This window comes from Tiliqua scincoides, chromosome 1, assembly GCF_035046505.1.
Source record: "Tiliqua scincoides isolate rTilSci1 chromosome 1, rTilSci1.hap2, whole genome shotgun sequence".
In the NCBI taxonomy this organism is placed as follows: domain Eukaryota; kingdom Metazoa; phylum Chordata; class Lepidosauria; order Squamata; family Scincidae; genus Tiliqua; species Tiliqua scincoides.
Genome location: NC_089821.1, coordinates 129,461,498 through 129,718,244, shown reverse-complemented (window position 1 = coordinate 129,718,244; position 256,747 = coordinate 129,461,498). Strand labels below are relative to the sequence as shown.

Here is a 256,747-nt window from a genome sequence, read left to right as displayed (position 1 = left end):
TGGTTATTTCTCTGATCTTTAGTAACCTTCATATACAACATGAGGACCTCTGGCCATTCTAGATGTGTTTTGAGGCTAAAGAATTCATGTGGTATATCTTAACGCTTGCCTCCTTCTCATCTCATAGCCTTCACCTGTTTCTAAATCATATGCATTTATCCCTTAACTGGCATGGAAGCTGTGTGAGCTTCAAATCCAGGGCATGGTAAATTAGGTAACAATTAGTGATCTCCCAACTACTAAAAATGGCTCCCTCACTGACATGAAGCCTGTGTCTAGACTGGGACCAGTTCAGACTGACGCTGTGGGTTCACGGGATGTCCATACACACATGTGCATACAGTTTGCTGGCTAAAACCCTTCTCCCTGACCTCGTGTGTGTTCTTAATGTGCAGGGATATTTTTAATAATAGAGATTTTTCAATCACGAGTCGTCACCTGCAGTCTGAAATGGTACAGCTCAGACAAGACAAACTATTTCAGTGAAAACTAGGCTTTCTCTCTGGAGTAAACTCATGACATAACAGATAGGATAACCAACAAAAGTCATATCAGGCTGAAAAGTCATTTTGCTGCCATATTTCAATGCAAATTTGATCAGTTAAGGAGAACAACTGCATTCAAAAAGAAGCAAATTCTTTCTGGAAACTGCAGGTAACTTTGTAACCATTTTTAATGAGAATCTAAATTATTTCTTTGACAGGTTGATCACGCCCACAATGCACAGACAATTCCCTGTGTGACAAAAACAGACGTGGCTAAATTTTGCCGTGTGAAAATGCAAGCCCTGTCATAAGCGTAATGCTTAATTTAGCAGAGGTTTAACTAACGCTAAGTCAACCTTAAAGCTAGCAGAGTGCTTTGGGTAGACAGTGCCTCTTTTTAGAGAGGAGGAAAAAAGCATTTTGCTTCCTTTTCACTTGTGAGGGGGAAGAAGCAGTTTCTTTATCTCAATCTAATTCCCAGCAGGAAGTCAAGTCTGATGTATCTGAGAAATGTCAGCACCTGCTAGGAGGGAGGGGGAAGAGGGCAGTACCAGACTGCATGGCAGTGTGGAACAGTGACAGGTAACAAGCTGCCACCTATGATTTAGTGCAGCATTTTGTTAACTTTGTACAGTTCCTGAAACATGCCTGCTTTATAGTTGTACACAATGCCTAAATGGACCGTACAGAGTCTGCAGGGGCTGTAAATAGCATCTGTAAATTAGAGAACAGGGTATAGCCTCCTCTTATGACCTAGCTCAGTGATGGCAAACCTATGACATGCATGTCGAAGGTAACATGCCCCAACATTTGGGGTGACACGCTAGTGTTCAGACACCCGACAACAAATGGGTTTGTTTTACTTGTATTTCATTTTTGTAATTATTTGACATTTCTTTATATAATAAATAGCACCAGACATTATTGGACTGTATTTTTTTAAAATAAATGAATATGAAAAGAATTGTTTCTCTTTCTGACTCATGCCAACAGAGTCAAGTTAGGCATTTTCCGAATTTTTGACACGCCAAGCCCAAAAGGCTTGCCATCACTGGTCTAGATTGTTGTTTTCTGACGTTCTCAAGGTGCCTGTCCAAATCAAGGCTTCAGTTATGTTACCTGCTTGTTACAGCTGTAATATACATTCATTACAGCCTACATACTGTATCCTAACAATTGTGTGTGGAAGGAAGTTCTTGCAAGCCAATGTGCCCGTCCTTTCTCCCAAAACAGCCTCTTGCGAAAACACACATACTCCTGAAAGTGGAACTTTTGCAAACAGATAGAATTGGGGGGGGGGGAGAGAGAATCCTCCCAAGCTGTGTGCAGGCTCTTCCTCAGACAGATTTGGGTTGTTATCCTGTGCCAGTTTTTCTTCTGTTGCTGTTGTGCAAGGCATGACAGCATGGGTCACTTGATGTGCAACTTCCTTGAGGTGTACATTACAGTCAGAATTGTGTGTAACCTCCAGGACGGTTTGTATATCGTATCGATGTGACTCAAATGGATCTTCTTGGGATAGAAAGTATGTGAAGACCAAGACCAAGTTCTGTTCCCACTTACCTGAGAAGGAGTCTCAATGAAAACATTGCAACTTCTCTGTAAATGTGCATAGACCTGTCTAGTGAGCTATAGTATCTTCCATACCTGTGAATCTTCATGTACGTAAACTTAGAGCCCAATCCTATGTATGTCTACTCAGAAGTCTCATTACAGGAAATAGGGCTTACTCCCAGGCAAGTGTAGATAGGATTGCAGCCAGGCAAATCCTACTCCCCATAGCAACGTCGGGTGCAGCAGCATAAAAATGGCTACCTCTGTATCTGGTTGCACTGCTGGGGCCAACGAAGGTCTCCTTGGGGGAAGGGCACAGGCCCCCAATGGGGATTCTATTTTGCCGGCACAGACTTGAGAACCTCCATGTCGGGCTTTTCAGCCCAACACGGAAGATAGGATATAGCAAAGCAAGTCTCTGCCAGTGGCCGGCAGTACAGTGTGCCTTGTCAGTTGTCAAAAAACCAGTTGGTGTGCCTTGACAATTTTAGTGCCTTATCTGTTCCATGAGATGAAAGAGGTTGAAAATCACTGTTCTATATCATTCAGTAATGGCCTGAGAGCTTAATTATTGTATGCTTTATTGTATCCTGTATATTCTTTAAATATATATATATAATTCTTCCGCTTAATGCTGTTTTAAGCATCCTTACCATGTGGATTATGGCAGTGAAGACGCTATGTAATTTGACTACACAAAAATATAGGATCTCATTTGCATTTTGCAAATTGCATCTACTGTAGTTTCAGCTTGCCAAATAAATTATCTGCAAGGTCCAAGAAGAGCTCATTAGTTGTGCGTTTATTTCCTCGTCAGGCAGGTGAAGGGCACCAGCGCTGTCAGCATGGAGTCTCATTAGTGCTGTTGACGGCGGGCACTCCTTGGTTCCTGAGACAAAGAGCTCCCATTCTAAGTGTGCCAGTCTCCGATGCAATCTTATTGCCATGAATATTCATCTCTTCATCTGTCTCTGCAATTAAGCAGATAAAAGTACAGCTACTGATATCTAACATCAGCTAATTGAGCTGGAGGAGCAGGCTATCCCTGTGAAATCAAAGTAAACCTGGGAATATGATAACGTTCCATCTACTCATCTACAAAAGCAGTCTCTAATCCTAATTTTCACCTCCTCTGCCCCACAGTTGCTTTGGAGCTCTACCTTTATCTCTAAGCCTATGGGAGGGGGAGTGAACTGGGATAGTGTGTTCCTGAAAAAAATGTCCTCCCCACAATTATTACCTCTGGAGATAAAGGAAGGGCTCAGCCACCAAACAACCATGGAGAGGGAAAGGACATGCTCAGATAAAGGCTTTCTCTGTTCACTCTGCTTTCAAATGAGAGGTTACTGGTGAAAAGAAGGGTGGCAAAAAAAACATTTTTCCCCCTCCTCCTTGGTTTGTGTTAGCAGGATCCAACACATCGTTAAAATAAAGCTAACATGAATTTGGTGATCAAATCAGCAAAGCCAAATGTTTTAATATTACAATTCAGAGAATAAATGGCATAGAATTTTGAGATTTTCATCAAAACATCTGACCATCAATACAGAAGAGTGACTACTATTTTTTTTTAAGTGAAGCTTCTTTGCTTGGTTTTGTGATGAAGTGTATTATCTCACTTAAACCTATGTAATGCCTTCAGAAGTTCTCATTTTGTACAATTTACATTCAAAACTGTTGCTTCTGAGAAATACATTTTGAGCCTGTGCTGATTTTTGTATGTCCAATACATTAGGCTGAAGTCTGGCCTCTGCATGCAGTAGAATTCTGAAACTAGGAAACAGAAGGCTGAGATACTAAAAATTATTTTTGTTTTTCAACAATGTCTTTCACAAAGCTGTTAACAAAGCAAAACAAATCAATAAATGGTTCCTTGTCCTCAAAGGGCTCATTCACAAAAGATGGAGAAGATCCCGTGCTGGGGTGAAAAGGGACTGTTGCTTTCCCCCTGCTAAATACACCACTTTAAAAGGTGCTTCTTTGCCCAATTAACGGGTAAAATGGTATGCATGATCAACTGGATTATACTCAAGTGTATATGGGAAAAATTGCAATTTGGAATGTTCCACCATGTCAGACAAACAAATCCTTTCCAGCGGAAAACTTACATAGCAGGATGAGGATTGTGCTATCATCCCGGTGCCTTTATGATGTGCTTTGAAAGCATTCAGATATGTGATTCTTTTTCCTACATTGCTACAGTCCAGATGTAGCTCAGGCTTGATTCATGGCTCTTCGATAGTTCCAAAAGAATTGTGGGTGGCCAATTAACTTACATTTGTTCCTCTCTTTTTGCCAATGTTTTTCCTAAAACTATCACTACTTTTGAGTCTGAAGCACAATTTCCTCATTTGCCTGGAGAGATCTTTTTTGCATTTTAAAATATTTGATCACTTGCAGTGACATATTCCAAGAGCAGAGTAACAAAAGCCAGTTATAATTAGACCTTGGGGCGTAATTAATAACGCATAAGCTAACGATGGACTCTTATCTAGACACTCACATGCTTATTAACGTAATTTAAAATAGTACGTTAAAAATGGTTTACTGATTGATGGTGATAAGGCAAAGTTCATGAGGGATTTTCCTCCAGGAGCTCTTTCCTTACTGATGGAAAGTTAAGGTGTTGTTGCCAATAGTAAATTTCATTACTCTGGACCCAACACATATATACATGCATTCAAAGAAGAGGTCAATTAGCTGTAATGAAACACGGTGTCTATAATGTACTGTAGAGGAACATACTTTCAAAAGTGGTGGAAGAGCAGCTTGCAAGCATTCTTAAATATGTTTCTAGAATAGTGCTTCCCAAACTTTTTAGTGCAGGCATCCACTTTTTAAAATGACACTCTATTGAGACCCACTAGATAAAACTTAGTTTATTATTATTATTATTATTATTATTATTATTATTATTATTATTAAATAAATAATGAGAGACCTTTATTAAATTATTATTTAATAAATAATAAATAATGAGAGACCTGTGCTCCCGAAGCTGCTAGAAACCTTACATATAGAATGTGTGTGTAGACATTTGCTAGACCCTCCCTAGAAATGGAGTTCAAAGACTATTCCCCAAAACATTTACAGCACTGGTTCCCTACCGATGGTCTGTGAGATTCTGAGAAGTGATCTACAAGGTCTCTGAAAAAAAAATCTGTCTTCAATTACTTCTAGCATCTGGTCAAGTAAGCGCTCTCCCATGGACCACCAGAAGTGTTGGCTGCAGCAGTGGGCAGTTCATTTTCTGGCCTCTGTGGGGGAGTGTTTGGTCTGGAGATGTTTCCCTACAGACAACCAGAGAGAGCGGAGAACAGACCATTCGCAGCTGCAATCAGCAACAAAATCTTCTGTATAAATAATAAATCTAATAAATCTTCTCTATTACAAATTTAATTGTATATTTTGTATGCAGGGGTGGAGTGGGTGGGGGCTGCACGTGGTCCACAATTCCCATTTTTGCTTCGGTGGTCTGCATGCTTCTAAGGATGGGAACCACTACAGTCATTCCAGGGTACCCAGAAGGCTGAACTGGAGAGCAAGATGTACAGTTAGGGACTTTCAGGCCAGACAAAAGGCTGAAACTGGATTCATACATGATCTACGGCATGCCAATTACTAGAGAAAATTGGAAAATGTAACATTTTAATTTGGGGGTATAAAAATTACCTCATACCACAGGTTAGCATTAGCATTCCAGGTAACAATTTCTTCTGCAAGATGAACTGGGCAAGGGTACTTTGCAAAGTTTACTTTCGAAATGTTTCAAAAACTTTTTGTGACCCACCAAAAATTGGCTTGCAGCCCACTGGTGGGTCCCAACAGGGTTCAGGAAACCCTGTTCTACAACACATGCCACCCAAGCCTTAGAGAGAACAACAGCTTTAAAGCTACTTTTACCGATGCATGAACTGCAGGCAATTATTACACATGCAGCTTGTTGAATTGCTGGATTTTCTTATCCTGTATTCGACAGTTTCAAGCTCACTGCGGTGCACCTAAACATCTAGCTTGTACTTATGTTTGCCCAGTATGATGCCAGACAGATGACAGAGGAACAGCTTGAATACCGGTAGCTTGAATACAGGGTTGGTCCATCTATAATGTGGCCTGAAAGGCTCCCATCAAATTGGGGGGGACGGGACAGAGAACTGCCCTGCACCCTGTGTCTGCCCATTACCCCCTCTGGCCTGTCACTGACAGAGCTGCTCCGGTTGGGCGGACCCATCCTCCTGCTCACTGAAAGTGAGTAGAGGCAGGAGTGGGGCAGCAGCATCCCCCTTCTTAAATATCCGTCCTGTTTGAAACAGGACTGGTGTGGAGCAAGGAGGCTGGGCCAAAAGCAGCTGAAGGGGAGTGGGATGGGGTGGGTAGGAGAGGCTCAGACTTGGGCTTCCTCCCCATAGTGCATGCCAGGGGTTTGTTTTTGTGAAGGTGGCAATCCTTAGCTGCTGCAAGCAGCACCCAGGCATGAGTTGGACCTGCTTCTGTACCTTTACTCAGTGTGCGAGAAAGTGGTGAGCAGGAAGGGGTGCGTGAATGCCAACAACTAGGCACTGCTCCGTTTGGTGCAGCTCTGGTTGTTCCTTCCTAGACAACTAGAAATTCCACCTGAAGACGTGAGTCCAGTTATGTTCTGCAAGCAAGGCAGTCTCAGGTCTACATGTCCTTGTCACGGAAAGTGGGTGCCTGTCAGCTAACACCAGGGTGGGCGCATCTGTAGTAAAGTGGGCCTCTTTTATGCCAGTTGATCAAGGGCTGTGATGTTCAAAGCCTCTCTGTCCTTGAGCGGCTTTGTAGTTAACATGTGTAGAATAACAGAAAAAAACCACAATGAGAATCAAAAATAAATTTTCCTAAATTAAGCCCCCAAGCCTGCATTCTGGCAGAGCGTCATCCTTTAATGTGGTGCAAAAGCTGGGCCGCTGTTGCCTGTTGCTGGGCCGCTGCTGCAAACAGCAAGAGGTGTGGTGCCCTCTGCTGTGGTTCTGAGAGGCTCCACAAGTAGCAGGGGTGGGGAAGAGCGGCATTCTGAGGTAGGGGAGTGATGCAGAGGGAGATCTTGGTGGCAAATACGCGTGCCAGATCCTTTCCCCCATTTTTCAGCCCCTCTCTACCCTCTTTCTCTCATTGGACTTCCACCAGCTATATATATCTCATGTTGGTCTGAGGAGACGCATAAGCCATCAGCAGGACTATGCAGAGATAAAAATGTTTTTACTTACCTCAGGCAGGCCTGCTGATTGCCCCTCTGCCACCAGCACTGGATACAGTGCACGCTCCAGCAGCGCAACTGCATCAGCTCAACTGTGGGGGTTAGGATTGGGCAGCAAGAATTTTATACAAGAAATGAACATTATTACATGAATCATTTTTGCCAGAGGTGTTGATGCCTAGTTCTCAGTGATGTGGCAAACCTGTGTCTGGGTTATACTATCTCAGGCTGCAGGAGAATTCACAATGGAATTCTCCACTCCAGAACGATGCAGTCCAGTCTTCTCTCTGATATGCTAGTTTTCTATGTGGAAAGAATGGTTTTATATGGAAGAGCCTTCAGTCACATGAACTTCCACCAGCAATCTCAAGGGGTACAGCTCTGACACAAATGTCCTACCTCAGTGAGAACTAGGCCTGAAACGTTTCATGCATATGTGCAGACTCCTAGTGGAATGTGGGAACTGTTCTGTCAGCAATCCTGCAGGAGAACACCATGCCTGTAGAATGGTGTTAAAATGGAGCATGAAATGAGAGCTCCCAGACAATCTGGAAGGGAATTAGGCACACTTTGTAGGGAGGCAGAGATGAATGGTCATGTGAAGATGCTTTGATGCAGCACTGGGAAGTCCAGGGCAGTGTATTAAGGCAAGAGAAATGATGCAGTTGTAGAGAGAAAAGGTTACACGATCAGTTTATTTTCCAATAACAGGCCTTTAATTTGCCTTTCTGACTGGTTGGTTTACGCAAGCAAGGGATTATTCAAGCTGAAAAATGAGGGAGGGGGACTATTGCATAAGGAGATGCTTTTGCCTTGGTTATTTTTCATTTGGTGATGAATAACCATGTAAAGGCTACATTTGTTACTTCTAATATCCTAAGGCAGTCATTGTTTTAAGCAAGTAGCTGCCTGAAGGGAGGATGCAAAAGAAATATGGTTAACAGCATGAAAATTCCGCCTCCTTTAAACATGTTGTTGATTCAGGATAACTATATTGAATTGCAGAAAATTGCAAGGTGGAGATGCTCAGACACGGTCTAGCTTGAATTTACTTGCAAAAGTTAAACTTTATATTGCCCCTAGAATTTTTTCAACCATTTGTGCTCAAGAACAATAAGAGGGTGAAAATTAGGGCAAGAAATGTTTTAAAAAAAAATGGTAAAAAGCACTGCAGTATAAATACGTAGCAATAATCAAGGTGAGTGTTTTTGCTTGGTTTGGTTTTTATAAAATTCCAAATGATGGGTGTTGTTTGAATGTCTGAAAGATGATTACATTTAGCAATGCGTTTGCCTTTGATGTTAACTACTGTTGATGAATTTGAAGCATGGAAAAGTATTGTTTCTTGCTGAATTCTGAAACCAACATCTAGAAAAATATTCTGAATTCATTTAGTTGCGATACAGCTGCGATACAAGGACATCTGCAAAAGGGATCTGAAGGCCTTAGGAGTGGACCTCAACAGGTGGGAAACCCTGACCTCTGAGCGACCCGCTTGGAGGCAGGCTGTGCAGCATGGCCTTTCCCAGTTTGAAGAGACACTTTGCCTCAGTCTGTTTGCCAAGTGTCAAGTCTGTTTGCCAAGAGGCAAAGAAGGAAGGCCCATAGCCAGGGAGACAGACCAGGGACAGACTGCACTTGCTCCCGGTGTGGAAGGGATTGTCACTCCCGAATTGGCCTTTTCAGCCACACTAGATGCTGTTCCAGAACCACCTTTCAGAGTGCGATACCATAGTCTTTCAAGACTAAAGGTTGCCAACAGGATTCAGATGATGAAATTTCAGTGAATTCTGCAGGCTTGAATCAGCAACTGATCACTTGTAACATTACTGGAAACACTTGCTGCATCATACCAAAAGTCCTACATCCTGTTGTGGCCAGCCAGAAGCTTACAGGTGGGGTGTGAAGGTAAAAAACTTGTCCCACCCTGCTGCATTCAGAGATACACTACTCCTATACATAGAGGTTTTATTTTACCATAATAGCTAATCCTAATGAGTTTATCTGATTTTCTTTTAAAGCCATCTAAATCAGTCTGGTTATTACAACACTTTGCGACAGTGAACCCCATAACTTGTTTGGTATATTGTGGGTTTTATTGGGGGGGGGTGTCCTAAACCTACTAATGATAAATTTCATTGACTGAAGTCTAGTACTATGAGAGGGATAAAAAATCTCTCTCTGAAACCAGTTTCTCCCCATGATTCATAGTTATATAAATATCCTCCAAACTAAAAAGTCTCAAAAACTTTAGCTTTACTTCATAGTGAAAGTGCTCCAATGCCTGGATAATTTTGGTTGCTCTTTGACTCACATGATCTGGTGTTTTTTGTTGTTGTTTTTTTGGTCCAGGTTATTCATATAAATAGCAAAGAAAATTGACTTTCACCATTTGTAACCCAGTGACATGGTTTGAACATGTTTCCTTAACCCTATGACCCCTATTACCTCTCAAATCACCTTGGCTTGGGGCACTTTTGCAGCTTAATTCTCAAGATTATACCATGGTGCATTGTTTCTAGACATTTTCTTCTAATGCCTTTTGCATTTGTAGCTAGTATCGGGAAATCTAGTACCAAAAGGTTAATGCACATCCATTAGTTCTGTTTAATGTGCTAGTAGGAGACAACCAATTTCTGCAAATTCATTAGGCCTGAAAAGGCACATGAGACACTTGAAATCCTCTCTTTGAAATCTGAAGTGCTGTTAACACGGCCTTTCTTGAATACCAGAGAAAAGGGTTTTCTTTTTCACATAGTAAAGTAATATTAGCAACAATTCCAGATTTTTTTTTTTTAAAAGTCATTAATGCCATATGCCCTTTATGGTCTCTCCTACATCTACTGCTAAGACTGGGGTTCATGACTTTTTCATCTGGCTTCTTTCCATCTGCAACATGGACGTCCAACATGAACACATTTACTGTATCCCTCAAGGCCAAACTTAAATGACATGGGGGCAGACATATCTGTTTGTTCACGTATCTGCCCCATGTGTGAATAGAGCAAGGATGGGTATGTCTAATGCAGAAAGGTATAAGAAGAACTAAATTGTCCCCTCCCCCAACCATACCTCCCTGTACTCATTCAGTCCAGGAACTCTTCTCTCCGCTAGCTTCACTTTTGACATTGAAACTGGGCTGGAAGAAAGGTACAGGAAAGTAAAATGGGAGAAAATTCAGCTTCCCTCACCAAGGCATTCCTTTTAAATACTCTGCCCTCTGCTGATGAGAATGGCTGATGAGTCCTTTGGTTACTGTAAGGTGTAAGATGTCTTGAGTGACAGCAGCATGCTCTGGTTCAGGTCACAGAGTACACTCTTTAGGGGAGTGGAGTGGCACTAATGCTCTTAATGTCTGTACCGCAGGAGTCTGCAGCAAAGAGGACACAATGGGCAAACATTTCCGTCCCCTACAACTTTTGATTTCTGGTTCCTTAACCGACATACTTAAGTAAAAGATGGTAGATGAAGCTACTGCAGTGAGGTTTCTTGGCAGGTTTGATAAGATTTCTTGAACGGCGGGTGGAAATGGTTAGACTAGTGGTTCTCAAACCTTTTGGTTTCTGGAGGCCTTTACACTCCTAAATGGCATCTCAGGGAGCCACACCGGAGCATGCACAGAGTCTTATGGAGCCCCAGAGCAATGGTGCACACACAGAATGGTGCAATGTGACGCAGATGGCAACTATTTATGGGTGCACTCCTGGAACCTCTGAAGGAGTCTCAGGGAGCCCCAGGGTTCCTAGGAGCACACTTTGAGAAACACTGGGTTAGGCCATTACAAGTCCAGGGAGTAACAACAGCCCAGGCACTGATCAGCTGCAGCTGTACTTGGATCTATCTCCACATATAGACAGACATGTTTGATTGAACCTTGTCAACTGCAACTGATTTCATATGCAGTATCTGCGCTTTCAAGAAATGTTCCTTTTATCTTCTCATCGCATTTTGTAAAACAGCATGTTCTTGTGCCAGCAGCAGCACTGGTTTCAGGGCCCATACAAAACCCACAAATAATATAATAGTTCTGCCATAATAGAAAAATATTATATATTATAATTTCTATTAGGCATAATTCTTTTTCTATAATAATAGCCAATTACACTTTTGAGCGGTCAGTGCACTTCACATATAGCATCTTGATGTTGCCTTTATGACAACCCTATTGGGTGCATAAGTGTGGTTATCCCCATACTGCAGCTGGGGAACTGAGGTTGAGTGATTTGTCTAAGATCACCTGATGAGCTCATGGCAGAGGTGAAATTTGAGCAGGGGATGTCCTGATTTGTAACCCAGGGCACAATCCTAACTTGCACTGGAACAGGCAAGCTGACCAGCCTGTGCTGAATCCAGTAAAAGGTAGAGGCCGACTGGAGTGCAACTCGGAATAAGGGGATATTTATTGCACGCCAGGGGCTACTCAGATCTGCTCCAGCCTGGTGTAACGCTGGGCTAGCCAGGAGGGGGTGTGTGTTAAGATCCAACCTAAGTTGCCAAGCCTGGCCTCATCCCCTCCCAAGCCCAGTCCACCCACTGGACCACCCTTCCACTGCCCCAAAACACCCCTGTATTGGAGTTGGTACAACTCCGTCTGCTTCCACAGGTGGCAGGATACTGTCCATTGAAAGGGTTAAGCCATAGCCCAGTGACACTACACTTTACCTGTCCCCTTTGGATGACCTATGTGGGGGCGTGGCCCAGACACTATAACTTACCCTTTGCTCCGAGCACGCCCTCTCTTCCTCACCAACCACTGACCAGATAAGATCGCTCCCGCAGGGCTCTGCTGGTGATGCCATCTTGACCACATGGCACATGCAGGACGAGGCAGCTTCAGGGCCTTGTTGTCTTTAAGTTAGTGTACCTCTGATCTCAATCAGATGCTGTAACTATACTTCTAATGAACTGTGAGTAAATGACTTCTTTTGCAACTTAAACCAGCCATTGCCATTTTGTCTTTATTGATTAGCAGTCAGCCGGGTGTGGGAGACTCCCTGGGGTTGATTCCCAGCAAGGGGGGGGGGGGTCTGCTGCTGAAGCTACTCTGCTTCCCCCCCCCCTAAAGAGGAAACCAGTTTTAAGAAATTCCTCCAACACCCTGTTCCGCTTTCCCACCACCCTCTCCAATCCACTCTGCCGACCTGCCTCGATCAGATCCTGGTTCAGCACAGGTAGGCTGGCACGCATCCTCTCACCAGCGCACCTGACTCCCACAGTGGCGTGAATGTGCTTTATGGCATGTTCACAGCACCCAGAAGCCAGTACAAAGGACTTGCACCAACTCAAAGGTATGCTTGGATTGCTCTGTTCGTCTCTTAAGCTATGCACATTTGTATATGAATTTAATGGCACTTACTTCTGAGCAGACATGCCTAGGATTGCAGTGTTAGCCAGTATGTTGCCCCAGCATTCAAACGTCCCTAAAGCCCTGCTCAAGGACTTGAAGTGGTTGTGAAACCATCAGGAATGGTACTGGGGTGGGGAATGGGAGTCACAGGGAGTTGTGGTGGCCCTCTCTGGGCTTCTGCCAGGGTGCACAGTTGCTAGCGCCAGCCATGTCTGAAAGCTTCCTGTACTTTTAAAAATATTTCTATACTTTTGAGTCTATACTTTTAAAAACATTTCTCAAAGGAGCTGTTAAATTAGATGTTACCAGAACCCAGGGTTTGTTGGTTTCTTTGAGATAGAAGGCAGCTAAGTTTGTAGTTTGCTTTGTCATCCTTGTTTTGTCCCATTTCTTTGTTCTATATGCGGAATGTCAAGGAAAAACCCCAGAGCAGTGCCATATACACCGTAATATTTTTATGGATCACACAGCAACAGAGCAAGGTGCTCAGCCTGCCTTCTGACACATTATTATCGCAACCAAAATGTAAATGAGCCTGAAAAGTGACATAACATGAATCTGATATTCATGACAAATATGCTTAAGGGAATGAAGACGTGGAAGAACATGTACTGTGTCTCATGAGACATTTAAGTTACAATCATACATGTCCACTTTCCATCATGTTCAGATGCTGCCTTCAATACTGTATGACACATACATTACCTTAGCAATGCATTCTCCACAAGGAACAAGGCGTGCTGTGTTGTATCCCTTCACTCCTTTTTATGCTCATCCATGTTTCATTTAAAATGAACCAGTGGCCAGAAGGCACACTCCAGATTTCTAAATTTAGAAAACTGGGATGATGTAATTGACGGTGCTGAGGAGATCCTTGGATATATGAACACCAGACATTGACAAGCAACCCAACAAACCTGATGAGGGGAGATGCAAATGAGGCATAGGAAAAGTTATACCAGTGGGGTGAATGGTGGCTGGGAGTCAGTCCAGTGAGAGCCTCTCAGATTTATAGAAACCCCTCCACATCTGAGGGGAGGGATCTTTCAGATGAGCAGCTGTCCAAAACTTCTAGCAGGGACGTGCAGTCTTTGGAGGCAGGTGAGGCACCATCATACAGATCTGAGCTCCCAGGCGTGACTGGAGATGTGCCTTTGTGAGGCCTGCAGACACTGCACATTAAAACCGGAAGTGCTTTTAAAACACCTCCAGGGGGCTTTCTGAAGCCCGCAGAGGCCACATGCAGCTCCGCAGGCCTCAGCAAGGTTCCGGACATAAACTGGAACAAGTTTCTGGTCATGTTTGGAAGCCTCGTGACCTGGAACTGTTACTGTGCACAGAATCACCGCACATCACTGATTTCCAGCCATGATAGGCCGCAACAAAGGCTAAGGGCTCGATATATGGGTACCCGAAGATCTGATATCAGCCAAGCTATCAATATTCAGTGCTTACTTGTACATCACTGACAGCAGCTTAGGGATCTGGCAACTTAGGGATGAGGGCGCCTAAAGAGAGGCATGTAATTCCCCTTTTCTCTCCTGATCTTTGGAGCAGGGGCTGCGGCGACTGCCTTTATAACAGCATCCAAATCCCGTTATAATATAAATAATTAACAATCAGGCATAATTTCTCACCAAATGTAATTTGCTCATTTGATTTGACCATCACAGCATCGTTTTAATTATTTATGGTTGTGCCTCCTAGCACTCTAAGAAATGTACTGTGCAGTATTTCACAAAATAATGAAACCTTCGTAATAGGAGGCTTCATGGCAGCTATTAAATCTTTACTGAGAGAAGGGACAAACTGTAGTCAGTATATAAGAATTATGGACCAACCAGGCTGGCAAAATATAGGTTCTTGCTTAGCCTAACTCTACCTAAGTTGTCTTTGCAGTTCCCACAGGTCAACTAATCATGGCTCTCTGTGTATCATTTTAATAATGAGGAACAGCAATCAAAACCAAGTTTGTCAGAATGCAGAGACTACCATCACCTTTCCGCTGATAGGAGATGCTTACTGCTTACACCAGTGACAAGAATTCTTCCCCCAATCCAGCAAGGGGATCCCCCAATCCCCTGTGTCAGCAAAAAGATACACCTCTGTGATTGGATCTCTGTCTTATTAACATTTCTTTTTAAAGCAGCCATGAGGAGCAAGGGGCAAGAAATCCCAGTTGGCTTTGTTTAGTAGTCCAGTGAAATTAGCATTTCATCTAGACATTTTGGAATAAAAAGCTTGATATGTTCATTTAGTATCTATGATCAACTTACTGAAAGTTCAAAAAAAAATTCAATTTAGGGAGAATCCACTATTTTGGAAAATCATTACTTTCTTTCTTGTTTAGTGAAATGCACTCACTCTCTGAAACTCAGACTTATGGGAAATTGACAAGCTGAACATGCAAAATGTTCAGAAGATTTCAAAGAACAATTTTGGATAGGATTTTATAATCTAGTTTTTTCAGTATGTTGATCACCGCAGTCAAATGAGCATACTCTGCAATATTTCACTTGTTATCATTCTAAATGTCTGGGCTGGTCTGCTACAGTTTTGGTATGTGCAGGGGAATATAGTTGAGACGCTCTGGGTGCAATCCTAACCAACTTTCCAGCACTGACCTAGCCGCAATGCAGCCCCAAGGTAAGATAACAAACATGCCCTTACCTTAAGGAGGCCTCCTTGACTGCCTGCCTACTGTAAGACACAGTGCATGCCACACTGGCACAGCTATGCCAGTGCTGGAAAGTTGGTTAGGATTGCGCCCTCTGTTGTATAAGTAATAATGCTTCTTTGATGCTAAACAAGACATCATGGGGCAGCTGTCTACCCTAGTCACAGGTAAAGGGAAATGGTTAAATGAAAAGCAGTGGACAAGTGATATGTCCCCACATGATATATCAGTTGGGCTTACAACTTCATAAGAACCAATGTGGCTGTTCTGTTGTGTCTAGTTTTGGACAGGAGGCCTAGTCTGCACAGACAGCTGATGAAGTGGGTAAGCTTGCACATGGACTGTCCTGCTTCCAAATGATTGACTGCTCTTCCATTGAAACGGAATTGCACACAAAAGTGTAGAGTTGTTGCATAACTTTCTTCTCATATGTTAGTTGTCAATGTGTAGGATTTTTTTTTATTTTAAGATTGAAGATTCTGTCACCAAGCCCTCTCCTGCAGACTGAAGTGGTACAGCCCAAAACTGGCTTTACTACTACTACTACTACTACTACTACTACTACTTCCTACTATTTGTAAGAATGAGGACTCCAGCAGTTGTTTGTCAAGGACCACAGAGTGTGAACTGGTAAGCCTGGGAACTGGTGAAGAAAACCTAGGATCTTGGGGTAGTAGGTGCCATTTTAATATTAGTATATTAGTATAATAACTATTAATATCCGGCTGGGAGACCAATCCTATCCAACTTTCCAGCACCGGTGCGGCCGCAATGCAGTCCTTAGATAAGGGAACAAATATTCCCATACCTTGAGAAGGCCTCTATGACTGTCTCCCCACCACAGGATGCAGTGCACACTCCACTGGCATGGCTGCACTGATACTGGAGAATTGGATAGGATTTGGCCCTAAGGCATTAGCAACTCGTTTGGATATCTCCTGGAGTCCCGAAACTCAGTGTCTGCAATGCCACAGGAAAGTCAAATTCATTCTGGCTTCTGTTCCATGAATTCATGACCACATTCCTCTGTAGTGGCATAGAAATAAACATACCACTCTGTGGGCATGTGTGTACATGTGCAAATATGTGCATAAGATCTTCCTGGTGTTTTAAATTCCTAGGGAAATAGCAAAAGAAAATAAGACTAAATCATTTCAGCTAGGAACTCGGTCATCTGAATGACGTATTTGAAAAGGTACTTGTTCAGCATTAGCCAGGACAATTTCAGATGTGATAAAATTGCTAAACAGAAAATGGTCGTCTAGATAGCAAACAGCATGCAAATGATTTGTAGAGCACCACTGCTGTTTAGCACATGAACATATGTTTTTTGGTGTGTGCATATTATACGTACATACCGTGTGGTTAACCACAGCTTCTCAGCACAGGTACATGTATGGCACAGGGAAGCTGGGCAGTATTTCTACTCATAAATTATGATCTACAGATGGCTTGTGTTATGTATGTAAGTTATGGAGGATTGAAATCCTGCATAACTGATTGGCCCAGACTTATGGCTGACCAATCGGGTGATGGATTGAAATCCTACCATCCGATTGGCCCTTAAGGTTTCAACTGCACCAATCATGGGGAGTCTGGGCGGAGCTAAAGGTGATAAAAGCCAGGGGTGTTTGCCTTGTGTTTCATTGCCAGGTTCTGTTCTGCAGATGAAATAAACATATTGAGTTGTTATCTCTATGCCTTCCTTTATTTGCATGGACCCACTATATAACAGCTTGACTGCAGTTCTTTTTCAAATATGGAAGTGTTTTCCTTGTAGGTAAAACAATATATGAGTCGGCTCTTGGGTCTGCTTGATAAAGCCCCATGAAAGCAGCCCTTGTGTGAAAATAATTCCACAGCATTCCTCTTCACTGCTATGGATTACAAATAATGCACAAGGACCTTGGCAGAGTGCTCTTAATAATGTGTGTGCGTGCACTTTTGAAAGCTCCCTATTCTTGCATGGAAAATGTCGGTGACCTGATAGGACATTATGAGAACTCAAAATACAAACTAGTAATTTTCCCTAGAAAATATATCATGGGGTGAAAGTTTTATGTCCTTTGAGCTTACTGTATTAATTTTATGCATGAGCGCTTTATTTTTGCCATGTGAGATATATCACTAGCCTACTAAAGCAAAATGTCATTAAGGCCCGAGAAGAGATTTGGTCACTTACACTTTGTCACCACGGATCATTGCACAGAGATAATGTAGGGCTGTGACATGCGATTTTTCATAGAGTATTAAGTGATTTTACACACACACAGGCACACGTGTGTGTGTGTGTGTACATATGTGGCTGCTTAGACATACAAACACATGTACGCACAAAAGAGATTTTTGAGATATACAAAAGATATTTTTAAAAATGAGTGTCGTAACATTTTATGCTGAAGGTTTGAAAATCATCCATATAATAATTGATCAGTGTGGCATGTTATTTCCTCATAAGCCCCCTCATAAATTGATGTAACCATGGGTGGTGTCCACAGCTTCATTGGGATGGGAGTGTGCTGGCACCCTTGTAGCCCCCATCCTCTCCAGGGACCATGTATGTCTACAGAAGCAAATACTGTTCCTGGAATTTTTCCATGTAATTTAGAATGGTGGGTGTCTAGTGTTCTAAATTACAGGGAAGTTTTCATTCATTCATTCATTCTCTGGGAAAGAAAAGGCAAAACAACAAATCACCAGTGGGCAAAGAAGGGAGCAAATTGTGTGTTTGGATATTCGTTTGCTTATACAGTAATTAAAAAAAACAAACTGGACATTTTAGGGCTCAAAGTCTATTCCAAAGATTTTCAACCAGTGTGCCGTGGCGCATTGGTGTGCCGCAAATGGTCTGCAGGTGTGCCATGGGAATTTGGGTGTGTGTGTGACCATTTATTAGTGAGCCAGTGGGTGATTGCCTCCAATCATCAGCATGGTGTGCCTTGTCAACTGCAAAAAAAAACTAATGGTGTGCCTTGACAGTAGTGACTTTTCAGTGTGCCATGAGATGAAAAAGGTTGAAAATCGCTGGTCTATTCCTTCTCTGCTTTAACTTTCAAAATGGGAAGACTTCAAGTGGGTTTGGACTGATTTCAGTCTTTCCAACAATAACAAATAACTCCTTTCTCAGATAGGAGAATCAGAAGTTGCCTGATTACATCTGTAACATCTGCAATCAGATGTTGCCTGATTATAAGAACCAGATGGCTAAGAGTGCTTGTAAGCTGAAGCCATGGAACTGCCAAGCAGCAGGTAAACAAGGCTAAGCACATTTTCGACTGTGCAGCTAGAACACTGGTGCGCTGGTCCCATTGAGATGGTACCCACTGCTGAGATCAACTTCCCTCCCCAGTGATACCAGTACAAAGTTAGAAGATCTACCTTCTGAAGGCCAAAAGGTTTTTGTTCAGAAGTTGGATGATTCACTACTGCTGCGGTTTTCAAATTCTCTGGGAGTTTGAAAAGCACAGTAAATTCTTGCAAGGGAGGGGAGGGAGGCAGGGGGAAGGGAGCAACGTGATCCCCAGGATGGCACCGCTCAGGGGGGCAGCAGGGCCTGGGATGCACTCACCAGCCCCTGCAGCATCGTCCTGGGGGCGAAGGGAGCCCTGCACGAGCACCTGCAGGGCTCCCCAGCTGGTTTGAAGTGAAAGTAGAACAAAATCGGAAGTGGAGCGCAATCACTCTGCTTCCACTTCGAAACAGCTGGGGAGCCCTGCAGGTGCTCACGCAGGGCTCCCTACACCCTGGGAAGGCTGCTGCAGGGACTGGTGAGTATATCCTAGTCCTGCAGCCCTGTTAGCGACGCAATCCTGGGGCTTGTGTTGCAGCCTCCCCCCCTGCCCCTTAAGGGCCAGGGCCCTCAGGCTGAGGCATCACAACACCCCAGTCTGAATACCACTGCAGTAGTGTATTACAGCCCAACCCTGAGCTCCTGTGGCACGTGGCTCTGGCGGCACCAAAAACGGCTACCGCCACATCTTGCGTGCCAGTGGCAGCCATGGTCAGCACCTCTGCAGAAGGGGACTTTTGTGGTTGGCGGTGAAGTAAGAGCATTCATGTTGGGTGCCGAGCCCCACATGAACACACAGGAGTCCTGCCTCCTTCCCTCCCTCCCCACTCTCCCCCCGACATGCCTCCCTCCCACCCTGTCGCTGCCTCCCACCTCCCCATCATGCCTGCCCCCACCCTCCGCCCGCCTCCCCCCTCCCTGGAACGCCTCCTCCACACCTCCCCCCTGCCCCTCCTTCCTCTCTGTGGTTCGGCAGTCCGTGCGACCGCTGAGTGGCAGAGGCTGGGCCCTCGCCTAGCGCTAGCCCAGCACCAGGCTAGCACGGGTGTTCACCCGGAGTTAGGCCATAAGGCACGTTTGCAACAGTGCATGCCGGCGGTAAGCCGGTGCATTGAGCCCAGGATTGGGATCTTAATTAGGTAACCACAGCAGCTTACCGTCTCTGTCTTCATAGTTGCCCAAACATTGAGATTACTCTTGCAGGCCCTTCTCTTCCCCATCTTTGGAAGTGAGCTGGATGCTGCCCAGGTCTTCTCTGGTTATGGAATGCATTCCCCAGGGAGGCTTACCTAATAGATGCCAAGGTGTTTTGTTGTTTTTTGTTGTTGTTGTTTTTTGCACAAGGGAAAATCCTTTTAGAATCCTTTTGTTTTAGGCTGAGGTTATTCTTAATGCTTCTGCTTCAGTAATAATAGGCTTCTTTTATTTACTGTTCTTCTTTTAATTGAGTAAGCTGCTTGGAAAGTCCATGTACATAAAATAGGATTTAAATCTAAGTAATAAAATAGATAAAGATAGTTGAAAACAGAGGGCTCAGATGAACCTTTCTCCTAGGAGTCGTTTTTACAACACTAGGAGAAGCACCGCCCCCTCTTCAAGCCACATAAGCATTCCAAAGATGGGAAATGCTTTCAGTGAGCCAAGGGCAAAGGCCACTGACACTCTCAAAAAGAGTGTGGGGCTCTTTTTTCTCCAAATCCCCAAATTGAGGAAACATTTTTTCCTCAAATCCAGAGTTGCATTCAGCAACACCAGTCACCTTCGGCAACCAACTTACATTTTTCCAAGACAACTAACTTGAGATCACTTCAGCCCACTGGGTCCTTATCATTGGCCTAAAGCCAGCCCTGGTGGCAAGACTTCTGTCAATAGGAGCTATGGAAAAGGTCTCATCTAAGGAGCCTCATAAGGTGAGGATCTTTGGAGATATTTCCTCTTGGTTGGCAACCTTCAGTCTCGAAAGACTATGGTATAAGCCTACAGCACCCAGTATTCCCATGCGGTCTCCCATCCAAGTACTAACCAGGTCTGACCCTGGTTAGCTTCCGAGATCAGACGAGATCGGGCACGTGCAGGGTAACAGTTGCTGTTCCTGTTTCCTCTTGGCATGTTCCATTTTATTGTTTTAGTATTTATTTTTCTTTTCTCTATTGCTCCATCTATTTTGCTTTTATTGTGTTTTTACTGAGTTCTGTTGTTTTAGAATTTTACATAAACCATGTTGAGATGGCTTTGGTCTGGAAAAGTTCTTGGCAAGTAAATTAGATCAAGAAATGAATAAATATAAATGTTTACATCTTCACAGTGATGAAAAGCAACTGAGCAAATAATATGCTGACCCATTCTTTAGCTGAGCTGCTTGCAGAGGTGGCCCACCCATGAGGTCTTCTGAGGTGGTCACCATGACCCTAACCTGCCTGCCTAACCTGCCTGCCTGCTCCATCTTCCACCACTACCATCACCACCTCTCTGACTTCCCTTTCACCCCTCAGATGGATCTCTTCTCCTTCTCTTCCCCAATCCCTGTGACTGCCTCTCTTCTCTCTCTTTATCCTCTGAGTGCTTCATGAAGGTGCTATCCACTCACCACAGCAGCATGGCAGGAACATGGGGAAAAAGTTAGGAAAGGTAAGGAAGAAAGACACCATAGGTGAGCCCTAGCTGAGGCCATGGAAAAACAGGAAAGGAAAAGAGAGAAAGGTGAAGTGTCCTCAGGTGGAACAGGAAAGTGGGGCAGCATTTTAGGGTTGCGTGGCCCACAAAAATATTAGTCAAACTAGTGCCATATTCATAAAGTTCTGAAACCTTCTACAATTAGACTGTTCATATGTATATCTTATTTGTGTGACTGCACAGATTGTCCTTTGGGTTACAACAAAGAGTCTTGTACCACCTTAAAGACTAATCAATTGTTTCAGCGTAAGTCAATGAGGACCATAGGTCTCTTCATCAGATGCATGACCAGTGGATTGCAATCCATGGAAAAAGATGCTGAACTAAATTGGGAAATCTTGTTTTTGCTGCAAGAGTCTGTTTTCTTTGCTGAAACAGACCAACATGGCTACCTGAACGGGCATTGCTTTGCAAACCAGTAGTTACAGGGAAGTGCAGCTGTCTTATTATGATTAGGAGTAAGTTATAAAGTTTGGAAAATGAATTGGGGTAAAAGCTACCAAAGCTCGTTCTGAGATTGGATATTCTCGTCACTACTGATCTTGAACTTGCATGTCAAATTCTGAACTCCGCTGAGTTTTCTTATTGACTCCAACAGGAACAAAATCTAACCTTAAAATCTCATCTTTTTTTGAAGTAGAAACCTCATTTATTTTCATGCTATTACATTGGTTCCCTTGGCCCTGCAGCCATATGAAAGAACATTTTAATACCTTCTTGTTTTCTAAAATGCTCAATTTCTTTTTCCTTTCCCGAACACAACTCCCAAGAGTTTGTGTGTTCAAAACAGAGCAGTTAATCGCTTTTAATGATAATAGAATGGCTGTGACAACTCCAGGTTTCTCTACAGCATGGACCCCAAATTGCTGACCACTGATCCCACAATAAGCACTGGCTCAAGAATGAAAGTAATTTCCTCTTTTTGATGTGCCTGTGCCTTACTGAGATGAAAAATCCTTGCTAATGCATTATATTCTGGGGCTTGTTTTCATTCCATCTTAAGAAACGTGGCATACTATACCACAGGGAATCAGTTCCATGGTGAAATCTGCTTAAATGAATTTGTGAACAAGTGACAAAAGAAAAGTCAAAAATGAATTGCTGCATACACCAGTTTCCATCAATCCTGGTACATGACAGGAAATGTATCAACTAATGAAACGGAATAATCTACCCTTGTTAAAAGCTGCTGCATAACAATTGATGTCTAGGGAGAATCTGGTGACTGGCAGGCAGATTTCTCTATTGGTCACAAATCTATCCTGACTGCCCCTTGAATTGTGATCAGAAATGCCATCATCCTGCACGCAGCCAGAGAAGCAGGGTGCTCGGAAGCATGTGCCCAGCATAAATCAAGATGGTGGTTTTCTCACAGCTCAAAGATTGTGGCATCTTCAAATTTTGAATGAGAATTTTGGCACTCCTAGTCAGGACTTTCATGATCAGTAGAGATTTTGCAAGGGAAGGTATAAAGGCATCTGGGATTGCCTTGTGTAACGAAATGTGATCCGAGAACAACTCTTGGCACAAATTTGGTCCCTTCTTTGGTCCCTTCCCCTAGGAAGCCATTCCACTCCATTCTGACATGCTTTTCCTTGCTTATCCACTCCTATATAGAAGTTGTGTGCTGGCAACCTTCCGTCTCGAGAGACTATGGTATCACGCTCTGAAAGGTGGTTCTGGAACAGCGTCTAGTGTGGCTGAAAAGGCCAATTCGGGAGTGACAATCCCTTCCACACTGGGAGCAAGTGCAGTCTGTCCCTGGTCTGTCTCCCTGGCTATGGGCCTTCCTTCTTTCCCTCTCTGCCTCAGTCTGTTGGCCAAGTGTCTCTTCAAACTGGGAAAGGCCATGCTGCACAGCCTGCCTCCATGCGGGCCGCTCAGAGGCCAAGGTTTCCCACCTGTTGAGGTCCACTCCTAAGGCCTTCAGATCCCTCTTGCAGATGTCGCAGCTGTGGTCTACCTGTAGGGCGCTTTCCTTGCACGAGTTCTCCATAGAGGATATCCGGCCATCATCCATTCTCACGACATGGCTGAGCCAACGCAGGCGTCTCTGTTTCAGCAGTGCATACATGCTAGGGATTTCAGCACGTTCCAGGACTGTGTTGTTTGGAACTTTGTCCTGCCAGGTGACAACTCCTATATAGAAGTTACAACATTGTCTGTCATGCATTCCTAAAACAGACAACGCATGACTTCCAGAGTAAATGAGTAGAGGAGATTTTTCTATAGAGCAATTCCTAGGATGCTATAGAAAATCTCCCCTGTGACAAAAGCGTGTTTGAAAAGAATTACCCTCTCCAGGTCAGAACTCTTCCAGGTAATCAGACACAATCAGTCTCTTTGAGATCTTCTTTTACTGGTCTAATTTTACTAAGGACTAGCTTTTGTATGTCTTTCAGCTTTTGCAGGATTGGTCCCAGGTCTCAAAACAGCTCAGCCTTTGTCTTATGTGAAACTCTGACCAAAAACCATCTATAAAGCCCTTTGTCAATGAGGAACAAGGCAGTCTTAAATACATTATGAGAATAAGCAGCAGCTTTTGAGATAGATTAGAGAAACTGTGAAGACCGAGGGACCTGGGGAGGGGCGCTTCAGACACAAAACGTGCTTCACTTTCAAAAGCATTTTACAGATTTAAACATTTGCAAAGAGGGGGAAAAAATCAATGCCAGTCTGTTACTTGTCCAGATATAAAATTAGCAGGAATCTATGGGACTTTTAATAATCTAAGACAGTAACCTTGAGTCTTGTGAAAGTTAGGGGAAATTGAAAACCAAGAGTGATACATCTGCAATTGAAATTGGTCCCTGTGCAACCCTATTGCTCTCAGATTCAGCTCACGCCAATAAAATAGCAGAAGAGACACAATACAGTGGCAAATTGGTTCTTTGGGTATTGTAGCATCTGAGCTTAAAAGTGCTTTAACCTTGGCCTTATGCTTCCTGCGGGTCCTGTTGCACTCACTGTATAAGTACTAACACCATCAAGTAGCTTACAAGATCCTTCATCTGAGCAAAATTAAAAAAGGAAACCTTCAGCATCCTGATTCTGAGTATAGGCTATATGCATTGGGGTGAACCAAGTGGGCGGGGAAAAATATGCATTTCATAATAAAGGATTTTAAAATATGGTGGTAATTCTACTCCTTAAAAGAAGGCTTTTCAACCTCTTTAATGCAAGTGCCCCCTTTTGTGGGAACTACTACAGTCAGCAGGGATGGCAGCTGTGCCAAGGAGTTGGTGACCCTGTAGCAAGGCAGAAGCTTCTGCAGTTGCTCTCACTGCTTGAGCTCTCCTTCATTCTGCTCCCTCATCTCCACCCCCAAGTAGTGGCTCTTTTGAAGGGTCAGGCCACACCTTGCCCACAGGTGTGCTGTCACTCCAGCCATCTCCACTTTTAGTGGGGTGGGGTCAATGCAGTGCCATATGGTCACTATGGTGGTGGAGCCGAGTATTACCAGCCACACTGTGACATACCATTAGTGGTATTATCAGTGTTGGGAAAACCCAGCGCGGCTTGACTCGAGTCAAGTTGCTGAATCACCGCTCCCCACGACTCAATTCGACTCAAAAAACAGTCATAACAGGGGCACTTTTCGAGTCGCCAAGTCACCCTTTAGTGACTCCAATGGACTCGAGTCGAGTCACCCCCTCCCTTTAAAACGTGGAAAAAATGGGGCTGCTGCTGGGGAGCGTGTGTTGGAGCTCTCTTTGAACACTCCTCTGATGTCCCTGCCCACCTGTAAAGAGGGGTGGGAGGGAGTGAGAGAGCCAGGACAGAAGCAGTGAGAGGGAGGAGGGTCACGAGCAGCAGCTGCAAGGCTCACCAGAACCACCCGATCCTTACAGCTCTACTCAGAAGTGGACCCTCTGTAGCAGCTCATTCAGTGAGGGTCTCCCTCCCAAGTAACAATAGAAGCCATGCCCGCAAAGTGTGATTGCTCCCCTGCCTCTTCTCTCTCCCTGGGCTGAGTCGCCCCCTTTAAAAAGCCAGCCATGGGAAAAGTGGGCTTGCTGCTGGGCTCACTCCTCTGCTGTTCCCTTCCATCTGTAACAGGGTGGGAGGGATTGAGTGAGAGCTGGGACAGAAGTGGCGAGAGGGTCACAAGCCGCATCTGGGATGCTGGCCCAAGGTCACCCAGGAAGCTTATTATTAAATTTAAAACTATATTACATATAATTTATTACTTATTATTTATTAGTACTAAAAAGGCTATGCACTGCCTGCTGAGGCCTGGCTAAGGCTAAGGGGAAGTGACACTGGAGGGAGCCGTTTTAATTTTAACCTTGCTTTTACAATTAAGGTTCTATGATAAACTTGCAGAACTCTTCCTTTCCAGATGTGTCCCCTCATGGTGTGGTCATTTCTTTTTTTTGCTGGGTATGCCTTTCGAGTATCCAGCACAACATGTTGTGGCACTGCCCAGTGCTGTGATTGGGGATACAAACTGCAGCAGGGACTAAAAGTAAACCCCCCTCCCGTCCCCACTGCAGTTTCATAAAGTTTCATGTGTCCTTGCATGGGCTATTCAACACAAAAGAGGGAAAGGGGGAGGCCAAATCACACACTTGTTGCAACATGTACAGTTAGTTCTCTTCATCTGTAAATTTCTTTATCTGCGAGGGATAGAAGAATTAATCCCTTCTCTTGTTTTCTGTGCCTCTGTTCTCATTATCTGCAATGCAAAGACCTTCCGCTCTGCTTAGCAGAGAAGCTTCTGCCAGTCATTTTAAAGGGGTCTGCGCTGGTCACAGGCACTATTCTGAAGGCCCCTGCAGCCTCTGGAAGTATCTGCAGTACTCAAATATTTTGGCACTTCCTACTGCATTCTGCTGGCTTCCTGTGGGTCTCTGCTGGATTCTCCTGATGGCAGGGAAAGTACTTTTCCCCCCCATGGTACCCCTTGTACCTAATCCCATTGATCCCATAGGATCAAAGGTTCTTTATCTGCAAATTTGCTATCCATGAGGATTTCTAAGAACCTGACCCTAGCAGAGAATTAGAACAGTAGTTTGACCCTCAATGAGAAATAGACCTTAGCTTAGCCAGCTGTTTCACAGTCATCTGATTAACATGTTAATTATCCTTTCAAACCATATGATTCCTAACAGAATTGTCTTATATGGGTGTCATGGATATGTACATGTTAGGCCTTGGTTAGCATGTGAAGCCTGAACCAAACTAAGTCAGTAACGGAGAAGTGGCTAGCAGTTCCTAGCTGCAAGAATGTGAGTAAACAAACAAAAAGATCGTCTCTCCTTTGCTGGCCAGAAAGGACAGACAACAAGAATTACAGCCCATTGGAATGTTTAACACCTCAGTAGACTGAGGGGCACCGGAATGGAATGCAGCTATGGATCTCCAGTTGGGAGGGTAAGAACTAGGAGGGCTAGCAACCAAGCCAACTTCAGGAAGGTTCTGTCCTCAAAAGTTTCTGATTGGACAGTCTAAATAAGTATGAAGTCACCTCAGTACTATTAGCATAAGAAATATAATGAGTACCCCAACGGGGTGTGCGTGCTGCTTCTTGAGCAGAGTTTTTGAGGTACAACATCTTGCACGCGGTGAGCTCCATAGACCACCATGGGCATCTGGCCTCACAGGTAGCCTGGAGCTAAAAGATCTACAAGAGTAACTGACCCAGGTGAGAGATAGGGATTAATAGAGATAACCAGCTAGCTTTATTATTTTATTGCTGATTTGTTTCCTTGATGTTTATGCCTCTAGCATTTGTTGCCTTATGTAACCTTATGTACTTCATAAACTAAAATCTCTTTTACCAAGTTGTTTCATTGTCTGTTGGGGACAAAGGTTCAGAATCCTGCCTAGCCGTTCAGCAAGCTACCTGAGGTCTAGTAACTTGAGGACTGAAGTTTTAATTGGAGAAGGAGCTCAGTGCCTGAAAGGGATAGAGATAAGCCTAGAGGGTCTCAGTGTCCCTGGATTGAGGCACTGGCACATACAGGGTGGTGGCAGTACTACTGAACAGGGGGCCTTGAGGGTTTTAGGGTTCCAGAACCAAGAACTCTGAGCACCCCAAACCCCCCTAAGTTTGCGACAGTGGGCATGCTTAGAAACTCTTATTCTTCCACTAGATAGGGAAAAGGGGGCAACCTGACTTTGAACTTGTCAACTTTTTCAGGGAAACGTATTGATTCTTAAAGAACTGTAATTTTTTTCAATTTAATGTATCTATTATTTTATTTGGTGGCAATGAACAAAATTCTATAAGGGTCTTAAAGAGAAATTAGATGTATTGCAATCCACTGAGCTGTCATCTGGAATGTATTTCTGCCATTATTTCTCCATCTGTAAAATGGGGGCAATACTATTTACCTTCAATCATGCTGAAACTTGTGGATGAATTCTGCTATCCAAGATCACCACATCAGAAAGGTCCAAATGTTGTAACCCAGGTATATTCACTTCGTGCACTGGGAGGAAATGATTTATGAACAGTTGTTGCTTTTTTCCCCTCAGCTACATTACCAATTGCTTCCTGAAAGTGAATTCACCTATGCTGACATATTCTTTACTGAGTGAATGTAACAACAGGTAAATGACCCACAGGTATTAAAGAGCCAGAAGAGATAAATGACAGAGCTCAATAAAGGCAGTTCACATAGTTGTGAGGCAGTGAGCAAGGAGGATAAAATATCAAATGCACCCCTATGCATGGCTGTTTTTGTAGACCAAACCAAAGCAGATTTACTCAGAAGTAAGTCCTATTAAATGAGACTTATTCCCGAGTGAGAGTGGGAAAGAGTCAGCTTTAATTTTTATCAGGACTGGACAACCAGTAAGCACTAAATTTTTTTAATATTGACCTAACCTAGCTGCACATGGAGTCTCGGGTGTTGTGTTATGGCAAGAGATCTTCAGTGAGATGCAGAAATTTTGTGGATTGGGGTACTCTTTATATGGACAGTTTTTTTACTCAATGTCACAAAAAGTTTAACTGCAGATCAAACTGTTCTTTAAGCCTTTTTTTGGGGGGGGGGGTGGTCTGGTCATTCAATATTTGATTTAATCATATGTGCATCTGATGATATGTATTTATCTTTCCATTCAAGAATTAATTAAGAAGAAAAACAAAGCCTCCAACTTTTGACAAGCTTCAGAATGTACTTTATTTGCTGTCCTCGAGGTCTGCCAACTGACAACAAAGCCTCAGCGTGACCTGCTCCTGTGCCAATGAGTAATTAAAAGTAGTGAATTTACATAGCATTTATATTATTAACAACTAATAATATTTATAAAATAAAATGATTATTATAGTGCTTGTGAGTGTTCAAAGTCCTTCACATAGTTTAGCTCAGTAATAATAATGTGAGATTATTAATGGCTTATAAGTGAATTCAAGAAACCAAGCCTCTGATCAACATATCTCTTTTTCTAACAGAGAGATTTGCAGTGTTGGCCAGGCCTGACCAGAATCAAGAAGCAAAGCCCTTGCAGGGTGAGGTTTTTGTTAGCTGTATACGTGCCCTAAAATTCTATATTGTATCTTTAAACTAAACTAAACTGTTTAATTGTGGGAAGGAGAGGCAGGAAAAGGATCAGAAATAGCTTAAGACTATATGTTAAAATTAGTTATTTTTTCCTCTTTCACAAACATGAGAGAGAGACCGATTGTACAGTGGATTAAAAGTACAGTACATTCATGTAGAGAATTCAGTATCCAGTGTACTTGGCTTGCTACTTTCCAGTTCATTGTCAAACAGCATTTGTAGAAGCATCTCTAGTCTTCCCTGCTGATTGCTATAACAACTTGATCCTCAAGAAGGTCAGATAAAAGAGAATAGGTGTCATTATATGGCTGTGAAGCTATAGCATGATGCTGGCTGAAGGGCACTATGAATCAATCAGCAACTTGCATGTTGGCAGAAATGACAGATTTCTAGGAGAAGGCTGGAGAGTTTTGGCTTTCCAGGGGTTAAATTGACCCAGGGCTTGGTGCAGCTTAGCCATGGAATTTGTTCTCAGTGCTAAAGTTGAGCCTGGCAGTTGTGAAAATGAAATAGAGATGTTTGCACTGAAGACTCAGTGCACATGAGTCCCAAGTCCAGTTCACTGAAAGGGCATCAACTACAAAACCCCTATCCCAGGGGTGTCAAACACATTTCATACAGTGGATCGAATAGCTTTCACGCCGAGGGTTGGAAGTGATGTCATTTAGCAGGAAGTGACATCATTAAGCAGGTGATAACCAGAAAAAAGCACTTTGTTCTCCCACAGGAATTCACTAGTTGCAGAGAAAATATGCAAATCTTGATCGTATTTTCAAGATATGGGAGAGCCCAATTATGCCTTTCAGCAGCGCTGCTTTTGCCGAGATGTCACTTTGCCACTCAGCAGCTGAGAGGTGCTCTGCAAAGTGACACCTTTGCAGAAGCAACATGGCTGAAATGGCACTTGATAATTGGGCTCTCCCAGTACTTCTGCAACATCTCCTTTCTCCCTCTCTTGCCCCTCTTAGTCTGCCCCTTCCACCGTAATGTTCCTCACCTTCTGACACCTCCTTCCATCTCTTCCGCTCAGCCCCTTGGTAGAAGTAGTGCTACTGAAAGAGTGGCAGTGGAGGGTTATCATGCCCAATTATCAGGTGGGCTGTCCTTTAAGCAGTGACAACTTAGCGGAAGTAGTGCTGCAGGAGGACCTTCAGGGTGGCCTGTGTGATAATTGGGCTGTCCCTGTGCTTCCCTTTCAGCGGTGCCACCTCTACTGAAGCATCTCTTTGCAGTTCATCAGCTGACAGCATCTGATGGTGGTGCTGAGAGAGCCCAGGCTGGCTCTCTCTCTCTCTCTTACCAAGCAGGCTGGATAATAAGCTTCCATGGGCCATATCGGGCCTGCGGGTCTTATATTTGACACCCTGCCTTAGCCTTTGTTGGAGACCTAGGACAGCCACTGTCAGTTGGAGTAGTATTCTGATGGTAGCTTCCTTGAAGAACACCTGTCATGAAAGAGCAGGGGAACTTACAGCGACCACCTGCTAATCCAGTGCAGGGATGCCTAGTGCTAAGCACTCACTCCCTTTCCACCCCCCACTCTTTGAATTGGTTTAATATGCAGCTTGGTGTGACCAGACCTGGTAGATCCAGTCCACTGCCACCAGCTCAAGAGATCTGGTTCCCAGAGGGTTACCTGGGCAAAACCCCTCCCCAAGAATGCTATTCAGGGGTGTTAAAATGCCCTCACTCTGACTGTAATACCTGCAGAGCAGGGAGGCTGACAAGTTGGAAGGCTGACAATTCCACTGATCCCAGTACAGGCAGAGGTTCTAAGCAAAAAGGTTTTATTAACAGGTGAGATAAAACCTCCACAGAAACCACAGCTATTTCATCATAACACCTTACTACAAAATTATCACAGACCATTCCCACACACATGACTTTATGGAACAGGGTCTCTGTGTTACACAGAGTAGTAGCCACACAGGCTGAGAATGTTTATTGCAGTTTTTCCACGCTAGATTTCACTAGTGGTGGTGCTAAGGAAGCAAGGTACTCTTCAAGGTCTCCTCTTGGATATACAGGGTATTCAGGATTAGATCTTGGAAACATAGGGTCTTCAAGGAGAATTTATTCTGGTTGTTTTTGCCATCTCACAACAATTATAGCCATCTTATAAATTCATCCAGAATGAATTTGGCATGCATGCTGCACACTTTGCACATGTACCTATCTAATAGTCACGTTGGTATTCCCTGTCTAGAATCAGTGAGTCACTCAGAACTTTAGTGCTCCTAAGAAAGAATCATATGTACCCTGAAGTGTGTATGGATGTGCAGTGCTTCCTAGATCGTGTTCCTGCATGGTTCCCATGTTTAGAGAGAAGTGATGAACCGATTTAGAGCTGACATTAACCTACAATGTAAATGTGCTCTGAATGTGGTAAGGTTGCCCAGGATGAATGGCAGATTATGTCAGCTTTCGAGTGTGAGTTGGAAGGAAGGAGATGAGAATCTGGATATCTCCCATGGCAGTTCATCTTGCACCAAGCAATTATAAAAAAAAAAAATACAGCTGCTGGGATGGCTGAGCTCTTAGATCTGGCAAAGTATTCATCAACCTCTTCTTGTCTCTTGAGATGACAGGTTTTGGAAGCCAAAGACAAACCTTTCAAAGAGATTAAAGAGGTGCTATTAATTGCTATTGATCATAGGTCAAAAAATTAAATTGCGTCTGCAACTGCATCTCTGGAAGGCCTAAATGAGAAAAAGCAGTTAATGGGTCTGGCTGGCCCTGTGCTGTAATTAATTAAAAGGGGATGAGAACATTAAAAAAAATTGAAATCTGAGTGGGTAGTTTTAGAAGTAACCAAATTAAGACAACTTACATCCACAAAGGAATGTAAATTACAGATTTATTGTAAGTGGTCAGAGAAGTTAGGAAAATGCCTACTGGCAGCACCTTTTATTTATAAAGTTATTCAAGTGGGAAAAAAACTACCTCTTTTAGGAAATGTAGGAAAGCCTACATTTCTGAGGGTCTCTCTGACATGTTACATGCAAATCTGTGAATCTCTGAAATTTCTCAGTTCTCTCAGGAAACTGGATTCAGGAAAAGCTGATGGGGAAGAGGCAACCCCCGCCTGCAACTTCTCTGCTGTAAATCACCTCCTTTGAGCTGCTTCTTTTCTGCATGGAATTCTAAATGGCCATTGCAAGGGCAGAGGGTTTTGAAGTGTTACTGTACAATTACTTAAACTCTGGCCCTGGAATATTGTTGGCCCTGTAGTCAACTCTATAGGCTTTCATTGCCTGAAATCTCCTGCCTTCTAGACAGGCAATGGGAGGCTGGTGGTGAGCAGGATTCCTGCACCTGGAAGATGTTTTGCAAGCATCTTTTGAGACTTGGAATGCAGAATCTTAGAACCACAGCAGCTCTCAGTGAAGCAGCCTGTATGTACCCAACGGGCACTGATCTTGTCCTCTCCCCTGTTCTGATTTGGATGGAGCCACCAGCAGCCTGTGGCCGCCAGGTGTGAAAGAACATCTGTTATGCTGTGGGAAGTTTGACAGTTTTGTTCTTGAACAAGGTTCACCAGCAGCCATTGAAAAGTTTGAGGACGCCCACTTTAGCAGCTCCAGCATGCTCTAGCGGAGCTTGACATTTCTCAAGCTCTCACAAAATTGTTCTTCCATTTTCAACTGCTGCTGGTAGCAACCTTCTTAGGGTCCCCACCTGCCTATAACAATAAAGCAAGACAAAAGCAAAGGCGATTTATCAAACTGGAGAGTTGGAAGATTTAAAAAGTAGTGGTTTGTGACTAATGATATATGCAGGCATCGCCTGCTCCTTGTCCAAGGCTTAAGCATACTTTGCATTTATATGGTACTCTTAATGTTTCAGGCATTTCACACAGAGTATCTGTGTCGATCTTTAGGACAGCACTGTGAGGTGGGTAAGTGTTCTGTAATGAAGAGGGAAGGGGAAGCTTGCTTGAGGCCATCCAGTGCAGTGTTTCCTAAACTGTGGATTGGGACCCACCAGTGGATAGCATGCTGGGTTTTGGTGGGCTGCGAAAAGTTTTGAAACGTTATTTTTGCATGTGCCACCATGCAAAAAAGGAAAACACTGGAAGAAAAATTAACACTAAAAACAAAAAAAGGCATGTTTCTTCAAAGCTCCAAAGCACAAAACAGTGGGCACCTGTGGTCAGGTGCCTTCCAGGTTTTATCCCACTCACTCAGACAATACCTGCATGTGGCCACTCTGCAGCATTTCCAGCTAGAATGATGCAGAAGTAGCACTGCATTGTTATTTTTTAATTTATTATATATGGTATATTGAATAATAAATAAGAAGTTGGTGTTTTTGTTTTTCCCGTTTTTGTTTGTTTGTTTGTTTAGCTAAAAGCTATATGGGTCACGATAAATTGTCATTTTAAAAATGGGGTTGTGGTGCTAAAAAGTTTGGGAAGCTCTGATCTGCTGAATTCATGGCAGATATTTGAGGAGATTTCCTGTGCAGGAGATTTACCAATCTGTACCTGAAAATCTTGTTCATTGCACTACGCCTGTGGTTATTCCTGTTTTCTGCTGTGGGCAGAGCTCCCAGTGGAACAACAGACCTCCCAGTTGCTAGTAGCGCTTCTTAAACTGCGAAACATTGTTTATATTATCATTTTGGAGACTCTCTGTTCTCATGTGCTTGTGTATGTTTATTCAGCTGCTTCTCCAGCCAGGGGAAAAGAAGTCATGGAAAAACAAAAACTGTGTGTCGTTTCCCTCCATTTGTATTCAAATGGTTGTACACAGAGGCATAGGGCTCCATCTTGGTTAGGGCTGCTAAAACACTGGCTTGGTTTACAATCCCACACACAGTTTGACTGCTGGGCAGCCGCCTATTCCTGGTGGCGCCACCATCTGGCATTATGTCAGAATGCCAGATGCCAGGGAGGGCACCAGGATGAGGTATCTTGTTATCTGGTGTGCTGCCTGGGGCATTTGGTGGGCCGCTGTGAGATACAGGAAGCTGGACTAGATGGGCCTATGGCCTGATCCAGTGGGGCTGTTCTTATGTTCTTAACTACAATTCCCAGGAAGCCTTGCAGGTCTCTTGTTATCTGGTGTGCTCCCTGGGGCATTTGGTGGGCCGCTGTGAAGCTGGACTAGATGGGCCTATGGCCTGATCCAGCGGGGCTGTTCTTATGTTCTTACCAGGTGCAGAAGCACCAAAACGGCTGTCGCTGTATCCAGCAGCACTGCCAAGGCTACTGGAGGTCTCAGGGGAAGTGGACTTTTGTCCCCTTCCTGTAGAAAAAGCCCCAAGTCCCACGATGGGGCTTCTTAAGTCCGCACTGGCTATTTTGGTGGCACAGAACCTCCATGTCGGGTTTGCAGCCTGACAGAGGATAGGATATGATAGAGTAAGGCTCTGCCAGTCCCACTCCCTCCTGCCCCACCCTGGAACACGTTCCCCCCACCCCTAAGGCCCTCACCACTACCCGGAGCTCTTACTGTGCTGCAGGTGGCATCCGTCTGGCTCTGGGCAGAGCGCTAGCATAGACTCCTCTCACAGTTCTGCAGACATGCATTATGGCATGCTTGTGATACCCAGTGCCCATGCTGGAGCTGAGCGTTAGTACTAGAAGCCCATAGGATTGAGCCCTAAATCCCATAGTATTCAGCTGATTGTGACAGGAAATGATGTAATGCACATAGGAAAAGAAATGGATAAGCAATTTTAACAAAATTGCAATTTGAGATGTTCCTTAAAACTGTTTTAATTTCCCCCACCCCATAAAATGTGCTGCTTATTTTCTTATTAAGGCACAGGAGTGATTTCATGCTACGTTGTAGCCAGAGTTGCAGTTATAACCAGAATTTATTTTTTCACAAATTCTTTGGGGTTATTAGCACAGTGCAGTTTTTATGTTCAGGAACGTTTTATTGACAATGTGTTTGAATTGTTTGTATTGGTTTTAGACTTCTTTCTGCGCGTTAGTGTTTTTCCCCCTCTCCAAGTGTACACTTCAGATGTTTAAGGCGCATATAAGCTGCTTTCAGTTATGTTACTCCCCTAGGCACTTTATCTAGGCCTGCAGTTTTCAGCATAAAGTTTTTGTTTTTTGCCCAGGTATTCAAGTAGATGAGAAGCTCTTGTGACTGTGTGGTGCCTTGGAAATCTTTCCTCAGTTTCTTTAATACCCAGTAGGCTGAGGAAACCTTTTAAGTTTGAAAGTGAGCAATCTCTGTGTAAATGTCTCCGACTGGGGATGCACATTTGTTGCCTGGGAGACCAACTCAGAGTGGGAGCCCTGCAGCTCATAATGGGGAGGTAAGTGGAGTGATCATGGGGAGGTCAGTGATGTGTCTGAGAAAAGTCAGGGAGAAGAAGTGAAGTGAAAGCGGAGAAAGGAAACGGAGCAGGGTGTGCAAGAAACCGTTCCTGGACAGTACACACCTGAATACTAGTTGTTTGGAAGTAGCAGCAGGAGATCATTATTTGCCAACATGTCCCACTGCTGGACTTCCCAGAGGCATCTAGGATGGTGTAGTGGTTCAGGAGTTGAATTTAGACCTGAAAGATCCAGGTTCAAATCCCAGCTCAGCCATGAAGCTTCCTTTGTGACCTTGGTCACTGTCTCTCAGCCTCACCTACCTCACAAGGTTGTTGTGAGGACAGAAGGAGGAGAGAACCAGGTACATTTCCTCCAAGGGCAGCATATACTGCCCTTGCAGGAAGGGCAGCATAAGCATTCACTGAGCATTTAGTCCTGACTAGAGGTGTAGCCTGACTATTTGGTGTGTAGCTAGATGTTTAATCTCATCCAAAGGCATGGTGTGATTTGGGAGGTATGGGAGAGCATCTAGGCTTCCAGACAGGTGTGGAGTTTTTGTGATGTTTTTTTTTGGGTTGCAGACGGGCAACTTGCCTGTACCAAAATGAGAGTTACAAATGGATTTCAGGCCTTAGTAAAAGGGAAGGGAAGGACCTGAAGTGAATCACTTTCCCAGGAATTGTTAATATTTGCCCAGTGTTTTGCCTTTTAAGATGCAGCGTAATCGACACATACCTGCCACTTGCCATAGGAAAATATATATTTTTTTAAATCTTGCTCTTCAATATTCTGTTGCTAGGCATTACAGGTACCAAGAATAAAATACAGAAGCAGCATAAATTGCATTGTACAAAGATACAATTGCAACTTAACTCTCCATGCAAGAAAAATCCAGCAAAACAAAACAATCCCTCACTATTCCAAACCTGCCATAAGATAATCAAAGCGTATATACACCATACCAACAGGACCACTGTACTGTGGCCTAATTCACACTGAGCTAATACATCTGGGCTTGGGTTATATACCATTTTAGATTGTAGATCGATTCTCACATGATCCAAAGTTTTTCTGTTTTTTTAAAAAATCCCTGCAAATAGAAAATTGGAGTGCCACACCTAGAAGGCCCAGCTAGAATCCTTCTTCCGAACATCTTCTATGTTTCCATTCACATCTTCTGTTTTCTGTGTGGAAGGATTTTTTAAAATTGTTTTTTATTTTATTTTGGTAGAGAGGAGCAGCTTCAAATATGGGCCCACATTTGAAATCTGAAAAGATACAGGCTAGGAACTGGTCACTTCATTAAGGTTAAAAACAGAATTAAGAGGCAGATAACAGTACTGTTCAACAGTACCTTTGAAAAGGACGCACAAAAGAAAATGCTACATACGAAGTAGAGTTAAGCAACCAAAACAAAATACTACATACAAAGGAGAGTTAAACTGCAGTCATGCTGGCTTTGTATATTGCAACTTAGATAACATTTCTTGATTTTTCTGATGAATTGTAACATAATACGAACTGATTCCTTAAAAAAAAAGTATTTAAAAGTGACCCCAAATCAACCAAGTCTATTGTTTTTATCGTATTTAGAGCTGTACATATTTAAAGTACTGTACAAACAGTAGTGGTAGTAATTATTCAGTGATTAGAGTAAACTATTAGTTAGTTTAAATGATTAATGACACATCTCTATCGCTCTCTAGAGGTATCAAATGCTCGCTGCGAAATGGAAGCAAATTATTACTCTGATTAGTTTGCATTAAGGTTATGAATGTGATTCGTGGGAAAAACCAAGGCTGTAGTGTAGACAGAAGAGAGACTTGACCCTGAAGACTGGGGGATCTCCTTTACAGCATTGCTGCCCAATCCTATCCCCCATACATGTCGATGCAACTACACTGACAGAGTGCATGCCATTTTGCTGACATATATCCAAACAGAGAAAAGGAGTGTGGTGGCTTGAGAATGAAGGGATCTGGTGCATGCAGATCTCCCCCACCCTTACCGAAACCTGTCCTCCCTGATCCTTCCTGAAACTCCCCTTGTTCTCCCCCTCCCTGCCTTCTTGACATTCCTCTGCTGCCAACTTACTGGTACCGACAGATAGCTCTGGAGCCACAGCTGCCCCTGTGTGGCAGCAGCCTAGAAGTTCATGAGAGCAACCCAGCTTTCATGCCACTGACTAGTGTCTTGCACTGCTGAAATGCAAGTTCTGGCAGCATAGGGTGACCATAGGTTTGAGCCCTAATTTTGTCATAGATTTTCAAAGAAACCTTTATCAGTAAGACTATTTAACCCTACCTCTTTGTTCTGGAATAAGCCCCAGCACACATACTACAGTATTTGCATGCTATTTACTCTAAAACAGCAAACACATCAGGGCCAATAATGAAACTAATGTCATGTCTAGTTTGGCCATTAATATGAGGCTGAGGGCCAGTTCTGATCACTGATGGCACACACACATATATGCCCCCAGCTGGATTTAATTCACTGGAATATTTTTTGATTGGTTCCCCCCTCTCAAGAACATTCATAATTGCCACTCGTCCTCCCTCAGCCCCATTTGTGTCCCCAGCCCTTTACTGGGTCTGTCTCTGGCTCTGTAGATGGGAGACTGTCTATTTCATAGTCATGTGAAAGGGAAAGCCATCAGGGAGACGGAGTGGGTTCTGAACTAGTGTCTGAAGTCAGTGACAGATTAGATGTGGGTACCCAACCTGTAATTCATCCAGACGAGATGGAGGCTCTGTTGGAAGCGGTTGGCCCTCTGGATGGTGAGGGAGGGAAAGGGGAGATAAAAGGAGGCTTAGAGATGGCAGAGAAATTAAATGAGTTCTTTGCATCTGTCTTCACGGCAGAAGACCTCGGGCAGATACCGCTGCCCGAACGGCCCCTCCTAACCGAGGAGTTAAGTCAGATAGAGGTTAAAAGAGAAGATGTTTCAGACCTCATTGATAAATTAAAGATCAATAAGTCACCGGGCCCTGATGGCATACACCCAAGGGTTATTAAGGAATTGAAGAATGAAGTTGCAGATCTCTTGACTAAGGTATGCAACTTGTCCCTCAAAACGGCCACGGTACCAGAAGATTGGAGGATAGCAAATGTCACGCCTATTTTTAAAAAGGGAAAGAGGGGGGACCCGGGAAACTATAGGCCGGTCAGCCTAACATCCATACCGGGTAAGATGGTGGAATGCCTCATCAAAGATAGGATCTCAAAACACATAGACGAACAGGCCTTGCTGAGGGAGAGTCAGCATGGCTTCTGTAAGGGTAAGTCTTGCCTCACAAACCTTATAGAATTCTTTGAAAAGGTCAACAGGCATGTGGATGCTGGAGAACCCGTGGACATTATATATCTGGACTTTCAGAAGGCGTTTGACACGGTCCCTCACCAAAGGCTACTGAAAAAACTCCACAGTCAGGGAATTAGAGGACAGGTCCTCTCGTGGATTGAGAACTGGTTGGAGGCCAGGAAGCAGAGAGTGGGTGTCAATGGGCAATTTTCACAATGGAGAGAGGTGAAAAGCGGTGTGCCCCAAGGATCTGTCCTGGGACCGGTGCTTTTCAACCTCTTCATAAATGACCTGGAGACAGGGTTGAGCAGTGAAGTGGCAAAGTTTGCAGACGACACCAAACTTTTCCGAGTGGTAAAGACCAGAAGTGATTGTGAGGAGCTCCAGAAGGATCTCTCCAGACTGGCAGAATGGGCAGCAAAATGGCAGATGCGCTTCAATGTCAGTAAGTGTAAAGTCATGCACATTGGGGCAAAAAATCAAAACTTTAGATATAGGCTGATGGGTTCTGAGCTGTCTGTGACAGATCAGGAGAGAGATCTTGGGGTGGTGGTGGACAGGTCGATGAAAGTGTCGACCCAATGTGCGGCGGCAGTGAAGAAGGCCAATTCTATGCTTGGGATCATTAGGAAGGGTATTGAGAACAAAACGGTTAGTATTATAATGCCGTTGTACAAATCGATGGTAAGGCCACACCTGGAGTATTGTGTCCAGTTCTGGTCGCCGCATCTCAAAAAAGACATAGTGGAAATGGAAAAGGTGCAAAAGAGAGCGACTAAGATGATTACGGGGCTGGGGCACCTTCCTTATGAGGAAAGGCTACGGCGTTTGGGCCTCTTCAGCCTAGAAAAGAGACGCTTGAGGGGGGACATGATTGAGACATACAAAATTATGCAGGGGATGGACAGAGTGGATAGGGAGATGCTCTTTACACTCTCACATAATACCAGAACCAGGGGACATCCACTAAAATTGAGTGTTGGGCGGGTTAGGACAGACAAAAGAAAATATTTTTTTACTCAGCGCGTGGTCGGTCTGTGGAACTCCTTGCCACAGGATGTGGTGCTGGCGTCTAGCCTAGATGCCTTTAAAAGGGGATTGGACAAGTTTCTGGAGGAAAAATCCATTATGGGGTACAAGCCATGATGTGTATGCGCAACCTCCTGATTTTAGGAATGGGTTAAGTCAGAATGCCAGATGTAGGGGAGAGCACCAGGATGAGGTCTCTTGTTATCTGGTGTGCTCCCTGGGGCATTTGGTGGGCCGCTGTGAGATACAGGAAGCTGGACTAGATGGGCCTATGGCCTGATCCAGTGGGGCTGTTCTTATGTTCTTATGTTCTTATGGTTGAGGTTTCCTCTAATCCAGACTGGATGTTTTGGGATGAGGTTGTATTCCCACCCCAACCCACAGAAAATCAGATTCACACCATGGAAATCTGTCTGAATGCATAAGGACTCCTGTGATCCCAGATTATGGTAATGGACAGAGACGTGTTTCAACAGTTTTGGCTTGTGTATCAGCCGTATCATTTCCTGAAGGAATTGAACCTGGCCATAGTTATTCATGCCAGGTTAGAGTGTTTGTAGCCTGATCTATATGGGCTCCCTTTGAATAGCATCTAGATTCCAAATGCAGCAGCCACATACATAGCAGGAGGTGTTCTGAACATATCACATAAACAGCACACTGGCTGCCAGTCTGCTCCTCGGCCACATTCCAAATGCTGGTCTTAAAGCCCTGAAATGGCCTGGAACTGACGTCTTCATGATGAGCCGCTCCTACGCAAGCTTGCTGAATATGTCATTCTACAACAGAGACCCTGCCAAAAATCCTCCCCACTGCCCAAAGTGTGACAGGTGAGAGTCTCAAGCATGGTGAGGTCTGGTGAGATTCAGGTGAGGTCTGAAATCTGGTGTGACAGGGCCTTTTCAACTCCAGCACCTGGGTTGTGGAATGCCCTCCCCAAAGAGATGCACAGGCCTTTTGCACCGCTGGCTGTTGGTGAATGACTAACACCTGGCTTTTCAGAAAAGTCCATTTATGATGGCTGAAGACAAGGACGGCCAACCCATAGCATACCATGTTCTTTTTATATACAGAACCTTGAATGTGCCACTCCTCATTGTGGCCCTCTCTGGACTGGCTTGGTGGTTTTGCTGGCCCATGTGATCTTCCAAGCCTCCACTTGTCTATCTTTGCTTTGCCCTAGGCCAGGGGTGTCCAAAGTTTTTGGCAGGAGGGCCACATCATCTCTCTGACACTGTGTTAGGGGCCAGGGAAAAAAAATAATTAATTTACATTTAAAATTTGAATAAATGTACATAAATTTACATAAATGAATAGATTAATGATGAACTTATATGAATGAATAAAGTTCTTGCAATAGCTCGAGGCCTATAAAAGGCCTTGCACAAAGCAAGGCTGGCCTTTCCTTTGCTGCTGCTGCTGCATCACAGATGTGAAACAGCAAGCAGTGGAGGAAGCCCTCATCCCACAGCTCACGTGAGAGGTCAAACAGTCGCCCTCACTCTGAGAGCAGTTGCGTTGGGCCAGTGCGGGCTCCAACAACTCTCCGGAGGGCCAGAAGTTCATTGGAGACTAAGGGCTCCCTGAGAGCCACACTGAGAGGCCTTGAGGGCCGCAAGTGGCCCCAGGGCTGGGGTTTGGGCACCCCTGCCCTAGGCCTTGCCGCTCCCTTTCTGAGCTTTGCGCTGGGAGAAGTGCTGTGCATTTGTGGCTATGGAGCCCTGTGTCTGCCAGCATGGTGACTTATGAAGTGTCTGTATGCCATTAGTGGCACACGTGCTGTGGGTTGACCTGGTTTAAGAAATGCATTGTTGCCTGATGTGACTGTTCTTTGCTAAAATGTTATTATCATTTATTTTTATCAATCACAAGCTTTTGAATGATGTTCTTGTAGGCCACCTTGAACATTTTTCAGAAAAGTGGACTAGAAATATTTAAGTAAATAAATGAGAATTCAGAGACAGAGGCCTGCAGAAGAGAACACCAGAGACATAGTTTGCTGGATAACACACTTTATATTTAACAAAATAATTTTTTAATAATATATTTTTTCAAATATTGTTTTCTAGAATCCCATTTTTTTACAGTAGAGTGTTTTTGTTTTGTTTTGTTTTCACTAGTTTTCAGGCACACTATTGTTTAAAGGTGTAAAAAAAAATCTGGAACCTTGCTGATAGGCATCCTCTTTACAAAGAGCTAGACAACCCCCTTCTATTTTCACAGCGGATTAAGTACTGGTTTCTGGGGTATAGGACTGATCGTAGCTTTGTTGAAGACAGGTAGGCCAAGTTACATTTAGCTCATGAACTGGCCCAGCGGTGTGGCTCTTTTCTGGGTCCTGGCCCTCGTGCACAACACCCACCTCCACATCATGGTAGGGGTCTCCACACAAACACACACACTCCTAGGGAGCCATGCAATTGCTTGGTTTCTTTCTGAATAGCTGCAATGAGCACATGCCAAGGGAGAGCGATCAGGATCCTCTGTTCTCTGGGCAGCCTCTCCAGTTCTGATGGGCAGAGGGAAATACCTTCACTGAGTTTCCTGCCTCCACTCTCAGGGCAGGGCTGAAGCACCTGACACACCAGCTTTGCTGAAGCTACACAAGTCTAGGTCTACGTCTAGTTGGTGGCTAGATGAACCCCATGTGCACCACTTAGAGTTCCAGGACCAAAAGTCAGGATGGAAATGAAAGAAATGGGTAGCTTCTCTTGTCCAAAAGAGCAATGAAGTGACTGTCTCCCAGACAAAACTGAATATTACAACACAATAGCCTAAGTGGTTGAAGCTCATGTTAGGGAGCCAGTCAAATATCTTTCTTCTTCAGACAAGATATTGTTGCACACACATGAGAACGTGGGAACAAATATGGCCATTTGTAAAGCATAATGGCAGAAATCAGCAAGCCAATCATCACCAGCAATCCAGTGCTCTCTCTCAGGGTCACAAGGTTTCCCAGCAGAGACCCTGGAGGCCATACAGAACAGGGCTCTTGGGCTGAACCCAAGAGCTCTGCCTGCTACTGGATCTGTCCAGCTTCCAATTAAAGAAAACCATGTAGGGACAGGTGGAGAGGGAACTGCTGTTGCTGGTGTGTCCTTTGGGTGGTGTGGAACAACCTTTGCATTCCTTTTGCTATGACAACTGCTTTGAGATGTTTGGCACATAAATGCTGTAAACAAATAAGTGAACAGACAATATCCTCACTCTTTCCCATGCCACAGAGAGGGTGTAAGGGGGAGGAAATGGTCTTGACAAGGAGCAGACCATAAGATGGGTCCCATACCTTCAAATTAGGAGCAAGCAGCTAGCACAGTCCTTTTACGATTGCACCACTTCAGAATATAAGTGGGCATCTGGGAGGGCAACCTCTGTCTGGTTACATTTCAAATTGCAGTTGATGAAGAAGGCTGGCATAGGTTGGTGGCTAAGAAACTGAGCTGTGAATCAGAAAGTCTTTGGTTGCTTCTGCCAGGAGCTCCACAGATGGCCTTGCCCAAAACACTCTCATTCAGCCTCAGCCCCTTTGCTGTATGGGGATAATAAGATTCCCCTTATAGGAGTCTTTCAGGCCCAAAATGTAAAGAAATAATACATGTGAAGTGCTTTGAACCTTCAAAAGCATTGTACAAGTACAAAGTTAGGTTAGAAGAACCATGTTCCTATTACGCTAGCTTTCCACCAGCAGGGAATTTTGATATGAGGAAACATCTGCCATGCTATTCCACCACTGGCATTCTGAAGTGGTGCATTCCAGAAGGACTGTACTATTTGCAAGACTTCACCCTGCTTGAATGCTTAGGTCAGCTTTCAGGGAGGCATAAATGAGAAAATTCCATGTGGCTTTTCTTTTCCTCATCATTGTAGGCAGTGCAGGTGACTCCAGCTTTTGGAGGGCCCTGGAGCAAAAGCCCTTCACTGCCCCCCCAATGGCGCAGTCCCCGTTCTTTGGAAAGCATGTGTGTGTGAATGCACTTCCAGGAGCACACGTCTGTATGCATGTGCGTGATAGTTATCCCTCCTTGTGGTACCCAAGGCCTGGGCAGCAGGTGGTGGACATATATACTTTTTGGTGCTGCCACCCACATTTACAGTGGAGGCAGCGAAGAAGGCCTTTTGTGGGGAGCTGCTGCTGCAGCAGACACCATCCTGCTCCTTCCCTAGTATCATTTTACAATTCCTTGATGCTACACCAGTGGACAGGACATCCAGGACCTATAAAATGGCACAATGGGTCCAGTGGTTCGCCAGAACCAGGTGGTAAGCATCCCCATGACCCTGACTTTCCCGATGGTGTTGAACCATTGGCTGGCTGTGGGCCTTGGCAGGTGCTTTATCTTATGGAGTCACCCTAGATTGCAGAATTCTGATGGAAAAACCATTCTTGGCGCTCTTGTACGTATTGATGTACTTGGGGGTGAAAAGAACCTTCGGAATTACATTTTTTTTACTCTGTGTGGAGCTTGATATTTGAAGTGACCCTTGAAGTAAACAAATTGTTGTCAAAGTCCAGAAAAAAGACTGTTCCCCCCAGGTTAACATCAGCCCAGGTAGAAGCAGCTGCCCTCCATCCAGCTCCGAGAGTGGCTGTTTTCAGTTGTTTTCTTCTTGATGCATTCAAGCTCCTTTGCTCCAGTAAATTCTCTGTGCAGCTCTTAGTGTGCTTGTACTTTGATGGATATCAGTCAATAGCATTTTCTCTTTTAGGTCTCCCCCCCCCCCCCATAGGACATAGTAGCTCCTTAATAATTGATGGGCTGCTATACTTCATGGCTCCACTTAAGGTTTTCATAGTGTTTCAAACGCCTAGGTATGTCATTTATTTTTTATCCCAGGGAGCGAGAATGTTGAGGCCTGCATTGGTCTTAGCTCACTTGTATGAAAAAAGAAAAAAAAATAACAACCAACCAACCGTGAATGGAAAGCGGGAACATTTCTGCTCTTTGTGGACATGAATAAATCACAAAGGGTGAGGGGAGGAGGCAGGCAACTCATGAATGATTCACCAGTGCGCATTTACGCATTAATGGCCAAACAGCAGAGTGCCAACCGTGCTGCAAATTGGCATATTACAGAAGGATTGCCTGATCTGATGCAGGCTGATAAGGGACAATGCCAGCTTCAGGAAAGGGAACCAACTTGGCAAACACCCAGCCAAGCTGTCCCCACTCTATCCTCATAGTCACAGCTTTTGTGGCGCTTCCTGAAAGGATTGGTTTTAAGGCCACATCTCATTGCACAGGACCTTCCGTGCCATAGTCATAGGCCATGACATACTCATCGACTTGCTCTCATCCTGTTGCCAATGGCGTGAGAAGGACCTAAACAATTGACCCTACTATAACAGTGCAGGTTAAGGGAATCCCAGAGTACTGCACCCAGTAGTGTAGCAATAGGGGATGGTGATGCACTAAGTATTTTAGGCACCACAACTTGACATGTAAGTGGCCCCTCCCACTCTCATTGGAGTCATTTGGGGCAGCACAGTGCATTGCCATCATTGCCCTAAATGTCTCCCACGGCAAATAGGAGGGACAGCTTACACAGTATGTTGTAGCGCCTGCAATACTTAGCGCGCCATCCCCTATAGTTAAGCTACTGACTCTGCCCACTTGGGTGGCCCACTATTGGGGCAGTATGGGAGCAACCTCAATGGCAGTGGTGACCATGTGACTCAAGCTCATGAGGAAACCAGAGTCAAGCAGTGGAATCTGGCCAAGCTAGATATGCTGGGAGGAACTCTGTCTCCCTTTTTAAAAAAAAAAAAAAAAAAAGGATAAAAACAGCTGCTAAGCGAAGAGGGATGAGTCATATCAGGTCCATGCTGCTGGGAGAGGGTTTTATTTAACCTTTCCTCTCACAACCATCTTCACAGTCTAAAATGGAGATACACTGTACTTGTATGTTTTCCTCACAGAGAAATAGCAGCTTAGTGTAAGGAGTTCAGAGGTGTAATGCATTGCCCTCATGCCTGGGGCAGTGATGTCATGATGTCATGTGACATTGTGTCACATCTGGGTTCTCCCCAGATGAGGGGCACTTGCTGGTGGAGCCTCCCCAAGAGAAGGAATGGGTGGTGCGAAGCCAACAGCACCTCCTTCTCCTTGGAGAACTTGGAAGTGACTGCCTTGCACCACTTGTGTAAGGGAACTACCCACAGGGAAAGGAACTGAGGGCGTGAAGCCACCAGCACCTCTTCCATAACTAAGGCGGAGTCTGAGGGGCAGTCATGCAGCTCCCCTTGGTGTAGCACCCCCAGGCTCCACCCTAGATATGCTTCTGAAGGAGTTTACATGATGAGAAAGTGTTATAGCCTTCTTCCTCCAGTGTCAGCATCTGATCCCCTGCCCCCACACAGTCCCTTTAACCATTTTTAAAAAACCATGGGATTGCGATTACAGATCTCCAACTGTCTCACAGCCCAATCCTATGCTTGTCTACTTAGAAGTAAGTCCTATTAGAGTCAATGGGGCTTAGGATTGGGCTGTCATCCAGTTGCACTTTAGAGTCTGGGTGGTTGTTGTGTTCAGGTTGGGAATGGCATTTCCTAAGGTCTGATTGGCTGGCAACCCTGTTTTGGTTTTCTGGGGTGTTCTGTTGCCTTTTTCTGTAGCACATGACATAGTTTTGCTCACTTGAGTCAGTGACATAACTCCATATATTAGGGCTGCCAACTTCTGACCTGGAAAAATATTGGCTCCCTGACCACATCATAACAGATCCAGGACAGATTTGGAGCCATCAGAACCATCAGCGTAACAGATTTGAATCATGGGCAGAACCTGCCAAAAGCTGGAATTTACTAGCTTTTCAGCTGCCTGACAGAGAATGGTTACCTGACTGACTGGTTACCTGACAGAGAATACTGTTTTACCTGTTTGGCCAGTGAAATACTGGCTACTTTGCAGCACTACAGCTTTGCTGCACAGCACTCTTGCTACTAGTTACACATTATATACGACAATATCATGGAATGAGTCCAGCCATTGGACCACCTAGCACAGTATGGTCTGTTCTGCCTGACTTCAGCTCTTCCAAGGACTCACACAGAGGCCTTGGAGGTCTTTGTCATCCTACTACCCAAGTACCTTTCAATGGGAGATGCAAAGGATTGGACCTTGGAACTTCTACCTATAAAACATCTGCTCTACTACTGAGCAATAGCCCCTCCCCACTCTCTGACTTAAGCATGGCTACTTGGATACAAAGATTTTTATCCAACATGGGTGTGAGATGCAGCCAAAGAAACACAGAGGATCACACCACACACTCCAGAATGGACAAGACCTGTCCCCCCCCCCCCCAAGGAGAACTGCCTGCTACTGCCCCTTATCTTGATTTCAACTTTAAATCTTAAAACCTCAGATCTTAGGTCAAAAAAGAATTATATCTGGGGGAAAGACATAATTATGGGATAGGACTATCTCTGAACTTTCACAAAATAAAATAAATTGGCTCTGATTAGATAAGCTAGGCAGGCAAGATCTAAAGAAATAGACAAGGGGCTAGAATTTGACCAAGGCAGAGGCCTGCTTAAAATATGTCAGTATTGGTTGGGACAGTTGGCTTATATGGGACCCTTGTCTGCTTTGATGTTTGACCTCTGTTTCTTTCTGTGAGATCTTAGTTGATGAATTGGTGAACTGTGCTTTATAGAAGCAAAATATATCTTGCTTCAATAAACCACATTTATATGTGAATTTGCTGTAAGTGCTAACGAAAAAAATATGGGGGGAAATCTTTTGATTTCTGTGGAAACACCACCATAATCCATTCTAGTTTTATCTACACACACACTCTCTGGCTGGTTGACAGCAAAGGTACACCTGGGGGTTCCCTATTGAGCCTGAAAGAATCTCTTCCTGGGGCAAGTCTAGTCTACTCCACTAGGATGGGTACTAATAAATAACAATTTGACCACACACCTTTACCTGATATTTGGCAAATTTCTACTTACCACATGGCAGGATGGTACAGATGGTCAAATTGCTCTGGGATGAGAAAACTCTCCTCAGAGAAGTTTGTCACCTGCACAATCTCAGACTGTGGCTTTGGTTTTTGTGTGTCTTTCCCGGAACACAACTTCTCCATGGAACATGAGGCAAACCACACACAGCTCTGAAGAGAGTATGTTAATATGTGTGATACATTAAACCATGAGCACCATTCTAGCTTGTTCCATGCTGCTGTAAGTCAGCCATTATTACCATAGTAGAAGTCTTCCAGAGGAGCTTTGGAAATTATGGCTTTGGAGTTTAACATGTTTACTCCATCAAATGTTGTCATGCCTAAGAAAAGGCCAACAAGCTGAACTACCCAGATCTGCTCTACTCCAGTAATGTAGCTGGGGGGAGGGGGGCAAAATGGTAAGTACTGCAGGTGCTGCACCCTGTGTCAGCAGCCCACCCCACTCGGCAACATGAAGGAGATGCTGTTTGGTTCGGCAAGCACCTGTGTATTGCTCTTGCTGCCCGGAATGGCTCTGATGGCAAGTGACATGTGGTGTTGGCAAAACAGGCATGCCCCCTTATCCGTGGGGGTCCTCGCAGTCTGGGGGTGAAACCGGAAGTCACGTGTTTTTAGCTTTAAAGCTCAGTCTGAGACTGGTAGAGGTCGGGGACGGACATCCTCAACCTCTACTGAGCTCAGAAGCCCCCCTGGAGGCAACACGTGCACATGGGGGGCGCGCGTTGGGGGGCCCAGCCCAATCTGCAGATAACTGAATTCACGAACATAGGATCCATGGATATGCTCCTCCCATACTTACCATTTTGCCCCTCCCAGCTATGCTACCACTCTGCTCTGGGTGAAGGAGTAGTGTGCCAAAGCTAGTTCCACTGAATTAACTCCAAACACTGCTTCAGTGAGCTCAGAAACTGGCACAAAACACCATTCATTGGAGGTAAAAACACAGATGGCAGGTAAACAAGGTAAATTCAAATAGTGCTCAGGGAAAATGCTGAGATAATCAAATTTGAGCTGTAGAAGCAACTGACATTAAATGAAGAGTTGGACTGTTTACCTTGGTTCCAATCATCATGGACAGTCAAACTGATCTCTGATGGAAACACACATTTGTCCGATGCATTCAGGAACTTAAGGTGGGCATGTGAATTCAGTGTGATTCTAATTGCCCCACAGTGAAAAAAAGTAGTAGTAGTAGTGGTGAAAAACACCATATTTAGCCATGAATGTTTAGTGTCTGGTGGTTTGTTCCAACATGATTTTAATTGTCACCCCTCCCAAGATTGGTTGACTTCTATAATAAAAACTCAGAATGCTCAGAAAGTGAAGGTGAAGGTGGTGATACTTCTGGAGTCTACCTGTACTGGAGTCTGGCTACATGGTTTTTCTTCTTCCCTCTCTGCTAAGTGTTACCCTGCAGATGCCTGATCTTTTCTGATCTCAGAAGCTAAGCATGGTCAGGCCTGGCTAGTACTTGGATGGGAGACCACCTGGGAATGCCGGGTGCTGTAGGCTTATACCATAGTCTTTCGAGACTGAAGGTTGCCAACTAAGTGGTTCAATACAGGCTGGGGGGAGAGGGGAGAGGAGGAAGTGGCAACCCAGAACTCTGAAACTGCTGGCGGCAATTCCTCCTCCCTTTCCTCTCTTGTGTTGTCTACAGCAAAAGGAGACAGGCGAGAAGGAATGATAATGAACCAGGGTGGCATTCAGGCATGTGGAGGGATGTCGGCTTCCTTGGGTCCCATAAGGGCACTGAGGTCATCTATCTATACCAGTTGCCTGGTACCTTAGCTTGAAAGTTTATGGTGTATCTGTTGTGACTGTGGAGTACATATTTTCTACGCAATTGTCCCCACGTGGTGGAGAAAGCATAACATATACAGATGGCTCCTAGAGTCCCCAGTTGCTGTATATCTGTGCATCCATAATATTCTTCTGGAAGATGTTTCTTCTTCCTATATCTTCTCTCCCACTACTTTTAGAAAGTGCATTCATGTCCAAGCCGCCCTTGTTTAGCGTGCATGTTCCAACTACCCTGGCTCCGAGAAAAAGAGGGAAGATGTGGTAACTCACAAATATTGATGGCACAGATGGGAGAGCTAAATGAGCTCTGACTTGGTAGGCTGGAGGTTTCACCAGAAGAAGATGCTCTGTAGAATGTTCTTTTCCTAAAAACCCACACCACTGATCTGTGCTGCTTGCCAAAGTAGGTTAGATATCTGTATAGATATTCTCTGAGAGAGAGAGAGAGAGAGAGAGAGAGAGAGAGAGAGAGAGAGAGAGAGAACTCGCCTCTTAGTAAAATATTCACTTTTGTGGAACCCTAAAAGATTTTGCTGGTGACCCTATTGCAGCTGGCAGGAGATTTAACATTGCAGTGTAGAAGCCGTTAACATTGGGTATGCACTGGTCGTTGCTTGAGAGTTGGCCCTATGCAGTTGGCTTGCCTTGGCATTCGCGTTTGGAACACTGAGCAGGTTTCCACCAGTCCCCGTTGTGACAGTGACAGATGTTACACGCATCCACTTTCACTTCGATGCCAGCCGGAATGATGGTGGTTCCTGCAAAGCAGTTTGGACCTGAAAATGTACACACATAAATAAATTACAGGGGGAAGCAGATTGGGGAATATGGGCTTGTTTATACTGAGCACCATCCGGACAAAGTGAAGGACTTTGGAGTCCTTTCGGTTTCAGTGGGAGAGAGTTAAGCTCATGCCTAGAAATCAGTGACACTTGGCAGTGCTGAACTTTGGCTGGATTATGCCTGTTGTGTTTACCCCTGAGCTGCACCCCACTATGTGTGTCCTCTGGTCTTGCTACCAGGGTGGCAAGGTTGTCCATGCTTCAGCAGCTAAATATGAAATGCCAGGTGCCCATAAACATCAGGGCTCCCAATTCAGGAGGCAGAGTGTTGCTTGGGGCAAACGACAGTGGGGCTGACTGAGTCCTGGAGGTGAATATGAAGCTGAATTTCAGCACTAAGAGACCAGCTTCTTCCGCTTTCAATGCCAGCACCCTCGCTAAAGTATTCATGAGTCAGCATTTCGTGACCAGTGGACAGGTTCCATGTGCAAAGACAAGCAATATATCAATAAAGGGACTGCAAATTTAAAACAATGTGAAGATTGCTGAGCTCATTTAAATGCAAACCATAAACCGCTGGCCATTTGACTCCAACTGGCTACATAAATTAAAGACAAACAAACAAATGATGTGTAAAGAATCAGAGTTTCTTTTTGTCTGGGAATGAATGCATGTTTCAGACTATGGCTACAGTCCTGAGAGTAAGCCTCATTGAATGCAAAGGGACTTACTTCTGAGTAGACATGCATAGGATTGCGCTGCCAGTTCCACAGTCTGAACAAACTGACTGTGCCAATTCTTCCTTGCCCTCTACTTGCCCAGGCCTTGACAAAATAATTCACATACTGTAGAGTCTCATCCCTACTCAAGCTTGCAGGAGTAATACATTATGTGCCACTTGAGAAACGTATCCTACTCTGATTATTTATATATTGTAGGATTTCACATTTCTGGTTGCAGAATCCTTATAGGGCAGAAGCCTCAATTCCCTATGTGTGATTTTCCTCTGCGTTCTCTCCCTATATAGTAGGAATATTATTTCTTTTCTCTAAACAGTTTTAGGGGGAGAGCATCTACTAATGAACATGCCACGCGCCAGCAATTTACAGTGATTACAGTCCTCTGTAAGTGGCTCAGTAGGATGAAAGGAGTGGGGTTAAGTTCCCAGTTGATGTAAAGGGGCACAGTCATCCTTAAACCTGGTTAGAGCTGCAGGGGGAAAAGAAAGCTCCTGAAAGAGCATCTAGCTGTCTTTCTTTCTGGGGTCTTGAGCTTGTTATTTGAGAACAATGAATTATGTATGGCAAAAATGATTTATTCATACTCCAAACAAGATTTATTATGGATTTTATTTTATAAAGGGGATTTTTCTAATCTGCTTATTATCTTTTTCCTCCTCTTGCCTCTACTTATTTATGAGAAAATATCAAAAACCAAGTTGCTTCTAAGTCAGCAGGAATTTTACTCTGATGCTCATAAAAGGCTTACTAAAAACAATGACCCAGATGCTTATATACATGCATGCAGTGTTAATCTTCGATTCCCATGTACAGAATTGTGCTGTGTCTCCGACAGTTCCGCAAATGCAAGGTAAATCAAAGTTATGGCCGTAAGAAACTAGGAGTTAGAGTGCCCCTCTGATTAGAGGCAGAGATCAAAACTTAGTGGTTCATTGCACTGCTGTCCTCAAGCCATTAATGGTACAATCCTGTACATCTGAAACACAAGTCTGAATGGCATAGGATATGGGGTATGTGCTCAGATGCTTAAGCCATGACAGCCATGCTAAAGCCATGACAGCTCTGCCATAGTAGCCCCAGTTCCATTGATACAACAACATGAACAACAGTGCAACAGTTCTCAAACTGTGGATCTGGGACCAGTCAGTGGGTTGTGACCCAATTTTTGGTGGTCTGCAAAACTGATAGGGCAGATTAGGCTATATGCATCAAGGGATAAACAAGTCGTTGCTAGGTGGAAGCACTGCTGCCCAATTACCATTATAGCCACAGTCCTTGGTATTCATAAATCTGGCAGTAGCCTCTAAGGCCTCTGAAAAGTTTAAGAACCTAAGAAGAGCCCCACTGGATCAGGCCAAAGGCCCATCTAGTCCAGCTTTCTGTATCTCACCGTGGCCCACCAAAGCTCACAAGACAACAGACGCAACCTGCGTCCCGGTGCCCTCCCCTGCATCTGGCAATCAGAGACAGCCTGTTGCTACGAAATCAAGCGCTTGCACATACCTACTATGTCTTGTAACCCGTGATGGACTTTTCCTCCAGAAATTTGTCCAATCCCCTCTTAAAGGCATCCAGGCAAGATGCCATATCTACTTCTTGTGGCAAAGAGTTCCACAAACTAATTACACGCTGGGTAAAGAAATATTTTCTTCTGTCTGTCCTAACTCTCCCAACACTCACCTTTAGTGGATCTCCCCTGGTTCTGGTGTTATGTGAGAGGGAAAAGAGCATCTCTCTATCCACTCTGTCCATCCCCTGCATGATTTTGTATGTCTCTATCATGACCCCTTCAGGCGTCTCCTTTCTAGACTGAAGAGGCCCAAATGCTGTAGCCTTTCCTCATAAGGAAGGTGCCCCAGCCCAGTAATCAATTTGGTTGGTCTCTTTTGCACCTTTTCCATCTCTACTATATCATTTTTGAGATGCGGCGACCAGAACTGGACACAATACTCCAGGTGTGGCCTTACCATCGACTTGTACAACGGCATTAAAATATTAGCTGTCTTATAGTGGTTTGGGAACCACTGCACCAGCGCAATGCTGATATTGGCACAGATACTGCCAGTGTATGTGGCACAGATACTGCCCCATATCCTTGAAATGGGTTATGTGGGTGGGATGAGAAGTCAACATACGCCATATGCTAAACCCCCGCCAGATGACAGGCACACCTCAAACATTGGCAAAACACTGCACCAATACCTGGAGCTGGCATAGGAATTTAACAAACCTTCAGGAAACAATGGGGAAGGGAAAAACAACAAAAAATTTCAACTCACTCAATCCCCTCTGCACCACCCACTTTCCTATAGCAGAGCATAGGATATAGACTATATTTCTCAGCCAATCACAGCACACCTACACCAGTACCAAAACCCCTTATAGCACTTACTCTGCCCTAGAAAGAAATACCCGGGTGGAATTTCATTCCATCATCAACTGTTATCCTGTACATGCCTGATCTCGTCTGATCTCGGAAGCTAAGCAGGGCCAGGCCTGGTTAGTACATGGATGGGAGACCGCCTGGGAATACTGGGTGCTGTAGGCTTATACCATAGTCTTTTGAGACTGAAGGTTGCCAGCCATCCCAACAAGGAAAAGTAGCATCCCCAGAGTAGGGGCACTGTAGTTTAGTTTAGCTGGGCATCTCAACCCGCCCTGGAAGCTGCCCCTCCCCCTCACCATTACAGTCATTCTAGGCAGCAGGAGCAACCTGAAGGTGTCCTGCAAAACTTAGGGCTGTGCCACCCCCTCTGGGAACCCCACTGGCAAGGACTCAGGGAAGCAGTGGATGGATGTTGCATGCCTGCCTTATGTCTCTACTTTTCCCACCAAATGCTGACTCTTCAGTATTGTCAAATGTGTCTTTGCTGTCAACTGTGTTGTCTGACCATCCCTTCGTTTTGCATCACCTAATAGCAGTGAGGGTCTTTGAGACACTCAAACCAGTAAGAGCAGTGAACTCTCTTTTGGTTAATGCCAGATACTCCAAACATATGCCACACAGTAGCCTGCTAGATGCCTTTGGGAGTGCACAAGGCAACAAGATTCTCATATCCTGTTTCTACTTCTTTGCATCTGCTCTTGTTTTTCTTTTGACTGAAGGAATTGATGGATTCCACACTTTCCCCCTTTAATCTCTGCCCAGAATGCTCACCTGTAAACGGAACTGTAACAAGCAAGTGGCTCCCATCTGCTCCCATCTAAACTGCGATGAATTTAAATTGAAGGTGCCAGTCTGTTTAATGGGGAAAGGGCTCCAAAGCTCTCTTTAACTTGGTCATACCTGCTAGCCTTTGTTTGTTTGCCTCTTCAATGTATTCTGGCAAATAGGGTGGGCTGTCTACGGCTGGCTTTCCACACCAGAGGCATTTGCATTTTACGGCACTGAAAACCCATTTCTTTCATCTCATTAACTTTATGATTATCATGGGTTTTATTAGTACACTTCTCAGAGAGCCCGGCTATTTCAAACTGCAGCAGATCACAAGTCTGAACTTGCCAGTCTTAACTACCTATGCAATTGAGATTCCTGTCAAGCCAAATAACGGATGGCTCCTGGATACTGCTCCCATTAAAGTGATCCCCTTCTGCTTCCTATATAAGTACCACAATAAATTTTGTTCACATTTGTATTTGCTTTTATGGCCCACCCACAATAAAATGGTGCAAAGTGAGACATCTGAACAGAAGTTTCAAACCAGCTTGTTAGGATACTTTGCATTTATCCATTGGTCACTTTCAAGGTGGTGGGAAGAACAGCCCTGCTTTTATTATTTTTGCTTCTCTATAAGGTAATATTCATGGGAACAGACTTCCATGCTCTACAGAACTTTATCAAGACACATTGAATATCTGAAATTATGGTGAGGAAGGAGCTCCACTCTTTTACTGTGTTGCTGAACGGGCCTTATTGATGTGATCAACCTCCATTTCCATTTCAAGCAACACTTGTACCCATGCAAAGAACTCATTTTAAGGGTTAGCCAATGTACATCACAACAGTCATACACTCATAACTTCACTGGTATACATGAAAGCCTGTTCCCAAGGTTCTGTCCATCTGGCAGCTTACATCCAAACACAGAACCTAGGGTACGCTATGCAGATGAAAGGGTGTTGTCATACAGATGGGGTGGATTTATGCAGATGAAAGAGTAATGCAATGTAGACAGGATGGAGCTACTACAGGATGTAGACAGGATAGAGACAACTGCGAACAGTGGTGGTGCTGGAGGTCCACTATCACTGCTGGTTACTTCTGGCAGCAAAGGTATGCCAATAGCAGGGGTAGAGAGTGGCTGGGGGTGGACAGAATGGAGTGGGAGAGGGAGGAATCGGGAAGTTTCTGGGAAGGGAGGGGGAAGGTGGATCTCAGTAGCACTTGTATAAGCTGAATCTTAACTCTGTTCCCTGTCCCTTCTTCTCCCTCATTCTCCTCAGACTGTCTCCAGCAAAATAGCTGGCACAGATCCAAGGACAGCAGAGGCTTGGGACAGCAGAGGCTTGCCTGAACAGAAGGGAATAAATGTACCTCATGGAAGCCTCAATGACTGCCCTCCTCTCCCCCACAGTATACAGCATGTGCTCCATTGGTGTGGCTTCATTGGCGGGAAGAGATTTAGGGCACAATCCTTATCCACTTTCCTGCTCTGACATAAGGGCAATGCAACTTCGAGGTAAGGGAACAAACATTGCCATATCTTGAGGAGGCCTCTGTGACAGCCTCCCAATTGCAGGATGCAGCACATGCCCCACTGACACAGCTATGCCAATGCTGGAAAGTTGTTTAGGATTGTGTCCGTAGTTAAACTTGGGCCCTGAAACTTGCAACACTTTTTGATAGCTTTTTCTCTGCAATAGTGAGAGCTAGAAGCTTGAGTAATTTTTAATGAAATGTCATGCACTCAGCTATGTGATCAAATGCAGTGTTTGCTCTGCATTCTGTGGCATTTCACAGCCAGAAGATGACATGGAAAAAATGTAGCACTGGAATTTTGTCCTGGCCCATCAGCTTTTCTGAAAAACAAATAACAGAGACTAGAGCACAAAGGATAAGAACATAAGAACATAAGAACATAAGAACAGCCCCACTGGATCAGGCCATAGGCCCATCTAGTCCAGCTTCCTGTATCTCACAGCGGCCCACCAAATGCCCCAGGGAGCACACCAGATAACAAGAGACCTCGTCCTGGTGCTCTCCCCTACATCTGGCATTCTGACTTAACCCATTCCTAAAATCAGGAGGTTGCGCATACACATCATGGCTTGTACCCCATAATGGATTTTTCCTCCAGAAGGATGATAGATTATGATGAAAGGGCAGGATAGGGCCCTATCAGGCCCTATCCTGCAGGATAGGGCAGAATTATGATGATAGGGTGATAGGGCAGGAGGTCTGGTCTAGAGGGTAGAGCCTCCATTTGCCTGAAGATAACACCCACAAGGTTGCCAGTTCGAGGCCACCGGCACCGTGCGACCTTGAAGCAGCTGGGAAGCTGAGCCGAGCTATTCCATCTGCTCTGAGCATGGGAGGATGGAGGCCAGGATGGAGGCCAGATCAGAATGAAGTATCTGAATTGTTGTGGCTCTTGAAAGATAGAGCCTTCCTTCAATTGTAAAAATCCCTACGGGGATAAAAATAGCCTGCCTATGTAAACCACCTTGAATAAAGTCTTGAACAAAGACCAAGAAAGGCGGTATATAAATACCTGCATTATTATTATTATTATTATTATTATTATTATTATTATTATTATTATTATTATTATTATTATTGGCACAATCCTAGTCCACTTTCCAGCACCAACATAAGGGCAATGCAGCTCCAAGGTAAGGGAACAAACATTCCCTTACCTGGAGGAGGCCTTCGTGAGTGCCAAACAACTGCAGGATGCAGCACATGCCCACTGGCACTGCTATGTCAGTGCTGGAAAGTTAGTTAGGATTTGGGCCTATGTGATTCTTGCCTTGGCTACACCCTCTCTCATACAGTAGTGAAACTACAGGGGGCACAGCACTAAGTTTTGCAGGGTGCCTCCACATGCCATGCAAGTTGCCCCTCCCCATTGTTGTCAGAGCCATTCCCAGCAGTGAGAACAAAGTGGAAAACCCCAAGGGTCTGCCTATTTGGCAGCTACATTCAAACACAGAAATTTGCCTCCACTTTGCTCTCGCTGCTGAGAGTGGCTCAGATGGCAAGGGGGAGGGGCAACTTGCACAGCGCATTGAGGTGCTCTACAAAATTTAGTGTTATGCCCCCCATAGCTACACGACTGCTCTCATATACCAGCAGAGCACGCTAAAATTGCTTTCAACTCTTCCATCTAGCTTCTAATGATTCAAGATCCTGGTCTAGTTTCCAAAATAGTTTCTCAGCTGTACCAGCTCAGGCACAGGTTACTGGTTGCTGTTTCATACATACAACTTCTGAGCATGTTGAAAACTAGCTTGATAGGAAGAGAGCAATGCTAGAAACTTTCTCCCTGACATGCTAGTTTTCTATGCTCAGGGAATTTTTTTTGGGCGGTGAAAGAATGACAGTACAGTCAGTCTTGACAGTCCCCACCTGCAGTCTGAAGACTGTGCATCACAGAGAACTGAGTCCTTGCAGTATGTTTTGATGCTGTTTTGATTAGGCAGACACATTGCTTACTTTTAAATGCCTTAGCTCAATCAAATAATCTAGGAAAGGCAATAACTGTTTGTAGTCGCTCTCTGAGCAGACAAGCCAATTACCTGTGCCAATTTAATGAGATCTATCCGGATTGCCTGCCAGACTCACAGCGAAAGGCTGCAGTAAGGTTCCAGCTGTCATGTGTGGGTCTAGGTAAAAGCTACTCAGCCTGCTCACTCTGTCCCTTGGACACAGAGAAAAAATCCTTTTCATTACATTTAAGAACAAAAAGATGCCCCTGGAGATCAGACGAGGAAGGAAAGTATGGGGACAAGGGGGGGGGAAGCAACTGCATTTTCTGTTGTTGCCCTCAGGCGGGCTGTTAATTATTTTATTGGAAAATTCAATATTGCTCAAACTCCCACACACAGATGAAGAGTTCTCCTGGCACTTAAAATTGTGATTTGCTGCATTGGCCTCCATTTAACTATGCCAAAAAGGATAAAGCAAGGAAGTTGGAGGGGTTTTTTTTTCCCCCAGTGACAAGAGATGGAGGGAAACCTCTGCTTGACATATACTGGCACAGAAAGGATTTGCACCTGTCAGCCACCTATCTATAGTGAATCTCGGGGATGGAAACACCATGCAACCCAAGATGGATTTTGGCTGTGTCTCTGGCACTGAGTGTTGAGGGGGCCAGATGAGACCATTAAAGGCCTGCCAAGTTTCCATCACAGTCTGGAAGGAGAGGGGCACTTGGCACAGCACTACAGGATCAGGGAATGCTATGCACAGCAATTGTTTAGTGTACAGCCTTCGGCACATATTTCAAGAACAGATACCAAGGATGAATGTGAATGTTGTCAAGGAGCAAAGGGTCAGGCAACAGGCCTCTTATATTGCCAGGAAAATCACATGGAAGAGACTGCAAACAATCCTCTCTTTTGGATGTCTCTTCACATTCCATGACACCACCATTCTCATCTAGGCAATGCTACTTCTCATCGTCTGTTTCCTTTCCATGCTTCTTTTTGTTTTATCTCCTACGCCAGTGATTCTCAAATGTTTCCAGTTGATGGCTCCTTTGACCAACTGGGCCATTGGCTGTGGCTCCCCTTAGGGCTACAATCCTATACTACAATTGTATAGGGCAATGCAGGTTTGTGTAGAGCAAAGCAAGTTTTTCACGAATATTCCACTGCAGCTCCCCAGGGAGCCATGACTCGGTTTGGGAACCACTGCCCTACTCTCTCATTTCTGCCACTGATCCTTTCCTGTTCTGCCTCCTCCTTGCACAGTTCACGTCCTTTTTGCCTGCCAACCTTGACTGCATCCTCAGAAAAGCAAACAATATTCAACAAATTCACACTGAATTAAAAAATTCAAGAATTCACTTTGTAAACAGCAAGGAGTGCATATTTTGCACATTGCCTTCAACTGTTCATGGAAAAACAGTATATGTAAGTAAAGGCATGATCCATCTCCCTGAGAGCATACCTCTGCACATAGTTGAGGCCATGGAACTCTCCTTTCTTCCATTCATCCTTTGGCTGAATGCACACTGCTAGAACATATGCAGCTACTCACAACAGGAGATCATGCACACCTTCCATAGACACATGCAACCACTGCTCTTATCTCCAGGGCTCCAGACCAATTTTGGCCTATTCATCACTTCAGTCAATTCCCACCAATGCAATATCCCTGAATGTTTGATCAGAATTGATATTAATCATAAACTACTAATAGACTACAAAAGAAAAGAAACATGAAAAGAAGGAAAGAGAGGGGGAATAGGAAGCCAGTAGAGAATCAAGACAGGGAACCAGTCAATGGAGTTCACATTTCACTTAAGCATTCTGTGGTGAAAATCCCTAACCGCCCCCTATTTTTGGCCTATTTTTCACCTAGCTTGGACCTTTCTAGCATCCCAGAGCCTACTGGGATGACTCAGCATTCTGAAGAGGCTGCTGACTCATCCAGATGCAGTAGCCATTTTGCCTTAGTTGTTGTTGCTTAATGGATGAACATGTTCTTCCTAAGTGGCCTGGAACACAAAGAACCTGACTTTCGGTAAGCTCACTGAATTGTGCAGCCAGTCTGATTTCCAACAGCAGGAAATTTAAAGATTCAGGTACCCCTCCCCCATTCCACAGGTAAAAAAAGCTTAATGCCCCCAAGTTATATAAAGCAGGGACACAAATGCTTTATATACCCTTTGTGTATTTGTCCATGTCTGACATGGGAAGCATCTGAAGCTTCATTGGACAGAGAGGGGGCGTGCCTGCAAGTATGTTAGGATTAGGATCCTAGAATAGCGTGAGGAACTAGGGCAGTGGTCCCCAAACGTTTTTGACTGGTGGTTCCCTTGACCTACTGGGCCATTGGCTGCAGCTCCCCATTAAGCTCACAATCCTATACATTGTATAGGGCAATGGGTTTTTCACAAGGATTCCACAGCTCTCCAGGGAGCCATGACTCACAGTTTGGGAACCGCTGAACTCGTGTAAGGAAGATGTCCAATTAGCCATGTCAAAAATTGTTTTTGTTTGCTGCTTTGCATTTTAGCCTCCTTGCCAACTTTTGCACCAACACCCCATTATTCTTCTCCTTTTGCCAGTGAATCAGTGCCTTAAGTTTATCCCTGGCATTTTTCCAAATTATTCCCAATTTAACCAGTAAGAAAAATGAAGTTGAGAGCAAGAGTGACGGTGTGTTTGCTAACTGCTAGGAGCTATGCTAGTTTTGCCCTCTGTCTTGTTCTTCCACATTCAAAATAACAAGTTTCCTTTAAGATTTCCAGCATTCTGAAAACTAAGAACATAAGAACATAAGAACATAAGAACATAAGAACAGCCCCACTGGATCAGGCCATAGGCCCATCTAGTCCAGCTTCCTGTATCTCACAGCGGCCCACCAAATGCCCCAGGGAGCACACCAGATAACAAGAGACCTCATCCTGGTGCCCTCCCCTACATCTGGCATTCTGACTTAACCCATTCCTATAATCAGGAGGTTGCGCATACACATCATGGCTTGTACCCCATAATGGATTTTTCCTCCAGAAACTCGTCCAATCCCCTTTTAAAGGCGTCTAGGCTAGACGCCAGCACCACATCCTGTGGCAAGGAGTTCCACAGACCGACCACGCGCTGAGTAAAGAAATATTTTCTTTTGTCTGTCCTAACCCGCCCAACACTCAATTTTAGTGAATGTCCCCTGGTTCTGGTATTATGTGAGAGTGTAAAGAGCATCTCCCTATCCACTCTGTCCATCCCCTGCATAATTTTGTATGTCTCAATCATGTCCCCCCTCAAGCGTCTCTTTTCTAGGCTGAAGAGGCCCAAACGCCGTAGCCTTTCCTCATAAGGAAGGTGCCCCAGCCCCGTAATCATCTTAGTCCCTCTCTTTTGCACCTTTTCCATTTCCACTATGTCTTTTTTGAGATGCGGCGACCAGAACTGGACACAATACTCCAGGTGTGGCCTTACCATCGATTTGTACAACGGCATTATAATACTAACCGTTTTGTTCTCAATACCCTTCCTAATGATCCCAAGCATAGAATTGGCCTTCTTCACTGCCGCCGCACATTGGGTCGACACTTTCATCGACCTGTCCACCACCACCCCAAGATCTCTCTCCTGATCTGTCACAGACAGCTCAGAACCCATCAGCCTATATCTAAAGTTTTGATTTTTTGCCCCAATGTGCATGACTTTACACTTACTGACATTGAAGCGCATCTGCCATTTTGCTGCCCATTCTGCCAGTCTGGAGAGATCCTTCTGGAGCTCCTCACAATCACTTCTGGTCTTTACCACTCGGAAAAGTTTGGTGTCGTCTGCAAACTTAGCCACTTCACTGCTCAACCCTGTCTCCAGGTCATTTATGAAGAGGTTGAAAAGCACCGGTCCCAGGACAGATCCTTGGGGCACACCGCTTTTCACCTCTCTCCATTGTGAAAATTGCCCATTGACACCCACTCTCTGCTTCCTGGCCTCCAACCAGTTCTCAATCCACGAGAGGACCTGTCCTCTAATTCCCTGACTGTGGAGTTTTTTCAGTAGCCTTTGGTGAGGGACCGTGTCAAACGCCTTCTGAAAGTCCAGATATATAATGTCCACGGGTTCTCCCGCATCCACATGCCTGTTGACCTTTTCAAAGAATTCTATAAGGTTCGTGAGGCAAGACTTACCCTTACAGAAGCCATGCTGACTCTCCCTCAGCAAGGCCTGTTCGTCTATGTGTTTTGAGATCCTATCTTTGATGAGGCATTCCACCATCTTACCCGGTATAGATGTTAGGCTGACCGGCCTATAGTTTCCCGGGTCCCCCCTCTTTCCCTTTTTAAAAATAGGCGTGACATTTGCTATCCTCCAATCTTCTGGCACCATGGCTGTTTTGAGGGACAAGTTGCATACCTTAGTCAAGAGATCTGCAACTTCATTCTTCAATTCCTTAATAACCCTTGGGTGTATGCCATCAGGGCCCAGTGACTTATTGATCTTTAATTTATCAATGAGGTCTGAAACATCTTCTCTTTTAACCTCTATCTGACTTAACTCCTCGGTTAGGAGGGGCCGTTCGGGCAGCGGTATCTGCCCGAGGTCTTCTGCCGTGAAGACAGATGCAAAGAACTCATTTAATTTCTCTGCCATCTCTAAGTCTCCTTTTATCTCCCCTTTCCCTCCCTCACCATCCAGAGGGCCAACCGCTTCTCTGGCGGGTTTCCTGCTTCTAACATATTTGAAGAAGCTTTTATTATTCCCCTTAATGTTGCTGGCCATGCGTTCCTCATAGTCTCGCTTGGCCTCCCCTATCACCTTCTTACATTTCTTTTGCCACAGTTTATGTTCCTTTTTATTCTCTTCATTAGGGCAAGACTTCCATTTACGGAAGGAAGCTTCCTTGCCCTTCACAGCCTCTCTAACTTGGCTGGTTAGCCATGCGGGCACTCTCCTGGATTTAGTAGAACCCTTCTTTCTTTGCGGTATACAACTCTGCTGGGCCTCTATTACTGTTGTTTTAAGCAGCCTCCATGCACTCTGGAGAGATTGGACTCTTTTTACCCTCCCTTTCAACCTCCTTCTAACCAGCCTCCTCATTTGAGGGAAGTCTGCCCGTCGGAAGTCAAGGGTTTTTGTTAGAGATTTGCCTGGTATTCTTCCCCCAACGTGCACGTCAAAACGGATCGCAGCATGATCACTGTTCCCCAATGGCTCAGTAACGTTTACATCCCTAACCAGGTCCTGCGTACCGCACAAAATTAAATCCAGAGTCACCTGTCCTCTGGTGGGCTCCGTGACTAGCTGATCTAAGCCACAGTCATTTAGCACGTCAAGAAATCCGGTTTCCTTATCGTGACCAGAACACAAATTGACCCAGTCAATATGAAGATAATTGAAGTCCCCCATGATTACAACCCTGTCCTTCCTTGTCACCTCCCTGATCTGTTTCCTCATTTCAAGGTCCCCATCAGATTTCTGGTCTGGAGGACGATAGCACACCCCCAGTATTACATCGCTGCTCAAGCCTGGTAATTTAACCCACAGAGATTCTACGGTGGAGTCGGACCCACCTTCAATCTCTACTTTGCTGGATTCTATCCCTTCCTTAACATAAAGGGCCACCCCACCTCCAACACGCCCCTGCCTGTCCCTCCTGTAGAGTTTATAGCCCGGGATTGCGGTATCCCACTGATTCTCCGCATTCCACCAGGTTTCCGTTATGCCCACTATGTCAATATTTTCCCTTGTCACCAGACATTCCAGTTCTCCCACCTTAGCTCGTAGACTTCGGGCATTCGCATAAAAGCATTTATACACGGAATGCCCCAGGATGGGCTGCTTATTCGCTCCTTTGTCCCCGCATCCTCTCATTGTGCCAAACCGTCTATCACATCCCATCTCCCTACCTTTCCCAATTTCTTCTCCTACCCTGCCTTTGTCTAGTTGTTCTCTAACCTCCCCATCCTCATCCCATAGGGATGAGGAGTCCCGAACCGGATGCCCCTCGGCTCCTGTCGGCCTTCCCCCAGGGATCAGTTTAAAAGCTGCTCTGCCACCTTTTTAATGTTATGCGCCAGCAGTCTGGTTCCATTCTGGTTCAAATGGAGCCCGTCCCTCTTGTACAGGCCCCGCTTGTCCCAAAACGTTCCCCAGTGCCTAACGAATCTAAACCCCTCCTCCCTACACCACCGTCTCATCCACGCATTGAGACCCCTGATCTCCGCCTGCCTAGCTGGCCCTGCGCGTGGAACAGGTAGCACTTCAGAGAACGCTACCTTTGAGGTCCTGGCTTTCAGCTTCCTGCCTAAAAGCCTAAATTTGGCCTCCAGGACTTCCCAGCTACACTTGCCCACGTCGTTGGTGCCGACATGCACCACAGCCGCTACCTCTCCCCCAGCACTGTCTACTAGCCTGTCTAGACGAGAAGTGATGTCCGCAACCTTCGCACCAGGCAGGCAAGTCACCATGCGGTCCTCACATCCATCGCAAACCCCCCTCTCTATGTTTCTAATAATCGAATCCCCCACTACAAGAAGCCCCCGACCCCCCTCCCGCCGAGGAGTATCCCGAGTGCGCTCGGATACGGGCCCATCCCCTAGAGAAGGGATCCCCCCTAGGGGATTGTTTCCCTCCTCTCCAGGATGACGTCCTCCAGTCCCGAGACTTCCCACCCGGGCAGCCGAGGAGCTGCACGCCTGAGGTTGGGACGAAGCCTGATCGTCCCCAGAAGTCTCCCCACGGTCCTCCTCTGGCTGCCTGTGCTTCTCCAGGTCGGCCACCAAGGCTTCAAGGGAGCGGACGCGTTCCCTGAGAGCCTGGAGCTCCTTGCACCGAGGACACACCCATGACTTATGCCCCAGAGGCATATAATCATACATGTGGCACTCGATGCAGAACACTGGATAGCCCCCCCTCTGCTGCTGGCTGTCTGACTGCATAGCTTTTTTGTTGTTGTTGTTTTATTTAGGGGTCGTTTTATAAACCCTACACTGGATAGCAGCCCTTTTCTCTAGGGAAGAGGAAGGGCAGTGTATGGGGCCCTGGCCTCCTCGCCCTGCTGCTGAACTCGCCCAGATGCTAAACTCTTGTGCCTTACCTGGCACTTAGTTCCCAGAGGCACTGGGTTCCCAGAGGCCACACGCGTCTGCAGAGAGCCTCACGCGATGGCCTGCCTAGCTTTATACTCCTGGCTGGCTCCTCCCCCCTCCTTCCTTCCTGATTGAAAGGGGGCTGGCCTTCCCAGGTGAGTTTACAAAAGCTCAGGAAGGCAAATGGCTGCTGATGGGCGTGACCTACTCTGCAGGCTCCTGAATGGACTGCTTGGATTAGCCTACTGGGGCTCTTAATGGGTTGGGAATTGGCCCTTCCTAGGTCCTTTCCCTCCTAGTTCTGTTCTCTTAGGCTGGACTGTTTTTGTAACCTCAAGCTAGTTTTTATTTGGGTTTGTTTAATTATTTATTGCTCTCTAGATCCTGTGTCCCAATTTACTGACCTGTTTAGGTTATGTTCTAACTTAGATTAGGTTTAACCTGGGTTAAGTATAGGTTTAATTTAAACAAGTAGAAAAACCTGCTTTCCACTTTATCCTCCTCCCTTCCTTCGATTAAGTGCTACCTTAGGTGCAGCTAACTTTCAAAACTACATTCTATTACTCTGCCTGGGCTTGTCAGCCTGTGAAGTCAGGTCTGATTGTCCAGTAAAAGTAGAGCTGGCGCAAGACCTCCTGACTTCTAAGGTGGCATGCCAAATGCAGCTCCCCTTACCCAATTATGTGCCAGCCTCTGCTCTTCCCACTCTCCAATGTTCTAGCTCACTGCTCTCCTCCTCTCCATATTTCCTCTGCCTCTCTGTCCCTGCTTCCTTCTTCCAATCCAGGGAGTGGAAGGAGAAGGGAGAGCTGTGGAGGCAAATAAGAGGACCCTGCCTGAGGCAACCATTTCAGTTGGCCTTGGGCTGGCGCTGGGTGAAAGCGCCAGCCCAGATTTAGATTTCCATGTCTGACTAACCATGCATTTCGCTATTAATAATTATACTCTGCAGATCCAAGCCTGCAAGTTATTAGGAGGGCTCTACCAAGGTCAGAATTGGTAGCAAGTATCCCAGTGTTACATCAATTAATGAAGAACCATGAACCATGCTCCTATATACAGTTTTTCTTACTTCTTTGTTCCCAAAGACTTGGCAACTCCCAACATCAGTAGCTGGCTTTGTCATTACTGGTAAACCCTTTCCAACTGATACAAAACATATGACAGCCAATCCAGAAGCAGAAACAGAAAATATAGCATGTTGGAATTTAATGTGGATTTGTGTTATTGCCTGGAGAAATTGCTGCCTGTCAACTGAGTGGCTTACACAAGGCTAAAGGGGAATGTGTTGATATGTGACTGATAACATGTTGACATCATTTTCATGGTGTCCCATGCAATCTTTTTCTGGGCCAATTTTCCTAATGTTCCAAGGATATGAAATGCCACAGAATTTATCCGGTGAACAAATGGCTTGATTTTCTGACTCTTGTAGAAATTGCTGCTGGATATATAAAATAGAAAAGGTCATTTCAAAAGGAAGGGAATTACTTATCAGTTTAAAGATGACTTCTACTGGGTCAATCTACACTGCCATGGTAGGACACTTATAAGTTGTGAGTCAAGTCAACAAACCATACCCTCTTATCTTCTTTATGTACTGCGTAAAGGTTTAAATATTTTTGTGATCTAGAACAAAACGCTGTGGACAGTTGCATCTATGATGCAATGCCCCAGTGGGCATTGCGCCTGGATTTCTGGCACAGATGTGACTGCCCAGAGCATCAAGTTGTCCCAACCTGGGACGAAGAAGAGACATGACATGCTGGAACAGTAAGAGCCACTGATGGGGAGGAAGGATTCTCCCAAACCCTGGATCCAACCCACGGGCCAGGGTTTGGAGGGACCTGATCTAAAGCTTGAGACTCCAATGTGCATGGAGGAGAGGACCGTCTGTGGCATTCTAGTGTGAAAACTGAGCCATATCCATAGCTGAAATAAGGATGCCTCTTGCACACGTGAGTATTCTTTGTGACCATCAGCACCACAGAGATTTGACTCAGCCTGTGTGGAAGTTGAGAATGATCTTATTAGGTATGAGTTTTCTGTTTGTCACTCATCTTACGTTTTATGTTCCTGAGTAATGGCATTACAAATTTCCATTTGGACTGATAAAAAGCTCTGTGTAATGTGAAAGCTTGTAGGTACCATCTCTGGGAGATATTTCCTTAGTAAAAGGTATACCATCATAATATGTACCATTTTCTTTGGGGCCTACATAGCAAGAAATATCTACAACACAACATTTTGCAAGAAACAACCTTGGTAAGTTTACAACTGCTTTTGAAGCCAAACAGGATGTATTGGTGCTATCCAAGATAAAGAACAGGCCAGGTGTCTGATATCCATGTAAGGTGTCTGATATCCATGTCAGTGAATTCATTAGGGTTCACAGAAGAATCACTGATCAATGGAAGCAATTAACGTTAATTGTGTTGATACGAGGGTCGCCCAGAAAGTAATGCACCACATTTTTTTTCTCAGCCTACAGTAATGGTACGAATGCGAAACTTTAGATATACATTATTTGAATTTTCAGGAGTGTGCACACAAATTTTTGGTTTCTTCAGACAGATAGCGTAGCTGCAGCAGTGTTTCGAAATGGCGTCTGTAAGTGATGTACGTTACAAGCAGCGTGTCGTCGTTGAATTTCTCACTGCGGAGAAAGAAACTGTTGGGAACATTTACAAATGTTTGTGTACAGTTTATGGAGAATCTGCAGTCGACAGAAGTACGGTTAGTCGCTGGGCACAGAGGGTGAGGCCATTAGAAGGCGGTTCGGCAGAGCTCCAAGATTTGCAGCGTTTGGGGCGGCCATCCACGGCTGTCACACCTGACAAGACGCAGCTTGCTGATGTGCTCATTCACGAGGACCAACGCATAACGACTAGGCAGTTGGCGCTGAAGCTGTCAATCAGCAAAGGAAGTGTGGGTGCAATCATCCGTGCTCTTGATTACTCAAAAGTGTGTGCATGATGGGTTCTGCGCTGTCTTACGGTGGACCACAAATCTCTCAGAAAAAACATTTCTTCTGAGTTGCTGAAACATTTTGAAGATGAGGGGGAAGCGTTCTTGTCCAGGATTGTGACAGGTGATGAAACCTGGGTTCACCATTTTGAGCCCGAAACAAAACGACAGCCGATGGAATGGCGTCATCCTCAATCTCCATAGAAGAAAAAATTCAAAGCAACTGCTTCCGCCGGTAAGGTCACGATCACTGTGTTTTGGGACTGTGAGGGCGTCATACTCATTGATGTGATGCCAAGAGGCAGCACCATTAATTCTGAAGCTTATGTGAAGACATTAACCAAACGCAAGAAGCGCTTCCAGCGACTTCGGCGCCATAACAACCCAGGTGAATGTTTGATTCAACATGATAACGCTCGGCCTCACACAAGTTTGAGGACTTCGGAACACATCACTAAACAGGGTTGGACTGTGTTACCCCATCCACCCTACAGCCCTGAACTAGCTCCCTCAGACTTGTTTGGGCCTTTAAAGGATGCCATTCGCGGAAGACATTTTGAGGATGATGAAGAGGTGATTCGCACAGTGCAGAAATGGCTTAGTGACCAGAACAAGGAGTGGTACCGACAGGGCATACATGCCCTTGTGTCTTGCTGGAGGAAGGCCACAGAACTGGACGGAGATTACGTGGAAAAATAGGGAGTGTAGAAGAAACATCATTCTTTCTTGTGTGTAAGTTTCATTGTGTTCAATAAATAATTGTTGAAGAAGAAAAATATGGTGCATTACTTTCTGGGTGACCCTCGTATTTAAAACAAGACTTGGTACCTTAGAATGAATTTTTCCTTTCCGCTTTGTATTATTTACTAGTGAGATACCCATGCTTTCCTATGGTATTTAACTACGTTAAATCCATTTTGACTCCAATAAACTTTCCTTTGATTCAGTGGCATCACTAAGGTTCGCATCACCTGGTGCGGGATGCCAGTGCATCACCCCCATGCAGTGGGCGGGGCAACACCCCAGGTGGTGGGCATGGACTCCGCCCCCACTGGTTTTTTGGCTGTACCTTTTGATAGAATAAAAGATAGAACACATTCTGCATGAAATTACGCATTGATTGATATAACATGATCGTATTATTCCAAATTATGATTTTAGTGATATTGGTCACTAGTGGCTGTCAACTTACTAAAACCTTATTGCAGCAGTTCTCAAACTTTTAGCACTGGGACCCACTTTTTAGAATGACAATCTGTCCGAGACCCACCAGAAGTCATGTCATGGTGGAAGTGACATCATCAGGCAAACTAAAATAAATAAGTATAAATAATTAAAGTAAAACAAATAATTAAATTAGCAGAAGCTAACCTTGTTCCACCAAGTGAATTTCCTCTTTGGCCTGCCTGCAACAACACCCCCCCCCCCAAATCAGTAAGGTTTTCAGCCCTACTCATTGCCCAGTTCAATTTAAGAACTTCTGTTTAAACCAGATCACTGTCAGGATCCACCTGGCTTTGCAAGTCTCAAAAAAGTTCACCTTATCAGCTGAAGCCTCTGCTTTGATCCTTTTTAGTTGGCGGGGGGGAGGCTGCCTTCTGGAGCACTTGTTGAGCTCCAGTTCCATCAGATCAGGACCATTCTGGTGACTTCACATTCCCCTTTGCCTGGCCTGACCACCAGTGAAGGCATGCTTGCTTACTTGTGAGTAAAAGCGACCGTGAGGCTTAGTTTCGCTTTCCGTAGGGCTCAATACATTCATCTGCTTGGTGGGAAGGACTTTCTTCTCAGGTATTTTTGGGGGCTGCATTCATTGGATCAGGACCATTCTGGTGTTGTTGGATTCCTCTCAGCCTGCCCTTTCCATTGGACTAAGGCAAGTTCACCTACTCTTGAGTAAACGTGCGATACGGTTCACTTTCCATAGGAAGCCATGCATTTTTTGTTCTCCAGTTTTTAGGCCATAACTTTTGAAAGAAAGGAGATATTTCACTCTGGTTTTTTGCTTTGTGTTCTGCTCGAAATTCTGCATCCAGTGGTATATTACATGATGGGGTTACTCCTAACCACTGCAATATTAGCGTGTCACCCCCAGTGCGCATCACCTGGTGCGGCCCACACCCCCACACCCCCTAGCGACGCCACTGTTTTGATTGCAATGGACAATTGGAATTTAGCACAACTACTCCTTGTTAGGCAACACTCTGTAATTATTGCAAGTCATCAGTGGCGTCACTAGGGTTCAAGTCACCTGGTCCAGGAGGCCAAAGCATCACCCCATGCAGTGGGCAGGGCAACACTCCAGGTGGTGGGTGTGGTGAAATAAATTAGTATTAATTTACTAGTTAGTAAATAAAATTAGTAATAATAAAATAAAATTAGTAATAATTTTAGTGATTTTAGTAATTTTGGTCACTAGTGGTGTCACCTCCCCTCAGGGTGTCAACTTACTAACATCTTATTGGAGCAGTTCTTAAACTTTTAGCACTGGGACCCACTTTTTAGAATAACAGTCTTTTTAGAATGACAGGACCCATCATAAAGCAAATTAAAATAAATAGTTATAAATAATTAAAGTAAAACAAATAATTAAATAACGGGAAGCCAGCCCTGTTCCACCAAGTGAATTTTCTCTGTACCTGCTTGCAATAACACTCCTCCCCTAAAACAATCAGTAAGATTTTCACCCCTACCCAGTACCCAGTTCAAGTTCTTATATTGCAAGCATATCACTAGCAGGACCCACCTGGCTTTACAAGTCTGAGAGCCCAATCCTATGCCTATCTACTCAGAAGAAGTGAGTGCCATTATAGTCAGCGGGGCTTACTCCCAGGAAAGTGTGGATAGGATTGCAGCATAAAACAGAACAAGATTCACCTTAAGCTGTCAAGCCTCTCATTCTTTTTATGGGGGGGACTGCCTTCTGGAGCATTTGTTGAGCTCCAGTTCCATCAAATCAGGACCATTCTGGTGGCCTCACATTTCCCTTTGCTTGACCTGCCCAGGAGCAAAGGCACGTTTGCTTACTTGCGAGTAAACATGACCAGGTGGCTTAGGTTCGCTTGCCATAGGTCTCAATACACTCACCTGCTTGAAGGGATTGACCTCCTTCTCGGGTGTTTTTTGGGGGCCACATTTGTTGGATCAGGACCATTGTGGTCTCTTTGGATTCCTCTCAGCCTGCCCTTTCCGATGGACTAAGGCAAGTTTGCCTACTCACGAGTAAATGCGTGATATGGCTCGGTTTCACTTTCCATAGGGCTCCATGCATTTTTGTTCTACGGTTTTTTGGCCATAACGTTTGTTAAAAATGAGATATTTCACTCTGGTCTTTTGCATTGTGTTCCACTGGATATTCTGCATCCAACAGTATATAACATGATGGGGTTACTCATAGCCACCGCGATTTTAGCGCTTTACCTCCCCACTGCGCGTCACCCCCCCAGTGCGCGTCACCAGGTACGGCCCGCACCCCCTGCACCCCCCTGGCGACGTCACTGAAAGTCCATCAAGTTTTTTTTGTTTAAGAAATTGTAATTTTTGTATTTTCAATTGATTTTGTGCTATAATAACATAGTACTTGTGGTTCACAAAGGTATTCACAAAAGTAAAGGAAAACAAATTAAGAAAAAGTATATGTAGTTTGAATAAAATGAAGCATGTTAAGCAGAGCAAGGGCTGGCAATAGCCCAGATTCTCAGGGGAAAGGTTTGTCAAAATCTTGGGGTAGGAGAGCTTTGCATTGAGCCAGAAATAAACCACCGCAGGCACCCGTCTATCTCACAGATAAGTCGAGGGCATGTTTTGAGCCCAAAATCATGGAATTTTCTATGACCCTTGGATAAGTCGGGGGTCTTGTTTTGCGTGATTTTACCTGAGGCCGGATCCTGAAAAATAACCTCCCAGTAATTGTTATATAAGAACTATACAGACTCCGATTTATTGAAGACATAGTAAGTATTAAAAACACAGTATACATACATAGTATATACAGTATGTATACTTAGCATAGCAAAAACTGTTTTTGTACAGACTCTAATTTATTAAAAACCATAGATCTATCTCATAGATTAGGTGTCTCCAAACTTTTTGGCAGAAGGGCCACATCATTACAGATTTTCTTCTTTGATAAAAACACATGGGAGTGAAAGAACTGGAAAGAACACCTCTTGCCCAGGGAAGAACACTGCACAGTGGGGAGATTTAGCTGCACATGGGATTTCATTTCATCAAGCAGGGAGTCAAATCCAGAAGGGAGGGGGGAAGAAGAGGAATGAAAGAAACTGGAAAGAACACTTGTTGCCCAGGGAAGACACTGCACAGTGGGGAGATTTAGATGCCCATGGGGTTTTATTTCATCTAGCAGGGAGTCAGATGGGGGGGGGGGAAGGGCAGTGAAAGAAACTGGAAAGAACAGTTATTGCCCAGGGAAGACACTGCACAGTGGGGAGATTTAGATGCCCATGGGGTTTCATTTCATCAAGCAGGGAGTCAGATGGGGGGGGGTGGAAGGGGAGTGAAAGAAACTGGAAAGCAGCAGCAGATTTACTCAGATGTAGACCCTCTTTAGGAGGAGGTGCAGCAGTACCTCCTGGGGTGTGGGGTTTTGGGATTCCTGGCAGCCTCGCCTCCTGCCCAGCCATTGCACAAGGACCCGGAGGAGGCAGGGTGGTGGGGGGACAGCCTGCTGGCCCAGCGCTCCCCATGCCCACTCAGAGCTGCTGCACGCACTCACTTCTGCCGCCCGCAGAGGCAGGGAGCAGAGCGGGGGTGTCCTGGCTACTGCCACCCGCTGCCGTCACCAGACTGATGGAGGGCAGGGAGCGACCTGTGCTGCCTACTCCCAAGCGCACGGCTGCATCTGTGGTGGGTACAGAGGGAGGCACGCTGCCCCCGCCCAGGGAGCATCTGGTGGGGACAGGCAGCGCAGGATGCTCCCTGCACACTCCCTGCCCTCCATTGGTCTGGTGACGACGGCGGCAGCCAGGATTTTTATACCAGTCTTCCCCCAAGCAGCTCAGGGTGGTATACATTGTCCCTGCCCTTCTTTTGTCCTCACAACAACCCTGTGAGGTAGGTGAGGCTGACAGTGACTGGCCCAAAGTCACCCAGGAAGCTTCGTGGCTGAGCGGATTCTTGAACCCAGATCTTAATCGTCATGGTCCTTCCCCAAGGACCTCCTGCACTCTCATCAAACTTTTCTTTTTAGGATTTTTTGGGGAAGCCATGACAGTTAAACTGGTAGTAAACACACACACACACCCCTTCAGCTGATGGGCCCTTACATAGAACTGGATGGTGTCCTGAGCTCAGATGGGTTGCACCAGCACTATCACCACTATTTTATTTTTGTTGTTTCAAGGTTGTTGCATGATGTTTTTATGAAAAGACAGAAGAGAGTGAAAGAAATGGAGGGGAGAGAAAAACTGGAGAGAGAGAGCGAGAGAGAGCTACTTAGGGTTGTACTTTCAAAGAAAACCTCCCAAATATTGATTCTTGACTCCTATTATTTTGTTCAATAAAGTCTCAAATAAACCACCAAGATGCTATTTCTAGCTCAGCCAATAATCATGATATCTTTGAACAATAACATTATTAAAGAGGCTGCTGTATGACAATGGGGGAGTTTACATCCACTGTGGCCATTAAGGATCTACAGATTATTCTACAAATGCAAACAAACATGCTTTCCGCAGAGTTCCACTGCTGCTCTTGTTTTCTTTGTTCACCTGGAGAAAGCCTTGCTTGCAATGCTCTAAAACCTAGTGGAAGATTAGCGTGGCAGGGGGAACAGTGCCATTCAAAGCAAGGTGGGAGGCCATCTTCCTTGTCATGGAGATGGATTAAGCAAAGCTACGGGTCGGAATGCATTTATTCTCAGCCTGCCAACAGGCTCAGGCTCTGAATTGCCAATCTAGAGGCACTGGGCCCCGACAGCTGGCATCCTCAAAGCCATGCCAGTACATTCCTCAAGCCTGCCTGCCGCAGCGTGTCTTTCTCATTGGGAAGCTGAGACAGATTCTGGTAACAAAATGGCAAATGAAGTTCAACGTTAACTAAGTCTAACTAAGTCTAATTTTTAAAAAAAAATTAAATCCCAGACACATTTCTAGAACGGGGGTCTGACCTGTTAGTAACCAAACAGGAAAGAGATCTTAGTATTGTGGAAGATGGCTCAATACAACAGCCATTGCAGGCACAGGTGTTTTGTTTTTTTGTTTTTTAAAGCAAATTCCTTCTTATTGGAAAGGGATTCAAAGGAAAATGGCCTGTAATGTAATGCCTTTGTATAACCGTACAGGTGTGCACCACTTAAAGACTGGGATAAGTTATTTGATCCGTTGTTATGCAGTTAGGTCATTAAGCAGACATTCAGCCCAATCTATTGCCTTTGTGGTGTAAACAGACATTCCCTGCCAGACACTAGCTGACTGCACAGGCTACTGGAGATAGATTGCCTCTTGGCATTAAGAGCCTCTTCATTGCGTAAACAGACACTCTGCTGCAAGCTATGGGAGAACTGACTGCCTCATTAAGAGCCTCTTTGTTGTACTTTGACCACTGTTGCATACGCTGTCTGTTGTTAAGCGAACAGTTGTTAAGTGGCGCGTGCCTGTGTAGTACAGTCTTATTTGGAATACGGATGTAGTAATCTTCTTTCAAAAATGGTCTTGTAAGGCTGTAGCTCGTTGGAAGAGCAGCTGCTTGGCAAGTAGAAGGTCCCAGGGTCAATCCCTGGCATCTCCAGATTGATTGGGGCAAGACCCCTTTTGAAATTTTACAGAGCAGCTATCAATGAGTGTTGGCAGTATGGACCAATGGTCTCACTCAGTATGATAATTTTTCTATGGACCAAGGAACCATGAATGGATTGGTGGCAGGCCCCTGACATCTGTCCTCTGTACATTGCCCATTATGGCCTAATCCTACGCTGACCTTGTAGTGATGGCTCTCACTATCTGCCAGTGTAAAATCAGGACTGCTGTGTTGTAGCTCCAGCTCATTGTTCTGCGGCCCAACACCAACAGCGTAGGAGCCGGTAAGCCACAAACCAGTAGAGGTGGGCCTCAGAACCTCTGCTGGAGCAAGTAGGTTGGTGGCATTTCAGGGGAGGATCAGGGCAGATTGGGATTAGGAGTGGGCCAGGGCTGGGTCAGGAGGGGCAGGAGGGGAAGGAGCTCAGCAGCAGCCGCACATGCCCAGATCAGGTCAGTGCCAGGAAGGAGGGGATAAGATCACACAGCTTGGCCCACCCCCTGCCCTGAACAGCCCATGATCCTCCCCCATTCCATCTCTCACATGTTGACTTATTGGCAGCAACACAGACTGGAGAAGGTTCAAGGGGTCACTGTCACCTGCTCAAGGCTTCCAGCGATTTGCCCTGGTGGCTGCAACCTTCAGAATGGCTGCAACCCTAAAGTGGGGAGCAGTTTTTCACATTACAGTATACTTATTGTTGGCCCAATCCTATCCCCTGCATGCAAGCATGCCATGGAGGTGTGCATGCCATGGAGATGTGCTACCGGGTTGGGGGGGGGGAGTGCAATCAAGAGAAGTATGGGAAAATATTTTCCCTTACCTCTGCCTAGGCCCCCTAATGGCCTATGGGTTTCCTTGGATCTACACCAACTATATAACTGATGTAAGTCCAAGAGAGCCAGGGGATGGTGCTAGCCGAAAAATGAGAGATAGGATCTGGTGCATGTGACTGCCAGATTCCAATGCACCCACATTTCTTATCTTGAAATGCCCCACCTATGGTCCAGCCCCGCTGACAACTTAGGGCCAGTGGAGATTCCTGGAGCTGCTATTGTGCATGCTGCACCACTCACCATTTGTGGCAGTGCCCCGGCTTTTGTGCTGCCAGAAAGCACCCTGCGTTACTAGAACATGAGTTTGGGCAGTGCAGGGTGACTGTGGAATTGGCCTTGTTTCTCACATGAAGACGAATCTCTTTCAAAAAGTGTCTCAATGGAATGTACTGCAGTAAGCAAAAATGTCCCTGCATTTGCACATTTGCACCCATCAGTGCAGTCAGTTCTGGGGCTGCACTTTTCTCTTGGGCAAGCCTGGTATAGATCAGTTCATGCCTACTCTGGAGAATGTGAGTTCAAGAGAATCACAGTCTCTATGATCACTGAAAGGAAAACTACCTAATCTTAATAACCACTGTGCTACAGGGAAACTTGGTGTTCAGAGTGCTAAAATAACATTTTAAACTGCCATAATTAAGTCTCATATTTCCTCTTGATGAGCCTGGAACAAGCTCCACCACTGAGAGTAATTGTGGTTCCACTGATGATAGTTCCACTGACACTAGCATTGCTTCCAGAGTGAAGTATGGCTTGGTCCCAATCCCCAGGAGGGTTTCACAGAGACACCAATCAAATGTCAGATTGCTCTGACATCTTGGACAGACGATGTGTGAAAACAAGCTGGAAGCAAGGAGCATAATGCACTGAGCATATGGTATAGCGCTGGCATTATGTGGAGTGCCACATAATGTGGTGTGCTGGCAGGTTTAAAATGTGGTGTGCCAAGCACACCACAGGCAGCAGATTAAACAGCACTTTTTTATAACTGCAAGAAATCAGCGGGGCCTCTGCTAGTACAAAACCTGGCCTTGGGTGTTGGTATGAATTCTGGATTCAATGGAATCAAAGAGTAAACACAATGGAAAAGCAGGGTGATGCCCTTCACATTGAATAGTGCATTACAGGGTTAAGAATGAGCCCACAGGGCCCTATGCCACAGAGCACTTTTGAGCATTAGCAAAAGCATCACAGCCTGGGCCGTGATGTGGTTTTGACCCCTTTCCTGGAAATGAAGGGATTTCCCACAGGACCATTCTTTTTACTCAGCAGCTTGCATTTTTGTTCCCCCAATGGTGTTATTAATGATAGGACTGCCATCTCCCAAACACTGTGCATCATTATTAAAGCACCACAGACTGTTTGAAGAGGAGAATAGCACAGATACTTTATATGTGGCTCACAGAGCTCATTTTCAATATATTGATTGCTCAGGCCTCACCTATGGCTCCTAATATCCTAGGGGTCAGACCTGTGTATATGAACCTCTGGGAGAGACAAAATTGAGTAGGATGTGTATCTCACAAGGGGCCAAGCTGATGATAATTGTGGACGCCGTCACATTACACAGAACCAAGAAGGGAAAAGAACAAAGCCGTATTCTCATAGCCAGTTCCAACCTTGCTGCTCAAAGGCACAGTTTGGCACCCTGGTCTCCTAAGCTCCTGATTAAGCAGAAAGTACAACAAATAATATATGCATATTCTGAAATGCAAATTCTCTGCCCCAACTTTGCAAAATGTGTGTCACTCTGGGAAACAGATGTGTGCATCTGTGTCTATGTGTTCAGAGCATTAGAACATCTATTAGCTCAGACTATTGGTCTCCCTCTCTCTCAGTATTCTGCTTCCAACCACAGCCAATAAGATGCTTCTAGAAGCTTCCAGGCTGGCCATAAATGTGGTCCTCTGTTACAGGTTTAGATAATGCTGGGTTATCTGCTCATGCACATATTTTGAGTCTGTCTGGGTAGCTCCTAGCGGTTCTTCCTGTAATTGCTTGTTCACTGTATTTTAGATGGGTCCATCCTATTGCTAATAATAACCTGGGAAACAATGTATAATTTATTCAGCCTTGAATAATACAACATGCTGTCCCAAAAAGGGTTAGAAGTTATTGAAAAGAACGCAGCAAGGAATATGTCCCAAAGATGGACCTAGGAACTGATTCACGCAGTCACTGTGTGCACTGACTGCCTGCAGTCATCCACCTTGAGTTCCTTTCCCGTGGAAACCTAGGTAACCTTCAAACCTTCCAAATGTAGGCCAAGTGGTGGGCAGCAGAGCTCTTGCAGTGCGGGCTTGTGGCAAACAGTTCTGATTCATGGGATGCCATAATAATAATAATAATAATAATAATAATAATAATAATAATAATAATAATAATAATAATAATAATAATACAGGTATTTATATACCGCCTTTCTTGGTCTTTATTCAAGACTTTATTCAAGGCGGTTTACATAGGCAGGCTTATTAAATCCCCGTAGGGATTTTTACAATTTGAAAGAATGTTCTATCTTACAAGAACCACAACATTCAGATGTTTCTTTCTGATCTGGTTTCACATTCTGGCCTCCATCCTCCCACGCTCAGAGCAGATGGAATAACTTGGCTCAGCTTGTCAGCTGCTTCAAGGTCGCACGGTGCCCATGGCCTCGAACTGGCGACCTTCGGATGTTATCTTCAGGCAAATGGAGGCTCTACCCTCTAGACCAGACCTCCTGCCCAAGAATATGTAAAGACTGCTGGAGGGCCTGGGTTGAGATTTCCTGTAGCAGCTTCCTATAGCTTTACATACATGCCAAGCACAATAAGGAGGGCCCATAGTATAGTTATAGGTCAGCTGTTGTGCACACAGAAGATCCCAGGCTCATGCCCTGGAGATCTCGAGGTAGGACAGGAAACCAAGAGCTCTGTCTGAAACCCTACTTCATTGCTCTGGTTCATGGCTAGATCTACGTACTCAGAATAATTCTACCACCCTATAGGTCGACTGAAAGAAATGATAAAGAGAGATTATGAGAGATTAACGGTCCAAACCTATCCTGGCCTCTGCCAGTAGGGTGGGTGCATGCGCTGTTGCAAATGTGCCATAAGGCACGTTGTGGCAGTGCAGTGGAATCTGGTGCTGGCAGAAAGGCCTGTGCTGGCCTGCTAGTCCCAGGTGGAGGCCAGTGCCCACAGGAACAGGTAGGTGCTCTGTGTGCCAGCAGAAGGGGCGGAGGTCATCATGGGGCAGGGGAAGGTGTGGAGTAGGGCTGATCTGGCCCAGGAGGGGGGCAGGAACAGTGGAGGCGGCGTCTGCCATATCCTATTCCCCCTCCTGAGTCTTCCCCCCCCAACACTGGGCAGCTTGAATTTGCACCAACGATATTGCTGGCACAGATCTGAGAAGTTCCATAGAGGCTGCTTGGGTTTTACTCGGGGTAAGGAGACAAAAGTCTCCTTACCCCGAGGAGACATCTAACAGCTTCTAGTCATGTGCTGGTTGCAGCAGAGGCTACACCAGACTTTCATTAGAATTGGGCTATAAAGCTGTAATCCTATGCACACTAACCTGGGAGTAAGTCCTGTTGAACTCAGTGGGGCTTACTCCTGAGGATACACACATAGGATTGCTCTATAAAGAGTCTTAAAAACTGTATGAGTGATTCAAAAATGCATGTGCATAACCCCCCCCCCCCCAAGTCCTCTCAGGAGTTTCTGCCTGTTTCCCACAGTGTAAGCCTCAGAGAAGTTGGCAACTGAGTTACCGAACTGCCCATGCAGTTCCCAATTGAACCCAGGAACTGCGCCATGCCTGTGTGAGTCTGTGGGTGTGTACGCACATGGGGGAAGTGGAAAGTCCCTGTTCAGGTTCTGGAATAGAGCTATTTTTGGAATGCTGCTTCTTTCTCAGCAATAGCCAGGCCATTGCTCAGTATAAAAGCTAATTCATTATCATGCATGGAATTTAAATTGTCCACTGAAGCCAAACTGAAAGAAAAAAAGGGTCTGGGTGCCACAGAAGGAAGCTGCACTACTGTGTTTACAGACGGCCTTTGCTTTCTGTTTCTATGACGGAGTATTTGGTGCATTTTGTCTGGAACGTTAGACAAGATGTAGTCCTAAATTTGCTCTTGCCTAAATGCACTCCTAGTCCAAGCCACCTTATTATCAAAGTACTGCTCATCTCTTCTTCTTCTTCAGGCTGGTGACAGATTGTTGATATGGATGCATGGTGCATCCAAGAGCGGATTGTGCCCACACAAAACATTTGTGAATGTATGCAAACTTTCTGCTTTCTTTCTACCTGCACTGCATTTTTGGGACAGCTCTCTTCCAAAGCAGGTACAATTTTTGAACAGGTGTTGTGCATCGTTGTTGCGTCTCACATGCACAGTGTACTGCCTGGGACATCAATCCCTTTCACCGGCCTAACCTATGTGGTTGGTTACCCCCTAAATGATGCAAAGCAGAGATGTCTTCTTGGGCAGCCTCAGAGGCAGTTCATGGCTGAACACAGTCACGTTCTGGCAACTCCTCCGACGTCACTGGAACCAACCATATTGGCTTCTGCCTTTCCATTGGACCATTTCAGCGACGTGGAGAGGGGGGATTTGCTGCATGGGTAACAGTCTATCCTCCATACCTATTTTACCCAGGCTTCGCGCACTGGAGAGGACACTGTTCCAGAGCACTATTCAGAGCGTGGTACCATGGTCTTCCGAGACTGAAGGATGCCAACTGAATTTCTTGGGCCCAGTCCTATCCAAATTTCCAGCACCAGGGCAGCCACAATGCAGTCACAAGGTAAGGAAACAAATGCTCCCATACCTTGAGGAGGCCTCCAAGACTGCCTCCTCAACACATGAAGCACCGCATACCCCATAGGCACAACGGCACCAGCACTGGAAAATTGGATAGGATTGGGCCCCTTGTTTTGCAGCCTGTGCCCGGTTGTCTCTTCGCGAGACAATGTGGGCAATTATGCCATCCTTTTTTTTTTGGAAGCAACTAAGGGCACAATCCTAACCCCTTATGTCAGTGCTTTCCAGCACTGACATAAGGGTAATGCAGCTCTGAGGTAAGGGAACAAACATTCCTTTACTTTGAGGAGGCCTCCGTGAGTGATACCCAACTGCAGGATGCAGCACACGTCCCATTGGCACCACTATGCCCGTGTGAAAAGCATTGACATAAGGGGTTAGGATTGCACCCAGTTGGTGCAATCCTAACCAATTTTCTAGCACGGGCATAGCAGTGCCAGTGGGGCATGTGCTGCATCCTGCAGTTGGGGGGCAGTCATGGAGGCCCCCTCAAAGTAAGGCAATGTTTGTTCCCTTACCTCGGAGTTGCATTGCCCTTACATCAGTGCTGGAAAGTCGGTTAGGACTGCAGCCTAAAATGTTTGCCTGCTTGTTGCTGGTTCCACTTTGCTTGCCTGCTCAGTCCACTTATCCAAAATGGCAAATATGCAATTTTCTCACAGGGAGTAGGAAATCATGGCTATTCCCTATTTTTATTAAAAGCTGTGATGCAAGTCATCAAGAAGAGGATGAAGCACCAACCTGTTCTAGACATCAAGGGCAGTCTATTGAAATACCAAGAAATAAAACACACCCCAGTCGCTTTGCTACTGATTAATCTGTTTGAAGCACAAGAAATTATCGAGTCTGAAGCATAGCAGGTTGTCAGCTGCATATTCCCAATTGTTACTTTTATGCTCCCCACTCCTTTTCTTTTTCTGTTTGTGCCACTGTCTATTGCAGGGGAAACCTGCCACCACTATTTCCCCAATGCGTTTTTTTCTTTCAGCTGCCAAACAATTCAGGCCGCAGATAGAGAGCCAGTCTGCTTGGGAGTTCTGTTGTCATCTAGGCAGGTGTTATCTAACCTCACAGACTAGCTATTTCACTTGCTCTGTTCATATCCTTTTCAAATTCTCTGACCCACTTACCTGTCTTGATTGTGGCCTAGATTCCGATCTCCTTATGTAAACAGGAGATTCTCTCTCGGGCGACAGGAGAAGCTCTGAGCTACAATCAGCTTGGACACCAGCATAATACCATCGTGCCTAGATCCCAGAGGTCTGGATCAGTTAATCTTAGTAGCTCCCAGAGCTGCACCACGGCTGCCAGATGGCCTTTCACCACAAAGTGATTTCATAGGCGTTTGCATTCCAGCACGTTCAAAATAGGAGACTATGGCAAAAACACAGGAGTGGCTGCCAGTACATTTTAAAACATCTAAAAGACTTTTGGGAGACACCAGCTTGTGTGTGCGGTAGTACATCGTATGTATTTATGATAACTGAATTGGGGGAAGGCAAATAAGTACCACTTTTTTCTTGGTTTAACATATTGAGAACTGCTAAACATTTTTTGAAGGTAATATTATTTTTCTTCAACCAGGTCTCATCAATGTATTACTTATGAAGCAGTGAATCTTGGGCCTGTCACCCTGTGGTGGAGATGGCTTTCTTTACTGTTTTTCTTATAGTGATGTGCACCAACATGCATGCACCTTGATTGAGGGCCCAATACTATCGAATTTTCCAGTGCTGGTGCAGCTGTGCCAGTGAGGCATGCATTGCATCCTATGGTGGGGAGGCAGTCTCAGAGGCCTCCTTGAAGTACGGGTGCATTTGTTCCCTTACCTTGGGGCTGCATTACAGCTACACCTGTACTGGAAAGTTGGATAGGATTGGACCCTAAATTATTTCCCAGAGGGATCTTGATGCATCATGTTTTGCTTTTCCACAGTGATTTGATCAATGCGTAAAAGTGTGCTGATTAAATCAGAATGCAAAAGAAACTGATGCAATCAAGGTGATCACATCAAGATTCCCCAGTTGCACTGATTTAATCAATGTGCATTATGCAGTAATGCACTTTGGCTGTCTGTAAGGAAAAAAAAAAACCCCCAAATTGAAAACTGCAGCAAAATGCGCAAGTGCAGCAGGCTAAACAAAGTATGGGATTTAAAAAAATGAAAGAATGACCGGTAGTGAATTCATTTGTACCATTCCAGGAGCAAGAAGTGCAAACCTGCAAATCTGGGGAGAAATTCTGATGAAAAGACTCTTATTAGTATCATGGTCTATTTTGTATTCTCTGGGATCATTATGTGTATACAACATACATAGGGGGCTTAACGTCGATCATACTGCATCATTTTTAACGCTTCCAATTAAAAATCCCTACAGCCGGAAGGAGAGGAATATTGTAGGTGTAAATCCACACAGCCGTAGGCGAGGTCTTTGCTATCCCATCTGTCATCGCAAATGCTAATCCTCGAAAACATCGCTACTTGCAAGCTCTATTTGTTGTGTGTAAATATTTCCAGTGAATTCCGGGGGAGAGAGAGCAAACAGTAAATGTGTCTGTTCTGATCTGAAATGCAGACATGTTTGACTGCGATTCTATCTCCCTTTTGCCAATGGCTGTCTCTGTTCGAAATGCAGACAAGCCATCTGGGATCACAGAAAGTGACAGTGCATTGTCTACCATGTTGCAAGGATAAGGGAAGGGGGAAGTCAAGCAAAGCTGAACAGTTCTGGCAAGCCTCCCATGAGCGAGACAGCATTTCCATATCTTTGACAACATGGATTAAATTGTTATAAATCCTCTTAGCTTACCCTCTAGAGCCACTACTTGGGAGTTTATTTTATTTTTTAACAATTCTCCTATTGTGAAGGCTACACAAACCTTACTTAACAGTGAAACCCAGCTTGGAGAGAGATCAGGAATCTCAGATTTTCTCCATCACAAACTTTGTTTTGTTTGCAAAAAGCCAATTTTGTAGTTGTTTCTTGTCAACATTTCTGTTTCAAAATATCTCTTTAACAAAAAGCCACGCACACAGACACAAGAAACAATGCCAGATTGTAAGCCTGCAGGCAGAATCTATTCACTTTTGCTTCTTCCAGTGCCTGCATTCTCAGGTGCTTAAGAAATACAGTCAGCTCTCATTATCTGCTGGGGTTAGGTTCCCGGAAACGCCAGTGGATGCCAAATCCACGATTAGGGGGTCATTGATTCTATGGGATCAATGGGGTTAGGGAGAGGTGCCAGTTGGAGATTTGCTACTAACTTACCAGCAGGAGACATTCAGTGTGGCAGTAGAGACAGTGGCATAGCTAGGGAGGGGCTGGAGGGTTCCGGGTTCTGGGTACCATGCCTTGAGGGATGTCAAAAGGCCTCTTTGCTGCTGCAGTACCTTCTCCTACACTCCCCTTGCAGGCATTCACCGTAACTCAGAAGTAATGTCTAGACATCACCATAATTACTCCTGGGCCAGGCACTTCCAAGGGTGATGATGAAGTCATGGCCCCAGGGCATGAAGTCATGGCCCCAGGGACCAGAGGAGCCAGCTACACCACTGAGCAGAAACCTTCAGGATGGCAGCAGATAACCTCAGAATGCAGCAGAGACCTTCAAAATGGCACCCATAAGTAGCATGGAGCCCTTTGAAATGGAAGCTTCAAAATGGCACAGATAGGTCTGTGCTACTTGTGGGTGCCATTCTGAAGGGCTCTGCTGCATTCTGAGGGTCTCTGCTGCATTCTGAAGGGCTCTGCTGACATTCTGGCTGCAGCAGAGATATTCAAAGTGGCACGGAGACCTTTAAATTGTGCCCACAAATAGCTTCATGGTGGCTTTGAGGGCCTGGGAGAGCTTCTGAATATCAAAAATAGCTGAGAAGAACCTATAAATACTGAGAGGTTGGTGGCAATACTCCTCCTTGCAGATGAGTGAATCTGTGGGTAGCAAATCCACAATTAGCAGAAACTGACTGTAAGTACCCTATTCTGCCTGCTGCTGGAGCATCTTTTGTGACTGCTTTACAGCATTCTGTGCTTGCAAAATACTCCTTCCACCAGTGGGGCAACCCAAAAGAATTGTGCTGCCTGGCTAGCATGATCATGCTCATTCACAGGCTATATGGCTTGACTATGAAGTGCCTCAGAACTGGATTTTAAGCAGATTTAGTGGGGAGACACCATATAAAAATTAAGTCACTGCACATCTGCCTATCACAGTAACCTGAATTTAGGCTGCAGCCCCTGCCTCCACCCCACTCCCACAGACCAAGTTAGCACAGAGAAAAGTATTCTTAGGCAAATAAGACAACTCTCATGGCATTCACTGGGCTTTTTGGCTCTAGTCTAGGAAGACTCACATGAGGAAATTGATGTCTGTGAAGCTAAATAGCTCTCCACAAACTAATCTTAAATTGTTTCCCATCCTCCTCAGTAATTCCACTTGTAAGAAAATGTTTTTAATAGAATTTCTGGAACTCGATTTACTTGGTGAGATTTTTGAGCTTTAATTTGCATTTGCAGGGTGAGTAAAGTAAGTGCCACGTTAGAATGCCTGTCTCTAAATATGAGAATTATCTGTAGTATCTTCTTTACTTAATCGAAATCCAGGCTGTTCTTGGCAGTAAATTACTGAGTGCGCCTTTGTACATTCTGTTCTGTACTGGGGAACTGATTCTGAGTTTTTGTTTTTTTTTTAAACCCACCTAGCAATATTTATGAATGGCACATACATATACAAATCACATCCTTTGTCTGCAAAATATACATGAACATCAGCTGGTGAAGAACTGGGATCCTGCTAGTGTATATTTTGCAAGTAAGAGCCATAATTTGCACACATATGTACCAGTCATAAAAGGTAGTACATACATGTATTATGAATGTAGGACTCAACCGCTGGGTACAAAATGTTATGTACAAGCCAAGCTCACTGCATTCCAAGTGCCTGACCTCATTCTTTCTAGGCGAAAGGATGTAAGAAATCATACATGTTGAATCAGGGCTATAAAAGCAGTATCGGATATACAAATCCCTATAGTAGCAGTTATACCTTACACAGTATGATGGCTTTCTATGAATAAGTAAATTGCTTCTACAAAATGCTAGGAGTGTTGCTTTCCGAAAGAAAGAAAGAAAGAAAGAAAGAAAGAAAGAAAGAAAGAAAGAAAGAAAGAAAGAAAGAAAGAAAGAAAGAAAGAAAGAAAGAAAGAAAGATAGATTCTAGGCCTAGTGACTCTCAATAGTGAGTTTCCAGCAAAGGCTTTGGTTGTGTTCACATCAACATAAGCAAATAGCATTCATTACTTCTATGATGGTTTTCAGGAGGCCTCATTTATGTCGCCCCCCCCCCTTTTAGGAACAGGAATACAAATGTTTCTTGAAATGAAATCCACTGGAGAAACAATATAGGTGTACTTGGCTCTGCTTTCTATAGTGCAGTGGTGGCAAACCTATGGCATGCGTGCCAGACAGGGCACGCAGGACACGCAGCGCTGTCTCTGTTGGTACGCAGCGCTGAGCCAGGCAGCCTGGGGAGGGGTGCTGAAGCTGCGTGTCCCTTTAAAGGAAACGGAGGCTTTTGTGTGTTGGGAGGGAGGGCTGCTTCCCTCCGCCCCCTGCGCTCACTGCCCTCCTCTCCCTTCACCCTCACCTGCCCCACATTTGTTTCCGTTTTCAATTTTGCGTGTTCTGCAAGTTTGGATTGGAGTCTGCTACTGTGCGTGTCTACTCAGTAGTAAACCCCATTACAATGGATGAGGCTTATTCCCAGGAAAGGGTGCCTGGAATTGCAACCTTGGAGCTACTGCTGTGCATGTCTACTCAGAAGTAAGCCCCATTAGAGTCGATGAGGCTTGCTCCCAGGAAAGAGTGCATGGGATTGCAGCCTTGGAGCTACTGCTGTGGGTGTCTACTCAGTAGTAAACCCCATTACAGTGGATGAGGATTATTCCCAGGAAAGGGTGCCTGGGATTGGAGTCTGCTCCTCCTCTCCCTTCACCTCCACCTGCCCCGCATTTGTTTCTGTTTTCAATTTTGCCAGTTCTGCAAGCTTGGATTGGAGTCTGCTCTGTGCGTGTCTACTCAGAAGTAAGCCCCATTAGAGTCAATGAGGCTTACTCCTAAGAAAGAGTGGCTGAGATTGCAGTTTTAGAGCCCGCTCCTGTGCATGTCTACTCAGAAGTAAGCCCCATTACAGTGGATGAGGCTTACTCCCAGGAAAGAGTGCCTGGGATTGGAGCCTGCTCCTGTGCATGTCTACTCAGAAGTAAGCCCCATTAGAGTTGATGAGGCTTACTCCTAGGAAAGAGTGGCTGGGATTGCAGCCTTAGAGCCCACTTCTGTGGGTGGGGCTTTTAAAAAATATATATTTTCTTGTTTGAGAAAATGAGCAGTGGCATGGTCTTGCAGCCACCCCCTCCCTGACAATAGTTCTTTACCCAGCATGTAATTAGTCTGTGGAACTCTTTGCCACAGGAAGCAGTGGTGACAACTTGCCTAGATGCCTTTAAGAAGGGATTGGACAAATTTCTAGAGGAAAAGTTCATTAAGGGTTACAAGTAATAGTGGGTAAAAGATGTTAATGTATGAGTTGTTTTTTTCTAAACTAAAGCCTCAATATTCAGGTTAAATTGCTGTGTTGGCACTTTGTGATAAAAAAGTGGGTTTTGGGTTGCAATTTGGGCACTTGGTCTCTAAAAGGTTAGCCATCACTGCTATAGAGTAAGAGTTAACAATGGGAAGAAGAAAAGAAGCAGGACATATTCAGGTAACTTTCACATGATTCAGCAGTAACAGTATTGGGGTACAAATTGTCCTGCTCCTTCCTTTCATCACATTCAACTTCAGTCTCAATGTACAGTATAGAGGTCAGTGATAAAGAGTGGGTGGGACTTTAGGTGATGATAAAGGGTGGGTGGGACTTTAGGGTGGGTGGGACAAGGAGATCTTCTGTGCAGGGGGAGCTTTACTCCCAGGGCAGCCACTCTTTGCCCTCCTGCACTGCTACACTGATTTACTGATTTATTTTATTGATTTTGTTGTCCTTTCTTTCCACTGGCAGCTATTCAAAACATAGTCTCAGACTGGAAGGAGAAGGGCTTTGTAATGGCGAGAACACAGGTCTGCAACTGGAATGAGCCATGCATGTGCAGGACATTCCTTGTGACACCTTTTAATGATCTTGAGGACTGCAGAGGAAGGATATGCAACCACAACCAAGAACACATCTGGCTTGCACAGAGCAACGTGTGTAGACTAGAAATTAAAGTTCCATTCATCCTTCAAACAGTGGCAAAAATTGAATTAAACCATTGAAGTACAAAGCAAATGGAGAGTGCCAGATGAAGGCAAAAGCCATGACTCCTAACAGTACTTTCTATACTGTTTTGAGCCTTGCAATATGAAAAGCAGTAACATACCAAACCTACCATATTGCTAGCATTGTCATATGTTTGCACCAGTAACAGAGTTGAAAAGGAAGACGTTATCCACCTACCCCTCCATAGCACAGCATTGTCTGTGAATCATGATCATAAATTCCAGGAGGGGAGCTATACAGTGGGCCCTCTGTATCCACAATCTCTGTATCCATGGATTTAACAATCCATAGATTGAAATGTATTCAAAAAAATTTTTCACCTACCCAGCTGTGGCCTTCCACTGTTTCACAGTTCTCTTTGACTGCAGCACTTGCCTCCTTCACACAAGTTTAGGCAATAAATGTGAGTTCGGGCAATTCACACAATTTGCACAGATTTACACAAATGCATAAATGCAGATTTATGCAAATGTATGCAATGTATGCAATTGTCACCATTTTCTCAGTGGCACAACTGTGGACTGCAGCATCCATGGATTTTGGCATCCATGTGGATACAGAGGGCCCAATGTATATTTTAGCACACAGTAGGATCTTCAGTTCCAATTGTTTTCAGACTGTGTTTCTGGGAATCTTGGGTAATTTCCTCAAAAAGCATGTGAGTATTCCTCAATAAGAAGATCAATAGTGACAACTTTCTTACTATCACTGATTGTCCCTTGCAATGTGCAGTCACAGGGAATGTTGGGCGTGTCTTTAGGATGCACTGAATCAACATGAATTGTTCAGGAGGCAAAAGAGACCTGACTAAAGCCCCCATGGAGACCCAATGTGCACATGAGAGCACATCCCAGAATGCTTGGCAACAAGCAGAGGTTCCATGACAGTCACTAGGGTTTCCTCAGCCTCAGAGAGCCAAGATGGTGTAGTGGTTTGGAAATTGGATTTAGACCTGGAAGATCCAGGTTCAAATCCCTGCTTGGCCATGAAATGTCTTGGGTGACCTTGGGCCAGTCACTCTCCGAGCCTCACCTATCTCATAGGGTTGTTGTGAGGACAAAAGGAGGGGAGGAACTATGTATATCACCCTGAACTCCCTGAGGAAGAGTGGTATAAAAATGTGAAAAAAATATAAATGGATGTATTAAAGGTTCTTTGAAGGCAGAGCATTTGAAAATACCTGTCCTGTTCTACTATATTCCTAAGGAGCCATTAGAGCAGTACATGTGTTTTTGGATGAAGGTCTGTAAACGGAAAGCTGTACCAAGACCTATCATGGCAATTTTTGCAGTCTCAGAAGCCAGCCCCATTTGGGACCAATAAGCTAAGTCATAATAAGTTCCCTAAATGGCAATGTGGCTCCCCGTGACACTGACTGATTGTGCTTCAGCTGCTTTGCATCCAGTGCGGAATATTAAACACTCGTGTGTTATCATTCTTGATCAAGAGCAATAGTCCCCAAACAAATCTGAGGTGGGAAGGCATCCAGATGGAACAGAATGCATCACTCCTTTTTATTGATGGCACCATTGCTTGGCTTGAGGAGGAGGAACAATTGCAGACACCACTAGATACTGGGGAAAAAACAAGAAAAACCGTTCTGGTGCACAGAATGCCTATTGCTGTGTTTTAAAAGTACTCTGTCAACTTCTGCCTGCTTAGGAGGTTGATTGGAGGCATAAAGACAAGCCACACATTATTATCCAGTCAGGAAGAAAAAGGCTCCTGTATATTACGTAAGATGGTTTAAAGGATCGGCTGAAAAGCTGCAGATACATATTCTCCTCTCGATCCAGTTCTTTCATGTCATAAGTGATGGGTAGCCTAATCCAGCTGGTTTTCCAATAGCAGGTGGAAGGCTTGTATCAACATCCATATGCTCTGGAAACATTAACTACCCTGCAGGTCAGGGTCAAATTCCACATTACTTGCAGTTCTGTCATTCTTTTCCCTGAAGCATCATGTTTTGTTTAGGGGGCTTTTTGCATGCAATGCAGCTGCAAGTGGTTTTGCACTTGATTCAAGCACCAGGGGGAGGTGGGGCTGCTAATCCTTTCCCTATCAGCCATTTGCCCATTTGATATAGTCCCCCCAGCTGCTTTTCTCCCTGCAGGGAAAAGATATATGGACCTCCAAAATGTCAGCAATGGAAAAGAAGAAAAACACCCGTATTTTGTTTGGCTGTGATCAAGAAATTGGCAGTGTTGTTCTCTATACTTAAGGTAGGAAATACTGCAGTGCAGTCTGCCTTTGCAACTCCTGTGATTATCATGATTTTCACATTTGCTGCTGAGTCTTCAGCTGGAGTCAGAAGAAACTGTAAAATTGGAGCAACATGCAGGGCTGTGGTTTTAGACCCCATGGGCTTTGAGGTGTTTCTGTTGAGTCATGGACATTTCATTCTAAATTGACGCAGCAGACTTCAGCTGCTGCAATCCGATGCACGCCCCTATACTTACTTTTGAATCAACCGGCATATGACTGGGTTAGTTAACAATTTCACAAGCGCAAGGAAGATGACGAGCTCTGTGGTATGCCAAGAATCACTTTTAACAGTCAAAGGCTCAGTGAAAGACAGTTCAGTACAGTTAAAGAGAACTGGAATATTCTGGAGAAAGTTTCATATGTTGTACGTTTTATATAGATTATTCTTGTTCAAGGCACCTGCCTTTGCCCTGTGAGCCTGAAAGCATCTATGGAAAGCCATTAATCTAGTTAGTGTCAGAGAGTCCTATTTCAGTGTATCTGAATATTTCAACCATGCAAATCATGGCGGCTTTTTTTTTTGCACGTACAGTTAGAGAATAGACCTGCCCTACAGAGGCCCACCTCCCTCAAAATCTGGTGAACTTCAGGAAAAGGGCTGAACCATTCCTGTTTCAAAACAGCTTATGGAGCTGGCTGATCTCATTGTGCATAGTGTTGATTTTTAAAAATATTTTTACCCATTCTTCATGTAGACTCCTCTGACTCATTTTGTTATGGGGAAAATGCGAGATATAAACTCAACAAACTAATTATGTTAAAGTGAATCAATGACTTATACGATGCCTATGGTACAAGGTGAATTGCATCATTTCTCAGATAGAAAAGGACAGTCCGTCCGTCCCCGGGGGGGGGGGGTTTAGTTGGCAACCTTCAGTCTCGAAATCCAGACTTATTGTCATGTGGGCCATATTAACAAATCCTGTTTGTATACACAAGGAAGCCCACCTGGACAGATTCCAACTCTTGTCTCTTTTCAAGGAAGTGCAGTTGCAAATAATTTTTAATGTAATCTTTAAGGTCTTTTTGTTGTTTTTTATACCTCCAACCATATTCCCTCTTACTTTTGAGGGGAGCACATGGACCCCTACCGTGGCTGCGTAGAAGTGTTTCTGCAGCGCTCAGCGATGATGTTATCATCATTGCCAAGCACTGGAAAAAATCTTGCATAGGACCTAGCATGAAGAAACAGCCCCTGAATGGGATATATAATGAATAATTTTGGGAGAGAATGCAATACTGTGACATTTCCCATTTTTTCAAGTTTATGCTTACAATATTAAATATTAAATGCTTCTTAAGTTATAACATTTATACTGTCCACTTTACTGTCTTACTGTCTTACTTTACTTACTGTCCAATTTACTTAGACACACACACCCCTTTCGATGGGTGATGTATTGACAGGTGCTGGCTGGGAGACAAGTCAGAATAAAATCATATTTTCACTCTGCCTTTTTTCCACCTGCAGCTGTGCATGGTATTTTATGCATTTTATTTCATCCCTCTCATAAAGAGCGCTGTAATGATGCCAATTTTGGAATTAAAGGTCTAATAGCTTCCCGCCTCCCATTCTCTCAGTCCACCAGTTGACTTCAAACGTTGCATGACTGCTGTAATCAGCCCAATCTGATATATCTGCAGAACTAAAACAGACAAGCCAGGGGCTTCTTCACCTGCAGGCTCCTAAGAAAACACCTTGCTATCAAAATGTGATTAGACACTGGCATTCTGGTAGGACCGGTTCCATGGGAAAATGGATGTGTGTGTGTGTGTTTGGCAAACCTTTTTGAAGACACACAGGTGAGTTGCACCCAGCAAGTGGATATGGTGAAAAGAGGACAACCAAAATGATCAAAGGGCTGGAGCATGTTTCCTACCAGGAAAGAGTGGGGATGTTTGACTATAGAAAAATAGATGCCAAAAGGTGGAGGGGGAGGGGACACAATAGTGATTTCTAAAACATTGCGTGGTGTGGATAAAATGGAAGAGATAAGTTTTTCTCCTTTTCCCTTAATATTAAAATTGGGCTTACCCTGATTGATGGGCAGGAGATTCAGGACAGACAAAAGGAAGTTATTCACACAATAACAAACACATGAAATTTGCTGCCACAAGCTGCAGCGATGGCCCTTGCTCACATGGCTTTAAAAAAGCATCAGACAAATTCATGATGGGTTGGTTCAATAGATATTACCCATTATACAGTATTTCTGTGAAGTCTCCAGTTTGCAGTGGGGAAATGGCTATTGCTACATGCCCTGTTGCTGTGAGCTTCCCAGAGGCTTCTGGTTGGATCCCCTGACATGTTGTGCTGCCATGTTAGTGGCAGTCAAGCATTGTTAATGTGAAAGAAAGCAGGAAGCAGTGTTTGTAATGTGAATGAGCTTCCTGGTCATTACAGATTATACATTTGCATTGTAAACCCATTGAAGCCAGAGCCTCATGTGTGGCAACACCTTTAGCTGGTTGACAGCCCAATCCTATCCCCCACCATTGTATGCAATGTACTGTATTCAGTGGTGGGGAGGGTGTGACCAGAGGTAATAAAATACTTTTTAACTTAGCTAAGCTTACCTCTAGGGAGGCTTTCTGGCCACCTCTGGGTCTCCATGGATGCACTCCAGCTATGTAGCTGGCATAAGTAAGAAGAGAGGAAGGGGGCAGGGCAGGTTGGGAAAAATAGGGAAGATAGGATCCACCATCTGCTTTTACTGCTAAGATCCACTCTTCCAGCCTGATTCCCATCCCCTGCTCCCTCCCCACACACACACACAAACCAGCCCTCAGCCAACTTACCTGGGTTGGCGGAGTGTCTGGGCAATTCTGGAGCACACATAGAGCCGCTGGCCAGTTCTACCAGAGACTCTGTCCATGTGTTGGTTGGCAACCTTCAGTCTCGAAAGACTATGGTATAGGCCTACAGCACCCGGTATTCCCAGGCGGTCTCCCATCCAAGTACTAACCAGGCCTGACCCTGCTTAGCTTCCAAGATCAGACAAGATCAGGAATGTGTAATTTCTGCCATCACTGAACCTCTTGCGCCAGGTTCAGAAGATCCATTGTCACAAAAGGTCCATAGGACTCGCCATCAGAAAGGTTCTCTGATCCAGCCACGAAAGGAAACAAATCTGGACACACATAACTCTCTGACAGAGGATTGATATGGGGAATGTCCCTGGGGTTGCACACCCAAAAAGCCATGAACAAGGGCAGGAGGTCTGGTCTAGAGGGTAGAGCCTCCATTTGCCTGAAGATTAACATCCACAAGGTCGCCAGTTCGAGGCCACCGGCACCGTGCGACCTTGAAGCAGCTGACAAGCTGCAGCTGAGCTGTTCCATCTGCTCGGAGCGTGGGAGGATGGAGGCCAGAATGTTAAACCAGATCGGAGTGTAACATCTTGAATGTGGTGGTTCTTGAAAGAGAGAACCTTCTTTCAATTTGTAAAAATCCCTGCGTGGATTTAATAAGCCTGCCTGTGTAAACCGCCTTGAATAAAGTCTTGAATAAAGACCAAGAAAGGCGGTATATAAATACTGTATATTATTATTATTATATTATGAACATAGTAGCAGGTGTAGACCCTGCCACTGCATTCACAAAACATTATCAGTCAAGTGATTCCTTCTCCCCACCTCTAAGAGCTCTCTGATACCATCAGAGCTAACATCTGGAAATCAGATTCGTACAGCAGTAGACACCTAATTAAAGTGGTTTTAAAAACATTATTTTGAAGGTTGGAAATGTTTTAATTTGCAAGAATGATTGGAGACCCATTGGAAACAAGTGACACACAAATCACTAGGAAGCAGAAGAAACAAAAATATACACTCTGGTCACATTTCACTTCCAGGCTGTTACTTTCAGTAACTTGTGCTTCCCAAAATGAATTATCTTAATAACTCTGCCAGAATAATTATATGGCTCTTCTCATTATTCACTTTCATTACAATGTTCTTATTTAAAATGCCTAAAGTTACAAGTCATGGTAATATTTAGGTGCCGTCATGGTGACAAATTCCACAGGGGCAGCTGTGTTAAGTCTGCTGCAGAAGAAAAAAAAAAACCTACCATGGGCTCAGCATATGGCTGCCAGATTCTTAACTGGCACCAGGGGCCATGTGGGTATGTCACACCCCTGTTGTACTTCAGTGAAGCACAACAGCTACAACATTGTATTTCATTGATTGTCAATACATTTCTGGGCACAATTCAAAGTTCTGATGATGAACTTCAAAGCCTTTAACGGTTTGAGATCTAATTATTTAAAGGACCGTCTCTCCCCACCTGAAGCTGCCCATCCTGTGTGGTCATCGAGGGAGGCTCTGTTTTGGGAACCATCACCACTGGCAATATAATTGGTGTCGACTCATGACATGGTTTTCTTTGTTGTGGGGTCCAATCTGCAGAATTCCCTGCAGTTTGAGACCAGGACTGTCCCTCTCGGTTGGAGTTTAGGAGGAGGGAAAAATGTTTTTATGTTTGCAAAGCCTTCTATTGATGTACAGCCCAATCCTACATATGTCTACCCAGAAGTAAGTCCTGCTGAGTTCAATGGAACCAAGTCCCAGGTTAGCGTGTATAGCATTGCAGTTTGTTTGTTTCTGCTCTGGGATTATAGAATTTGGCTTTTGATTGTTGGTTTTGCTGCTGTGATGTTCTTTTGCTGTTTGGTAATTTGATTGCTTTAATTTTATGATGTTTCATTATTTTTATTTTGTATTGATTTATTGTGTTTTGTCAGCTGCCTTAGGCTTTCCATTTGGCTAGAAGAGCTGGGATACACATCTTTTAAAATAAATAAACGCATGAGCGAGTCCTGGCCACATGAGCTTATGTTACAATAAATCTGTCTTTTAAAATGGCACGGGACTCTTAGTTAATAATATTTAGATTTCTTTTTTAAAGGAACGAAAAGAAAGTGATCTAAAAAATTGTGTCCATATTCATATGAATTTATACCCCTGTTAACTGGGTAAGAGGCACTTTTTCAAGTGGGTGCTCCTCTTTTTAGAAGGGGGAGAATAACTGGCCCGCCTCACAGCAACAGTGCCTTTTCTAGTGGCTGTCCGCTGGTGTTATTTTGCATCTTTTTAGATTGTGAGCCCTTTTGGGACAGGGAGCCATTAGTTGTTTGTTTGATTTTCTCTGTAAACTGCTTTGTGAACTTTCTGTTGAAAAGCAGTATATAAATACTGTTACTACTGTTAATACTCTCAAATACTGTACAGTTAAATACTGTACAGTAATAACAGTTACATACTGTTAATATTGAATATTACATTCATATTCAACATCAGTGTATAAATGGACTGTGATCCAGCTGGGCACAAGAGGAAAGTTTTAAAGGAGAATTCCCCTTACCCCTTAAAAATGGTGGTTGGCAACCTTCAGTCTCGAAAGACTATGGTATAAGCCTACAGCACCCGGTATTCCCAGGCGGTCTCCCATCCAAGTACTAACCAGGCCTGACCCTGCTTAGCTTCCGAGATCAGATGAGATCGGGCATATGCAGGGTAACTTAATAATGAGAATAAGCTTCTCATTCTGCAACGGGTCTCCTTAGAAATGAGCCAGCTCTGCAGCTGACGGACATCTGAGGAGAAGAAAGGGACGGGGAAGCTGTTAAAAGAGGGGATTGGATCTGGTGCATGCCATCACCATGATCAACCTGGTCCCATAGCCTCCCTGCCCCCCCCTTTCTCTCTTCTCCCTGGCCACTCCCTCCACTGCCTTCAGCTGCCTTACCTTCTCCAGCAGGCATGGTGGGGTTGGAGCGCTGCCACCTCTTGCAGTAGCATTCAGAAAATGGTTCTGTTGTCAGCTATTATACAACAGTGGCAATCTGTTCCACTGTTGTAAACGCTTCTGCATGACAGTCCAACCCTGAATAACCTTACCCCAAACAGCAATGGGACTTGTATCATGGTGGTGAAGGAGTGGATTGCTGGCTGGACACTTTCAAACAACCCAGTCCTGTGGTAATAGCACAAAACCATGATTGCAAGTCAATGAGTTGGTGAGAAAACTGTTCAGTGATAGTTTATTATTGGATAATAATATCCATTTACTTGTCTGTTGACCACTCCGGCTCTTTGAAACAGCTCAAGGACGCAAATGTAAATATAGGAATTAATAGGTCAACATCTGCATCGCAGAAAGTAGGGTGGGTGGTACCTTGAGGGGTAGACATTTCTACACCTCGGGTAGAAAAGGGTTCCTTGCCAAATTCATTTAGACTGCATGGTGATAGATTGTGCTATGTGTCCCCTGCTATAGAATACATTAAAGTTAATGGAAAGACTTTCTGACAGACCTTGCTGGTGGTTTCACTGTCCAAAGCTCCTTCAAGCAGAGTTAACAAAGGCATTAATGATGTCCAGTGTGCAGAGAGCTATTTTAACCCTTCTGCCACCCACACTCTTTTTCTCCCCGTCGCGAGCCCTTGCCATTTAATGAATTGGATTCATGACATTCATCGATAGCTTTATTGGCATGCTGTGTAGAGAGTCAGGTTGCTAATAAAATGAAATGAGCATATGCTACTTTTTGTGTGTGCAAGTAGTTGCCTTTAATTAAATGGCTAGATGAAAGTGGCTGTTGCCTCCATATGCTCATAATTCTGGGACCCCGTTAAATCGTGAAGGGTCTGGGGATCGATCCCTGTATTTGTAACTCCTTTTTTGCACAGTCATCTTGGTGGGAAAGGGGTGTGCCCATCTGGCCTTAGCCATTTTTGCACCTGAAGTCAGGATTGTCAGAGGACCAGATAGGATCAGAAGTTATAGGGCTTTCATATTCTTTTCAGTATCTCCAGGGGAAGAAGTAAAATCTTAGTCTGAGGGACCAGAATCACAAAGGCATTGGCTTAGAAGTTTCTGCTATTTGCTGCGTCTTCATCCCCAGTGTCCATCAGATTCTGACCCTGAGAGAGGCTCTTTCCTTGACCAGCCAGGTGCCAACCTCAAGTCCCACCGGGTGCCACTAGGCTCCTACCCTACCAAGCTTCACCCCTTGTACCATTAGCACTCATACCATGTACCCTTCTTCCGCTTGGGGGGTGCGGCGGGTGTGGCCTGCACCAGGTGATGCACACTGGGGGGGTGACGCACATGGGGGTGACATGCTAAAATCGCGGTGGTTAGGAGTAACTCCATCATGTAATATACCGTTGGATGTGGAATTTCAAGTGGAATACAACGCAAAAAAACCAGAGTGAAATATCTCCTTACGTTCAAAAGTTATGGTCAAAAAACCGGAGAACAAAAAATGCATGGATTCCTATGGAAAATGAAAGTGAGCTGTAGCACGCATTTACTCATGAGTAGGTGAACTTGCCTTAGTCCATTGGAAAGGGCAGGCTGAGAGGAATCCAACGACACCAGAATGGTCCTGATCCAATGAATGCAGCCCCCAAAAACACCTGAGAGGGAAGTCCCTCCCTCTAAGCAGATGAATGTATTGAGCCCTATGGAAAGCGAAACTAAGCCTCACGGCTGCTTTTACTCACAAGTAACCAAACTTGGTCAGGTCAGGCAAAGGGGAATGTGAAGCCACCAGGTCCTGATCATATGCACCTGGAGCTAAACAAGTGCTCCAGAAGGCAGCCTCCCCCCCTCAAAAGGATCAAAACAGAGGCTTCAGCTGATAAGGTGAACTTTTTTGAGACTTGCAAAGCCAGGTGGATCCTGACAGTGATCTGGTTTAAACAGATCAGTTCTTAAATTGAACTGGGCACTGGGTAGGGCTGAAAACCTTACTGGTTTGGGGGGAGGGTGTTATTGCAGGCAGGCCACAGAGGAAATTCACTTGGTGGAACAAGGCTGGCTTCTGCTAATTTAATTATTTGTTTTACTTTAATTATTTATTCTGATTTATTTTAGTTTGCCTGATGATGTCACTTCCACCATGACACCACTTCTTGTTTGTCTTGGACAGATTGTCATTCTAAAAAGTGGGTCCCAGTGCTAAAAGTTTGAGAACTTTAAAATTCTTTTAAAGATCTTTTGAGATCTTTAACTAAACTAAAGAACTAAAGATCTGAAGAACTTTTGAGATCTTTAAAAAGGGAAAGAAGGGGGACCCGGAAAACTATAGGCTATACCAAGTAAGATGGTGGAATGCCTCACATAGACGAATAGGCCTTGCTGAGGGAGAATCAGCATGGCTTCTGTTAAGTCTTGCCTTATAGAATTCTTTGAAAAGGTCAACAGGCATGTGGATGCGGGATAACCCGTACACATTATATATCTGGACTTTCAGAAAGCGTTCGACACAATCCCTCACCAAAGGCTACTAAAAAAACTCCACAGTCAGGGAATTAGAGGACAGGTCCTCTCATGGATTGAGAACTGGTTGAAGACCAGGAAACAGAGAGTGGTTGTCAATAGGCAATTTTCACAATGGAGAGAGGTGAAAAGCGGTGTGCCCCATGGATCTGTCCTGGGACCAGTGCTTTTCAACCATAAATGACCTGGAGAGAGGGGTGAGCAGTGAGGTGGCAAAGTTTGCAGACGACACCAAACTTTTCCGAGTGGTGAAGACCAGAAGTTATTGTGAGGCGCTCCAGAAGAATCTCTCCAGACTGGCAGAATGGGCAGCAAAATGGCAGATGCGTTTCAATGTAAGTAAGTGTAAAGTAATGCACATTGGGGCAAAAAATCAAAACTTCACATATAGGCTAAGGGGTTCTGAGCTGTCTGTGACAGATCAGGAGAGAGATCTTGGGATGGTGGTGGACAACTCAGTGAAAGTGTCAACCCAATGTGCGGCGGAAGTGAAGAAGGCCAATTCTATGCTTGGGATCATTAGGAAGGGTATTGAGAACAAAACGGCTAATATTATAGTGCCATTGTACAAATCGATGGTAAGGCCACACCTGGGAGTATTGTGTCCAGTTCTGGTCGCCACATCTCAAAAAGGACATAGTGGAAATGGAAAAGGTGCAAAAGAGAGCGACTAAGATGATTACTGGGCTGGGGCACCTTCCTTATGAGGAAAGGCTACGGCATTTGGGCCTCTTCAGCCTAGAAAAGAGGTGCCTGAGGGGGGACATGATTGAGACATACAAAATTATGCATGGGAAGGATAGAGTGGATAGAGCGATGCTCTTTACACTCTCACATAACACTAGAACCAGGGAACATCCATTAAAATTGAGTGTTGGGAGAGTTAGAACAGACAAAAGAAAATATTTCTTTACTCAACATGTGATTGGTCTTTGGAACTCCTTGCCACAGGATGTGGTGATGGCATCTGGCCTGGACGCCTTTAAAAGGGGATTGGACAAGTTTCTGGAGTTAACCATTATGGGTTACAAGCCATGATGTGTATGTGCAGCCTCCTGATTTTAGAAATGGACTATGTCAGAATGCCAGATGCAAGGGAGGGCACCAGGAGGCAGGTCTCTTGTTATCTGGTGTGCTCCCTGGGGCATTTGGTGGGCTGCTGTGAGATACAGGAAGCTGGACTAGATGGGCCTATGGCCTGATCCAGTGGGCTGTTCTTATATTCTTATATTAACTGCTGCGTAAAGTGTTAGTAAGTTGACACCCGGGGGGGGGGGGTGACACCGCTAGTGACCAAAATCACTAAAATCATAATTTGGAAGAAAAATACCATCATGTTATATCAATCAATGCGTAATTTCATGCAGAATGTGTTCTATCTTTGTTGTATCAAAAGGTACAGACAAAAAACCTATGGGGGTGGAGTCCATGCCCACCACCTGGGGTGTTGTCCCGGCCACTGCATGGGGGTGATGCGCTGGCATCCCGCACCGGGTGACGCGAACCCTAGTGTCTTCTTCACACATGAGTTGCCATACAACTGTGTTTAACTGCAACACTTTGCCTTCCCTGAATCACAGGGGCTGAGTTTTCTTTTTAAAGTTAACTAAGGGCCAAACTACACATATCTTAATGCTGGCATGCTTGGTTTTTAATTCCTTAAAAAGCAGCTCTTCGGGGACCTAATCAAAATTGGGACCATGGCTGGAAACAGGGAGAAGGGGACTTTAAGTCTCTTTTCTGGTTTGATCTGAATTTCCACACCTGAATTGGGGGGTCCTGTGGCTGTCCTTTTCCCTGATCATACCTATGAGAGTGGGGGGGGGGGGCAGTTAAATCCCCTTTCCCCCATTTTGTGGTCCCAATCCTGCCTGCCAAACCTTTATGTTTACTATTTAAAGACTAAAAACCAAGCACACCAGCATGAAGTGCCAGCTTAATGCACTGAGTTATTTTGTTTTAAGTTGGCTATTATGTGACAGTGAATTTCATAAGTAAATTATGAGCCTGTGAAATACCATCTTCTTTTGTTGGTTTGAACTTATCATTAGTAAATTGTATCGATGATCTCAGGTTCTAATATTAAGAAAGAGAAAAAAATTTTTCCTATACTGTTCATAATTTTATAAATTTCCGTTATGGGAACTGGCCATTCTGGAAAAACAATGGGCATTATCCAGCCATAACGAAGTGCTTAAGCTCAATTGGTTTCTATGGGAGAAATTTAAGCAAGTGTTTAACATTTTCAGTGAAGTCAATGGGGCTTAGAAAAGCTTCACTGTGGCTGATTCATACCCTCAGTGTATCCAGCTCTCCTTTTTCCTCATTTGAAGGCTTTTCATGAAACAGCTTATAAGATTCCATGGAAAAGGAGGGGATAGGTAGCCTTTCCTGTTGTCAATGCAATGGCCATTCTGGAGATACAGTCTATGGCCTCTTATCAATCTGGACAGTTGAACTGGACCAATCTGCAGTTGTAGCATCCAAGACTTACTGGGCATCAAAATATAGGGATTCTGTTCCATCTGCATCTGAAAACATCTGAAAATGTGGGCTGTAGCTGACAAAGCTGATGGCACAATCAGTTTATGAGCCTTTCAGGTGCCAGAACTCTCTTCTTCCATTCTTATGAAGAGGGTGTTGCATGCGTAGGAGGAGGGGCCATCACAAACACTGTCTGGTAAAATATTGGACAAAATATTGCTCTGATGAGAAATCCATTCATTTTCTCAATAATGATTTATTCTCATGGAAGAATGGGGGCAAAGGTTCCTGCTCTTGTCATGGGAGGTGTCAAAGGATGGCCAAGTCAGGCACTGACCAAGAGCCCCTGCACACCTCAGGGCCCACTGCCTGAACTCTGAAGCCTCCAGGCCCACATATGCCATCAATGTGCATATGTTACTCTAATCTTTTCTATTTCTTGGAGCAAGTGAAATAGTGACTAGGCATTTGAATAAGACTGCCTGTCATCACAGAAATTCTATATCTATTTCCCTTACCCTAAGGAGACCTCCCTTCTGCTCAGATCCAATGCTGGGTATACTATGGACCTGGTTCAGCATAGGATTGGGGTGCCTGAAAGATAAAAATGGGGTGGGGTGGACGCTTGCTTCCTTTATTAGTGCAGAGGAAAGACAGCACACCCACCCCCTTTCATATTTCCTGGATGTGGATACAATGAGCGTGTGCATGCTTGTATATATGCACACACCATGATCATGCCAGGGGCCCCAGACCTTGTCTGCTAACAAATGTCACCAGTGCAGTAAAAAGGGTTGTTCACTGTCCAAACCAAACAGGATATTTTTGACCTGCAGAAAATATTCATCTGTGTAATAGGTGATCAGTTGTGCTCCTTTTAAAACCCTAATTAAAATGAGTGGGGGATTTGGCAAGGAATTCAGTAGGATCTGTAGGGTAGTCTGAGAATGGTTTTGATCCACACTTGTAGAATTGTTTCCTGCAAGGATCTGAGCAGGAATATGACCAGGATATGGCTCAAAAAAGGGTGAATCCCTATCTTGGTGTACAAGTCAAGAGGAAACGTGTCATTAATAACATGGAAGAGATGAGAGCAGAATGAAGAATAGTCTACAAGGTGACTCACTTAAGAAAATGATGATTCAAGTCTATTTGACATAGCAAAACAAAATTAAGTGGGGTCATGTGGACTCCACCCTGAGACCTGAAGAGCTCCTGTCCATTGTAATAGATAGAACTGGGTTAGACATATAGGTCTGATAATGCATCATCATGTATAGATATTAGATTGATATCAGTATAGATATTGGATGGATGTCAGGAACAAGAGGAAGAACTATTGGTTCCCGAATTTGCTTGAGGGCAGATAAGGAAGCAGTGGATAAGGAAGCAAGTTGATTGTACCAGAAGCAGCCCAACCATGAAGTGGCTTGAAATGATTGCATGGGGCAGCACCCTGGGAGAGGATGGGCCTCTCACCCATCTGACCACTGCCCCATCCAGTCTGCTACTCAACTGGACACTTTGATTCTCTTCCAACTTGCTAGGATTAGGCAACAGCAGCCAAGGGGAAGGGGGGAAAAAAAGAAAAAAGGCAAGCTCCTCCTGAGGCTCCAAATCACTTCTCCCCACTGACTTGATGCCTATGAAGCACCAACTAAGCAGGGAGGGGTGACTTGGAGCTCCCCCTTTCTGTTTACTTACAAAGACCATGCCATTCAGTTTTCCCAGCCAACCCCTCTTCTGTCTGCAACTATCAGGAGCAGAGGATGCTGGATTCTCAATGCCCTGCTGCCATTCATCTTCAACAGAAGATGCACCTAAGATGCTACTTCTATGTAAAAGCTGCTTGAAAAGAGGCACCATTGATTTTTTGAATGTCACTCTCAGTCATGGCTGCTTCCAGTGAAATAAGGCCCTGGGTTGTTCCATCCATTATTCTAGCAAGCCAAGTGAGGTTCCTTGTTGTTTCTTAATTAAAAAAAATGTTTGTATTATACATTTTTGTTCATTTTGTTTTAAAATCCCTTTTCTTTCTTCCTTACGTTGGTGTAAAACATACTGTAACTTTTTCAAGATTTGAATCCTGATCAAATCATTTTTTCAAAACAGTTTTTGGAATGCTTCATTTGAAAAGATTGATGTTTTTCTATTGTATTTTTTCAGTGCCAATTAATTACTTAATTCATTAGCAGTGGAACACAAGAATAGGCTTTGAAAATCCTGTGCTTTGTGTAGACGCCTTTTATTATGGCTAATTAAACACTGTGGAAGGACCTGATTATACCTCTGAGCATTTCCTAATCTTGAAGAAGAAGGGGAAAAAAAAACAACAGAACCAACAACTCTTGTAATCTACAATGTATACAATAAAAACAGAAATGATAACTTTGTGGCTATTTACCAAACAAAACCCAAGATGGAAATAATTGAGAATCATGGTATGGGGTTATCAATACCTGGTACGCCACCTTCCCCACATCCCCATGAAGGTTTAGAAAAAGTGGTGCTAATTATTTTGGCAATTAAGTAGAACATTAAGAAAGCAGGATAAACAAACACTGGTGCCAATGAGTAAACACAGTCTCGGGACAAATGGATGTAATGCTCACTAAAGTTAGGAACAGATTTCCAGATGGCCATTGTACATATGGCTTAGGCTTGAGTGATAGCCAAAAATGGCAAAAGAGACCAGAACTGTTTCCAAATGAAATCAGCCTGACCTTGGGACATGTGCATTTGCAATGCCAGAAGTTCCTGCATTTGTTCAGCGTCTTTAATGTATCCTCTTTACCCTCCAGGTATTATTAAGATCAGAATGAAGGAGCCTTTAAAGCAGACCTGATAATATTTGGTTTGGGTGTGGGAGGACACACACAGTGCTGGCACCAGGTTATTGGGGACTCTGGGACAAAGTCTTGCACAGTGCCCTCTGTGACACAGTGGGCTTTACCACTGCACTGAATACCATGGGCTCAAGGTTTAGCCAAAATTGGCCTGACTGAATGGGCATGGACTATCAGCCAGTGCTCAAGCCTGTTAACCCCTATCAGCACTCCTGGGCCCATACAGCTCTCTGGGTCACCTATTGTAGTCTATCTGGTGCTGAATGAACTTTGTATTTTGCAGGATCTCTACATTTTATTAGTGAATGGAAACCAAAACAGCAGGCTTCTCTATGTGTGGTTCTCTCCACACGCAGAGAACAAGGAAGTGCTCCTGAAAAATGAAAAAGATTAAAAAAGAAAAGTGATGTAAATAGAAAATTAAAATTAAAACAGGCAGCATATACGATTATTCAAATGTATAAAATGGCTTCAGGTTCTTCAGTTTATAAACTGTAAGTCATTGTATATTTATGGTCCTGGATGGGAGGCTTGTCTTCTTACATTTCAACTTACTCATTTCACATACCCATTACCACAACTGCAGATGACCAAATATTACCAGTGATCTCTACATTTCACTTTTGCTGCATCATATTTGGCATTGATTCATCTACCAATGGATCGACCAATCTACCAGTTAGGATCCAGGTGAAATGTCTTTCTTGAGCAACGAAAATATGGTGGAATTTTTACAGGAGATCAAAATTTTTACTAAGGGTTTGGAAACTCCATTGGGGCTCTACGCAAAGAGCCTCAGCTCATATTATCAGAATTGGTTCCTTTGTTGCACAGAGTGGGATCATTTTGAGATACCGTATTGTGGCCAGAAATTGCTGAAACACAACTGTATCATCCTATACGGAATATCGTATTCAAACAATTCAAATGCCATTTGTCACAATTTTAATTATGCAAACAGCTTGAATGAGCTAAAGTCCTTAAAGGAGGATTCTCCAGCAACTCAAGATGTTTTAGTCCAGTGTTTCTCAAACTCCTGCAGGGGAGTTGGGAACCAGGTAAAGTGTCTGCATGGGCATGGAGGGGTGGAGAGGGTGCAGAAAAAGTGCTGCAAGGAAAAAGTGTTGCTGCTTCCAGGGTTTTTTTTTACTTACCTGGGAGGCAGTCCTGGATGCTCACAGCCTCTTCTGATCTCCTCTGTGGCTCCTGTAAACAGCCCTTCACAAGAAAACCAGAAGTAGCTTTAGATCAGAGATCACAACTTTTTACTGCAGCTGCAGAGGAGATCAGAAGTGATTGTGAGCCTCCAGGCCCTTTAGGAGGCCAGCAGTGCCCCCGGGTAAGTAAAAAAAAGTTCCTTGGCAGTGGTAGCATTGCGATCCTGCATCATTGTTGCTGCCATTGGAGCAGAGCCACTTCCCTTAAGGGGGAATGCCCTGCTTCAGGTTCCTCTGGTGGGTCGTGATCCAACAGTTTGGGAACCACTGTTCTAGTCTCTTCTGTACTCCATTCTACATACATACTATTGACTGCGCAAGATTTGTGGTGCAGCACCTCCATTTTTTGATGATGGGTGCACCTCAGTTTCCTTTTGTTTTTTCTATAGCTGGTTTTGAACCAATGTAGTCATGTATTAATATTCAGGAATATTTTGCTTATCTTCAAGCCTACTATCATCCAGTTTCATGTAATAGTGAAATGGCACATGCACACTCACTAAGCATGTTGTTACACTGCAGAACTTTTTCCATAGCCTCTCTATAGTAGAGCAGTATATGGATGTTTATGAGATAACTTATGGCTCAATCCTATTGAAAGGAAGTGCCAGTGGAATGCCTTAAAGCGCTTGGAGGCAGTGCTGGGAGCCAGAGCACTAGTGGAAAGGCCAGAGCCTTCCTATGTGTGCCAGTGGCCTGCTAGAGTAGGTGTGCCTAGTGGGGTTGGAACAGGGGGCTCAGAGGAAAGGGAGGGGGTTGAATGGTGCGCCAGGAGGGTGGGTGGATCAGGCCCAGGAGGGGACAGATTCAGCAGCAGTACGCACACCAAATCCTAACCCCCTTCCTGGGCCCAATCTGCACATACAGATCAATTCAGACTTGTACTGTACTGGTGCAGGTCCGAATTGACTCATAGCTGCTGCTATGAGTCCCCTGACCCTCCAGCAGCCGAAAATCCCCTGTGGGATTTAGTGTAGCCTGTGCCAGCACCACCGAATTGCTGCACACAGATTCCGTTAGGATTGGACTACTACAGAAAAAGCCTGTGTGAGTCTACTCAGAAATAAATCCCATACAGTGCCCAGTGGGACTTACTTCCACTGTCACAATGCAGCCCATTGAAGACCGTGGGATTTAATTCCAAGAAAACATGCACAGGAGTGTGCTATTAAATTGCAGCCCTGTGCAAACTTACTTGGCAGTAAGGTTCATTGAAATTAATGGATTTAATTCCAAATTAAATGGATGGGGAAAGTTGTAAAGCTGCAATCCTAAGCATAAACTGTAGGAGTGAATCTGATTATCTTGGTCAGATTTACTTTTAAGTAAAGACGCTTTGGCTCAGACTGCATACGTGGAAAACAGCCCTAAGAAAAGTCTGAGTTTTGCATTCCAGATTCAAGCATCTCACTTTTACTTCTTGGTCAGATGAAAGTTGCCATTCAGCAATATTGATACTGGGACATGAATTTAAAAATCACCATTGTTTTAAAGACTCCCTCTTGCAAATCCAATCAGTGTTTCATCTTGGTAAGGAAACGTTATTTCTAATTCTAGAGCACTGCGACAAGAGGACAGAGAAAATGACAATTAAGGGCTTCTTTTCACTGTAACCCCTGTGTGTTCTGACTAATTTCTGCTTCTCTCTAGGATTACTCACCTCACCCATGCGTGCTGGTAATGTGTCCTCTGGCTGCCGCTGTGGTCTGCATTAATTAAAACGAGTTGAGTGCAAACAGCAATACCTCCAGCTCTGTTTGCTACTGGCAACATGGGGGTCTCACTGAATGACAGCTGACTTTTCCTGGCAGGTAGACTGAGCTTAGACTGAAGGCATTCCGCAGCTTAATGAACATCAGGTTATTAAAGTACCAGCAACATCTGACAGGAAGCATGACTTGCAGCCAATGTAAAACAATGTGTGTTGTGAGGGAGCAGTTGGGCAGCAAGACTAACAGCTACTGTGCACGAACGAGCAGTGACATGCCTGGTATAGCAAAGTGGCTGAGTTATCAATTAGAAAGTGTTTGAATCCTGTGTCTTTGGTGGGCTCATTAAGTGTCCTTAGGCAAGCCACTCCCTTTTGGGAGAATCTTATCCAGGGCCAGCCTGCAGGGGTGCTGGTGCAGCCTCTGTTGCATCCTGCAGGTAAGGAAATTTTTCCTTACCTACTCTGCCACTCCCTGTTCCCCTATGGGACTACTCAGATGAGTTAAAACAAACAATGAGGGTTAAAGATTTGGCCCTTAGAGGCTTAGACAAATTAATGTAGGACAATCTATCAGTGGCTGTGAGTCATGATGGCTGTGTGCTACCACCACATTTAGAAGCAGTCTGCTTCTGCATGCCTGTTCCTAGGAAGCAACAGTGCTCTTCTAACCTATACTCAGAAAATGGGATATCAATTCCTAACTTAAAAGTGCAGGAGAGAAAATTGGACAAATGGAAAACAATTCTGCAAGTAGCAACTACAACAACAGGAATATATTGCAAAATACAAAGGCCTGGAAATTGAATTACAGCACATTGGGGAAAGAAAACAACCACCACCCCTATTGTCATTGGTGCCCTAGAGGAAGTCCCCAAGGCCCTTAAGAAATATCTGGCCAATATAGGCACTGACAAGAACAACTGAACAGTTGAACAATTTCCAGGAGCTGCACTATGAGGAACATCGAATACTGTGTATAGCGATATCTTACCAGTTCTTAAAAAGTCTGAACTAGTGAGCACCCAAAAATCCAAGTCCAAACATCTGGTGGGCTATGACACCACTAGTAAGAGTAATCACATGCATGTAGTGGAATTTGATGCAACTGGAAAGCGGGGTAGTGAAGGAAAGTTTCACTGCAATTGCAAGCATAGACTGACGTTCATGTATGTCTTCAACTGAGTGTAGAGTACTGAAACCCACTTCTAAACAAACAGTTTGCGGACTGAGTTCTTCAATGCCACACAGATGTTTGGAGGAGAAAGTACTTTTTTATCTTGACAATGAAATTTAATTTCAGCCAGTGATTTCAATTATGAAATATTTTCTCCATGTATTTCTCCATGAAATACTTGGTCATTCTCGATTACCACCTGCCTTTTCTTTTCAGCATGCAATGATGTTTCTTGCTCTTTTGCCAGTCCTCTGATGTTTGCTGGTTTGAGACCAGATGCAGTATGGCGAAAAAGACAGGCTACGAGGTTTAGCTAGCAAAGTATTGTCTTTGGGGAATAGTATGGAAATTCCATCTCACTGTCTTTAGCTGTTTAAGGGCCCAATTTTCCAGGGCCGGTGCAGAAGTGCCAACGGGGTGTGTGCTGCATTCTTTGGTAGGGTGGCAGTCACAGAGGCCCCCTCAAGGTAAGGGAACAAATGTTCCCTTACCTCCAGGCTGCATTGCAGCTGCACCGGTGCTGGCAAGATGGATAGGATTGGGCCCTAAATCAACACACCATTTCACTAGCAAATGTCTAATTCTCAGCCCAGATTACTGATGCTCTTACAGAAACACTACCCTTACCCCCCCACCCCCAACACAATCAATCATAATTGACATCATCTGGCTTTACGAGTTCAAGGCACACCTTGAACTCCCAGATAAATTTGAGCATACATCAGCCCCATTGATTTTGGTGTGGGGGAGTTCAGCATATAGATAGATATTTTATTTACGGTCATCCGACCAGCTAGACACAGACAACAAAACAAAATACACAGAATTAAAACCAACACCCCTTTACATATATATAAAATCATAAAATCAGAGGTTTACACTCTCAATTTTCTTTCTTACCAACTGTGCAGCATAACAAAAGCGGGCAACCCTGAATGATATATCAGAGTATACGTCAGAAAGCAGAAAAGCAAGCTGCTCCTCCACCTGCATCCCCATTTCAATACCGAAAATCGGGGAGATAAATTTAGCTCTCAAATCATCGTTATATGGACATTGCAAAACAATATGAGCAGTTGTCTCCACCACATTTTGAGGGCAGGGGCACAGTCTGTCTGAATAGGGACACCTTGCATAGCGCCCCAAAAGAACTGCTGAAAAAAGTACATTACACCTAGCTTTGGTAAAAGCAATCCTAAATTTAGGAATAACAATATTATAAAAATATATGGCAGGTGAAAGCACAAAAGCTTGATCCCCAAGAAAAACATACACAGAAAGACTGGCTCTCGCAGATCTCATTTCAAGGTCCACCAACCTCTGACACAATATTTCTTTTGCGTCTCCCGGACTCATCATCATTAAAGACTCTGGGGAGAGATTGCAGAGTTTGAAATGATCCAAGCATCTTCTTTCCCAGGTGCCTACAAAAGGATCCCAAAGGATCAAATAAGTAAAGTTATCCTGTCTCGAGAATCTTCAAGAAATAATGTAAGGCATTTAGCCACATCAACATCTCTATACTTGGGGTATTCAGCATATGCTTTACTTCCCAGTCTTATCTGAACGTGCCTGCTGGCAGAATACATATTCCTTTGCTGGAAGTCCCTGGATCATCATCACATCATCATCATACTCACCAGCTCCACTGGAGGGTGCAGAGGCCACCAGTGCAATCGCTGGCAGTTACACGCATGGGCTGTTGGTGAGGCCACCATCTGCAGGCATCAGGTAAGTTGGCAGTGTGCGTGGGTGGTGGGAGGGATGGGGTGTTAGGGGGAGAAATGGGTTGTTTCTGGGTGGTCGGAGGTGGATTGGGGTGGGAGGGAGTGGGAGTGGCAGCAATCATATGCGGCCATATCTGATCCCCTGCCTTCTCCTTTTCACACTCTCTTTGGGTTTACACCAGCAAAATAGCTGGCACAGGAGACCCACAGGGAAAGTGGAGACTTCCCCCAGGATAAGAGAATGCAAGTTCCCTTACCCTGAGGGGATCTCTGCAACTTCCCCACCCACTATAGGACACAGTGCATGCCTCCTTAGTGCATGTGCATCTGTGGAGGGATTTGGATAGTATTGGCTGTAAATGAAATTGATGGCGGTTATAGTGCTCCATTTTGTCTGAATAGTCCTCAGTAGGATTGGGCCTTTCAGCCGCTATCCTATGTACATTTCTTGGGAGGAAGCTCCACTGAGTACAATGGCACTTCTAAGTAGACATGCATAGGCTTGTGTTATAAGATACTATATTTCCTGGCTTCTTTATCAAAGAGACAAATATGGAACCGACTCCCTAGCCCTAGAGCAAGGCTGCGTCATATTCCATCCATTAGTCCTACATTTTGTGACCTGTAAAAGGTTTTACAATTGTTTTGATGCAGGTCAAGCCTTCTGCCAACAGACTCTGAGCATAAGCCTATGCGTTTCTTCTCAGAAGTAAGTTCCATTATGTCCAATGCAATTTTACTCCCAGGAAAGTGTATGTGGATTGCAGTCTTTATCCACTTTAGCTGCCCAGGTCTGCTTTGGCACCCTGCCATTTGACAAGGTGGGTGGGATTTCCTGAGGAATGGGACTGGGCATTTTAGAATTATTGGTGGATATTTGACAGGAGAGTCCACAGAGTCAAGGATTTGGCCCCTGGTTGAATTTTCTATTGGGGTCAAATCTGGGAAAAGCAGCAGGCACCAGGAGAAAATGAAGTGCTGAAATGCCAGCCTAGTTCCAACAGGCAGCTCTTTGCTTTTAATCACATTTTCCTACGGCTCTCTAATAATTACTGTTCTGCATTTCCTGTAATGCATTTCTTTTTTGCATTGACCGCTTGAAAGGTAACCGAAAATTATCTCCCAAGCCTTTTTGCCTGCAGCTTTATCACAGCACAAGAGTCTTATGCAAATTAACTGCGGCACATCGCACAAAGGAAAACTACATTCTTTCATTAATATTTGGCATTGGCTGCCCTGGTCTGTAACCCAGGAGGACATATGCAATTATTGTGCTGTACCAAACCACGTATTTTTGGCCGCGGTGACAGCGGATGTTATATTCCTTGCTTTCCTGGGCATTGAACTGCATCCCATCGAGCTTACTCAAACAAGCAATCTTCACTCATGTGAGAAGCTTAATTGACTTCAGAGGGGCTCCACATGTGGGCAAGAGCTACTCATGCAGAGACAGTACCCAAAGAATGTGTGCAGCCAGAACGCTCAGGCCAGCACCTAGGCTTATTTTAGAATATATATGAGCAGAAGCATTGATTTCAAAGATACATTGTGTTCCTCCTGGACTGAAACACAGTTGACTGCGGCATCGCTCCCCAACACGAATCAATCAACAGGATGGCTTACTCTCGGCTTCAAAGCTTTTTTATGCTCTTCAGCATAGGAAGAGGGAGGTGTAGGATTTTGTTTTAGATCATAAGGGAGAAAGTACTGCATACCACAGAGATGCATATTGATCTCAAAAAGAGAGTGTCACATACGAATTTTGATGAAAACAGATCATGACAGACAGCTTAGGAAGGTGGAAATAGAAGCTGAAGCTATGCAGAGCCTTATATAAATTAGGAGGGCAAATTTTGCAACATATAGAAAGATTCTTTAAACTGAGGGCTGGGTACTATAAACAATCATCAGCTCTAATCAGGAAGCATTCCTATTATGGCCACAATCTCAAAGAATCTCTACAAGTTGCACATGCACAGTGGGGTTGTTTTGTTCATTCTGGCATGAAACAGACAAATCACATTTCAACCTGCCTAACCCCATTTCAAATATGGGTTCTGAGTCAACAGCAGTGGGAGAAATTGGGGGAGATGCTACAGGCGGGAAGGAGGTGAGCATGAATATTCAGATGTGTGCATGCACTGAGGAAGCTCATTGAAGGTTGCCAGAATATTGCTAGCTGTTTATTGCTAGATCACAGCTGGCTGGAAGCACCACTTCCGCTCTATGGTTCAGACTTCTTCTCAGAAGTGGAGTTACACTCAGGTTCGTTTCTAACTAGTTTGATCCAGGTTCAAATCCCTGCTTAGCAATGAACCATCCTGGGTGACCTAGGGCCAGTCGCTTTCTCTCAGTCTCACCTACCTCACAGGATTGTTGTGAGGACAAAAGGAGGGGAGCAACCAGTGGCATAGCTAATTATCATGTAGCCCGGTGCCAAGCTCAGAATGATGCCCCAGAAATGATGTCATAGCCAGAAGTGATGTCACACTTGGGCTTTTAAAAAAGTGAAAATTGGAGAAAAGCCTGCCTCCTCCCCCCAGAAGCTCACCACCCACTTGCTCTGCTGTCTCCACCCAGCCAGTGGAATAGCTAAGGCATCTATCTGTACCTAGGGTCAAAGACGATTTTGTAACCCTCCCACAACAAAATCAAAATTAATTCATTAAGTAAATAAATAAAAAGTTGCCCCTTGTTGGTTAGAGACACTATGCTGGGGTGAAGAGGGACAGTTATTCTCCCCTGCTAAATATAAGAGGAGCACCACTTGAAAGTACTTCTTTACCCAGTTAGCAGGGGTAACTGCATTATAATACATGGAAATGAGAGCGGAAACATGTTCTTATTGTTTCCATTCTGTATCATAATAACATCTCATTGGCTCTCAGAACAATCAGTCTCAAGGGTCAGTTTTGAGTTAAGGAAATCTACTTTTTGTTCCATCAAACAGTTGTGTATTCATTTCCTGGTTAATTGGCCATAATGTTTGATAGAATTCAGATATTCCAATGCAGTTTGTTTCATTGCATTCTGCATTAAATTATCTTTCCAATGATACATAACATGATGTATCCGCTCACAACAGGAGAGGAAACTGAATGCTTTGCACATGCGCTGCCTCCAGCGCATTCTCGGCATCACCTGGCAGGACAAAGTTCCTAACAACACAGTCCTGGAACGTGCTGGAATCCCTAGCATGTATGCACTGCTGAAACAGAGACGCCTGCGTTGGCTTGGTCATGTCATGAGAATGGATGATGTCCGGATCCCAAAGGATCTCCTCTATGGTGAACTCGTGCAAGGATAGCGCCCTACAGGTAGACCACAGCTGTGATACAAGGACATCTGCAAGAGGGATCTGAAGGCCTTAGGAATGGACCCTCAACAAGTGGGAAACCCTGGCCTCTGAGCGGTCTGCTTGGAGGCAGGCTGTGCAGCATGGCCTTTCCCAGCTTGAAGAGACACTTTGCCAACAGTCTGAGGCAAAGAGGCAAAGAAGGAAGGCCCATAGCCATAGTGTGGAAGGGATTGTCACTCCCAGATTGGCCTTTTCAGCCACACTAGACGCTGTTCCAGAACCACCATTCAGAGCGCGATACCATAGTCTTTCGAGACTGAAGGTTGCCAATAACATGATGGCATTATTTGTACATACCAATTTTTCACAATTTTGGTCACTAGTGTCAAGCTCAGCTTGTTGCCCCCCTAAAGCTTGTTGCCCAGTGCGACTGCTACACCCTGCACCCCTTTAGCTACGCCACGGGAAGCAACTATGCACACCACCCTGAGCTCCTTGGAAGAAGGGTGGTAAAATGTGAAAAATAAAATAAACAATGGATGATCCAGCTAGCAATAGTTCCAAGGAGTCCAGGAAAGCCAACACTGAATGCCCAGTGCACAAGGTCTGGGGATTCAGGGCCCAATCCTATCCGATTTTCCAGCCCTGGTGCAGCCATGCCAATGGGGCGTGTGCTGCATCCTGCAGTGGGGGGTGGTAATGGAGGCCTCCTCATGGTAAGGTAATGTTTGTCCCTTACCAAGGGGCTGCATTGGCACTGGACATTTGGGTAGGATTGGGCTCTCAAGTCAGCCTAACTACTTCTATCATTCCAGGCAAAAATGGCTAGAATGTTCTTAGAAATTACACTCTCCACAGTCACTTTCACTGCCATGAGCTACAAGATAGTGTTTCCCAGTATGAAAAGTGCAAATGGATCAAAGGGGAAAACTGGGAGGGACGTGTTACTGGGTTTGGTTAAAAGTGCAGCAAGGTAGTTAGAACAGGACATACCACAAGCATAGACTGAGACAGAACTACTCTATAGAAAAATATACAGGCTTCGTCAATGCAGAAGGGTAGAGTAAGAATTTAAAAATACAGACAGAAATAAGAATCCATGCTGTATGGGATGCCTTGGGCAGAGGCCAAGTTGTCTGCTAGGTCCTTCTCTGGGATGCTGCTTTCATTATGCAACTTCCTTCAAGTTGGAATAAGAACAGTCACCTCACTGTTAGTTTTCAGGCAAGGGCTAAAGTTCTTTTCTTCCTACTTTCTCTTTTTAATTAGTTGCTGGAGCTTTCGTAGTTGTATTTTGCTCTGTGTCTTTAAAAAATGTACTGCAGGTACAATCCCCTGGGGGCTGGGGATAAGAATAGGCCCTCAGATTGGCTGTACTTGTTGTAAGAGGCGACTAAACAGCCACCGGGTTAGCCTGGGAAGGCAGCTCATCTGAGAGAAGGAAAACTCTGATCCCAAACCTCCACTGCCTTGTGGCTACATCCAGTTATGGGAAAGGCTTCAGGAGTCAACCTCGAGACAAAATCCGGAGCCGGAGTCCCTGAGGCAGTTCATGGCTGAACACAGTCATGTTCTGGCAACTCCTGTGACACTGCCAGAACCAACCATATTGGTCTCTGCCTTTCCACTGGACCATTTCAGCGACGTGGAGAGGGGGGATTTGCTGCATGGGTAACAGTCTATCCTCCATATCTACTTTATCCAGGTTTCGCGCACTGGAGAGGACACTCTGTTCCAGAACACTATTCAGAGCGCGATACCATAGTCTTCCGAGACTGAAGGATGCCGCCAACAACTACTACTACTACAGGTAGATTACCCCTTATCCAGACATCCAAAATCTGGACTATTCTGAAATCCAGACATTTTTGCCCAAGATTTTTCAAAAAACTTCTGTAGTGTGAACAATAGAAGGTCTTCTGCTCATTCCCACACCAGGTACAGGCTATAAGTCCTATTCTCTGCTCTGTGGTGTGTAACTTTACAGATACTATTTAAAAATGTCTCATATGCCAGCAGATACTTGAATGGGTAACAGTGAAAACAGCAAGAGGAAGCATTACTCATATTTAAAGCAATTACAGGGGGTTACATAAGAACATAAGAACAGCCCCACTGGATCAGGCCATAGGCCCATCTAGTCCAGCTTCCTGTATCTCACAGTGGCCCACCAAATGCCCCAGGGAGCACAGCAGATAACAAGAGACCTCATCCTGGTGCCCTCCCTTGCATGTGACAGAGCCCATTTCTAAAATCAGGAGGATGCACATACACAACATGGCTTGTAACCCGTACTGGAATTTTCCTCCAGAAACTTGTCCAATCCCCTTTTAAAGGCATCCAGGCCAGATGCTGTCACTGCATCCTGTGGCAAGGAGTTCCGCAGACCAACCACACACTGAGTAAAGAAATATTTTCCTTTGTCTGTTCTAACTCTCCCAACACTCAATTTTAGTGGAGTGTTTAGTGTTTAGGTTACTACATTGCTCATTATATTTATGCAATTATGGAATTACAGATCGTGGGCCCCACAGCACACACATCCCCTTGCACACCCTCTTGGGAGGTCAGAGTCCCCTCCAGAGCTCTGCTCCCCTTGCCTCTGGAGGGACCTCTGCCGAGCTCAGACTGAGCTCAGGCACTGAAAAAACACACAGAGAAACTGGAAGTGACATTTTTAAATTTGTTTTAAGGCATTAAAAATGTCACTTTCAGTTTCTTCATGAAACCAAAAGTTGTGTTTTTTCAGTGCCTTGGTTCAGTCTGAGCTTGACAGAGCTTGACCTCTGCTGAGGTCAGAGTCCCCTCCAGAGCTCTGCTCCCCTTGCCTCCGGAGGGGGGGGGGAAGCCCTGGGACCATGCAGACAGGAGTTTGCCCATATCCGTGGTTTCAAGTATCCATGGGGGTTCCAAAATGACTCTGAAATCCAGACAAAGCCAAAATCCAGACACCTTCCTGCCCTAAGGACTCCAGATAAGGGATACTCAACCTGTATTCTTTATTATTTTTATATTTCATTCCTATTTTTGGCATTTAACATTTTTCTCTCTACATTGTATGCTGCTATAAGTACTCTAAATAAACAATTTAGAAGGAAAGGAAGGATATAAATTATTTAAATGAATGAATGAAGGGTGATTTTTCTCTGAACAAAACCATCCAGAAGACTTCCCAGGCTTTCTTCCCTAAAGGCAGCAATCAGCCATAGTAATTTATGAGCACTCAGGATCACTTACCATGTCACACATAAACAACATGTGAGTGCTATAGCAAATCATTCCTAAGACATAGGAATCTTCGAAGGAATGGTGACATGTAGCAAGGAAAGGGATGTAGAAAAAATATGCTAGGGCACAAGGAGGACATGGGTATGAAAGGAGGGAAATAAGAACAAAATGCACATGACACAGCAAAACAAAGAGAGAAACAGCAAAGCTACAAAACTAGCTGCATTCCTTCAGCCAGAGCCCAGGTGAAATATATAACAATATCATCATCTCAGGAGTGTGCCTGACATTCCTTTATCCTTTCAGCTAGAAGCATCATTGAAAATTGTTGGTGCCTCTGGCAAATTAATTCTTCAAAGCTCTGATCTTGATTTCTTTCAGGCCCTGCTCACTCTTTCTCTGTCAGCAAAGGAGCTGGGGGAGCTAGTGGACAACAGACTGGACAATTGCCTGCATTATTAACCTTAGGAAGGCTCCCTGGTTTAAAATTTCGCTAGCCTTGTCCAATACCCTTGAGTTCTCAGCTTTGTCCCAGGTCCTGACAAATTTCAGAGGCAACTTTCCTGTTGCTGTCTTGGCTTATGCTGTGTGTATTAGCTTACCCCACAGAGTATTCACACACAAACATCTCAAACATGTACTCATAACCAAGATAGTGTCCTCTTATTAGATGTGGGCTGGAAACCTGCGCTTCTGTGAAAATTGGGCCTTAGCATAGTTAAAATCCTACTGTTAAGTTCATACATTTACTTGGAAGGAATAGTGTGATTGTAGATGGGTCAGAACTTTGAAAGTTCTATTCTTTCTACATCAGAAATCCTCCAAGTAGTTTAATCAAAATGTACATTCCACAGTTGGAAACTGAGAGAGTGACTTGTTCCAGATCACTTAGGAATAGCTTAAGAACACACTTCTCATAATAAAAGTCTGCAGATCATCTTTCAGTGGCATTGGACCAGTTCAAATGGTACTTGATCACCATAACCCACCCGGGCCATTAAAGAGGTGCACTCTTCGCTGTAATTACACCCGAATTGACAAAAATGCGACGGGAGGGGTTAGGATGTGCGCATGCTATGAATTCACATGACCTTAATCACATAGTCATTCATGTGATTGCATATCATCCAGATAGTTAAGTTTCATCTTGCTATCACACTAATGGGAATCATGCAGCAGATGCAGTTCTAAGTATGCTATATAGCTTCAAATTTTGTTAGTGTATGACCAAAGCAGGTATCCCTTGCCAGCTTGCTGCCTCTCCCAGGCTACCACCAAAGGCAGCGTTTCCCAAATTGTGGGTTGGGACCCACCAGTGTGTCATGAGCTGATTTTTGGTGGGTCTTGAAAAGTTTTTGAAAGAGTTTTCAGAATCACCCTAGGGTTTTCAGATCACCCTAATCCATATCCCAATTTGTTTTTGGCTTACCTCTGGCATGGGCTGAAGATGGTCTTTTACAGTGGCTTGCTTTTGTCTTAAACCCCTTCTAAACCTTGTCAAGACGTTGTTTTGTAATCTGATCAGTGGCAAGGCTGAAGTCTGTTTGAAAGAAATGCCATCAAGTCTTTTAAGATGAGAACCATTTCTAGATGAGAACCTTCTAAGAGAAAGGCATTTGAAAGAGAAGCATCTGGAAAAAGCAGAATGTCTGTTGAGGAAATACCACAGCTAATATTAAGTGAGGACTGAGAGCAAGAGGACTTTTCTGGGCAACAGTTACAAAATTACTGGACTCTGTGCATCTCCCCCCTCCTCCATTTCTCTAGCTTATGACAGCCTCACCCACACTCCTCTCTCCCCCACACACTTCTCAAGAGAGAAAGACCATAACAGCTGATAATTAAAAACCAATAAGCCCAAGATAAGACTAAACTACTGGCAGGTGTTTGCTTTATTTTTTTTAAACAAAAGGTAAGGCTGCAATTCCAAAGCGTGTAACCCCAGACATCACAGAATGCTTCTCAGGAGGTAAATTCAGCAAGACAGCAGAAGACGCATCCATGAGCAAAAAGTACCTTGAATACTGTCATGGGTGAGAGAATTTGAAGCTTCAAAGCCAAGGAAGCTGTGCAAACATATGGCAATGTTCACGCTGAGATGGCAGGAACGATATCATTTTAAATTGTGTGTGGGCATCGCAGAGAGAGAAAGAGACTATTCCTGGTTTGAAATTAATGAGGGTACCAGAGACACAGAGAGGCTGGAGGTGGCAAACACACAGAGAAAACTTCCCAGCGCCCTTCTTATTAATCATCGTTTTGCCAAACTCACTTAGCTCTGATATTTAATTCATCACTTTATTATACACTTTGCTTGGCAAAGTCTCCGCTTCACATGAAAAGGCCAGATCAAACGTCCAGGGCTTGACATATTAGGATTCCTCTGACACATTCTCTTCTCTTGATGCATGAGGAACCAACAAGGGAAGCATTAACGGGTCGCTAAATTCAAAGCATTCTGAGTCACTCCCCACAGCCCCGTGTACACAAGAATGCTTAATGAGCCTCCCCGGAGGACATCGTTTTATCACATGTAAGAGTTTGGAAAGGATGGAGCAGCAAAGGCTCCCTTCTCCACAGCTCACCCTTGGATCATTCACAGATATTCATTTCAATATGAAAAGACACAGCTGCATGAGTGAGCCCATCTTGTTTGATATAGATACATGTTGCAAGGCTGATAGTTAATCTCAGAGAAATTCAGGGTTTGCACACATATCACTCCCACCAGTACTCTCTTCAAGAGTACTGGGGATAATACCTAAAACAGGAGTTCTTGGGCTATTTCATGGGAGCCTCTCTAGGTCAAGAAATTCCCTGCCTGGGAGACCCTTTACACTTGCAGATTTCCTACACAGACTACTTCCAAGAAGGAGATGTGTTTTATGGTCATTGGTAACTCGCCTTGGTATCTGTATTGTCTACATATGGTTTGCAGAAATGGAATTGATACCCATACTGGATTCAAAGACAACCATGTTCTTTCTACAAATCACCTACACTTACCTTCATCCCATTATTTACTAGCAAAAGTATCAGGAGCGGAACTGAGCCGGGTCTAGCGCCTGCGTGCCAGATCGGGCTCAGTCGTCCCGCCCCCTAAGGCCAGCCAGCCAATCAGCTGGCAGCAAAGCCCTGCTGCCGGCTGATAGGGGGGCAGGCCTGGCAATCATTGCTAGCGTGCCAATACAGGCACGCTAGCTGCCTTCCACAGAACAAGCTGGAAAATGTGCAACTTTCTAAAGAAATGTACATAAAAATTGTCAAAATCAACCCAAATGTCCTTTTTTCCATCAGTGGCCAGCCAGGTGTTTTCAGAAAACAGACAAGCTGAACATCTCCTTCCATCATTTTTGGCCACTGCTACCATGTTTCCCCAAAAATAAGACTTACCCCGAAAATAAGACCTAGTTGTGATCAGGGCCAGGTCAGGGGGAGGCAGAAGGGGTCCTTGGGGGGGGCGGGTGGACAATGTGCTGCACCCCCGTGCGCGCCACCTAGAAAGCGCCTGCTGTGCTGCCTTGGGCAGGGGACGCTGAGGAGGAGCTGAGGCGGGAAGCAGTAAGCGAGGCAACCCTGCCTACCGGGCTCTGAGGCTCTCCACACCTTCCAGGGAGTAAGTCCCATTAACTATAAAGGGACCAACTTCTGAGTAGACAGGCAGGCAGGGATCCTCCTGGGTGCTTAGGGGATACCCTCTCCACACATTCCAGGGAGTAACAGCCCAATCCTGAGCTGCCCGCAGCGCTCAGGTCCAGCGGCTCCATGGCGGGCTCCTGCCAGATCCTGTGCCTCCCCTTCCCCCAAGTAAGGGAAGCAGCCCCGCAATGGGGTTACTCACTTTAGCAGCGACCAAGGTCGCTGCTAAAGTAAAGGTGCTTGTGTAGGGCGAGCAGCCCTGCTCGAACGCCTTGGATCTTGTGGAGCTCAGCTCCATGGATCCGCCTCTCCCCCTCTCCCTGACATGCCTCCCCCACACCCACGGCCATGCCTCCCCCTCCCTGGAACGCCTCCCCCACACCCCCTGGCCACGCCCCCATCTTCTGTTCCTCAGCCTGGCAGTCTGGGAAACCGCTGAGCCGCGGAACCTGGGCACCCACTGTGCACCAGTCCAGCTCTGGGCGGTGTTGGGCTAGCTCCGGCAGGAGCCCGGCAGTAATCCCTGCAAACATGCCTTACGGCACATTTGCGACTGTGGTCTGCAAAGTGGAGCCGCGGCACTATATCCTAACTATAAAGGGACTGACTTCTGAGTAGACAGGCAGGCAGGAATCCTCCTGGGTGCTTAGGGGATACCCTCTCCACACGTTCCAGGAAGTAAGTCCCATTAACTATAAAGGGACTGACTTCTGAGTAGACAGGCATCCTCCTGGGTGCTGAGGGGATATTTTTGCACATGAATGACTGTGGATTGTTGTACATTAAAAAAAATAAGACCTACCCCCCAAAATAAGACCTAGTGTGTTTTTTGAGCCAAAGATATATATAAGACAGTGTCTTATTTTTGGGGAAACATGGTAGTACTCAGAGATATGCTACCTCTGTTTTTGTCAATGGTCATCCCCACATTTGCTCATGTATTTCATAAATATGTAAAGTACTTTTATATGTCTCCCCTGAATTTACAGTTCATCAGCTTCATTAGCTGGAATGTTCTTGACTGTATCAAGTTATTGTAGATACATTAATGAATTTATTGCGACTTTAAGGACTCACAACATATAGTTGGAAGCAGGGTATTAACTTCAGATGCAACAACTTGGATGAAAGAAGCACAATTTTTTTTCACACCTTCTGCTTCTGCCTTCTTAAGCCACTGCTATTTAAAGCTCAGCAGCTAGCAGTTCAATACGATTTTTCCATATCTTTGGGTTAGCTGAAATAAGGCTATGAAAATAATGAAGTGGGAATGGCAGCTTTATTAATCGTATTGCCAAGTGGAGATTCAAAACGATTACTAATTGGTGGAGTAGCACTGAGAGAAGACCAATATCGATGTTATCATAGCACCATGAAAAAGTGTAAGATCAGAAATGAACAGTTGGTTACATTTCTTTGATTACGAGGATGAAATAGGATGCTGTGAACTACATTTCCCAATCAGATGAAATTTCTGATCAGATGAAACATGTTCATGTAAATAAAGCACTGCAGAATTCATGTTTTCCCACTAGTTACAAGTAATACACTTCAGGAAAAAAAAATGGAAATCCCAAAATTTGGTCGCTTAATAATTGATCCACATCACAATTTTCTTTCATCAAATAAAGGAATAGCTGACTTTTTTGTTTGTTTCTAGCGGGATTTCCCCAGGGATCCAAACAACTCTTCAGAGAAGGGAATTTGAAGTCTTCTCTCATCTCTTCTCCTCCCATTTTTTCTGTGTCTTCTTTATCCTGCAACAGTTGTATACAATCAAATGGCAGCTAAAACATCTCCGAAACATCTTTTCATTCTTCAAAGCTTTTCAAATTTTCCTTCATCTTTTTTACCTGATTTCCTTGTTTAACCATCTCAGAAGAAGTACTGACAAGAAAACAGAATAGCAACCAAAAGCAGGATAGCATGTAGCTAGCAAGTTACAATGGGATGTAGAAGACCTGGATCCAATTCAGCCCTGACCCAGCACTAAGTTATATCTGCTTTAGAAACGGCACTTTTACGACTCCTAGAGTCAGCGGTGGACAAGGAGCGCCGGCAGTGTGGAGTATTTTACTAGTTATTGAAGGCACAGAGACAAATTATGCAATCAACCTCCATACAAGTACAAATAAGCACTCTAATGAGAAATGTATTTCAATATATATTGTAAGCTTCCTTAGGTACCCTGTAGTGGGGGAAGGGCAAATAATACACCCTTCAAATAAATACATACATAAATAAATAAATAAATAAATAAATAAATAAATAAATAAGGGCACAATCCTAACCAACTTTCCAGCACTGACTTAGCCACAATGCAGCCCCAAGGTAAGGTAACAAACATGATCTTACCTTGAGGAGGCCCCCTTGACTGCCTCCCCACTGCAGGATGCAGTGCACGCCACATTGGCACAGCTATGAAAGTGCTGGAAAGTTGGTTAGGTCTGTGCCCTAAATAAAAGAGCAGGAGGCAAGGGAGACAACTTTTAGTCCAATCCTATACACACTTTCCTTTGAGTAATGTCCCAATCCTATAGGTGCCTTATGTGCATTCTGCCGGCATAATGCACTTTGCAGCTATCACAAACATGACACTTCCAAAGCCCATGACTGCTGCCACAAGTGGTGACATTTCTGGCGCAGATCTCTGTTGACCCATGGCAGCAGTGGGACCTTACCCTGGGAGAAGGGAACAAAAGGCATCAACATACCAGCACTCCCCCACACTGGCGCCACTGCATCACCGCACAAGGCATAATATGGGTTTGGGCTGCCCTTCCCACTGAAGCTGATGGGACTTACCCATGCATAGAATCGTGCTGTTAGACTTACACAAACACTAAAGCTACTGTTACCTTCAAAATCTGTTTGGAAAAAAAATGTCACCTGTTAGCAGGATTGGGGTCAAGGGTTTGGCCAGGCTGGGCACAGGCTTGGAGCCTTTGCCCATCAGAGGCTAGTTGGGTTGACTTCTAAACCCTCTACAGTGGTAGGTCCCAATCCACCATGAAGGGACATATGCTATAGGAAGCTCAGTGTAGAGCCTTGCTTCAAGGCCCCTAACAAGCTAGCACCAGCCCTGTCCACATTAAAGCATAATCATCTTCAGGGATATTCAAAAAGAGTGGCCAAAGAGTTTGTGATCTTTTGCAAATACATCACTATAAAATAATTAGAAGAAAATAGTAATTAAAGTCAAGGCAGCAGTGGGGTAGCTAATGAACGTGTAGCCTGGTGCAGAGCTCAAAATGATGCCCCGGAAGTGATGTCACAACCGGAAGTGACATCACGCCCGGGATTTTTTAAAAGTGAAAATTGGGAGGAAACTTGCTTCCTCCCCCAGCAGTTCACCACCCACTTGATCTGCCACCTCCCCCCAGCCAGTGGCATAGCTAAGGCATCTATCTGCTACCTGGGATTAAAGAAGATATTGTAGCACCCACCCGCAACAAAATCAAATTTAATCAGGGAAATAAATAAAAAGTGTGCCCCTAATTGGTTAGAGACACTGTGCTGGGGTGAAGAGGGATAGTTATTTTTCCCCTGCTAAATATAAGAGGAGCACGACTTGAAAAAGTGCCTCTTTACCAGTTAGCAGAGCTGACTCATATTAGCACCTTATTGGTTCCATGGTGTATCATAACATCTCATTGGCTCTCAGAACAACAGGTCTAATAGGTCAGTTTTGAGTTAAAGAAATCTACTTTTTGTCTTTAAGGTCATTGTGTTTTTGATTTCTGGTTAATTCACCATAATTTTTTATAGAATATAGATATTCCAATGGGGTTTGTTTCATTGCATTATGCATTAAATTACCTTTCCAATCATATATAACATGATGGTATTATTTGTATATACCAAGATTTTCACAATTTTGACCACTAGTGTCAAGCTCAGTTTGTTGCCCCCTAAAGCTTGTTGCCCAGTGCGACTGCTACCTCCTGCACCCCCTTAGCTACACCACTGCAAGGCAGAAACTTTCTCAGCTTTCTTCTTTATGGGAAAATTCACTTTGGATCCATTTTTTGAACCTAGACAGCAGATAGACATATGCCCAGGTAACCCCTTCCAGAGAGGTAGTTACAGAGTGTGGTACTTTATTGAGGCATAAGCTGTTGCAGACTACAGTTCACTTCATTATGTGCACAGAGAAAAAAGAAGATATAGTGGGCTCTTGGTATGCATAGGGAATCTGTTCCAGGATCCCCAAGGATATTGAATTATGTGGATAACCTCCCTATACCCCAGAAGACCTCCCAGATGAGGCTGGAAGTCACTTCTGGTCATGTATGGAGGGTCGTCCGAAGCCCACCAGCTGTGGACTTGGCATCCACAGGTTTTCAAATCCTTGAATGCTGAGCCTGTGCATTTCCCACGGAACACAGAAAAGAAATCATTCATCAATAACTAATAAATATGCTAGTCCTTAAGGAGTTACAAGACATTTTGTTGTAGAAACCTATGCATGGGTTGGAGTTGGATGACCCATTCTATTAGTTCAGTCTGAGGAGCAAGCAGACTGTGAGTGAGGATCCAAAAGAAGCAGGGGAAAGGAAACATTCTTCTACATCAGGACAAGTGTGCAACCAGAGTAGACTGGATAGGGGTATTGGAACCTAGCCAGGTGAGTCATCTGAGGCAGTAGTTGCAGCAGTTCTGATCATAGCTAGAGTGCCAAAGCTGGCCAGACCCAGAAAACAGATATATTCTATTGGAGGTGAATGAGAACCTGAAACTTTCGTAATTTCCTAGTATAATTGTGAGATGAAAGCTACAGTCATGGTTCCCTGGACGAAATCCCATGAAGCCGAAATGAAGGCACCAAATTGTCCTAGACAATCTTCTTGATTAACTTCCAGCTGTAGCACATTAAGTTGAAAGCAACACTAAAACAACAATAACTATAACTGTGATGTTGCGGCTGTAAAGGTAGCCTGAAATACTATAACTGCACCACATTCCAACATTAGGCAAGCCTAGTTTTCATGGATTACATGACACAGTACCAATCCTTTTTCATATGGTCACATGCTAGATGGTTGGGCTGCAGTAGGCTTGGCCATCTAAGTGTAATCTAGAACAGTGTTTCACAACCTGTGGTACAGATACCATCAGTGGTACTTGAGGTGATGTCTGGTGGTACTTGCAGGACCCCAGACCCCTGTCACCTGACAGCGAGACCAGGAACATGACACAACAAACAGCAGTAGGAGGCTTGGCTTGGTGGGCAGAGCTCCAAATAATGCTTTTCCATACTTGAAAAAGCCCTCCCATCCACCCTGAACCTCTTTACTGGAGTTTTCCGTGTCACATCTGTCTTCCCAACACAGAAGTAATTGGTGAAAATGTCCAAATAAGTGGACTGTGTGAAGTGGTACAGTGGAGGACAAACATCAAGAAACACTGATCCAGAAGCAAGCTACATATGCAAGCCCTGCCTTCCCATCCCTCCCTGTCCAGTCCCATCACACACACACCAGTGTCGTACAACACCCCTAAGTAATGAATGTGGCTCCCCTGAGATCACAGTGCTCAGTCACTTTGATGATGCATTCCTTGTTATGTATTATCATACCTCCAGAAGGACACCCAAGTCATTCTATCCCACCTAAAAATATTTATTTGCCAGTGTAGCAAATATGGCCAGGTTATTAGGTTCCATAATGATGATTTTAAATTAATTCAGTAATGGGCAGTAAGTTTATATTTCTGGAGTAAATTAAGAAAGTAAAATGTGAATTTGCATGCATGGGAATAAATTGTTATTTGCTGAAATTTGTGTCCATGTCCTCAAAGTTGAGGCTATATAAATATTTATTGCAGATTAAAATAAATGTACATAACTACAGCTGATCTTTTGCTCTTTAAACCTGCAACTCTCTGATTGATGTCTATAAGAGTCTCCAGTGGACACTGAAAGACTGAAATAGGCACAGTATTTCCAAAATCTGTATCAACTGTGATAATTCACAAGTTTAATTATAGAGTCAATGAGAGATTACCTATGGAACATCTTTCTCCCATCTGATATTTCATCAGGCCCTTGCACCAAGTGATTAATATAGTGGCCGGGAAGTATTTCACTGTCAATGTGTTCCAGTTTTAGCTATATTGTAGTGTAACTAACTCCTTTCCAAAGGCTTAATGGAATCAAACTCCAACACTGGAACTAGAAAAGCTGGTCTACTTTCATCCCCATGAACAAACTGACCCTTATTCATGGGTCTTAGATATAGTTGAAGCAGACACACACCTAGTACACCTGCCCAACAGATGACCAATGTGGTCTCATCTTCATCAGCATGGATAGCCTTTTATGTGCTCTGGGTTCAGGGAGAGGGAGAAGGGGTACTTACTTCCCTCATCCATGCAAAAAGTGATTAGTATTGAGTCAGTTTGGTTGAGCCTATAACCTGTTTACATCCAGTGGGGAAGGAACATGGGGGTGTACATCTTCCCCCTATCTAGGTGGCACATAACTGCATGGGAGGGAAGTCACCCAAGGCACACCCAGCACTATTATGTAGTGGTGCATCAGATGGGCTAGGAAGATGAGAATGCCCATGCGCCACCCCAACATGATGCAGAGAGGCTATCAACATACAATACAAACTGGCTCACTGTCAAAGCAAAATAACAGTGGGGAAAAAGATCACAATCCAGCAAAGGTCACATTGGAAGCAGCATAATGGGAGTTAACCACAACTAATTTATGTCCCATTGATTTCAACAGAATAGCATAGATTTAGTTGCTGTGCCTGGATTAGACTGCAGGCGGATGCTCATGTGACTGACTGCTCCTCCTTGTGTGACACAAAGATAGCCTCACATTGAAAATCAGATGTTAGAGTGAAGGGTGGCAGCTGTACCCTTTTCCCTGATGGGCTAGTTTTCTATGAAGGAAGCACTGAAATGTGATGTGAGCTCCAGCTGTAGCTGGGAGTGGTGTAGCTCAGACACTGATTTAAACGTGCTGCTGAATTTCATAAAGCTTATTGCCAATATGAGGGGGAGAATTATGATTCCCCCCCCCCTTGGAAAGGACTTGGGGGCTGACAGGGGTTTAGGGAGGGATGAGATCCTGCTGTACTCCATGTCATTTTGGGAAAACAAATCCAACGACCTCCAATTCGTGGCAGTTGCGATAGTCACAACTTCTTATCTTTTCAATACACATTTGTTCACTGATCATACCTAAGCCAGGGATCTGCCAAAAGACCCCAAACTACAAGGCTGCGGTTTCCATTGTGGGAGAGCTCTGTTCCTTTTTTGTAATCAAGATGTCAGGGGCTATGAAATTTGACCATTAGGGAAGAGACATGCTCCTCAGAACAATAGTTTCCAGTTTTAGGTATTGGCTTCCCTGGCTTGTACTGCGTTGCTGTTCATTAGCGCTGGGGGGGGGGGAACCACAGAGCAGTTCCCAAGTATATGTGGGCCATGATTCTGTTCTCAATTATGGTTACATAAGCTCCATTGAAATCAGTGTTTAGGCTCAGTGCCAAGGTGCCCCCATATCTTGGAGTGTAGCCTATCCTGGACAAAGAGAAATGGAAGATAAAAGATTGAACAACTGTGCTGTGCCAGATTGCACTCAGGAGAATTAAAGGCATCATAAATATCAATCTTTCAATTATCCCTAAGAAGGACTTCTAAAAGATATACATCCCACCAACATAAAACTACAGCTCCAAGATGCACTTCAATGGGATAAACTTTGAGCATAGTTTCCCCCCTGGAAGCAGTGATGATAGGGCTTATGTTGCTCTGCAAGGCAACAAAGCAAGAGACCAATCTGTAAATGTTTGTTCTGAGTACTGTAATCAAATTCACATATGTGTCTTCAGGCTATGAGCAGATTCACCCTCCTGGATCATTTCACACATCCCTCCTAGGAAAGGCTTTACAGGTTTGTGCCTGGAGACACGCAGTGACAACTACCTAGTGCTACAAGGCTCAGGCATCTGCTCAGAATTTTAAAATTGACAATCATTTGGATGATTAATTAAGTAGGAGCAGGGGGATGTACATGAGACTGTTGACTGAACAATCAGTTCACTGATTGTAATCAGCACAACTGACTTTAACCCATTTTTGGCCACAGGTGAATGCATCTGGTCCCTGTTGCATATATTCCACATTGGGCAGAAATGGCTTAATCCCAGGACAGGATTATGCAGTGATGTTAAACGTAAAGTGGAAGGGACACAGGATTACGCAATGCATCCTTAACATATGGAATTCACTGCCACAAGATGTGGTGAATATGACTTCAAATGGGGTTAGACAAAGTCATGAGAGAGGACAGGTCCTTCTGTGTGCAAAGTCTTTGGAATACCAGCTGCTGTGGGGCAGACTGCAGGGAACGGCTGTGGCTTTCATGCCCATTTATGTTGCAGGACTAGATGGTCCCTTGTTATGATCCAGCAAGACTTTTCTAGTGATCTTATAAGAAGACCAAGGCATGAAAAGCAGATTGCAGAAAATCAAGTGGTAATGTGAATAAAAATGAGACTAGTACCATTACAAAATGTTTTCACTGCTAACTAGGCACTGCTAACCACTTTTTCAAGCACTGGTTTTCTTACATTTAACAGGGGAAGAGCAACTGCCAATCCAACCCAGCATGGCATTTTTACCTGTGACTGGTTGCTGGTGACTCCCTTGGGTCTTTTTTTCAAACTGTGCCCTGGAAACATGGAACTCTGTTCTCATTATTTAGGTATTAGATAAACCATGCTGAGAACTTTCTTGAAAATCGGTATCTAAATCTTATTTATTAGCATCAAGAACCACTAATGACCAGTGGAGAAAGGTGGTTCCTGAGAAAGTTGCCAGACTGTGACCCAGAGATCCTGCATGTTCTTTTAAACATTCTGGGGTAGCGGAGAATAGGCAGCCTCTGCACCTCCCATCTATTCCTCCTCTGGTCCTTTCACCCAATCATCTTCCCTACCTAATGCAGTAAGGAAGACTCCAGTTTTACCCCACAGCAGGTGAGACAGCAGCCTCATTGGCAGAAGGAAAGAAAGTGGCTACAGAGGCTGCAGGCAGAATCTGTGCAATGTGATCTAGCAAACTCGTGTAGCAACATCCCACATCCCACAGGTGAGCACTCCTTCCACATGCATATGATTACACATTGACATTTTTCGAAGTGGACCATTTTGAGAGCCCAGTTTTGGCTCTCAAACACAATGGAATAATGGAGCGTAGACAAATTCAGAATAAAGAGATAGGCTTTTTATGCCTGCTGTGTTTATTTACTCTTCATTAAATCTCTCCTGCACTGAAATCTGGAGCAGGGCATATTTGTAAACTGACCATTAACAGGTTTTGAAAAAAAACACCAAAAACCTAGCATATTAAATAGATTCAGGTTTAAACTCAGACAGGATCTGATTTTGGGAATAGGTCCAACTCAAAAACAGTTAGCAACATTTACTGTCAGGGTGGGGAGCTTGGGAGAGTGGAACAGAAGGGAAGTTAGGGCCCAATCCTGAACTCGCTCAGTGCTGGTGCTGAGCTCCAGCGCTGGGACTGGGTGATGCAAACATGCCATTAGGCATGTCTGCCGGTACCCAGAGAGGAGGGACCATTGGTACTGGGCCATTGCCAGTCAGCACTAAACCTCGGTACTGCGAGGAGGGCTGGCTGGCAGTAAATAGTTGCATGGGGTGGCAGGGAGTGGACAGAATGGGGTGGGGTAGGGGAGGGTGGGGGAAGGAACCAGGGTGGGAGGGGGCGGGCCCTGTGGAACTCTGCTCCACTGGATCCTGAACTCCATGTCAGGTTTGAAGGCCTGACATGGAGTTTCTTAAATTTGTGTCAGCAAAATAGCAAGCACAGACTTGAGAAGCCCCACTGAGTGGCTTGGGGCTTCCCATGAGGAGACCTCCGACAGCCTTGATGGTGCTGCTGGATGCAGCTCCATTTTGGCACCTCTGCACCAGGTGCAGCCACCAGCTTCAGGGCTATTTCAGATGTAACAGACACTTTTGGGACTCTCCCCCACAAGGCAAAAGAGGGACAAGATAGGAGCAGAGATTAACCAAGGGGTAGGTATCAGAAAAGAAGAGCCATTCATAATTAACAGAAGCATATGCTACTTCAGCTACTCACATCTTGGCAATTGCTTGAAAATTTCCTGCAAAGTCACTGTGAGTGTGTGAAAAGGGAGTTGTCTAAGGGAGGAATCTGGAGGCCAGAAAGTGATAACAGACCACAAAAGATCCATCTGAAATGTTATGCGGTTCTTGAAAGATAGAACCTTTCTTCAATTGTAAAAATCCCTACAGGGATTTAGAACAGCCTGCCTATGTAAACCTCCTTGAATTAAAGTCTGAGGAGAAATCTGACGACCAAGAAAGGCGGTACATAAATACCTGTACTACTACTACTACTACTACTACTACTACTACTACTATTATTATTATTATTATGGTCACAAGCTCAATTGTGCATTATTCTACTCTAGCTACTGTTCCAAAATCTAGTGAAGTGAGTTGGTGGCAGTTTACCACATGCTGACAGCTGAATAGTTTGGTAACAAGAGACTTTTCAGCAAATAAAATAGGGCTTGTATTCATCTGCTTTTGCCCCAAGATGACCTTTGGGGGGGGGGATATTCTAGTTATCACACTAGTCTCAATGTGTTCAATAGGGCTTACTCTCAGGTAAGGTATGGTTAGGATTGCAGCTTAAGCTGAGCATCAGCACTTGCTGTTAAAAGAGGTGGTGAAATCTCCCTCCCAGTCCCTCCTTAGTTGTCTTCAAGGTACAGCTGAAAAGACCAGTCAGGAATCATTGAGGCGTAAGACATCCTGTTTTGAGGGGAAGACCAGAAGACCTCTGAGATGTCTTCCATTTCTAGGCTGAGAAGCAGCTTTGGAATACTGGAGTTGTCACCCTTTCACCTGATCTTATGACCTTTGGTGACTGCAGGCTAGCGCACAGGTCTGGGCTCTGAAGTGCTACTTTAGAAGGGTCGCTTCTCTTGCATCACAGCCCTGGGCAGAGATCTTGGTGAGACTAAGTGCAGCCTATGGGTACTGGGGACATTGCAGTATGAGCTTGATCTTAACAGTAAGAGTTAAGTTTGAGATCCCAGAAGGGAGGGAGCTAACAATACTTGACAGACTTTTGTTTTGAAAAGTCACGAGGAGAAGAAATAACAACTTGGGGCAATGATTTTGTATTCTCTCAGTGGCAGGAAACTTGAAATTAAGTGACCTTTCCTCTTAAGACAGAAATGTTGCACATTACCGGGAGCCATCGTCCTTAACATTTACAGTGACAAATTAGACTATGGGACTGGAAAGGAAGCACATCTCCCCCCACTCTCTAATCTTAGCCTCTCAGTAGCTTCTGCCTACAGACGCACAACTCGATTAAGTGACTTTGTGCAGCAAGCACAGAGAGAATGCCTTGACATCTGCAAAGCACAATATGGTTATTAGGCTTTGTTGGACAGATCAGACCTCCTCTTAGGGCTAATCCTTGAAATGTGGGTGTGATCAAGTGATACTCATCTCATTGGATAAGCTCACCCCCTTGAAAGAGCACTACAATTATATGCATGTTGATCTGTGGCAGACTCTCTTTCTCTGTGCTTCTAGACCAGCAATTTTCAACTGGTGTGTTGCAGTACATTGGTGTGCCATGAAAGGTCCACTGTTGTGCCATGGGAGTTTGCAGCTTAGTGGATGAAAATTGCTGAAAAAGTTCTCCAGGTTCTGTGACTCTGTTTCTATGGCAACTGTCCCTAGTAGCAGATTGTCTGTCCCCCTTCCTCCATTGACAGAACCAGCAGAAGACGGGCAATCTGTTACTACAGACAGTTGCCCTGGAAGCAGAGCCACAGAGCCTGGAAGAGTCTCCAGGAAGCCAGAAGTAACATCATAAGACCAAAGTGAGCATCACAGAGGTCACAGAGTGCCATGAGAAGAAATGTTGAAAATCGCTGTTCTATACTGTAGTGCCTCTTCCCAAACTATCCTAGAAGCTTTTACTAGGTACAAAGGAGGAATAACATGTACAATCAACCCTCAGACTAGTTCTCCCACTTTGCTGCATCTTTGAGTGAGCCCCATTCACTTGCTCTCTCCCACACACCAGAAGCCAAAGTGGCCGTTCCCGAGGGGGAAAGGATCAAGAAGCCTAAGCAAGCAAGCAAGGAAAAATGATAAAGGAATATTCAGCATTGACTTTTCCTTTCCCATGCTGCAAAATGCCAGCCTCGCTTAGAACAAAACTACATATTCTTTGCAAATAGAGTGCTGTGGGGAAAAGGCGGAAAGAGGGTGGAAATCATGGCAGTGGGGCAGAGGTGCGTTAGCACTTTCCCTTCGTCACTGTTTCAATCCCAATGGTGCCCTCTGCAAGTGGCATAGCTAACGATCATGTGGCCCGGTGCTGAACTCAAAACGATGCCCAGGAAGTGATGTCTCAACTGGAAGTGACATTAGACCCGGGTTTTTAAAAAAGCGAAAATCAGGGGGAAACCCTCTTCCTCCCCCCAGCAGCTTGCCACCCACTTGTTCTGCCGCCTCCCCCCAGCCAGTGGCATAGCAAAGGCATCTATCTGCTATCTGGGGTCAAAGAAGATTTTGTAGCCTCCCCATGACAAAATCAAATTAAAATAAGTAAGTAAGCAAGCAAGTAAATAAATAAATAAATAGCGTGCCCCTTACTGGTTAGAGACACTGTGCTGGAGTGAAGAGGGATGGTTATTCTGCCCCTGATAAATATAAGAGGAGCACCACTTGAAAGTACCTCTTTACCCAGTTATTAGGGGTAACTGTATTATGTTACATGGAAATGAGAGCGGACTCATATTAACACCTTATTGGGTCCATGCTGTATCATAATAACATCTCATTGGTTCGCAGAACAATCATGGGCCAGTTCTGAGTTAAAGAAATCAAAATAGAACAATTGGCCATAACTTTTGACAGAACACAGATATTCCAGAGTGGTTTGTTACATTGCGTTCTGCATTAAATTCACTTTCCAGTGTCATATAACATGGTGGGATTATTTATACATGCCAAGGTTTTCACAATTTTGGCCACTAGTGTGAAGCTCAGTTTGTTGCCTGGTGCAATTGCTACCCCCTGCGCCCCCTTAGCTACACCACTGCCCTGTACACTATTTTTATTGGGGAAAGGGTTTCCCTTGATCTTTTTGGCACAGTTGGGATTGGAACCACACCAAGGGGAAAGTGCTAAAGTCCCCTACCCCTGTTATGGTTTTGCCCCATGTGGATCCCTAGAAATCTTCATCAACACAGGGCCATGTTATGCATTTCACATAATGTATAGTTTGAACTTGAAGTTGGTGTTCCACACTGGTTCAAAGTGCTTTCTAGTAAAGCTTATGTTTCAGCACACTCCATAGCCCCCTCCCCATTCCTGAGAGGGTGCTGAAAGAATTGCTCTGCCAATGTCACTACGCAAAGGGTATGGGGACAGGGTACTCTCAGGAATCTGCAGGGGACTCTTCTCTAGGCCCTTAGCAGCTGCCCAATGCTGAAGACCCCTGATGGTGTCCCTGGCAGACAGAGCAAAGATACTGGCTCTTTATGTCTTTTCAGGTCTGGAATGTTAGACTCAAGAGCTTTCCTCATTAACCTGACTTCTGTGCAGCTTTATGCTCTTGGCAATATATAATTAAGAAAGGCATAAAAATCAATCTTGGTGTATTGAGAGGAAATTATTGGCCACTTAACGGCCACAACAGTTTTGCGAGCAGGAAAGCCAAGCGGCTTCGTGCGGAAAACCAAGCAAAATGCTGAAGGGCTCTTTCTTAACCAAAGATGACGGCTGCTCTGCTAAATTCACAGAGAACCATCATTCTAATGAGAATTTGGATGATAAGCATTGCTCTGCATTTTGTTTTTAATACCACATCTCCACGATGGAGAATGATAATGACATCGCTCTGAGCCACAGCCACATGCTAGCTTATAATGTAATATCAGTGCCAGTCCTCAGCTCTGAAATATGTGAAGTAAATATAAGGAACAGAGTGCCACTGAGGATATGCGGAGTGTAATTATTGCGTCTCTAAATAACTACAGTTCACCTTTCACATCCAGAGTGTGCAGGGATTTTGAAGGAGACATTTCAGGTCCCAGTTAACACCTCTCTTTTTAGAGGCGAACCCTGGCAGTCTTAAACATTGTTCCCCCTTTTGTTATTGTTGAAAATTATCCCCATTTTTAGGTGAGCTTTTGACTGTCCCTTTGATATGTCACCTATTTTACATCCAAGTACTGGACATGATGAAGGAATGGTAGTGTTTGAGGCTCCAGAGAACTGTACCCAGCAGCAGGTTTGCTAGGTACAAACTGCTACAAAAATGACAGGCAGCAGAAGAAAGGGTGGGTCTTCCACCAAAAGCAGTGGGGAGAAAATGTGGGAACGATATAAAGTACAGCCTAATCCCATGCTTGGGTAGTGCAGTTCTTGCTCACGCCAGTGCTGGCCTCTTGCACTGAGAGGAGAGGGAGCAGCCGCCAGACAGTGCCCGAGGTACTGGGCAAGTGCAGTGCCCAGTGGCAGAGAGGTGGGGGGGGCAGAACGGAGGCAAGGAGGGGGTGCAAGTGGGTGGGGGAGGGCGGCCTGGGGGGTTCAGGCCTGGGAGGGAGTGGGGATGGCAGAAAAACTACCGCAGCATCCAATCCCCCCTCCCACGTCTGAAAGCAGGCTGTCTGGTTTGCGCAAGGACGATGCTGCCCAGGCTTAGGACTGGGCTGTACTTTACGTTATTCCCAGGTTTTTCCCCCATTGTTTCTGATGGAAGACCCACCCTTTCTTCTGCCGCCGGCAATTTCTCTAGCAGTTTGTACACAGACTACTCCAATCTGCCCCAGCTGATGCAGATCCAAATAATCCCATAGGGGCTGCCTGGTCCTGACAGGTGAGGGACTGGATGTTCCCTTACCCCCCCGTTTGTCCCAGCAAGATGAAGAGATGTGTGCAGCAGAACACAGCAGCAGATATTTTGGAGCAGCTGTATCACAGTGTTGGCAGCCCAGATAGGCTTTGGCCAGTGGTGTAGCCGGAGAGAGTGCAAAGCACTAAGTTTAGAGCCTGACCACAACATGCAATGAGTGCCTGAGGGTGTACGCCTTCGTTTTGCTCCCATAGCTTGGAATGGCTCTGAGTGGGAGGGGGAGAGGCCCCTTGCATGCTGTAGTGAGGCTTCTGCAAAACTTAATGCTTTGTACCCCCTCTGGCTACACTACTGGTTTGGGCTGTTAATGAAATCATAATGAATGAGTGAACGAATGATGAGACAAATGCTAACTTATCAATGAATAACTAAATGAAGAAAGAACATGAACTGAAAATAAGACAATTTTTTTTCGTGTAGATCCTTAGCTGTGCTCTGTGGGCTAACTCAGAGAATGTATCATTCTCTGGAGCCTTCAAACATATATCACCTTTTGTACATCTCTGCCTGAGATGTGATTAGTGTTCAGGAGCTGGATGAAAAGTGGAGAAACATTGCTGACTTTTCTACGATTGGCCTAGCCGTTCTACTAAAGGTTGTCTCTTGTCAAGTGTTAGAATGCTTGACACAAAGACCCAAACCCCAAAAGTTCCGTTCACTTCAAGAAATAATCACTGTACGTCATTCGTCTAAGGGTCATTCCCCATGAGCATTCTGCTTTGCTATTCTTGCACAGTGTTGAGTCATTCTGAATGGGGGATCGATACTTTTGTAGCAGGGAAATTGCATTTTTTCCAATTACCAATGTTAGTAATTAATACCATTGTTTGTTATTGGGAAAGGGTTACCTCCCCCAACAAGATGAATGACTACACTGTGTAACAATAGTTGAACAGTTTGGGGTTTATCTAAATATTTTGAGGTTTCTTTATTAATTTTGGTGTGAGGATTTCAAACATGCCACTATTTTTGGCATAATGCCAACAGCTTAGACCCAATTTATGCTATGCAGTTGCATATTACGATGTGTGTTACAGTGCATTCGGCAATAGGATAGATACAAACACAAAATTTAACTAAAAAAGTTTTGAAGCTTAAAAAACTCAGATTACCATTGGAATCAACAGCACGGAATTGTATTAATGAACCATTTTTGTGTTACACAGTGTAATGACAGTGAATGCTGTTTGGCCAGAGACTGCACCAATAAGTGGCATGCACGTAGCGGATGACATTTTGTACCAAGAGATTTGAACCCTTCATATCAATCTTGCTATTTCTGACATTTCATCCATTCTTTAAAGGTAAATATTTCCTGTTTGTCCTACTCAAAAACTAAAGGTTTTTGGAGGCATTTAAGCAATCCAACAAAACAACCGACCAATTAACATCATCCACTTTCTCTTTTTCCCTTCCAACACTGTGCTCTGTGCTTTTCCCTCCAAACTTATAGCACATCTTCCACAATGAGAAACAAGCCACCTCTCGTCTGGTCACTTTGTATTAATTCAACAATGACACAATTTCTTTCTGAAAAATACCAGCAAGAAATAGTTTCATCTTTTCAGGAGCAGGAGGTCTGGTCTAGAGGGTAGAGCCTCCGTCTGCCTGAAGATAACATCCACAGGTCGCCAGTTCGAGGCCACGGGCACCGTGCGACCTTGAAGCAGCTGACAAGCTGAGCCAAGTTATTCCATCTGCTCTGAGCGTGGGAGGATGGAGGCCAGAATGTGAAACCAGATCAGAAAGAAACATCTGAATGTTGTGGTTCTTGAAAGATAGAACCTTCTTTCAATTGTAAAAATCCTTATGGGGATTTAATCAGCCTGCCTATGCAAACCGCCTTGAATAAAGTCTGAGGAGAAATCTGACGACCAAGAAAGGCGGTATATAATACCTGTATTATTATTATTATTATTATTATTATTATTATTATTATTATTATTATTATTATTATTATTATTATTATTATTATCATCATCATCATCATCATCTTCCACATCAATACAGGTCTTGGGTAAGTCAGGCTCCTGCTGTTCTATGGCCACCTCCTAAACATGAAGAACGATAGGGCAATGCATTTCCTGAAAGATTCAAGCGCTCATTGCAGCCCTCACTTTTTGATCACAATGATGCTACTTGTTGCAGTCACTTCATAGCCATCACTGAAAGCAGCAGCCTTGTATCTCCCCTCCTTTCTGGCTTGCAACACGTAGCAAGGCAAAAATGGATGCTGTGATGCCACAGCAAGTTTCCCCACTCTCACTCCATTTCATTGGCTGCCTTTTGCATAGGCAAGGACATTTGCAAGGAAATGTAAATTGTATTTACTAAGCCAAATGACCATTTGCCTTAGTAAATTGTACCAGGCACAAAAGGAGGAGAAGAAACAGGACTACTGCTTTTGGCAGTCACACATCAGCGTTAAAGTCATTTAAAAATAAGTCATCTTTTCTACTTTTTCAACAAAAGCAAAAGCATGGCACACCAACTCCATATAAACTTTGGTTTACTGTATGACCCTCCATTTTTAGTAACATAAACCTCAGAAAGAGATATGATTGAAGGTCATGTTCTTTGGCTTGACATGTGAACCTCAGGGACTCTTTGTGTTCTCCCCAAATATATGGTGAGCATTACACAAACCCTTCAACTTGGATTTTCAACTGAGCTAAAGAACATTTCAGCTTCTACCATCTAGCCACCTAATACTTATCTCCAGCTCCCTCTTGAACTTGCAACCCTCTTGCCCTCATCTGCCCCCCCAGGAGTAGAAGGAGGAATCTCTCTCTCTCTCTCTCTCTCTCTCTCTCTCTCTCTCTCTCTCTCTCTCTTACTTTATCCCTCCCACTGGCAGTTGGTACATGGTGCAGCAATGGTAGTTAACCCACTCCAGAACTTTTTCCCAGCACTTCCAGTGGCCATTGGGGAGGGAGGGAGAGAGAGAGAAAGAGAGGGAGAGAGCGAGAGAGAGGGGGAGAGAGAGAGAGAGAGAGAGAGAGAGAGAGAGAGAGAGAGAGAGAGAGATCAATTTGGTTTATATGGGAAAAGAGCTTGATTTGTTATGACTTCAAGTTGGGAGTCCAACCATTACTAGTTACAGATTATAACTCTGTTTTTCCACAAATGTGTGGGTGGCTATTACAAAACAGTACGTAAAAATAAGTTTCCAGTTCTCATGATCGCCAAGGTATGCAATAAAATATTCAAGTTATCGTTCTATCAGTGGTTTATTATCAATGTGCTGCCATAGTACCTCTTTTTCTGCCATGGTTTCTACCCATGTCCTAATATCCATACACTTGGTTCCATAAGCCTTGGGGTTCTACACAGCTCTTCCCTCTTTTGCTACTCCCTTGATGCTTTCTCTCAGCCACTTCTGCCACACTTCTATGGATCTCTTGTGCTGGGAGGCAGGATATTCAGGAGTAAACGGAAGTGACTGTGTAACACCATTTATACGTTGCTCTCTATGATAATTGATCATTGGTTAATTGTTCATTGGTCAATTGGTCTCTGTGTTTAATAAAGTAGCACAAGTTAAACCTAACTGCAATCTGGTGTCTTTGCTGGGGTGTGTGAGTGTAAATAGAATGCTAGATGCAGGGAGATGGCAGCGAGATGCAAGTATCTTGTGGTCTTGCATGTGCTCCCTGAGGCATCTGGTGGGCCACAGGAAGCTGGACTACATGGGCCCTGGGCCTGATCCAGCAAGGTTCTTATGATCTCTATACAAAGTGTGACCCTTTGTATGTGACCCTGAAACCAGAACCCATTGCACTATCTGCTGATACACCAATGAATCAGATTCATGTAGAACTACTAATTCAGTCTCTTTGTGAGAGTATCTTTTTCTTTCCTAGTGAATTTAGCTTCTCTGTGGTGAACAGAAGTAACAATTGTTCGTATGACATTTTGCTTCATTATGCATTGAAAGCTTACCATTTTTGCAGACCGGACAACACTGTTCTGGTTCATAGACTGGGTTGACACATTCAGGAACGGCACAGTCTGCTACAACACAGTGCACTTCATTGCTGGGCTCACAGCGACACCATTCACATGGAGAGGGCTAGGAACAAAGCTAAAATTAGCCCATTTTTTCCCCTTTCTAGCGGTTCAATAAGTTAATAAAATTTATTCTCAAAATCTATATGCCACTTAATTTATTCATCATGCTCAGCATACACAATCGGACAGTGTGGAGATGCATACAACATTAGAAAAATGAACTTTGTTTTATCTACAGGTGTCTGATATGTCATACTTAGTTCCTAGGATCCAACAGTGAGACAGAAAATGCCCCTTTCCTTTCCTGCCTGGCGCAGAAGCTACAAAACAGGTGAAATGATACAATTTCACCACCATCATCTGCCATAACCACTACCTTCCACAAGCTGGGGAAGACAGCCAAAGACTGCCCAGCCCTGAGGCTTGGAGAACACTGCAGATATTCAAGAGGAAAGGTTTCTAGTTGTATATCCCACAGCAATTATACTGCTGTTTTAGAGATTAGCTAAAATTTGACCACACAGTCCTGGGCATGTCTACTAGGGATGGGCAAGTCCACCACGGCTTGACTTGAGTTGAGTCATGAGTCTCCGCCCCCAGCAACTTGACTCGAAAATGAGTCCTAACGGGCGGATTTTCCTAGTCACCAAAAGAGGTTTAGCAGCTCAAAAAGACTCAAGTCGCGAGTCTTTCCCTTTAAAAAGCTAGCCGCAACTCCATGGAAAAAATGGGGCTGCTGCCGGCTTGTGTGTGTGTTTCGGAGTTCTCTTTAAGCACTCCCTGCTGTCCCCGCCCATCCTAACTGTAAAGCAGCAGTGCAGAACATGCTGATCAGTTCCCTCCATACGATCCCACTCCAGCCATAACAAAACACACACCCCTTCTCATCATGGGCATAGTTGGACTTACAGAGAGGGAGGGAAGGAGGATGCACCCAAGCTCAGCAAGGCAGGAGGGGATGGCTGCAGCATGGGCGCGAGCGATGCAATGAGCATGCGAGCATGCGAGCCATGGGTGGCTATTTTTCTATTGCTCCAGGAACTGCCTGCCTTGGCTTCGCCTGCCTCCTTCAGCCCCTCCAGCTTGCAAAACCCATTTGTCCCTATGGTGAAAAGCAGCTCCTGTTTTTCCATGTGTCTCCCTCTCCTGGAGACACATCGTCCGTTCAATGGATGGTCCCGGGGACAAGTAGAAGTGCAACCCTCCCCTGTGTTCTTTAGATGTGCAGGACCCTTAAGTGGAGTACCCAGTCAGGTAAAATTGACACTTTTGCAAAAGTTGTTCTGCAGCCAAAGACCCTGCAAGTTTTAAGCCCAAACAACAACAACAAAAGTTAACCATTTCATTCAACCCTCCCAGCCCCTGTCTCTGAACATCCTGTCCCCTACTGCTCGTGCACACAAAGCCTAGCTTCCAGATCGACGCAAGAGGTTTTTCGAGTGAAATGGAGGTGGCGCAACCTCTAGCCATTTGTGGGCAACCTGAGTCGCCCAAATACATGGCGACTCCAGAGTCAGGAGTCCTGGACTCCAGTGTTTTTCTGAGTCTTTGACATTAGACAGCGAAAAACACATTTTTGTGATTCAGACTCGAGTCACTTGACTCAACTTCCCATCCCTGATGTCTACTCAGAACGACGTCTCATAGGATTCAGTGGGACTTACTCCCAGGTAGGTATGTATAGGATTGCAGCCTGAATGTCATTACATTGTCATTCTTCAGATGGACTGACTCCTTATGCAGTCATTTCATACGGCTACATCAGAAGGAGAGGCGAACGAGCAAGATATACTCCACTCATTCAGCTGGGACCAATTGCCATTTTGGCTCTTCCTTCATGGAACTGTCTCAAAAAGTGTCCATGCCAGCTAGTTGCTATAACAATTGCAAGAAGGACCTGGAACAAAATGTTGTGATGAGAAGGCAACTCCTATGCCCACTCCTAGGCAACTCTATGCCCCCACGGCACCCTTCCAAGGCTGTCCCCTGACCTAGGCCGCCCCCTTACCTAATCCTTCCAAACGCAACAAGAGTGGTGCTCTGGTTGCATTCAAAGGGTATCCTGAGGCTGGGACGGCTGTGCATGGCCTCTCCAAGCCTCAGAAGGCCTTAAAACGTGATGGAAAACCAGATGTGACTGGGTTTTCCCTGGAAAACTAGGCTTTACATTCCAAAGCCTTCCAGAGGCCTTAGAAGGCCTGCTGAAGCCTGGGGAGACTGCACACTGGTGTGCCATTTGCAAGTGAGGGGTGGGAAGGACCCTGGCAGCCACAGCAGGAGCAGCATTTCTGCCCCCCCCATGGAGTGCCACTCAGTGTCCTATGACCGCTGTGACCCCCTCCCCTCAGCTATGCAACTGAAGCTGTTAAAGACTCAAGCGGGCCAATTCCCTCTCCCTGCTCCTTCCTTTACATACATTCTGTACATTTTTCCAAAGGACACCTCAACATTGGATGGTTCCTGTGGGAGCATGCTCAGTCTGCATCAGGCTGCTTTGGGATTTTTCTTTTCTTTCCGTTTACAACTGATCAACTTTTGCATACCTAAGGATACAGAAGCCACTGCTTGTGGGTAGCACCCTCAATTGTGTACAGTCTGAAAGGCATTCAGTCATCTGAGTTACCTATTAGTAGACCAAGAGATAGCTAGCTAGATGTAACTATATAAGAACTGACATGTGCATTTGCTTTTTCCCCCCCTTCTCTTCCCATTCATTTTACATTTTTATTGTGTCTCTCAAATTTTTGTCATGATTTAAAATTGTAAACGACCGAGTACTTTGCCAGAGGGGTAGTATCTAAAAGTAGGAAACAAGTTAAAAATGGCTCAATTTTTGGTATGGTTCTGATGAAAATTATATATCCTGAACACTAGGAGGCTGCACAGTCCCTGAGCTAGTACAGAGGGTGATTTGTTTAGCTGTCAAACAAAAGATTCTCATTGAACAAACAAATTTCTATGCAAACACTGAAGCTCACAAAAATCTGGCTCAGTTCTACTGAATTTACATATTGCGGTGATATCCAGAGCGGTTGCTTTTTCATAAAGGGTTTACACATTCTGGTGGTGTAAAGGCCCCTTAGACTTGGGTTGTAACTGAATATTTTCCCTACACTACATATTCATGCCGTCCAGGGTCTTGGCTTTTGGCACCCGCCCAGGTGTGTGAGAAGTATCATTTGCTTCTGACATTGGATCTCGGCAAATGCATAAAGGGGTGTGCATGTGACCCCGTTTGACATAACCTGTGAATGTTTGCTTTACCTCTGGGATTGGTTAAGGGGCAGGGGGTCAGCTGAACTTTGGATTTCCTGCTCTAGGAATCAAATGGACTCACAGTTCAATGAACTGGCTCAATGTCAGGATCATTATTTCACCTATCAGCTGGGGAGGAAGGTGTCCAAACCAAAAAAAACAACAAAGCATAAAGGCCACTGCATCTGCATCATGACTCGACAGGCTTTTCAGGAGCTGACACCTCACAGAAGCTTCTGGAGTGCTTAAAAAAGTTCAAAATATGTGGAAAAAGAAAGGAGAATCTGGGATTTTCACAACAGGGATGCTCATTCATGACCCTTCCTCTGTTAAAGGATATCATGGACCATTAAACTCTTGAATTCATCTTAACGCAATACTATACTAACGCAATACTTAACGCAATACTAACGCAAGACTATAAAATGTATTGGTTTAAGCTTTTGAGAGAGACAAGAAAAAAGTGCACTTCATCATATAAAAAGAAAATAAACTACAAAAAGGTCACAAAGATAATAAATTAACAGATGAAACATGTCTGGAAACAAAATAATAAGAAATCAGTTTCTGTATTGCAGTTTTGATGAGAACAGCCCTTTCAATTAAAGGAAAAATGTCCTTTAACAATAGCCTCACTTACCACTGCAACTTCGGCAGACAATGAATCAATCAATCTCTCACTCTCCAGGCACTTAGAACAGCTTCACTCCGAGGCAAGTGACCCTTCTACTCCCCCTGAGCACCTGAAAGAATGCTAAGTGAAAGTGATTATCACCTCCTCTTTGCATTCTTTTCCTGCACTGTGCTCTGGGGTGAAGGAAGGGGTTGCTGCCTCAATGTGAAGCCTTTCTAAGCTCCTGGAGAGAGACTGATTGATTGTTTGCCTCTGTCATGCATTACAAAGGTAAGCGTTTTAAAATCAAAGGACACATTGCGTGTGTTTTTTTAATGAGCAAAGGGACATTGTTTTTTTAGATGAATTTCCTTTAATGAGATTTTTGGCATCCACAGAATAAGAATAATGAATTCCAGGGTGTCTAGGGTACAGCCTTCTCCTCATCAACTGACTATCTAGGGGTATTCTCATTCCATTTCTTTGTGAATCTATGAATGCAACCTACCAGTAGCAACAACTCTAATTTTCTTTATATTCAGCCTTATCCAGTGTTCAGTTGTGCTGTGTGATCTCAGCTCTGCTATGAAGTTCATCAGGTCACCTTAAGCACTAGCTATCAGCTATCATCCTAACCTACCTCACCAGGTTCTTCTGAGGCTAAAATCCTGTACCGAGCGCTAGATCGGGTAGAATACAAATGCAACAAAGGGTACAATACAAATACAAAGGGTAGAATACAAATGCAACAAATAACATATGAAGGAATCCTACGGTTGAAAATCCTTGGTATTGCTGAGGATCACGAATTGTTTTTAAAACTCCAGTTTACCCCTGAAATGTGCCAACAAATCAGGTTGAGGGCTTCAAGTCCCAAAACAACTCTCTAGGAATCCTGTTTGCATTACACCATCTTGTACATGGGGGAACCCAACAACGACACTGTTCTATCAGCTGACTGAACTACTAAACCCTGGTCACCCATACCTAAGACACACCAGAGCATATGTGCCAAATGAAATGATAAATAAGCCAACAAGCAGCACAGTCCTAATGCTGCCCTGAGCCAGTCCCTTGTGCCAGCTCCTGAGTGTTGCAAATGTGCTATAAAGAATGTTTGCAACTAGCCAGGAGCAGGCTAGGCCAGCACATGGATGAGTGCCGGCCTAATGGAGTCAGACCTGCACCGGGGCACGGTGTGCGGGCCTGGGCAGGCCAGCACAGGGGGTGGGAGAGGCTGGTAGGAAGTAGGAACTGAGGTGGGAAGGGAATGTTTTAGAGCAGGGGGAGGGCAGTATGGGGGGGTAGATTGGGCCAGGTACTGGCTGTGGCAGTGCAAGCCAGATTCTATCTTCCATCCCCAGCCTGAGCAGCGTTACACAGGCCACTCAGATTTGCACGAGCAAAATTGTGGGCGCAGAGTCTAATAATCCCAGAGGGCTGCCTGGGCATTTCTTGGGATAAAGGGAAAAAAATCCCCCTATTCTGAGTTGCATCTCAGCCTGCACCAAACCTGCACTGGATGCAGTGTAGGCCAGTTGGCCTGCCAGTTCCAGTACAGGTTAGGAATGTGTCCTGACTTGGTCCTACAGAAAAGGCAGCATTTATTAACACTGGTGTCACAAATCCAATTTACATGAAACTGGATACAAATGAGGAAGGGAGTATAGTATATATCATCATTGCGCCACAAATTTTCTGTGATTTTGCTCTCCCTGTTACCTATCAGATTTGAAACAAAGCTGCAGCCTTGCAGTCCTAAAGCTTTCTGTAGCTCACCTTGGAGATGCTCCATGAGTGAAATAATTTATTCCGAAGCAGTACATGTCTCCCCGGAAATGGGCAAATTAGTTTCCTTGCCTTTGTTTCACTGTCTACAGCCTGCAATCCTTATCACCTTTGTTTCTTTGTTACTCTGGCAATTTAGATAAAAATCGGTAGTCCTAAAGTTAAAGGAGGAGCCTGTGGGAGTAGAACCACCATCTAATTACGAGCCTGATTTCACATTTCTCAGCACCAGTTTTGCATTTAAGAACATCAGGAAGGAAGGAAATAAATAGAATGATTTAATGTAGGATCCCAGAAGAAGTGATCCCTGACACACACAGGATTTAGAGCAGGGGTGTCAAACTCATTTCATACAGAGGGCCGAATAGCACTCATGATGCCTGCTAAGGGCCAGTAGTGATGTCATTAGGCAGGAAATGATGTCATTAAACAGGTCTTAACCAAAAATAAGCACTTTTTTCACTTAGGAACTCATTAGCTGCAAATGACAAAGAGAAAATAAGCAAATCTTGATCATATTTCAAGATTTGGGAGAGGCCAATTTTCATGTGAGTTGCCCTTTCAGCAGTAACTCCTTAGCACTGCTCAGCAGCTGAGAGCCTGAGGGCCAGATAAAAAGCTTTCGTGGGCCGCATCTGGTGCCTTATGTTTGACACCCCTTATTTAGAGGCTAAAAGCATGGGAAATGCCAGCTAGTTGTGGTGGTGGAATGAGACCTTCCTTCGTCAGCATATCCCATGAGATATTCTTTCTTTCCTCCAAAATATTACAATCATTATACATTGCATGTTTCCAGTGGTGCTACAAGCCAGCTGCTTTATGCTGGAAGATGCGGAAATAGATGTGGCAAATGTCCCTGAATGACTTTGCTCTGAGTAATGAGACATGACAGATGTAACTTTTTTGCTTCTGTGGTGTTAGTGTTACCTGAAAACGACACTGGAGCGAAACAGGATGCTGTATGACACTGCAAACAATTGTCAGTGTAAGAGAAACTCATATGACTGGGTGGCAAGGAAGCAGTTCAGATCTGTAGACAAGGAGTATTTTTGGAAATGGATCTGGACTCTCAACATTTCTTTCCCACTACACCAAATTCAATGGCTTTGTTTTGGTCTTTGGTGCTGCGTTGCCAAACAACAACTCCTCTTCCTGTCTCTCATACTAATGTATTTTTCCATCACCCACACTATTACCATTGCTAGGAATATACTACTTTTGGCATAGGGGTCAACACACATCCTCAGAACTGCTCTTCAGAACCTCAGTAACACTGAAAGATTCTCGTCTCAGAAGCTTGTGTGGGTTCCAGGCAAAAAGAAAAACCAGTGGGTGTTTTCCAAGAAATATCTATGGGGACACACTCAGGTCCTAGTCACATCCACCCACATTGGGCTACATGGGGTAAGGGAGGAAATGTTCCCTTACCCCAAGGAGACATCCAACCTGCTCAAATCACGGTACTGATGACGCCGAATGTTGGCTTGTGAGAACACCTTCACTTGGAGAAACAAATGGTAGTAGCAGCCAGGAGCATAAATCTGAGGGGGCGGAGGGTGCCACACATGTTGCAGACTTTCTCCTTCACATGATCTGGCAATCTTCACATCAGGAGAGGAGAAATTCCAGCAGCAGTCAGCCATGTATATATGCTTGCAGAATGCAAGCTGTATTCGCTAGAATACAAAATACTGATCTTCAATAAAACTATAAATAAATAAATAGCATCTTGCAAAAGATATTTCTCCCGGCTGTAAAACAACCATACCGTCACACTCTAGGGCAAAGAACCTAATTTAATCCAGACTACTGTATGTGCTATTTTTACAGGGCTGTTTCTGATTGAACAGGCACTTGTGCTGATCTGTGCTGACCCAGCATAGTAGATCTAGTTACATGCAGAATGGTTGGCCTGTCCGTGTACACAACCCAAACAGTCATCTCTTTCTTGTTGCTGGGGATTAGTCTCATCCATCGTTTATTATACAGAACAGTGGTGTCACATGGGACACTTCCTGATGATACCCTGGGGTTGACACAACACTGCCCAAGAGTCTGCCTTTTGTGATCTTCAGTTATCTTCGGGCCCAACCACCTTGTGCCCTCCACAAGGCCACCAATCATGTTTTCACTTTTTGCCATGTGAGAACACGAAGTGCCAGGGGCCAAAGTGGCCCAAAGATCATCAAAGGGAGGCAGTCCAGAAGCAGGCTTTCATATTTTAAACAGTGTGAAAGCATGGAAGGTCAGAGAAAAATGGTGACAGCATTATGTCACTGCTGAACTCCCAGAACACCAAGCTGCAGCAGGTAATTGCCACCCCAGGTGCCTTTCTCCGCAGGAATGCCCCTGATACGGAACTTGTGAATTTACACTGGTGCTCGCTGTCAGGATCTTTGCCATTCTTATAACCACATTGTGAGGGAGGTCATGACAGCGTCCACTTTACAAGAGGGAAAATATGAGTTGCTCCAGACCACCCGGCAAATCCATGATTATCCAGAGCAGTGGTTTCCAGTGGGTCAGGATCCACCAGCGGGTTGCGACTCATTTTTTGGTGGGTCAGAAAACTGACAAGGAAAACGTATCAAGCCATATGCAAACGGAAAGGAAGCAACACTTGCATGTTCACACTTGTATGCAAAAATGCCTCAACTTTTTTTGAAGGCCAGGCAATGGGGAATGCAAGGCCACCAGAATCATCTCAGTCTGATGAATGCAGAGCAAACACTCCAAAAGGCATTCCCTACCCCCCCAATAGTAAAAAGGATAAAAACACTTGCTTGAGCAGGTGGTAAAATGAAACTTGCCATGTCAGGCGTCAGGAGGTTTTGGGCCAGTCCTGAAAACACATTTAAATCGATATATATTTCAGTGGACTTTAGTATGCCTGAGGGCACTGGTGTACGGGGGAAAGGGTTGCAAATTCTCCAGGTGGCATAGGGGGAGGGGTGCCACCACACTTCCATTCACTCCCCCCCCTGCATTACCCTGTAAAGAGGCCCTGTACTGAGGCTTCAGGAGGGCCTTTAAACCCCACTTCTGGTTTCCAGGCAAAAACTGGGACTTTAGGCCCTTTGGAGGACCAGGGAGGCTCTCCCCAGCCCTCCAAAAGCCCCCCCCCGATGTGACATTGGGGGCAGCATTCTCGGGGGGGGGTGACATTCTGTGGTCCTGGCCCTGGGCAACAGAAGAGTCAGGAACGCAAGTGACTGTGGGAATGCCTATTTTCCAGATCAATATTCTTTCTGTCCCAGAATTAAACAGCAACTAGTTTCAAATACATTATTAAAAGAAATGTATAAAGCCTTATCCAGCAGATCACATCTGCTTTCTGGTAAACTAGGGTGTAAAACAAGCACAATAGGCTTTAAGAAAAGGCTGTTAGTTCCTAGCTGCTATCTTTTGGGAAGGTCTCGAGGTTAATTTGGAAAGCAGTTCTGCGGCTAAACAGGACTAAGTTCTGGGTCAGTGAGTTCCACATATTTGCCACGTTGCATTTCCTTTTGTTTAAACTCTGTGCTAATCCAACTGCACTTTCTCTACTTCTTGTGTTGAACAAAATTAGCAAATTTTCCATATGCTTTTTTTAAAGCATTCATAATTTTTGGAAACTTTTGTCAGCTCTTGGCCCTTTTTACTCTGAGCCAGAGACCTCATATTTTTAGGCTTGGATTACACAAAGCATTACTTCCTCAGGATCAACGTCCAGTTAATTATACCCTTTTGAGTGGGGGCAGCCAGGACTGCAAGCAGCAACTCAAAGGGATGATCATGAGCGGCTGATTTACACAAAGGTCTCATGGCGTTTTGCACATTATTTTTTAATTGCACTAATTGTACAATTGTTTCCTAATTGTGCTTCATCTATTAGCTTTTTGACAGCTGCAAAAAATTTTCTAACCCTTCTCTTCAGATCCATATTGTCTCTTGCACCAGAAATCATCCACAGAACCTTTTGCTTTTGCCTTCAGTGTTTCCTGAAGGTATGCTTCTGAGATCACTAAACAAGTGGTTGAGTCATCCACTTCATCAATTATCTAAACAATGAGCTGTTCATCTCTATGGATGGAGGAAAGTCACTCAAGTCAGAGAGCTGAGAAACAGCACAGGAACTGGTGGGGGAAACCTCCCGCTCTTTTCCCTGAATGTCTTGTCAACTCCATCTGTTTTAATTCCCCCCAGGCTTCTCTTATTTGGCAAAGATGATTCACTCCAGCTGCCGTGGCTTTGTTTTGTTGAATATTCCCATGCAAGCATCGCACAAGGCAAGCCCTCCGGAGGGCACATTTGCCAACTTTGCCATGTTTCAGCAGCTACCCGGGTCAGGATGGAAAGGTGTCTCAATTAGGGAACAAGACACCTTTGTAAATGGTTTGCAAATTTGCACTGAGTGAAATGCATTTGGATGAAACCCAAACAGCAGAGAATTGCAAAATGCTTGCAACATTCAAAGTGCTACAGAAATGCGTCTACATATAATATCATGTTGTCCTTGGCAGTGAAGTCTCCTCAGATGGTAGGGTATGTGGCTGTATTCATGTAGGGTATTTATGTTGTACACACTTAGGATCCAATTGTGCCCAACTTTTCAGTGCAGCTGTGCCGACAGGACGTGCACTGCATCCTGCAGTGGGGAGGGGCAGTCATAGAGGCCTCCATAAAGGTTTGTTCCCTTCGCCTTTTCTTGGGGCTGGATTGTGGTTGCATTGGTGCTAGAAAGTTGGGTGGGATTGGGCCTTTAGAATGCATACACAGGGCCTCAGTGATGGAACAAAGAGAACTTTCCACAGAAAAAGAGCATTTTGCACCAGCAGCTTGCTGCCCTTACAACATTCATGGCAAGAGATACTTGGTTAACACCTGTCATCTCAGAATTCTTTTTTTCAGATCTTCTGTCCCAGGAGGATGCCACACACAAACACTCAAGTGGAATGTTCATTTCACCCCCCTCAATGGTTGGAACAAGGACTGTGCACATAGATAAGCAAAATTGTAGGCTTACCATGATGAAGTGTTTCTTGCTTTTGCAGGTCCCTATAAACTCACAAGCTTTTAGCACATACAGGCAGGCTACCTGCAGCCTAATGCTTGAAGAGGTTAGAACGAAAGATAACAGGAAGCTCCCTGGAATAGTGGATATGGGGCCACCTGTGCAGGTCTGGCTGGAGAGGAAAAGCAGCTTGCACACTGCACATAGGACAGGTATATAATGAAAAGAAATAGGTTGGGGAAACAAGAGTAGACTTTTGAAGAAAAGGGCAGTGCTTGAGGCCCAATCCAATCCAACTTTCCAGTACCAGTGCAACCTCAGCGCAGCCTCGAGCTAAGGGAACAAACGTTCCCGTGCTTTGAGAAGGCTTCTGTGACTGCCTCCCCATCCAAGAAGCAGTGCACTGGAAAATGGGATTGGATAGGACCCTAAGCCATTTCTGCCCAACGCTGCGTATACGCAACAGGGACCAAATATGTACACCTGTGGGCTGGGCAAAAATGGGTTTATTTCATATATACCCCTTAAGCCTGGATCCTTAATTGTGCAGAAGCCACAGTTGCAAGGAAAATGCACTCTTGGCAAGCTCAGTGGTACTTTTCTTTCTATATTCCAAGATTCAGGCCTAGTACCAGAAATACATGCCAGTATTCCTGATGAGCCATAACAGAGATGAAACCATGGGCAAACTGCTGCCTGTTCTAAACACTCCCATCTACCCCTTGGTTAACCTGCCTCACCCATTGTATTCATTGGAAATACCGGGCAATGACCACAAATGGTTGCTACGTGGCAGCAAGGCCTGGTTGGTCACGGTTGGAAGTGAACTGTTTGATTCATGTATCCCTCCATCCAATCTTCTGTTTTATACTGCTTGGATTTTAAACATGCCAATAAAGGTTTCTTGCATCTTGTATCTTGACCACCTGAGAACTCAATGCTTCTTCACCTGAAGCTTAAATTCAGGTTTGTATTCATGAAACTAAACCAGGTACAAAGGGCCTCACTTATCAGAATGTGATCTGCTTCTCCTCCAAAAGTGGCTGTTTACCAGGAAATGCTTGAGCAGAAATCAAAGTTGTAACTAGAATGTGGTTGAATGAATCTGCCTGCCTATCCCATTGGACATCAGGAGCCCTACTACACGTTCCCCCTGCTTCTGACAGATCTGGAGGGGGGGGGGCATGTGCCATGGTCTTCTCAACTCCACAGGGTTTAGAATTCCCTCCCCCTTGTTTACCACAATCTAGTCAGTATTTTTTGTCCAGGCAAGTGTTTCGGTAAAATTGATGCCCCCCCTTAACTTTTTTTAGTGTCATTTATTTAATTTCCTTGCGCTTCCGGGTGCCTACAGCCATCAGGCAGAGCAGAATTGTGTGTGCACAAATTAGGCAATTACATGCATTTTGGGCCTATAAATCCCACCAGCAGCAGTGATTTCCACTGTAGCTGGGATCAACATCTCCGATTACACAGGCCTACAAAATCGAGGGTCAGAAAACTTTATGGTGGTTTGATATGAATTTGGGGTGCTGATGCCAAAAATGGCATCCGTTTTGCCATATCATGTCTAGTTTTAGAGATATAGTATAGCCTCATTAGTGAATGGTTCAAGCAGCTTCCTCATGAGGAAGCCATGGTGTAGGCTTCCTCATGAGGAAGCTGCTTGAACCATTCACTAAAGAATGGTTCACTAAATACTGGTCTCCAAAACTAGACGTGATAGGGCAAAATGGATGCCATTTTTGGAATCGGCACCCCAAATATACCCAGGAATTGGTGTAATGTTTAAGGAAACAAAATGTGTGTTGGCCTGTGTTATTATTAAGGCACTGTGTCCTTCCCATCTGCCCATACCTGTTCATATACCTCCCTCTGCCTATACATAAGGAACTCTGCGACTGGTAGTTTTTGAGAAAGTGAAGCACAATTCTCTCCGTCTCTCAAATTACATCAACTGCTTCACAGGCACACTCTCCCAACTCTAGAGAAGGCTCTGCATATCATGGTAGAGAATGCTGCTTGATCTGTGCTAACGCTGCTTCTGATTGGCTCCAGAAAATCTCATGTGGTCTGGACAATAGATACATAGATACAGGGAAAAATGTTTCCACTGATATATCCTCAAACATGATCTGAAATTTAGTCGCATATTTCTCCCTCACAGTAATGGGCTTACAACCTGGGCTGAGCCCCCTGGATCTATGGACTTTATCAAAGTGTCCCCCACCTCTCCCTTAAAGTAAAGTCTTTCTGATCTGCCACACTGATCTGTTCCTTTGATGTATACTGACTGGGCTTATTTGAGGAAAGAATTTTAATTAGATATAAACTGTTGAGCCCTTCTTCCTCCCATAGCAGGTTTGCCAAAGCTGTCCTAGCACGCAAAGTTCTGCTTAACACAAGCTGATTGCAGTCAGGAAGAAACTGACAAAGCAGATTCTTTTTGCTAAGTTGACTACAGACTGATCTTCCCCAGTGACTTTTCACAATATGCTTCAATAAGCAAATGAATGTATTAACCTGTTATTTGCTGGGTGGAAGGAAGTCAGGAGAGCTACGGCACATGCTTTGAACAGCTACATAACCATCATCTCACCATGTATGTCACTTGATCTCTCTTGTTACCATGCCCACCTATCCAGGGTGACCAGATGTCATAACCACAAAAGAGGACAAGGCACCCCAAAATGTAGGACATCCAAGAAAAATATAGGACATGACAAAATAAGAGCTAAAATCACTCGCATATTGATTTCATGTGGTTAATTTAAACACTATAGTACTCATTATTACATTTAAAACTATATTACATCTAATTTATTACATATAATTTATTAGTTTCAAGAAGGCTATGTGCTGCCTTCACAGGCAAATGGAGGACATTTAATTTCTTTCCCAGGACACAAGGCTAAAAAGAGGACATGTCCTGGAAAAATAGGACATCTAGTCACCCTGCACCTATCTCTCTCCCTACAGACCACTCTTTTTTCCTTGTCCATGTTTTCTACCCTCTTCTACTCTCTGTCATACGTGGTTGCTCTAGCCATACAAACCCTCACCCTACAGCCATTTCTTTTTTGTTTGTGGACTGGGAGAGTGGAAGGGTGCGTGTTTGAAACCAGTTACAGGGGATTAGCTTCCTATGAACTGGCACTTGAGTTGAACGAAATCAGTGTGCTTGTAATGATAATTTTTTAAAAAAAATAAGGGGAAACTTGGAAGTATTGATTACAAATAGGAGAGATGATATGCACATTTGGGGAAAAAAGGGATCTGTTTGTAAAGTGAAGCACACTTTCATCCCCTTCTCCGGGTAAGGCAACTACCCCCGCAATGGGGCTACTCAATTCTACAGCAACCCAAGGGTTGGCACAGAATAAAAAACCTCCTTGTTGGGTGGGCAGCCTGACAGGGAGGCTGAGGATCCAGTGGAGCAAAGCTCCACCAGTCCCACCTCCCTCCCCTGGGATGCCTCCTCCCTGCCCTCCCTCCACCTTCCACCCTGGAACGCCTCATCCTCACCTCCCTCCACACCCCCATCTACCTCTCTGCTGCCTGGTGGTCTGTGCGACCACTGAGCAGCAGAGATCTGGTACTCCCCTGGCACTAGCCCAGCGACAGCCAGCGCTGGACTAGCACCAGCGCTCCATCGACACTAGGGCTCACAAACGTGCCTTACGGTGTGTTTGCGACAGTGCATGCTGGCAGTAAGCCAGTGTGCACTCTTTAGAATTGGACCCTTAGGTTGCAATCCTAGACACACTTACCTGGGAATAAGATCTATTAAACACAGTGCAACTTCTAAATAAACATGTACTGTATAGGATTGCACTGCCAATTATGTATCCAGGCATACCATTAGATTATGTATCATGGATTATATACTCAACATTGCATGCCCTTTCATTCTTGCTGAGTGAGTCTGCAGTTTTCCTTTTGGCCTTTGGTTTACATAATAAATTTTTAAAAATCTTTTTTCTTTTGTCCTTAGCATTTTGGAAAACCTTTTTTGCACAAACTTCTGCGGTTTGCTACTGAGAAGGAAGAGAGAATGGGAAGAAAACCCTGTCTCTTAAAAGAAAATTTATTTGACATGTCTCTATTTTTATAAAACCAACTCTTAAGGATGAAGCCAGGATCACAGAATATATTAACTATTGATTAAGTAAAGACTTTTTTTTTTTTAAATTTTTGCAAAATACTGCAGAACATTATTTGAAAAACTGGAAAACAATTCTAAAAATGAATAGAGGAATATCAAACAGGAAATGCAGCTACATTCCTGCCAATGTTCTGGCTCACATCACACAAAAGGCCTAAAACAAGCCTTCACATGGGCACAACCTTTAAATTGACTGTAGCAGCGACTGGACTCTACAGCAATGTATGATAGTCACTATAGGTGGTTTGAGAGCCCCATTTCAGCCCCCACCCCCCAACCCCCTCTTGAGTTGCTGCCAATTTAGCAGTCCAGGCATGATTTTCCTTGGAGCACAATGGAGAAAAAAGAGAATCACAGTGTGAAACAACTTTTTTATTCATTTCTGGTGCTGTGAATTCTTGGTGCTGCCTGAGGGCAGCCCTCGAATAGGGCTTGCTGACTGTAACACCAGTCACAAGTTATAACTGCCAAAAGATGTCAGGGGCTTCTGACCAGAGCTGGCCAAAGTACCTTTAACATCTCATTTTATCAGGAGGCCGGCTAAGCTCATGCTTAACGCTCGCCTATGGAAATTAATAGGATTTCTGAGTGCTTAACTTTGGATGGATCGTGCTCTGTATGCCTAATTGTTCTGTGCTTTCTGGTGGATGTTTTGAGGGTCACTATTAACTAACTTGGGGATTGAAAAGGCTTGCATGATATGTCTGCTAATGCCTGTTTTAATGTGAGTTACACTGTAATTAAAACAGCTGGAACATTAGGACAACGTTCTCCGGTAGCCCTCCCTAATTACAGCCAACAGCAACAGTTGAGTGTGTGAAGAGAATTCATGAGCCTGATTTCCATTAAAAAGGCAGCGGGAAACCTTGCTTGTCCATAAAAAAATCAGCTCCAACTTTTCTTGCAGAGAGAATGGCAGGTAGACATTTTTTCCCCCCTCATAGCTTTGTCATGGGAAGCTGCTCCATAATGAGTCAGGCCACTGAACCATTGAGTTGAAGATTGTATACACTGACCAGCAGCTGCTTTTCTAGGTTTTGCCCTGCCTGGAGATTCCAAGGACTGAAACTGGAACCCTTCTGAATGCAAATCAGGCACTCTCCCATTGTCTGGTTTGCCACCTCTCCCTCTTGATCTCATATCCTGCCTATTCTGAAATTGCTCAGTGTACCAAGCCCATGTGTATGTACAGAGGCATCTTTGAGTACCTTGAGTACACTATTAAAATGGATTGTTAGCTGTCCTACAGGTGAAGGGGATGTAATTTCCTTGCTTGCTCTTCATAGATGTATAGATATGCCTAAAGTTTTTCAACTGAAGATCTCCATACTCTTTATAGTTTAGTCAGAATCATTGGTCCTGTTTGATTTCAATAGATCTTTACGTGTGACGATAGGAGGGGCATCAGGATCATACTGCAGAGTTCTCACTGTTTCACTGTAACAATCCTACACGCTCCAGCATCCCACCTGAAAAGGGGCCTACATGTTAACTGAATAAATGACAGTGGCTCAGTGAGAAAGCCCACTGAGAAAGCTGCCTAAGCATAAACGTACATGGAGATAAAAAAGCACAACTAATATACACACTGTCTAGTCCATCAAGGCCTAGGACTGTTCAGGTCCCTGAAGAGATCACACAGAACCTCACTTTCCTGCAGACTTCTGCTTTAAGTGTGAGCTCTCACATGGCTCTCTCACCCTGAAGCACGCAGGCTTTCACCAGCAAAGATGGAGGGTCCACCAGAAAAGATGGAGGGTCCAGATGTCTTATGTGTAGAGAGCATATGCATATTGGGGTGTAGCTGGGACCCTGGATGCATAGAAGTCAGGAGTGGCCAGGAGGTGTGTTTCCTTACAAACACATGAAAGAGCTAAGCAGATGGAGTGTTTGTGCAGGACTAAAATCTCCCTTACAGAAAAGGTGGAGAGTGGAGAGATGGGAGCAAGTTGCTTAAGATCAAACAGTGGTACAATTAAGATGCTTGGAACAGAAGCCTCATTAAATATCCAGGTTCTGAACCAGGCAAGCTCTACAAACGCCCCTGTAGCACATTATTATTATTATTATTATTATTATTATTATTATTATTATTATTATTATTATTATTAACAGTATTTATATACCGCTTTTCAACTAAAAGTTCACAAAGCGGTTTACAGAGAAAAATCAAATAACTACGAGTGGCTCCCTGTCCCAAAAGGGCTCACAATCTAAAAGATGCAAATGAATACCAGCAGACAGCCACTAGAACAGACAGTGCTGGGGTGAGGTGGGCCAGTTACTCTCCCCCTGCTAAAAAAAGGAGCACCCACTTGAAAAAGTGCCTCTTACCCAATTAGCAGGGGTACAATGGTATAATGTTCCATTATACATGTTCTATTTTAAAAAATGACATCAAGAAGAGGGGAAGTGTCTGTGGTAATCAAATCGGTAGCAGGTTCAGTGACACCGGGATCAGATATTAAAAAATAGTTTACCAGTTGTCTGGATATGCTAGGGGAATTCTAATCATGTTTTTTTCCAAGTAATATAATGAATGTGGTTGAAATATTTGCCAGGCTGCCATAGCCTTTTCCTGGTACGCCGTTCCATTCCCTTCCTGCTAGAGTTTCCACCAAAATCCAGAAAAATCCTATTCTGACAGTGGATTCAAAATTCATATTTAAGACTTGAGTCCTGCACACACTGACCTGGGAGTAAGGAGCAATGAACACAGTGGCTTGCCTTTGAGTAAGCATGCCACTTTGAGTAGGATGGTCCACTTGACTTGGGACTCAACAGAGTCTGATCCAATGTGCAAAAGGGCTTGGGATGTTCTAATGCTCCTAAGATATCTGATGTGATAGCTACACAGTCAGAGCTGAGAAACCCTTAGCAATCAGGCCTTCCTCACCTAGGAGACTGCATAGTGATAACATTTGCACAGTTCTTTTTTCCTGGCAGTGCAGTGATATTTGCAAATTTCATTTCATTTTGGTAAGAACTGGAAGCATGATAGAAGCTGACTTCAAAGAGAAGCTTTGGTTTGCAAAGGTATACAAGCATTCTAGTTATTACATTTTTATCCTACCCTTCCCCCAAGGAGACAAGGGTGGCATGCATCTCTCTCTCTCTCTCTCCCCCCCCCCCTTTCAGGTCAATCCTGTTAGGTGGGCTAGGGGCAATGATAAAACCTATTCAGCTAAAGAGCTTCTGAAAAGAGCATGAACCTTTTGCACGATTTTCACAGTGTCACACTTTGTGATGCAAGCATGAGGACTAGAAAACTGTGGCTTTCATTTTCATATGGAAACCTCAGGATTCGGTTTCATGGGGGTGGCAGAGAATATATATAGCTCTGCTTATTGGTCATACTAAACATTAACAAACGAAAAAGTTACTAAAGGGGTGGAATGATCCTGGAGAAGCACTAATTTGCACAAGCTAAACTGCACCACTTTGAATTAGTATCTTGCATGCAGTGTTCTTAAGAGATGATAACACAATATACCCTCTGACACTCCTCCTCCTGCGGGCTTTGATGGAATTGTTTTTTATGCAGATACATCAGTAGAGAATTCAGAAAGAGGCAAAGTGAAGCCTATCAAAATTGCAGCTGTAAATATTAATGATGCTCGGGACAATGGCAATTCTTGAGGGGATGTTTATTGTAATGGTAATCCCAGTTGGTGAATGTATAGCAGGAAAGGAGAAGTGAGCCAGCAAAAGAGTCTGAAAGAAAATGAATGACAAATCAAGGGCAAAAAGAAAGCCTTTAAAATTAGAGTCAAGACAAAAGGTATAAGCTGGAAGAGATGATTTTTTTTTCTCCCAAAGACTGACTGCACAAGATGGCACTTATGTAAGGATATTTTGTGGGGTGGGAAAGGGGATGACTTTGATTTCCACTTTAGATTGTCTCTAATCTTGGGTAGAATAGCTGGAAATTGAAAGGAACCTGGTGCTCCAGAGCTAGAGATCTGGCGTTAAAAACTATCCCAAAATAGACCATTTAGTTTCACCTTCACAGCAGGCAAGTAAGCTGCATCAATCATAAAGGGATAAAATAGCAGTCTATGAATGAACAAGAACTCGTTGACTTATGAGCATGACTCTGAGATGTTTTCAGTTGGTTGTCTGAACTGGCTACAGATGCATGCTTATTTATTTAATATGTATCAATTAGAATACTGTATACAGTCTGCTTTGTTCCTTGGGCCCAGGGCAAGTTATAGTCGTTTTTCCAGCATATAGTTCTCTCCCTGAGGAGCTCACAATCTAAGTAATTAAAGCCGTTAGGAAATAAAAGAGACCAACTGAATTAAAAACAATATTTTATAAGCATAAACGTTTAAGGCACTTAAGGAATTTAGCTCTCTCTCTCCTCCCACCCTTTTCCTGGATGGGAAAAAAACCGAACAAACATATATGAACATATGAAATTGTTTTGTACTAGTCAGGTCACTGGTTTGTGCAAGTCAGTGCAGTGAACCCTTAACAAAGGACTCATGGGGGTGGGAGATATGTCTGTTAATGTCAAAAGTCTGATACATCCAAATGAATTTATGACTATGCACTAAACATACATGACTAGTGTTGAATGAAGCAGACAACGTATGCTGGTTTGAGTCTGTTCAATCAAGGTCTGCTAAAGCAAGGGTTCACTCACTGTACAGTACTGTCTACACTGACTGGCAGTGGTTCACCAGGGTCTTCAAGCTGCAAGCTCTACCTTGCCAGGCATTCAATGTGAGACTTTTTGCATTTCTACAACTGACTTCCACCTCACCCCCATAATAGGAGCCCTTAATTCAGATAAGGAACAACAGCTGCACAGGCATTCCTGGGGATTCTGGCCGCCAGGGCAACAACTCTTTTCTACCCCCCATACCTCTTTTTCCGCCCTCCACCCCTGATCCAGAAGTAATTGTGGTGACATCTTTGTCACCACAATTTCTTCCATGCAGCCAGGGCCTAGGAGAGGGGGGTAAAGGGGGTAATTTCTACCCGGGCCCAAAAGGGGGGGCCCAGGAGCCAAAGGAGGGGGCCCAGAAATTTCCTGGGATCTGACATTTTCCTATCTACTCAGACTTCTTGTTTGTACAGAATGCTGGGGACACTGCTATGACTGGGGATGCTGGGGACACTACCGGTGCCACATTGGTGGGCAGACCTGGGCTCCAAAGACTTTTCCAGCTGTCTCTACCCTCCCCTCATCCTGCTTCGCCCCTCCCTGCCCCTATTGTGCTTACCCATCACCAGCCTCCCCCGCTCTGTTTCACCCCTCCCTCTTTGCAAAGGGGCCCAAAAGAAACTTTGTACCCCCTGATAAAATTCTTCTCAGAGGCTCTGCATGCGGCTAACTCCTTCGTTTCCCCTTTGAAAAAAAAGGGGAATGGAGGAGGCAGCCAAAACCCTAATGGAGCTTGTAAGCAGTGCGGAGGGCTCTGTCAGAGTGTTTTGGGGCTGCTGGAAGCAGCACCCAAGACAGGTGAGTGCCACTTCCATGAGGCGGGCAGTGCTTGCCTGCTGGGCACCATTTCCCGTAGCCCCAGACTGCTCTGATGGAACGCTCCACACTGCTTAAAAGTGGTGCAGAGAACTCCGCCAGGGCCTGGGGAGCGGCACAGGTCCTGCCAAAATCAGAGGAGGTGTGTGCTGCTTCTGTGCCACTCTAAAGGATGCCCTCAGACATGGAGGAGGGGCACTTAGCATCGCTTCTGGAGAGGCAGCGAGGTGCTGCCTCTCTGGCAGTGATTCAGTGTTGGACTGGGGCTGCCCACTCTATAAGAGTTGATGAGATGGTGCCCTATAGAGCATGCTGGGAGTTGTGACTGCCAGCACACTGATGTTCCAGGGTGCTCACTCATCTCCTCTGGAGGATAGGAAATGGACCCCAAGAGCGTCAAAGTGCCAGGGGTCTCAACTCCCAGCATGCTGCCTCTCTAGGGCGCCCGTTTCCTCTTCTCCGATAAAGGAGGAAGGGAGAGGGGGCCAGCCCAGTCCAGTGCTGAATTGCTGCCTCTCCAGCAGTGATTCTGGGTGCCCCCCCCATCGGGCAGAGCTGCCGGCTTCTTTCCCTCTTTAAAAAAAAAGACAAATGGGCAGTGGGGGGGGGGGAGGCTGGCTGTGGCGCCTACAGAGAGTCATGCTCAGGGTATTTGCCCCTTTTGTCCCCCTCCAGGTATGCCTCTGAACAGTTGCTATCAGTTCTGCTGAACCGCAGCAGCATTATACAGTAGCCCACATAAAGTTTCCAGGCTTGCACCTTTCTTATTGGCAACCCACTGATGCAAAATCCGATTGATAGAATCATTTTGCCTACATTCTGCAAAATATTATTAGGAGCACTTACAGGAACGGACTTCTCTTGTTTGCATGAATAAAGGCAGAAGGCTTCTAAAGAGAACAGATTTATTGCTCATTTCTCATTTAAATTTTTAGAAATGTGATGATCATATCCTCAAGTTAGATTTTCTTTTGCCTTGCTGAGCCGACAAGGACTGGACCAAGGAAGGAGGGACTGGCCCTCCACAAGTTATCCTTTCCAAAGCCTGACTGAGTTTGGTGCATGCTGTACAAGAGCCTTCAAAGATCACCTACAATCATCCAAGGTGAGATTGGAACAAAAGCAGGTGCCTGGGAATTTGGGAGAGCTTTCAAAGGTATGGCTGAGGGCTAAACATGCACCACTACAATGACCGGGATTAACTTTATTGTACTAAAGCAGAATCAAATTATTCTTCTCCCCATACAGGTTACAGTTACTCACAGTGCTTTTTCAAGGACTTTTCCATCTGAAAAAGGTTTTTCCCAGTTGTACCACTTATTTTTTTGACTGGACATACCAAGTATTGAACTCCAGACCTTCTGCATGCAGAGCAAAGTTTTTTGCCCACAATTGCATACAGCATAAGAAGTCCAACTGGTCCACCTATCCCAGGATTGTCTCTTCTGATTCACCATGCTCTCCAAGATCTCAGGCAGAGACCTAGCCTAACATCTAAGATCTTTTTCCCAAGTTATACTAGAGACAAAACCTGGGATTTTCTGCATGCAAAATGTGGGTTCTACCACTGAGCTGTGGACGTGCTGTGCTAGTCCTACCCTGAAGAAAAGATGTATCTAGTTCAACAAGGGTTTTATGCATTAAACATCTGTTCTCACTGTATACTTTCTTCTTTATGATTCCTTTTATTCATTTATTTTGTAAACATCTAGTTACAACTCCCTGAAAAAATAAAAGTGAAAACAACAGAGCAATCTAGCCTCCTAATTAGAAACAAACTATAGGTTCAATGTCGCATCCTAGCCCACGCCCTCCCTCTGTCATGATCTAAAAAACCTGAGGAGGAAAGAAAAAGAGAAAGGAAATAAAAAAAGAAATCATCTTCTTAAGAGGAATTCTTTAAGAAACCATCTTTAATTTTTTTTGTAATACACACATTCCATGTTAAGGACAAAAAAGATTGTTTTGTTTTTTTTAAAAAAACAAAAACAAAATTCAAGTCATTTTAAAAGTGAAGTTATGTGACTTTAACTGTACTGAGCAGCTACACATTATTGCTGAGCCAAGCAGATTATTATTATTATTATTTCTCATATCACAGCTCTACCGGTTCTTTAGCTGGACTATTATTAATTAACAGTATTTAGTAATTAGGCATTAATTACTAGTCAGGCCCCACCCAGGGGCCTAGGACATCATAATGTATTTACGTATAATGTGTGCTGAACCAAGCAGGGTGGCTTTTTGAATTTGACTGATTCAAATTTGTCAACATTCGGATGTTTTAACTGCAGCTCAAATGTTTTTGCGACTGCACCCAGTGTATCAATCACCACTGGGATAACCACTGCTGGTTTGCGCCACAATCTTTGGATTTCATTTTTAAAACACTGATATTTACTCATTTTTAGCCCTGGTTGCCTAGCTGTAGCACTTGAGTCCCATAGCCCCCATCACCAGGCACCCAGAAACTCCAGCACCTGGCATAGTCCTTGTTGACCTGGGCAGCGACCAAGACTTTGTATTCATTTCTTACACCATACTAGGAAAGGGTTTGGGACACATTTAGTCTGACATTTAGTCTGACTTTTCAGCAGAGGCCTGTCTGGTTTGGGTGGCCTTGTCCAGTTTAGCCCCCTTTTTCACTGAAGCATGCAAGCCCCACCACAACTACAAGATAGTTTCCCATGGGGGGTTGTTGTTGTTGTTGTTGTTGTTGTTATTATTATTATTATTATTATTATTATTATTATTATTATTCACATCAAAATGACAACACAGTTGATAATGATTGTATATTATTATTATTATTATTATTATTATTATTATTATTATTATTATTATTCACATCAAAATGACAACACAGTTGATAATGATTGTATATTATTATTATTATTATTATTATTATTGTTATTGTTGTTGTTGTTGTTGTTGTTGTTATTATTATTTCTATCCTGCCTTTATCACTGACTCTCACAATGAATAAGAGTCTTACAGACTCAAGGTAATTCACATCTCTCCAAAATGGGGAGGGGGCACTTCTCAAAATAGAAAAGAGAGTCTCCTTAGGGAAGGTCAGGCAGCTGGTAGAAGAAAAGCTGAGATACTGGTGACTAAAAGAGAGAAACAAAGATGATACTATTTGATGGATGGCATTCAATTAAGGTCATTACTGTAGAAAATACAGTCATATTGAAGTCAGCATTACTGGATTGGGTTTATTAGCTGCGCTTTGGCCCAGATCCACTTGACCTCTTCCTTCAGTGCTGTGCCTCTTCTTTTCCTGCAGCCCCCTTGCCTACTCTGCTTCCTTTGGCCACCTGATGCTCAACCAGGCTCCCTACTCCCAACACCACCATTACACAGCTTCTTCTGGCCTCCTGGTTCTTTCTGCATAGTTCTGTTTCATTTACTCCTCCCCCCCCCCGCCCTTCTTGCCCTCAGGACATCCGTTTTCCTGTTTTGATGTTGTCCCCTGTAGTGTAGCTTTTAAGAACTGTACAAGGCTTTGTGATTAAAGATGCATTTGACAGTGTGAACCCGCCTGCTCCAAAGGTTGGTCCACCCTCTGCATCAGCCTCTAATGCCTTCCATCCAGCTCCTTGCCAAGCATTCCAAATGCTGCAGAACCTCAAGGAACTGGTTCAGAATAATGTAAGAACATAAGAACAGTCCCACTGGATCAGGCCATAAGCCCATCTAGTGCAGCTTCCTGTATCTCACAGCGGCCCACCAAATGCCCCAGGGAGCACACCAGATAACAAGAGACCTCATCCTGGTGCCCTCCCTTGCATCTGGCCTTCTGACATAGCCCATTTCTAAAATCAGGAGGTTGCACATTAAGCCACAATGTGTGTGGCTTAATCACCACATGCATAATTCTGTGCACCCATTTTGGATCTCATCATGAATACAAACTTTCCTGATGCCCAGATCTAGCATTCCACAAACACCTTGCACTAATTTGAAGGTCTGACTTACCAGGAGTCAGAACATCTTGATTTTTGCAGACCGTCTCACTGCATCATAGCACTATAGTGAAATGGGGTGCAAAAAATCACAGCTGTGTATGCTGTATGTATATAATTGCACAATTTAGGCTGCACTCCTAAACACACTTTCCCGAGAGTAAGCCCCATTGAACAAAATAGGACTTACTTCTGAGTAGACCCAGTTAGGCTTGTGCCCTTAGGTAACTAACCTGTTTGTGAAGATTTCAAAAATTATTTGAGCTGATAATGATTCCCCTTCCATCCCTGTAGAGAATCACTAAGAGATTGCATTATAATGAACAACTCCACTTGAGATTACAAGGAGGGCAGAATCCATTCCTATGACTCCTTTGTGTATCAATATATATATAAGGCAGGCCTTTGCCAATGAAGCATGACAGATACTTTGTTTTTTCACACAAGCTGGTTCACTTCTCTGCTTTATCCTTTGCTGCTACTAATGTGTGTGCTAAAAGCTCACATGCAGTTGTGAACTGGACTGTGATGCTGCTTTTGTAATGGCTGCTATTGCTAAAACAGGGCAGAAACCAAATCTCGACTTAAATACAGTCTTATAATGCTTACGCTTTTAAGGACTGATCTCTAAATTGTTAATACAAAGTTTATCATTGACCTTTAGCGTTTCAGCTGATCCTTAAGCATCTGCTAAGCTCTGTGCAAAAGGAGACACATAAAACTGCTGTGAGGTTCACATGAGTAGTACAATCCAACATTAGGGCTTGCAAGAGGACTGCCAATGCCCTCCCTCTGCAGCCCCTCCCATGCTGAATCCCTTGCCACTGCCAAGGTTTCCTTGATCCTCAGCAGCGGTTTCTGTGGGGCTTGTGGGGGGGGGGGTGAGATGGAGTGAGGGAGGTGATTTGTGCAACTTGTACAAGTATAACTCAGGATGTTACCCATTATGTGTATTATGTTTGCATTTTACACACATACAGGAATGAGCCAAGACTCAGATGACCTGGACTCAAGTCGTGAAAACATACATATTTTTGTGACTCCATATGGACTCGAGTGATGCATGTCAAAAACTTGGGCACTGACTTGTGGGGTTTTTACCCTCAAAATAAATAGACTCGAGTCATGACTCACTTTTGTGTGTGCTTGTGAGTCTGATTTGTGTGTGTGTGTGTGTGTGTGTGTGTGTGTGTGTGTGTGTGTGTTTGCTTGCTTGCTTGCTTTATATTTTTTCCCCACTTTCAGCGCTTGACTCACTTTCAAAAAGTCTCAGACTTTAATCAAAATGACTTGAAAAACGGCTCTGAACGAGTCATGATAGCCGCTGCTGTAACTCATGGGTGACTCAAGGGGGCAGAGAGTTGGGACTTGACTTGAGACTTGGTGCTGTGGTTCCAGCACATTCATGCGTGAGCATAACAGTGTGGGCGCAATCCTACCTTGTGCTGAAACAGGCAAGCCAAGAGGCTTGCGTTGTATCCAGCACAGGATAGGTGCCCAAAGTGGCTCAGCCAGAGGTAAGGGGAAACTTTACCCCTTACCTCCAGATAAGCTATCCTGGCCCCAATGAGTCTCCTCAGACTTGTGCCACCTCCTGAGGTGCCAGGTTAACTACCAGGTTCCAAACTACTCCACGTTTGCAACCCTCCTGGGCTAGCACAAGGGACTTGCACCAGCCCAAGGCACAGTTTGGATTGCGCTGTCTGTGTGTGTTTGTGTAGACTGGTATAATCTTTACATCCTCACTATAAAACCCCAGTAAACCTGGGGAGGGGACAATCATAACTTAGTGGTAAAGCACCTGCTGTGCATGCAGTTGGTCTGAGGTTCAGTTCATGGCTGCTTTTCCAGAGAGGGCAGAGAAAGATCCCCACCACTGGAACCCTGGAGAGCTTCTACCAGTCACTGTGGACAAAGCAGAGCTAGATGGGCCAAGGTTCTGACTCTGTAGAAGGCAGCTTCATATGTTCAATATTATTGCTTGAGATGTTCACTGAACCAAAATTGAACCTAATTGAACGGGGGGGGGGGGTTCATAAATTGTCATTTTCAAGCATTCTCATCAGTCACTCAAAAATCCTTAAAAGAGACTTTTGACTGATTGATGTGCCAGTGTTTGCTGCCACTTCACCTGCCTGCTGTTCGCTCCAGTAAAGGCTTATATTGGAGAAGAGAGATAGATGGGCTACAAGTAACAGACAGCTCACTTTCCAGTGGGAAAAGACACGCCATGCATCAATTCCACCCCCAAGGAGAAACCTGCGAAGCTTCTCCTGTGCTGGTGAAAACCCTCTGCTGCCTGCATTCACCCCCCTCTTCCAAAGTAGGAGCTTTTTTATTTGGGGAAGGGGAGTGGCAGGGGCAGGGAGAACCAGAAATGAGATGCACCGCCCAATACATGGGATGACCTACTTGAGGGCTGGCTGTGCACACTTCAATTTGAGAGGGCTCTACTTTAAGCAGGGATGCTGGCATATTTAAGCACTACCACTTTGAATCATTGCCCCATCCTGAATCATTATCCTTCCTAGTGCAGGTGAGGAATTGAAGGGAAGATAGCAAGATAGTGAGTGCCTAGTAAAGGTGAGATTCCACCATGGGACTTCCTGATTTGTAGCTCAGACTTTTAGGCATGACTCTATTCTTGGATCGAATTATCCATTCAGTCTTGTCTAACCTTTGGCGATTCCATGAGCCAGCTGTCTCCGTGATTTCTGATCTTGTACAGCTTCTTTCAGTTTTTTTTTATATTTTGGCCAGTGTCTGCTTTGATTACATCCAGCAAACACATTCATTGGCATCCTCATCGTCTTTTGCTACTGACCGTTCTGTGCATAACATTTTTCTCCAATGGTGTTGGCCACATGACATGCCCAAAGTAACATGGCTTAAGTTTTATTATTTTGCCTTCCAGTGATATGTCTGATTTTCTATGCTGCGGCATCTCTTTATTCGTTATCTTTGCAATCCATGGAATGCACAAGAGTCTCCTCCAACACTGTAACTCAAAAGAGTCAACTTTCTTTCTGTCTAGCTTTTTCATCATCCAACTTTTACAGCCATATGTAGTTATGGGGAACACAATAGTACGGAATAATCTACACGAGGTTGTTGAACTGACATTCTTATTTTTCCATAATTGATTCATACTCATCATTGCTTTGCGACCCAGAACAATTTGGTGTTTAATTTCTTGGGTGCAACCTCCATTTTGATTAATCAATGACCCTAGAAAGATGAATTCTTCCACACGTTCAACCACCAATTACTATTTTGATGTTTCCAATCTTTGCTGTTGTCATAAGTTGGGACGTTGTGATGTTCAGGAAGAGAACAAACGTCTCACTTTCTTCTTTGAGTTTCATAATTAAGCACTTTAAGCCTTCTTGGGTTTTTTGGAGGAGCGTATAAAAGATTATTGATGATTCCCCTGCCAATTTTACCCCGACATTAGATTCTTTCAACTCCAGCTTCCTGATAATCACTTCAGCATACAAGTTAAATAAGAAAGACGACAGGATGCAACCTTGTCGCACACCTTTCTCAATCTTAAACCCAACTGTGTGCACTTGTTCAGGCATGCATGCCAGTCCCAAGCCCGAATAAATGGGGAGGGTTAAGGAAAGACCTGGCAAACTACCTTGTAATAATTTTGCCAAGAAAATTCCATGGAGAGACTCTATTCTAGCATCCACTTAAATTCATTATGTTAAAACATTTCAATTTCCAAATCTGAAATTCTTATTTTTTTTAATTAGCTTTGGTGCTAAATGTGTTAAGCTTCTGCCTTCTTTTTTTCATGGCAAGAGGAGGGAAATTCATAATTCAAAGGAACTCTGTCTTGCGATTCTCTTCCCCCTACGGGTATATGTGTGACTTTGGTGATACTGAAAGAGTGAAAGGTAAATTGGAGCCAAATTCTCTTAAATGGAAATAAATGGTTTTTAAATGACCTCTTAAGAAGCACCCCACAAGGCTTTGTGTTGAGATCTCTTCTATTTAATTTTCATTTAAGTGATGTGGACAAAGGGCTAAACTACTGTCTCCGTAGATATAAAAATGGCATCATGACAGGGGAGGTTAATGATACCAGGGAGGATGCCAGAGAGATACAAGAGGATTTTTAAAAACCTAGGGCAATATGTCGAACACAGGCATGCAGGAAGTTGTGTCAGTAGCTGTAAAGTCACTCTCCAGAAAGGAGCAACAAGAATGGCAAATGTAATATCTGAGTGTCTTTTCAATCATGGAAACATGAAAAGGCAAGGACTGAAGGGCAGGATTAACAGTCAGAGTTTGAAGCCAGGCTTTTACACCACTGCGAGAGCAGAAGGACAGAGTTATGCTGCTGACTGCAAAGTGCCCTATCAGAAACATATGGCTGGAACATGTCCTCAGACACCTCTGATCATGGTTAAGACGTTCTCTGCTGTTAAAGCAGCAGAGAAGAGAAACGATGAGCTATGAGCCGTTGGATCAGCTGTCCAGACTGAGGTGGTGGAATGAGAGCAATTGGGATCTGCGCCTCTTCAGGCCTTGGGAGGAGATTCACATCTGTGAATTATCCCACCACATTAAGGCTGCAGTTTTCAAACTCTCAGGGAGTTTAAAGACTGCAGAAAGTCCTTGCAGGGGATGGGAGGGACGTAGCAGGGGCGGAGGGAAGGCAATGATGCAATCCCCAGCTAAGGGGGGGCTGCAGGGACTGGGATGCACTCAACAGTCCCTGCAGCAGCCTTCCTGGGGTGCGGGGAGCCCTGCACGAGAGTCTGCAGGGCTCCCCAGCCTTCCAAAAGTGAAAGTGGAGCAATCACACTCCACTTCCGGTTTTGTGGAGGTGGAGCCTGCATTCCCGACAGGCTGCTGCAGGGACTGGTGAGTGCATCCCAGTCCCTGCAGCCCCCCCCCCCGAGCGACATGATCCTGCGGATCACATTGCTGCCTTCCCCCTGCCCCCGCCCCTTAATGGGGCAGAGGCCAGGGCTGTCAGGCTGGGGCGTAGCGACGCCCCAGTTTGAATAGCTCTGCATTAAGGAATGACCTTCTCTTCTTGTACACATTGTGGATATAAGGCAAGGTGTAAGGTGGGTCCTCCATGCAGAAGTGCACATGTGTATAACCGTCCCCCCTTACTTTCGGAGAGTCAATTGAGCTTATGCCCATTTGAGTAGATGGTATTTTCTATCTCTGAGGGAAGCAGACCTTGCCTACTCTTATACTCTTGCTGCTTAGCTTCTAGAGTGTTGGCCCAATCCTGTCCAACTTTCCAGCACTGAAGCAGCTATGCCAGTGGGGTTCATGCTGCATTCTGCAGTGGAGGAGTATTCAGAGAGGCCTCCTCAAGATAAGGGAACATATGATCCCTTACCTCAGGGCTGCATTGCAGCTGCATCGGCACTGGGAATTTGGAAAAGATTCAGCCCTGTGTCAACCAAGCCCTCATCAAAGCTGCATCTCCAACATGACACAACTAAATGGAAAAAGAATGGGTCCAAATACAGATAGCAGATGATACTGATAATTCCACGCTTGAGAGAAAAGCAAAGGAATGCTTGGGACCACATCAGGTCTTCCTCATTTCATCAGTCTTGGCTGCTGTGGAACTTGCGAGAGCTTGACTCTAGTAGCCAGAGCTTTAGAAATGCAAGCAGAGTCTTTGTGCTGGAAAACTCAGGAAGGAACTGAGTATGAGTCAGCTACTGGTCAGCTATGTTAGTGCTTCCTTAGCTTGTCTGTCATTAGTTTTGATACACCAAAAGTTATATCATCTAAAAAAAACGAAAATGCTTGCTCTCATCTCCCCAAGATTTGTTCCCCATCTCAAAACTGTAGCCTGCACAGGGCATTTATATAGGCAGAGCTGTCTCACCTGCAGTAACCCGGAGACTGGCTTATCCTTGTTCTGGAGAGCTTTCCAGAGCTGATATAATCCTATCCAATCTTATCCAGCTTTCCAGAGCTGATATAACTGTGACAATGGAGTGTATGCTGCATCCAATGGTGGGGCAGGCAGTCATGGAGGCCCCCTCCAAGTAAGGGAATGTTTGTTTGCGTTTTAGCTGCATCAGCACTGGAAAGTTGGATAGGATTGGGCCCTCAGTCATGCCCTTTGTTTTGCTATTCCTTTTTAGAAACTAATACACTATTTTTAGCTAATTAGATTAAAATCTATCATTGACTGACCTAATATTTTGTAGTCTTTTAAACAATTACTAGAATAATTACCTACTTTCTCACTGTCCTTTGCACAATATTCATTTACTAGCACACATGCCCTTTCCCCAGCCCAGAGATCTGCACGTTCCTGTCACTTTTTATCAATGCTTCCATTAAACTTTCCACTTATTTCTGTAGGAATTCTGTTCACAGGCCAGCAGAAGCACGCATGCCTTAAGAACAGAACACTTTATTCGTCACCACCTATGCTGGGCTGGTTATACGTAGATTGCAATTTGCAATATAGTTTGAAATTCTAGCCAAGAACATGGGAATCACAGGCATATCTTTGTGGGATTTTTGCTGTTCCAAGCAATGTCATTTCTGGAGCTGAGTCAGTAGTGTAGCTAGTACTGCAAGTCCAGTGTTACCCTGCAATGTCCGATCTCGTCTGATCTCGGAAGCTAAGAAAAGTCAGGCCTGGTTAGTACTTGGATGGGAGACCGCCTGGGAATACCGGGTGCTGTAGGATTATACCATAGTCTTTCCAGACTGAAGGTTGCCAACCAGTCCTAGCTACAGTAAGGACTGCAGGCGCTGCAATGTCATGGAAGTGGCCTTTCCCACTTGCTGTCAGAGCCATTCCGGGCAAAGTGCCAGAGATGCTGTTTGGTTCAGTGAGCACCTGTGCATTGTTGTCGCTGCCTGCAATGGCTCCATCACCGAGTGGGAGGGGTTGCTTTTGCGGCGCCTGCAACACTTACCGTTTTGCCCCCTCTGCAGCTAGCTGGTGCCATTTGCATGAGAGCAAGAATGTTGAGGTATTTCAGATCCAATGACAATTGGCACAATATTGACTTCTCCCAGAGACACCCGTTCTACTCTCAGGTCTTGATATCTTGTGATCTTATATTCTTCATCTTCAGTTCTACTGTCTCCTCGGATTGCAATAGCAATGATTCAAACTGGATCTTTCATTTTCTCAACTACTGTAATATCTGCTGTATTGGGACACTTCAGTGGTGGAGCCTCTGGGAGCTGCTACCTCGCGCATAGCACTGCTCACCATTTGCAGTGGCCATCCTGAAGCGCACAGCAGCAGCCTTGCTTTTGCACCCTGCTGAAAGGCCTTGGTTGCCAGAATGGGAATTCTGGCAGTGCAAGGCCCAGATAAGATTGGGCTGATACCTTACACTGTAAGGCTTATAGTGTTTTTGTAAGGATAGCATCATGATAACACATGTGAAGTGCTTTCTGGGCTCAGAAAGTTCTATATAAATGCTGAAGGTTATTCTGAGGCTGATCAGGACCTGGACACAAAACAAAATAATCCAAGTAAACTAGTTTTGTGAACAAGGACGTGCATCTGAATTTGCATGCATTTGGCAGCAAAGGACAGCATCTATATTTGGACACATATTCAGATGAGCATCAGCAGGGCCTGGGGGGGGTAAAGAGGGTAATTTGTACCCAGGCCCAGGGTCAAAAGGGGGGCCCAGGAGCCAAAGGAGGGGGCCCAGGAATTTCCTGGGATCTGACATTTTCCTGTCTACTCAGAGTTGTTGCCCATACGGGATGCTGGGGACACTACTGATGCCACATGGGTGGGTAGACCTGGGCTCCAAAGACTTTTCCAGCTGTCTCTATCCTCCCCTCACCCTGCCTTGCCCCTCCCTGCCCCTATTCCGCTCATCCATCACCACCCTCCCCTGCTCTGTTTCACTCCCCCCCCCACTTTGCCAAGGGGCCCAAAAGAAATTTTGTACCCCCTGATAAAACGCCTCTCGGAAGCCCTGAGCATCGGGAACATGGGGGAACCCTGCAGATGCTTGCGCATCCCCCGACAGGCTGCTACAGGGACTGGTGAGTACATCCCATCCCTGCAGCCCCCCGTAGCGATGCGATTCTGGGGATCATGTCACTGCCTCCCCCCTACCCCCACAAGAACTTACTGCAGTCCTCAAACTCCCTGAGAGTTTGAAAACCACAGCTTTAGTTGGTTAGGAAAAGCACACAGGCAGTTAAATATGTAGTAAGCACCTGCCAAAAAACTTCCATGTCCCTTGCCCATTCCAAATGGCCTCTAGGCTGGGTTTCCTTCCCCAGACAGGGTCTCTGCAGAACAACCACAATTACAATGCTAGATTTCTATATGGCAGCACAGAACCAGCGTGCAGACAGACAGCTCGCTATGATAACAGCAGTATCTAAATAAATGGTTTACTTTTAATATAGGTATTATTGTAGTTCATTGTCTGACATGTCCTTCTCCTTGAATATGTATTGCTTTTATCAGCCATGTCAGAAATATAGTAAGTCAGTAATTTCAGATGCTGTTGCATAGGCAGCGTCACTGTAATTTTGCCAGGAGGGAGATAATAAATCATACTTTTCCATTTGACTGATGTTCTGTTTCCCTTGTCTGGTTTCAGCAGCTGAGTTCTATCTAGCAAGCAAGCATTGTTCGCGGTTCCTCTTATTAAAGGATAAGGCACATTATTGAAAATGCTTTTGTGCGCAACGTTTTCAAGTAGTACATGAAATTACAGCACACGTAATAAAAAAGGCCTCATTGATTCTGGTACCTTTGTGAAAATCCATGACCACATGCCTCTTTCAGGAGGGAAAACGTTCATCTAAAAATCTTTGGTGACCTTGTTAGTCTCTTGTTTTGAAGATTACAAACCACTCTGTATTACCTGTGATGGGCACCGTTGGGCGGTCTACTGCCAAAGAGGTTTTCATAATGTGTCCTTCAGCTCTTATGAGCCTGCTTTGAGCACAGTACTTTCCAAGGTTTGTCACAAAACTGAGCTAAGCCACTGAACAAGTTAACAAAGGAAGGGTGCATATGGAGAGAGCAAGACCCAGACTAGTTTGTCTAAACCAGTGGTTCTATTTCAAACTTTTAGCACTGGGACCCACTTTTTAGAAAAGTGATCTACCAGAAGTGATGTAATGACCGGAAGTGACATCATCAAGCAGGAAAATTTTTAACAATCTTAGGCTGCAATCCTACCCACACATAAGCCCCATTGACTATCATTGTTAAAAGCATATACAAAGTAGCCTGTTAAAACTACAGATCTGTAACATTTCCTTAAATGCAGTCACACACCATGGTAGCATCAAGTCTAATATATTAAAACTAAAATATTGAAATGAGAGGAGACCCACCTGAAATTGGTTTACAACCCACCGAATGGGTCCCAACCCACAGTTTGAGAAACACTGGTCTAAGCGGTTTCCAATCACTAGAGAGGATATTTTTCAAGCTGTTAGAAAATAAACTTCTTGCAACTTCAGTTGGATAATTAAGTAAGTCTGCATTTGCGGTAAGGGACATTTGATTGGTTACATTTCCCCCATCCCCCCACCCCTGCACTGGACCTACCTGCTCTGGGAAGCATCCCTCCATGCACCGGTGCCAGGAGAAAAGCTTTGGCCTTCCTGCTAGTGCTGCTGGAAGCTGCGCTGTTGCAAAGCTCTTTCCAGCATTTCTATAATAGTGTGTGCTGGCAGAACATGCACTACACCAGCACAAGTGGGGACTAGGTGCTAATCTAGGTATTTGAGGGATCGCCTCCTTCCTTATAATCCTGCCCGTGCTCTTAGATCATCTGGGGGGGCCCTTTTGACTGTGCCGCCACTAAGAGAGGTGAGAGGGATGGCAGCCAGGAAGAGGGCCTTCTCGGTGGTGGCCCCCAAACTCTGGAATACCCTTCCCTTAGAATTGAGAACTGCTCCCTCTTTGTTAATATTTTGGCGTGGACTGAAGACCTTTTTATTTCAAAAAGCTTTTAATTGCTGACAGGCTGGCTGGCTTTCTTTCTCTTTTTTCTCTTTCATATTAGAATCCACGGGGCTTGTTTTAGATTTTTTTTAATTACATTTAATTATTGTTTTTAATTGCTATTTTTGTATTTTTATTGTTGTAAGCCATCTTGTGTGCCCAATGGAGCAAAAAGGCGGGATATAAATTAATAAAATCATCATCATCATCATCATCATCACTATAGTGGTAATCTCTGTACCACACTGAGTCATAGTGCAAAACCTCAACTCCCAAAAGGTCTCTTAGTGTTCTCAGATTAATTTGTCATCTACAAGACAATCTTGTTTGATGGAGCTGCTGACACAATTAGCAGAAATCAGTATGTTAATTTTCATTGTCAACGCATGGTGTGAGGATATTTGATATGAGCTGATACAGAGATGTTTCACAAGGCTTCACTTCTGTTTCAGTAAATAGTATTTCTTAGGCTACAATTCTTAACATGCCTACCAGGGACTGGACAAAATTGGAACTTACTTCTGAGGAAACATTTACAGGCTTCTGCTGTCAGGGGGGCAATCCTAACTTCATGTCCCCTGTGCCAGCCTCAGAGTGTCACAAAAGTACCATGAGGCACCTCTCAAAGACTTGGGAGCTGGGAGGCTGCCTCCTCCTGGAGAAAAGGTGAGATTGTGCTGGCTGTGTTGGGCCGATGTGGGGGTCTGGGGAGGGTGGGAGGAGGCAAATGGAGGTGTTCTGGTGCGGGGAAGGGCAAGCAGCAGGTAGGCTCATGTTCAGGCCGAAGCTGAATGGGGGGTGAAACCAGATCCTTGTGCCAGATCCTAACCCCACTCCCTCTTCAAGTGGCGCAGATTCTATTAGACCAATTGGGGCTGCTGCCATGTTATCCAGGGTACAAGGAATGAATTACTCTTGCCCTGGGCTGAGCTGCAGGCAGCCCCAACCCTGCTCTGGATACAGGGTAAGCCTTCCCATTCCAGCGCAGGTTAGGATTGTGCTGTCAGTTTCCTAACTCTACTGAAATTAATTATTCTAATGACCTGAATGAAAGGCTTCGATAATATATTTTCGCAATATAGTTCAAGCAATATAGTTCAATTTACTTCAAGCAATATAGTTCTCCCTTGGAATGAAGCTTTGGTGTGTGGTGAACAACAAACAAATGTCTCTAACTAAGGGCAGAGTCAGGGTGTTTATGGTATATTACGGAAATATTTCATATTATTAGATATTGTTTGGCAGTGAGATTGCAGAGTGGCATGTTACAGCAGGAATGTTGGGTAATAAAGCAACTTGACCCTAGAACAATGAAAGGTCAAACTGGATTCAAGAAACACCAAGGACATCTGGGAAGCCTGTAATGGGCAATATTCTTATATGGGTCATTTAAGAACAAAGTAATATGGAGAACAAGTTTTGGAGTCAGATGGTAAAGCAGGCAGAACAATAAGCAAAAGGGTTAACTCGATTTCGGAAAGTGAGTGGCCTGTCAGGTAGAGGCACCAGCAGGGACCTTGAAAGTTAGGTAGCAGTATAGAAGGAATGTATCACAGGTGTGAGAAATCAGGTAGAGGAGAAGGAGACAAGATGGACGTGACATAAGTTCTAATCGGATAACAACTTGGGGTGACATGACTCAGCATATTTGTGATTGAATGATTGCTTCTTGATACCTCGTAGGTCCCCTGGAAATTTCCTATAACTGTCTGCTAAGAAAGTCTAGCATTTGCTACTGAGCCTGGCATCTGCCACGAGAAGTGCTGCAGGAATGAGCATCCATCTGCCAAGGTAAAGTTGTATTGGTAGTTATTATTAGCATTCAAAGTTAGTGTAGCTCAAGTTAGTTTTGTTGTCTTCTTTGCTGAATGAGTACTGATCCCAGGAACTATTTCCCATCTCTCTCCTGCCTTATGCAGGATGAGCATTGGCTGCCTGAGTAAATGTAACTTCAAACTTAGCTGCTTTGAATGTATGTGTCTGTGTCATCAATCTGGTAAAAGGTTGCTCAGAAGGACACCCCTGGTGTGTTGAAGTGCCTGCACTGGCAGCGGGTAATTGAGGCTGAGTGCGGGCAGCCTGCCCCACAAGACTGCAAGAGCCTTAAGGCATGAAGTGGCACTGAGAGGCACAATCCAATCCAACTTTCCAGTGCAGATGCAGCCATGCCAATGGGGTGTGTGCTGCATCTGTGGTGGTGGGGGCAATCACAGAGGCCTCCTCAAGGTAAGGGAATATTTATTCCCGTACTCCAGAGCTGCATTGGTGCTGCAAAATTGGATGGGCTGAGCTGTGAAGATGCCATCTTATACACACTTACCTGGGAGTAGGCCCCACTGCACTAAGTGGGAGTTACTTCCTAGTAGATGTGCCTAGGCTTACACTGTAAGAAAACACAACATTTTTCTTATCCCATCTACACATCTTAAACTTTTGCAAAGAGGTAGTAAAAATTCCATGTGATTCCTTCATTAGTAGTGTATCTTGAACAAGAACTGCTTTTGCCCTTGGACCAATCCCTTTCTCTCACTAAGGATATAGCCAAGCTTGCAACAATAGACTCTGGCTAAACTATGTCGCAGACCTTAAAAAAGAAATGATTCAAAAAAAACCAACACTTTTGCAGCCTTGAAGATCGAATTGATAATATGACTTGGTCAATAAGGCACTATATGATATGTGCTTTCAATTTGCCCTTGAGTGGAAAAAAATCTGGTCTGAGCTGATGAATAATTTAATAACTGCCAAACTACAGTGACACTCGCATGAAAAGCAATACATGTATAGTGCAAACCTTTGTTAAGATAATTGAATTGATTGAAATCTGTTTAAGGAGAATTAGCCAGGGAACAGGTGCCTGGTATTCCCAAACAAATGTTCTCATAATTAATTGATCATCAGTGCTTGTCAAAATAGCTATTAATTGGATGATGAGACCATATGCAAGAGTCTAAACTAGCCTGAGATATTGTACTCACCTGGAAGTATTGGCTCTGTATTGTCCTCACCCAGCCTTTTATTTTTTGCTACAGTGGTGCTTTGCTTTGCCATCAGAAGAATATTGTCACAGGTTTCTACAGGACTGTGAACTATATATATATATATTGTTGGACTATATATATTGTTGCTGTCTTAGGCATAGAGCGAGAACATCTTTATGGATCTTTTAAGGTATTTTAATAGCTGAGCTTATGTTTGTTCTTCTTGTATCCAGAATAACAAATACAAGCTCTTTATTTGCAAGAAGATGCTCTTGCAAATAGAGTAGTAGAAATGTGAACATGGCTAAGGTTATGTCAAGGTGGATACAGTGAGTAGTGGCATCACTAGCAGGTGTGGGTTGCTCCAGGTCATGCACACAGTGAAGGTGACACCACTACTGGCCCAAATTTTTAAAGTCTTGGTATTTTCAAATAAAATCGTCAGATATCACTTGATGCGTGATCTCATGCAAGAATGCAATGAAACAAACCACGTTGAAATCTATCAAACGTTATAGCCGAAATACCAGTGGGGGCAAGGCAGTGTTGCATCAACACACTCATCGCCCAGGGCATTGCCCTACCCACTGCATGGGAGGAGGTCCATCATGGGGGTGACACAATGGCCTCCTGCATCAGGTGACGCAAACCCACGTGATGCCACTGACAGTGGATGCCTGATTTGTAGTTGGAGGACTTTGGTGGGTTGAGGAAATAAAAGGGCAACAGAGTGCAAAGGAAAAAAGCAACTGGGAATGGAATTTGGAAGGGAAGTATTGAAAGTTGACTCCTTAAAGCTATTCAGGTGGCAATCCTATACTCACTTACCAAGGAGTAAGTTTGATTTAACTCAGTGGGGCTTACTTCTGAGTAGATATGCATAACATTGCATTATTAGCTATGTAACATAGCTTCTACAGTTGAGCTGAGAACAGAGTTGGGACTCTGTTCCAAAGGCAACTGAGCATGTGCAGCCACAGCATGGCTGTCATCTTAAATTGCACCAGGTGAAGACTGCATCTCTGTGTGGAACTGTTTTCTGGAGTGCGGCTTTCCTGCACCAGATCTTCTTTCACCATAACACAGCAAACCCATTTGTAGGAGTTTAACAGAACCCATAAATGGTGCTGAGGTAAGACCTGATTTCTCTATATCAGGGATGCTCAAACCCTGGCCCAGGGGCCATCTGCGGGCCTTGGGGACCCCCAATCTGGCCCACGGGGAGCCCCCGGTCTTCACTGAGTCTCTGGCCCTCCAGAGACTTGCTCAAGCCCGCACTGGCCTGATGCAACTACTCTCAGTGCAAGGGCCAACTGTTTGACCTCTTGTGCAAGTTGCGGGCTGAGGGCTTCCTCTGCTGCTTGCTGTTTCACATCTGCAAAGCAGCAACAGCAGCAAAGGAAAGGCCAGCCTTGCTTTGCGCAAAGTCTTTTATAGGCCTTGAGCTATCGTGAGACCTTAACTCATTCATATATGTTCCATCTCTAATATATTTGTTTATGTAAATTTATGTAAATTTTAAATGTAAATTAAAATTTTAATTTTTAAAATTTAAAACTTTTGTAATTTAAAACTTTTTTTCCTGATCCCCGGCACAGTGTTAGAGAGATGATGTGGCCCTCCCGCCAAAATGTTTGGACACCCCTGCTCTACATTACTGGTTCCCAACCTGTGGTCCGGGGACCACAGATGATCTGCAAGACCCTGAGAAGTGGTCCATAAAGTCTCAGGGGAAAAAAGATTGCCTTTGATTACTTCCAGCATGCTCCCCCACAGACCACCAGAGAGGGCAGAAAATGAACTGCCTGCAGCCAGCAACAAAAGCAGCAACCCACAAATCTTCACTATAAATAATAAATCTCTTAGATATCTTCTCTAAGTGTATTTTTTTGTGTGAAGTGGTGGCAGTTGCATGCAGGGCCCTTGGGAGGAAGGACAGGGGTAATTTGTCGCTGGACCTAGGGTCAAAAAGCTGATGCAGGAACCAAAGGTGGGCCCTCCAGAAATTTCTTGGAATCTTACATTTTCCAATCTCACCCTGACTTGCTGCCCATGTGGGATGCTGGGTGCACAGCTGCTGCTCCTACCAAAAGCCTACCAAAAACCACTGGGCCAAGGAATGCATGCATGACACTCCTGGACACTGTCAAATCTGGGAGGAAACGGGCCTGCTACGGTAGCTTTTCGGTTTGTGGATCTGCTTACCATGAAGGAGTGTATCAAGGACACAGCTATGGGACTACAGCTGCTACAGAGGTACATTTTGGTATACACAGGACACTTTCCATTCTAGTGGGAGCTTAAATCTGACCATTTAATTTTTTGCAATGATTTCCTGTATTTAAAAATTTCTGAGACTTAGGAGGGTGTTTGGTTTTCTGTATTACTGTATCTAGCTTCCGACACTGTGTAGGCAAGTGGAGCCCAGTCAACTTGCCCACACAGTGTCAGAAGCTAGATACGGTAATACTGAAAAACCTCTTTAAGCACTTTAATAGCGCCATTGAAATCTACAAACTCATTGCAAAACCAGTAAGGAGTATGGTAGACCTAGGCTCCAAAGACTCTTCCTGCTGTTGCCACCCAAACCCTGCCCTGTTTTGCCTCCTCCCCACCCTTGACTGCCCACCCATGTCACCACCCCCTCTCTGTTTCATCCCCTCCCCTCCCACTTTGGGAAGGGGCCCAAAAGAATCACTGTACCCCTTGATAAAATTCCACTAGGAGGCCTTGGTTGAACGTGATCCATGCCAATTCCAGTTTTTGTCTTCTAAAGATTGAGACCCATTGCTCTACACGGATAATTGGATAATTATAAGTGGATAAGTGGATAATTCCAGATGAATGGCTTGTGACACTGAAGCTTCACAGTGAATCTTCCTGAAAGGCCTCCATGCCAGAATTCTGTTTAGTGCTTCGACTTGAGGTTTTCTTTTCTTGCTTGATCATGGTCACAAATTGGGGTTGAATGAAAGCAAACCACATTTAACTCCATCTTTAACACCCATCAGGGGTCTCATGCTGCGATTACTCTCATGAGGGTATATCCCTTACAAACACAGAAATGGTTTATTTCCTCGGAAAATTAAAACGTCATGCTTGTTTTTAAGGAAAGAAAATATCACAGCATATTGATGTGGGGAAGAAATGTTCTCAAAATGGGCCTTCCTATTAAAAAAACAAAACTCAAATGCTGGGATCAGGGAAAAGCTATTCACCATCACAGAGATGAATCATACAAAACAAATTCAATGTAATAAATTAACTGAAATACTCCACTAAACTGGATAAAGCAGAACAAAATACTATAACAAACTCCTCTGTGAAACTATTTATTCATTATCTTTTAATACAAACTTCATACACTTGAGACCAAATGGAATTTGAAATGAAGGCAGAGGAGGCAGCAGCTCTGGATCAGGGAACAAATCATGGTCCTTTTAAAGCTATTTCTGTCCCAGCTTAGTTTGAATTCAGTTTGGCATGCTCAGCTTGTAAGGCATGGTTGCCTGGTTTCAGGTAAACAGTGTACATGAGTGTAACCACTTTTCTGGCTGAGACACAGTCCTTGCTTCTGAGACATCAATCCTATGCAATTAAGAGTATGTCCCCTCTTATTTGGGAATAAACCTTTCTGAAATCATGATTTTCATAAGGTTGTAACAACCTATTACTAGAGAAATTTATCTAGAGGGGGGATTAGTGACATAGGCCAGTGGTCGTCAACCTTTTTTGTGCCATGACCCCAATTAATACATAAAGAATGAGGCTGGGGACCCACCGCCAAACCCGCCCCCCTCCTGGGACCCTATCTGCCCACTCCCTGCCCCCGTAACACCCTCCCAGCACTGTTCACTGTGACCAAATATTCTTATTAGAGCATAAAAAGTTACCATGAAGCCTGGCACTAGTGAAAGCTATTTTAGCACAGTTGCAAAGAACCTAAGCAGGAATGGGACACAATTTCCTGAAGGGATACACCAGATGACTTTCCCTTTACTTGTTGTGCTGAGTGATCTTCAACCCATTTCATTCCCCTAAGTTGCTGAGACCCCATAACAGAGGCTTCACGACCCCATTGGGGTCCCTATCCCAAAGCTGAAGAACACTGACATTGGCAAATCGAGACACTTGCTGCTGCAAACATGACTTTTTGGGACTCCCTCTACCCAAGTAATGTCTCTAGTGGACAGTAATCTTTTTTGTTCCCTTCTCAGATGTTTTGTCCAAAAAGGCAGTTCAACGTTTGCCTCAAGCATTCACCTGAGGTGCAGTTTTATGCCAACCTGTTTTGTCAAAGGACGAAAACCCTGCCAGCAATTCCTATCCAGTTGGAAGAATATGCTAGAGGAATGTTATTGGGCTCTCCCAATGTGTGAGTAGTGATGGACAACCCTTGACTGAGAATGAGCTCATCTAACACAAATTAAACCACCACCACCACCCCCAAACTGGAAAATAAATAGTATTACTTATCAGCCCATTACAGAGATTGGGACCCATTCTTCTCCCAATAACATTATCAGAAATGTACTACACCTACCCATTCCCATAAGTTTGGGGCAGTTGCTTTCTGTTCCCTAAAATATACTTGGTGGTTGTAATGGGGGGAGGGGAGCATGATATCTCAGCATGATATTTGGCACTGAAGTATCTCAGCATGATCTTTGACACCTTATGCTCGAAAATGCAGCTACAACCCTGAAGTAAATTCTCTCAGAAACTTACATTTGTCAGACATTCTGGTGTCCAGGATGCTGTTGCAAGCTTACTTAGTAGTGTCCCAAAGTGTCAAGAGCCCTGTAAAATGTAGTGTCCCAGGACTCCTGGGGCATTGCTGTGGCAGCATTCTAGGGCATGACAAAGGCACCAGTGTCCTCCTTCCCTGTTGCCATCACAGTCCTTTGAGTAGAAAAGGGAGGAGATGCCTTGTGGTAGCAAGATGGTCTGATGACAGCGGTGACACCATTTCCTTTCACTACTTAGGCCAAAACTTTGAAAGCGGTTTGGCTCAGTTCATAATGGGTTCAGGAATTCCCATAAACTATGGACTTTCAAAATTCTCCACCACCACTGCATATTAGCAATCCATCTCAACCTGACATTATGTACTCCACTGTGTATTGAGATAATGATTTACACACACTTTGTCCCTTAGTACATGATACCCAAGTGTTGCCTTATTCATCCTTGAAACAATCCCTTTTACAAATGGGGAAACAAATGCTGAATCACACTAAGAAACCCATGGGCGCTCTGTGCACTGGGATTGATTTAATGACTCTGGGTTCAAATCCAGCACTCTTTATAAGCTCAAGCAATCTACCCAAGTCTATCTAGGAAGAGCCAGGATAGGAAAAAATTCAACATCTCCCAACTATAAAAGACAGGCTACAAACACGTTACGCATGTAAATGCATGTAAATCGTCACATGTTATCTAAACAAGAAGAGTCAGGCTGGTTTCCAAGTGATCATTCATTCAAAATGTGGCAATATTCCCTGCTATTTTCACTTCAAAGTGTTACAGAAAATTAGCGGGACCAGAGATAACGAAGGAAAAGAGTTCAGCCCAGCCAATGACTCTTGTAAGAATGTAACGGATCATTTGGTTCTGAGTCTAATTTTTTTTTTTAACTCCCATGTGGTCCACAGACCTGAATTATATCATTGTCATTCTATAAAATCTTGTTCTGAGTTGTCAGTGGAATTACAAAAGATAAGAGAAACTATATGTCCATATAACTGCTTTGTTAAAGTAGCAAGCTGACAAAGCCTCCCGCCTCTGGCTGAAAACTGATCGTTGTTATCAAGTGTGGTTGAAGCTATGTGTAACATGTGCATCCAGGGGAAAATGTGCAAGGACGGAGTGCAGTGGCTGATGTTGGATGGACTGGCATGAAACGTGAAGGGCAAGGATATAGTTGCAACAATAGATCACTTTTATTGTGGGGATAAAATTACAATAATCAGGAAGGAAAACAATCAAAAAGATAATGCACTGCAATATACATACTGACTGCCCAATCCTACCTCCCCCCCACCATTATTGAGAATGCAGCTGTGCTGACGGAGTGTTCACTGCATTCAGTGGTGGGGTAGTGGTGGTCAGGAGGCCTGCCAGAGGTAAGTAAACATATTTTTTACTTACGTCTGTGAAGGCCTTCTATATAGCTGGCGTAGGTCTAAGGAGACAAAAGGGGCAGGACAGAATGGAAATGGGGGGATAGGATCCTAGCACATGCTAGTTTTACAGGAATCCACCCAGTTGCATACCTCCCATAGACTTCCTTGGGGCAAATTCCCCAGGCGCTGGCCACTAGGACCCTGCGGAAGCCTCTCTGAGGCTCCCAATGGAGGCAGAAACTGTGCTTCCGGTTTACTGGAAGCACAGTTTATATAGTGTCAGGGAACCTCAATTAGGTTTTCCTGACACGGGAGGAGGTCACACGGGTGGGGGGGTGGATTTCTGTGTGGGGGCGGCGGCAATAGCCCGTGGGGGAGCACCATCACGGAGCTTTTCCCCAGGCGCAGGGCTGTGGAGGTCCGCAGCTGGATCCACCCCTACTTCCCTCTACCTGTCCTCTGCCCTTCCCCCAACCCCAAAACTCCCCCTGCTCATTACCTCATATATCCCAACCATGCCCCCCCAACACCTTCTATCTAGACTAAAGATTCCCAAATGTGTAACCTTTCCTCCTTAAGAGAGGTGCCCCAGCGCACTAAACATTTTGGTTGTTCCATTCTGCACCTTTTCCAGTTACACTACATTCTTTTTGAGATGTGGTGGCAGAACCAGATACATTACTCCAGATGTGGTCTTAACATTTATTGATACAAGGGGATTGTGTATCCTTTGTACCAAGAGATCATGGACCCAGCTTTTATAGACAAAAGTATCAATCCTATACACCAGTGGTTCCCAAATTGGTGGGTAGCAACTGACCAGCCAGAAAGCACTCCTTTCTGGCCCCTTAAGGGGCAGGGCAGGGCAACGGCAGAGATGCAACCCCCAGGATCGTACTGCTGCCAGGGTCAAAGGGGGGAGGTTTACTTACAAACGTCATTGCTTGGCTCCAAGAGTCACAGGGAGCCCTGTGGGTGCCTCCGCAGGTCTCCCCAGGTCTCCCAGATAGAATAAAAATAATGATCAGAAACCATTTCCGGTTTTATGATCAAAAACTGGAAGTAATATCTGGAGGCATCACCCCCAGCAGTCCAGCGAGGACTTTTTTAAAGTAAAAAACCCCCTTCTTCTGATCCTGGTAGCAGCGCGATCCTGAGGATTATGTCACTGACATTCCCCCACCCCACAACTTACCTGGTTTCCATTTTCAATGGTTCCTTAGGAGTTTCAGAACCACTGTTATACACACTTTCCTGGACATAAGTCCCATTGAGCTCAGAGGAACTTACTTCTGAGTAGACATGCCTAGGGTTGCATGGAAAATTCCCTTAGAACAACATAGAGACTATTGTAGAGTGAGTGCATCAAGAACTTGATGATTCTTGATGGTCCATCCCAGTTGGAGCTGGTCGTCCTCTATTGTTTTGCTTCAGAGATTCCTTAGTTGCTCTGGAGGCCTGTGCCTCAATTAAAACAGGATTGAATTTGCAATGAAGATTGTGAGGAAAGCCAAAGCTGAAGGCATTTCTTTGTGACCACTAATGGGCTTGTTTTCATTGGCTCCCAGTATATGGCCTTGTTTACAAGTTTCAATTTGCTGACCAAGCAAGGTGTGACTAGCCATGGAATTTTCTAAAGGCAAGGATTCTCCCAAGTTAGCCAGTGAGGGGAAGAGTTGCTTCAACCAAAGTTTGGCCTTTTCCCTAAAGGCCTGATGTTTGCTTGCCATCAGCCTGAGCAAAACAACATGAGACTGGCCTGGGTCATGCTCACCTGGTATGCACCCACCACCATGCACACAGTGTCAGGCAACATTGTGTCATGCTAGAAACATTTACTTGACATTTTATGGTAGCAGGTTTTTTTCCTTTTTTAATTATTTTAAATTTAGATGGTTCTTTTACAGTGTCACCAAGTGAATTTACGTTAATCATGTGAGCTAATTGCTAGCGTACATCAAGCAACTCTCAAAAACATAAGAACATAAGAACAGCCCCACTGGATCAGGCCATAGGCCCATCTAGTCCAGCTTCCTCTATCTCACAGCGGCCCACCAAATGCCCCAGGGAGCACACCAGATAACAAGAGACCTCATCCTGGTGCCCTCCCTTGCATCTGGCCTTCTGATATAACCCATTTCTAAAATCAGGAGGTTGCACATACACGTAATGGATTTTTCCTCCAGAAACTTGTCCAATCCCCTTTTAAAGGCACCCAGGCCAGTCGCCATCACCACATCCTGTGGCAAAGAGTTCCACAGACCAACTACACGCTGAGTAAAGAAATATTTTCTTTTGTCTGTTCTAACTCTCCCAACACTCAATTTTAGTGGATATCCCCTTGTTCTGGTGTTATGTGAGAGTGTAAAGAGCATCTCCCTATCCACTCTGTCCAACCCCTGCATAATTTTGTATGTCTCAATCATGTTCCCCCTCAAGCGCCTCTTTTCTAGGCTGAAGAGGCCCAAACGCCGTAGCCTTTCCTCATAAGGGAGGTGCCCCAGCCCAGCAATCGCTTAGTCGCTCTCTTTTGCACCTTTCATTGACAAATATGCAAAGCTTTCATTGACAAATATGCTCACACCAATGTTGTTAGCAATCTAACCAATGGAGGTTGGTTTGGTTGAAGTGTTTTGTGGGTAGTCAGAGACTGGTATTTGGATCCTCCATGTTCTATCCCAACACGTCTGGATACCCCATTCCAGACAGAATGGAGTATCTCTCAAATGGCTTATGGTGTCTAAGCTGTATGTCAGGTTGGTGCCCGGTTGCTGGAGGGCCCCAGAGCATAGTCCTGCACCAGATCCCCCATTGCATATCTTGCTTACTCCCTGATAGCACATTGGGTGGCCCCTACTGCCACCAGCACTGAATGTTCAAGAGTCAACCTGACCAAGTGAGTCTTCTGGTGGGCATGGGTCCTCAGCCTGCACCCCTCCTAGTCAACATGGAAAGTAATGGGACTTTCTACATTTTCTACAATTACTACATGGAAAGTAATGGGACTTAAAAGTGATAAGGTTTGGTTGGATCATGACCATAATATGTGAACTGGATATATTCTGCCACTGCTTTGAGAAGAGCAGCAGCACTTCTCCTTGGTGGTCACTGTGGTCCTTCATGAAGATGGTCCTTACCGGTCATTGTGTGGAAGGAAGACACACTCTTAGCTTGAAAGCAACAGCAGCAGATTAACAGCACAATCCTGATCTACTTGGGCGTGCAGCTGCAGTGGCACAGAAAATGGCTCCCGCTGCATCCTGTGCACCCATGGCAGCCACGGGCAGCGCCTCAGGAGAAGTGGACTTTCATCCCCTTCCCCCAGGTGAAGGGAGTAGCCCCGCAATACTCGATTCACTGCCGAGTTGGCGGTGAGGTAACAGCTTCTGTGTTGGGTGGTGAGCCTGATACGGAGGCTTTGGATGCCGTGGTACAAAGCTCCACCAGTCCCGCCTCCCTCCCTCCCCTCTCCCTTCCTCCAGCATGCCTCCTTCCCGCCCTCTCTCCGCCCTCTGCCCACCTCTCCCCTCCCTGGAACACCTCCTCCCCACTTCCCCCCACGCCCCCACTTTCCTCTCCGCTGCTCGGCAATCCGTGAGACCACCAAGTGGTGGAGGCTGCTCACCCGCCCAGAGCTAGCCCAGCGCCGACCAGTGCTGGGCTAGCACAGGCACTTGCCCAGCGTTAGGGCTCACAAACATGCCTTACAGCAGCAGCCTTACAGCATGTTTGTGACAGTGACAGCTGGAAGTAAACCGGTGCTCGGAGCTCAGAATTGGGCTCTAAGTCCACATGACTGTACACACAACTAAGGATAGGACAGTTCACCTGTGCAGAAAGAGTAGGGTGTGAACCAGAAAATACTGTGAAAATATCTCACTACCATGACAAAAGCTGCAGGTCCTATATTATATCTAAAGAAACAGTAAATCTAAAGATGAACTATCAGGCCAGTAAATCTCACAGTCTTTTCCACCAGAGGAGAAAAAAAGAAAGAAAACTCAGAAAGGTTATGTCCCTGTGGCTGTTTTTTCTGGGAAGCATATAAGCTGTGCATTGACAATGCCAGTTCAAGGCTCTGTGGGAACCAGGCTGCCTGAGGTTCCGAAGAATTGTGGATAGGGCTGATAAAAAACATTCCTACGCTGGCTGGACCATTGGTCTCTTCTGAAGAGGAGGGCAATGCAAAGGTTCTCATTTTCAGACTTACTGAGGCCTTTCAATGCCCAAGGTTACAGATATCAAAAGATCTGTTTCACTGTAATTGGAAGTATTGTTGCCCAAGATAACTTTATTTGCAGGGAACCAGGTCCTCAGACAGGCAGGACAGGCAGAGTGATTTTCAGTCACAGAAGGTAACCTGGCACCCACAAGAGTGTTTATTTCTTAATACTTTCATGGGTGAGGGATATACCCTTAAAGCCATTTCATGTGTGGAACTGCCAAAGAGTTAGAATAATGCATCTTTCTTTTTCTGAACAAATACAGACTATTAACTAGTGTGGATCATTTTTGTTTGCTGGCGTCTTCATTTCTCCCCCCCCCCTCCCACGTACACACTCCCTATAGCACTGCTGCCAGGCTGGCTCTTTATCACAAACCCTCTCATATGGCTACAATATCACCCCTAAAGCAAGATGAAAAGAGGATCATAGAAATCAGAGTTAAAAGGGACCTCTAAGACAGTAGCGGACCTCCCACTGATGGAATGGGAGAGATGCTGTGGGTGCAGAGCCTTGCTTGCCCCGGACTGTACGGGCAGCCTTTTGAGGTGCCCCATGTGTCAGAAACTGTGCTTCCGGTTTCCCAGAAGCACAATTTAAGAGCCTGGGGAAGCTTCTGTAGGCTTCTCTGGTGCATCCTGGAGTCACGCAAGGCTCCACATGCTCCAGGTAAGTGTGTGTGTGTGGGGGGGTGGATTTGCATGAGGGGGGAAGCAGTATTCCACAGGAGGCGCCGTCACAGACCTTTGCCCAAGGTGCAGGACTGGGGAGGTCTGCCACTTCTCCAATATCACCAAGTCCAGGCCCTTGCCAATTCAGGTTGAGCACAGCAGCATCAACATCCCCTACAGAGTGCTTCCCATCCTCTGCTTAAAGATCTCCAATGATGGAGAGTCCACTACCTTCTGAGGTACACTGTTCCACTGCCAAATAGCTCATGTTATCAGGAAGCCGATCCCAACATTTAGTCAAAACCTGCCAGAGCAACTGAGAACAAATCTGTTTCATCTTCCGTGTGACAGCCCCTCATATATTTATAGCCAGTTACCATTCATGTTCCCTCTTAACCTTCTCACCTCCCAACTAAACAGGTCCAGCTCCTTCAATCTGTCTTCATGGGATATGGTTTCCAGTTCCCTCACCAAGATGCCCTCATCTGGACCCACTCCAGTTTGACAAACCGTGGCACCCAGAACTCAATTTAAGATTCCAAGTCTGATTAAGGCAGAATACAGCAGTACCATTACTTTTGTCAATCTTGACATGATTCTTCTATTAATGAAGCCTAAAATCACATTCATCTTCTTTGCAACTAACACCACACTGCTGGCTCATGTTTAGCTTATCTTCCACTAAGGGCACAATCCTAACCACTTTCCAGCACCAACATAAGGGCAATGCAGCTCCTAGGTAAGGAAACAAACATTCCCCTTACCTTGAGAAGGCCTCCGTGAGTGCCCCCCGACTACAGGATACACCACACGTCCCATTGGCACCGCTATGCCAGTGCTGGAAAGTGGGTTAGGATTTGGGCCTAAAACACCTAATTTTTTTCATGTATGCTTCTGCTCAGGCAAGTGCCCCCATCTTTTGCATGTGCTGCTGATTTTTCCTACCCAGATGCAAAACTTCACATTTATCCATGTTGAAGTGCATTTGCTTTCCATTTGCCCAATCAAGATCCTATTAAGATAATCCTGGATCCTGTTCTTGTGCTCTAGTGCAGTGGTTCTCACACATTCAGCATCAGGACTCACTTTTTAGAATGAGAATCTGTCGGGACTCACCGGACGTGATGTCATGACCGGAAATGACATCAACAAGCAGAAAAATCTGTATCAATCCTAGGCTGCAATCCTACCCACACTTACCCAGGAGTAAGTCCCATTTACTAACATTATAAAAAGAATACACATAGTAGCTTGTTAGAAGTACAGGTCTGTTACATTTCCCCAAATGCAGTCACATACCACGGTAGCATCAAGTCTGTTATATTAAAAATAAAATATTGAAAAATGGGGACCCACCTAAAATGGGATCATGAGCCACCTAGTGGGTCCTGACCCACAGTTTGTGAAACACTGCTCTAGTGTATTAGCTACCCCTCTGGGTTTGGTGTCATCTGTACATCTGATGAGCATCCCTTCTATTCCCTCATCCAAATCTGTTATAGAGACACTGAACAATACTGGGCCCAACCCTGAGGCACCCCTCTCATCATGGTAAAAGTTCTCTCCAGATCTATGAGGAGCTGCTTGTCAGCCAGCCATGGATCCATCTGCCAGTAGCATCATCTAATCCACTTCCCACCAGCTTGCCCACCAGGATACTAAGGGGGAGCTGATCAAAAGTTTTACTGAAATCCAGATATATTATGTCCACAATACCCTCCCCCCCCCCAATCTGCCAACCTAGTTACTCTGTCATAGAAGGATGTAAGGTTTGTCTGGCAAGACTTCTTTAGAAAACCATTCTGGCTCTTGGCAGTCACCATTCTCCCTTCTAAACTGCATTTCTACTTCAGCTTGTAAATTTATTAATGCTTCTTCTGCGAACTTCTCCCCAACACTAGATACAAGTCATTGAGTAAAGTCAGAATATTAATTGTCTGTACTCCCCTTTCACAGAAACCAGACTAACCAGACCTCTATTTTTTACAACAGAGATTTTTTTGGTGAAGATCAAAAATAGCAAGTGGATTTTGGCACATGTCTTTGTGGAGACTCATAGCTCTGAAACCCTGGTTGTCCCAAAACAAGTGTCTGTGTCTTAATACATAAATTACTGTAATGAAAACATGACATTTTCTTCATTAAGGCAGAGACAAAGAATCTGAAACTACCAACAGAAATTCAACAGTTTAAGTAATTCAATTCCATCTGCTATTTTTCAGTCTGACAACCACAGTCATCTGGTATTCATTAATTACTATCACATATCAATTTCAGAAGTTATATTCAAGAGTAAACCTTTCTTTCCTCCTTACAAATTAGACTACATCTTAAAGCTTTGGAAATTCTCCACTTACATTAATGTCACATTCATACTTTGTGTGTGCAGACTTTGTGTGAATATAATGAAAGAATGATCATGAGTTGGTCTTACCTTAAATTCCTCCAAGATTTTGTAACTTTTCCCATGGTATTCACAAAAGTTCTTCACTTCTTTGCATTCTGGACAGCATCCATTGTGTTCTACTTTAGTACACTTCGGGTGGATTTTGGGGCATTCAGGTTGGTCACAAACAGGCCCATCCTCAGTGCAGACACATGGACAGTTGGAATGCCCTGGGAAGAAACGCTCGCCCAGTTTATATACAAAACCGCTGTCGTCCACACAACCTTTCCCTCGATAGTCATCAAAGATCAGATTATTATCATTATTTGAAATCTGATCGCCGTCATCAGCAGGGTAGTCTTCATGGTTGAAGGCAGCTGGAGTGACCAAACTAGGAATTAGCAACAGAACTATGCAGGCTTCATGAATATGAAGAGCCATCCCCCTCCTCAACTTCTGTATATGGTCCTAATATCAGATATGCACAGGTGCTTCCATGGAGAGGCCAGAATGGTTGGCTGAAAACAAATATTTTAAACAGGAACAATTTGAAGTATTTCTTGAAAGGACTTGCCACAATACTTCCTACTCTTCCATGAGACATGCAGAGGCCAAGCACTGGCTCATTAGAAATCCTGACTCTCTAACAATTCCTAAGAGAACAAAGAGAGGTCAGCTCATTAACTCAGGTTTGTAATATTGGCCAAGTTAAGATTGGAGCATGTACACATAATCTGGATAATTTCCAAGTAATGCAGACAAATGTTTAATGCCAAGAAGTGGTGAGTCTTTTAACTTCATCTGGATAACTTACATGTTGTGTGCCTCAATATCTAGTTAACTTAACTTCTAGAGTTATATTGGACACTGTTGACACTAGCTGAATGAAATGGTGTAACAAAGTACATTACCAAATCTCATATAGATGATGATCCATATGCCTTCAACTTTTATCCAGATGATGCATCCTAGTCAGAAAATTATAAGGGAATGTTAAACCAAATTCGATTGGACAATGTGTCTGCAAGCCAGATAAGGTTAGAACTGATGCTTTTTAACCTTAGTGAGACTCCTGTGATGAAAGCATTAGCCACATCATGTGCACATACAACTGTTGAATATTTATGTCATGTACCAAAATACAATCCATTTTTATTTACATCTGAGTGTAAATGCAAATATGTATTCATGCAACTATTGATTCATGGGTACAGTTGTGTTGGCTAAAGTGCTGAGAGGATGAAGCACATAGGAATGAGTTTTTTAAAGTCTGAGGCCCAAGACCTTTTGTTCACTTCTTATTGCTGAGATTACAGCTCTTCACCACTTCTGACTCCACTTGGTTGGTTAATTAAAATCATGATAGAAAGGCGGCAATGCTGGCATGAAGAAAAAGTAAAACAAAATAGAAGAAATGATTTTGAAAAGTAATTACATTTAGACTTCAAACTGGAAAAAAAATGCTGTACTGATTTTGGTCTTGTGTATAGTGACACACATTTTACTGTGTTATGCTGGCAAAAATTTAAAAAAGATGTACATAGTTGTCTTTTCTTAGTACTTTCACTTGTACTTGTTTTTTTTTCCTAGCTAGAAGCCCCTATAGCAAGTTCCTACATATAGCAAGTTCCTACATATGAAAATCTAGTACCAGCCCCCCCCCTTTAGTGGCTCCATTCACAGTTGAGTTTATTATATTATGATTATCTTTCTTACTTTACATTTTCCCTTGCCATGTAGGCTTAGGGCAGCTAGTGACTTTTCAAAATGTACTGAGTCATACACAGTATTTAAAAGAAAAATCTATTTACACAGAATTGCTAAACAGGCCATGTCAGTTCAGAACTTCATATGCCTCCAAGGAGGCATGAAGTAGCCACAGCATTGAGAAGGAAGTGTATTCACAGTGATTGCCTGATGTGAACATGAAGAAGAGTCTTGCTCAGACTCCTCTTCTGTTTTGCTGTTTTACTATTGGCTGTACACAATTCTGTATCACTCTCACTAGAGTATACAGGCTTACGCCTGTATCACTCCTCCAGCCCAAGACTGAAAGAGGAACAAAGTGGCAGGAAAGATTCTCTATTCTTTAATGAAGTTGGGCAGAACATTAATATTATAAAAATATTTATAATGAAAACAGTCTATAGACTGAAGAGGTATTTTGGTTAACTGGATATTAAGCTACAGATTAAAAAATCTCCTTACCTCGTTTGTATCTCTTGTTCTCTGGGACCAACCAGAAAAAAGTGATGTATATTAAACTATTCTGGAATTTTCAGAAATTATAGCAAATGTAACTTATTAACTTATTTGTACTCATTGTATATAAATCATTTCTATGCAACATCGTGTGTGTGTGTGTGTGTGTGTGTGTGTGTGTGTGTGTGTGTGTGTGTGTGTGTGTGTGTGTATCTCCAAACTTAACATTGAAAAAAGCCTGCCAAACAAGAATGACTCAGGGAAAAAGCAAGCCTTGTATCTTGCAGAACAACCTATTTGATCCTGTTGACGAAGCAGTTTTTTCAGTGCTTCTACAGAAGGAAATATTAGATGTTTTCTCAAGCTTGCTCAGAATGTTACAATATGAAGTTTGAGAAATGTTTTTACTACAAGGGTATATTCTACAACAATGGCTGGAGCATTTGTTCCTAACATGCCATTTTATTTGTGTGTTTTGGACAACTGCTTAGCCTGCTTTTCAGATCTGAACAGAAAGCCACTTGCATGCTACAGGTAGGCTTCAGTCTGCCATGCTTATAGCTGTGGCAACTTTAGAAAAGAAGGAAATGCCAAAAAAGTGATTTCTGATGAGACAACATGGAGAACTTCATTTCATAAAATCATCAATCACAGACACTGGGGTTAAAAAGAAAGCAAATTCCACAAAGAGGGGGGTTCACCTTGTGAATGATCCTTTGCTAGAGCATTTGATCATCCTGAACATTTTACTACACCTTAAGTAGGCTATATTTTGATAGAGAGAAGAGGAATGAAACAGAATGAAAATCTACTCTGTTGGTTAATAAGAACTCAACAAGTAAACAAGCTCTGGGAAGCTCTCAGTCCACGGTTAAACTTGTATTTTATTATTTCCCATTGCAAGATATTTTAAACTGCTATGAAACTCTGGTGGAGTCTACATTTCATCCTCTTGAAAAATGCATACTTACCTACTCAGGGTGAAAACTGGAAAGAGTCACAGGCCACCATGGACTAACACACCAGCAATATAATAGACACAGCAAGTCTTCTTAATTACATTTTCCAGGAAGGATCGTGAAAAATTCCTTTTCCCCCAAGCCTCCCATTCCGTAGAAGCAACCCAGTAGCTACACCATGAGACTTAACCCTGTGCTCAGAATTCAAAGCAAGCCACCATAAAGGGGTCCAGAGGTGAGGCTGGCTGGTATCAAGCCACACTCCAAAGGCATGATCATTGTTGCTTGCTTGTTCTTTTATCTCCTGATGTCCTTGGTTGCAGTCTTCAGAAAAGCCCCCGACACTCTGGCTAGCTGCGAAAAGACACGCCAGGGTGGAGAATGTGCTACGCTTCCAATTCCAGGGACAGCAACAGCATGCTGGAGCTCGGAGCCAATCCACACCGAAATGCAGTCAGCGGCACCATGGTGCTGCGCTGTTTTCTAGAGCCTCTCCCCGAAACGAGCGGTGGGGAACGTGCCGATCGCGGGCAGGGCAGCAACTTTGGGCGAGATTCGCCACCCTGGACAGCGGCAACTCGGCAGCTGCGACTCCGGAGCGCATTCTGTCAAGCAGCTGGACGCCTTCAGCACCACGGACGGAGGACAGCGACTCGCATTTCGCATCAGGCAAGGCTCCTCCGGGCGAAGAATCTACTCTGTGGGAACCTCCATTCGCCCTGGAAGCCTTCCCTAGTCAGAAGGTATCTTCTCAAAGGGCTTGGAGAGACACTGGGCGCTTGGCGATACTCTCGTCCGCGAAAGAGCTGCCCATTGCAAGCCACAACTAGCAGACCAGACTGCAGGGCTACGTTCCAGGAAGTAGCAGAGGGGAGATGGACGCTCTCTGCAGTTACTGACTGATGAGGCAAGGGGAACTGTCAAGGCATTGGTCTGAAATTGGTTCATTCTTGCCTTGCCAACATTCAGAATATTCCCCCCCACCCCCACCCCCCAAAAAACACACCACATTAAACATATGTGTATATATTCAACAAATATATCTAAAGATCTCCAAAATGCAGAACCATCCAGATGCTGGTATAAGTGAAATATATTATTGTTCTTAGAAAAGTAGGATTTTTTTTAGTGGCTTGTGCTATAGTACCGGGGGGGGGGGGGGGAGAGAGAGAATCAATTCACCCTGCAATTCATCTCCTCTGTCATTAGGCGTCATTGTAAAGCTATTTCTCCAGAAAAAATGCCAAATGAGAGCTTTTAAAATACATTCCTTATGGCCAAATAAACAGGCATTAAGGCAAAGGGAAGTTGATGTTTTTTTAATTAAACAGAGATACAGAAACTTTGTATTCCATGCAACTGCTTTACCTCAGACCTTAGTGACAAATGGATTTTAAGTCATCTCCACTGCAAGGAGAATGCCAGAGCATTCCTGTCAAGTTTCACTAAATGGTGGGCCAGCATCTCAGTTCCAAATTCGAACTGTGCCATCGGAGCCACCTGAAATCAAATGCTCTGCTTTATGATCAAAGACGACGCTCTGAACTTCATCTTCATGGCCCAACAGGCTGGAAAGTTGCCCGGATTTGAGTTCTAAAGTCTTCACCGTTCCATCGTTGCTTGCAAGAGCGACAATGTGACCTGGAATGTGTAGCAAAGAGATTGGAGGTCGAGTCAAAAAGACCAAATATGCACAGACAAGTTTGGCAGCTCCATGCCTGGGGCTGCATACCCTCACGTTCAATTTATCCATTTTCTGCACACAACTGTGGCTGCAGATAATCATCCACTTTTACAGGAAGGCAACTCAAATCAATATTAAAAAAAAGATTAGATTTCAGAATGATTAAATGGACCAAAGGGTTTCCACAATGTCATTCAAGTCAAGGAAAATATTGTGGGAGCCATTATTTAATAGAAACTTGAATGCTTTTATTTCAGTGCCTTTATTTTGCTCATATTCTTCACTAAGGAAACAAGATTATAAACTAAACATTGAACTATATCTATGTTAAAAGTAACTATGCAAATCAAGAAAATGATGCATATTTGTTTTCTATAAACAAGTTCAACAGTCTGTTTCACAAGGAAATGAATGTTTCCAGTTTTGCATTATTTTTCTTCTTTTTTTCCACAAACAAAAAAAGTATAATCAAGAGTTGTAAAAGCTTATAGATGTAGGCAATTGGAGCATGGCAATTTGCCATGTAACATTAAAAAAAATGTGCTCCTAAACAGAAGACAGTTGCTTTTAATCTATAGTCCTTTGGAGGAAAAGGATGTCCAATGCATACCCACAGAGACCTCTAGCATGGAATGTCTCCCATTAATTTCAATGGAGCTGGCAACTTGGAATTTCCATGCACATGGAAGGAAATGTGAAAACTCTCATGAAGAGAGATTCCATATGTACATGAACACATGAAAAGATCTTGATCATACCAGCATGTATTAAAGTGTACCTGCTGGGATGTAAATGCAACCTTTATTTTTGGAAAGAAAGAAAGAAAGAAAGAAAGAAAGAAAGACTGAGAGTAGGAAAAATGCATCAAGATAGTAAGAGAAAGTCTCTAGCAAGAGTAGAGATCCCCAACATGTATCAAAATATTGCAAGGACTGGATTGACACTTCCCACTTCATGACCTTAACCTTTCCGGGGCAAGAACTTTTCCAGGGCAACCTTTCATTGGCAAGGATGCTACCCTCTGCTTCATGCAAAAACCATGGAGGCAGAGAACAGCACACATGTATGGATGTTTGAATGGCTTCAGGGAAGCAACTGGCCTGCCACTCCAGCCTAGAAGATGTTTCTGTTGGGACTGGAGCACATTTGATCTGATGTTCATTTTCTGAGAACATAACAAGAACTGACATAGCTCAAGGCTGCAGACAAATGAGGAGCAACTCCATTCCCCAATTTTTGGCGTTGAACCCTTTGCAGAGGCCAAATGAAGGGTCTTTGAGGAAGCTCAGCAGTGCACTTGGGGAGCTCTCCAAATGTGCCACTGCTCTCTCCAGAGTCCCCTCAACTGTCTGAGTTCTTCAACTGACTAAGCAAAGGGACTCTGAAAAGATCCAGTAACACTTCCCAAAACCTTTGGGAGAAACTACTGGCATCTCCAATCTCCATCATCAGCCAATTTAGGATCCCATTAGAGGACAAAACTTATGGAGAGCTTCCACTTACTCCCTCTTGTATGTTAAGGAACTATCACTGGATCATCACAATATCCTTTCCGGGGATATCAGGATGTAAATAGTGTTATTCCAGAGTTGCAAATGGGAGTTCTGAGCTTTATCAAGAAGTGGAGCATCCTTAGCTACAAAGAATTCATAGTATTCTAATGTAAAAAATAAGATAAAATGCAATTGTTTCAGGGACTTTTGGAACTGAAGTGTTGCTGGACAACACTCAGACTTATTTTGCTGTTCATTGCTCAAGAAGTGCATTTATCAGAAGTAATCATTGCATTTATAAATCTAGTGAGCCCCAGTTTCTATATGCATATGCTATATAGTTTGTTGATGAAGCAAGATAAAATTAAGCTAGCATCTGTTAAGTTACAGACTGTATTTGAATCACCCTCTCTCCCACCTGAGAATTTCTGCTTAGAAATTAAGTACAATAATCAGGAGCTCCATGTACAAACAAAAATCAATACATTCATTTCAAAGCAGGTGTGATCCTTTTCAAGAAAGACATCATTGCGTTTCAGGTCATGATTACAAGCACTTTTTGGATATAGAAGAAAGTTCAATACTCTCAGAATAATTTCAAGCCCTTCACATATACAGGTATATAGTTAAAAAATTTACCCAGAGATAAATTCATTTTGTCAAGATCAGCGAGTAGTGGTGTGTTCATTTTCATGGAAGCCTGTGGAAGACAGGGTGAGAAACCTGCTGCATGATCTTTGTGAACACTGCCTAGTTCACAAGCGGCCTCAAAAGCCAATAACAAAATATCATTCTGATGATATGAACGCATGTGTGCATATACACAAATGTGCATACACCCACACGTTTGTTGGCGTACAAGAAATTCTGAACTGATTTGAAGTCCACAGGTTCAATGGGACATAGCCACAATGCTAGGTAAATTTGAAACCTTACAGTGCACTCCTATGCATGTCTATTCAGCATGTCTATTCAGAAGTAATCCCACTGATTTCAATGGGACTTACTCCCAGGTAAGTATGCATAGGACTGCAGCCTTATTTTATTTCTGTTTAAAGCCTGCTCTAACCCTGGAACTCAAGGTGGATATTCAGGGAACCTGACCAAAGCTACCCAGCGGCTGTATTTGTAGTTATCAGGTACAAAGTTAGACTTGTTTCTAGGCCCCAGTCTTTCTGGAGCCATTCTTTGCAGGTTACAACATTTGTGGAAAGGGGAAAATTGTTTCTAAGGCACCTCATGCTAAAAGGTGTGCCACAAAAGCTTGGTGATGTCTTTTCAACACTCACCACAAAAAAGTGGAGCTAGTTCAAAGCCTTTTCTTGTCCCCCAACATACACGTGGGCCAGGCATGGAACTAGTAAAGCTACAACACTGTCCACGCCAGCAGAGACACAGGCATGAAGCCATACTTGTTTGTTTTTCTGCTATAAAGCAAAATGCAGAAGTGCCTTAAAAAATTAAAGGGATAACAACCAATTCCTTTTGAGATCAATGGTTAGGATAGTCGGTCAAGATTCCTAACAATGCTAAACCTCATTGGGCTGTTGCAAAAATGCAGGAGATAAGAAAATGTTGGCATCTATGCCAGGATGGAACACACTTTAAACTGGAATAAATAAAAGAAGCAAGCCCCTGATTTACAACTAACAAGGTCTGCAACTTTCAAAAGTACTTCAATCATGGCTACTGGTACCTGGACTGGAACTGGGGAGCTTTTCTCCAGATGACAACAGAGTGAGCAAAGCTACTCAGTGAGTCCATACTGAAGGCTTTTGGTGTGTTGTTTGGATAAAAATACCTCTTGACAATGTCCTGTGATGGGGTGGGGTGACTTACATTCTGGTGATATACTACATTTGCTTGAAATTCTTTTAGACGTTTAAGATATTTCTAAAAATTGCACACAAAGCTGGAATCATTCAATTCTAGGACAGGGTATGCTATGCTAAATTTGAGCTGCACAACTCTGAGAATGGAGATTGCAATTAAGCAAGTAAACAAGATGATGAATGATGACAGCAGAGAAGGCACACAAAGCAAGGAAAATTTGGATCAGACTTTGAAGTTAGATGAGGGAGTAGGTGCAGGCTTAACCTTTCCAAAGATTTCTGCACACACTTTATTTGGATGAAGGGAATGGGCATTTGTACAAGTAAGGGAAGCTACCCTAAGCATGATAAATCTGCCCTAATTTGCACACCTTTACAGCCATCGGGCTGCTTAATCTGGAACAAGTCTGACACAGCAAAGATCTTTACGATGAATTAGGGTGTCCAAAGCAGCAGATGGGAATATCTATTATAAGCTCTTTTCAAGTAAGTCTTTGCTGACAGAGGTCTTACATATGGATTTCACTTGCAGCCAAACTCCATAGGAAATTGCTAAGAATGGCAAACAGTGCCTTTTTCTCTTGGTGTCCCTGTAGTACAATATCTGGTAGGGGGTTAATACCCTTTCAGCTTTTCAGACCAGTAACAAATGTCCTGTTTTCTGATTTTACTTTCCTTGGTGATTTTTTGAACAATTGCATTTAACCTTGAGAAACCATTATCACCTAGAATGGATATTTTTGAAACATTGTACGTACTAACACATTTAATTAAAATGTTCATTGCTTTCTTGAGCATTAGGAATTATTTCATATGGTTATGGAATAATCCGTCTATGTTCTTCTAGCCTACATGTGCACAGATTTTCTTGAAGTAAGGTTTAAATTTGGATTCCAAAGAATCTCAATGCCTTTGGATAAAGGAAAACAAAGTGAAGCACTTCTGTGCTGCAATAATTTCACTGGCAGGGTACTGTCTGCATACTTAGCTCTCCCCTTGACTTCAGTAGGTCTTTGGTGTGCTCAAATTTGGCTGGGTCATTATCAAAGGCTCTGATTTACTTAGAGCCCACCCCTAAACACTGTAACCATATGAATGTCTACTCAGAAGTAAATCACATTATAGTCAATGGGGCTTACTCCCAGGAATGTGTGGAAAATATTGCAGCCTAACTCCCCCAGCAGCCATGTCAATGGGGTTTACTCTGCATCTTGCAGTGGGGGGGCGGAGTCAAGTCAATTTATTAATACAGTCAAAGACCAGCATAAACAGAACATAGCAACATTGCCTGCGGGGGTGGGGGGGAGTCATGGAGGCCTCCTCAAGGTAAAGGAACACCAGGAACTCTCTTACTTTGGAGTAAGCCTCTGTTTCTCCAATGGGTCTCCTCAGATCTATGCCAGCTATTTTGCTGGCATATGTCTGAAGAGAGTAAGGGAGAGAAAGGGGAGAGGGAATGGAAATTGGATCCAGCTGCAAATAGCTGGTGCAGGATTCTACCCCCTCACCCCCCCTCCCATCTCCCACACTCCCTGCTCAGAAACTCCTCCATTCCTTCCCTTCCCCACTTTTTTCCTGGCACCACCATCCCTGCGCAAGCTTAGTTGCACCCCCGAAGGATGCTGTTAGTGGAAGTGGGTCACCAACATGCCTGTATGGCCTTTTATGATAGCAGAACTTTGTTATACTGCCGTTAATTTGCATGTTAGGATCGAGCTGTCAGTTTTGCAGTTAGACTTAACTCTAAGGAGATACCAGCAAACAGTCACTGAGAGGGATATGATGCTGGATTGAATAGTGTTGATCTGATATCTGAAACATGGAGGGGCAAAGTGCTAAAGCCCACCTCCCTCCATACCACATCCTTAATACAGTTCTCTCCTATTTGATGGCTGCTAGGGAGTAAAGGAAAACTGAACATGTTCCAGCATGTCATTAACAAGCATGCTTGGCCCTGAATTTTTCTTTCAAAGCTTCATAACCTTCCCTCAACAACCCAAACATTTTAGATTTCTCTGTAGAAAAGGTGTTGTAACTCCTTGATCGTTTGATTGCTTTTTTCTCTATAACAGGGGTGTCCAAAGTTTTTGGCAGGAGGGCCACATCATCTCTGACACTGTGTCGGGGCCCAGGGAAAGAAAGAATTTATATTTAAAATTTGAATAAATTTACATACATTTACATAAATGAATATATTAAAGATGAACTTATATGAATGAATGAAGGTCTTGCAATAGCTCAAGCCCTATAAAAGGCCTTGAACAAAGCAAGGCTGGCCTTTCCTTTGCATCACAGACATGAAACAGCAAACAGTGGAGGAAGCCCTCATCCCACAGCTCACGTAAAGAGGTCAAACAGTTGCCTTCACGCTGAGAGCAGTTGTGTCGGGCCAGTGTGGGCTGCAACAAATCTCAGGAGGGCCAGAGACTGGGGGCTCCCTGAGGGCCACATTGAGAGGCCTCAAGGGCCGCATGTGACCCCAGGGCCGGGGTTTGGGCACCACTGCTCTATAAAGTTAAATTTTCAGGTATAGGAAAACAGGGACTCATAGCATAAAGGCATAGGTAGATGGTGCAATGTTATTCCAGGAAATTAGGAACTGAGTAGCAAGTGCATTTAGTGAAAGATTTTTTTTTGCCTCTCTGCCTGCAGTGACAGGGAACAGCTCTCTGAGTATGCATTTGACTCTAGCCAAGTTTCAGTGCTTTGCAACTGTTGATTGAATAAAGCAAGTAACTTATTTGCTCAGTGGCAGGAAAGCGAATATGCGAGACAGAATGGAAATGAAAAGCCTCAAAATGGCTATGTCTCTTTTCCATTACCCTTTATGTCAACACTGATCTACTTGTTCTGAATAATTTGTTCATTATAATGTAAATTCACTCCATCCTTCCCTCCAAAAAGAGATTTTCTTGTTGAGGGGAGAGAGAACAAACTGGGATTTCACTGCTGATTAAAAACGTTTTCAAATTAACAGTTCCACAATGACCAATGAAATTATTATAATGTGAGAATCTACTTAAAGCACATGCACTGCCCCTGTGTATCAAACATATGTTTGGTTGAAATGCATACCAAGATACATGGAATGTTTATAGGATGGATCCTCTATGGGTATAAACTGCCATCAGCACTCCAGTATTCAGTGAGGGATGTCTAAATCAACACTTGATAAGAATCTGGCTTACTCTGAGATACCTTCAATGATGCCCAAACTGGTAAGTTAAGTCCTTACACATTTGAGATCTTATGTGAGCAAACTTCAGAAAGATTGGATAAATGACAAATTCACGGTATCAGCTTGATTTTCATCTGAAAACTACAACATGAAGTGGCCACTTGCATGGTTGAAAAGACTAACAATCAAACACCTAAAGGCCAAATGACTTGTTCTGATGAACACATCAGTTTGGTTTGGTTTTATTTTTTTCTTTTGTAAATGGTGTGTGTGTGTGGGGGGGGGGCCTGCCTGAAATCACAAGAAGTGGAAGAGCTGGGGGGCTTTTTGCATGCAGTTTACAGTTTTATAAAAGCTTCCATTGGCTTTCATATCACATCACCTTTAATCCTATGATTTTCAGTGGAGCCAGTTCACACATTTCACATGTCACACATTTCATACCCTTTTTGCACCTTTGTTACATGTTCACTGAGTGTGGGTAGGGTGGAGCAAGACTGCAACCAGAAGCCCCTCCCCCAACCTTCAGGTCTTCAGCAAACTGTGTTGGGAGGAACTTCTGTGCTTATACATCAGGGTTCCCAACTATTCAGAAAGGTCTATGCAGGTACAGGTACATGTACTTAGAGGTACCTTTCACAGCTTCCACCAAACATATGGAGGTCAGGGATGGACTGGCAGGTATGATTCCACTCTCCCACCACACGTTTGGCAAACGTGTAGTGGATAGTATGAATGGGGCTTTAGCTGTGAGTCATGAGACAACACAGAGGCATGTGTGAAGCATGCCTTTAAGGAATATGTAGCACATTTTTGTTCCACAACTGAACATTCCTTTGAATGATTAGGCACTTGTTTTTGATCATGCTAGGACAAAGAACACATAAAAGCATAATTCCAGACCTGATCTTATGCACTGTAGCTTGTCACTTCCCTAATTTAATTGGCAAATACTTCTAGCTCTGAAATTCTGCCCTGAAATATGTACATTAGTTATTTATGTAGATGTTACAGCAAGCCCAACTGCTAGTAGAGGTGAGGTCTTGTTTAGAAACATTTTATTTTATTTTAAATAGAACACTGGGTCCAAAAATGTCCAGACACAGTCTTAGATACCCTGACAAAAAGCTTCAGAAAGAAAGGCAGTTGTTTATTTACTTATTTACATATGCCTTCTCTTTCTGAATCATGCACATAGGGATACACATATTCACTCATTCACATACAAACATGCATCATTTGCCTCTATCACCATCAATCAGTACTAGGAATGGAAAGAAGGGGATTCTCTAAGTTGACCATTCTGCTCTTAAACTCCTTTGTGTCCAGCTTTGCCTATCTGTCTTAGGTCTATTCTCAGTGAGATGGTAAAATTGTTCTCAGGGCTGTACTACTTCAGTCAGCAGGAGGTGGCAACATGATTGAATGTTCTTCCATTAAAACAATTTCCTCCATATATAAAACTATGACTAAGAATGACCATCTCTTTATCCATTCCCCTTTAAAAGCCAAACTAGTGGCTATCAAAATATCTTGTGGCAATGAATTCCACTGACAAATTATGAACTGTGTGAAGAAATACCTCCTTTGTCCTAAATCTCTTGCCAATCAGTCTAATTCAGGGGTGCCCAAACCCCAGCCCGGGGGCCACTTGTGGCCCTCGGGGACTCCCAATGCGGCCCTTGGGGAGCCCCCAGACTCCAATGAGACTCTAGCCCTCCAGAGACTTGCTGGTGGAACCCATGCTTGCCCAACTTGAGTGCTCTCAGCATGAGGGTGACTGTTCAACCTCTTGCATGAGCTGTGGGGTGAGGGCTCCCTTCACTACCTGCTGTTTCACATTTGTGATGCAGCAGTGGCAGCAAAGGAAAGACCAGCCTTGATTTGCGCAAGGCCTTGCAAGACCTTCATTCATTCACAGAAGTTCCATTGCTAATATATTAATTTATGTAAATTTATTCAAATTTGAAATTTAAATTAATTCTTTCCCCTCCAACCCCCCGACACAGTGTCAGAGAGATGATGTGACCCTCCTGCCAAAATGTTTGGACACCCCTGGTCTAACTGAATGACCCCTCTGGTATTGTGAAAGGGAGAGAAAAAACTTCCTGCTCTTCATACCATGTGTAATTTTATAAGTCTTACCACCAGTCCAACCCTATCTCTCCCCCCCCCCCCGCTGCCTGCTGATGCAGCCTTGCAAAGGAGGTTTGCACTGCATCCTGTGGGGACTGGGGGAGAACTGTGTGGTTCTGCACACTTTGAGAAGGTTGTCTGCAACAGCCTTAAGCAAGTTCCACCACTGTAATGCTACTTCTGGTGGTGGAGAGGGGGATAGGAGTGGGCCATCAATCATGTTCCCCCTTAACTGCATTTTTTTCAAGCTAAAAGCTCTAAACACTATAAACATTCCTCCTAAGGAAGGTGTTCCAGCACACTTAAAGTTTTTTGGTTGACCTCTTTTGCACTTTTTCCAGCTCTACAATATCCTTCTTGAGATGTGGCAACCAGACCTATACACAGTATTCTAAATATGGCCCCATCATACATTTGTATGGAGACAATATAACAGTAGCAGTTAAACTACCTGTTCCTTTGCTATTGACCCCTAGAATGAAATTTGCCTTCTTTCATAGTTGCTGCACATCGGTTGTTTTCAATGAGCTCTCCACCATGATCTGAAGATGTCTCCCCTGGTGTGTTACCAAGAGCTCAGACTCCATAATGGTATATGTGAAATAAGAAATTTTTTAGCCTCAGTGTGCATCACTTAACACTTATTTACACTGAAATGTATTTGCCATTTGGCTGCCCATTCCCAGTTTGGAGAAAGCCTTTTGGTACACTTTCGAATCTGTTTTAGTTTTTGCCACCCTGAACTGTTTGGTACCACTTGCACACTGGCTTTCCTGGAGGGGGGTAAAATGCTAATTTTTCAGGCATAAAGTGGCCCTGACCCAGAGCCATTCACAGCTGCAAAAGCAATGCGAAGGCATCACCTCTGTGTTACTTTTGCAGCCCTGAATGGCTCTGAAGATGAGTGGGAGGGGTTTCTCTACACAGGTGTTCAGGCCCCTGAAAAACTTGGTGTTTTGCCTTCCCCCTCCAGGAATGCATGTGCACTTGCAAAGTTGGCCACCTCCTTGTTTACCCCAACTCTAGATCACTTAGGAACAAGTTAAAAAGCACCATTCACAGTAGGACTCCTGGAGGATCCCACTTCTTACTTCCCTCCACTGTGAAAACTGTCAGTTAATTCCTACTTTCTGCTTCCTATTCTTTAACGTTTTACTGACTGCTAAGTTTAATCAAGAGAGGGTTTGTCAACAGTTTGTCTGACTCTTTTTGAAAGTTTAAAATAACTCCATCATGTTAGTGATGTAGGATTTGCATTCATAGAAACCCACTGATTCTCCTTCAGTAAAGCTAATTCTTTTATTTGATTAATCACATTATTTTTAATTATGCTTTCAACCAGTTTACCTCAAAAAGCATTAAATTGACCAGTCTGTCATTTCCTAGACATCCCCCCACCAGATCTGTTTTCAAATATCAGTGTTGTGTTGGCTACTTTCCAATGGCATAGCAGCTGATTTAAAGGACAAGTTATATATTTTTGTTCAAAGTTCAGCAACTTCACATTAAGAACTGCTGGGTGGATGCCATCCAGACCCAGTGATTTGTTACTTTTTAATTTGTCAATCCTTTCTAGAATCTCATCCCTTGCCACTTCTGCTTGACACAGTTCTTCAGATTCTCTGTCTGAAAAGGTCAATTCAGTCATGTTTTTCTGCCTTGCATCATTTGCAGTGAAGACAGATACAAATAATTCATTGGGCTCCTTTGCAATCTCCATATCCTCTTTAAGTGTCCCTTCATTCCCTCATTATTATTGAGTCAATGGCCAAACCACCACCCTGGCAGATTCCCGATTTTGATGTTTTTCTTGTTTGACTTGATGGCTTTTAGCTCCTCATATTCTTTTTTTGGCATCAGGTACTGCCAGCTGACACAACTTTTGTCAGAGTTTGTGTTCCTTTTGATTTTCCTCATTTGGGTAAGACGTCCATGTTCTCAGGGAATCCTTCTTGCCTTTTACAGCTTCCTTGCTGTCATGCTGGCCTCCTCCTAGCAGTGCCTTTCTTACTTAGTGGCATTTATTCCTATTGAGCTACTATTGCTGTGGTTTTAAATAATCTCCATGCTCTTGAGAGAGATGCAATCCTCTTGACTTTCCCTTTTAGCTTTCTTTTCATTAGTCCTTTCTTTTTTAGGTCCATTATTTTGAAGACAAACATTTTGTCAACAAAATCACACTTGATACCCTTCTTTTTTTGGCATACCCATGGTATCAATATTTACCTGATAAAATGATTTTAGCTCTATTGTACATAGTATGTATCTTTTCTTAAGGAAAAGGAATACCTGTATTTCCTGTTCCAGAGTTACTGCCCTAAGTTTTCCCCATTACAGCCACGCTTTATCCTAAGAAACAGTCTCTACATTCCAACCACCCAATCCAAACTAAACCCCCTCTGCCAAAGCAGCTGCACCAATGGGAAAGCATGCTGCATCCTGCAGAGGGCAGGCAGTCCTGGAGGCTTTCTTGAGGTCACAGAATTTATTTTTCCTTACTTTGGAGTAAGCCTCTGCTGTCCCAATGGGTCTCCTCTGCTCTGTGCTAGTCATTTTGCTGGTGTAGAACCAAGATGAGTAAGGAAGAGGGAACAGGGAGAGGATCCTAGTGCATGCTGGTGCCACCAGGATCCATCCCTCCTAACCCTGTTCTGCCTCCTCCCCACCAGTGGTGGACCTCCCCAGCCCCGCGCCCCGTGGGCTGTTGTCATCCCTCTGCACACAAATCTGCCCCCAACCCACTCACCTGGGCTCACGGAGCCTCATGTGACCCAAGGCTGCATTGGGAACTGGTCTCTTTGAAGTTCCCCAATGCTATAAACTGTGCTTCTGGGAAACAGGAAGCAGAGTTTCCAATCCCATCAGAAGCCTCAGGGTTCTACAGCTTCCGCAGGGTCCTACAGCCTTGCGCCCAGGGCATTTGTCCCATATAACATAGTGGGAGGTCAGCAACTGCTCCTCGCCCCATTCCTCCTATTGATTTATGGCCCAATCCTGTCTGGGCCTTGCACTGATAATACTTGTGTTTCGTCAGCACAAGGCCCAGGCCACTGGTGGAGCAGCCACAGCAATACCATGCAGGCCAGGGCCACCAGCAGAAATGGCTGGCAGCTCCAGGTGCACAACAATAAAGTACCCAGTGTGCTCTGGAACAGGTAATTTGGTGGAGGGAGAATTCAGGGGCATTTCGAGGAAGGATCAGGGGATCAGGATGGGTATTGGGGTGTGTCGAGGGCAGATATAAGAGGCAACATCTCAACTGATATCCTAGCCCTTGACCCAGCCTCGACCTACTACCCCCCCAGCACCCATTCAGATTGACACAAGTCAAAGAGCTGGTGCAGATCCAAGTACCAGCTGGGAACCTGGTACAGCAGAATGGGTAAGTAAAAAAATGTTTTATGACCTTTCCAATGCTGCTTGGTGTCTGGCTAGTCCACAGCATGCAAAAGAAATTGCACCAGTGCAGCCACCCCATAATGGGATAGGGATGTTAGTTCTATTTAACCTCCATCAATCTTGTTTTAAGACTGTACTAATGTGTGAGAAGTCTGCATCAGCACTCAAAACAATTTAAGAAGCAAAGTTTTTTTGAAAGCAGCAATTTATGTTTTTCCCTATTCTGAAGAACTTCAGGCATCAATCTGATGCCACCTAAGCAACAATAATACAGCAATTTTGTGTAAATACAATTTGCACTTAATTCCTTAAGAAGAACTGTTGCTAAACCTAAAATCATGCTGGTATATACTGAAGTAGTTTAATTAAATTTGTTACTGCATGATAGAGTCCTTCAGAACACAAAACTAGACAAGATTAATTTACTGGGTTGATAAAGTCAAATTTCCTATGGTGGAACAGGAACAAGGCCTGCATTTGTCACAGGACTCTCCTCCCCCAAGTCTCATATACTACTATGAGATCCTCACATAAATGAGTAGCACTCATTATAACAAACTGACAGCTCAATCCTATGCATGTCTATTCAGATGTTAAGTCCCATTAGTGTCAATGAGGCTTACTCCCAGGAAAGTGTGGCTAGGATTGGGCTGTTAGGGCCCAATCCTATTCAACTTCCCAGTGCTGATGCAGTTGTTCCAACAGGGTGTGCGCTCTTCAACAGGGCTCTTCAAGGTATGGCAACATTTGTTCCCTAACCTTGTGACTGCATTGAGGTTGCATCGGTGCTGGAAAGCTGGATAGGATTGGACCCTTAATCACTAAGAAAGATTTGCCCAGTACATTCAGTTGACATGTAGATGCTGGGTTGTCCTTGGAGAATTCCCAATGGAGCTTCCTGCCACCCTGATCCTAGGGGTATTGGTTTTGCTTCAGTTCTTTCCCCTTATCCTCCTTAAGCCTCCTGCTTCACAATGAGTTTCCTTGGACCTGTGCAATAATATAATAATAATAATATACAGTATTTATATACCGCCTTTCTTGGTCTTTATTCAAGACTTTATTCAAGGCGGTTTACATAGGCAGGCTTATTAAATCCACGCAGGGATTTTTACAAATTGAAAGAAGGTTCTCTCTTTCAAGAACCACCACATTCGAGCTGTTACACTCCGATCTGGTTTAACATTCTGGCCTCCATCCTCCCACGCTCCGAGCAGATGGAACAGCTCAGCTGCAGCTTGTCAGCTGCTTCAAGGTCGCACGGTGCCGGTGGCCTCGAACTGGCGACCTTGTGGATGTTAATCTTCAGGCAAATGGAGGCTCTACCCTCTAGACCAGACCTCCTGCCCAATCTACACTTGGCACAAGTCTGAGGAGAAGAAAGGAGTGGGGAGGCTGTGAAATAAGGGGGCAGAATCTGGCGCATCCCATCACCACTGGATCCACCCCTCCCACAGACTCCTAGCCCCTGTTCCTCCCCTACGCCACATCTTGTGACAGCACATTCAAAATGGACACTGATAGACCACTGTGTGTGCTGACAGCAGCCATTTTGTCCCACTGTTGCAATGCAGTCCAGCCGGCAACCCAATCCTGGTTAGGTCCCATGGATAAGCCCGTGCACCAGGACAGACAACTGTGTCAAATCAAATTTCAAATAAGGGATTTTTTTTTTCATCAAGAATAATGCTTTTCCTTAATTTAAATTAAGTAGTATATTCTTTCATTGACTATTTTATATGTTTTATTGTAAAGCAGTATGGTTCAAAAATGCCTAACGGTGCTACAGTAGTTTAGTAGTGTAATTACTTAAAAAAAAAAAAAAAGATTCTAATGCTGCATAGGAAATCAACAACTTAATGTAGCATATTAGAGTGAGATATTAGTGCAGATAAACTAGGATGTAATTAGTCCCATTTCCTATATTTAATTCTGCTATTTGCATATCATCATTGCAGGAAGAATACAGTCTTTAACCTAAACATTGGAAATAAAAATGTAGATTTCCTGATTCTGGATTAGCAGCTCTTACCACCTGGTGTTGGCAATGGAACTGCATATGAAAATTCTTATACCAGGGTGGGAGCTTCTTTTCCAATAAAAGAAAGAAAGCAATAAAAGTCATGTAAATATCATTTGAAAATAAATCAGAAGATGGTTTTTCAGATTTTGCTTAAATGCATAAATAAAACAGTCTTCAGAGAAACCAAAACAGTTATTTTTACATTTCTCCATATTGATGGTCACTTACGTAAATTTCAGTTATCTATTCAGCTGAAACTGGAGAGAGGAGGAAGTTGGAGTCTATTGTGTGTGGTAGATATGAAATAACATATCATGGAGAGAAAGAAAAGCTTTGATCATTAAGGAAATGATTTTTATACACATCAGAACCAATTTAAAGCAATTCTTCAGGATCGATAGAGATAGACAGAGATGCTGCTTGGCATTTTATTACCTGCGGAGGGGGATATCGATCACCTCCATTGATTTCTGCTACGCATGTGGAGAGGCATCTGTTTTTTTCTCCAGAAAGATGTACCAAAGTGAAAAGTATCAAGGAACTGCTTGCATTTTAAGGATTTAACATTAATGGTTCATCCTGGGACATTTTTCAGAACTTTTCAGCCCAGTTGAAGGAGAGGGACAGTAACATAAATTGCTAGCCAATACCACTCACTGTAAGAGAAGTGTTTGGAAAGTTTATGCCAAATGACTTCTACAACCTTAGAAAGACTCACTGCACAATCCTATCCTTCCCCCCCTCTCTATTGGCGCAGCCATGCCAAAAAAGCTTGCTTTGTATCCCGCCCGGGATACAAATCAAGAAGCTTCAGAGGCGAAAGGGAATTAAAATCCCCTTCTGTAAGCCTCCCACTCTGCAATGGGTATTCTCAGACCTGCACTAGTGATTTCACTAGCACAAGTCTGAGGAGAGAAAGGGGGTAGGGAGGATTTGGATCTAGCGTGTGCCATTGCTCCCAGATCCACCTTCTCCCACAGCCTCCATGCCCCCATTATGCCACTCCCTGGCCCGTTCTACCCATCCCACCCCCGAATGCCTTCCTTACCATCTTACCTTGACTGGCAGGCAGCTGGGGATTCACTGGTGAGGGCAGTAAGCTCCAGCCTTCCCACCACTGCCCACTTGCTGCATTACTGGACTACTGGAGTGTGCTTTACAGGCACTTCACAACAGTCTCCAGCAGTGGAATGTGTGTTCTACTGCTGACCAGCCAGCCCCAATAGTACTGGGTTGTCATTCTAGAAGGGTGTGTGTGTTCTCTCATTCAAAAGAAACTAAACTCTACATGCTTCACCCTTACACCTGTATTCAGTATTAGAAACTGACCCGTCAACATATGAATGGATGACATATCCTTGAGCAGGTGAGCACATTTCCTTCACCACTGATAAATTAAAGACAGACCCCACACTTCAGTGTTCGAGGGAGATGGAAGAGATCATGGACATCATGAACTGCAGCATCACCAGGTCCAATGCCCTTTTGTTCAGAACTGGCAAACCCTAATTTGGTTGTCATCAGTATTGATCTTCAGGATCACAATTCTAGAAAACTATTATGAACTAGAGGCGAGTTGGGAAAACAGGACATACAAGACTAAAGAAACTGTATATGTACAGCCGATAGAAAAAGAGATATGAAGCCTGGCTTTAGTTGTGTTTACACAGACATCAACAGTGCAGTCCTATGCAGGATTGGCTTGTTGTACAGAACCTGTTACAAAAATGGAGGTCACTTCTATTGCTGAAAGATGGCTGCTGATGGAGCACACAGCACCCATTGGCAGTCATTCTTTGAACACTGCTGCCCATGGATTTTGCAAAGTAAGAGGTTTTAAGTTTAGGACACTAGAGTGAGGGTCAAAAGCTTCTGAAGACATCCAAACTGCAAGAGTTGCTTAGGAATAGTAGATATCCCAGGATGCCTGTAAACTCCTCCACAGATTAGAAAAGTATCACTTGGGGTAAAAAATTTTTATCTTGAGTATTCTACTCAGAAGAGGGAACTAGACTAGATGGCCTCGGCTCAATTTCTAATTCCAATTATGTAATCTGAGTCTTTGTTAGATGTCTACATATTACATCTCAGCACAAAACCATCCAAGGCCATATCAACTGAATAATATACATAAAATAGAAATTGATCCAACTTCCCCAAATACGTCACGAAATAGTAAAACCACCGAATTGCCACAAGCACAGAATTCAGCGCTGCCCTGGCAACCACCGTTGTGCAAGTGCCATAAGGCATGTCGGCGGCGGTGGTAAGCTTGCTGCGCCAGTGCAGAGGCCAGTGCCAGTTGGCGCTGGGCCTCAGCACCAGGAAGACGCATCACTGGAGTGGACAACAGTAAGTGCACCTGCTGGCCAGCAGTCAAGCTTTACAGGGCGGGGGGGGGGAGCACAGGAGGAAGGTGGGGGAGGGTGGACCTTGGGAGGGGAAGGCGGACTGAGGGCAAGATCGAACCCAGGAGGGGGGCAGGGATGACAGCAGACTGCCGCTGAATTCTATGCCTCCTCCTGGGCCTGAAAGCTCAACATGGGCCTCCTTGGTTCTGTGCTGGCTAAATAGTGGGTGCAGATCCAAGGCGACCCACTGCTGCCAGCAGAGCCTGGAGACAGGGTAAAGAAACATTTATTCTTTATCCCAAGACTACGGTGGCTGCCCCAGCCCAGCAGGATTCAGCAGCAGTCATTTTGGCGCCACTGTTCCGTGGGGTGCTGGGGCAGCTTAGGATTGGGCTGTAAGCACCCTTAGCTCTGTGTTAGATTGGGCTGTATCTATATTACAGCAACAGCAGGTAAAAAGTGGCAAGAATTAAATAAAACAAATGAGTTTTTACCAGTTATTTGAAATGAGACTCCAATATCGGGGGGGGGGGGCTTGGCTTCTGAGAACAGCATTTCTCATATGTGGCATGACTACAGGGAAAAGACTTTTTTGGAGTCCATACCAATAAGCCTCTTTTAAAGCAAGACTCCAGAGCACAGTGTTCTCAGATTGTCCAGGCAACAAATTAGAGGTAGATTCCTCATCCGGACATCTGAAAGTCGAACTATTCCGAAATCCGGACATTTTTGTCCAAGACTTGTTTTCTGTAGTGTGAACACTAGAAGGCCTTGTGCTCCTTCCCACACCCAGTACAGGCTGTAAGTTCTATTCTGAACTCTGTGGTGTACACCTGTACAGGCACTGTTGAAAAGCATCAGAGGCCAGCAGACCTTGTATGGGTAACAGCGAAAAGATCAAGAGGAAGCATTTCTCATTATATTTATGCCATTATTCAGAAATCCAGACAAATCCAAAATCCAGACACATTCCCACCCCAAGCAGTCCAGATAAGAGATACTCAACCTGTACACACACTGTGTGAAAAGTGGCCATGGACAGTCAGGCCCAGACTCTGACAGTGAAGGATTTTGAAGAGTTCCCCAGAGACAGGCAGAGAAAGCTGGAGTGGCTTGTTGGTTGCCATTTCCACTCCTTGGATCACATTGGAAAGGGGGTTCTGGCAAGCATTCAGCAGAAGAAGCCTTATGGTAAATTCCACCAGCCAGCCAATTTGCTGATATTAATAATCACACACAGGAGCAGATGCAATGAAAGTTTGTATCTTTACTTGCAGAAGTACTTTACTTGCAGTTTCACAATCATATGCATCTTTGCCGATATCAGAGGCTTCTATGACTCAGGGAACAGAGAACCTATGGCTGTTCTCTTTGCATGGATGGAAAGAAGGGGGTGCTCTTCCGCAATGGCTGCCTGACATTGAGGACAGAGTACTGCAGCCTTGATGTTGCGGCTTTGGTGATCAGGAAGGTGAGGAAGAGAAAGGGAGGAAGTTGAACAAGGGTCGCACCTCCTACAGTTATCACAGAAGGCAGGTAAGGGGTCAGGCATCTGGACAATACACTGCCACCTAGAGTGCTGCAGTAGGGGCTGTGCCCATATTCCAGCAGTTTATGTATGTTGTTATTGTATCTATCCTTGTAGCTTCTAATTTTCCCCGGCAGTTGGGAGGGGGAGAAGCACCAACAGTTAGCTGCTAAGAAGTGAAAAGAGAAGCAGAGATTAGCAATGGACTGAGAAAGGCTCTATTATGTTCTCCGCCTTTTTATTCCTGCCTCCTGGAGAAGCCTTCTGTTAGCATCTGATTTTCTATGGAACCACTTTTCTTGTGAAAAGGATACAAGTCAAGATCTCACTCACAGGGTGAGGAGGCTCCTGTGGGACAGGTGTTCCCTTCAGGTGCACTGGACCAAAGCCAGGCCCATATCAACACCTGACAGTGATCTAGGCTTCTCCTTTACAACAGCTGATGATAAAGCCCCCCCCCCCCATTTTAATTTTAAACACCATGATAACAAATATTAGCATGCTTGCCTCGGTAAGAGTAGATAAAACATATAAAACAGCTGTTGCAAACTGTGTTTTTAGTAGCTGTGGATAAAATTCCTCATTACTGTCACACCATGCAGAGTGTTATTTACCAAGCAACCGATATTCACCATGCAAAAGATGTTTTATATATTTTTGTTCTATAAACAGTTCTCAACAAATATAGTAATTATTCCTTGTCTGCCTAATGTACACCATGTTTTGCCGAGGAATGCACTTTTGTGACAGTGCAATAATTCCTAAACTCTAGTATGTGAAATAAATCTTTTTAAATATTCTTCTCTTGCCAGGGAAAATACATTTTCCCCCTTTTACCTCCATTGCTTGCATTCAGATTTTCTCAGTAGAATGTTCTTAAATGGATATTTACACATTTGGAACACTTTGGAAACGAAGAACATTAATCCAGGTACAGTCAATAAGTCATACTTTCAAAGTAGTTGTGACATTTATCGGGGGGGGGGGAGGGGAATCACAGTTATTAGAACAATTCAAATGACAGCCTAATCTAACACAACTCCCTGTATGGTGATGCAGCAGCACCAACCCAGGGGAGTTTCAGCTTCAAGAGGCCTCCTTGGTGTAAGGGAACATCTGTCCTAGGAAGGGGCTTAGGTTTCAATGCATGCGGCTGCCACTGAAACCATCCCCTTCCTGGTTCTGATCTGCCCTCCTCCCTGCCCCATTGTTGCCCTGTTTCAGGGGGATGGGAAATCTTGAGAAAGTTTCGGGAGTATCTTTTCTCTTGATAGTAGCAGTGAAAGTAGCAGCTGTTCTTCCATTTTGGCAATGGTGGTGGCTGTGTGGACCACTTCTTTCCACTGGACTCCCAATGGCCTCATGGGAATGCCCCATGGGTGACTTTATATACCATGAAAAAGCACTGTTTGTGAGAGCTCAACATCACTGTCACTGCCACCATCAAAAAAGCGTTGAAAAAGAAATTAAAGGGGGACAAGCCACTTGCCATAAACAGGCCCCAAAACATTATCAGCATTTTGCTGGAAATTTATTTATTTATTCGTTTATCATATTTCTAACCTTCCTCTCTCCCCCTAAGAAGACCCAAGGTGGAAATGTGGCCCTAGTTTTGACCTCTCCCTAAAATTACATTCACTACTCAATTTTGAAGTCAGCATTTCTTTGGTGAGCGCTTCTAGTCCAGCCCTTGTATGATTCAACCCTTACTATGTATACAAACAGGTGTGTAGGGTGGGGCAATAAAACCCAAGCAAGAATGCATGTTAGATTTTCAGTGCTGAGCATTGTTTTGGTTGATCAGACAATTACCAGAAAATTATTCTAAGCAAAGAATAATGTGGACATTATTGGACAAAGGATATTTCTTTATACAGAAGATTTTCCTAATACTTGATACGCTCCTATAATATTAGCATATTATTATGTAGCTGGTTACTTTTAAAATTAGATATTATTTGTCCTCTCAGTGACATTAGGATTGGTCTCAAAATCTCAGATGGAGCCCTTGGAGTGTTACTTTTTATTCCATTTGAACTGAAAACTGAGTGATAAATAATCACACAAGTTAGATGTTAAGGGGTTTTCTGTCAAAGATAATCAGCCTGTCTCCTGCACAGGACTGACAGTATCTCATTATCATTCCATGTAACCAGTAGAGGAAAAAAATCTCACTCTATAAAGAAGTAATATCTTCAACTGAATATTAGTCAGAATAAGATCTGAGAAAATCTAACCGCTCTGAAAGCCTTTCAGGGAAAGTAAGTGGGATATAAATAAATAAATAAATAAATAAATAAATAAATAAATGGATGGATGGATGGATGGATGGATGGATGGATGGATGGATGTTGTTGGCAACCTTCAATCTCTAAAGACTATGCTATTGCGCTCTGAATGGTGGTTCTGGAACAGCATCTAGTGGGGCTGAAAAGGCCGATTCGGGAGTGACAATCCCTTCCACACTGGGAGCAAGTGCAGTCTGTCCCTGGTCTGGCTCCCTGGCTATGGGCCTTCCTTCTTTGCCTTTTTGCCTCAGTCTGTTGGCCAAGTGTCTCTTCAAACTGGGAAAGGCCATGCTGCACAGTCTGCCTCCAAGTGGGATGCTCAGAGGCCAGGGTTTCCCATCTGTTGAGGTCCAATCCTAAGGTCTTCAGATCCCTCTTGCAGATATCCTTGTATCACAGCTGTGGTCTACCTGTAGGGCACTTTCCCTGCATGATTCTCCATAGAGGAGATCCTTGGGATCCAGCCATCGTCCATTCTCACAACATGACCAAGCCAACACAAGTGTCTCTGTTTCAGCAGTGCATACATGCTAGGGATTCCAGCTCGTTCAGTCAATTAAACAGGTGTTTATATTGTATATATTTCTTCAGTGGTGTAGCAAGTGGGAGAGTAGTCCACCCAAGGTACCAGATCAGAAGGAGGCACCATGTGGCCACAAAGCAGCCATGGGTGCTCCAGAGTTTTAAAGAGTCTCCAACAAGCAAGCCAGACTCATTAGAACTCTGAAATGCTTGCCAGCAGATGTTTTAGTGAAAAGACTCCAGCAAGCGATGCTGCCACATGCACTGCAGTGTTCCCTGAAGTTCTAAGGAGTCTTGCTTGCTTGCCGAAGACTCTTTAAAATTCCGGAGTGCACATGTGGCCATATTCCTTATGGGCATTGCTGTGAGAAAGGTGCAATCCAATCTCCTCTTCAGCCTGCTTCCCCTGAGTTCTGCCCCAGCCAATCTGTGAATCCCTAACAGCCCAATCCTAAACTGTCCTGGAGGAGGCAAGCCAGCAGGCCTGACCTGCATCCAGGCAAGGGTTGGAGTTGGTCGCAACTCAGCCAGGGGAAAAGGCAACTCATTCCCCTTACCCTGGGTAAAGCCGCAGCAGCCCCAATGGGGCTACTCAGATCTGCACCACCTCAGGAGGTGGCAAAAATCTGAGCAGCCGGGAGCTGCTCCAGGCTGCCCAGGACTGGGGATAAGATCTGGCATGTGCCAGATCCTGACCCCTCCCCCTGCTCACCCATGGCCTGCCCTAGGCCTGCTCACCTTCCCCCATCCCGAAACGCCTCCATCCTGCCCTCCACCAGCCCTCCCTAGGCCCTCACACAGGCCTGATTCAGCCAGTGGGGCTTCCCTTTGTGCTGGCGCAATGGGGCTTGGGTCGACATCCAGAGGCTGGCGCACACTCATGCTCTGACCTCCCTGCTCTCCCAGTGGGTGGGAGTGGCTGGCAGCACCATTGCTGGGCTGGTGCAAGGGACTTGTGCCGACCCATCTGCCAGTCTGGATTGTACCCATAGGGCGCAATCCAAAGTGTGCCTTATGCCAGCCCAAGTCCCTTGCGCCTCCGTGGCTGGGCTACATTTGCACCTCCGTGGCTGGAAGCCGTGGCGGTGCATTTACATGTGCCGACACGCGGAGGCAGGCAGAAGCAACGCAAGCAGCAAAGGTAAGTGTGGGGGGGGTCAGGGGGCGTTTCTGGGCAGTGGGAGGGTGGGGAGAGGGCGGCCCCAAGGGCGGGCGTGCAGGGAGCCGGGGGTGGGGCTGGGACCCAGCGGTTATGCCGGATCCCAATCCCCATCCCCAGGGAGAGTGTAGTGGCTTTGTGCTGCTCCGCTCTCCTCGGACTTGCGCTGCCTCCGGAGGTGGCGCAGGTCTGAGGAGACCCATTGGGCCGTGCAGCCCTTACCCAAGGGGAAGGGGAAGAGCTTCCCCTTGCCTGTGGCTGAGCCACTGCACCCAACGAACCTGCGTTGGATGCCGCACAAGCCTCCTGGCTTGCGCGCTCCAGCACAGGTTTGGATTGCGCCCTTAGTCAACTAGCAGTGAAGTGAGTTTTCAGTGCTCAAGACAGCTCTACAGGCTCGGAAACAATGTGGATTGGTCGCAAAATGGTAAGAACTCCAATTTTGGTGCTTCTTTGTTTTTAAAATGCTTAAAATGTGGACACCGATATCCGCAGTGAGTCAAATCCATGATGGACCCATGGATACTGAGGGCCTACTGTATTTACCTTTTCACCATTCATGACTTCTAAGAAAATGTAACAGTAATGGGACTGGAGAAAAAAATCTTTTATGCATTAGAATCTGGTAAAAGTAGAGGGTGAGTATATACAGACATTTTTTTTAATAGCCAAGGGAAGGATCTGTACTGGAACTCAGCAATGTGGAGATGATGAGAAGGCAACTGAAGAGGGAGAAAGAAGATAGATAAGAAGTAAGAATGATGGGATTTAAAAATAAAAGATGTAAGTTAAAATTGATCTCATACAGAAATAGAAGCCAATGAAGGAAGTGTAACAAGGGGGAAATGTGGGCTAAAAGAGAAATTAAAAAAAAACAAAAACACAAACAAATGGACAACAGAGTTAAGAATGGAGAACAGAAGATAAAGAAAGGATTGAGACAAACTAGAAAGAAGACATTTATACAAGGTCAGAAAAGTCAGACCTTGTAGTCAGAAAAAAATGAAAGGAAGAAGCTGGAAAAAAAACTAAATACATGTGAACAACATGTTAGCTTTCATTCAAAAAAAAAAAAAAAACAAGACAAAGCTGATTTTTTGACATGCATTAGGAAAACACAGTGCATGAAGTCTGGCACATAGCAGGTACATTCCCTTTGGACCCCATTAGGTCTCAGTTAGGATGATGGCTCCAGTGCTGATGGGAGTATTCTGATAATGACTGAGGGCCCAATCCTATTCAATTTTCCAGTGCAGGTGCAGCTGCAATGCAGCCCCAAGATTAGGGAACAAATGTTCTCTTACTTTGAGGAGGCCTCCATGACTGCACTCCCGCTGCAGGATGCAGCACATGCCCTATTGGGCAATAGTGCAGAGTTTGGAATGCAAAAACTATGAGAAGAAAGAGAAAGAACTCATTTTACCATAGACAGTCATGCTCACAGGCGTGATGAGAGCCACTTCACAAACATGTAAGTGGCTCCCACAAGGAGAGTGCTCATTCTGTGGTGACTGGGGCAAAAGTCAAAGATCAGAATTATCACAGGTTGAACTGCTGCTTAGTAGTGGTTACAGAGTCTTTACCTGAGAAGTGTTTCCACCTTTGTGAAAAGCTACACAGGCCTTAGAGGTTCCTGCCTTCTTCTTCTTATTGACGTTCTTATATTTTGTCAATGGGAAATGCTATAAAGTCATGTCAGCGCTAGGACTTGATCAATATGAGCTGCTTGAGTTACAGCAGCAAAGGGGACACCTCTAATGGTGTTTGTAGTAGGAGTCTGTGCCCTGGGGGCAAAGTGATGACGGAAAAATGTCAAGTGTTAAAATGCTGCTTGAATGGAAGGTGACTGAGAACAAGAATAAAGTAGAGCAGAATTTGCTGACTGAGCTTCCTAAATGAATTAATCACCATAAAATTACCTTTATGAGATTCTAAGCTAAAAGAAAGATCACTGAGAAACTTGCATAAAGTGACTGGCGCTGTCCTTGAAAATGGTTTTGAAGTGTTAGTGAGGCACCATTGCAGAAGTGCACTGGGGTTCTTCCACAATTCTGCCTTAAAATTTATAGGCTGGTAACCATGTGCACAGGGCCAGTGGGACAGATCTTTCCCAAAGGAACAGTGGCCTCCCTCACAGGTCATGGGGCTTTTATGGTAAAAGAGAAACGGAGGGATAAACATATTAAATAATAATAATAATAATAGGCCCCACAAACATTGTGGGATGACTGCAAAAAAGCAGTCTTATGGCAGAACTTGAAAGCCAGGATCTGTACTGTGGAAGCTGCACCGACTGCCTGTCAGTCTCCAGGTCTGGTGCTTGCAAAGCACTTAATTGCACAGGATGGTGAAGGTGGGCACAAAGTTGCTGGGCATTTTAAAGTGTGGTATGTGCATTCTAGAACAGGTAGAGGACATACCATTTTTTAAAAAGTATAATAATGTGATGCACTTTATTATTTATTTCCAGCAAACACTCCTGATTTTGGATCCAGATAGGTCTTCAAGGCAGCTGAAGATAAAGAAAATACTATTAAATATAATAGTCTCCAACATTCTGTTTCTGGGCAAGGTAACTGAGCGGGTGGTGGCGTCTCAACTCCAGAGGGTCTTGGATGAAGCGGATTATCTGGATCCTTTTCAAACTGGTTTCAGGCCAGGCTTTGGGACGGAAACTGCCTTGGTCGCCTTGGTAGATGACCTATGCCGGGGACTGGATAGGGGGAGTGCATCCCTGTTGGTCCTGCTGGACCTCTCAGTGGCTTTCGATACCATCGACCATGGTATCCTTCTGGGCTGATTGGCCGAGTTGGGAGTTGGAGGCACTGTTTTGCAGTGGTTCCACTCCTACTTGGAGGATCAGTCCCAGATGGTGGTGCTGGGGGATGCCTGTTCGACACCCTGGCCTTTGAGGTGTGGGGTGCCGCAGGGTTCAATTCTGTCCCCTATGCTATTTAATATCTACATGAAACCACTGGGAGAGGTCATCGGGGGGTTTGGAGTGGGGTGCCATCAATATACCAATGACACCCAGCTCTATCTCTCCTTTCCTCCAGACTCCAGGGTGGCAGTTGAGGGCCTGGAGCGCTGCCTGGAGGCAGTGAAGATCTGGATGGGGGCTAACAAGCTGAAATTAAATCAGGATAAGACAGAGGCTCTCCTGGTTCGGAAATCCTCGATGCAGGTGCTGGACTATCGGCTTGCTCTGAATGGGGTTGCACTCCCCCTGAAGGAGCAGGTCTGCAGCTTGGGGGTCCACCTGGACTCGCAGCTGCTCCTGGATTCCCAGGTGGCGGCTGTGGCTAGGGGGGGCCTTCATTCAGCTTTGGCTGGTGCACCAGCTGTGGCCATATTTGGATTGTGCAGACCTGACCACGGTGATCCATGCCACGGTGATATTGGGGTTAGATTATTGTAACACGCTCTATGTGGGGCTGCCCTTGAAGACGGTTCGGAAACTGCAACTAGTGCAGAATGAGGTGGCCTGTGTAGTTACTGGAGGTAGGTGGTTTGACTCTGTCAGTCCACTCCTCCAGCGGCTGCATTGGCCGCCCATTCATTTCCGGGCCCAATTCAAGGTGCTGGTTTTGACCTTTAAAGCCCTATACTGCCCTGGGCCAGGGTATCTTAGAGATCGCCTACTCCCGTACAATCTGGCTCATCCGCTTAGGTCATCAGAGAAGGCCTTTTTACAAGTGCCACTGCCTAGGGAGGTACATGGGACGGCGGCAAGAAATAGGGCCTTCTCAGTAGTGGCACCAATGCTATGGAACTCCCTTCCCCTTGACTTAAGAATGGCTCCCTCTCTTGAGACTTTTCGGCAAGGCCTGAAGACCCTTCTGTTTAAACAAACCCTTCTGTGTTCTTGGCCTTTTTAACATCTTTTCAACACCTTTTAATATTTTTTAAATACTTGGTTACAGGCCTGATTCTTTTATGATTTGCTGCTCTATGCTCTTTTTACCTGATTACTTTTTATTTGACTACTGTTTTTATGATATGTGTTATATGCTTTTATCTGTTTTTTAAATTATGTTTTAAGTCTGTTTTAACCTGTTGTAAGCTGCCTTGAGTCCCTTCAGGGAGAAAGGCGGGGTAGAAATAAAGTTGTTGTTGTTGTTGTTGTTGTTGTTAAATTAGGACTGTTTCATTGTCAAGCTGAAATGGCATTCTTACCTTTACAGTGTTGGCGCAGTTAGGGCAAAACACTTGGTATTGGCGTCAAAGGTCTTTGCTAAGTTGGGAAGAGAATTTGAAGAATGGAGGGTAAGAGCCACCAAGGCTAGCATTTCTCAAACCCCAAAAGTTAAGACTGATTGCCAGAAGACACAATACTTTATGACCACTTAGTACTATTAAAACCATCAAAAGCACTGAGGTGATCTAGTATGACAGCTTTTGTGTTCTACACAGCCAAATTGTACTGCACATAAAACCGTTTCTTTAAAAAAATGTGGTAGCATCTTGCTTTCTGTGCCAAGACACATGATTAAAGCAGTATGAAAAAATAATATATCAACTAAAAGCTAATTGTTCTTTAAAATGATCTCTGCTTCCCCTAATCACGCTATGGAGAAATCTAGAATGATACAAGTAATATCTGAGAACAAATTAAAAAATGGAATCACTCAAGCTACGGCATCTAACTGTTGCTGTGATATTGAAGGGCAGCCCTGGCTTGAGCTAATACCAGGAAGCACAGAGAGTTGCAGAGGGAAGGGGGGGTTGGCAAAAATCCCATGTTCCTTATCTTCCACAGAGAAGAAACAAAATGTGGGCCAAAACTCACTGAAAACTAGCAGGTCAGAGGGAAATCTGGGCTAGAACCCTTCTCCCTGACACATTTTCTCCCATAGTTTTCTATGGGGTCAGAAATATTTTGCAAGGAGGTCAGTTATATGATCCATTGCCCGCAGTCTGAAATGAAGAAGTTCAGACACAGGTGTACCATCTTGGCGAGGTCTAGGCCTCTGCACAGTGGAGGAAAGAGAGCACATGCCCCTCCACTTCCACTGGAAATACAGCGTAAGGTAACATGTGAATTGGACTTCACACATGTGGCCTCCTCTGAGTTAACGGTCACTCATTACTTTACATGTGCTTAGTGCGGGGCACACGATCTGTCACCATGCAGAGAGAATCCCTGACCAGGTAAATGTTACCTCAACAGCCTCAAGATTTTAAAAGTAATTCCTAAAAGATGTCACCTTCACTGGGGCTAAGTGTCATAGTGAAATAGCATCCTCTTGCTGCAACAGCAGTTAAGACAAGGCACTTCTATTTGACAACTAGGAGGATACAAGCTTTTTTGATCCTCAGAAGATGAGATGGATCAGACTCAGCATGAAAACCTTCTCTCTTGTTGTCTCACTAAGCTTCCTATTAAGTCAAAGAACGAAGTGTCTACGACCATCCCAAACATAGTTTCTATATAGCAAAAGCACAAACGGAGAGCAATAGCAGTAATTCACAATTTGCACCTACAGCAAAATATATTTCCATACAGGTCATGCTTCGTGAATTCTAGAGCAATGCATTTGTTATCGCTTCTGTAATTATATAGAATGGAGTTGCAGGAGGCCTGTGTAATCGCAGGGAACAGTTTCAGCAAGGTGCTGGCTTGTTGGCAGCCTAGGGTTCCCTGATGCTGGGTGCAGTTGTCTCTTAGCCTATATGCGTGCTCCAGGCTACATATTGTCACAGATACTGGAACAGAGAGTGATTAGTTTGTTGGCTGGGAGTGGGTACAAGTCTATCCCAAGGCATCCATGGACAAGGAGGTGAGACTGAGATTAACACACAACTGCGTGGATATTGGATTTGTCAGCCCCAGAAGGCAATCGTAATGCTTAAATCACAGCATATGCCCATAGCATTATGTATACATGATCCATTATGTATGTGTGGGTGTATAACAATACTGCCTGCATAACAAATTATGTATGAGATAAAGAGCCCTGTGAGAAGGGCAATGAGTTGAAGAGGGAGAAGCCAGCAAAATGAAGAGTCACCACCTGCACTTCCACCTCCACTGCTGGTGCCTTTTCAAGTGTACTTGTGCTCCTCCCCCGTCACAGAGAAACAACTTTGGGAAAGAAGCTAAAAAGGCAGAGCCCCCACTTACTTTTGTAGTTGTCAGGGAAAGGGAACTCACAGGAAAAGGCTAGCTGATCAGTGAAAGTAGCTTGTAGAAGGCGTGCATTCCTTCCTGCTCCCTACTTTTCGTTTATTGCACCAGCAGCTGAATGGGGAAAAATCTTTGGCAGTTTGTATCCACTGACATCATCCCAAATAATAAAGGCCAGGAGGGCCTCTATTCCAGGAGAGGCTATGGGGGGGGGAACCATTCCAGGAGAGCACTGAGCTCCAAGAGTTTTGATTAAAAATTAAACCCACAATAGTATTTGCAGGGCAGAGGCATGACAGCCCACTGAATTACCTGTAAGCATGAACCAGGCAGACAAAGGGTGTAAATGTACTTTGTTTATTAAAAGTCCAAAAGAAAAAGAAATTAAACAGAATGAGGGATAGGGTAGAGAAAAGTACAAGCAGGTTGATGGAAAATGCCTTAGCACAAAGACAAGTTTTCGTCGGATGGGTGCATTACTACCCAGTAGATGGAGCTAGAATGCTTCTCAAATTCTCAGCCCACAGATCTACCCCCCCCCCACCCCTGTATTAAACCTAGAGACATTTGCACATGAGCTGGAGTCACTTAGGAGATGGGAGGGGGTCTCTGATCCTGATCTAGCTAGACCAGAAATTTTCAAACTTTTCTGTCTCGTGGCACACTGTCAATTGTCAAGGCACACCATCAGTCTTTTGACAATTGACAGGGCACACGGTACTGCCAGCATGGGGCTCACATCCCCAAATGGCACTACTAATAAATGACCCTACCCCAAACTCCTGTGGCACACCTACAAACCATTTGCAGCACACCAGTGCGCCATGGCAAAATGGCTGATCCAGACAGTCCCTAGCTTTCACCACTTACATTGGTCAAAGAATCCCAGTCCTTGCACTTGCAGGGGAGCAAACTGGTGCTACTCTCTGAGTTTCGAACAAAGGGGTCATTTGGGAGACTGGTGGAGAACAACAAACACTTCCTGTGGGCTGGGAAATACTACATAACTTTGCACTGATGATGTCATCAAAATATATAACTGCATTGGTTATGTCATTGATTATGTCATCCTGACTGGAGCAGTGGAATCTACCTGGGTTGTCTATCCCACTCCCTAGACAGACAGGTTAGCTACTGAAAAGCAGAATAGCTGCCCTAGACTGGAAGGTGGACCCTGAATCCACATCCAGCACACATTTGGATAACTAAATAACAGAGGCCGCAATCCTAACCAACTTTCCAGCACTGACATAAGGACAATGCAACTCTGAGATAAAGGAACAAATACTGCCTTACCTTGAAGAGGCCTCCATGACTGCCCCCAACTGCAGGATGCAGCACATGCTCCACTGGCACAGCTATGCCAGTGCTGGAAAGTTGGTTAGGATTGCGCCCTGAGTTTCCAAACAAAGAATAAAGGGTGATTGCAAAGGATGCCCTGTCAGGTTTTTCTTAGACAGCTGAATCTGCACAGGAGCTTCTGGAGAGTTCAGTGTCCAAAAATACAGAAAAATGGGTAAAAATAGGGGAAAAAACAGGGTATTAATCACAGTAGTCTACCAATATGTGGATAAAATACTGTAAATTCCTCTGTGTATGATGGGAAAGGGAATGGCAGAAAATAAATCAATAAACAAACAAATAAATAAAAAAACCACACAATTTAATAGAAAAATTGCATACACAAAAGCAATTTGTGTGCACTTCTTCAGGAGGATGGTGCCTCTATTAAACATCTGAAAAGGCACATGTAAGCTATTTCAATAAGGGAAATGTCACTCTCCAATATTGTTTTTGAGGTGAGAGGTAGTCCTCTCATGAGTACATGCGTTTGGAAGACAGAAGTTATAAAGTTTCTAGTCCACAAGCATCCCAGATGTCAGCTGAATCATTTGGACAGTAATTCGAAAATATTTTATGAATGGCTCACACCAACAAATCCCTAGGGCCATGCATCATCCCGTGCCACGTTACTCACAGCTGAGAGTCCACCCAACATTTCTTGTGACTATCAGCTGGTGGGGGAGGGGGGGTGCTGATCTTCCCAAATGAAAAGAGCTCAGCAGATATGCATTTAAAAAAATTTTTTTTAACTGAACTTCAGAATAATGTTAACTGCTTAAGGGCTAATTTGGACCTTACATCAGCTGACATGGGATCCCTCCGAGAGCAGGTGCACATACATTTTGCATGAAAGACTTGTGCATATGGACTGCTCCTTGTCAAACTTGCGATTGTGAACTGCAGGCTGGCTTTCAGAGTGCTAGAGTTCATGGATGCATTGTAGGATATATTGAATATATAACCCATTTATATACAATACTTCTGTATCTCTAGATAAAGGAATTGTTCAGTGCTGTATATGTGATGTGCAAGGCACAACTGATCCTAGGCATCATTTGTGTCAGCTCTTGAAAATCTGCCCTCAAGGGTAGCTTTGCTTTGGCTCCCCAGCTATAAGATGGCTTTACCACCAACAGGCTCTGCCTCATCCATTTAAATAGGCAATTCCTCCATCCAGAAATTGGTGAGCTTTTCTGTATTCATAAAGCCCTGAATACAAGGGAGCATTGACCTCAGATAGGGCATGAGGGGGCAAGGGTGCTACAAACAATTCCCAAAAAACAATAATTGGCTTCAGAAGCCTCTTGAAATGCAGGCTGTTAGAAATTGACTGACAGCTACATTTTCGGTCCTGGAAATAACTAAAGGGTGGTTTGCCATAACAATGAAAACCAGAGATTTAGAAAATAGGATGAGTAATCTTTTTTTTTTTTTCCTCCTGAAGAAAAGCTAAAACAGAAGAGGATACCTTTATTGTGAGGCAAATTGTCAGCAATGGAATCTCTATTAGGCTTGTTCTCTTAGCGAAACATTCTTATTACTGTCACTTCTCAGGGTTGTCATATTCACTGCCTTGACAGCACAAACACAGCCCTGGAAAACCTGTCAGAGAGGCCAGTTGCTTCCCTACATCACCTGACATTTCCAGCTCTTTAATATCAGCCTGTCAGAACACCTAAGAGAAAGGAAGGAGCTTGCTTGTTTGCCGCTGTTACTGTGACTACTCAACAGACATACTTTAATCATTAGCCTCGTACTGGCATGCAATTCTGACTTCTCTACCCTTGGAGTTTTCATGTAGTAAAATGCTGCTGGCATTAATCTATCGCAAATGTAACTCGCTCACTTGCCCCAAGAGTTATATTCACCAAAAGAACTTGCGTGTTTTACAAGGTGTCCATTATTTCTCCAAGCCTTCCTTTGTGATCTATTTTTGGGGTATACTCTGGGAATTGTGTTTATTTATTTTTTCCTAAGGAGTACAGGATCACTTCCATGGCTTCTCCCTTCATGTTCCAAGATGTGAGGGCCAGGCATCTGCATTTATTTAAAGTAGCTTTATTCCACCTTTCCCCTCTAATCAGTAGGTCCCTAGGGAGCTTACAGTCAGTTTAAATAAGCAGAAGGCACAAACATCCAGACCTGAATGTAAAAACTTGCTTTCCTAATTTATCCCTAATTTAACAAAGATATAAAGGTTGTGCTATGAATATACAATAGAATAGAGCAGCAATTTTCAATCTTTTTCATCTCACGGCATACTGACAAGGCACTAAAATTGTCAAGGCACACCATCGTTTTTTTGACAATTGACAAGGCACACATAAGAACATAAGAACAGCCCCACTGGATCAGGCCATAGGCCCATCTAGTCCAGTTTCCTGTATCTCACAGTGGCCCCACCAAATGCCCCAGGGAGCACACAAGACAACAAGAGACCTGCATCCTGGTGCCCTCCCTTGCATCTGACATAGCCCATTTCTAAAACCAGGAGCTTGTACATACACATCATGGCTTGTAACCCGTAATGGATTTTTCCTCCAGAAACTGGTCCAATCCCCTTTTAAAGGCATCTAGGCCAGATGCTGTCACCACATCCTGGGGCAAGGAGTTCCACAGACCAACCACACGCTGAGTAAAGAAATATATTCTTTTGTCTCTCCTAACCCTCCCAACACTCAGTTTTAGTGAATGTCCCCTGGTTCTGGTGAAATGTGAGAGAGTAAAGAGCATCTCACTATCCACTTTATCCTTCCCCTGCATAATTTTGTATGTCTCATTCATGTCCCCCCTCATGTCCCCCCTCTTTTCTAGGCTGAAGAGGCCCAAACGCTGTAGCCATTCCTCATAGGGAAGGTGCCCCAGCCCAGTAATCATCTTAGTTGCTCTCTTTTGCACCTTTTCCATTTCAACTACATCCTTTTTGAGATGTGGTGACCAGAACTGGACACAATACTCCAGGTGTGGCCTTACCACAGATTTGTACAACAGCATTATAATATTAGCAGTTTTGTTCTCAATACCTTTTCTAAAGACCCCAAGCACAGAATTCGCCTTCTTCACTGCCACCGCACATTGGGTCTACACTTTCATTGACCTGTCCACCACCACCCCAAGATCTCTCTCCTGATCTGTCACAGACAGCTCAGAACCCCTTAGCCTATATGTGAAGTTTTGATTTTTTGCCCCAATGTGCATGACTTTACACTTACTGACATTGAAGCGCATCTGCCATTTTGCTACCCTTTCTGCCAGTTTGGAGAGATCCTTCCGGAGCTCTTCACAATTACTTCTGGTCTTCACCACTCAGAAAAGATTGGTGTCGTCTGCAAACTTAGCCACCTCACTGCTCAACCCTGTCTTCAGGTCATTTATGAAGAGGTTGAAGAGCACCGGTCCCAGGACACATCCTTGGGACACACCGCTTTTCACCTCTCTCCATTGTGAAAACTGCCCAGACACCCACTCTCTGTTTCCTGGTCTTCAACCAGTTCTCAATCCAGGAGAGGACCTGCCCTCTAATTCCCTGACTATGGAGTTTTTTCATTAGCCTTTGGTGAGGGACCATGTCAAATGCCTTCTGAAAGTCCAGATATATAAAGTCCATGGGTTCTCCCGCATCCACATGCCTGTTGAACTTTTCAAAGAATTCTAAAAGGTTCGTGAGGCAAGACTTACCCTTACAGAAGCCATGCTAATTCTCCCTCAGCAAGGCTTGTTAGTCCCTGTGTTTTAAGATTTTATCTTTGATGAGGCATACCACCATCTTACCTGGAATAGATGTTAGGCTGACTGGCCTATAATTACCTGGGTTCCCTCTCCTTCCCTTTCTAAAAATTGGCATGACATTTGCTATCCTCCAACCTTCTGGTACCGTGGCCGTTTTGAGGGACAAGTTGCATATTTTAGTCAAGAGATCAGTAACTTCATTCTTCAATTCCTTAATAACTCTTGGGTGGATGCCATCAGGGCCCGGTGACTTATTGATCTTTAATTTATCAATGAGGTCTGAAACATCTTCTCTTTTAACCTCTATCTGACTTAATTTCTTGGTCAGGAGGGGCTGTTCAGGCAGCAGTATCTGCTTGAGGTCTTCAGTCGTGAAGACAGATGCAACGAACTCATTTAATTTCTCTGCCATCTCTAAGTCTCCTTTTATCTCCCGTTTCCCGCACTCTGGCGGGTTTCCTGCTTCTAACATATTTGAAGAAGCTTTTATTATTCCCCTTAATGCTGCTATTCCTCATAGCCTCTCTTGGCCTTCCGTATAACCTTCTTACATTTCTTTTGCCATAGTTTATGTTCCTTTTTATTCTCCTCATTAGGGCAAGATTTCCATTTACAGAAGGAAGCTTCCGTGCCCTTTACAGCCTCTCTAACATGGCTCGTTAGCCAGGCGGGGACCCTCCTGGACTTAGTCGAGCCTTTCTTCCTTTGCAGTATACACCTCTGCTGGGCCTCTATTACTGTTGTTTTAAGCAGCCTCTATGCACTCTGGAGAGATTGGACTCTTTTTACCTTCCCTTTCAACTTCCTTCTAACCAGCCTCTTCATCTGAGGGAAGTCCGCTTGTCAGAAGTCAAGGGTTTTTGTGAGAGGTTTGCCCGGTACTCTTCCCCCGACATGCACATCAAAACGGATCGCAGCATGGTCACTGTTCCCCAATGGCTCAGTAAAATTGACATCTCTAACCAGGTCCTAAGTACCGCACAATATTAAATCCAGAGTCACCTGTCCTCTGGTGGGCTCCGTGACTAGCCGTTCTAAGGCACAGTCATTTAACACGTCAAGGAATCCGGTCTCCTTTTCGTGACCAGAACACAAATTGACCCAGTCAATATGAGGATAATTGAAGTCCCCCATGATTACAACCCTGTCCCTCTTTGTCACCTCCCTGATCTGTTTCCTCATTTCAAGGTCCCCTTCCAGTTTCTAGTCTGGACGACGATAGTATGCCCCCAGTATTACATCACTCCTCAGGCCTGGTAATTTAACCCATAGAGATTCTATGGTGGAGTCGGACCCACCTTCAATCTCTACTTTGCTGGATTCTATCCCTTCCTTAACATAAACAGCCACCCCACCTCCAATACACCCCTCCCTGTTCCTCCTGTAGAGTTTATAGCCCAGGATTGCGGTATCCCACTGATTCTCTGCATTCCACCAGGTTTCCGTTCTGCCCAATATGTCAATGTTTTCCCTTGTAACCAGACATTCCAGTTCTCCCATCTTTGCTCGGAAACTTCGGGCATTTGCATAAAAGCATTTGTACATGGAATGCCCCAGAATGGGCTGCTTATTAGTTCCTTTATCCCTGAATCCTCTCATTGTGCCAAACCGTCTATCACATCCCATCATGCAACCATTCCCAATTTCTTCTCCTACTCTGTCTTTGCCTTGTTGTTCTCTAATCTCCCCATGGCTCCTGTGGGCCTTCCCCCAGGGATCAGTTTAAAAGCTGCTCTGCTACCTTTTTAATGTTATGCGCCAATAGTCTGGTTCCATTCTGGTTCAAGTGAAGCCCCTCCCTCTTGTACAGCCCCCACTTGTCCCAAAACATTCCCCAGTGCCTAACAAATCTAAACCCCTCCTCCCTACACCACCGTCTCATCCACGCATTGAGACCCCTGATCACACCATGCTGATGATGGGGGGCTCACATCCCCCAATGGCCCTACCATTAAATGACCCTCCCCCAAACACACCACAGTGGTTGAAAATGGCTGCAATAGAGAGTCCACCAAAACAAGATCCCTAACAAAGAGTGCAATCCTCTGCATGTCTTTTCAGAAGTAAGTCCCACTGAGATTAATGAGTTCGCAGTGGAAGAAGCACTGGCATGGGCAAGAAGGCACAGGCCTTCCCGCTGGCACTACAGACAGCATGTCAAGTGGCACACCACTGGACAACTTTTTGTGACTGGTGCTGTCTGGTTTATGGCTGTCAGTGCAAGTGCAGCAAGTGAGCCACCATTGGGTGGTGTGCATAGGATTGGGCTCTGTACCAGATATGGGCTTCAATGTCTGGAGCACAACATCGGGCAAATATAGGGCTGTGTATACTCCGCACTTCTTCACAAAAATGGAAAAACAGTGGTAGTGCCCAATGTGCCATCAGGGGGTGACTAGGGTCACTAGGGGAAGGAATGCAGGGCTTTGCCCTTGAGCTCCCAGCAACCTAGTGCCAACACTCCCTGCATAGTTCCTTTCCCCTTCCATGATTAGCAAAATCAGAATAAACAATGCAAAATAATTGAAACTATAATTGCACAGTTTATTCATTGCATATCATTTTTAAAGGTTGCAGAATTCAGTTCTTTTTTTTTTTTTTTTGTAAAGAATTTGAATTGCCAAGGGGAAAATGTATCCGTGTCTCAATTTTTTGTGTGCACATCTCTGCATACAAGCTTTGGTGCAGATAGTTGTGGTTTTGACCTTTCTTTCTTTCTTTCTTTCTTTCTTTCTTTCTTTCTTTCTTTCTTTCTTTCTTTCTTTCTTTCTAACAGCAGTTCCTTGTGCCACAAAGCAAAACACCATCTGAGTCACAATCTTCCCTAGTTTCAGCAAAGCCAACCCACATGTGTGCAAACCAGTTGAGTTTTTGTCTGTGTGAAGTCAATTATTTAACTTGATGCATTTTCTAACAACAAAGATGCCCTTGGATGGTAGTATCATATACTCTTTCTTTTGCAACTAGTAGCATTGTCCCAAAGGAAGACCCTTTTGATGTGAACTGAGCTGTTTGTTGAAGGAGGCTTATTGGCAGACTCAAACAAAGGTTATACACATTCTGTACTATTCTGGAAACTTTATTACTGAGTGGAAGGATGTACTAAGGAGGAATTTCTGAGTTCATTTTCTGTCACTCCATGCATTTCTTGCTCAGTGCAGTTGCGCCTGTCCTTTCAGACTTTCTTATGGCTTGTCATCCTCTTAGTGAGAATGAATATGCCTGCCCCCATGTTAAGAAACTGTGTTTTTTATCATTTTTCTTTCTTTTTTTGTTCTTCCAATATATACGCTGTTCCTTGGCAGAAGTGGTGCAAAATCATAGTTTAAAAAAATTACAGCCCTGTGATAGTATCAAAACACAAAAAGTGTAGCACAATAACAGTGTAAAAGCACAAATTGTGAGCAAGGCAACACATAGGCGGGGCTGGCCTTGTCAATGGCGTGATATGAAAGAAGCAAAGCTGGAGGGCAATAAACAGATGAGCCCCCACCCGTTGGTCTGCCACCCTTTCCAGCTGGTCACTCTGGTCAGTGCTCTAATCCTTATCCAGCTCAGTGACAGTTAGTTGGACAAGAGTTGCAGCACAAGCCCCCTTCTCCCTCCAATGCCGCAGGAGGAAGAAGGGAGGGAGGAAATGAAAACCTTCACACCATCTTTCCCTGCCCACCCAGGGGCTTATGGAACCACCAACTGGGCATGGGGAGAAGATTCATCTGCGTCCCATCCCTTCCCTCCTGCGGCACTTTTCTAGGTGCACAGCCTCCACCCTCCATGCCACTCCTGTTTAAAATGAACAGAGGAGAGAAGACTGGATTCCCTCCTAGGACCTAAGGGAGGAGAAGAGCAGAAGAAGCCATGGCTGCATTATCCTGTCCTGCTCCAGAGCTGTAAGCAATATGACCCCATTACAACCGAAGGCTTCAGGTGCCAGAACTAGCGTTCTGGCAGCACAAAGTGCATGAAATTTCGGCTGCTGTCACCCACTGCTGCAAACAAAGAGAGGCACAGTGCACATGGCAGCTCTGGGAGGATCTGCAAAAGCTAGGAAATTGGTGGTCAGATGCTCAATGGCAAGACTGGTAAGCCCCTCTGGTTTGGATTTGCAAAGACAACCTCAAGTGCTGTCCAGCCTGGGGTAGTTTGCATAATCCAGCTGCATCAAACCTTTGGCATTGACCATGAAAAGCTCAAGCTGCCTGCAGACAACTTCTGGCTTGGGAGTAAGGATGGTCTCTCCCATGAATCTGAGAAAATATGGTTCCTCTCCATTTCTCAAGTGGTAGATGCCTGTGCATGGGGAAGGAGGTGTTGCAGGTGTTCTGAATTAATAATCAATAAAGTAGCCTAATTTAAATCAAACCCTTTGCCTCATGTGTTTCACTGAGGTGGGTGTGCATGGACAAAGAACTGTCGGCCCTAACAAATATTTATCAGTTAGCATTGCATTTTTAGGGCATTCCTCTTTCACAACCACAGAAAATAAGGATGAAGGATTTTTCTGTGTCTTTATCCTGCAGTAACTATCAAAGGGTGATGGATATGTAGGGTTATGCTTTTGTGGTTTTTTTAAAGGCAAACTGGGGAATATCCAGAGTTATGAAGAAATGAATTGTGTTTCAGTCATCTCTGTTAAGCCTTGGGATGGTACTTAAAAGCATTAAAAGAACTTAAAGTTGTCTATAAGGATTTCATAATCCAGTTACATAATACTTGAATAAAAGGTTTCTGACAACTTTGGCCTCTCTTTATCTTCCAGACCTCCTCCTCTCTAATGTGAGACATTCTAAATCTCCCACATTTAATGTTTGCAGACTCTCAGTCTCAAGCTACACCTTAAAGAGAATTATGTGCTTTTTCTTTTTACATGCACTTTTTTTAATGCCACAGTAACCCTAGGCAGGATTGAATGTACTCAGCATTTGTATAGCAATTTTGAGTGCTCAAAGTGTTTCACCTGTAATATCTTCTTCCTGTAACATACATAAAGGCCCATTCCTATCCTTGAGACACACTGATGTATCTCCATGTACAGAGGTATAACAACAGCCCCACTGGCACAAAAGTTCACCTGCTGATGGATAACCTATGGATGATGATGCAACATTCGAAAAATGCTCTGGCACAGCCTGCCTAGGCTGCTGTAGAAAATGCAGAGGGAAGCATTGTGGAACTCTACATTATGTGTAGGGTAAGCCTCAGTTTCCTGTCCACAGAGCCCAGTACAGATGATACTGGAGTAGAAATGGAAATGTGTAGGACAAGGAGCAACATGCACAATGCATTTGTATATATATATTGTGCAGTATGCATTGTCCAATCACATGCATAATATTTCCAGGTAAGTTTTTAAAGATGCCCTAGGATCGGTTGTGGACCTTACATTGAAGTCTATGGGGCAAATGCCCCAGGTAAAAGCCTCTAGGACCCCACGGAAGTCTCTCTGAGTCTCCCAACGAGGTCAGAAATTGTGCTTTCAGTTTTTTGGAAGCACAGTTTATAGCATCAGGGAACCTTAGAGAGGCTTCCCTAATGTGGGTTAAAGTCACACAAGGCTCTGTGAGCCTCAGGTGAAGGAGGGGCAACAGCCCGCAGGGGTAGCCATCGCAGACTTTTGCCCCGGGGCGTGGGGCGCAGGAGGTCCGTCACTGCCTAGGATTGTATCCTTTAATGCTACCACTGAAGGAACAGATTTTCTTGCTTCTAAATTCATGCCATTTAATTCCCTGATATAACGGGACTCTACCAAAAGTACTTTCTCACATGTGCCCCTGCAGGTCACTTCAATCATTCTTCAGCTCTGCAATGACACTGCAAAAACTATGACACCCAACCACCATGTTTCTTGGTGAAAGAGGCAGCTACACTTGGTCTGATATTTGCTAATGAGTGAGAATCAGTGAGTTTTCTCTTCTATTGCCTATAGATTATAGTCAAATCTATAGCTTTGTCATAGTCAGATCTATAGACTTGTTCTCAGTTGTTCTCCTGCAACAAGATAAACAGTTTCTGGATTACTGATTAAACCCGCACTGCCACAGAAGATAAAATTATAACTAGAAAATAAGTTACACCTGGCAGTTTTGATATAATGTGTAAGATTCCTGGCTGATGTAACAGACAGTTTCCATTGAAGAGTCTGATTCTAATCCACTCTATTAAAAAGCAATTATACTAAAATAGCACATCAGAAAGTCAGAATTCAGACTTTATTAGAATGTCGGCAAATACTAGAATTAGCAAGGGAAAATTGGTTAATCCACTTTTAACCAATTTAGAGCCATTTAAATTAACTTCCGAGCACAGACATAAACAAGAACAAAGGTAGAAGTGAAGCGTTAATAAGGTGGAATTATTCTGAGCACGGTTAGGTGGAGCTGCATCTGTGCAGGACTGTGCAGACCTCTGGCCCAGGCCAGCCTATCCATGACGCAAATGCACCCTTCACCCCAAGTCTCTTGCTGCCTCCCTCCAGCCCGCTGCATACAAAGTCACATTAATCTGTTTCCCTACCCACTCACCTTGTTCCTTCCTTGTGTAGTTCATCTGAACTTAAGCGAATGTGTGAGGAAGAAGGTGAGGGGGCAGAAAAATGGATCTGTCTGGTTTTAAGGAGGTTAAGGCAGGGCAATCTGCTTCACCCATCTTGCTCTTTCCTTGCATGGTCTCTTGAAAGTTAAAGGTACCGTGCAAGGAAGGGGAAAGGAAGCAGCCACTTACCTTGCTTGTTTCCCATGGTCCCTTTAAGAAACAGAAAGTGAGCAAGATCACTGTTTTGTTGAAAAGGATGGCAAGGGAAAGAGAAAGGTAAGTTGCTGCTTTTTGGAGTGCAGCAGCAAATCTGGTTGGGCTGTCTCTGTTTGGCCTCAATCCAATAGTTTAGTAAAATAAGATGGAACTAATTACCTGTTTGTCACGGCAGAGGGTGTAGAGTTGAATCTAGCCCTGCTGCCCTTCCCAAACAGTTGATACCAACTTTTGCTCTGTGGGTTTTGTGCATGCCACAGGCTGCTGGTTTGGGCTCACATTAAAACATTTGTTGTTATTAGTAATCAATAAAGAGAGTTTCTGTTATTATGTGTCACAAGTACAAATGCCCCAAATCAGCTAGAAATTATGGGGTATTTATGAGAATCTAGGGAGGGAGCAGAAGAAGCTATAAATAGATTTGGAGATTGGTTGATGGTAAAAATGACATTCCACAAAGTCTCTCTCTCTCTCACACACACACACACCACATACACACCACTATGCAGTCAAATAATATTTTTGTGACAGAATTTGTGTATGTGTTCTCAGCAGATATGAAGAATTCAATTTTACTCACTATCACCTGAAGGCTTGCAGCATCAATGCACCAACAGAATGGCATTTTTCAAGATAAATTGTGTGGTATGCTCTCAAGAATATAGAGAATTTAAGAATAGACTGTATTAGCCTGTCACTTTGGAGATATGGACCTTGAAAAGCAGTTGTCTTACTAATGACAACTTAATGAGGATGTCAGCCTCTCCCCCCATCTTTTCGAATGATTTTTCCCCCAACAGGGAAAATGAATGCATTTCAAAAAAAAATTGCAAAGTACACGATAATATATGTCAGTCATATGGATCAATTTTTGAAAATGAAAGTTTGCAAATTATACAGTATTAATCACTTTAGCAAACTGGTTTGTGGTATTTGGGGGGGGGGTTTGAGTTTAGAAATTACACTTTCTTACTCTAACCCATGTGGCATTTGTATTGCTGTGCTGGGGCATGAAATTTTTTTCTCACACTTTCAAAGACACACTCCCCAGGGCTCTGTTAATGCTGTCATTTACATTTGCTGGTAAAGATTTAAAAAAAACAAAACACTTAGACAGCTGCATTGCCCCAATCAGACGTTAACAACAGATCAATCTGGTTAACAGCTGCTACCCAGAATGCTAGCATTGGGAGAAATACCAGAAGATGTTTGTGTTTTGTCAGTGTTTTGGTTGTTTTTCTATCTAATTGAGAAATGTTTCACTTAACAAGAAAGGTGCACACAGACTTTGAAAGAGTACATCAGGACAAGGGTTCTGCACTCCTGATTGCTTCCATTCTAAATACCTAGCTAAAGAACAGTGAAAGCTATATAAACAAGGGTAGCCTGAACTCCTGGGCCACTTGAATCATCTCTGCAGGCTCCTCAAAGGCCAAACAGGGGAAAGAGAGAAGAGGCGCAAGAGGAGGAGTGAGATAGGCTGGCCGCCTGACCTAATCATCCCAGCAACGCAGTGTCTTAACCAAGCCATAGTGCTGAGGAGTTACTATAGCTCTGGGCTCTACTGTTTCCTTCCCATGACCTATCAGGAAATTGGGAGGGAGCAAAGGTAAACTGATTTAATCCCCCTATCCTAAGGGGGAAAGCCCCTGCAGATCACCTTACACAATGCCAACCATACTGCACCATAAGCCTAGAGTGAACGTTCTTTACAAGGATATACAGAGGAAATAGCTTCAGATGAAATGAGACTCCAAGGGCCTCTTCAAGGCATAATAATAATAATAATAACAACAACAACAACAGGTATTTATATACCGCCTTTCTTGGTCTTTATTCAAGGCGGTTTACATAGGCAGGCTTTATTTAAATCCCTTATTAAATAGGGATTTTTACAATTGAAAGAAGGTTCTTTCTTTCAAGAGCCACTACATTCAGGTGTTTCATTCTGATCTGGCTTCACATTCTGGCCTCCATCCTCCCACGCTCAGAGCAGATGGAATAGCTCGGCTTCAGCTTGTTAGCTGCTTCAAGGTTGCACGGTGCTGGTGGCCTCGAACTGGCGACCTTGTGGATGTTATCTTCAGGCAGACGGAGGCTCTACCCTCTAGACCAGACCTCCTGCCCAGACCCCTGCTCCTGCATACAGTCATTTCCTGCCAAAGGATATCCAACAGGGAAGTGAGGATGTCCCCCAATCCATTTTGTTACTATTCTGCAAGTTGGTTCTGTCCTACATTCCGTTCCACTTGTCTTTCTGAGATTAACTTTGAATTGTGCAGTTTGCCACAGCTTCCAGTTTGTGTCTATAATGGGGTGATGGACCAGGGCGCTGAGGCATGATCCTTGCAGTTGGAAAGTGCTATGGTGGAGGTGCCTGAGCAAATTTTTGTGGGGCTTGATGGGTGGTAAGGTGATCCATCCCAGTGATGTAGTAGTGATTGCTTAGATTGATCCATGAGGTGCCCAGGTTCCTTCTGTCCCTCTAGCTCAGCCATTTTCAACCACTATGCCATGGCACATTGGTGTGCCGTGAATGGTTCCCAGGTGTGCCACAGGAATTTGGGAGAGGGTCATTTATTAGTTGGACCATTGGGGATGTGAGCTCCCAGTTGGCAGCATGGTGTGCCTTATGTGTTGTAAAAAAAACTGATGGTGTGCCTTGACCATTTTAGTGTCTTGCCCGTGTGCCAAGAGATGAAAATTTTTGAAAATCACTGCTCGAGCTGCTCAAGGCAATCCTTCTCCGAGTCCTCCAACTTCTGGGAAAGGATTTTAGTACTGTCTGGAAGGAAGTCCTGCCCCCCTTCCCCTACACTGTCCAACAACTATTTTATTTATTTTGATGTACCATGTATGGGAACTCGAATCAAGTGACTGGTGTCTGAGTTGCAAAAAATCTGTGTTTTTCACTGACTCATGTATACTCAAGTCACACACATGGAAAACTTGGCAAAACCCTTAAGTCCAGGGCCCATGACTCAGCACTCGGTCTCACACATGCAGACTCGAGTCTGTCTGTGACTGGGTGTGCTTGCTTACTTGTGTGCGTGTGTGTGGGTGTGCTTGTTTTCATGGTATGAAAGACCTTGTGGGGCCATCATTCAGACCGGGCAAGCAGCAGTTGGCTAGTCAACAGTCCAGTCATTTTTTTGGAAGCTAACTACGAATACAGCTGAACCTGTTGGAGGCAACTCTTCCTGCTGCCTCCCCAGAGGCCGATGACACAAGCACTGTCTTTTTGTAATTGGGCAAACAGAGGCAGCTCTCTTTGGCTGCACAGGCACCTGTTTTGTTCCTTGCAAGCCCAACACCAATTGAGCTGACTGGCAGCTGTCCTTGTTCCCTCCATGTTTGTTGGTGTGTGTGTGTGTTGTTTTAAATGGGCTGTGTGCTACAGCAGAGAGAAGCAGCTTGGGAAAGGCAAAAGGTACTTTTTTTTTTTTTAACTTGTTGGGTCGTCGTTGTTGGGTTTTTTCTTGCTGGGTCAGATGAGGCTCTGCCTACCTGCCTACCCTGATTGCAAGTCAGTGCTCAAAGATACTTCCCTTCTTCAAGCCACTGGGTCATGCCTGCAGCAGTAGTGTGGCTGAAAAAGATACACATCAAAGTCAGTTTTGACTTTTGCTCAGATGCTTGAACCTAGTGTGCCCTCATCCTGAAAAGCAGGAAGCAGCAAAGAAGGCAAAGTTGGCTGAGCTGGATATGTCTTTCAGTGGGATTGCTTATAATAATTAAACTGAAATGAAGGTTAATTAAAAAGAAAAAATACTCAATACTCTTGAGGAAAAAAGATGTTTTGACATTGCTGACAAAGAAGCATGAATAATAAAATAACCTTTGCAATAACAGAGCATTGTCACCTTACTTTTTTCTACAATTCACTCTTTGGCCAGCATGCAAGCACAGATGCATTGCTTAAATTAGTGCTTGCAAATTATTTATTTACCACATTTATATCCCACTATTCCCCTAGGAATCTCAAAGTGGCGCAAACACATTCCCCATACACAGCTACCTAAATGACCACTGAGCTATAACACACCAGAATACGGCAGTTAGTTGTAGGGCTGTTAAGAAGTCAAGCAGATGTGTCATAAAGAATTCAAGCAACATTTACAGCCCAATCCTATCCTCAAGTTATGATAGCAGAACTCATGTTGCTCTGTTGTAAACAGCATAAATGGCATGCTACTGCCAAGTGCAAGGGAGCCACCAGCGGAAATTGCTGGTGGTTCCCCACATGCACTAATAGTCTATCCAGGTTGCACCAGACCAGGTAAAGGGGTGGAGGGAGTGGGTCATGGGTGGGCAGGGGAATGTTTGGAGGAAGAGAGCAGTTCAGGTGTTGGAGGGGTTGGATCCTAGCAGTAGCAGTAACAACTTGCACCTATCCCTGATATTCCAGGCCAGTTCACCCCCTCTATGCTAGCAACATAGCTAGCTAGCATGGTCCAAGAAGACTAAGGTGACCAGAAGGTCTACAGGGGGATAAGTTCAAAAGCTTTTCATTTACCTCTTGTAGGCTTTTTGGTCACCTCCCCACCTCCACAGCACGGAGCACATGTTCCATTGGCTGAGCTGCATGCTAAGGACTGGAGGGAGATATGTTTGGGCTGTTAATGTTACTGAAGTTTGACAGTGAATAGAAAGTAGCACTGCTGAAGCAACCCAATAGATTATGGGGTCTGGCAAGGTATCTGAACATCTTTCTTCTCCCACATGAATTTTCCTGTTCCATAAAAACATCTTCTGAGGCTTACTCGGCAGTCCCACCACCAGATGATTGGCAGGTGTCAACCGGGGATCTGACTTTCTCTGTGGTGGTATCCTGCTTTGGGAACTCCCTCCCCAAAAACGTCTGCATGGTGTTAGCTCTTTGGATCATATACAGACAATTGCTTTGTAGACAGGCATGCTAATCCTAGAAGAGGATGATTAAAATTAAATTAATTTAATTAAACTGAATTAATTTTAATTAAAAGTTGTGAAGGCAGAAATTCAGGATGGCACTGTGACACATGGGGTGAACGCCCCCTCCCCCCCAGTGCTAGTTTCCTGCCCCAATGCTATTATATGTCCCCAGTTTAGTCGTTTGCAGCTATAGTCATTTCAGGAGCAACAGCAGCTTCAGGAAAGACCATTTTTGGTTAGAAGGGGAAAGGGTTAAGGGGAAAGGGTTAACCGCTCCCTCCCTGAGGTCCCAATTTGAATGGGGTCCCTTGGGGCTGTTTTTTTTGTGAAAGAGGCATTTCCAGTATTAAAAACGCCTCTTTAAAAAGCAATTAGCAGCACATGTAGCTTGACCCTTAGGCACAAAGTTAAAACGCTTTAATTTTCCTGGGCTTTGAATGATTGATTGCTTCTGTCCTCTCTGGTGTTCTGATTTTAAATGGGATTTTATATCTTAAGTTTTGTTTTATTCCGATCAATAGATTGTTGTAAATTGCTTTGAATACCTTGGAGGGGAAAAAAAAAAACAACTCAAGAAGGCAGGCTAAAAAATAAACACAATTGCAGGGGAAAAGTTCAGCTTCCTTCACTGGATTAAGGGAAAGAAGTGTAGGTGGAGAGGTGGGGTTCAGCATAAAACATAACCTCCTTCTTTCTTGCCCCCCCCCATTAATGTATCCAAATATTTACACATTTGTTCATAATGAACATCTTTAATTTATAGGATACATTATGATATTTAGGAATGTATGTATATAATTTAAAAAGAGACAGAATTAGGAGTGGGTATATGGGATATAACAAAGGATGGAAGGAGCAGAATACACAAACTAAAAAGAGATGGTAAGAATAGTTTTGATCATTTAAAAAATAATGTTTTAATTTCCCCACAGGATACAGCACAAGCCGCACTGGGCCCTCCGCATTGGTGTGGGAGAATTTCAATAGGATTGGGCTATAAGTTCCACTGACTTCAATGGATCTTAATTCTGAGTAGATATGCTTAGGCTTGTTCTGTAAAAAGGTTAGTGCTATCAAGCCTTGAAAAGAAACACAGCGAAAATAACATTTGCACATGCACACATCTAATATACTTTCCCAAGATCTGCTGATCTTTGTACATTTTGCTCCGGTGTGGTAGATTTTGACATTGGTTAGGTTTTTGTAGCCCTATACCAGCAGTTTTGGTCAGACACATGTTCCAAGGTTAGGGTCCAATCCTATCCAATTTTCCAGTTCTGGTGCAGCCATGCCAATGGGGTGTGCATTGCATCCTGTGGTGGAGAGACAGTCATAGCGACCTCCTCAAGCTATGGATACATTTGTTCCCTTACCTCTGGACTGCATTGCAGCTGCACCGGGGCTGGAAAGTTAGATAGGATTGGGCCCTAAGCCAGCAACTGGTTGGTCAAAGACAATCACATATGGCTTCAAACACACAGGACAGGAATGTATCTGGCCTAATAGTTTTCTCGAGACAGTTGTACAGTGCACCCTTAGAAACATGCATAATATACACAATACACAATATACACAATCACTAACTAAACCACTTCAGCACAGAAGTCTTGCAGCTGATTTCAGTCTATTCTGCATCTTTCCTCTGCCACCTTGAAAAATGGGAACAGGATGTATCTGGGTGTTAACCTTGAAATGTGCCCTGCTTTACAAACCAACCACTTTACAAACAGACTGTCAGACAGGTCAATGAAAACAAAAAGTCTCACTGCACTTATGATCCAATCCTATCTGGGACGCACTGCTGGAACCCACAGCCTAAGAGGGCTAGGCCCTTTGTGGTGATGCAAAAGCTAGGATGCAGTTGTGCACTTCTGAGCTGTTGGTACTAATAGCCAGAACTGGAATGAAAGTACCAGCAATGAATGCCCCAGTGCTGGTAAGTTGGCAGCAGAGGAGAAGAAAGGGAGGTTCAGGGACATTCTGGGGTGAGGAGGAGGGAAGGTAGAGGGCAGACTGGAGGGGGTGGATCGAGGCAGCAAAGGCACATGCTCTTTGCTCTTATCCCCAATTTTTTAGCCTGTTCCCCCACCTTCTCAGACATATGTCAACAAAATAGATGACATGGTCCAAGATCGATAGATGGCCAGAAGCCCTACCCCGAAGTAAGTAAAAAGTTATTTTTATTTATCTCTGGTTGGCTTTCTGATGGCCTCCCACATCACAACATACTGAACCTGCTCCATCAGGGTGGGTTTCATCATATAAAATGGTCAGATGGGGCTGTTTGTCAAATATATGGAATATCTGGAAATGGAGTAAATCGTGCATGGAAATCATATTGGTGGGGAAAAATTAAAGAGGATGCACTTAAATGAGACTGAACTGAATTTTTCCTTTGTTGGAAGGTAAAGAATGTTGTAGTTATCATGAAAATTAATGGCCAGCTGTAAATGTTACCATAAACAAGTTATGCCAGATGTCTGCTGAATTTGCATGGTTATGTTTTAAAAGTCTAACTACCTACTGAGAAACAAAATAAAAGAGAAAAAAGCACACCCTGAAATCAAAGAAGGAACAGGGCACTAAGAAACACAAAAACAAGCCTAGGTGTAATTATGCATGCATAAACCCATAAAAATCAACTGTTTTTAGGTGCAGGATGGCAAGTGTTCATTCTTTTCTCCGACTAAAAATCTTAGGGCAACTAACGGCCCATTTCTAAGCTTTCCTGGTGCCCAGTGGTACAGCTGTGCCGAAATGGCCGCCACTGTGTCCTGTGGGACCAGGGAAGCTGCTGGAGATCTCCTTCAGATAAGAAAACATCAGTCCCCTTATCCTGTATAGAGCACTGCTGGCCCAGATGGGTCTACTTGGATCTGCATCAGCCCTTGAGCTGGTACACAACTGAGGAGACCTGTGTAGGGCTCTGGAGGGGAGATAAGATCTGGCAGCAGCCTCTGCTGCTGTCCCCAGCCCCTCTGAGGCCCAATCCACCCGCCAACCATCTCTCCCTCCAACCAGTTCTGCCCTCACCTCGCCTTCCCCCCACCTCCCCCTGCCTTGAAAAGCCTCTCCACCGCTCAGCAAGGATACCTCCTGGATGTCCTTCTGGCACTGAGGCCCAGCACCGACTGTTGCTGGCCTCTCCACCAGCACTGGGTCTCTCTCTCGCTGGCAGGAGAGACCCTTACGGCACTTTTGCAACACTTGGCACCAGGCAGCTCAGATTTGGGCTGCCCAAGACAAAAGATCCCCTCCCAAGGGTCAAACTAGACATTATTTAAGCACATGGTATGCAAGGGTACAACTGCTTATTCTGTGTGAAACTGCATGCTTTGGGGGGGGGGGCAATCCATATTTCTCCCAAAGAGACTGACAAAATGCTGGATGTTTTGAATGCAACTATCTGAACACTAGATCCTTGACCACCATGAGTACAGCCAATAGAATACTGTTGGGCTACTGACCAGAATTCAAATACGTATCTTTCATTCATCTTTTCAATACAGCTTCCTACCTGACATGGAGACAACAATGGTCACCCTGTTGGATGATCTGAACCTGGAAATCCCTGCTGATCTTGTCAGTTCTGACAGTGATCTTTGATATGTCCCACCACACTATTCCTCAGTAGTATTTGGTCAGGGTTTACTCTCGGCTGGTTCTGTCATTCCATCCAACTGGGTTTAGTGACCACTGGATAGGGAGCATGGCCCCCTGGGAAATGGTACATTCTGTTCCACAGAGCTCAGTAAGTACTTTGCAAGATGCCAGTTGACATCTCCATGAAGCCACTAGGAGAGACCACCTGGAGCTTTGGAGTCAGGTGTTATTAATATACTGTTAACACCTGGGCTTGCCGGTTTTGTACTTAACTAGTGTTTGGAACACAAGTTTGGAACACCAGCCTCCGGGAAGGGGGGGGTACAGGGAGCCCGCGGATGCTTCCGCAGGAGTCCCCAAGCTTCAAAAATAATAAAAATTGCAATCAGAAGCCACTTCCAGTTTCTGATCACAAAACCAGAAAGAGGCTTCTGAATTGCGATTTTTATTCATTCCTAGGCTTGGGGAGCCCTGCAGAGGCATCTGCAGGACTCCCCAGAATAACGCCCCCCCCCCCAGGTTATGGTCTTCAGGTTATGGTTGGGTTATGGTTGAAGCTGGTCCTGGCTTCAAATAAGCCCAAATCCCCCCCCCTTTCCCCCAGTAGCAGCGTGATCCTGGGGATCACGTTGCTGTCATCCTCATTCCCCACTTCATTCGTTCCGGCTAAGGAAGACTTTGGGAACCACTGTGATAAGGCATTTTGAATGCATGTTCAAAGACATATGCAGGTATGGGGAGGAACTCTCCCCATGTGCTATCATCTAAACTTCTTTTTTCCCCTCCCCAGCTCTGATCCCAGAAATGAGCTGGGTGGGAGAAAAGTGGTTGGGGTAACAGACTGTGGGGTGGGGAGAATAACAGGGAGGGTACAGCTTCCCTCTCCTACACACACCTTTTGATATAAAAGTTAAACTCACCCACTACTAAAGATGTTGCAAATCATCTATCAAGGAAGCTTCAAATATCAAACTGCCTTGCTTAAATGTTGATAAGCAGAATCAAGAGAGGCACAATGAGAGGATGCGGGGACAAAGGAGCGAATAAGCAGCCCATCCTGGGGCATTCCATGTACAAATGCTTTTATGCAAATGCCCGAAGTCTATGAGCAAAGGTGGGAGAACTGGAATGTCTGGTGACAAGGGAAAATATTGACATAGTGGGCATAACGGAAACCTGGTGGAATGCGGAGAATCAGTGGGATACCGCAATCCCGGGCTATAAACTCTACAGGAGGGACAGGCAGGGGCGTGTTGGAGGTGGGGTGGCCCTTTATGTTAAGGAAGGGATAGAATCCAGCAAAGTAGAGATTGAAGGTGGGTCCGACTCCACCGTAGAATCTCTGTGGGTTAAATTACCAGGCTTGTGCAGCGATGTAATACTGGGGGCGTGCTATCGTCCTCCAGACCAGAAATCGGATGGGGACCTTGAAATGAGGAAACAGATCAGGGAGGTGACAAGGAGGGACAGGGTTGTAATCATGGGGGATTTCAATTATCCTCATATTGACTGGGTCAATTTGTGTTCTGGTCACGATAAGGAAACCGGATTTCTTGACGTGCTAAATGACTGTGGCTTAGATCAGCTAGTCACGGAGCCTACCAGAGGACAGGTGACTCTGGATTTAATATTGTGCGGTACGCAGGACCTGGTTAGAGATGTAAACGTTACTGAGCCATTGGGGAACAGTGATCATGCTGCGATCCGTTTTGACGTGCACGTTGGGGGAAGAATACCAGGCAAATCTCTAACAAAAACCCTTGACTTCTGACGGGCGGACTTCCCTCAAATGAGGAGGCTGGTTAGAAGGAGGTTGAAAGGGAGGGTAAAAAGAGTTCAATCTCTCCAGAATGCACGGAGGCTGCTTAAAACAACAGTAATAGAGGCCCAGCAGAGGTGTATACCGCAAAGAAAGAAGGGTTCCACTAAATCCAGGAGGGTGCCCGCATGGCTAACCAGTCAAGTTAGAGAGGCTGTGAAGGGCAAGGAAGCTTCCTTCCGTAAATGGAAGTCTTGCCCTAATGAGGAGAATAAAAAGGAACATAAACGGTGGCAAAAGAAATGTAAGAAGGTGATACTGGAGGCCAAGCGAGACTATGAGGAACGCATGGCCAGCAACATTAAGGGGAATAATAAAAGCTTCTTCAAATATGTTAGAAGCAGGAAACCCGCCAGAGAAGCGGTTGGCCCTCTGGATGGTGAGGGAGGGAAAGGGGAGATAAAAGGAGACTTAGAGATGGCAGAGAAATTAAATGAGTTCTTTCCATCTGTCTTCACGGCAGAAGACCTCGGGCAGATACCACTGCCCGAACGGCCCCTCCTGACCGAGGAGTTAAGTCAGATAGAGGTTAAAAGAGAAGATGTTTCAGACCTCATTGATAAATTAAAGATCAGTAAGTCACCGGGCCCTGATGGCATCCACCCAAGGGTTATTAAAGAATTGAAGAATGAAGTTGCAGATCTCTTGACTAAGGTATACAACTTGTCCCTCAAAACGGCCATGATGCCAGAAGATTGGAGGATAGCAAATGTCACGCCTATTTTTAAAAAGGGAAAGAGGGGGGATCCGGGAAACTATAGGCCGGTCAGCCTAACATCCATACCGGGTAAGATGGTGGAATGCCTCATCAAAGATAGGATCTCAAAACACATAGACGAACAGGCCTTGCTGAGGGAGAGTCAGCATGGCTTCTGTAAGGGTAAGTCTTGCCTCACAAACCTTATAGAATTCTTTGAAAAGGTCAACAGGCATGTGGATGTGGGAGAACCCGTGGACATTATATATCTGGACTTTCAGAAGGCGTTTGACACGGTCCCTCACCAAAGGCTACTGAAAAAACTCCACAGTCAGGGAATTAGAGGACAGGTCCTCTCATGGATTGAGAACTGGTTGGAGGCCAGGAAGCAGAGAGTGGGTGTCAATGGGCAATTTTCACAATGGAGAGAGGTGAAAAGTGGTGTGCCCCAAGGATCTGTCCTGGGACCGGTGCTTTTTAACCTCTTCATAAATGACCTGGAGACAGGGTTGAGCAGTGAAGTGGCTAAGTTTGCAGATGACATCAAACTCTTCCGAGTGGTGAAGAACAGAAGTGATTGTGAGGAGCTCCAGAAGGATCTCTCCAGACTGGCAGAATGGGCAGCAAAATGGCAGATGCGCTTCAATGTCAGTAAGTGTAAAGTCATGCACATTGGGGCAAAAAATCAAAACTTCACATATAGGCTAAGGGATTCTGAGCTGTCTGTGACAGATCAGGAGAGAGATCTTGGGGTGGTGGTGGACAGGTCAATGAAAGTGTCGACCCAATGTGCGGCGGCAGTGAAGAAGGCCAATTCTATGCTTGGGATCATTAGGAAGAGTATTGAGAACAAAACGGCTAGTATTATAATGCAGTTGTACAAATCTATGGTAAGGCCATACCTGGAGTATTGGGTCCAGTTCTGGTCGCCGCATCTCAAAAAAGACATAGTGGAAATGGAAAAGGTGCAAAAGAGAGCGACTAAGATGATTACGGGGCTGGGGCACCTTCCTTATGAGGAAAGGCTATGGCGTTTGGGCCTCTTCAGCCTAGAAAAGAGACGCTTGAGGGGGGACATGATTGAGACATACAAAATTGCGCAGGGAATGGACAGAGTGGATAGGAAGAAGCTCTTTACACTCTCACATAATACCAGAACCAGGGGACATCCACTAAAATTGAGTGTTGGGCAGGTTAGGACAGACAAAAGAAAATATTTCTTTACTCAGCGTGTGGTCGGTCTGTGGAACTCCTTGCCACAGGATGTGGTGCTGGCATCTAGCCTAGACGCCTTTAAAAGGGGATTGGACAAGTTTCTGGAGGAAAAATCCATTATGGGGTACAAGCCATGATGTGTATGCGCAACCTCCTGATTTTAGAAATGGGTTATGTCAGAATGCCAGATGCAGGGGATGGCACCAGGATGAGGTCTCTTGTTATCTGGTGTGCTCCCTGGGGCATTTGGTGGGCCGCTGTGAGATACAGGAAGCTGGACTAGATGGGCCTATGGCCTGATCCAGTGGGGCTGTTCTTATGTTCTTATGTAAGAGAAGCATGGATGTGCCCCCCCCCCAATAGCATGAACCTTTGTAAGCAAATGGACTCTTCGCAAAGGTTCTTTTTCATGCAGACCTTTGTGAATCTTTGCAATGCATTGTTGCCTGCATGTATGTGTGGGCATACATGAGCGTTTGCAAGCAGTCCAACTGATGACCCGCAAAGGTTCATGCTTTTGTAGACATTTGATTGGAACGTGCAAAAGCTTGATTTGATTTAACGCTGAACACTGGGATGCTCAAATATTGCTCCCCAACCCCTGCTTTATACTAAAAGAAAACAGCTAAGTGGCTGCCCACATTACATTGAGTTTAGCTCTGAATTGGCCCTCCATTCACAGTAATCCTTTGAGAATGAAGCGCACTAATTGCTCTTCAGGAATTGGCTTATACTAGCAGTCCCAAAACTTACTGTGGACTTGGTGCCCTTCCTCCATGGTGCCTTGTTGCGCCACAGCCATCATCTTGGATCATGCGAGATCCTGCAAGAATTTATGCAATCCAAGATGGCAACATGGGGAAAGCCAGTAAGAAGAGTACACAGAGGACATCCCGTGGCCCCCTATGAGTTCATCATGGGCACCCAGCAGTGCCATATCACATAGTTTGGGAACAACTGGCTCATACATAGCAAAAAAGCTTCTGCCTGTACTAATATGCAAGAATTTCTTTGCTGAATTATCACCTTTAACTGCCTTTCAAAGAAGGGGTTTTCATTTTCACCAGCCTACACCATGTGGAAGGAAAAGGAAGTTATAGAAACTCAGGAAATACAAAATTTTTCATAGCAGAAGAAGGAAGGCTGCCTTCCAGAGCAGGATGTTTACTAATCAGGAACTGTGGAGTCTGTGAAAGGACTGTCAGCGCCAACTGATTTATACTTAAGAGCAGCTCCAGCTGCCAAGATCCTCGCTAACAGGATCTACAGACGCAGGGAATAAATGAGGCTGCCTTTCAGTTTTGGCCCCTGAGAGGCTTGTCAATCCATCAAAAGCATCTGGAGAAAGTTTCAAGGAAGAAAACCACTTTTTGAATCACTATTAAATCACCATAACTGCAGACAGCAAGATGCAACCCACTGGCAGATGCGAAGCATGAGAAAGTCATAAGGAGTGAGACGAAGTGAAAATAGAGAACATCAAGGGACTCTTTTTTTTTTAGAGAAAAGAAGGAAGTGAGATATGAGTAATAAGAATATCACCAGCAGTTATGTCAGTGATATGGGAAATGTGTAACCATCAGCCTTTATGCTTCAGGACATCATCTCTTTGTTACTGGCCTGAGACTTGCCTCAAAATCCCTGCAAAGGAATGTTACTGATAAAGAGTCCACCTTCCTTTGAAGTCTTGGGTACTGCTCAAGATTGGATTTTAAAGCAAAACCTCTGATCTGCTTAAATAGCATTTGTGTGTCTAAATATATATATACAATTAAGGTGTAACTTCAGATTTCTATTTCCTTTGTAAAGGCATTTAAGAAAGGCTTAGCGCATACCTGCAATACAAGTTCACAGGCCTTCTGTAGGAAAATAAGGAAGTCTCAGCTTGATTCAAGAAATTTACTGCTGTAGTGATGAAACACTTCTACTTCTGCTTATTAGACAAGTATAACACAACAGTGCAGCAGACAGTTATGTCCTCAGGAACTCACATAGCTTTCCCTAACCACCAATAGCGTTCTAAGAGATTTGATTCACTGCACAACCCTGCTTTTACTAAGCTACTGAGAAAAATGTGTAGTTCCCTTCCAAATCAGCAAAGCCTACAGGTTATCTCATGCACCTGATAATGCTAATGGAGCCCAGAGGCCTTCCTGTAGCCTGTGTCCATCTTGGCCTGGACTCTCCTCAGAACATACCTCAGCTTATGGTTGCCAACCCCTCATGGTTGGCCTGGAGCCTCTAGGAATCAATTTCAGCATCGCATGAAGATGATTACTGTAAGCTCTCCATGAATGTCCCAATTACATCATACTGGGGGGGGAGGGAGGGGATCTCCAGGAACAGCTTCATAGTTGGCAGCTCAACCTCCACTTTTCTTACCAGAGGAGAGGAGGCAGGGAACATTCTATCCAGTCAGAGAGGGGGGCAGGGGCTGGTAGGGTCGCAGATGCTCCTGCACATGATAGCTGGATACCTTGGACTCAGCACTCATATGCAGTGATGGAAGCTGCAGCTCTCATGGCCATGGGTCAGGCAGTAGCCGCAGAAAGGAGAAGCAGCCCTTATCAGAAACTCCAGTCCTTTGGCACACCAGGGTTAGACCAAGCTTTCTCAGCAAACAAGAAGGAAATGCAGGAAAGGAAGGAAATTCATCAGGAGTTTCACTATATTTCATTCTCCCTGAAGGTAACAGCAGCCTATGAACAAGGCCCTCTGGTGGCCACAGCTAAGATAGTAGTTCTCAAGTTCCAAGTTCCCAAGGCATCAATGGTTTTTAAAAAGACAGGATTCTTTTAGAGCTGATGATGAGGGAGCACTTGGCAGTTAGCTCTGGCCCTCAAAGCTCAGGGCTAAACCAGCATACTGACCTTACTCTGAAGCGCCATTATTACAAAATGCTTTGGAAACCCCAGTAGCATTTGGAAGTATTTAAGGCCAGAACCAGAGATAATGGCAGAAGTGCCATGCTTCCAAGCACAGAAATACCTCAATGTTGAGGAAAAATAGATGGAAGTACAATCAGAGTGCAAAACTTACTCTCTCTTGCCTTTGGCATACAACTTTGTACTTTCTCTCATTCAGTGCTTTTTTTCTTAGGCCAAAGTGATCAAGAATGCAGCTCTTTTCAGATGTTACACTTGCCAGGGACTCCAGTCCCCACTTACATCCATTCAAGAACATGCTGTCAAGCCTAGCCAACCCCCATATTGGTGTGCTCCATAGCTCTGTTCCTCCTCTTCCAGGGGATAATGTTTGTCCAAAGAGGTCCTTGGGAGAAACTCTCCATGCAATTTGGAATGCTGGAACTTGAAATTGCATGAATATTCCCTCTGCAGTAAGAGCCTTTACTTCTTCAGACAAACGCTCTCCCCAGGGACAGCAGGAACAGAGCCATGGAGAACATCAGCATGGAGGAAAAGGGGTTTGCTGGCGCACTGCTGGATAATTTCAATCCTGTAACTCAATGATTCCCAACCTTTGTAGAGACGCTCACCCCTTAAGGAGGGTAGTGACCCAACCAGAAACCTGTAGTGCCGTTAGTATAGAACTTCCAGATTTCGCTACCACCAAACATGAGTATGTAAAAACCCCTGTGTTTTACTCACCCGAGTTTGGTGGCAGGAGCAGCAGCAAAACCTGACCACCAAACACCGCTGAGTAAAAAACAGGTTTTTACATACTCATGTTTAGTGGTGTACTAATGGCACTACAGGTCCCTGATTGGGCCACTATTAAAACCATGCATGTCTGCCTGGGGGGCGGGGGGCGTTGCAACCCTCAGTTTGGGAACCACTACTCTAAGAGTTACAGTAACAGTAACATATGAAGAGGTTACAGTAGGTTACAGTAACATATGAAGAGAGCTTTTGTCAATAAAAGTGACAGAGGATAAGACTAGATTATGTCTGTCTGTCTTGTGAATGTGGAACTCTAAAAACAATAAACACAGAGATTTTTAAATCCAACCCATACATACATGGAAGTTTCCAGTAATCACGAAAGGAAGTACATAATAGAGGTATGTTCAAATAATACTACCCAGGGACAAGAAGAAGAGACACAGAAATAAAGGTTGGGAGTTAATCTTCACCTCACTAGTTCTTCTGAACCAAAAGGGAATTTCAGTCAGGCAATATAATGTTGCACTGATCTGGGAAATGCAATCTTGCATTTACTAAGACTATATTCCTTTTTAGGAATTCCTGGAGCAGTATATCCTTTCAACCCTCACTGTTTTCACAGGGATTCAACAAGCTTAGCCAATCACAGGGCTCCAGTTCAGTGAATTGTGATCTGTATACTGATGTGCAATGAGCTGTTGAATAGGGGGGGGGAGGTCTCCCAGAACAGGGCCTCTGACAGGAATTTTATCAGGAGGTACAAAGTTTCTTTTGGGTCCCTTTGCAAAGGGAAAGGGGTGAAACAGAGCAGGGGAGGGCGGTGACGGGCGAGAGGAATGGGGTGGGGAGGGGCAAAACGGGAGTGGGTGGAAACAGCTGGAAAAGTCTTTGGAGCCCAGGCCTATCCACCCATTTGGCATCAGCAGTTAGATACAGTAATAAGGAAAAGCAAACACACTCCTAAGTTTCTCTAAAATCCTTTGAATATAGAAAATCATGCATAAAATTAGCATCATCAGATTTAGGCTCCCACTAGAATAGAAAGTGTCCTGTGCATACCAAAGCTTGCTTCTGCTGAAGCTGATACCTCGTAGGTGTCCCCCTAAGCGCCTTCATGGTAAGCAGATGCATAAACCCAAGAGCTACTGTAGCGGTCCAGTTTCCTCCCAGATTTGACACTGTGTCAAGGAGTGTCATGTATGCATTCCTCGGTCCAGCATATATGGCTTACCAGTAGCTGCAGTAGCTGCAGCCTCCTGCTTGTGGTAGTGTCCCCAGCATCCCATGCGAGCAACAAGTCTGTGTAGATAGGAAAATGTAAGAACCAAGGAAATTTCTGGGCCCCCTCCTTTGGCTCCTGGGCTCCCTTTTTGACCCTGGGCCTGGGTAAAAATTACCCCCTTCTCCTAGGCCCTGTCCCAGAACACAGCATTAGATAGTCACAGATCCCCCAACACGCAATATGCTTTTTCTCCTGCCCACTGGTCACCTTATTTATTTAGCATATGGCATATAATACATGGACTTATATATCAATTAGACTAGATCAAATGTCAATGTCCATTTCATCCAACCATTCAAGGACAGAGTTACCTTCATTGAAAAAGTCAGACCATGGGCCAGTATACGCCCTCAGTTTGCAGCCAGACACAATGTGGTATATCGTTTGACGGGAAAACTCACAATCACACTGTGGGGTAGATACTAGCCCCCATTTAAACACTGAGTCCTGACTAGTACCATGTAGGGTATGGATCCTGTTCAAAGTTTTCCAGTGCTGGCGAGGTAAGTCGAAACCTGGCACCTTAAGTGTAGGATTGTCTATACATCTACCTGTTCCTGGGTGTTCAACTGCCCATTTAGCTTTCCATTGGGCATTGATGTTAAAATTGTTGTGCAGACATTGTGCGAGTGCCAGAGACGTCTTCCTGGATTTGAGCCTACCGATTGATAGATGAGGAAGATCGACATGTACTGGTAAGAGTGGGTTGTTGGAGATTTTTCTATATTCTTTCACTAAAGCCTCTTGTCTCCATAGGGCTGGTGGTGCTATGTGGCTCAAGACGGGGAGCCAATAGACAGGAGGGGGTCTTATACAGCCGCTTATGAGCCTCATGGTTTCATTTAATCTGGCATCAGTCTTGCTAGTATGACAGCTGTTAAGCCATACTGGAGCGCAGTATTCTGCTGTGGAGTAGATCAATCCTAATGCTGATGTTCTGAAAGTAGTGGCTGCAGCTCCCCATCTTGTTCCTGTTAATTTCTGGAGTCTGTTGTTCCTGGTATTGATTTTTGCAGACGTGTTCTTGACGTGTGACTTATAAGAGAAAGTCTGGTCCAAAGTTACTCCAAGATATTTTGGATGGGGATTATAAGGGAGTAGGTTGTTATTTAGAAAGACCTTCGGGGCTCCATTAGCTACTTTATTGTTAAGGTGGAAGCATGTAATCACCATTTTGCTGATACTGGATATTAACCTCCAGTCAGCAAAATATTTTGCCAGGATCTTGAAATCTTCTGAGAGGAAGCCAGCCAGTACCTCCATGTTTTTTCCCTGCACTGCTAGAGCCAAGCTGTTGGCATACCCAAATTTACATCCCCTTGTTACTGGCAAGTCTGAGATCTACAGGTTAAATAGCGTGGGTGCCATTACAGAGCCTTGTGGGAAGCCGTTGTTTAGCCTTCTTACCTTACTTGCATTGCCCCCAATTATGATCTGGAAAGATCTGTCACTTAGCATATTGTTGACTAAACGATACAGTTTTTTACAGGGGATGATGTGACAATTTAAATAGCAGACCCTCCCTCCACACGGTGTCATATGCCGCAGTTATGTTGATAAACACAACTGTAGTTTTTAAACCTCGTTGAAAGCCAGCCTCGATATAGCTTGTCAAGCTCAACACCTGGTCAACACAGGTACGATTCTGTTGAAAGCCCACTTGTTCTACAGGCAGGTGTTCATCTATTATAGGGCCAGTTCTGTTTATGATTAGTTTCTCCAAAAGTTTGTAACATGAGCTCAGAAAGGCAATTGGGTGATAACTGTCTACTCTGTCTTGTGGTTTACTGGGTTTCAGTGCTGATATTACTTTAGCTTTTTTTAAATTCAGGCAGAAGATGTCCACTAGAAAGTTTGTCCAAGAAGAATTTGCCAAGCCACTTCCCTGTGTGTCTCCCAGAATGTATGAAAAACTCAGGATGGATGTTGTCAAAGTCAGGGGCTTTGTCACACTTCAGACTGCTGACCTGTTTGGCATCTGCAGGAGAGATCCCTGAGCACGCTGCAACTCTTGCAAAATATATGAAATGGGTCAATAGTTCCTTCGAAAGTAACTATCCTCATATATTATATTACAAAATAGAAGTGTTAACATCTTTCTGCTGCCTAAACATTTCTCAAAGCTTATGAGCTCACTGACTTTCTAAAAAATTTTTTACAAAAAAAATCATTTTCTTCAATTTTTTATATGCTAGTATGGACTCTCCTTTTGTTCTGGTACCTCAATGCATCCTTGATGTCTCTGGTGGATAGTTAGGATAATGCATAGCTCCTGATTCATGGATAAACTGCTTCTAAGTTTTACCTGCCGGGTTTAAAATAAAAATGGACTTCTGTACATGACACTAAGTACCAAGATGAGCATGTAATTAGGAGCGATCTCTCTCTCTCTCTCTCTCTCTCTCTCCAAATATTTTCAGAGAGAAACACCGATCTAAGAAACAAGGTATGAGCTCAGAACTATTTTTTTCCAGTCCACAAGGCTTTAAAAAGTCACCTTTAGTTAATTTCCAATAGCATAAAAAGGAAAGAGAAACCCCAAAGGTATAATGTGTGAGTTCATGAATAATCTCTGTTGAGCTTCTTATCCCAGATTCACCAACACAATTATTTTAAATATTTTATTCATCAGTAGTTTTAATTGAACTGATGCAATTATAGTCGTCCAATCCAGGGGTGCCCAAACTGCAGCTCGGCGACCCCCAATCCAGCCCACAGGGAGCCCCCAGTCTCCAATGAGCCTCTGACCCACCAGAGACTTGCTGGAGTCCGCACTGCCCTGACACAATTGCTCTCAATGCGACGGCTCGCTGTTCTGTGGGCCGAGGGCTCCCTCCACTGCTTGCTGTTTCACATCTGTGAAGCAGCAGTAGCAGCAAAGGAAAGGCCAGCCTTGCTTTGCACAAGACCTTTTATAGGCCTTGAGCTATAGCCGTACCTTCATTCATTCATATAAGTTCCATCTCTAATATATTCATTTATGTAAATTTATTCAAATTTTAAATATGAATTAAATATAAATTAATTCTTTTTTCCCGGCCCTCAGAATCAGAGAGATGCTATGGCCCTCCTGCCAGAAAGTTTGAACATCTCTAGTCCAATCCTATCTCCCCTCTGTGGTGACTGAGTGTGTACTCCGCCAGGGCAGGCTGTTGCAAATGTGCCACAAAACACTTTGTGACAGTGCAGAAGATAGTGGTGCCAGTGGGAGGGCCAGTGCCATCTTGCTGGCACCAATTCCTGATGGAGCGTGTGCTGGAGCGTGTAAAGGCTGCTCCAAGCAGTGCAAAGGAGGGGAAGGGCAAGGGGTGGGGAGGGCAGAATGGTGAGGGAGAGGGTGGCAATGGGGGTACGGGGTGGGTGGATTGGGCCTGGTAAAGGGGTGGGATCAGCAGCAGCACTGCGCACCATATCTTATCCCCCTTCCCAGGTCAGATACGCTGACATGAGGCAATGTGGACCTGCACTAGCTATTTAGCAGGTGCAAATCGGAATAGTCCCATTGCGGCAGCTGGGCCTACCTCAAGTCAAGGGGATGACTGTCCCCTTGCCTTGAGTAGCTCACCAGTGTCGCACAGAACGCAGGGGAGCGTGTACTGGTGCCACTGCACCCGCATGGGGGAGGTTGTGTAGGATTGGCCCATGTCTTTAAATGCCCATGTCTTCAAATGATTTCTCTTCAGCTTGCAACATTAGCTTTTTGAGACAGAATTAGTCATGACTCCTTTGTCAATTTCCAAAGCCCTGAACTCATTTTATTTCCAGTTTTTTACCGCACTATTTCTTAGACGAATTCATCCTCCCTGTTAATTACCTCACTGTTTCCTAAACTGTTTTATAACCAATCAAATCTTTGAAGAAATCAACTATACAGGGCAGCTCTAATTTTCCACAGGGATTCTGTTCTAGGAACCCCCATGGATAAGGAAACCAGGGGATAAAGAAATTTGCGGGTTTCAGGGGCCCCAAGCCCTCCAAACTCGCTCCAGTCCAATTCGGAGGCCCTTTTCAGGACTGGGGAGGCTGAGCCGGAAATCAGAAGTTGTACTTTTCAGCCTTCTGGGGGCCTTACAAGGCCTTCTGAGGCTATGAGAGGCCATTCATGGGTGGGGGGGGGTTACAGGTGCATCACCCTGCAGGTTTGGAACCTGTGAGTATTCAAATTCATGGATTCCAGACCCACAGATATGGAGGGTCACCTGTGTTTGATAATATCGTTTGGTTTCAACACATTCGGTTTCAATACTTGTTTCATAGCATAACAGTAATTAGTTCTGAAATCTAAGGAAGATAACACTGCATGAAGCCAGAGAGTTCTTTGATGGTTATTTCAGATGTGTGTGCCTATTACTTGTACATCACACACACAAAGTGTCTTTAGAATGTAGCATTTATTTCAACACAAGCTTACAAAGAAGAGTTCCTGATATTTGTACAATGCCATGCAGAAAAGTTGGGTGCCTCCATATAGCACAGGGGTGCCCAAACCCTGGCCCTGGGGCCACTTGCTGCCCTTGAGTCCTCTCAATGCGGCCCTCAGGAAACCCCCAGTCTCCAATGAGCCTCTGGACCTCTGGAGATTTGTTGGAGCCCACACTGGCCCAACGCAGCTGCTATCAGCGTGAGGGCAACTGTTTGACTTCTTGCGTGAGCTGTGGGATGAGGGTTCCCTCCACTGCTTGTTTTTTTACGTCTGTGATGCAGTAGTGGCAGCAAAGGAAAGGCCAGCCTTGCTTTGTGCAAGGCCGTTTATAGGCCTTGAGCTATTGCAAGACCATCATTCATTCATATAAGTTCATCTTTAATATATTCATTTATGTAAACTTATGTAAATTTATTCAAATTTTAAATTTAAATTAATTCTTCCCCCCAGCCCCCAACACAGTGTCAGAGAGATGATGTGGCCCTCCTGCCAAAAACTTTGGACACCCCTGATATACCATATAGTTATTGTCTTAGTACAAACAATTTTTCTCTTGCGTTTGCGCATGTCAGTGAGATGCTGCATGACTATAAGACCAGCAAGCATTCAGAATCTATGCCCCATGCTAGAGACCCATCATAGCTAAAAAGAAAAGAGAATAAAAGAGAACTTGGAAGGAAATTGGGGGAAACTGAGACAAAGAAAGGAGAATAATTTGAAAGAGAGAAAGAAATGATGTGTTTTAGACATTTTTCAATGTCTGATGAGGAAGATGAAGGAGAAAGGGCCTGTTGGCCTTGGCAGGACCACTACTGTCAGTATACTATCAACAATACAGTTTCATAGTTGCCAGAGCTTCATTGCCCTTTTCCATGATACTCACAATCTATCTTATTTTCTATAGCAAAGTTAGACTCCATCCATCTGCCCTCTGACCTATCATGATCTGTACAACTAGAGATACCTTTGCATCAGAATCTACCATCTGTTTACTGTATCCAGAAAGCATGATATATAAAGAAAGATCCCCAATGATTGCTTATAGCTGGGTATCTCTCTGAAAAGCACGAGATTTGAAATTGGGTTTGGACTTCGGTGGCTAGATTTCAACAACTTGAAATATGACAGGTTGGATGCTGAAGTAAACATATTCAGCATTTATATATGTTGATAACACACTATCTGTGCAGTATTCTACACTCTGTCTGTGTGTGTCTGTGTGTGTGAACACTAGGACAGGTAGTACAATCCTAACAAAATGCCCCAGGAGATGCTGCATCCCAAGGCTGCTGGAGGTCATAAGAACATAAGAACAGCCCCACTGGATCAGGCCATAGGCCCATCTAGTCCAGCTTCCTGTATCTCACAGCGGCCCACCAAATGCCCCAGGGAGCACACCAGATAACAAGAGACCTGCATCCTGGTGCCCTCCCTTGCATCTGGCATTCTGACATGGCCCATTTCTAAAATCAGGAGGTTGCACATACACATCATGACTTGTAACCCGTAATGGATTTTTCCTCCAGAAACTTGTCCAATCCCCTTTTAAAGGTGCCCAGGCCAGACGCCATCACCACATCCTGTGGCAAGGAGTTCCACAGACCGACCACATGCTGAGTAAAGAAATATTTTCTTTTGTCTGTTCAGACTCTCCCAACACTCAATTTTAGTGGATTGAATTTTAGGTCTCCTTGGGGCAAGCCCCAGCAGCCACAGTGGATCAACTCAGACCTGCACCAGCTCTGTTGGCACATGCAGGAAGGTTCTGGCCTTCCTGCCAGCATGATGGCTCCTTGCACTGCTGCAAAGCGCTTTCCAGTGCTTTTGCAGCAAACTGTGCCAGAGAACGTGCATACCACTGTTAGTGAGGATTGGATATTAGTTAGTACTGGGCTGTAAGCATATTAATCTGTGTGATGTCCCCTCTGACCCAGCTTTCCTCCTGCATTTG

At 44.4% G+C, this 256,747-nt stretch overlaps 2 protein-coding genes and 2 pseudogenes across 2 annotated transcripts in view; all 4 read right to left on the bottom strand.

The window, feature by feature from the left end:
• Positions 1-20,544: 20,544 nt before the first annotated feature.
• LOC136637933 (5S ribosomal RNA) lies at positions 20,545-20,661 on the bottom strand (annotated as a pseudogene).
• A 29,107-nt stretch (positions 20,662-49,768) lies between these two features.
• VWC2L (von Willebrand factor C domain containing 2 like) lies at positions 49,769-189,024 on the bottom strand. The gene is made up of 3 exons (XM_066611692.1): positions 188,568-189,024; positions 137,843-137,972; positions 49,769-49,917 (listed from the first exon to the last, which is right to left on the bottom strand). The coding sequence occupies exons 1-3, from the start codon at positions 188,958-188,960 to the stop codon at positions 49,769-49,771; spliced, it is 672 nt and encodes a 223-aa protein (XP_066467789.1). The 5' UTR covers positions 188,961-189,024.
• On the bottom strand, positions 94,742-94,860 carry LOC136637175 (5S ribosomal RNA; annotated as a pseudogene).
• Positions 189,025-192,993: 3,969 nt separating the features above from the next.
• The window catches only part of SPAG16 (sperm associated antigen 16), a 521,477-nt gene continuing 457,723 nt past the window's right edge, over positions 192,994-256,747 (bottom strand). Inside the window, exon 16 of the mRNA XM_066622076.1 lies at positions 192,994-193,321. Coding sequence (XP_066478173.1) covers positions 193,146-193,321 — 176 coding nt within the window. The 3' untranslated portion in view covers positions 192,994-193,145. The remainder of the gene's footprint in view (positions 193,322-256,747) is intronic.

Excerpts from the sequence above, each read along its gene's own strand:
- VWC2L (XM_066611692.1), bottom strand. The coding sequence starts at position 188,960 with ATGGCTCTTCATATTCATGAAGCCTGCATAGTTCTGTTGCTAATTCCT. Across the intron at positions 137,973-188,567 it reads AAATCTTGGAGGAATTTAAG|CCCTCTCCATGTGAATGGTG; the intron begins GTAAGACCAACT and ends CTTTGTTCCTAG. Across the intron at positions 49,918-137,842 it reads TTGTCCGGTCTGCAAAAATG|GTCCAAACTGCTTTGCAGGA; the intron begins GTAAGCTTTCAA and ends GTACATTTTCAG.